A 243385-nucleotide genomic window follows, 5' to 3' on the forward strand; every position below is an offset into this window, starting at 1 on the left:
GAGAAAGACCTGGCAATCTTCTTCTGTAACGATTATAGCCTAGAAAACCCTATGGGGCAGTTCTACTCTGTCACATGGAATCACCATGAGTAGGAATTGACTTGAGGACACCTAACAATCGCAACAACATTTCCTGAACAGGACTGTTAGCTGAGGGCTGTCAGCAGACAGCACTCCCGGTAGCTGGGGAATAAGAACTTCAGCCCTGAAAGGGCCTCTAGGTTGGGCAGCATAGTGTCCGCCCCATTCTCTTTATGGTGAATTTTTCATTAGTAAGGTATAATCTACTTGCAGAAAAATCCACCTTACTGTACAGCTCAGTGAGTTTTGCCAGCACATACAGTTTGTAACCATCACCGTAATCAAGATATAGAGCAGTTCCGTTATGTATCAATTCCTCAGTACCAAAAAAAATTCCCCAGTGTCCCTCTGTGGTGACTTTTGATAAACAGAAGTTCTTACTTTAATGAAATCCAATTTATGGATCTCTTCTTTAATGGACTGTGCTTTTCCTATTTCAGATACACTCGCCTACCACAGTTAAGATATTATCCTGTACTTTTCATTTGAATATTTGTTGTTTTGACCTTTCGTATTCAGGTCTGTGATTGCTGCAAATTAATTTTTCTGTATGAATATCCAGCTGACGCAGCGCCATATGTTGAAAAGTTCATTCTTTCTCAATTCAATTTCACTGGCATCTCTGTCGAAAATCAGGTATTAATATATGTTGGTCTGTTTCTGCATTCTCTTTTATGTTCCATTGATCTATGTACATAATAAATTTATTCACTTCTGTATCCAGATAGGGAGAAGATTATCTTAATCAGATAATGGACCAAAATGCCAGGATGCAGATTTTTTGTGTTTTAAGATTCCATCTACTTCTGGATCCCCTTTGTGTTACTTCCAGTATGCACCTTGCGATGTCCCAGCCGAAAGTACAGTGGGTTTACCAGGGAGTCCCTCTACTTTGTTGGGTCTTGAAATTCAAGGTTTTCCTCTTCAGTGCTAAAAAATTGTGAGACACTTCACCACATCTTTTAGAGGCTTTCTACCCAGCTTCTCATTTCCCTACTCCAGGACAGTCCAAGAATTTGGCAAATGCTTCAAGAGGAAGGGGAAACAAATCAAACGTTAAGTCACGTCCTCCACTGGAATATTGGTCCTCCAAATCTGGCTCCGTTGTCATCCATAAACTTTCACTTTACCACTCCATTTTGCTCACTTCTGTCTCTTAGCAACAATTCTGCCCAGACCTCTTGCCTGGATTTTCAGACTCCCATTCCATTCTATTAGTGGCCAGATGCCCTTAGAAAAAATTAAGATGAAGAATTTTGGCTCACCACTCTGTTTCACTTCCTTTCAGCATCCTGTCCACTCAAACCCTAGTTGCCTAGGCAGCACTCTGATGACGTCATACAGATTGATTTTTTTTTTTTTTCTCATCTCCTTTTTATCTGTTCTTCATGGGAGCACGAGTCTTCCACAAACCACTCCATCATCATTAGGAAAGGAAGTCTGGATTCCTGGCTTTAAAGGCTCTCTGTATACTAATGGCACCCATATTTATATGTCCTTCTCCGATTTTGTGTTAAAAACTATGTAACCTGTTGTCTCCTTACCATCTATACTTTGATGCCTAAAAGGCATCTCAAGTTTCACATGTTTAAAGTAGAATTCTTTCTGGTCTCACAAATGTACATTTCCCCTGTTCCCACTTTCAGTGAATGTCACTTATATTCATTCTCTTGCTCAGGCTAAAAATCTAAATGTTTTCCTTGAGCTCTCTTTGCTTGTGATACTACTTCCTCTCATCTTCACTTGCAGTCCTCCGTCACTTTCTTCACCTCTCAGCTCAAGTGCCATCTCCACATAACATTTTTCCAAAAACAGCACTCCACCTCAAACTTGGCCCTTTGTGGTATTTTATTTGTCCTCATTACCCCTATCTGTACCTGTATTTAAGTTGTAAATAAATTTATTTACTTATCTGTTCATTGTCTGTTTCCCTCTATGGAATATAGTTTCTCTGATGAAAGGAATCTGTTTCGCTGATTCGCGTCTGAATCAACATAGTCCAGACTTATTTCTGGCACGTAAAATCGAATTATAAGCTGATAAATGAAGGAATGACTTCTACGCTGATGAGAATTACAACAAATACTCTAAATGCCAAGGTTACTAACAGTCGCCGCTAACACAGGAAAGCTTCTGCCTGACAAGGTAGGAAAAATGACTTCTCTTGAGGCTACATGAATTTTAGACATATTCGAAACATGCTCATTTGTCCCAGAAGCAATCTTCTAAAGGGAAAGATAAACATGAGTCTTACTCTACATAATGAAGATGAAGTAAGAACAAGAGATCCAGATACATGAGTTGGAAGAGGTTTAGTTGGGTTTTATAGTTTCCCACTCTTTCATGAGGAAAAACATTGTAGAATTAGAATTTTTGCTCAATAGATTGTGATATAATATCATATATATATATATATGCATTGCTACACAATCTCAACCCACATCCTACCTTTTTCTGAACAGATCATTTTTCAGGTAAATATTTGACAAGTCCCTGGAATTAAGGGTGAAGCCTCCATGGGACTTTCTCCAGTCACATCAGTAGTTAATGAACAACTTTATAAAGAGAATGGGCTTTTGCTCTTCTGGGAGAAGATATGCAAATTAGGAAAGGGCTTACTTCTAGACAATTGCTAAAAATCTGACTGTTCATGGGTAGTTGTTTCTAGGGAGAGAAGGAGAAAACTCCAGATTTGTGGTAGGTTGCAAAAATAGGCACAGTTTATCCATGCCTACTTGTAAGCATGCTCCTTTACAAGGAAGTCTTTGTAGCTCCTCCCATCAAGATGAGGTCTATTTCTCTACTCCTTGAATCAGGTCTAGCCTTGTGACTTTCTCTGCCCAACAGAAAGGATTAAAAGTGACATTGTGCCATCTCAGAGCCTATGCCTCAAGAGGACATGCCTCCTCCCTGCCCCCACCATGGAAGCCATGCCCATCCAACCCTGGGCTAGCCTGTTGGATGATAGAGACACATAGCCTCTTTACTGCCATCACATGGGCAGGTGGACTGTCACCCATCCTTCAGAAATATGAGTGCTTCCACTCAGGACAAGCAGCCTCCAAGTGACTTGCCACCTAGCTGTAGGTGCATGTGAGCCCAGCTGAGATGGAGCAGTGCCATAAAGTGATTAGGAGAACAGCCCAGCTGAGCCAAGCCCAAATTGCCAACCCATAAAAACATGAGCTAAATAAACGGTTATTTAAAGCTGGAACATTTTGGGGTGGTTTGTATGCACCATTATATAGCTGATAAAATAATGTTAGACACTGGTATGCCTCTGGAATAAATTTCATATTTAAATTTACCTTCTAAGTGTTCGCTATGATTTCAAAAACTTTTTTTTAATTCATTGTTTTCAAAATAAAAATAAAAACTTGCTGTGAGTTTGCATGTCCAATATTTAAGAAGAGAGAAAATATCCTCTGCTGACTAGAACATGAAAATAAACAAGAACTTGCAAAACAGCAGGAAAATTATGTCCTATCTAAAGCATAATCATTCCAATATGATACAATATCTGACGTTTCTCTTGCTTTCCTCTGCACATTTCCATGAGGTGAGATGTGGGGACCACATGGACCTTATTGAATCAGACAGTCATATCCCAAGAGCCATTATTTCAGTTGAGAGTTATTTCCTGTGTCCGTGAGGGTTATTCTAGTTTCTGAAAATATGAGCACCACACTTCAGTGAGGTAACATAAGAAAAGTTTATCTCCCACTGGCATAGCAGTCTGATGTGGTTCCACCATTCTATATAGCCTCAGAGTCCACTATATGCTGGTGGGGTAGAAAGAAACACTGAAGAAAACACAACCACTCCTCAACCACTCAGGTCCAGCAGTCACTGTGGTGACTTGTGTCTTAGTTATCCAGTGTTGCTATAACAGAATAACCACAAGCGGATGGTTTTAACAAACAGAAATTTGTTTTCTCACTGTTTAAGACTCTGGAAGTCCGAATTCAGAGCAGCAGCTCTAGGGGAAGGCTTGATCTCTCTCTGTCAGCTCTGAGGGAAGGTTCTTGCCTCTTCAGCCTCTGTTTCCTGGTTCCATGGAAATCTCCATGTGGCTTGGCATCTGTCTTCCCCCATCTCTGCTTTGCTTGCTTGTTTGTTTAATCTCTTTTATATCTCAAAAGAGATTGACTCAAAACACACCCTATAACTAACCCTGCCTCATTTAACGTAACAAAGACAATCCATTCCCAAATGGGATTATAACCACAGGCATAGAGGTTAGGATTTACAACGCTTACTTTTGGGATACAAAATTCAATCCGTGACAACTTGGTTTCACAACCTATGGGTGGTCACTACTCACATGGCCCCACTTAGATGCAAGGAGGATTGAAAAATATGATTCCGGCCTAGGCAGCTGTGTGATGATGACTCTAGTCTCCAAGCAGCATCTGCTGAAACTATTTCATTTTTTTTCTGGTGGAAAATTCTGCCTCTCTATTGCAAATTTGTACTCAAATTGTCCCTCAGAACTATACCTATGATTTCCCAAAGTATTTTTTCTTAATATCAGTGCTTTTTTAACTGTAATTCTACTTATAACTGATATACAACCTCTCCTATAGAAAAATAATTTAGGAAAATTCACAATTCCTCCCCACAAGTAGGCATTTCAGCCTATCTCAGTTTGGTCTGCCTCATCCTCCTAGTGAAAGTAAATCAACAACTCTGACCCCACGTGAGTGTAGGTTGCCCATGGCTAACATATACAATTGCATAATCTTGAGGAACCCTATTAAATGCCTTCCATGGACAAAATGTCTTTGCCTGAAATGAATAAAGATTTGGAGAAAATATGATTCTCTGAATTTGCTCCGTTCTTTGAGCAAATTTATAAGCAATAGGGCAAATTTCTTAGGTCCACAATTAAGAGGAACAGAGTGGTTCCATTGATCCTCCTTTTAGGAATGCAATCTCTGATTTTAGGAATGCAATCATTAGATTGTATCCAGGCGACGTAGGGGACACTGCTGATGTTCCCTCTACATTCCCTGGGTCCACCCAAGTTCACCAACAGCTGTAAGGTAAAAAAGCTTCCCAGTGTGCTGTTATATTTGCACATCCCAGGGATGAATGTTCCTTTGCTGCCTGAAGTTTTCTTTGTCACCACATGTGCTTGCTTGACCACACACAGACAGGTACCAGGTTGAGGGCGTAAAAGTTTCTGGGGGCCCCCTCTAACAATGGAGCATAGAAATTGGTGGATAGATGCCACAGCCTCACATACTCAGCTAGGAAGATTCTTAGCTTGTTCCACACAGTTTCTCTGAGATTTCACCAGTGGGAATGAGTCGTAACCTTCTCATTAATGTCATCTTGGATGGCTTTTCTATCTTCCTTGTCTTATTTTCCTACATCCTCACTTTTGTTTCTTGGGATCATTTTCTAATAAAGTCTTTGTCTCAGGATCTTCTCTGGGAAGCCGAATTTAAGACCATTGGTACAGTAAGCCGTCAACTGTAAATCAGATGAGAATAAAAACTGCTTTGCTGGATATAAGTGCCATGCTGGAACACTGGAAAGTCCTGTGGTGCATTAAGATAAGGTATAGATTGGGGTTGGGGGGGTCGGGGGGGATGTGAAACAGCATTTCAAATTCTCAATGGAATTCAGACTTTCTGGAGCCATTGAGGCTAGATGAACCCCTAAAACTATTGCCCTGAAATAATCTTTAAACCTTAAACCTCAAACCAAAACTATCTCCTGAGGTCTTCTTTGAACCAAACAATAGTTTACCTTCATTACCAAAGTGTGTCTGCCTTGAGCATTGTGGTCTTTTAAAGAATTACACATATGGGATCAAACTGACAACAGCAACTGGAAAGGTTAGATGAGAAGCTTAAGGGGCAGTGAGTTTATGTTAATAGTAGTGAAGTAATTTGGAAAGGGATAGTAAGAATCGTTACACAGCTTGAATGTGATCTATGTCATTGAATGGTACATGTAGAAATTGTTGAAATGAAATAACTCTTGCTGTTTATATTTTCATCAATAATAATAAAAATTAAAAATTTTAAAGACTAAAAGAAAAAAAAGATGAATGTAGATGGAAATGGAAGCACTAGTTTATGTAGCACTTCTAGCATTTGAAATATATGGGGCTAAGAGTTAGTTAAAAAAAAAAAGAAATTTTTTAATTTTTTTAAGAGTTATAAGAAGGATCTTGGAGTTGGGTGTTTGGCCAACCACAACCTAAGGGCATGCTATAAAAGCCAGAATCCCTCCACAGGCCCATTTAAATAGACTCTCATCTCTTGTATCAAGAAGGTAAACTGCGCTAATTGTAAGTACGGCAGAGTTAAAAAAAAAAAAAAAGATGCCGTATGCACAGATCTTACCAGTCTTCTCCGCTAAATCAGGACCCTAAATTTAAAGGAGCAAGACCTTGATACCAAAGATGGGGACATATATATGTGGATTTTCTTGAGAACAATGAACCTCCAGAATTCGCTAAAAAGAAAAAAACCTTCAGGCCTATAGAAGTAACTCCCTTCCAAAGGCCTCCTGAAGAGGTCGCCTCACGAAATGATGTGTGCCCAAGTCAAATTCCACATTTGCTCCTCCTCGTGGCCTCTAGACCAATAACTAGGTTTAGGTTTTAGCAGAGCTTTGTTGAGGAAATACAATCACTGCCACAGGTGGAAATAATCCCTTTACCAGATAAGCGGCACAATGTGTATTGCAGGAATCGGGGGAACAGATGCAGAAGTGGATTGTGAGGGTTTTCATCCGCTGTGGAATATAAGGCTGTGTACGGAAGTGTTTATTGATATGACTTAGGATTTAACATTCTGTGAAGACACAGGAAGCTGGCTGTAAACCCTGCTGGGAGGGCTCTTTGAAGATTCAGCATGATGGCGCCACAAGAAATGATGCGGAGATGCTGCAACTATCTTGGCAACTACTGAGGGAGGGGTCAGGAGTTTCAGCAAAGGGACATGTAAGAATTGAATTATTATGTGATTCCAGAGAACCCACTAACTGATAATGCTCTTCTAGAGGGCCCAGAGGATAGTGCCCTCACAAAAGCAATATGGAACACACGAGTAAGGCGGGCGTCAGCGTCATCGAGAAGCTTAGTGGTGAGCTTCTGTCCTCTAAGGTGCTGGGTGAGAGAAAAAGATGCCGCTAAGAAAGTGAGTTCCATAGTGTCAGTGTGGATAGTAGAATTCCATATAACAGGGGTCAGGTGGTAACACTTCAGTGTCAGAAGCAAACTGGGTTCAATTGCTTTAAAGGGAGACAAGGCTGGCAATTGCAACCTAGGAAGCTTGATCCACAAGGATTTGTGTCACTGGCAAATAGCCTTGTGGTTCCTAGGGATGAGATTACATGGTCAGCCAGTGATGGTATTGCTCATTTTCTAGAACAAAAAAGGTTGAAGAGCGGGAATCCAGAAGACTCCTGTCAGCCACCAAGCAGAAAATCATGATCTCTAATACAATTTTGATATCGGAACCAGATCCCAGACACAGAACTCATTGTTTGAACAAGAACATGGGTGTCCTTGAGCATGGGACAAACAAAGTCCCTACAAGTATGTAAAACAAATATCCCCCTTGTCCTTGCCCTATGGGACTTAAACCCATAAAGCCAAGTAACTGTACATTAGGGATAGGGGTATACACAGATCTATTGCTTGTTTATTTTCCTTCTACTCTTCTGCTCTTATTCTAGTGCTGCTACCCTGGCTTTTCTCTCCACTATAGACCCTTCGGTAGATTTTTTCTTATACTTTTTAGATATAATTTTTTAATTTTGTATCATTCATTACTTAGTCTTTCATCTAGTGTTATTGATTTCACCTAAAAAAACCTTTCAATAGACACATAAAATTAAATACCTTCCTTATTTTTATAGAAAAGCAAGATTTCTTAATATTCTATCTCTGCAATTAGTCTGTGTGTCTCTAACCATTTGCTCACTTCTCTCCTCTCCTCTCCTCTCTCTCTCCTCTCTTCTCTGCTTGTTTTCAAATATGCTATCTATCTATTATATGGCAAAATATAGAGTTTATGTCCCAAACACGAACTATTTTCTGATTCAAAATTTCCCCTCATGTTAAATAGTCCATTAAATGTGTGGTTTGAGACTGAGCTAATTTTTATTTCAATGAGCATACGCATTTGATATTCTGTGTCTTACCACTTCCTGAGAACATAAGGAGAACGAAATCTTCTATAGTATGGGTTAGACTTGGGAAAGGGTTCAGATACTCTGAACTTGTCTGTCCCTAAATATTTAAGAAATAACAATCCCAGCAAGTGGACTATATGAAGAGGAATGGGGCAACAGGATTGGAGGAAGGCTCATTAACAACCTGTATTATGCAGATGACACAACTTTGCTTACTGAAAGCAAAGAGGACTTCAAGCACTTACTGATGAAGATCAAAGACTACAGTCTTCACCTCAACATAAAGAAAATAAAAATCCTCACAATTAGACCAATAAACGACATCATGACAAATGGAGAAAAGATTGAAATTGTCAAGGATTTCATTTTACTTGGATCCACAATGAATGCCCATGGAAGCAGCAGTCAAGAAATCAAACGACGCACTGCATTGGGAAAATTTGCAGCAAATCTGCTGCAAAAGACCTCTTCAAAGTGTTCAATAGCAAAGATGTCACTTTAAGGACTACAGTGCATCTGACACAAGCAATGGTGTTTTCAATCGCTTCATATGCATGCAAAAGCTGAGAAATGAATAAGGAAGACCAAGGAAGAATTGATGCCTTCAAATTATGGTGTTGGCAAAGAATGTTCAATATACCATGGACTGCCAAAAGAACAAACAAATCTGTGTTGGAAGAAGTACAGCCAGAATGCTCCTTACAGGCAAAGATGACGAGACTTTGTCTCATGGACTTTAGACATGTTATCAGGAGGGACCAGTCCCTGCAGAAGGACATCATGCTTGGTAAAGTAGAGGGTCAGCGAAAAAGACAAAGACCCTCAATGAGATGGACTGACACAGTGGCTGCAACAATGGGCTCAAGTACAACGATTGTGAGGATGGCACAAGACTGGTCAGTGTTTCATTCTTTTGTACATGAGGTCGCTATGAGCTGGAACCACCTTGACAGCACCTAACAACAATTGTGTCTCTTATCCAAAGTGCTGGTGGTCAGAGACTGTCTACTTTCTTTTCTTCAGCACATAATTGAAGACATATTTAAATATAGTAAAACCTGCAAAAGGCACAATCTGTGTAAGGTGGGACCCTGTCAGAGAAGAAAAACTCAAATATTTTCCACTAAAATGGGCAACAGAAAAGTGGTAAGGCTGTACCTCGTCAAAGGTGGAAAACTTGCGAGATCCAGAAAAACCAGGCAGTTCCGTCGAGTTCCAGCTCTCACAGGTTTCACTGTACATATTTTTTCCCAAGCCAGATTTACTGTAGACCTTTATGCGATTTGGCTCATCTGCTTTCCTACCTGCACCACCTTGGACCACATCTTGATCTCGTTTGATGATAAGCACAACTGCAGCCTCTGCGGACACTGATGATGCTCCTGGGTCTGAGTGTCACTCCTCCTCTGGGGTCCCAGGCCGGCTGGGGCACAGAATTCACCCTGCCAATCATCATAGAGCTGAGAAGCAGAATAAGTGCAGCCCCTGTGCAAACTTGCTGACTCTTCTCTATTCTCTTCTGATTTTGTTTCACATGAGCCCAGAAAGCCCATCAATTCAGGATCAGGAAATGATGAAAGCCGTATTTCTGTTTAGCGATGACAGGCTTCTCATGGGACTCTGACTACCTTGAGACAGCTGGGGACAGGCAAAAATGAGAAGCAGCAGCAGAGCGCTCGGAACTGAGGTACCAAGCACCTCCCCAGCTTCTAATGCATTGGAGCCTTCTTTCCATTGCTTACTTTCTTGTATGTACACAGACTTCAGGAGCTCCAGGTGTGGAAGAGTGACTGGCAGGGGAGGGACAGCCAGGATTTGTTTTTATGGCAAGTATCTCTATTCACTCCCCAAACAAAGCTGAACTTCAATTAAGGCCCTAGAAAAATCAGAGAGCTTGTGGTATTTCTGTTGTAGCAACACTAATAACTGAAACAGCTGCTATAACAGAAATACCACAAGCGGGTGGCTTTGTTGTTGTTAGGTGCCGTCAAGGCGGTTCCAACTCATAGCGACCTGATGTTCAACAGAATGAAACACTGCCCGGTCCTGCACCACCCTCACAATCGTTGTTATGCTTGAGCCCATTGTTGCAGCCACCGTTTCAACCCATCTCGTTGAGGGTCTTCCTCTTTTTCGCTGATCCTCTACATTACCAAGCATGATATCCTTCTCCAGGGACTGGTCCCTCCTGATAACATGTCCAAAGTATATGAGAGAAGTCTCACCATCCTTGTTTCTAAGGAGCATTCTGGCTGTACTTCTTCCGAGACAGTTTTGTTAGTTCTTTTGGCAGTCCATGGTGTATTTGACATTCTTTGCCAACACCATAATTCAAAGGCATCAATTCTTCTTTGGTCTTCCTTATTCACTGACCAGCTTTTGCTTGCACATGAGCTGACTGAAAACACCATGGCTTCGGCTGGGCGCACTTTAGTCCTTAAAGTGACATTTTTGCTTTTTAACACTTTGAACGGGTCTTTCACAGCAGATTTTCCCAATGCAATGCATCGTTTGATTTCTTGACTGCTGTTTCCATGGGCATTCATTATGGATCCAAATAAAATGAAATCCTGGACAACTTAAATCTTTTCTCCATTTGTCATGATGTCGCTTATTGGTCTAGTTGTGAGGATTTTTATTTTATGTTGAGGTGCAATCCACACTGAAGGCTGTGATCTTTGATCTTCATCAGTAAGTACTTGAAGTCCTCTTCACTTTCAGGAAGCAAAGTTGTGTCATCCGCATAACGCAGGTTCTTAATGAGTCTTCCTCCAATCCTGATGCCCTGTTCTTCATATAGTCCAGCTTTTTTTTTTTATTGAGCTTTAAGTGAACGTTTACAAATCAAGTCAGTCTGTCACATATAAGCTTATATACACCTTACTCCATACTCCCACTTACTCTCCCCCTAATGAGTCAGCCTTTCCAGTCTCTCCTTTCGTGACAATTTTGCCAGTTTCTAACCCTCTCTACCCTCCTATCTCCCCTCCAGACAGGAGATGCCAACACAGTCTCAAGTGTCCACCCAATACAAGTAGCTCACTCTTCATCAGCATCTCTCTCCAACCCATTGTCCAGTCCCTTCCATGTCTGATGAGTTGTCTTTGGGAATGGTTCCTGTCCTGGGCCAACAGAAGGTTTGGGGACCATGACCACCGGGATTCCTCTAGTCTCAGTCAGACCATTAAGTCTGGTCTTTTTAAGAGAATTTGGGGTCTGCATCCCACTGTTCTCCTGATCCCTCGGGGGTTCTCTGTTGTGCTTCCTGTCAGGGCAGTCATCGGTTGTGGCCAGGCACCATCCAGTTCTTCTGGTCTCAGGATGATGTAAGTCTCTGGTTCATGTGGCCCTTTCTGTCTCTTGGGCTCACAGTTGTCGTGTGACCTTGGTGTTCTTCATTCTCCTTTGATCCAGGTGGGTTGAGACCAATTGATGCATCTTAGATGGCCGCTTGTTAGCATTTAAGACCCCAGATGCCACAGTTCGAAGTGGGATGCAGAATGTTTTCACAATGGTATTATTTTGCCAATTGACTTAGAAGTCCCCAAACCTCCGCCCTTGCTCCGCTGACCTTTGAAGCATTCAGTTTATCCCCGGAACTTCTTTGCTTTTGGTCCAGTCCATTTGAGATGACCTTCTGTGTATTGAGTATTGTCCTTCCCTTCACCTAAAGTAGTTCTTATCTACTAACTAATCAGTCAATAACCCTCTCCCACCCTCCCTCCCTCCCCTCCTCGTAACCACAAAAGTGTGTGTTCTTCTCAGTTTATACTATTTCTCAAGATCTTATAATAGTGGTCTTATACAATATTTGTCCTTTTGCCTCTGACTAATTTCACTTAGCATAAAGTCCAGCTTTTTGAATTATTGGCTGAGAATACAGATTGAGTAAGTATGGTGAAAGGATACAACCCTGACGCACACCTTTCCTGACTTTAAACCATACAGTATCCACTTGTTCTGTCCAAATGACTGCTTCTTGGTCTATGTACAGGTTCCTCATGAGCACAATTAAGTGTTCTAGAATTCTAATTCTTCATAATGTTATCCATAATTTGTTATGATCCACAGAGTTGAATTGCTTTGTGTAGTCAATGAAACACAGGTAAACATCTTTCTGGTATTCTCGGCTTTTAGCCAGGATCCATCTGACATTAGCAATGATATCCTACATTCCATGTCCTCTTCTGAATCTGGCTTGAATTTCTGGCAGTTTAGTTCCCTGTTGATATACTGCTGCAATTGCTTTTGAACGATCTTCAGCAAAATTTTACTTGCGTGTGAAATTAATGATGTGGTTCAATAACTGCCACATTCGGTTGGATCACTTTTCTTTGGAATAATATGCATAAATATGGATCTCTTCCAGCTGGTTTACCAGGTAGCTGTCTTCCAAATTTCTTGGCAGAGATGAGTGAGGACTTCCAGTGTTGCATCCATTGGTTGAAACATCTCAATTAGCATTCCTTCAACTCCTGGAGTGTTGCTTTCCACCAATGTCTTCAGTGCAGCTTGGACTTCTTCCTTGAGTACCATCGGTTCTTGATCATATGCTACCTCCTGAAATGGTTCAACACTGACCAATTCTTTTTGGTACAGTGACTCTATGTATTCCTTCCATCTGTTTGTTTGTTTTTAATAATTTTTATTGTGCTTTAAGTGAAAGTTTACAAATCAAGTCAGTCTCTCACACAGAAACCCATATACACCTTGCTACACATTCCCAATTACTCTCCCCATAATGAGACAGCCTGCTCTCTCCCTCCACTCTCTCTTTTCGTGTCCTTTTCACCAGCTTCTAACCCCTTCCACCCTCTCATCTTCCCTCCAGGCAGGAGATGCCAACATAGTTTCAAGTGTCCACCTGATCCAAGAAGCTCACTCCTCACCAGCATCCGTCTCCAACCCATTGTCCAGTCCAATCCGTGTCTGAAGAGTTGGCTTTGGGAATGGTTCCTGTCCTGGGCCAACAGAAGGTCTGGGGGCCATGACCACCGGGGTCCTTCCAGTCTCAGTCAGACCATTAAGTCTGGTCTTATGAGAATTTGGGGTCTGCATCCCACTGCTCTCCTGCTCCCTCAGGGCTTCTCTGTTGTGTTCCCTGTCAGGGCAGTCATCGGTTGTAGCCAGGCACCATCTAGTTCTTCTGGTCTCAGGATGATGTAGTCGCTGGTTCATGTGGCCCTTTCTGTCTCTTGGGCTCGTAATCGCCTTGTGTCCTTGGTGTTCTTCATTCTCCTTTGATCCAGGTGGGTTGAGACCAATTGATGCATCTTAGATGGCTGCTTGCTAGCATTTAAGACCCCAGACGCCACTCTTCAAAGTGGGATGCAGGATGTTTTCTTAATAGATTTTATTATGCCAGTTGACTTAAGATGTCCCCTGAAACCACGGTGCCCAGACCCCTGCCCCTGCTACGCTGGCCTTCAAAGCTTTCAGTTTATTCAGGAAACTTCTTTGCTTTTTGTTCAGTCCAATTGTGCTGACCTCCCCTGTATTGTGTACTGTCTTTCCCTTCACCTAAAGTAGTTCTTATCTACTATCTAATTAGTGAATACCCCTCTCCCTCCCTACCTCCCTGCCCCTTCTCATAACCACAAAAGAATGTTTTCTTCTCAGTTTAAACTATTTCTCAAGTTCTTATAAGGCTCTTATTTCTCTAGGATATATTCCAAGGAGTGGGATTGCTGGATCGTATGGTAGTTCTATTTCTAACTTTTTAAGGAAGCGCCAAATCGATTTCCAAAGTGGTTGTACCATTTGACATTCCCACCAGCAGTGTAGAAGTGTTCCAATCTCTCCACAGCCTCTCCAACATTTATTATTTTGTTTTTTGGATTAATGCCAGCCTTGTTGGAGTGAGATGAAATCTCATTGTAGTTTTGATCTGCATTTCTCTAATGGCTAATGATCGTGAACATTTCCTCATATATCTGTTAGCTACCTGAATGTCTTCTTTAGTGAAGTGTCTATTCATATCTTTTGCCCATTTTTTAATTGGGTTATTTGTCTTTTTGCAGAAGTATATAGATTTTAGAGATCAGGCACTGATCAGAAATGTCATAGCTAAAAACTTTTTTCCAGTCTGTAGGTAGTCTTTTTACTCTTTGGTGAAGTCTATGGATGAGCATACGTGTTTGATTTTTGGGAGCTCCCAGTTATCTAGTTTTTCTTCTACGTTCTTTATAATGTTTTCTATACTGTTTATGCCATGTATTAGAGCTCCTAACGTTGTCCCTATTTTTTCTTCCATGATCTTTATCGTTTTAGATTTTATATTTAGGTCTTTGATCCATTTTGAGTTAGTTTTTGTGCATGGTGTGAGGTATGGGTCTTGTTTCATTTTTTTGCAGATGGGTATCCAGTTATGCCAGCACCATTTGTTAAAAAGACTGTCTTTTCCCCATTTAACTGTTTCGGGGCCTTTGTCAAATATCAACTGCTCATATGTCGATGGATCTATGACTGGATTTTCAATTCTGTTCCATTGGTCCATGTATCTTTTGTTGTATCAGTACCAGGCTGTTTTGACTACTGTGGCGGTATAATAGGTTCTAAAATCAGGTAAAGTAAGGCCTCCCACTTTGTTCTTCTTTTTCAGTAATGCCTTTTTTATCCGGGGCCTCTTTCCCTTTCATATGAAACTGGTGATTTGTTTCTCCGTCTCATTAAAGAATGTCGTTGGGATTTGGATTGGAATTGCATTCAATGTATAGATAGCTTCTGGTAGAACAGACATTTTTATAATGTTGTCTTCCTATCCGCAAGCAAGGCATGTTCTTCCACTTATGTAAGTCTCTTTTGGTTTCTTGCGTAAGTGTACTATAGTTTTCTTTGTATAAGTCTTTCACATCTCTGGTAAGATTTATTCCTAAGTATTTTATGTTCTTGGGGGCTACTGTAAATGGCATTGATTTGGTGATTTCCTCTTCGATGTTCTTTTTGTTGGTGTAATCAGAGGAATCCAACTGATTTTTGTATGTTTATCTTGTATCCCGATACACTGCTGAACTCTTCTATTAGTTTCAGTAGTTTTCTGGAGGATTCCTTAGGGTTTTCTGTGTATAAGATCATGTCATCTGCAAATAGAGATACTTTGACTTCTTCCTCACCAATCTGGATGCCTTTATTTATCTAGCCTAATTGCTCTGGCTAGGACTTCCAGCACGATGTTGAATAAGAGCGGTGACAAAGGGCATCCTTGTCTGGTTCCTGATCTCAGTGGGAATGTTTTCAGGCTCTCTCCATTTAGGGTGATGTTGGCTGTTGGCTTTGTATAAATGCCCTTTATTATGTTAAGAAATTTTCCTCTATTCCTATTTTGCTGAGAGTTTTTATCATGAATGAGTGTTGAACTTTGTCAAATGCCTTTTCTGCATCAATTGATAAAATCATGTGATTCCTGTCTTTTGTTTTATTTATGTGGTGGATTACATTGTTTTTCTAATGTTGAACCATCCCTGCATACCTGGTATGAATCCCACCTGGTCATGGTGAATTATTTTTTTGATATGTTGTTGAATTCTATTGGCTAGAATTTTGCTGAGGATTTTTGCATATACATTCATGAGGGATATAGGTCTATAATTTTCTTGTGGTGTCTTTACCTGGTTTTAGTATCAGGGATATGATGGCTTCATAGAATGAATTTGGTAGTATTCCATCCTTTTCTATGCTCTGAAATACCTTTAGTATTAGTGGTGTTAACTCTTCTCTGAAAGTTCGGTAGAACTCTGCAGTGAAGCCCGTCCGGACCAGGGATTTTTTGGGGGGGAGTTTTTTAACTACCTTTTCAATCTCTTCCTTTGTTACGGGTCTATTTAGTTGTTCTACCTCTGTTTGTGTTAGTACCTCTGTTTGTGTTAGTTTAGCGTGTTTCTAGGAATTCATCCATTTCTTCTAGGTTTTCAAATTTGTTTGAGTATAGCTTTTCATAGTAATCTGATATGATTCTTTTAATTTCAGTTGGGTCTGTTGTAATATCGCCCACCTCATTTCTTATTTGGGTTATTTGCTTCCTCTCCTGTTTTTCTTTTGTCAGTTTGGCCAATGGTTTATCAATTTTGTTGAGTTTTTCAAAAAAACAGCTTTTGGTCTTGTTAATTCTTTCAATGCTTCTCCCTGAGGAAACTGCACCTGAACACTAGTGCCAGCCCGCTGCCACCACGGCTGCCGCTCCGGGAATGGTGCCTGAGGGCTCCCCGCAATTCAGGTCCGGTAACTCCTCTCTGCTTCTGAACGGTCTCTTCCTTCCCCTCCCCCTCAGTTTGTTTTCTAAGCTTGCCTTTGATGCTCAGGGCTCCCAGCTTGTCACAAATACATTCATTTCACTTGGTTTTTCGGGTCTTTGTTGTAAAGAGGGCTAGAAGGAAGCATCTATCCCGCTATCTTGGCTCCGCCCCCTTCCATCTGTTTTTGATGCTTCCTGCATTGTTCAGTACTTTGCCCATAAAATCCTTCACTACTGCAAATCGAAGCCTGAATTTTTTATTCAGTTTTTTCAGCTTGAGAAATGCCGAGCATCTTCTTCCCTTTTGGTTTTCTAACTCCAGGTCTTTGCACATGTACTTTGTCTTCTGGAGCCGCCTTTTGAAATCTTTTATTCAGTTCTTTTATTTCATCATTTCTTCCTTTTGCTTTAATTATTCAACTTTAAAGAGCAAGTTTCAGAGTCTCTTCTGACATTCATTTTGGTCTTTTCTTTCTTTCCTGTCTTTTTAATGACCTCATGCTTTCTACATGTATGATGTCCTTCACGTCATTTCACAACTCGTCTGGTCTTCAGTGGTCCATGTTCAATGCATCAAATCTATTCTTGAGACAGTCTCTAAATTCAGGTGAGATATATTCAAGATCATACTTTGGCTCTGGTGGACTTGTTCTAATTTTCTCAGATTCAGCTTGAACTTGCATATGAGCAATTGATGGCCCCTGCAGTCGGCCCCTGGCTGTGTTCTGACTGATAATGTTGAGTTTCCCATCATCTCTTTCCACACACGTAGTTGATTTGATTCCTGTTTATTCCTTCTAGCGAGGTATAGTTGCTGTTTAAGTAGTTGAAAAAAGGTTATTTGGAATGAAGAATTTGTTGGTCTGTCATGCGAACTCCAGCGTTATTTCTATCACCAAGGCCATATTTTCCAGCTACCAATTCTTTGCTTCCAACTTCCTCATTCCAATCGACAGTAATTATCAATGCACCTTGACTGCATGTTTGATTGATTGTATGTTTGATCAATTTCAGACTGCAGATGTTGGTAAAAATCTTCAATTTCTTCGTCTTTGGCCTCAGTGGTTGGTGAGTAAATTAGAATAATAGTTGTATTAACCGGTCTTCCTTGTAGGAGTATGGATACAGTCCTATCACTGGCAGCTTTGTATTTCTGGAGAGATCTTGAAATGTTCTTTTTGATGATGAATGCAATGCCATTCCTCTTCAATTTTTCACTCCCAGCATAGGAGACAATATGCTTTTCTGATTCAAAATAGCCAATACCAGTCCATTTCAGCTCACTAATGCCTACGGTATTGTTTATGCATTCCATTTTCATTTTTGACAATTTCATACGTCCCACATTCCTATTATTAATGGGTGTTTGCAGCTATTCTCAGTTTGAGTCGTGCCACATCAGCAAATGAAGGCCCTCGAAGCTTGACTCCATCCACTTCATTAAAGTCGACTCTACTTTGAGGAGGCAGTTCTTCCCCCATAGTCTTTTGAGTGCCTTCCAACCTGAGAGGCTCATCTTCCAGCACTATATCAATGTTTCACTGGTATTCATAAGTTTTCACTGGCTAATTTTTTTCAGAAGTAGACTGCTGGGTCCTTCTTCCTAGTCTTAGTCTAGAAGCTGAGCTGAAACCTGTCCACCACGGGTGACCTTGCCCGTGTTTGAATACTGGTGGCATAGCTTCCAGCATCACAGCAACATGCAAGCCCCCACAGTACAACAAGCTGACAGATGCTTCGGGTGGCTTTAACAAACAGAAATTTAGCTTCTGACAGTTTAGGAGGCTAGTAGTCCAAATTCAGGGTGCCATTTCCAGGGGGAAGGCTTTCTCTCTCTGTTGGTTCTGGGGGAGGTCCTTGTCATCAGTTTTCCCCTGGGTCTAGGAGTTTCTCAGCGTAGGGACCCTGGGTCCAAATGATGTGCTCCAATCCTGGCTCTTCTTACTGGATTGTAATGAGGTCCCTTTCCTCTCTGCTCAATTCTCTTTTATACCTCAAAAAAGATTGAAGATACAACCTAATCCTGTAGACTGAGTCCTGCCTTATTAACATAACTGCCTCTAAACCTGCCTCATTAACATCACAGAGGTAAGGATTTATAACACACAGGATAATCACATCAGATCACAGAATGGTAGACAACCACACAATACTGGGAATCATGGCCTAGCCAAGTTGGTACACATTTTGGGGGGGACACAGTTCAACCCATAGCAGCAGTACTAGATAACTAAGACACTGGGCATGAGAAGAGGAGGCAGAAACCTCTCTGAGGCTGGGGCCACCTTGGGATGGGGCAAGTGGCAGCCCAGGCCAGCCCTGGCTGTTCCTGACCCTTGGATTCACAAACCAGAGTCAGTGATGAAAGGCCCTGTGACATAGTGGGCCTTCCTGCGTGATATACGTAGGGGCGCTGAGGCCCAGAGGGTACCTGGGACTTCTGGCCCCAGTGTGTGCCCTCTCCATGGGCTCACTCTGCCCTCTGCCTCAGGATAGGCAGGATAAAGTGTGTGCTCTGCTGCTTTGCACCCTCTCCTCTCCTGTCTCCCTTCAGCCTGGCCTCGGCTCCCCAGAGGAGCCATGTCAGGTGCAGGAAGCAGACTGCCTGCCAGTTGCCCCGCTCACCCCTGCCAGGGTCAGGCCTGGCTCCTGGGGCATGAAGGGCCAGCTCTTGCTTTGAAGTCTCTCGAAGCCCTGAGGCTTCTCCTGTGACCGCTTTCACAGATACCGCCTCTGAAAAAGTGCCTAAAACCCACATCTTCTAGAAATCCTAGCCTCAGGAAAGAGACAGTATTGCTCCAAGGTGGTCAGTGGCAGGATCCAGCCACAGCCCAGTTCTCAGGCTGAGTCCATAGGGCTTTCCACCAGGACACCCATCTTCAAGAGTCCACAGCCTCTGCCTACTCCCAGTGCCACACAGACACACACAGAGCAACTCACATACACACATGTGCACACACACACACACACTAACCCACTCACGCACGCATGCACCAGCTTCCTGGTGAGAGGGGCCCTCTGGGCATGCATGTGGCAGTGACGCACACATTCCTGCTGGTGTGAGAAACACAAATGCACTGGCCCTCGAACCCTGTGCCCTGCCTTGGCTGAATTCTTCTGCCCTGAGATGACACTGTCGACAGGCATGCCTTCCACAGCCTGCAGCTCGGTGTCTTCCTTGGGTCCTAATCCCACCCAGCCTGGACAGAAGGCAAGGAGACCAAATCAGTCCTAAGAAACCGGGGTTCAGAAGTTCTTCAGGTGACTGCAGCACCTGCCAAGGAGCACCAGGACGTGGGGTGTGGTGGAAAACAGCTGGGAACTGGGAGGCCAGAAACCAAGTCCTGCTCTGGCAATCACCCCGTGGCCTTGGACGACACATACCTACTATGTGCCTTATAGGGCAGTAGGGCGTGGTGTTGGATGTGCTGTTAGCCCTCTGGCCCACTCAGCCCCCTTCCACCCTACTCCAGAAGCTGACCCCTGGTCTGCATCAGCCGGGTCCCCTTCCCTCAGGCTTCCATGTGGGCCTGGCCAATGGGAGGTGCTGACAGGAGGCTGGGCACAAGGAGGCAGAGGAGCCAAGGTACTTACTCCATCAGCATCCTCCCTGCCAAGCTGCAGGGGGGCAGTGGCTGCTGTCTTCCTCCTAAGGCCTTGGTTCGTGAGGGCCCCTCTTTCAGCGACAGCCCCCAGTGGTCCCAATAACTACCCAATCCCAGCCCCTTGAGGCCTAGGGCTGGTAACGACCGTGCTTCACCACCCTTTGTTGGCTTCCTTTATGCCCAGAGCTCTGTAAGGAGTCACCTCGTTAGACTCTCATCTCCTGGGGATGCCATCAGTTTCCTGCCAGAAGCTGGACTAATCCAGCACTTAATGGGCATTTCCTCATTAAATCCTGCCAGATGCCAGCTTGAGACGCAAGCCCACAACACAGGTACCCTACCGAGGGCTCCTGCCACATGCCAGGACATCTCTGTCCTTCTCCCCAGAGGCCCAGAGAGGGCCAATCCCAGGTCACACAGCCAGTCAGCACATGAAAAACTGGGGTCCAGGTCTCCTGCCTTCCAGAGCAGGGCTCCTGTCACTCTCTCCCTGGCTTGAGATCGTGGGGAAGACAGGAGACTGGGGATGGAGAAGAAATGAGGAAGGGGGCATGAATCCTGTCCTCACGGTGGCCTCACTCACTGTGGCAACAGGGTGCCCAGGGGCACTGATTCATAGCTTGGGCTTCCAGACTCTTGCAGCAAAATGCTCCAGCCACACAGCTGTCCTGGGCTGCAGGGTAACACCCTTGTCCCCTCTGCCAGCTGAGGGCTGAGAGAGGCTTCCGTAATCACTAATCTAGATAACTGCACTCCCCCTTTGCCCTTCCAACACTTCTGTAACCAATCCCTTTGTATTTAAATGCAATCCCTTTGTATTTAAAGTTCCTCTGTTCAAAACACCTAGAGTGGTTTCTGTTTTCCTGATGGTCACTCACTGTTACCTTATCTCAACTCTCTCCTTAGACGTATTTTAACTCTAAACCCAGAATTAACTTTAGTAACAAGGTAAGATTAGTCAGCCCTAGCTAGCGCTTCTGAATTTGGAATAGGCTGCCCATTGTTCTAACTTTCTAAAGAGCTCCCCACATAGAAACTTCTGCAGCTGATAAATTCCATACTATGACCAGAAGATGGCAACAGGTACCCTCCAACTTCACACTCACCTGTGGCCAGGACACCTGGATGGCCTCTGCTTCACACTCTGACCTGCAGACGGAAGTTCTCTTTATGGCAGCTGGGGCAGCCCACAGATCATTCTGTTTCCTTTCAAGTGTACATATCAACCAGATAACCCAAACAATAGAGCCCCAAATAAATCCCCAGAATCCCAATCATGTAATAAATACCCTTTCAAGCATCATGAGGATAGTTTTGCCTTGGATTTTTGTAAACATTGGGAATTGGATAAACCACCATCCTTATTTAGGACATAACAGTTTTAAAGGGATATCCAGGAAACACCGCCAGTCAGCTAAGCCAGAGGGGTCTGGGTCTGCATTTGTTCTTTAATGTACTGGCCTCAGGGGAGCCTGGGCAGTGGGAGGGGACCTGAAGCACAGCATCAGCAGCCACCAGAGCTGGCCTGGCACAGCTGAAAGCCAGTGGCCAGGAAGATCCAGAGTCCTGCCCATCCCCAAAGACTCAAGTGGTTTTCATCATGATTCTGATATTTATCAGCTCAAATTCAGTGATACATCAATCAGCACATGAGTCTTTCAATGCCAAAAATTAGTAAAAATACAAAATTCCTGCCTCTTCTAACCATTTGGACAATGACCCCAATATTTAAGTTGGTGGGAGTTCTCTTAATACAGCAGATCACTCCATAAACCCCGTAAGGAGTCCCCAGTGAAAACTGGGAGCAAAGTCCCTTCGTACAATAACGTGTTTGTGAAAAACGTAGTAATGAAGGCACACTTCTGTGATCTTGATGAGAAAACAGTAAGAAAAGATTGAGCAAAGTGAATGACAAGTGTCTTACAATGACATTTTAGGCAAGACCCATGTGAACAATCACAAAGTCCTATTAGTGCTGGAATCTCCATTCTGATCCATGGCTTTTAAGTAATGACTTGGAATTTCCTGTCTTATTGTAGAAGGCTTTTTTTCTTTCTAGCTGTTATTATAACAATGTTCTGTGAGGGGTGAGACATGAGAGAGAGCGAATGACTCACGGCTTATGCAGCACTCACTCTCCTGTGTACGTGCCCAGGCATGCAGGTACGTGGCTCTCTCCCAGAGTCCTCACCTGCCCCCATTACACACCTCCCAGGACCAATGGGCCTGAGCCTGGGACAGAGGTACGGGTCTGTCATAGACCCTGTGGTGCTAACCAAGGCTGCCTGTCCTCTGCACCTGCTCGATGTCCACCCTAAGCTGAATTCTCATTGGCCCCACTCCTGAGATAGTCAAGATAGGGGATCAACCCCACGGTTTGGCCAGAGCGGCCAATAGGGAGAATCTGAGCCATTCTGAGTGACTATGCAAACCTTCTGGCTGGGGCCACCCTCTCATCTGAGAGACTGAAGTTCACATGCTCCCAAACTGATGGCACCTGACTGCTCCCCTGTCTCTGTGACACGAATCTGGGTGGGTTCTGACATCAACCAGAATGGGGAAGGAAAGACATTAGAACCAATGCAGAGCAGCAGCTGCAACACCACCCGACATGGACAAGACCAGTGTGGCTCTTGCTGTCGCAGGCACAAGGACTTCGGGGATAAAAAAAAAAAAAAAAATTTCTGTTGTTTAAAGCCACAAGGTGAGGCAGAGGTGACCCCCTGGAATCATATCTGCCTCTGTCTCTTCAAATCCTCAACAAAGATCCCTGAGCAGGAGCTGGGGCCTCTATGTCAGAGGGAGAGGGAGGGTAGGGTCTTAGTTATAGGCAGGGGAAGGAAGTAGAGGGTCAAGGGGGTGGGATTCTGAAGACCTCAGGGCTAAGGGACCCTCAGTGTGCCTGTTTTCAGCAGGCGGGCTTTCTGCAGAGGTAGAGGATGGTCTCAGTCAAGGGGACTCCAGCCACACAGGATCCAGCTAGGACAGTCTCAAAGCCCACCTTCAGCTACAAATAATTAAACACACACACACACACACAAGGTGGCCTTCACGCAGGCAGGCAGCTGTGTTAGGAGCCCCCCACCCCAAGACGCCTTGGTTTAGAAGGCAACCCAGTAACCGGGTAGTCCCTGAAAATGAATGTTCCAGGCTAGAGGGGTTAGGGCAGCCCAGAAACAGGACCACAAAAAAGCACCCGTAAGACCCACTCTGCCTAGAGCCGCCTGTAACGATGCCATCTTTCCCAGTTCCTTGGAAGACAAGTGGAACGCAACTTGCAGAACACTCCAAACTACAGATGAAGCAGGCCCCTCTGAGATGGCAGACCTGTTCACCTTGGGCGGCTGGCCTCTCTGCCCTGCCCTGCCCTAAAGGAACATCTCGCTTCCTTCACAGAAGCTCTGACCCAGGAGGCCCTGCCCAGAGGCTAAGGAGAGTCCAGCCAGCCCTAGGGCCTGGCGCAGTACCTGGGGGCCATGAGCCCACACCAGGGTGCAGACACCACCTCCCTCTGGAGCCTGCCAGGCACAGCAGCCACCCTCATACTAGGCGGGGGCTGGGCTAAGCCCATTCATCAAAGCCTGACTCCATGCAGTGTGTTATTCTTTAATGAAGAGCTGGTCAGTGGGCCACCCCTCTCCCCAAGGCACCCTGTAGCAGATGCCCCTCACTGCTGGCTGCCTGTGAGGCAGGGTGGTCCTGAGGCAGCCAGCCCTGCTGAGGCATCAGTTTGTGGCGGCCTAGGAAAGGCGTCCATTTCTCAGGCCTAGGAATGTGGCAGCAGCAACAAGGCCAGAGGCAGCTAATCTCAGGTCAGGGATGATGGAGCAGGGTGGGTGGAGGCTCTCCTCATCCTCTCTGAACCCCGGTGGAACAAAGGCCAGTGTACAGGTGTAGTACAGTCTCCCTTTCTGGCCACTCTCTGGAAGCCCTTGGTCCCCAACTCCCCACAGACAGGCGTCCCATAGGAAGTAGCCCACAGGGCACTGGGCTTGGGGAGCAGGCTGGGTGTCACCCTATGTACCTCAGGGCCTGCAAAATGGGTCCCACAGGGCCCAGGCCAGAGGCACTGGGAGGCTGGGAGCCCACCTTCCACTAACCCTGCTTGTCAGTCACTACAGCATCTAAGAAGGTGGTGTCTCCCCTCATGGTTCCAGACCTGCCTAGGCAGGGCTAAGGCAACAGCGGGCCAGGGCTCATGAAGCCCTACAGATCTGTGACCTTGTTTTCCACAGCGGCTGCAATCTGCTGGAGCCGGTAGCCCAGCTGCATCTTCTGGGCTGTGCCATCCTCCTCCAGGGCCGTGATGATCTGAAATGCAGACACCCACCCAAGTGAGGAGAGCCCTCCTGCCTGTCTGCCGTAGCCTTGAACAGACCTCCTAAGGTGCTATAGCACAGTTGGGGTAGGGGTCCAGAGAAGCTGTGATTCACCTCACTTACTACCTGTGACCTCAGGGCCTCATTGGTGAGAGGAAATCATAATAGCCAAGTTGCCGTGGGTCTTAAGGATTAGTAAGGGAAGTCAGGAAACCCCAGGCAGCCCCTTACTGGCCCCATCATGCCTCCTCCACTCTTGCTCCTAGGCCAGGCTGTGATCCTCCACCGGGACCCCCTCTTTGGCAGCCAAGCAGCCCAGCAGGGCCGGCACCCCAAGAGGTGGCCATGCACAACACACAGCTGACTGCACACCATCACCTCAATCCCCTCCCCTCCACCACACCTACGAGCCCTGCTGAGAAGCTGGCAGGAGCAGTGGGGCAGGTATGAGCCCAGCCAATACCAGGAGCATACCTCATGGATGCACTCCCAAAGTGCCAAGGGGCCCCGCCCTCCCTACTCTGTGTCTGGGGGCGACCCCAAGGCCTCCCAGCCTGGATCACAGGGCCAGACCCCCTCTCACAGCATCCCCTCAGCCTCCCAGGGAATGACCTGAGGTGGGGCCTCCCGATCCCGGCCCACGGTCCTGCCCACCTGGTCGTAGTATTTGTTGATATACTTGTAGAGCTCGTGCAGGGCCACTCGTGCCCCCAGGTCTCCAGAGAAGTTCTAGGGAGGAGGCCAGATGAGAGGTGAGAGGCACAGCCAGCCACCGGAGGAACCCCAGAACCCCAGGGAGGGCGGAGGAGGAGTTCCGGGAAGCGGAGGAAGGGATAGACGCTGCAGTGGGAAGCAGAGCCCCTCTGCAGACCAGGGAGCCCGGCCCAGGGTACGCTCAGCTGGGGACAGGAGAGAGCCACAGGGCCCTTGTTATGAATCGAATTGTGTCCCAAAACATATGTGTTGGAATCCTAATCCCTCTACCTGTGGATATAATCCCATTTGGGAATAATGTTTTGTTATGTTAATGAGGCCATATCAATGTATGGTGTGTCTCAAACCTAATGACTTAAACCTAAAGAGCAGATTAGACACAGAGAAACAAACATAAATGGGAAAAACACAGCTGCTACATAGAGATCGCCAAGGAAGGGAGGAAAATTGGGCCTACAGAAACTGAAACAGATCTTCCCCCAGAGACAACAGGGAGCCTCCCCCTAGAGCTGGTGCCCTGAATTCAGACTTGTAGCCTCCTGAACTGTGAGAAAATGACTTTCTGTTCTTTACAGCTACCCACTTGTGGTATTTCTGTTACAGCAGCACTGGGGAGCTGAGACAGGCACCTTGGTCAGGAGAGACCCCAGGTCTGCAGTTTCCTGAGGCACTTTGGGGCTCCAGTCCCAAACCTTAAAGAAGCCATACCCCCAGCCCCTTCCCACCCACCCAGAGAACTAGGGGGCATGGAATGGGCAAAGTGAGGTGGGCAGAGCTCAGCAGCAGAACCTGCGGTATCCACTGTGGCCCTGCCTCTCTGCCTGCCTCCAGGCTCCAGCTTGGACCCTCTGCCATCCCAGTGTCTACGGAGCCCAGCAGGCCAGATAACGCTCGCAGCAGGCTGTGAGCCCAGTGTGATCCTGCTCTGATCTCACTCCATTCTTTCCTGAGGTCCCTCCCAGGCCCCACAATGGGATGCCTCTGAGCCTCAACCTCCTCATCTGGACAATGGAGCTGGTACCACCTAATCTGTGGAGCTCTCGTGGGGATCAAATGAGATCCTCACAGCACCCCATGAAGGGCTTGACACACAGCAACACTCTCAAATCGTAGGTGCTATGATCATCACGGTGGTGATTAGCGCCATCATCACTTCAGAAAGCTTGTCTATCAAGACCCAGGAGCTTACATTTTTGGGCTGCTTTTTTTTTTAGGAGTAGGTGGGGGCATGTCTAAGACTCTGAGGGGAGCAGACAGTAGGAAGACATGGGCTCCAGACCCACAGTCCTAGAGCTGAATCCCAGTCACCTTTCTGTCTTGGATCTCTCATCCACCCACCCCAAAAAGAGCTGCAGGAATTCAAGCACCTGGCCAAGCCAGGTTAGGTGGCAGCTGCCAGGTTAGGTGACTGCTTGCTCTAAGATATTTGGAGCCCCTGTTCCTTTACAGTGGCAGCTGGAATGTTCTGCACGTATCACAATGGTACGTGTCCTGCCCCGACCAGCTCACAGGGCTACTGAGGGCCCAAGAGCTTCCCTGCAAAGTAGTGATGTGAAGGGGGCAGGGCCCTCATGGCAGGAGGCTTATGCCCAACCCAAGAAGCCAGGGAGAGCCTTACCCGGGACAGCTCAGCCAGGATGGAGTTCATCTCTTGATCACTGGCCGGGATGGCTTGTCTGATGTCTGCATAGTACCTGCCAGAGACCGCAGGGGCTGCAGCAAACAAGGGCACTCCCCAGCCCACCAGTGCCCACCCTTGGGCTTCGGCTGCCACACCCACCAATCCCCACCCACCAATTCCCCTTCTATCCAGTAGTACCTTTCCACCATCTGTTTGTAACGGGGAATGTCCCGAGCATACAGAAGTTTGTTGATGGGGGAGTCCTGGGCGCCAGGAGGAAGGTGGCAAAAGAGGAAACAGGAATGAGAGCCCCTGTTAGGGCAGTTGGCTTCCTTGTGTTCCCAGCACTGAGTTTTAAAACTGAAAGTCCTTGCCCCAGGAACCCCCACCGTCCCAACGCGGCGGGACAGCTGGTCACCCTAGCCCGTTTCCTTCTGCCAAGTCCTCTCCTGCGCTCTCCCTTCCTCCAGTGTCCAGGCTCTGATGTCTTCACCTCAAGCTTCTCCCTGTTAATCTGAGGCCATTTCTCAGCTCTACGTGCCTCCACGTGGATCCTGCATGGAGCCAGCTAGGAGCGGCACATGGTGGGAAAGGTGCAGAGCCGTGAGGGGCCCTAATGCTGCTCTTCCATAAGCCTTGTCATTGAGTCCCGTTTAATCATTTTCAAAATGAGAAAACTGACCTAGACAATTATTTAAACTGCCCCAGACCACCTCACTCCCAAATGGCTGAGCTAGAATGTGAGGCAAGTCTCTCAGATGTAGAGCCCACAACTTTTAACACACCCAAGGCACAGCCTCTACCACCAATGTGGTTTGGTTCAAACCCCAGCTCAGCCCCAGCAGCTGTGGCTCTGGGCAGTAAACTTCACTTCTCTCAACCTGCTGTTTCACCCTAAAGCTGCTGGGAGGGTGAAGCAAGACCACGAGGGTGACACCCACCCACCCTCACGTGAACAGGGGCGTGCTTCGTCATCAGTTCTCTGTATGGGGGACCCTTGCCATGCGTGGTTTGGACTATTCCTGAGCTACCCAGGAGCTATTTGCTGTTTTGCTGGAAAGGGAGGCAGTGTGAAGATCAGGCAAAACACTCCACCACCACCTAGCACCCACCCCTGGAGGTGGCCATAGGTCCTGGTGTGGCCCTGGGGTTCTTAGCTCATCAGAGAATGATGATTGCACATGGAACAAAAATGGCTTCCAAAAGACAACACTATGCAGTAAAGCTTTCCATCTTGTTTCCTCACAGAGATCAAGAGACGTATCTATAAAAAGGCCCCAGGCTGGCACTGGCCCAGGGGTCTGAGTTAAGCAGAGCCCCATTGATGGACCTATGATGCCGAGAGGGCCCTGCCCACTGGGCACCTAAGCAGACACTGGTGACCCCACATCTGTCACAGGATTCTCTTGGCTTTGGCTACTGTGACAACACACTCCCACCCTCAGTGCTGCCTGATGGCTCTCTCTGCCTTCCTCCCAGCTTCCCTTCTCAACACATCCCTCCTCACACACGGGCATGCCCTGGACTCTCCTCTCCACCACTCCCACGGAGTCAAACCCACCAGGCAGCTGGGAGCTGCTTTGGGGCGGCAGAGCCACCTCTCTACTTGGAAACCACCTGGTGCCCCACTAATGCCTCAGGCTCACCTCCTCCAAGTCTGAGCTCTCCAAAGCCACAGGCTGGTATTGAATGTGACCCCTCTTCTCCCTCAGACCCTACGTCCAACCTGTCAGCACAACCTACAGATTCCGCCTGCCCTGTACTCTTATAACCAGCTTGAACCTTGTCCCTGCTCGTGCGAGGACAGCTGTAGCTACCTCTTTGGATTTTCAGGCTCTAGTCTGCCCACTGTACGATCACCAGGGTGCTGGGCCTAACTCTCACGTCTGACCAGGCCACTCCACGTTCCCAGCCCTGCAGTGGCTCCCCACTGCCCACAGGGTGAGCCTCACCAAGTCATGGTGGCCTCCACCCACAGCCTGCAGCACTCCAGGCCCTGCCACACCCGGCTGCGCTTGCTGCCCATGTAACTCTGTGAGCTTGCATATGGTGTCCCCAACGCTGCTCATCTCATGACTGAGGCATCACCACCTCCTAGGAAGCCCCCAGAGCAGCCTCTCCTGGGGGTGCCTAGAGTCATTCCAGGGGGTGGCCTTCACCATCCTCCTGGAATCTGTGTGTATATACAGCACTGCCCACGCTGCCCCTCCATGCCCACCCAGAGCATGCTTACCCGGCCCAGCTTGTGGTCAGCCAGGGTGCAGGCATCCATGAAAGTCTGCGCGATGACGAGAAGCACCGCGTCCATGTTGTCAGACGTCTGCACGTCGAACACAAACTGCGGGTTTTTGATTATATTGATCCAGAACCTCAGTGGCAAGCTGCAGGTGGGTCAAGCGCAGCCAGTGAGTGTGGTAGGGGGCAGGGGGTGACTCCCACACAGGCCTCGAGTCTACCCAGCCCCGCCCCCACCTGTTGGTCTTCCAGATGTGGACAGTGTCCTGGTCGGAGATACCGTGCTGCTGGGCCTGCTCATCTAGCAGGTCAAAGAAGTACTTCACAGCAAGCGGCACGGGACGGCTGGTGCTGAGAATCACCTGGAACAGGTCGTCCACGAACTTCTGTAGAGTACCCTGTGCGTAACGGGCCAGGGGAGAGTGGCTGTCAGCAAGGGGACCTCAGCACTAGGCCAGCCTTCTGCCACCTGGTGGCACTCCACCCGTGTGAGCCCCAACCTAACCCCAAGGTCCCCCAGCCCAGACATCACTGCCTGCCCTGGCCCTGCTCCCAGCCCCAACCAGTCTCCCCGCCCACCTTCATGGACAGCAGGCGGGTCAGGTAGATCTCAGGGATGGCCTTGGCTCGCTCTCGCTCCCCGCTCCGAAGGCTGCCCCTCCGAGGCCTGGGTGGTTCCGGTTCGTCACTTGGCTTCACCAGGTGCCAGGGCCGGATGCCCCCCTCATCCACATCCTCTAGCATCGGGGTCCCTGTGCCAGGACCCCACAGCTCATCATCCTCATCAGGCACCACCTTCCCTGGGCCCCCAGGGACCTGCCAACACTCTAGGGGTGGGGGCACCTGGGTGAGGGGATGGGCAAAGCAAGGGTAGAAGACAGTGATGGAGCAGGGGGCACTCACTCTCTCCGGGGACATAATCCTGGTTTTCTCGGAGAACATGTTTGGTGAGGCAGGGGACGAGTGCCACAGTTGCTCCATCCGGGACCTGCTGGCCACAGTTGGTGACCCCTCCACCAGCCCCACCACACCACACCCCTCCTCCAGCTCCCACCTCTCCCACCTTGTAGTGCTGCAAGGTGTTCAGGCGCCTCCACAGTCCCTGGACCTCCGAGGTGACATCCTCGTCAGAAAGAATGAGGTGCCCGGCCACCCCAGACCGCCACTCTGCGATGGCATGATGGGACTTGGTCCAGGGCTTCCAGGACACCCTTCCCACAGTAAGACTGTCTCCTCCTTCACAGGGACACTGGCCTCTCCATCAGGGGGCAGCTCTACCCAGTCTTCCCACCCCACCAGCAGGACCAGGGGCCCCTCACCAGCTGAGAGCTCATCCCTGGAGAGGTGTCCAGAGCCAGCGCCCACCCCAATGGTAGCTCAGGTCCCCAGACTAGCACTCCCCCCACCCTCACCAACATCCAGGGTGCGGGGGTCCGGCCTCTGGGCAAGAGGCACGCCTTTATAAAGCTGCTCCAACATCTTCTCCTTGGCCTGGGAGATGGTGTCACAGTCCAGGACCTTCACAGGCATGCCCTGGGCCTCTCCTGCCCCAGGCCCCACAGCCAACAGCGCATTCAAGGTCTACACAGGACATATGGGAGCCGTCAGGGCCCAGGCCACATGTGGGATGACAAAGACGCATGGCCAGGAACAGGTACAACCCATGAGGAGGCCACGACCTCCTGCCCAGCTCTGACCTCTAAGTGCCAAACAGTCCCTAATTCTTATCTCTTCACCTGCCTACCTCCCTCCAGAGCAGCGACAGTCTCTGCTCTGTGACCCAGCACCTAGCACTGTACCAGTAAATATCTGTGGGGTGAATGGCAGAAAACAATGAGTGATGACGGACCCCTCCCAACTCAGCCTCCAAAGATCCTGTCTCGGCTGGCAGGCTGAGGAAGCTGAGGGGAGTGCACAGAAAGCAAGGATTCCCCCACCCTGACAGAGGAGTAGATTTAGTGGAGACTGAATGGAATTTTCCTGAAGTAACTAAGGAGAAACAACCCCAGAGGGAAATGACAAGCATGTTGGCCACGGTGGCTCCTGAGCCCAGTCTGCCAGCATGCTGGATACACCACTTCCCTGGCCAGATGCTGAGATGGTGGTCTGGCAAACACCCAGGCCCTGGGCACAGCAAGGACTTAGACTGGTCCAGGGCAGAGCCAGCTCCTCCCCAGGTCCTGTGACCACCCTGACTCCATCCCAAGTCTGAGTGCCCTCTGATGTCCTATCCCTAAGCTCTGGCCCTCGAACCTCTATCCTGCTAAGCTAAAGGCCTCTCTCCAGGGACCACAGGTCAGGTTGGCTCTGTCCCCAGACACATATACCAGAAGCTGGGTCAGTCTGCCACCCTGGGGCCTAAGCCCTGCAGCCCTTCTCTGCGGCTGCCCTTCTACCTCCCACACACAAATCTCCACCTCCTGGGCCCTTCCTATAGCCACCAGGATCCCAGGGGATTTCCTGGAGCCAGGACCTCTGTCTCAGCCCCAGGTCTGTCCAGTTCTCGCCAGTCCCTCCTCGGCTTCAGGGACACTGCAGTCAAAGAATGCAGCCCAGCAGCCAAGAGCAACTTGCTTTCGGACCTTGTCTACTACTTATTAACTAGCACTGACTTATTAATTAGCACATGACCTACCAAAAAGCTCTACAAGCCTCAGTTTTGTTCATCTATTAATACATATTTAACAGGGATGCCCTCATGGGGCTTCTGGAAATATTAAATGAAACCAGACGTGCGAAGGCCCGAGTTTGGCCATGTTATGTCTTTCACCAATACCTCAGCCGAAGGGAGCAAGCCAGCCAGGTGTCCTGTCCCCGAGCCCACTCCCTGAGTCCCTGGACCCAGTGACAGACCTTTACCTCCTTCCCCTCCAGCCAAACCCAGAGGGTGACCTTCACCAAGGGCTGGTATCCCTAACCACACACCCACACATCCTCACCTTCATAGACCTCACCAGTGACTGATATTCCAGACCACAAGTCCATGCACGCACGCACGCATGCCCGCATGCACGTATACACGCACACATGCACGCACGCACGCACACACGCACACCCTCACCAGGGGACGGTACTCCACGTCCTCTCTGAGCAGGCGGTTGTCATTCAGGGTGTATTTGGCTTTGCCTGTCACACTGTCCACCGGTCCCTTGTCCACTTGGTGCTTAATTCCTCGGAATAGCATGTAGAGAGGCTCCCCTACTGAGTCCTGGGGGAGTGTCAGGCAGTTAGGGGCCCCCCAGGCAGGTGAAAGGCACAGGACAGAGGTGTACAGGACACACCACACACGGGGGAAGAGGAGAGGACACAGGCTGCTGACAGCTAAGGTGCCTGAGGACACACTGGGTAGGAGTGTCTGACCAGCACAGGTGCACCAGCTTTGTGGGGGCCAAAGGCTTAGCGGTTAGAGTCCTGACCCTCCCTTGGGGGGCCCACCCACCTCTGCCTCCCTCACCCTCACAAAGGTGTAGAGACAGATAGACATCCAGTTGGTGAGTAGCTTCTCCACCACAGTCTCTGTCCTGGGATGACAGGGAACGGGAGGGTCAGGGCCACCAGGCGGGGTTGTGGGGCTCTCTAGTCTGCAGGCCCCAAAGCCCCAGAAGCCCTGCCTCAGCTCCTGGCTCCCACCACCCACAGCCTGCCCAGCCCTGGCACCCACCCCACTGCTTCCCACAGCCACACAGACCTGCGCAGCATCAGCTTGGGGTTCTTGGCCACGTACTGGGCCACTAGATCACTAAGCAGGGTGCGGAGGATGTCAGTGAAGTATTCAAGCTTCCCATGCAGTGCCACTGTGAGCAGGGACGCCACGTAGGCCCGGTCCCGCGCTGAGAAGGTGCGCTGACTCTCCAGTGTGTGGATGAACTGGGCCGGGGACAGGGGATGGGATAGGGGGGCAAATTCAGAAATGGCAGGACAGAAATAGGTGGGGCTGGGAGAGTCCAGGCAGGAGTGAGTTGGGGCCAAGGGTGGGGCCAGAGGGCAAGGGCACCTTGGTGAGGAAGAGCTTGCTGTTGAGCAGGTTAGAGAGCTGCCCTAGCCCTTGTTCCACAGTGGGCCGCCTACTCTCAGGCACACCCAGGTCCCGGTGCAAGGGTGACTCCTGGTGCCCAGGGAAGAAGACCCTCTCAGCGTACACCTTATAGTCGAGGAAGGGGATGCCGCTACCCAGAAGGTCACTGGTGAGATCGGTCATCTCAGTCATGAGGTCTGTCAGAAGAGGTAGGGGTTGGGGCAAGGATCCCATGTGAAGGCAGCTGGCCCAAGCGGCGCCCTGGCAGTGGGGCCTGGCCCCATGGCCTCACCTGTGAACTCCTTCTTGCAGCGGTCCCTCACACTGCTCTCCAGGTTCTCCAGCTGAATCTGCACCTTCTTGTAGTCCCTCAGGGCCTGCTTGCTCTTCCTCCTGCTCAGCACCAAGGAGGTTGACAGAAGGCCAGAGGAGGCCAGAGCCCTTGCTGGCCCACCTAGCCCAGCCCTGCCTAACCCAGCTCCAGCTACAGTCTGACCTATCCACACCCATCCACACACAGCCCAGCCACAGCCTAATCCAGGACAATTTAGCCTGTCCCTAGTGACACAGTGGTTAAGCGCTTAGGTGCTAACTGAAAGGTAGGTGGTTTGAACCCACCATCCACTCCACAGGAAAAAGAGGTGGCAGACTGCTTCTATAAAGGTTTATACTCTTGGGAACCCTATGGGGCAGCTCTACTCTGTGCTACAGATCACTATGAGTCAGAATTGACTCAAGGCAGTGGGTTTGGTTGGTTTTATCCCAGGCAAGTCACACCCACCCATGCGAGGTCTAACCCAGCACAGTTTAGCACAGGGGTTGGCAAACTACAACCAGGCCAAATCGGGCCCCCTGCCTGTTTTGGTCAATAAAGTTTTGTTGGAACACAGCTGTCATGGCACCACAATGACAGAGTTGTATAGTTGCAACAAAACCACCTGGTCCACAAAGCCTAAAATATTTACTCTCTGGCCCTTTACAGAAAATGTTTGCTGACCCCTGGTCTGGCCTGCCCTTTCCCAATCCAACCACACCCCACTGACTGCCCCAGCCAGCCCAGCTGCTTGTAGCTGCACCAACCTGTACATGAGGACAATAATGAGGACAGCCAGGGCCAGAAGAGAGGTGCCCACTCCCAAGCCCACCTGGGCTGCCACGGGAAAGGCCATGGGGCTCTCGCCATCGTATTGTACACGGCCCAGGGAGAAGCGCAGGTTGCCCATCTGTACCTGCAGGGAGCCAGCTGTGAGCGAGGGCTCACCAAATACCCGAGGCCCAGCCTAGCCGTGGCCTGTCCACTGACCGTGAACTCGGGCAAAGCATCAGGTGCCTCCCGGAAGGCATGGTGCTGGGGCAGAGGCTGCTCTGTGGGAGGTTCGCAGTACAGGTGGTGCCGGGTCAGCGTCTTCACCATGCAAGGACCGTCCCCAATCATGGCCACTACCTCTTCCTTGGACATTGCCAGGTCGAGATTCTCCCCCTGGAACATGGGGTGTCACTGACCACTCAGACCCTCCCCCAAGAGAAGGAGCAGGTGGTCACTCAGATCTTGCCCCCCTACACACACGGGAAAGACGATCCTGGGACCCCTCTCCAGGAGCGGGGCTAATGGCCCCTCAGCACCTCTTCCCCTGGCACAAGGGCTGACAATCAGGGGATGCCCTCCAGGCCCCTCCCCGTGACCGTTCTCTGCCCTTCCCTATCCTTCCTGAGGTCTTAGCTTCTCCATAACTAAAAATCTAGACACCCTTGCTATAAGAGTATCCCCAAAATCGTACCCACCAAAGTCAGAGTCCCTACTCCTTGTCTGATGGCCCACCTACTACCTGTCAGAACATGAGAGTCATGCTGACAAACGGGTACGGGCCCAGTCACCTACTGTGCTCACACCTTGCAGCAACTCTACTGCATGTGCCGAGCCATTTACACATTATCAGTCAGACAACGTGTGTCACCAGCCCTGCAGCCCTCACTGGACCACCCCCCATGAAAGACAAGGAGCGAGTCCATCTACTGGCCCCTGCCCTACCATGCCCCCTAGCAGTGCTGTCCAGCAAGTGAGGGGTGTGGGGCCCACCATGTCCCAGTGGGAGCAGTACCTCCACAGAGAACACGCTCCCAGGCTTGTGCCGGAATGGTGTGGTGGGGTCCTCTGGGTTGAGGGGATGCAGTGTGGGGTCAGCCTCATAGGAGAAAGGCATGGAGTTCAGTGTTGCAAAGTCAAAGACCAGGTTGTCAAGGACAAATTCCACCTGGACCCAGGGGCTCTCGGGCAGGCCCGGGAGGGCAGGCGTGCGGCACGTGATGAGCTGGGACGAGTTCACACGACAGGGCTCCTCAAACTGGTGCGGAGGGAGGGAGGACAGGGGAGGGTCAGCTGAGGGGACGCGAGGCAAGGGAGCCAAGCAGAGCTAGGGAGGGCCTCCTCTGGCACCAGCCATCCATGGCTGTCCACAGGGTGTGGTGTGGGGCAAAGGGTGGGTGGCAGCTAGCCCAGTGCAGGCAGGGGATGCCCAGGGTGTCCTACATGTTGACCACCACAGGAGGCTCCAGGGGGGCACGCTGTCTCCAGGATCATGCGGCGTCTCCGACCAAGCCCCTGGCCAGGCTGCAGTGCTTTTGGAGCCACAGTCACTCGGATTCTTGGTGTCTGCACCACATCCAGATTCTGGCCACGGACCCGTATCTCACGTCCTCCGCTGAAACACAGCCCGGGAGCCACTCGTCATGGCCATGGGACACAGGCAGCTTCCACTCCTCATGGCGTATGTGACCCAGGCTCTAAAGCCCAGCCTGGTCCTGCTGGGGTAGCTCAGCCCTAATCCCAAGCCACATGGGCCCCTCTCCCTACTGGCAGCATCCGATTCCTAACCCCACGTAAAGCCCTACAAGCCTCCCTATATGCTGGAGTTGCAACAATTCCCATCACCCCCACCACATGCCATGCACCTGAGGAAGCTCTTGGCGGGGCCGGCAGAGGTGATGTTGGGGTCTGAAGTGTATTGGAACTGGCTATGTTGGAGCCTCCGCTCAGTAGCCCCGAACCACACCGCCACAGGGAGGGTGGCAGGCGCAGGGTGTGGGCTGGTCTCACAGCGCAGCTGCTCTGACTGCTGCTCCGGCAGCCTGGGGAGGAAGATGGGAGTGGAAGGGCTGGCCAGGCATCACTGGAAGGGGCGCAGGAAGGGGAAGGGGAAGATTCAGAACATGGCATCCAGGACCCACTCAAGCCTCAGCTCACTCCCCAGCCTCAGGGGGTCTGGCCGCTGTCAGAGGGAGCCCCCTTGGCCCTTTCCCCCTTTCTTGGCCCTTTCCTCTTTTCTGCCTCCCCATGCCACTGGAGCATATGGATTTTTCCAGGATGAGCAGCAGCTCTCACAGGTGACACAGCTGGTCTCCAACCACTACACGGATGTCCTCCAGGTGACCGGTCAGAAGCTTGGAGCCATGCAGGGTGAGGCAGGTGCCCCCGGCTCTGGGGCCACGGGCTGGGAAGATGGAGTACACCTCTGGATTCTGTGAGGAGGGGGACAGAGAGAGGCAGAAAGGTATCAGCCCACAAACCGCAAGGCAGGGGGAGCCTGAGGCAGAGAAGAGGGCCCTGGGGTGGAGGGGAAGAACTGCCCTATGAAGCAAACAAAATCTGATGGGCCAGGAGCAGCCACCAGAGGGGGTGGCCCCTTGGAAGTGGGGGTGGCTCGGCAGCCAGGCACCTGGTAGGCAAAGTAGTGCTCGGAGACACCATGTCCTCTTCCTGGCACCTCCACGGTTGCAGGGCCTTTCACCTCCTCCCCACTGAGCCCCGTGATGCAGACAAGGCTGTGGGGACATGGTAGGCTGGGGGCCCAGGCTATACCTAGGGCCCCCCAACTGTCCTGGCTGCCCCCTCCCTGCCCCGCAAGGCCAGGCAGTCTCCTCCCTCTTCCCCCACGAGGCTGCTGGATTTGAAGGGAATTCCTTATGGTAGGCTTTCACATCTGAAGATTCCTACTTGTGATTTCAATCAGCCAACTGCAACCCCCCAGGCCCCCAACAAGCAGGAATTTATCTCTTTGTTGTGGAGCAAATTTATAAGGTAGCCCTGTCAGGCTGGTCGTGAGGGTGAACTGCTGAGCTGAGTGGGCCTGGCCAGCCTCCCGCATCCTCCACCATCACCGTGTGCCAGCAACACCCACAATGTGGTAGAAACATTATTTTCTATGGAAAAAAAGTCCCTGAGAGATCTAGTTAGACCTGGGGACTAACGTGAAGGGAAAGTAAACTCTCTACAAAAATGATGATTCTCAGCCAGAAAACAGAAGTTTGGAGCAAATTAATTTCCAGAATGTTAGGCCTGCGGGGGCTCAACTCTGATATTGCCACAGTCCCTGCAAACGCTCCAGGAAAATTGAATGCATGATGTGTGAACTACTCAGAAGAGGCTTCAGCCAGAGTATGCTTTAATCGTTTTATAAAGTACTTCACAAATTTTACTTAAGTTTATGTTTCTGGAATCATTAACAGCCTAGACAATCACCTGAGGTTTTCAGTCAAAACACATCTGGGGGAAAAACTACATGCTCTAACAAAGTGGCTCCTTGCTAAAAAATACAGATTCTATGGCTTATTAAATCCAGATCTCTGATTGGGGTCTAAGGACTTGCTCTGGGTTGGTTATAGACAGGCGCTCCAGCTAACCCTGAGATTCAGCCTGGTTTGGGACCTGCCGTGAGCAGCAGGGTCCCCGGGACTGGACAGAGGAGCAAGACACTCAGCAAGTGTGCCACACATCCACCCTCCTGTGGGGCTCAGCTCAGGGGAGCGCTTGGGGAAGAATGGTCAGCTGGCAGGGAGACCAGCCCCTGAGCACAGCTATCTGAGGGCTCAGACCTGTTACCATGACTATATCAATGGTCACTCTGAAAGCCAGGTAAGGACACCCACACAGAGCCAGAAGGCAGAGCCACCTGTCAGCCCTGGGCAGCAACCCTGCCCCAGGTAGGTCCAGGGATGAACCAACCCCCTGCCCCAGTAGCCCAGGCCAGGAACTTGCAGGTAGGTGCTCCAAGGTCTCAGTGGCAATCTCAAGCACTGAGGCATTGTCACCAGAGCCAAGGAAAAGGGGAGGGGGAGGGCAGATGGGTAGTCCTGAGCAGGGTATGCCTGCTCTGTTGGGTTCTGCCAGCTCACCTGCTGGAGACCTCATACTCCTGGACGTCCACAGCACAGGGCACACCAGCCACCCTGACCGTGTCCTGCACATCCTGCACATGCTGGCCCAGGTTGGAGCCCCTGATGGTGACACGGGTGCCTCCATCCACAGGCCCAGTCAGTGGCTCCACCTGTTCCAGGACAAGGACTGCTCACCTCTATCCACCTGTCGACCCCTGGAGGCCTGGAGAGGCGGCTCCAGCCTCCCACCCTTGGGCCCTCTGCACTCACAGCACCCTTCCTCCCTCCAAGAGCAGCAGTGAGGGAGGGAAGTACCCGCGCTTCAACACACCGAGTGGATGAGGGGTGCAGGGCACTGGGTAGCCACAGCCTCAGCCTCGCCACAGGCCTCCTGGGCCACACATCGTGGACGCTCTCCCTCGCACCACACACAGCCATACTGGGGCATGGCGGTTTGGCAGCGGCTGCAGTCCCCGTGTCCCACAAAGCAGTCATAGAGCACGACTGGGGATGGCAGAGATGAGTGTGAGAGGCAGGCATGGAAGAGCCCTGCTGCCTCCTGCCAGCCCCAGCGGCCCCCAGGGGGCTCACCGTGCAGCCCATCAGCACTGTCTATACGCAGGTGGCCGGCCCGGCGCAGAAACAGCTCCACACGGAGCTCTGGCTGTAGAGCCTCATAACTGAGCTAGAGAGATGGTGGTGGGGAAAGACTGCCATCAGAGCCTGGGGCTGGGGGAGGTACCAGGCTGGGCTGAGGAGAGGAAGCGGTACTCAGAGAAAGGACTGAAATGACTAGTTGTGGGGACACAGGGTCAGAGGTCAGAGCAGAGGTACAGGGCCCTCCTGGGTCACAGGGTGACAGGCAGAGCTGGGGTGCAGGAAATTATATGGGCAAAGGGTGCAGTGACCCCATGGGGTCTTGGGGTCGGAGGTTAGAGCTGGAGCATGAGGCCCTTTGAGGACGCAGGGTCAGAGCTTGGGCCAGGATAAGCGTGGTGCAGCCAGCTGAGGTTGGTGGCCAGCCTATGGCCAGTGCCCCCTTGCCACACCGGCACTCGTGGTCTGCACCTGGTACTGTTGGCACGTGACATGACACCGAGTATCTGGAGGTGGCTCACACTCCACCCGGGCTGCAAGCACCACCTCACGGCCCTCCAGCTCCATCACACACTCAGTGTCTCCAGGGCTATCCTGGGGGCAGAGGACACAGCTGTTGGGGCAGCTTCAGTAAGTCCAGTAAACCCCCAGGTTCCCCAGCCACACCCCTGGGCTGATGCCCTGCCCTCTTCCTGCTTCCAGGAGACCCGCCCCCCCCGCCCCTGGGTTGATGTACAGTTTGTGAACAGCCACAGAGGCCTCAAGGACACCTGCCAGCAGGACATACTCACCTGGAAGAGGCGCAGGTTCCTGCCTAGCAGGTGGACCTGGCGCTCCACGAGGACCGGCATCAGCATGGAGCCCTGGACGCTCTCCACACAGGGGCAGGCACTCGCACCCCAGCCCACCTCTTCCTGCGGGCCCAAGAGCAATGTGGTCCATGGACCCCACCCCGCCCCTCAGTCCTCTCCAGGCTGGGCCCCAGGGTGAGGCGGCATGGGGCAGCAGACCCCACCCTGCCCTCAGTCCTGCCAACACAGAATTGCCAGGCAAGCAAGGGGCTGCATCTTCCCTTTGACCCTCCCTGGAGGCCCCTTCCTGGGCTTGGCCTCACCAGCTCCCAGAGCCCGGGGGTGTCGTACTGGTAGTCGAGGCTGGACAGGAGGATGAGGGGGGCAGGAGGGCCCTCGTGCTCAGCCGAGTCTCCATCACCTGAGAGGAGGGTGGAAGTGGAGAAGGCGGGCGTGTCACCTCCCGTCCACTCGTCCGCCTCCGGCAGCTCGCCGCCTTCTCTCGTTAGCCAGTCCAGAGCCGGCCTCGTGGAGCTCACGGCCCCTGGGAAAGTGGTGGCAGGAGCAGTGCCATGGGGCTGGTCCAGGGGTATCACAGAAGGGGGGTTCTCAGGGCCAGGGTCTGCAGGGACAGGGGGCAGTGCTGCTGCATCTGAAGGTGGTGGGTGGGGGGCCAGGAGATCCTCAGGTGTGGCCGTGGGTCCGAAGACAGTGGGGATGGACACAGCGGTACCAGGTCTGTTGTGGGGGCCTGGAGGGGAGGGCTCCTCACGGAAAGGCAACTCTGTGGGGGTGGGGGCAGGTATGGGGCCAGGGCCTGTCCCTGGCCCCCAGGGGCTAAGTAGGGAGGGCCTGGCCCCAGGTGGGGTATCTGAAGTTGTGGCCAGGGAGGGAGCCCCAGGTTCCATGGGAAGGGTGTCAGGAGCAGGGGTGACTGCGGTTTTGGGGGTTGTGGGTGGGAAGGGGGTGGGCACATCTCCTGCAGAAGGAGCTGGAGAAAGAAGCGGGCTCTGAAGGGGAGGCAGAGAGAGACAGAATGGGCCACTCAGCAGGCAGGCACAGGAGCAGGTGGCAGGTAGGCAAAGGGTGTGTTAAGAGAAAAGGAGACCAAGGAAAAGAGAAACAAAAACAGCCCGTTAATTCTCCAAAGGAGAAAGGGGGAGGGCAGGCTCCGGGGTGCCTGTGCTGAGCGGGGCCCAAGGCCTAGACCTCCCTGCCTCTCAGCTACAAACGTCCTCTCCCAAAACAGGCAGGACGTATTGGCAGCTGCTTGCCAATGAGTCCGTCACACATACAGCAGCTCAGGTGCCCAGACAGACTCTCACATGGGTAGGCAGGTACACAAACCCCAGGTCGGCAGAGAGACCTTCACACTGGGGACCCCACGCCCCCTGTGGAGCCCAGCCTGGGGTCATGCTCACCTGTTGGCTCACCACCATGGGCCCAGCATCGCACAAGGCCTTGTGTGTGCACAGGTGCTGCCAGACACACCAGTTACACCCCCAGCGGCTGCTCACGCAGGCCTGGCACCTGCAAGAGCACAGCCATGGGGCAGGGGTTGCCACAGGGTAGCCCAGGGGCTGGGGGTCAGGGTGAGGAACTCACTGTGCAGACAGGCGGAGCTCGGTGACTGCCACACAGTCATAGAAGGAGAGGGAGGCTTGGGCGATCACAACAGTGCCAAACCTGAGTTCCACACTCACAGAGACGTGGTCTACAAAGGGGCAGGGGGCCGGGCTGAGGAATGGGGAGGGGTGCTCAGACCCACAACCAACACCCCACAATCACACAGACAGCAATCAGCACTCAACATGGGGAGGGTTGGGGGGACACAGCCCACAGGGCACAGACAGGGGACTTCAGAGGGCTGGGATTAGCAGGAACTCAGAGAAGATTCTTTGTCTAGAATCACACCTCACCCAACCACACCCCTTGGAACAAGACGGGAGCACCGGTTCACCCACCGGCTCCTTTTGGCAGTGCTGGGGACTCGCTAGGATCCGGGGAGTGGCACTTCACCCCAGAGCTGGTCAGCACGGCCAGACTCTGGTGCTCCCCAAAGTGGCAGGAATACGACTCCTCAGGCTGCAAGGGAGGCAGGTCTGGCACCGACAGGAAAATCTGCCAAGAGACCCCAGGACACACCGTTGGGCATCAGGCAGAAGACCAGGGCTCACGTGGATAAGGCACCCACTGTGGGTGGGCACTGCAGCCGCCAGCCCCCAAGTCTTCACAAACACTTCTGGGGTCTGGGTTAGTAAAAGAAGGAAAAATTGAAGTTCCAAGACACATGACTTATGCAAGGACCTGTGCACCTGACACCAAAATCTAAGGTCTCTACCCGTCACCAGGGCCCTCCCCACCAGGGTCCCCGCCCTGCCCTGGTCACTCACCTCCCTCCTCTCCTCTCGGCTGATGTTGGCAGGACTCACGGTTGCCACTCGAAGACAGCTCAGCTCCGGCTGGAAGCTCCACAGCCACCTCTCTGGGCCCTGGCCCCGTGAGCACTCAGAGCGGCGGCTGCACCTGAGCGAGAATGACCACCGTGCACCCGTGACCCTCACAGGGCCACTGGGAGTTCACAGGGCAGGGACACCTATAATCCCAAAGGCTGTCATGAGGGACTTGGGGAGGGTCCTCAAGTGGGCTGTGGCACCAGGGTCCTGTGTCTGCCCGGGCAGGGTACTGATGCCCAAGGTGGAGAACGGGGGCTTGAGAGTAAAGGGCCAAGGATGCCGAATCCCAAGCCAGGCAATTATGCAGGATCATGAGGGTATGAGGCTGGCTTGGAGCTGGAGTCAAGGAAGGGGTCAGGGGTTGGCAGAGCACTGACCGGCCAAGGAGCACACACCACCCACAGTAAGGGTCCCTCTGAGTAAGACAAGATGCACAGTCCAGGTGCTGGGCACATGAGGCCACAGGAACTTTGAGAAGCTGTGATAGCAAAAAGGACCTGAAGCCAGCAATCCAAACACCAGCAGCTCACCCACATATGGGGCCCCAGCCACACCCAGAGGCCCCTCCCAGCAGCCATGCCCCGACTCTCGCCTGGCACTCACTGTGCTCTGGGTCATGACGTACAGGTGCTCAAAGGCCCCATCAAAGGTGAGGTCCCTGCTCACTGCAGACCCCAGCTGGATGGTCTGTGTGGAGTATGGCTGGCCATCACTGCCCGGGCCCAAGTAAACCTGAGATTAGACACCACAAGGTCTGGGGCCCCAGTCCATGGCCACAGGACTTGGGCCCAGGACCCTCCCAATGAAGCAATGTGCAGGTAGAATTTCCTCCTGGGCACTCACTGTCCAACCCTGGAGGACAAGTCACAGATAAATACCTCCTAGCCCTGGGAGGAGGACAGGTCATACCTCCCAGCCCTGGATTGGGGAGGGAGGCGTCACAGGTCACACCAATCAGTCTTGGGAGGGGGGGTGTCAGATAAATGCCACCCAGTCCTGGGAAGAGGATCACAGGTCCATCCAGGAGGGGCTGGACCCTCCTAGATAGGTCACATACCTCAGCCCCAGGGGTCACAGGGGTAGCTCTGCCCAGGCTGGGTCCCCAGCAGCCCAATTCCTACTCGCCCACTCCCCTAAAGACCCTAAGGGGGCCCAGTGCTTCCTGTGGACTCACCCTGTGAAGGTGCCCTTGACTGTCACCCAGGAAAGCGATAGTGTGTCCATCCTCCATGGTGACTGCCACAGCTGTTAGCTGAACCCCTGGCCACTCCAGAACTGGTGTGGCTTCCAGTGGGATGCGGCTGGCCATGGGGCTGGGCGTATGGTCTGAGCCACAGGGATAGGCATCCAGAGTGTCCTGTGGGCAGCAAAAAGCATTGGCAAGGCCTTCCCTGGGGGACCTCTTCTGCCCCATCCTGTTGGGACAGCTTCATCCCTTTTCCTCATCTCTCCTGGGAACCTCCCTGGACAAGCTCACAGCTGTTCCTGGACTCTCTGCTGGCCCTCCTTGACAGCTCCGCCCCTGGACAACAACATCCACAGCCACATCCTTAGCCCGACCTCGGTGGGCTTACCTGCAACTACCTTGGACAGTTTCCATTGGCTCCTTCCCCCTTTTCTGATCCCCGCCTTTGTCTGTAGCCACACTCTCTCCCATTCCTGGTCTAGGAGCTGCTCCATCCAGTTTATCTGCTCAGTCTTCTCCTGGACCATTTCTCCAAAGCCTCTCACAGCTTGCACCCTCAACTCCAAGTCTACCCACCCAGACCCCTTCCCCGCCCTATTGGCTCAGGCCCCCTGCCTGCATCTTCTCCCCTTTTCCATCCACCCTGAGGGTACAGCCAAAGAAGCCCCAAACTCACCTTCCTATCTTGATCAAGAACCTAAAGTAGATCCCAGTCCCCCAAAATTCAGTGTCTCTGTCCCATATCCTTGAACCCCAAACACACTCTCAGTTCACCGACACAGATGCCACGCTGTCACTGCCTGGTCCAGGTCCATTCTTGGGCTGCTCTCTGATTCCCCAAATACCATGCTTGTGTTAAGGTACCCCTCCACCACTCAGGCACAAAGGACACACTGAACATCTGGACCTGACCACCCCTGACTCCATCAGCTTACTTTCAGACACCAGGGGCAGCTGCTTGAATGTCTGGTGAGTTGCCTCAAAGATGGGAAAGGACAGGGGCAGTGCTGGAACTCACCACGGGTAGCTGTGCACAGTCAGAATTGACATCATACTCGATGTAGGCCACCTCGGCCCCGTCCTCAGCACGGCCCTCCCGGGTGTAGCAGGCATCTCGTGTGCGATTGGCAAGCCGGTCCACCTCATCCAGGGGGAAGGCACAGAGGGCTGAAGCTCCAGATGCCCCGGCAGCTGCCGATGGGGGCCGACCCACGGCGGGTGGAGCAGCTGAGGAGAAGGCTGCAAAGAGCACCTCCCCACGGGCCACTTCCCCGGACATGGCCACAGCCGCAGCCTGGACCAACCCGTAGCGACCACCCTGGCAAGCCAGGGGCAACTCCACGTAGGAGTAGTAGTGCTGGTCCCGGAGGCACACACGGGACACATAAGGACGGAAAGCTCGAGACTGAGCCTGCAGGTCCCGCCGCAGGAACAAGAAGTAGGCACTGGCCCCTCGTGCAAAGGCGCTCACAAAGTGGTGGCTGTACTCAGACAGGCGGCCCACCGCCAGCTTGGCCGTCTCCTCATAGGAGAAGGCAGCCTGGGGGTCCAGGGGACGCAGGGCCCGCGTTGTGATGGGTGGGATACCACCCCCCACACCCCTGCTGGTGTAACCCCGCCCCACAAACAGGAGAGGATCCCCAGCCAGGTCCTGCGCCACCAGCCCCACTGTGCTGACCACAGGGTCGTTGGCGGCTACATACTGGGTGTCCCCAGGCCGCTCTGGCCGCAGCAGCAGCTGCCCGAGCTGCCCAAGGCGGCGCTGCTCACAGACCCCCTGGTGTACACTCCCGCACACCACCAGGGCCCCTGGGCTCACCAGGAGCAGCTGGTTCGGGTTGTTGGTAAGCTGGGCCTGTGGGCACTCATCAGGCATCACGGGCGGCAGGCAGTCCCTGCTGTCCAGCACAGGGCCAGTGGACACTGTGGCCTCCAGTTGCAGCCCTGGGCTCAGCTGGAACAGGGAGTTGGTGGCCCCTAGGTAGATGGTGCCTGAGGTGGGGTCCTGTGCCAAGTGCTGCAGCTGTGTGCCATTGGGAGTGAAGGCCGCTGGGGGTGGGGGCTGGAGGGCGAGGACCCACCCGGCCCAGAGCGCCTGAAGAAGAGCTGGGCCGAGGACAGGCATGGTCACCTGACAGGGAGAGAGGTTGAGTGGGGCTCAGGTGGCCACCAGAGTTCACTGTCCCACCAGTGAGGGATAGGGCTATGGGCACTGGGAGCACTGACGTAGCCAAGATACCCCCTAACCTAGGGAAGTGAGTAAGGGGGACCACGCTCAGATGAGCACTGTGGTACAGACCGACACATCGCTGGGGGCAAGAAACCTAAGTCTTTCCCTAGAAATGCCAATACTGTCCCTTCTCTGCAAACACCATTCTGTCAGGGGAGCTGCAACCCACCCCACCCACACCTTGCACTGCCCATGCCATCACAGAATCAAAGGGTGAGGAGCTGGTGGGGCAGAGACTTGGGAAACAGCCCATCTCCAGGGGCCAGGGCCTGGAAAAGGCAGTAGAGCAGGGCGGTGGGAAGGAGGGGTCTAGACCCTAAGGAGAAGAGGCCCCCTCTGCAGGGATGTCAGTTTTCTGAGCAGGAAGATGAAGGCAGAAGGATGAGGCCCCAAGGACCACCCACATGGCAGGGCTGGGCAGAAGCTGGGTGGAGGACCTTTTAGGCCGGCAGGCCAGAAGGATAATAACCACAGACCTAACTGGCCAAAGAGGAAGGTTAAGGCTGACGGGGTTGGGGCCTGAATCTGGACTCCACTTTAGAGAGCCCTGCCACAATGGGAGTCACACTACTTGCTGGTATGAGGTCAGGCTCACCTGGCAGGGTCGGCTGGGTCAGGAGATAACAGCATGACCTGCGTGGGGGTCACCTGGCCAGGGAGAAAGCAGAGCATGAAGCTGGGGGCTGGGCTGCAAGCATGTGGGAGCCCTGGGCGCCCCACTCTGGAGGCAAAACAAAGATACCCCCTCCCTGTTGCCCTGCCTGCCGGTGGAGCTGGGCCCAGCCTGGCCGTCAGCCACCAAACACATTCCACAGGGGACGCCTCCTCGGAGCCCACACGGGGAGGGGGAGAGCATCGGAACCAAGCACCGGCAGGCCCTGGGAAAGGGCAGCTAGGAAGGAGCCCCATGGCTGGCAGGGCCCCATCAGGCCCCCAGCACAGCGCCCTCCCTCTATCCCCGCTCGGCCCCTTCATCTCAGCTCTTTCCCAGTCCCACCCTCTGCCCACACTCGGCTCATCATGGTTCCTGTCCAAACACCACCAGCACATACGCAGATGCACACATACTGAGCACTTACACACACCAAGATGCACACGCCACACAGCCTGCAGGTACACACCCACACACAGCACATGGGCACGTGCACATACACGGATGTGTGCAGATACAATCTGTACACACACCAGAGACACATCTACAAAAACGGAGGCATACACACCACCCAGACACACTGCCCACATACAAACATCTACATAAGGACCCCCCACACACACATACTACCACGCACTCTACACAGGCACACATCACACACACTCACCCGAGACATACACACCACCACCCACATTTAGACAACCACACATACAGATTAACGTACACCTCCCTGGTTCACACCCTGAATCCCAGGGGATCGTGGAAGCCAGACCAGCTCTTGTTATTTCCTCTGCCACAGGTTAGAGCAGAGCTAGGGTCCAGGGTGTGGGGGATGTGAAGGGAAAGGGGTGAAGAGGGAGTTATCCTGGAGGACGTCACCATGCCTGACCATGCCCACATCCCCAGGACTTCCCCAGACCCAGTGCTTTGCCCTCCTTACAGACTCTTCCTTGCAGGCCCCAGTTGAGTCTCTGGACCCAGAAACTGTGGCAGGACCACGTTCCCCAGCCCCCAGTGGTCCCTAGCCAAGAGGCTCGAGGCTGGTGAAGTGCTACCACAGGCCAGGCATCCTAGGCTTGGAGACATTCTCCCTACCTGCCTGTGCCCAGGCCACAGTCTGGCCCCTCCCACTACCCAGCTGTCAGGCTGCGGGCGCAGGCTGTCCTGAGAGCTGACAGCCCAGGTCAGCTCGTCTTAGCAGAGGCTGCAGTGGGTGACCCTGAGGCTGCCTGGGGGCAGGGCTGGGCTCGGAGCTCAAAGGAGGGTCCAGCAGCCCGGTGGGAACAGGGGAGCTGTGGCCACAGCCCAGTGGAGCAGGGGGGCCGTGGCCACAGCCCGGCTGGGCACTGCTCCCAAAATAGCTTGGGGGTTTCCATTTTTAGTGTGCATGGAACAGGGCAGCTCTATGGGAGCAGAAACAAGGCTGCCTCTGTTTGCCACCCAAGGGGGTGGGGGGGGCAGGAGAGTCACAAACCCGGCGAGAAGCCCAGGGCTGTGGCAAGGCCACGCTGCCCAGAAGCCCCCCACCTTGTTTCCAAGGGTGAGGGAAGAAAGTTTCTCCCCCTGGGAAGACAGGGCCTGCCCAAGGATGGGCAGATGCCAACTCCTGCACTCAGCTCCTGCCCACTCCCTCCTGCCGCCTCATGCCCAGGGACACGCCTGGGGTAGAGGGTCCCTATAGTTAGGCCAGCATTCACTCCTTCACTAGCTTATAAATATTTGCTCAGAGCTTGCACTGTGCCAGGGTTCTCCAGTCCTTAAGGAGCTGTGACCAAACCACTCCCCAAAAGTAAAAGCACAACTTAGCTGAGAGACCCACGGGAAGAGGACAGGGTGGGATCAGAACAGTTCCCAGCCAGGCCACATAGGAGGCTGAGGGCTGGCCCACCCTGGCCCACTCCAAGGAAAGCTATCAGGCTTCTTCCAGCACTGTCCTCCGGGGAAGCCGGGCCTAGCATCCTCGCCCCTCCCCACATACCACGGGTGGGAGTGGGCACTGGGTGGGCGGAGGAGGAAAGGAAGAAGGGCAGTGGCATTTTCTCCTCCACGCTGGGCTGCATGCCATGGTATGTCACTTAAACTCTGCCACAGGCCACAGAGCAGTACCCAGCCCCTCCAGCCTACTCCCCACCCCTTGCCACCTCACAAGCTTCCTCCCTGAGCAAGGGCCTTTGAGGCATCCCAGGGCCTGAGGGATAAAGGTCAAGCTTCTTGATGCCCCCTCCCAGCCCACGGTGCCAATGCTCCCCCACACATGCTCGGCGTTCCTGAAGTGCAGACTTTTCACTCCTCTATGCCTTTTTTTTTTTTTTTTTTATGCCTTTACACAGGGTGTTCCCACTGTCTGGAATGCCCACTCCCTCTCCATCTCGTTAAACCCTACACCCAACCAGCCTCTCCCAGCTCTGGAGGAGAGAGCTCAGTGTGGTGGATAGAATGGACAGACCCAGTCGCCATTGTGGCAGGTACTGCAGCTCTGCCTCGGGCTCTCTGAGCCTCAGAGTTCCCATTGGTAGAATTGGAGGCAGGGCTTCTCTGACCATTAAATGTGATGTGGTGTGTGCCTGCACTAGCGGTCCCCAACCAAGGCCACTTTTCTCCTGTTCCACCCTCCCACTCTGGACTTGAAGCTCCTTGAAGGCAGGGAGTGTGGGTTTTGATTCGGAGGCCCCAGCCACTAGACACTGGCACAAAGCAGGTGTTCCTTGCATGTTAAAAGAACTCCCATTTCACAGCCAAGAAAACGCAGTTGGTGGGGTAAATATAGGCCCCATGCCCCTTGCCAAGCCACTTGACCTCTAAAAGGGCAAGGCATCAACCTTATTTTTCTTAGTGACCAAGCCAGGGCAGACTGAAAAGGCTGGTTTGGGAGCCTCACATCCCTCACTTGCACAGCCAGGCTCTCTGCCCACTCCCCAGATCTCAGGCCCAGACCAGGCTCACAGCCAAAGTCAAACTCCACCTGTGCCCAGGCCTGCCCTGCCCTCTCTTCTGGGCCCACCTTTCTCTGGACCTCTTCGCAGGGTCGAAAGCCACCTAACTTAGTCTGCCAAGAGCAGGCACCTCCCAGGCCCTCCTGGGACTGTCCTCACCAACCAAAGGCGCTAACAAACTCTGCCCTTCCACACCTACAGAGGGCCATACTTCAGCCCACGTTTGCGACGTCTCCGGTGTTGGTGGGAAACTGGCTTTTCCTTTTTGTCCTCCGGCTCCACTCCCAGGATCCACCAAACTGGCGGGTTACTCATTGACGATGCAACGGTACACATCACCCGCCCTGTTTTCTGGGTTAAGGTGGGGTGGGGAGATCCACCGTTCACCACGCGCCCGCGGTGACCCAAGGAGAGTTCATCAATCACCCACCGTCTGTATCTGTGTACGGAGGGTGGGGTGAGTCCCCTCTGCGGGTGCGCGGCAGGAGGATCGTGGTCTGCCTTTGTCAGCCCGGCCGAGCGCAGTTTGGACGGGCTGCTTCTACAAGGGGAAGCCTCGACCTCCCCATTCGGCTCTTCCCCGAACCGTCTCTTTTTCCCCCCGGCCGCGAGGCAAGAACTCCACGAGTGGTCCTGGGAGGGCGGGGTAGGGGCTGTCCGGTCCCCGGCGCCGCGGCGAGGAGGGGGCGCGGAGGAGCAGCTCCACCTCCTCTGTCTCCCAATCGCGTTACAGGCGGAGTCGCCAGTTTCCCCTCGCGCGGAGAAGTGTGGTCCCAACTCTCAGGACCCAAGCCGCCCACCACTCACCCGGACCGTCCCGGCCCGGCGGAGACCGAGGCCTCGGGCCCTCCCACCTCGGGGTCGCCTGCCTCGCCCCGGCGCCCGCCGCCCCGCTCCCGGCCCTGCACTCACCGCCCCGCCGGGCCCGCGGGATGCGCGCGCTAAGGGAGGCGCGGGCTGCTCAGGGCTCGGGATCTGCGCTTGGCGGCCTCGCCCCCCCGGAGGTGGGTCCGGCGGAGCCGCAGCTGTTACCCGGAGACCGAGAGGCGGAAAACTGCGCCCGCTGCCCGCCCCTCCCGCCGCGGCGCTGCCACCGCCGGGAACAAAGAAGACAAAGCCGCGTCGGCCGGGCCGGCTCCGCTCCTTCCCCCCAACCTCTACCGCCGGGCCGCCCTCCCCGCCCCCCCCGCCGCCCGGGCCAGGCCGGAAGCAGCCGGCGCGCGGCCCCGAGCCGCCCGGGACCCCGCATTCCAGTCCCGCGGGATCCGCTTTTGCCGGGGGCGGGGGGCGCGACCCCTCCCCTCGCGGGGCCTGACTGCGTCGGGGCGGTAGCCATGGCGATGCGGCTCGCGGCGGGGGGTTAGGAGTGGAGCCTGGAGTGCGGGCGGCCCCGCCCCGCCCCCGCCGGCTTCACCTGCGCGCCGCGCTGGAACCGGAATTGAAAGCCTTCCCGGGTTGGGAGGGAGGAGGGTCGCACTCCGCACCCAAGGTACAGCGCCCGGGCCTCTTTCTGCCCTGCCCGCCCCAGGTCGGACCCCCGCCCTTCACCTGCCGGACCTGTTCGCCAGTCACCACCCCGCCCTGCCCAGCGCCCTTAGCTCCCTCTCTTGCTTTCAGTACCTGGCTCCTGTGATCGTCCTCCCAACTTCCTTTACCTCAACTCCTAGGTGCTCTCATTCTCCCAGCACCTCGACTTGCCCACTGCCCCTCCTCCCAAGACTCTCCAGCAAGCAACCCCTCCTTCCGGCTGGAAGAGCTCGAGCTTTGGGGTTGGGCCTGGGTTTGAGCCTTCCCTAAGCCGAGTAACCTGACCTTCAAGCCTATTTGCTTACCGGCAAATGGGGGTGATACCACGCCTAGCCAGGCTGTTTAAGGAGGGCACGAGCCACAGAGGTGCCCAGCGAGGGAGCATTTCCTTTCCTCCCAGGCCCGTACCTGGTCCTTTCCCAAAAAGTGGCCTGGACCCACCCCAAGTTGAGAAGCCCTGGGCAAGTCTGGACTTCCTCACTGGCACACACCTGGGCCTTCAGTGGTGATAACGCTGGGCAGAAGGGTTCTCTTCTCAAGGAAGGCCCAGTTGTGCCCTCTGCAGGGGTAAGGGGGGGCTTTACATCCTGGCCTGCCCACTGCAGGACTTGGCCCATTCTGTTAGAGCTTCTCTAGAACTTTGGCTCAAGGCCATTGGGTCAGTCTCCTGGGAGGCAAAACGGCTAGGGGAGGCCTCAACCAGGAGGAGGTTCTAGTAATCCAAACTGGCTACTGCCCAAAGAGGTACCCTCTTCCCATCTCCCACCCCTATCAAGGGGCCTCTTCACCCGCTCATGTACCAGGCTCTGGGTCTTCCAAATTCTCCCTCCCTCCCACCTGAGTCCAGGTACTCAGCACCTCACCTGCACCAGCATCATGCTCCATTCCCAGCTCCCTCACCCGTGGCCTCTGACCCCAGAAATCCCCGGTGACTGCCAACATGGCAGTCCAGGTCCTCACCCCAACCTTATGCTCCACAACTCCCCCATATCCGTCACTTCAACCAGGTCAGTCTGGCTACCAGTCCTCATCCACCTTGGCTCTCCTGCCTCTGCAGCTGGTAGGGCCCCTTCCACATACCTAGAATCCTCCCGGCCAAAATCCATTCACTCAAGTGTGCACCCTTCAGGACCCACGTCACCTCAGAGAGGGACCTAGGACTTCCAACCTCCACAGCCTCTATCAACATGATGCTTCCTGCCCCGCTAGGAGTGTGAATATGCCAAGTACAGGGATCATTTCAGCCCATCCCATCCTGGGGAACCACTACATGAAGAAAATACTTCCAAGGAAGGAATGACCAAATAACCGAGGAACCAGGACTCGAGAGGTTCAGGACACTGTGAGGCCATTTGCGCCATGATCACTGCCCAGGCCTGAGTGAGCACAGGCTCCAGGAGGGGAAGGCACCTCACAGAAAATACTTCTGGCTGAGATCCAGGTGATCCAGCCACTACCCACAGACCCCAAACACAGCTTTGGTGTGCCCTGGAAGGGGTACCATATACCAGACTCACGGATACTCCAATACATGTGTATAGGGTGCCTTCCCACTGTTGCTGTTTACTCAAGGACGCACAAGGCCACCCATGGCTGTTTAGCCTGGGAGGTCAAGGGTCGATGTTCCCCTCTGAAAGCGGGAGAGGTCAGGGATTCTCAGGGCATGCTGTCTCCAGGCCTCACTGTACCTCCCACCTTTGGGAGGCCCCTCCCCATCACTGCCTCTCCATTCACTGTTGGTGGGCTGAGCTCTGCCAGGCCTGTCAGTGCTGTCCCCAGGCTGTATGTGGGAGGACACCCCAAGCCCAGTGGCACACCAGTGCTGCCCAAAGCACTCTCTGCCCCACAGACCCAGACTGGCTATGCCTCCCTGTCATTATGTCCCCAGCAACATTTACCAGCCACTCTCCCAATCCATCTTCCCTCCTCTCCTCTGATCATTCCTCAAGCATTAAAAACCTGTTGCAGTTGAGTTGATTCCAACTCATAGTGACCCTATAGAACAGAGCAGAACTGCCCCATAGGGTTTCCAAGCCTGTAATCTTTACGGAAACAGACTGCCAAGCCTTCCTCCCGCGGAGCAGGTGGTGGGTTCCAACTACTGACCTCTTGGTTAACAGCCCAGAGCTCAACCACTATACCACCAGGGCTCCTTCCTCCAGCAGTAGAATGCCCGACAGCAAAGAACGTAACCCAGAAGAGGGGACGTAACTGTGGTCACCAGTAAGGAGGCAGCAGGCTAGGTTCCCCTCACTAGAACCCCCAGACAATTGGACACAGGAAGGTCAGGCCAGGAAATCCAAAACAAAAGCCCAAGCCCATGGGGTAAGTGCAGAAAAAATGGTCCTAAAGAGGACAAGACCAAGAGAGATGAAAGAGAGCCTAAAAGGGAGCAAATCCCGTAACTCCAGACCCAACCTGTGAGTCACAGACCTCAGTTTTCAATGGACAAAACTCAGTCTGATATAAATTGCTTTAAATAATACAAACTAAAAAATAGTTTTATTGGACATTAACACAAAGTTTGGAGAAATGTCAATGAGCATTACCTAAAAAGCAAAGTATGTCTGCTGGATACTCAGATAAGTATCTCATCTGATACACAGATGGATACTCAGGCTGAGGTTGGGCGCACCCCTAAGGCTCACTTCACTGCTGGGATTCTCTGACTACATTCACGTCGACATCTAACCCCTCAGGCCCCCTGGAGGAGGATATGGGGACTAGCTGGCCCTGAAGAGCATGTAGAGCACAGGCAGCATGGCCGCAAACGTCACACAGGTGACCAGTGTGCTGTAGACAGCATTCCTGTTTACCTGGGCTTCTAGCCTCTGCTCCATGTCCGACAGTGCCAAAAGCACACTCCCCTGCTCCAGCAAGGAGCTGGGCGGAGCCCGGTCTGCCTGCTCAACGAGGCCCGGGTGTGCTGCAGCTTTTGCAAGCTGAATCACCCCAGCCATTTGGCTGAAAGTCTTTTCCAGGCCGTCAAGCTGCTCTCGTAAACCCTCAAGACATGAATGGACCTGCCTGGAATGGCTGAGCTGCTCTTGCAAGGCAGCTGAAAGGACATCTGTGTCTTTGACTTTGGTGGGGGAAGTACCTGTCTGGGACCCAGAGCCCTGCCCCAGCCCAGCATGCACCAAGCCCCTCAGGTCCACCATGAGGTCATGAAGGTCTCTCTGCTGGAGGGAGTAGCTGGACGCCTGCTCCCGGATGACCTCCTGGAGACTCAGAGGCCCCTTCTGTGCTTCCAGGAGTAAGGCCTTCAGCTCCTGTAGCCGTATGCGGTTCACATAGGTGGAGCCAGCCACACCAATCAGGGCCCCCAGGACTGACCCAATGAGGGACCAGTTCTTGGTCCTCTCGGCTCGAGTGCGTTCCTTCTCATGACTTTCCCGCACAGCCGCAGAGAAGAGGGAGAACTTCTCTCGCTCAGAGTCTTCTGCACGCAAATAGGCCAAACGAAGCCTCTTCTCCTCCTGCAGAAGCAAAGCTGTGTCATACAGCAGCAGTGTGGCTCTGCAGCTGTAGCCGCCAGCAGATGCCCCACTGCCATGTCCCTGGGACTTCGCCTCATGCCTGGCACAGAGTACATGCTCCATAAACATGTGCAGATGGCAAGAAGGTAGCATAAACTTGGTTGGGTAGTGGGGAGCAAAGGAACGGGGGTGATCTAGGTGACCTGCACTATCCTCCCACCTGAGCCGTCCTGGGTTTGACCCGACAAGCACTGGTCTCTACAGCACGTGTCTGTAAGGGCCAGCCCCCCTATGACGCTCCCTCCTCACAATCTGGGTCCCAGACTACACTTCTCTGGACTGTTGGTCCCTGTGCTCCAGGAAGCAGCAGATGGACAGGCCCAGGAAGCCTGGGGTCCTGGCCTTCAGCAGGAGCTTTTGGTTCACCTCCTCATCAGGCCTCTGCCCACCAGACCAGTCAGGGTTCCCACCTCACCCCTCCATGACCTGCCAAGCTAGGGTCCCTGTTTTGGTGGGAAAGGCTGCCTCCAGATGTACCTACCTGCAGCATCCTGTGCTCCAGAGTCGCCAGTTCCAGATACTGGTTGTCCTCCCTGGAGACACGGTCCAAGCGGTCCCTCACTTCCTTCAGTTTGGTCTGCTGAACTTCCAAGTCCCCCTGAGCCTCTCGGACAAGCCCACGAGCCACCATGAACACTTTCTCTGCCTGCGAAGAGAACAATGGAGGCTGTCTGCCCCTTCTCCCCACACCTACACTGGCTCAGCTCTATTCTCAACAAGCCTGTGGCTAAGAGTTCATGGGGATGTCAACTGCAAAGGGTGGAAAGAGAGTCCCTCACGCTAATCCTGGCTCCCCTAGTGGTGCTCAAAGTGCAGCCTCGAGCCACACCCATCAGAATCACAGGAGTTATCCGTTCAAATAGGAACAGTGTGGCCCTGAGAAACGAGCAAATAGCTAACAATGCACACAACTTACATCCACCAGACACAGCAACTCTTGTCTGACACAGTAAGGAAGCTAAGCGCTTGCGCTGCTTCCTGTGCTACCTTATTTACCCCCAAAACAACATGATGAGAGGCATTGCTCTGGTCAGTCTCCATTTTTCGGACTTGGAGACTCAGGCTTGGCCAGGCTCCCTCAGCCTCCAAGAGGAGAGATGGCACTTTGCCTCAAAGCCTCTAGTTGAAGCTCCGGCTCCTCCCATCTCGCTACACCGTATACTGGTCGGCATGCCTACGCATGAGTGGGAACAGTGATAGCAGGGTGCATTTCCGCTACCATAAAGGACTTGACAACTACAGGCAGCTCTGTCCCCCTCGTAGCATGATGTTTCACAGCAGCCTCTACTTTCACAAGGATGTTTTAATTACACACAGGCTCTGAGGATACCAAACTCCTGGGTAACTCTCATCACCAATCCCCTAGTCAAGGAAGGAAGTGTTTGCTGGCCTAACAAAATGGATGTTAATGGTCGGGAATTTATCGGACCCCAATTGCCTTCAGGGGGGTAGGGAGTACAGTTACACCCAAGTCTTTCACCCTAGTAGTACGAAACCCAGGTTTTCTTGTGAGAAATGAGGCGGGTGCCTCTACCAGCGGTATCTGTTCAAGAAAAGGCAAGTCTGGATGTGGCTTCCCGGCAACACGTGGCTGGTGACTTATTCAGCAAGAGCCTCCAGGCAGCATTTCCCAAGTCAGAAGGTAAGACCAAACATCCCGCTCCCTTCCTCACCTCAGTCACGTTTCCCTGGGCCTCACGAACTTCACTGAGTCCGACAAACTCTTCATATCTGTCCCACCAAGTCTTGGCTGTGGAGGACACATGTCGCTGAATGGTGTGCCCTAGGGCTCTTCCCAGAGTTGTGAGGCGGTGATACAGCCCAAGGGCCACCTCCCCGGGTCTTTTCTCTCTGGGCTGGCTGGGGCCTGGGCTGCAGAGAGTCCTGGTCATAAAGAGGTCCCTTCCAAGGAGGCCTCTCCGCGCCAGTACATGGGGCACAACCACGATGTGCCGCATGGCAAACACAGAGCTGTGCTCTCTCATCGGGAGATCTGTGAGGGGACGCCAGACAGGTCAGCTTGCAGCTGAGAAAGGGCTGTGGGCATAAGTCAGGTCTCAAGGCCTAGGGACAGTTCTGAACTAATTTCCATTAAATACATCTAATCTGAGCACAGTTTAGTTGGCCCAGGGACTGCAGCCACCACAGCAGGAGGGTAGTCAGGTTTGTCCCCAAGTACTCCTGGACAAAGGAACACATTTGGGGAAGGGCATAATTAGAAAATCATGGCTTATGCTTCCCTCCATCCCACCCACCTCCCTGCATTCCCCAGGTCTCTGTTGTGACTTGGATGCATCCTGGCGCCCAGTTTTCTGATAACATCAAGAGAAAGTTCTCAACTCTGAGTCGTGCCCATGCTGACTAAACCCCCACAAAGATTCATAAGACTCCAGGGAAAGTTGTGGAACAGAGGGGGTTTCCAGTGTCTTTTCTGGAAAAAACAAACTCAAAACCAACTTCCCAGACTCCCTAAGGGCGGCCTCAGCACTGGGAAGCAGTTTTGCTCACATATGAGGGCATAGGTCACTCATGTCCCAAAGCAGAGAACTCCCAGCTCTTCTCTGAGAGGACAATTCCAGGAAAAGCACAGATCTTCACAGAAGACAACTTTTCTTAGGTTCAGATCAACCCTCCTCTTTCTGTCCTCCAACCCCAGACCTTCCAGGCTGCCAACTCCCAGTCTCACATTTCTCACCTTCCCTAAGCTTTCTCCCTCCTCCCTGACCTTAGTCACTGCCCAACAGGTTAGGTTTCTTTAATCCTTCCCTTTTCAACCCTGCCTTGGTGTTTGGGTCCCAATGCCTGCCTACTTCACATCTGAACTGCACGGGAGTCTCCCGTTACCCACAGTCAGGCCTGGCCCAAACTCAAGAACAGCAGCCACTCTGAAGACCCTGAAATGGGGGCCAGGTGACCCACCAATCCTGGCAAAACTGGGCCAGCAGTACCCTCCACTGACCAAAGCACAACCCAAGGTCCCTCAAGTACTGACTCCTGCTGTCAGGGCGACACCTGGTGGCCAACCGACCAGGTTAGAGAGAAAAAAGCAAAGGGAGCTGGGGGCAGGAAGGCAGGCCTGAGGATCTCCAGTTACAAAACAGAAAGGGCTTCCTGAGGTAAGCCTCCTCCCCTTCACAACATGCTGGGAGCTGTCTTTGGAGAAGCTCAAGCTCTCTTAAAAACAAAGCCAGTTGAATAGGGACATGCCTCCTGGCCAAAGTGGGCCCAAGCTGAGAGCTATGGAGAGGACACTCCTGTGACAGTGGTTCCAAACTGGTGCCACACCTGGACCCCTGGACCCCATTCATAAGGCTGGGGATCATCGCCCAGCAGAGCACACACCATCCATGAGCAAGGGTCAGGCAAGCCTCCCAGGCCTCAACACCAGTGCCCACTGCCCACAGGTTATGACCCTACAACCCTGCAGGAATGCTCCTCAGCAAAGCAAAGCACAGCACACACCCCTGCAGGCCCTGCACCCACAGCACCCACTCTCCTTCTCAGCAAAGCTCAGCAGAAAAGTGTCCACCATGGCAGTCACCACTTCCGCACCCCCCCTTCTTTCTTAATCTCACACCACCCTGCCTTCCCTTCCACTTCACCACAGAAGCCGCTCTCCCAGAGGCCCCTCAAAGCCTCCACCTTGCCAGATTAGCAGGTGCTTCTCAGATTTCTTCCTCAACCTCTGCAGCTTTCACCACTGTCCTTCTGAGAACACTGCCCCTCTCAGCTTCCTCTGACCTTCTCGGCCCCTTTCTCTGCTCCTCCTTCACCAGCTGGACTCTTGGACCCCAGGAAGGAAACCCATCCAGGGACAGAAGTCAGAGCAAGCAGGGCCCAGAGGGCCATGTTCAGAATCTTCTCCAACTACATCTAAATGACTGTCTCTTACCAACTGCCCTTTCCTCAAACCTCTATCATCTGTACTTCATCCTCACTTGCAGCTGATGGCTTGCTTCATTTTTACCGAGAAAATATAAAACATTAGAACATTATTCACAAATTCCCATCGCACCTTCACACCTGTCAGTATCTGTCCCATTCCCTCCACCTTCTCTCTTGGTCCTCAGGATGAAACCTCATGCTCCTTGGAAGGCCAACTCTCCATCTGTGCCTCGGGTCTGTGTCCTCTCCCCTCTTCACAGACATTGCTCAGTAACTGATCTGACACCCCTTCTCCAACAACCACCCCATTTCTCTGCTCCTCTTTACAGCCAAACTCCTTGACAGGCTGTACTGTCTCCAGTTCCCCTACTTCCATTCTCTTAAGCCCTCTCTTATCTGGCCTTCACTCCCACCATGCCACTGGAACTGCTCTTGCCAAGGTCCCCTCCACATTAATAAATCCAATAATCTGTTCCCTGTCCTCATCTCACTTGCCCATCAGCAGCCTATGCCTTCCTCCTTGAATCACTTGGTTTCCAGTCCCCACCCATCCCCAACCTCTGAACACTGTAGTGCCCCAAGGCTCAGTCCTCACACTCTTTTCTTCCACCAGTTGTCTCATCCAGTACCGTAACTTTAAAAACCATCTATGAAAATGTTCTAAAATTGATTGTAGCAATGCTTACACAACTGTGAATATACTTAAACGTGGAATTGTATACTCTAAATGTGTGAATTGCATTATATGTGAATTATATCTCGGCAAAGCTGTATATTTAAAAAAAAAAAAAAATCTACACTCTGACTTCTCCAGCCCAGACCTCTTCCCTGGACCCCAGGCTCATTTACTCAACTGCCCAATGCACATCTTTGCTTGGAAGGCTGATGGGGATCTCAAACTTGATAGATCCAACACTGAGCTCATCGTCCTGCTTTCCCCACAGCCTTCTCCATTTCAGTTGATAGCAACTCCAAGTGCAAATGCTCAGGCAAAAAACCTTGAACCATCCCTGACTCATTTCTTTCCCACCTCATGTCCGATCTATCAGCAAACGCCACTGCCTTGCTACATCCTGGATCCCTCCTCCTCTTATCCCTGCCATTGCTACCACCTAGTCCCAACCACCATCTCTCCACTGGATTACCACAAGAGTCTTCTAACAGGTCCCTGATTCTACTCTCACCTCTACAGTCTATTCTCACCAGAGCAGCCAACGGTTCTCTCAAAATACAGGTCAGAGCATCTGTCTCACTGCTCAAACCCTGCAATGGTTCCCCATTTCTCTCAAGGTAAAAGCCAAAGTCCTTTCCATGGCTACAGGCATCCACTCCTTGGTTCCCGTTGCTCTCTGACCTCATCTCTCACTAGTCCCCCCTTTCCCTACTCTGCTGCAACTACAGGAACCTTCTTGATGTTGCAGGAACACACTAGGCTACCCCCACCTCAAGGCCTTCAAACCAGCTGCTCACTATGTGCACTGCTTGCTCCCTCTTCAAGTCCTGCTCAGATGTCACCCCCCGCAGAGGCCTTTCTGGACCACAGGATCAGAAATCGCCATCCCACCCCTACCCTAGCACTCTTGACCCCCTCTCCATGCTTTATTTTTCTCTGCATGTATCACGTACCCTGCGATATGTATTTCACTTATGTACTTTGTTTGTGGTCTTATCCACTGGATTGTCAGCTCTGCCAGAACACTCACTTTGTTTTGTTCACTGCTGCATCCCCAATACCTATTCTACTAGCTGCATACAGTACTCAATAAAAATACCCTGGATGAATAACAAACAATTCGCAGTTACATCCCTGATATATTATGAAACTCAAACTCCTCCCGGGCGCCTCCAAAGCTTTCGGATCAGCTTATCCAGCCCCGCCCAATTCTGACACCCCCCGCGCCCTCCTTTCACCCAAGCTGTGCTTTCCTCGGTTCTAAGAACGCGCCAAGCTCGTTCCTGCCTCAAGGTCTTTGCACATGCCCTTCCCTCTACCTGTAGTGCTCTTCTCGTGCACGGAAACAGTCCAGGCGCCTTCCGACTAAATCCCCTTCTCGCGGTTCCACACCCTCCCGGGCTGGACGACCCTACCCCTCGGCTCACTCCAGGCGCGCGTATTGCGCCTGAGCGGCAAGCCCACAGCGCGTCTGCCACCCACTTGACCTCTGACCCCTTAGCGTCCGCCGCTGGAGGACCACTTCCGGCATCGGAGCGCAACTTCCTGACTAACAGCCAATCAGCGGAGCTGCGAGGCAGTATAGGCACAGGGGAGGTGGGGTCGGGAGCTCTGCTTCCGGTGGCAGAGCTGGGGTAAGGGGCGGCAGGCGCCATGTCCGGCCGCGAAGGTGAGTTCGTGGGGATGGTGGGGCCGGAACGGTCACAGTGGGGACGGGCTGGGTGTGAGTACGCAGCGCGGGCGGCAGGGCCGGGCAGCGCGTGCTTGTGTCGTCCACAGGTGGAAAGAAGAAGCCCCTGAAACAACCCAAGAAGCAGAGCAAGGAAATGGACGAGGTGAGGGCGGGCGCGGAGGCGCGGGCGGGCGCGGAGGGACTGGGAGGCCGGCCTGGAGAGAACCTGCTCTGCGTCTCCCTAGGAAGATAAGGCTTTCAAACAGAAGCAAAAAGAAGAGCAGAAGAAACTCGAGGAGCTAAAAGCGAAGGCCGCGGGGAAGGGCCCCCTGGGTAAGTGAGGTTCGAGTGGAGCTCGATCCGGACTAACGCTTCAAGCACGTACCGAGACGCGGGACTGGGCAGGTCAGCTTCCGGCTCTCTTGGTGAGCTGTGAGGTCGCGTTTTCTCCTACCCGCCCAGGGGGACCCGGGTCAGGTTGGGATTCCCAGCAGTGGAAAAGGGCAGAAGCCAGAACCGGGCCTGGAAACGGAGTCTGTTTCCCAGGGAGTTCACGCTTCCCTTTTGTGGGGAAGTTGCAGAAATAGAAATCCATTTATTGTAGACACGAGTTCATACAGATCTGCATTTCCACGTATTGTCTATGTTTACTTCTCTCAAATCATATTTTGTTAGCTATTTATAATATTTATTTTACTTATTGGTAAAAATATGTGCCTTAAGTCTTTTCACTTCTGCATATGCTTAGACTCAAAGTTAAGGGTCGGGCTCCTTGACTTGCTATTCAGGGGCCTGCAAAAATCAAGCTTCACGTGCCTTTTTCTTTATTTAAGGTAAGAGAAATTGATTGACTGATAACATTTCAAAAGATTTTTCAGGCCTAGTACCTTCTGTGTTTTTAAACACTGTTTACGCACTTAACTAGTGATTAGATTCTTTTCAGTTATCTGTGTCCTGTTTGAGCAATGTGGGCCACACTGGGCATGATGGAGGCCTGGATGATGGGAGTGTCAACTAAGGGTTTAAGACTTCTTTACACCAGTGAGTTTGATCCATTAGGGTTCACCCATATAGCACTCAGATTCTAGCTGTGGAGATTCCCTTTGGGAATTACGGTAAAACCTGGGAAAGCCAGAATTTGTGTGAGGTGGAAAACTGTCAGAGAAGGAAAACTCAAAATATTTCCCACTAGTAGAGAGCGACAGAGAAGTATAAAACTGCACCCTGTCAAAGGCAGAAAACTTGCAAGACCCGGCTCTCACAGGTTTTGTTGTATGTTAGGTATCTCACATCTTCCCTTTATACGTGATTCTGTATGTACGGAGAAGATAGTCCTTAGTGGAACCCTATCTACTTCCCATTGAGCGGCATCTCATTTTGTTTTAAGATTTATTTTGTCAGAGGTTTTCTGGAACTTCATTCTTGAATTAGGTATACCTAATTCTACAACTGTTTCTTAAATGATCTGTTGTGTGTCAAGCATCTTGGTATTTGTAAATCGAATTTTAAAATAAAGATAGTGAGTAAGCCGGATCCCAGGATCATAATATGGAAGGTGGTGTAGTACAGTGTGGAAGTTATGAATGTGGACTTGGAAGTCAGACAACCCAGGTTGGAATCCTGGTTCCATCATATATGATCTTATGACCTTGAATAACACCTGATTCTCAAGACTTCATTTTTGTAAAATGGGTTGATAGGACTTAGAGATTAAATGAGCTATTCGGCGAAGTACACAACACCATGTAGATCTAGACCAGTGCATACCCATTGCGTGTGCCTGTTTCATCCTTATCCCACCTTTGCTAACAGAATAGATAATATTAGTAAAGCCACTGTGCATGCCTGTGTCAAAGAGAACACCCACTATAAGAGTCAAGCCTTATTAGGAATCCGCATCAGGCCCGTGAGGCTTCTGTCCTAAGAACTATGTTCTTCTCTAGCTGTGACTTTTTTTTTTCCCTTTCTTTTGCAGCCACAGGTGGAATTAAGAAATCTGGCAGAAAATAAGCTGTACCTTGTGACTGAGGCGATGGTGACCCTTGATTCCATTCCTGTTTAAACATCTGGATTCCCTGTTATAACATCTGTTGCCACCCGTAGTTAGAATGAAGTGTTGTCTTGAAGCCCGTTGTACATTTAAGAATAAACTTTTGTAAAAAAAAAAGACGAAATCATACAATGGTTCATCTCTTTAGTTCTTCTCATTTAGCCATTCCTACCTTAGCTGTGTGGTCAGAATAAACTCAGGCCGGAATCCTGCCATAGTCTGCTCTTTGATCTTTGTTATGCCCTGAATTCTGTACTATCTGGAATTAAATGAACTCATTTGAAATAGCTGTTGTTCCTGTGTGGTTGTGCCAGATGGACTACTTTATGCAAGGTTAGTGGAAGAATATGTACTTTGGAAAGAAAACCCCACTTTTCCTGTTGTGCATGCACTGTTTTTGCTCTTAAGGAACTTCTCTATTGTGGGAGCAGGAGCTGGACAAATACATATGATATGCGCTATGAAGAAAAAAAAGGCAGGGGATAGATAGAGATTCCTGAATGTTTTCAAGAACCAAACTTGCTCAGAAGCCTATAGGTCAGCACTTCCACTAGGGCTTCAGAAAAGGCCTGGCTGGGTTCCCACATCTTAAACCCCACATCCAATCCGTTAGCAAAATAAAATCTGACTCTTTCATACTCCCTCCAATACCTACCACCCATTCTAACCCTATAATCCCTCACCTGGATTATTGCAAACATACAAATTTGTTTTCCTGCCTTTACCCTGGCCCTCCTGCTGTCTCATCTTCACTTGCACCAGTGATCTGCTAAACTATAAACCAGATGTTGTTACTTCTTGGCTCAAGACTTTTCAGTGGTAAAAGCCAAAGTCCTCACAATGACCAATCAGACCCTAAGGGATTTGGACCCCACACCCTTCCCTCTGGTTACTGCGCATCCCCATGATTACCTCCAGCCACAGTGGCCCATGTTCCAGGCAAGCTACTGCCTCACTGAGTTTTCAGTGATTTCCTCCTTATGCCTGTTGTACTTTTCACCTAGATACTGGAGGCTCCCTCACTTCCTTCAGTTAGAGAACTGAAACAACAGTAACGAGCTCCTTCTGGACCACTCTTTACAATATGATGGTCCAGTATCTCTTACCCTGTTTTATTTATTCTCTGGACTGGTTTTCTATTGAACTACTTGATTCAGAGATAATAAGTCCCTTCCAGGCCTTTGATTACAACTATGGGAAAAATGCTAAAGGTTCTCTGAAAACGTGTTTTCAAAAGGACTCCAGAATCATGAGATTTTGCCTGGAAAAGAGACCTGTTTTATGACTGTAATGTACTTGATAATAAGAAAAAAAACTTAACCCGCTGCTGTTGAGTTGATTCCGACTCAGCGACCCTGTAGGACACAGAAGAACTGCCCCCATCCGGTTTCCAAGGAGTGCCTGTTTGATTCAAACTGCCAACCTTTTGGTTAGCAGCGGTAGCTCTTAACCGCTACGCTACCAGAGTTTCCAATGTACTTGATAGTAACAAAAAAAAAAAGTTTGATCCTTTTCAAGAAAGTTACACAACCAGCAGCACCTTCTTTGGGTTTAGGCATTCCCTGTGGGGCCTTGCTGCCTGTACCCAACTCCTGTGCTGCTGAGAACAACCTTTCAGGGTTCAGTACCAGCACACTGCCCCTGAGACAAGGTACTGCTCTTTTATTTGGTGGAATATAGTACAATCCTGTCCCTTTCTAGGACTAGAGCTCTGTAGCAATTCTCAGCCTTCAGCATTTAACCAACTATCGGCACAAAACCACCAGTTGCCTCGAAATATTCTAAGCTCCTTAGGTATTCAGGGCCCTCTAAACCCTGACAGCAATCTATCTGCCTTTCGTTTACTGCTCTCCCAAACACTGGTAGGACACTCACAGGCTAATCTTGGCACTGAGCACAGAAGGGTAGAGTTTTGCCCCTGTTATTCTCCAATACCAAACCGCTATCCTGTTAATTGCCCTACCACGTCTGCTGCCAATAAAACCCTGTCAGTGCTCAAGCCCAGCGCTAATCCTTGTTCCTCTATGAAGCCTTACCTACTCTTTGCCATATATGACTCTTGCTCAGCACTTCTATGGTCTTTGCGTGGCTTCCATTTAGTGTTGAAGTTTTGTATCTGAGCGGCCTTATGTGCCTTTCTCCTACCCCTTTATCTAGCTAACTCCTACTCAACCTGCAGGGCAGCCCGGGTGCCCCTTCCAAGGAGCTTTCCTTGACCTAAGCCTCATCCGTTTCTGTAAGACCATTGGTTGGGGCAAAAAATGCTCCAACCCTCTCAGGGATGTATGACCAAATGTTAACCTGAGCAGTTCCCACTCCCCTCCAACAGGCAAACCCTTCTAAGCATCACCTCTTCTTAGCCCTTTTCCTAAGGCCTACTTCAAATACACACACTTGAAAAATTTACTATATTCAAAGATGAATCTGTTCACAAGAGCCCTGTTCTTGCTCCTCGTCTAATCGCACGCTCCTGGCCTCCTCGGTGAGTCTGGCGGGAGGACAGCGAGGTACAGGCCGTATCCCCGAATGCTGGCAGCCTCGATTACCTCACGGGGTGCCAGGGAGGGGGCTTAGAGCCGCCTGCGCGGCGAGCATGGTGCGCCTCTGACCCACAACCCGGGTAACTGGGGTCGTGCCGCGCCTGGTCCTCGCGGTAGACCGACTGCATCCCAGCTGCTAGAATCCGAGCGTCGGGCAAGGCGGGGTGCGACCGAGATGGGCGGGGACTCGGCGAAGAAAGGCGAGTCACGGTGGAAGGTAGGGGACCCCGTTGAGCGCAGCGGCGCGCTAGGATGGTGTCATTCCTGCGTGCCCTCTAGCTGGCAGCTAATTGGCCCATGGGCTCGGGGGCGTGGCACCAGCGGCTGAGGCGAGCGGCTGCACGCGGGCGGTTGGTTTAGTCCCCCGCCTCCCAGCCTGGAGGCCGTCGGCAGTCCCCTGGCCCTCGGAGCCTTGGGGCCCGCGGGAGGCATGGCTGGGATCTCTGCGCCGGGCAGCAGAAGGAGGAGCGGGCCCCCGGCGCTTCGCCCTGGCCCGCCGCCTGGCGCCGGGCATCCCCCGAGCAAGCGGGCCCGGGGCTACCCCATCGCCGCTCCGGACCCCGAAGACCCATTCGGCGCGCATGGGGACTTCACCGCCGACGACCTGGAGGAGCTCGACATCCTCGCGTCACAGGCCCTGAGCCAATACCCGGCCACGAATCGGGACGCGTCCAGTGAGTGCGCCTCCGGGCCTTTTCCCCAGAGAGTGGTGACGACCCCTGACGGCCGCGGCTTCGGAACTGCACGGCGACCGGTGCTTGAGTCTCTAGCTCCCCACTACCCTTCACCTTTTTAAAAATAGGGACACCCCGATTTAAGGAGAGGTTGTGTTCCAAAAGGCCCTTTGATTTGAGGAGAGCTGTATCAGCAATGTCAAACAGCTGATTTGAAATATAGAAAGCTAGTTCAGAGTTTACTGCAATCTAAAGTTTGGGCCACTCAGTTCTTGGTTTTCAGCAGAGATCCTTGGAACACTAATACCGCCACCACCAAAACCATCACTACCCGTTTCCGCGGGCAGGCTTGGAAAGCTTTGGAGCTTACAAAACCCACTGTCCCCCAGGGGGCAGTGCTGGAGGGGAGGGGTGAAAGGGACTTATTTCATAGAACCAATAAATGATTGACCTTGTGCAAGGATTGTGCTAGGTGCCCAAATGTTAGGAACTGCAGTGGACTTAGCAATGAACAAAAGACAAAGACCCATCCCTCACGGAGCTTACATTGTAATTGGGGAATGAGAGAAGTCTTGTAGGGCTGCCAGAAGGAGAGGGATTTTGAGGGCACCTAGGTTGCATCTCTACTTGAGTGTCTCACAGGCATCCTAAACTCAACCATTTCCCACAGACCCATTTCCTCTCTAGCACAGTACCTGGCCAAGCAAACATTGAGAAAACATTCAGTGACAGAATGTTCCATGTGACAGTGACTAGCATGACTCTTCATCCAGTGATACAAGGTGACTCTTCATCTTTCCTCAACCCTATATCTCATTCCATTCCATATCCTGTCAACTTTACCTTCTAAATCCATCTCTGAAATCCATCTTCTTTACATCATCTCTGCCATCTTCCCAATCTATGCTACCCTCATCCCTACCCTGGGCAATAGTCTGCTGAATTGTCTCCCCATTTACTGTCTTGACTTCCTACAAGTCAGACATCACAGGACAGCTAGAGTGTTCTTTTCAAACCTCAAATCTGGCTTTGTCTCACACAGTTACTTGTGAACATCCCTGCTGAAAGCCCTTTAATGATGTCCCGCTGCTTCTATAATAAAGACCAAAATCCTTAACATGGCCTGCAAGGCCTGACATGGTCCAGCTCTTCCACGCACTCTCTAGGTTCTAGCCACACTGAGCATCCTTTATTCCTTGGATTTTCTCCGCTTCCTTACAGCACAGGCACTTTGCACACTGCTGTTTCTTACACAGTGAGTATTCTTTCCATCCGTTCCCCATCCCCACTCATGTGGTGTAATGGGTTGAATTGTGTCTCCTGAAAAGTTATGTTGAAGTCTTCAGCCCTGTACCTGTAAATATGAGCCTGTTTGGAAATAGAGGTTTTTGCTTGTTATGTAATGATATCATACCAGAGTAGGGTGAGTCCTAAACCTAATGTCTCTGAGTGGTATCTTATAGAAAGAGTAGGACATACAGTCACACACAGGGAGAAGAGACCTGCGAGGAATCAGCTGCAAGCCAAAGAACACCTGGCGCCACCAACAAGGAAGGACCCTCCCCTAGAGTTGGTGCCCTGATTTGGACTTCTAGCCTCCACAGCTGAGTTTTTTAAAGCCACCTACTTGTATTTTTTGTTATGGCAGCATTAGGAAACTAAGACATTGGGTTAAGTCCTGCTTGTTCTTCAGCTCTCCGCTTAATCATCACTTCCTTAGAGAAGCCTTCCAGTCATTCCAGTTGGGTCAAATCCTCCTATTATGGGCTTCCTTGTATTCTCTGCAGCCCTCATCACAGTCGTAATTTTACATTTATTTGTGTGATTATTTGTTGAATGTCCTGTGAGTTCCGTGAGTGTAAGGACTGTATCCATTTTTGCTCCCCTTTGTACTTTTAGAGCCTAACTTTGTGCCTTGCATATTGTAGGTGCTCAGTAAATATTGAATAATAGATCACTGATTTCTGGCCAGTGAGGCACCCACATTACCCTTTAGCCCTTTTATGAGACTCTTGGGGTTGGGTGGAGGGTAGAGAGTGGGGGCCAAAAACCAAACCTATGGCTGCCAAGTTGATTCCGACTCATAGCAAGCCTATAGGACAGAGGAGAACTGCCCCATAGGGTTTCCAGGGAGTGGCTAGCAGATTCAAACTGCCGACCTTTTGGTTAGCAGCCAAGCTTTTAACCACTGCACCAGGGCAGAAAATGTTATTTCATGTGTATCATTTATGAGTTTGAATCATGTTCTTTGGTTGGAAAATACTGTATTGCTTACTAGATCTTTCTCTAATTTCCTTTGAAGAGTGACTCTTTTCAGCATTGTCTGGCAAAAGTGGCGAAATGTTGGGTCCTGACATGTATATGGGAACTATTTTTTACAGGTGTTCATAAGGTCCCCAGAATAGATGGGATGGCAAAAAATAAAAATCCTACAGGAAAAAGCAGAGAAAGTATGCCAGTTAAAGATAATTTTGAATTAGAGGTACTTCAGGCACAATACAGAGAACTTAAAGAAAAGGTAAGTAAGTTGACTTATCCTTGTAGCTAATTCATTTATTCATTATGAAGTATCATACAATAAAATGTACGAAAGTTTTTAAACAAGGGCCCAGATTCATCAACTGAGGAGTGAAATGAGCGAAGGCTGGGAAAAGAAAGCCAGAACGTTTAGGCTAAAATAAACTAAATCATTAGATTCCTAACATCCAAGGCAAGAAAGGAAACACTGTATACCAGTTCCAAAAAGAGATACAAACTTTTTCTGTTACAGCACCGAGACAGATTTATAGTTTATATCTTTATATGATGTGCACAACATCATTAATGGTGCTATATTCATTAGCAGCTTTGCAAGAAAGTAGTCATCTCTCATATGATCATTGTTCTATAGATCTTTAGGGAAACCAGAAATATAATGTGGTATTTAAGTTCTGTGAAATACGCGGCCCAGATTGTTTATCACAGCCTAAAGAATCTGTGTGTATGAGTGACAAGTGTGTCCCTAGGCTGTCCTGCTGAATATCAGCTGTCCCATGAACAGGCCTAGCAGACCATGGTGAAGTCTGGTTGGCATAGATATGTTTTGAGCAGTCATTGGTCCACAGGACATGTTTTTCTGTGCTTTCTCCCCCTCCCCAGCTACATATTAAAAAACCAGAAAACAGTTACTATGGAGTCAGTTCTAACTCATGGCAACACCGTGTGTATCAGAGTAGACCTTTGCTCCATGGGTTTTCAGTGGCTGATTTTTCAGTAGATTGCCCGACCATTCTTCTAAGGCTCCTCTAGGTGGACTCGAACCTCCAACCTTTCGGTTCACATCTGAGTGCATTAACCATTTGCACCATCTAGGGACTCCTTACATGTTAAAACAACACTTTAAAACAGGTATATATGTAATTTTCCCTTACAAACGTTTCACAAGATTTATTTGGGATTTACAGCTGAAGGCAATGGAAGAAGACGTCCTCATTAAAAATGGAGAAATTAAAATTTTGCGGGACTCATTACATCAAACAGAGTCCATTCTGGAGGAACAGAGAAGATCACATTTCCTTCTTGAGCAAGAGAGAGTGCAAGCACTGAGTGACAAAGAAAAGGAATTCTCCAAAAAGGTGACCCAGAATGTTGTGCCTATTATGGACACTAGCTTTGCCTGTTCACTGAGCTCCTTTAGAAGCAATGACCAAAGTTGCCTGTGAATCTGCCCGGGAGATTTCAACAGTTGTTTAAGTTCTTGTGCCATCAGCTACTTGCCATGCACTTTTCTTCCAGGTAGTACGTGTGATTTGGAAAAGGACTTAGATGAAACTCAGCTTTGCAGTGGCAGTTGGTCTTGGCACGAATAAATCACTAGCTTAGAGTTTTGAGGTGCAGGCTTAACTTAGGGCTCCTTCGGTAGATCAGGAACTCGGTTGACCTAGCTTAGGCCAAAAGGGAATGTATTGCCTTCCATAACCAAGTCTGGGAAAAGTGCAGTGGGCCTTGAATGACTCAGACATTGCCAGGACTCATCTTTATTCTTTACACTATAGACAGACTTCATCCTTATGGTAGGGGATGTGGTCTCCAGAAGCTCCTGGGCTCACATTTCATAGCTCTAGAGCAAAGTTAAGACCTGGGCTCCCTCATCTCAGGTTTTAAAATTCTGGGGAAGGCTCTGATTGGTCTAACTTGTGTCAGTTACCTATCCCTTGACCAGTGTCTGTAACCAAAGAGTTGGCAACTCCCACCCACATCACACCGTCAGAGGTAGGAAAATGAGTGTTTCCCAGGGGAAAGAAGATGCTGTTCTGGGAAGGAAAACAGCAGGTGTCCAGTAGTATAAATACGGCATGGGGCCAGTGTCTGACCGCCCCCACTCCAGCCCCACAATGGGGAAGGAGAACCAAGATCAACAGTCCAAGGCTGATTCTTACGAGACAGAGATCAGACATGCCTTCTCTCTCCACCATTTTTACCAACTCTGACACCAGCCGTTCCTCCCACAGCACTCTCTGCTGGGCTCGATAATTCACTGCAGTGGCCTCACAGAACTCACAGTCAGTTCTCACAATTATGGGGTTTATTAGGGAAGTAAGAGTTACAGTTAAGGCTCAGGAACACTCAGGATACAGTTCTTCCATCAGGGTAGCCTCTTCCTAACCATTCTCACCGGCACACCTCTCCCTGGCCCTAGGCCTTTCCCCAAAGGCATTCAGCTTTCTCTTTCCATGGGCCACAAAGCCCACCTCACCGTCTCCTGCTGCTAGGTCTCCGCTGCTGGTTCTTTCCTGCCACTGCTTCTCACCATCTTCAGGGTTACAACTTGCTTTCTCCCTGGGTCTCCCGCTTCCAGGAACTTCTCAGCGCAGGGATCCTGGGTCTAAAGGATGTGCTTTCTGCTCCTGGCTGTTCTTCCTTGGTGGTGATAGGATCCTTCCCTCTCCTTTGGAATTGGCTCTCTTTGAAAGCAAAACTGACCAACCCCCTTGGTGGGCCACAGTTATCCCATATACCGATCACCTGGGTGGGAGTTACAAGACCATGGCTAGAACAGCCACATAAAAATAATCAATCACACCACAAGTATGTACCACAACTTTTCCTTCAGCATTGCCCAATGTTTCACTCTCAAGGACACGGAGTCTTACTCTACTGTTACTTCATTCAGCAAACTTAGTAAACTTTAAATCAGCATCTACCTAAAAAAAAAAAAAACCTAAGGCTGGCATTAATAGCAGCAATTGACTTTCCATATAAGTGATGAAGAGCCAGGGAATTTGTAGTCAGACAAACCGGAGTTTGGATCCAGGCCTCATCACATCCAAACTCCATGACTCATTTTCTTTACCTGTTCTAGGAAATAACCAGAAGGTTTGTTGGGAAAATAAAAGCTCCTGTACTTACTGTGTCTGGTGCTGTGCCTGGCCCAGAGTGCTTGGTGAATGACAGCAGTTACTGTTGGCCATAGTAGGCCCTTGGGGCCAAAGCATCAGGTCTCCTCATGCCCCACAGGGTTTTGGTAAAACTATTCCAAATGCTCTGCCCAGACTTGCAAGAACACCTGGAATTGTACACCACGTTATTCTTATTTAAGTCCCCCAACCATGATGAAGCTAAAGATTGTCTTTAATGTTACAGATAAGCTAAGATTCGGAGAGGCTAAGTAAGTGGTAGGGCTGGTATTTGAACCCTCACAAACTATCCTCCCAAGAGTTTGGGTCAAAGAAAGTATCTTTCTAGAGCACCATGCTGTCTTTCAGGAGGAAGGCTGAAATTTGACATTTTAGGACATTATGTCACAGCAGACTTTCATACTTAATTTCTGTTGTTTTTCCTTTATTAACTTGAGATTTTGAAGTCCAGAGATATTTTTGTATATGTAATAGGACCACGACATGCATAGTTTGTATGTTTCTTTTGCCTTCCAGCTCCAATCATTGCAGTCTGAACTCCAGTTTAAAGATGCAGAGATGAATGAATTAAGGACAAAGCTTCAAAGCAGTGAACGAGCAAATAAACTGGCTGCACCCAGCATTTCCCACCTCAGGTAATGATGGTGCTGGAGGAGAGCTCAGTTTTGTGTTGTTTAATAAACAGCCTAAATAGCAATGTCAGGGTAGTGCTGAATGAAGGCCAGGACTTCTGCCACCTGGGCAGAGATCCTCTTTCCTGAAGGACTCAAAGGCAATTTGGATGAAGTTTAAATGGTTTGGGGCATTATATCACAAAGGCCCAGCACTCTAGAAGTGATTCCTTTCTATGGGACTTGATAAACACAGCTCCTTGGGATTAGATTTGTTTGAGCTAAACTAGAAAAAGTTAGAAATTTTTGGCCCAAGCACGAGTGTATCTCATGTCAGCTACTTGGGATATTTTTTCTCATATGCTACCGTGGGACTGTTGTCCAAGAGCCCCTGCTTTTGTTGCCGGGTGTGATCAGCTTGTTAGTGGTCTGTGTCCTGCCCTTTGTGCTCAGCTGCTAGAGAAGTCTAGCACACTGTCATTGTCAGCTTTGAAATGTGAACAGTGTGGTCAAGGCATCTTTCTCTAGTCTTGAACATTTTGCTGCCACTGGGTAGGCCTTTGCTTGTAACAGGCAGGACGTGCAATTGAATTCTTGCCTGTACGTAGTCTGTAAGACACGAGAGCTAAAGGGGTGCATCCTCACCACTTCACATATCACGAACAGAAGGGCCTCAGCATTTCCACCCAGCTTGACTGGCGCTGAGGAATTTGCTTAGTTTTCAAGCTGCAAGACACAACCCAGCTTCTGATAGACCTTCTTTCTATTGGTAGTCTTTGGATTCAGTCTTTGACTATGAAAAAGAGGTTGTTCCACATTGACAAGATGTTTTGTGAAATTGGAAATAGTAAATTAGAAATTATGGCTGCTATTTTGGGGGTGATTAGAAGAATAGGGAAATAAATGAAAGACTTTTCCAACCACTTGGATCAAAATGCCTTGAACTTTGCACTGCTTTCTTGACAAAGAATGACATACATAAAATATAAAACCTTTCATCAAAATAGCTAGACATGAGAAGGTTTAAAGCTTGTTGTTACAAGTTTTATAACTAGGTATTTTAAGTGGTTTTAGCAGAATCATTACTTTGCTTTCATAGTTAACTTTTTCCAGTCCTAGGAAAAGTCCTTCCATGGTTATAAAGCCAGAAGCATGTTCACCACATTTTGGAAAAACATCTTTCCCTACAAAGGAGTCTTTTAGCGCTAACATGTCCCTTCCCCATCCCTGCCAGACAGAGCAAGGATACAAGTCTCTGGTGGGCAGAGAGGGTAAGTCAATATATTAGTCATCTATTGCTATGTAACAGATTACCCAAATTTGTAGCTTAAAACAACAATAATCGTTTACTATCTCTATGGGTCAGCAGTTCTAATGGCAGAGTGGGGACAGCTTGTCCCTGCTATGGTGGGACTCAGCTGAAGGCTTCAGTGTGGCTGGCGGATCTGTTTCCAAGGTGACTCACTCACATGAATTCTCTCCACACATGGGTGGCTCCACAGGGCTACTCGAATGTCCTCATGACATGGCTGATGGGTTCCTATAGAGTGAGCAGACCCGGAGAGAACCATTGGAAGTTAGGTTTTTATGGCCTAGCCCGGGAAGTCACATAGCATCACTTCTGTCACATTCTATTCATGAGAAGCGAGTTACTCTGGGCCATATTCAAGGGGAAGGAAACTAGACTTTACCTTTTGAAGGGAGGCGTAGCAAAGAATTTTGCAGGCGTATTTTAAAACTACCAAAGTCCACATCCATTGACCAGGCTAGAAACACAGCTAGTATTCAGGGAAGCAGTGGTTAAGAGCTTGGCTGCTAACCAAAAGGTCAGCAGTTCAAATCCACCACCCGCTCCTTGGAAACGCTGTGGGGCAGTTCTCCTCTGTCGTGTAGGGTCGCTATGAGTCGGATTTGACTCGATGGTAATGGGTTTGGTTTTTTTTTTAGGCTCTTTTCAGCCTTGAGTTTGTATAGCTCAGTCCAGACTAAGGGAATGCAGCTGCTTTCTTGAGACCGGCAGTTAAACACTAGATTTTCACACTGAGACTGTGCTCTGCCAGTTTATCTTGTGATTCAGGTACATTGCTCCTCCTTTTTAAATCATTGGCCATTGCACCACTTCTGAGAAACTGCATCCCATTCACGTTTTTGGCATCTAGTAATTAACAATATACTGGCCACTTTTTATGCCCCTGGACTTCATAAGTAAGGCGTTATTCTGGTTCTAATGCGTTTAGCGTCAAGGTGGGTCCCTTTTGAAATACGTGAAGCTCAGCAGTCCTGAGTTGAAGCCTCCTTGTTGTGTAGGTTGAGCATTCTCTTAGGTGATGCTTCCTGGATGTGTTAGTTTTGTAAATTTTTATAAACTTTTGCCTTGTTTTCCTTTATTTCTGTGAGATAAGGCTTGGAAGCATGATTATGGATTTCCTGTGTGATAGGGAGTGCTGATGGGTTTGTTTTGGTTTTTCTGTGTTGTATTTGGAAAACCAGAGGTTCGCCATGTAACCTAATGGACAGGCACGCTCAATAAATTATTCATCTAGCTCTCATTGGTATGTTATTATACCACAGATCAGTGGCACCACAGTGCCACTCACCTCATTGGTAGCTTGTATCACCGAATTATATTTCTCAAAATCCATACTACCAAACAAAAATTTAAACACATTCAGTTAGTAAGCATCCATTCCAATACTGAAAACACATGCCATCCAAAAAAATTAAGGAGAAAAAAATGTAGTAGCAAAAGGGTTTTGAAGAAGCAGTGTCAGGTAGTGTCACAACCAGGCAGTGGAGCCCAGCAGCCTGGATGTGAGCCCCAGCCACACCACTTACTGGCTAGTGTGACTCTGGGAAGTCCCTTAACCTCTGTACCTGTTTCTCATTACCAAGGCTAATGATAACCCCTCCTCTGTGATGAACAAATGAACTAATACGTATAAAATTCGCAGAACAGTGTCTGGCACATGTAATTGCCAGTAGTTACTGTTTTTTATCTTGTTGCCTCGTTTTGTAGTGGGGCAAACAATTTCTTTTCCTGGGGAAGTTCTTGTTTTACATAAGGAAGAGAAAACATGTGAGGGTTCTTGAGTCATTCTAGCTTTTGTTTTGATCCAAGGTTGAAGAAGTAAAACGATTTACTTGTGTTTTAAATGCATTACGTGTAAGAGTTCTGAAATGCCTGTGCTTTTATGCTCAAGTTTTGATTCACATTTTATCTAATTTCAGAAAATAAGGCCCATAATCTGGGAGGTGAATCCATAAAACAAGAAGAAGCCCCCAAAATTCTTGTTGACAGTTGGATGCAGAGATCAGACACTCAAGGTACTAGAATGCCTGCTCTGTCTGCTTGGCTCTGATTGTCCTTTGCAAAGGCTGGCTCCACAGTAGAATCCCTGGGAACTGTCCGGGGCTCTGAAAACCACAGCACCAGGCACTCCTTCAGAGTCAAGAGGAGTGGTAATTTGTGACTTACGCAGAAGACTTTGTAAAATGGAAAAGGGCCAAGAGCAAGTGTGTCCCAGAGCCTTCAGGCATCTCAGTGGGCCCTTAGCTTAGAAGGTACTTAGCATCCAAGGAGCCCTAAATTTTCCTTCTAGAAAAAGCCTCACCTGTCGGAACTTTCTAGAATCACCTTGTTTTCTGCAGGTTCCATTTTGATAAACCTGCTTCTGAAGCAGCCTTTGATCCCAGGGACATCCCTAGGTCTGTGCCACCTCCTGAGCAGTTGTTCCGAGGCTCCTACTGGCACCCTTTTACAGCCGCCAGGATTTGGCAGGTAAGCATAAGGCTCCTAAAAAGCTCGACTGATAAGGAGTTACCTGGAAGCAAGCTCCTCTCTGGCCCTGACCAGCTGGGAGGTCTGTGGGCTGGGCTGGCTGGGAGACTAGAGTTTGGCAGGGAGGTTGTTTGGGGCCCTTGACCTTCTCTCCATCCCACAGTTGTCTCTTTTCTTTTGTGTTTGTTGCCAGTGCCTTGTCTGGGATTTCAGGCCTCAGGACCACAGGTTTTCGTGAAGGGTCATTTTCCTTGTCAGCCCTGAGAGAAGCACAGAGCCTGGCATCCACTGGACTGAATCTGGTTGCCAGGAGTGAAGGTTCATGTGACCAAGACCCAGCAGAGGGGGGCAGAAGGACCTTCCCACTCTGCCAGCTTCCTGGAGCTGTGCATCTCCTCCCTCTTGTACAGTTCTTCATTGGCTTACATGGCCAGGCTCTGCAGGATTTGGCAGCAGCCAAGAGAAGTGGAGCACCTGGGGACTCACCAACACATTCCTCCTGCGTGAGCTCAGGGGTAGAGGCCAGCCCCGAGGACTCACTTTGCAACCTAGAAGGTTTCTCTGTGGCTTCACTTAGCATTCTTCAGCACCTGGTATGCCACAGTGGAGCAGTCGTCTGCCTGTTACTGTCAGGAGTAGGGGCAGATACTGCTTCTGGGGAAGGAAACAAGAGCCAGCTTCACAGACATGGTCATGGAGATGTGACCTCAGCCCCTAAGGGGATTGCCGATGACCAGGCCCAACATCCTCTACTGAATATGCTTCTTCACCTGTTGGCTTTTTCTTCTGCAGCAACAGGTCACCTTCGAGCCAGCATCCTGAGCCAGAGCCTTAAGGTTTTGGTGAAGTTAGCAGAAAATGCTTCCTTTGATTTGTTGCCCAGGTATAAAGCAGCATAGGAGTCATGGTACTTTGTGGGTCTTGCCTGACCTCTGAAGATCTGTCTTGTGGTCACATCCTTCACTTGCTTACACTACTCAGTTCAGGGAGTACTAAAGTGATGGGAAGTGGGGCCAGGTATTGGGAGAACCAAGGAAGTGGTTTATTTGGTTTAATTCTGCCTCTGTACAGCAGGTAAGCAGAAGGCACACGTGATAAAAGGAGGCTGTTAGCTACCATAGAAGAATGCCCTGCACCCCAGGACAGCAAAGGCTGAACCAAGAGGCCTTTGAACCTGGGACATGGATCAGGTGAAGGCCACGTAGCCACAGCCACATTTAAGTTGATGATTCCCTAAGGAGGCACCAAGGGTGTGGGGAGGGTCTGCAGCTCCCAGACCTGCGGGGAGTCGGAACCTGATTGTTGTGCTCACTGCTGGCATGAGCCACAGGTTGCTTGCTCCTCTTGAGGTTTGTCGGAAGTGGTAATATAGTGAAGCTAGCTAATGAGCACTGTAGTCACATATTCCTAGCTTAGGATTCCAGGGCCTCAGGACTGGCAGGAACTGTAAACACCATTCAGCCCACCTCCATCCAGTAATCCAGTCCCCCCTCAGCACTCCACCCAAGGGCCAGTTGGAATGACTCTACCAGCTTGGGTGTATTTTAAATTGTCTTGTCTCTGAGTTCAGCATTCCCATTTCCTGAAACTCTGGATCCTGGTTTCCATCCAAATAGCTTCTGTTTGGTCTCGTCATCCTGCAGGTGGTGCTCAGGACTGGCCACAGTACTGCAGTGCAGTGTGGGCAGCATGGTGGGGGACAGAGCTGTCGTCCAGGTGCCTGCAGGAGCCCAGCTCATAGTAGCTGATTGCTTGTTTCATGCTCGTTAAACAAATACACCAACATTCCATTCCTAGTGAGCTTGTCCACGGGACATTCAAAAACAGCCATCAAGTGGGTGCACTGTAAGCCAGATACTGTGACAGATGCTTTCCACTCACAGCTCATGTGACCCCCTTATAGCCCTGCATCCTCAGACCTAGCGCAGAGCCTGGCTCACTGTAAGCACTCAGGCATTATTTGTTGAGTGAATAAACCCTGTTTTAAGGTAGGGAAACTTGTCTGCAGCTCCATGGGGAGCATGCTGGTGGAGAAGGGTGGCTTTCAGGCCATCTGTCAGTCTCCTGAAACATTGCCCTTCATCGCTGTCTCATACCACCTCGACTCAGTGATTCTCTTCAGAATTCCTTTATGCTTTCCATGCTTAAGCTGAACCCCCCTACACGCAGCTTCCTGTCTACCTTGGGCTTAAAGCTTGGGTCAGGAGGCTGTCGAGGCTCGAAAGCAGCGTGATGCAGTACAGGTAACCAGGAAGGCTGCGGCACCTTCTGTTCCTCGATAGCCTTAAAAGGGAGGTCGTCGCCCATCCAGTCTTTAAAGCGATCATCCCTCTTATCCTTGTCTTGTTCCTACTGCATCTGTTACAGCCCTAGGGGTCCAGGGTTGTCCCCCAGGGACTGGGACAGCAGGGGGTTCTGAGCAAATAGGACTCACCCCCTTCGAATATAAAATTTCATTTAAAAAGAAGGTTCTGATGCTATCAAAAAGTAGGTTGGAAACCACTGTGTTGTATATAAAGGGGTTTTTTTCCTTGAAGATAGTTTCAGGGGCTATAGTGCACTAGTTTGGAGCCCTGGTGGTACAGTGGTTAAGAGCTCAGCTGCTAACCAAAAGGTCAGCAGTTCAAATCCATCAGCTGCTCCTTGGAAACCCTATGGGGTAGTTCTATTCTGTCCTATAGGGTCTCTATGAGTCAGAATCGACTCGACAGCTTGCCTGATGAAATCAGGTAACAACCAGGTTAAATTTCAATCTCCCACAAAGTCCCACACTCCCTGGCCATTGAAGACCGTTTCTCACACCATGTTATGACATCATGCCTGTTTGGGGGCAGAGGCAGGAAAGCCTGGGAGCTGAGTGTGGGCCAGGCTCCAGGTCCAGGGAGTCCTCCCATTCTCTGAAGAATGCTGGGCCAGGTGAGGGCCTGACAGCCTTCCACCTCAGCAGACCTGCGGGGAAGGTTAGTCCCCACATTTTCACATGACGAGTTTTGTAACAAGTGGGTGGTGGTCAGGCCAGCGTTTGAATCCAGGTCTGAACATTGTCTCTTCATTCTGCCCTACTCAGGTTTTAAAGGAGCCCTGGTAGCACAGTGGTTAAGTACTTGGCTACTAACTGAAAGGTTGGTAGTTTGAACCCGCCAGCCACTGGCAGGAGGAAGACATGTCAGTCTGCTGTAAAGATTTACAGCCTTGGAAACCCTATGGGACAGTTCTACTCTGTCCTCTAGGGTCACTATGAGTCAGAATTGACTCGACAGCAATGGGAACAGGTACTCTGATTTTTGACCACTAGTGAAAAGCAAGGGTGATGAACTGTGGAATTGGGGTTGGGGAGTGTCATGTCTCTCTGGACCTGTTTTTTAGATTCCAGTGTGTGTTCCGGGTGCTGCCACAGTGCCTCAGCCCAGAAACGCCCATCCCCAGCGTGCTGTTGACTGTAGAGCTCCTCTCCCTGCTGGTGGACCACGAGAAGCTTGCCCCTCAGCTCTGTGCCCATTCGGGTAAAGCCAGGCGGGGCGGACAGCTGGACTTCGGCGGACTGGAGGGAGGGTTGGGACAGAGTCAGGGGCCTCCTGAGGCGCCTGCAGCTTGTCCCCCAGCTCTGGGTGAGAAGGGCACCCTGAGTGAGAAGTGGGGCATCCTTTGCAGAGGGCTGCCTCCTCCTGCTGCTGTACATGTACATCACGTCAAGGCCTGACAAAGTGGCCTCGGAGAGACAGTGGCTCCAGCTGGAACAAGAGGTAAAAGTTCCAGACCCCACTGTGGACTGCTCACCACCTCTGCCTCAGGGCCCACAAGCCTCCTTTCTCTGTCCTTCCCGGCCCAGGGAGAAAGGGACCTTTAACTCATTTTGGTAATCAGCTTATCAAGCATCTAAGGAGGTGAAGTCAGTTTGGGGTTGCCACACCACACAGATAGGATAAAGGTGCATCCCAGTTGTCCTGGGACTTGGCAGACCTGCCTGGTGACTGATCCTATCCTGGCTTTGAGTCCTGGTAGCCAAAACGACCTGGGGGCAGGTGGGTTGTTGGTGAGACACAGGCGTGGGTCCTGAGTCTGGCCTGGGAAGGCCCCACGACACCACACCTAGACCCCATTTGTGCAGATAAGCAGTTGCCAAAGCAACTGGAGCTCTTAGGAGAAGCCAGGCAAGGCCCTGTCTGTCTTGGTCTCACTCCGCTGGGGATGGAACTGCCTCATTCTTCTTCTAGGTGGTGTGGCTCCTGGCAAAGCTTGGTGTGCAGAGCCCCTCCCCAGTCACTGGCTCCAACTGCCAGTGCAACATGGAGGTGAGTGGCCAGGGGCAGGTAGCAGCCAACAATGTGGCAGCTCTGCAAGTGGGCAAGGTGGCCCTGTGCAAGGACTCCGTACTCCTAAACCTGGTGCCCACCACTCAGAAACCTCCTCACCTGGGATGCTGGGAAATGTGCTGCCCAGCTGAGCAGGTTTTTAGGCACAGGAAGCTAGGAGACTTGACCCCCTCCCCCATCAGGTGGTGAGAGCGCTCACGGTGATGCTGCACAGACAGTGGCTGACAGTACGGAGGGCAGAGGGGCCCCCAAGGACTGACCAGCAGAAGCGGACAGTGCGGTGTCTGCGGGACACAGTGCTGTTGCTGCACAGCCTGTCCCAGAAGGACAAACTCTTCACTGTGCACTGCGTGGAAGTCCTGCATCAGTATGACCAGGTGATGCCAGGGGTCAGCACACTGATCCGAGGGCTCCCTGATGTGACAGACTGTGAAGGTGAGCAGGCAAGAGGATCTACTCACACGTGGGGTTTTCCCTGAAGCTTATGGACAAGGTCGACTTCCTGGCCTCACTTAGCAGTCCCCTCCCCCATCTGTCACAGCCTTTCCTGCCCTGGGGACATGCTCATTGTCTTCCTGCTTTGGTTCTTCTCTGATCACACTGGGCTGCCTTTTGCTTGCATCTGTTGAGTTGGCCTGGCAAAGCCACGGTTTTTCCAGAAGTATCCCTGTCTGAATTGCCTTTGTATCACTTTGCTTGCAGTAGCTGAGGGAGCAAGGCCTGGGCTTGGAAGGGACTGGTTAGTTCCTGCCCGCGCTGGGGGAAGAGAGGCGGGACCTCCCCCAGCCCCCAGCACCTTCCCATCTTCACCATAGAACCCTTTTCTTTCTGGCTCAGAGGCAGCCCTGGATGACCTCTGTGCTGCCGAGACCGATGTGGATGACCCCGAGATGGACTGTGCCTGAGGCCCGTGAGCATTGCCAGCACCACCATTTTCCTCCCTTCATTAACTGATTAAAAGCAGTGAGGGGCTGTTGGGCCGAGAACACCAGCTTCGGTGTTGTGTTTCCTGAGTCTTCTTGGCTGAGTGGGCGGGATGGCACAGGGACCCAGAGAAGAAAGGCTGAGATCCTTCCTTCTGTCCCTGGCTAGAGCTGAGATCCCATCCCCATGGTAACTAATCTGCCATAAAGAGCACTGCCCTGCTTATAGAATTGCCCTGAGTCATTGTTTTGGGCTAGGGCCATGGGAAGAAACCTTCGTGTGGCAGAGGAGGGCCCCTCACCCTAGACGTAAACTAGGGAGGCCTGGGAAAGTGGGCCAAGGTGTGGGTGCAAAAGGGCCAGGCCAGGGGCTCCCAGCAGTGCCAGAGCTAGTCTTGGAGCTAGCCTCCCAGGACTGCCTGGGCACGGTGTCCTCAGGTGGCGCTCTCACTGGGGTGAGCACCCTGGTGCACTGTGCACAGGCCCACAGCTGTGCATCTGAGAAGTCCTTGGGGCGCCACTGCAGGGAGGGAAGGAATGACTGGGAAGCGAAGGGCGCTGGTGGGTGGCCTAAACCCAGCCGGCTTAAGAACTGGGCGGGCCTTGCTCACGTGGGCACGTAGGCGGGTCTTAGTCCTGCGGCGGGGCGGGGGCAGGGCCTAGGCTGCGTTTCACTTCCCGCCACTGCTGGCCAGCCCCAGAACCAGACGGAGGGTGTGCGGCCCTGATTGCGGCTTGTTTCCGGTGAGTGCAGACCCCCAGGGAGATCCGCGGGAGGAGGAGAAGGCTATGTAAGATGTCCATGGGTGCTACCCCCGAGGTGGGCATTAGGGGAGGCGCCAAACTCATGTGAAGGAGACCCCCACACACAAACCCACAGTTGAGTGCTTTTGGCACTGAGGAAGCCACCCCACCCTCTCTGAGCCAGCTTCCTGCCCCCACCCCACCCCCACCATCGATCTTTCTACTGGGGCACTCACCCACCCCACCCCTACCCCATGTTCCTCCCCAGGCTCAGCAGCAGGTACTAGTCCCTTCCATGGGCTCACAGGCCCCATCCTGGGGTCCTATGCAGACTCTCATCTTCTTGGACCTGGAGGCCACTGGCCTGCCCTTCTCCCAGCCCAAGGTCACGGAACTATGCATGCTGGCCATCCACAGATGTGCCCTGGAGAACACCCCCAGCCCCCAGGGGCCGCCTCCCACCGTACCTCCGCTGCCGCGCGTGGTAGACAAGCTCTCCCTATGCGTGGCTCCTGGGAAGGCCTGTAGCCCTGCGGCCAGCGACATCACGGGCCTGAGCACAGCTGCACTGGCAGCACATGGGCGTCAGCGCTTCAATGTCAACCTGGTCAACCTGCTCCGAGCCTTCCTACAGCGCCAGCCACAGCCCTGGTGCCTCGTGGCACACAACGGGTACCGCTATGACTTCCCCCTGCTCCAGGCAGAGCTGGCTGCACTGGGCCTTGCCAGTGCTCTGGACGGCGCCTTCTGTGTGGACAGCATCACTGCCCTGAAGGCCCTGGAGCATGCCAGCAGCCCCTCCGAGCGCGGCCTAAGGAAGAGCTACAGCCTGGGCAGCATCTACACACGCCTCTTCGGGCAGGCCCCACCAGACTCACACACAGCTGAGGGGGACGTCCTGGCCCTGGTCAGCATCTGTCAGTGGAGGCCGCAGGCCCTGCTGCAGTGGGTAGATGCTCATGCCAGGCCTTTCAGCACTGTCATGCCCATGTATAGGGTTGATGCCTCCACTGGGACCGACCCAAGGCCATCAGCTGCCACGGCCACTGTGACCCTGGTCACAACCAGGGACACTAGTCCCAACCTTGGTGGGGACAGGAGCCCCAAGAGTCTTCTTCACTTGGAGGGCCCTGGAATCCTACCCAAGGAGGGGCTGCTGGCCCCACTGGGCCTGCTGGCCTTCCTGACCTTGGCAGTAGCCACACTGTATGGGCTGTCCCTGGCCACAACTGGACAGTAGGGCTGAGGAAGAAAATCTAATAAAGACCCCCAGCGCCAGTGAGTGGTCATTTGCTTCCTGACACACTGTCCTCTGGGGTGGGGAACACAGAAGGGGACAAGTTTCTGTTTCTCCCCAGCAGGAAGTCTGAGCCCAATAAAAGTAGGAAGAAACTTGGTCAAAATCACGGAAAATCCAAGTGGTGGGAAGAAATGGTACACAGCCTAATGCCCAATCCCTGCAGCCAAGGCTATGAAGAAAGAGGGAAGCAGTTCCAAATGTTGGCATTTATTATAAACAAGGGTGCAGACCCCACAACATTTCTCAGAAACATAGCAGCAGATACAAAGCTAAGACATTTCTGGTGAAACAACAGAAGATAAGAACACCAAGTTACTCATGTCTGGGCCTGAGCTGCCACCCGCAGCCCCGCCCCACCTTTGGTCCAGAGAGCCTCTCGGTCCAGGTGTCCCGCTGCCAGGATGAATTGTGGACTGAGGTACAAGGAGTTCAATGTTCCGGGGGGCTGGTGTCAGGGGAGTAGGGACAGAAAGGTCAGACCACACCTCTCTGTCGGCCAATTTCCCCCCAGGACCCAAGAGTTTCAGCCTCACGCAACTGTCACGCACGTTACCAACCAGAACATGGGACAAAATACTTGGCCAAAAATAAAAACAGAGCAGGGAGGAGACCTGAGTCTGTTTTTGGACAGAGGCCATCCTGCCCACTATGGCAAGGGCCAGGGCCAACAAGGGCAAGAGAGCTTCTCCACAGGCAGCTAGAACTGTGGGTGGACATGGGCCTCCAGGTGGTCCCAGGGAGGGTGCAAGGACAGTCCAGGCAGACAGCTCTCAGGTGCTGAAACTGGCCCTGAGAACGATGTGAGGTGGTGGGCCTGTGCCTGAGGTGTTTTGATACCACCAACCCCCACTGGGCATGGCACAGGCTCCAGGAAGCTGTGGGACCTCTGCCCAAAGGATCAAAACCCAACTAAGCCAAATCCCAATTTCACCTACTTGCCTGCAGCATGTGTCTGACTCGGAGAAGGGTAGGTACCCCACACCCTGGGAAGCCGTAGCCTCAAGCAGTGGCTGGCCACTCTGCCGAAACCAGGACACAGAATACTGGACACACTGTGCTGAAATTCTTGCCGACAGAATGCTGTGCTATCCTAGTGTGACGAGCCCCACCCAACCCCCCCCTCAGGGTGTCTAGAAAGAACCCCTCCCCATTCTTTGAAGTTTAGATTTCAGAAAGCATAATTTCAGTTTCAAGTAAGGAAGAGGACAAAGATTTTGGTCCCAGCCCACTCTGGCAAGGGTTGTTCCCTACCTCGTCGGCATCAGAGGAAGCCACATGTACAGAGAGTGTATATATACACACACACACACACACACACACACACCATGGGGTAGGAAAGAACTGTGCCAGCATAACCATTCATATACACACAGCATGATCACATTGGCAGCCAGAGAGGCAAGGGCATGCTCAGGGGGCTGCCTTTGGGGAATCCATGTAGGCTGGGTTGTAAGGAGGCTGGCTGGCAGTGTAGGGCATGGCTGCACCTCCTGAAAAGAGAGAGAGGACACAGTTTGCTGTGGGCAGAAAGGGGTTGAGCGCCTGTTCAGTGATGTACTCTGGGATTGATGCCCTGGGAGGGAGCAGAAGCAGGAGCCCCAGGTCCGGGGGCCAGGCAGGGTCACAGAGGTGGCAGTGGTACTCACCAGCAAATGTCTCGTGATAGGCAGGTGGCCCCATGGGCTGGGCTGGGTAGGGTGGCGGGTACTGTGTTGGGTAGGGTGCTGCCGCCATCCCTGGCTGAGGGGGCATGGGGTGGTAGCCCTGGTAAGTCGGTCCAGGGTAGCTGGGCGGCACGCTTGGAGGCTGTGGGTAAGGGGTATGCACCACGGTGGTGGATGTGGTGGTGGTCACGACCGCTGGAATGAGAATCCCAGTCAGGACCCTCCATCTCCCCAGGCCTTGGGGGCCAGGCCTGCTGCCCCTCCCTCCGGTGTAGCCAAAGCAGGGCCCTGGTCAGCCCCTCCTGCCCACCCAGGGGTCTGCACCGCACACAGGGGCTCACTGTTGGGCGAGTGAGGTGGGCATGCTTACGACGGGGTTGGCAGCACATCTTGTACAAACAGCAGCATGAGCAGGTGAAGCAGATGATGATGGTGACAATGAACAGCACAAAGATGGTCAGGCCAATGGCCACAGTCGCCCCGAACCTGCCAAAGGGCCAGTCATGACCAGGGGCACCTCACCCCTCCCCAGGACCAGCAGTCCACACCTTACCCATTCCCAGGGGCCCCCCCACTTGCTGCCAGAGACTGGACAGTAGATACAACAATAGCCAAGGTGCAGCCTGAACCTGTTTTTAGCCCGTTTCCTCATGTGTAAAATGGGGTTCTTGTGGGTAACTGTAAAGCACTTCACCCAGGTCCATCCTCCCTTGTCACCACCCTCAGATGCATGGGAGGGAGTTCTTCAAGCGTCCCCCCCCAAGACATGCAGCTTGTCCACTGCCATCTGCCCATCAGTAGGTGATCATAGAGCACGTGCTACAAGCCACACACTGCGATTTGAGCCAAAAACTCAACAGTGGATGAGAAAGACCAACCCCCCACCTCTGGGAGCCCGCAATCGAGTGGACAAGGCAGCCGTTAACTCTGAGTGACTCAGGAAGCACAGGGGACAGAGGGGGAGAAGTTCCAGGAGAGAGGAGGCAGTGCGGCCAGAGCCAGGGGCCAGGCAGACAGGAAATACAGCCTCTGCACTCCCCGAGGGTGACACTGACAGCTGCCATCATCTCAAGTCTGCTGTGTGCCAAGCGCCCTGCCAGGTGTCCACACACCCCCTTGGGCACCCCACAGTCTAATGGACATGGCTACTCTACAGGTGAGGAAACTGAGCGCTAAGGGGGTGATATGGAGGGGCTGGAGGTGGTGGTGCTTTCTAGAAGAAGAACCTGTCCTCCCAGCCTGACCCAGGCCCCCCCGCAGCAAAGACCCCCAGAGAGTGGAAGCCTTGCCCTTTGAGAAAGCTGGTCCCAGACTGGAAGTTCAGCAACACTGACTTTCAAAGGCAGGCAGAGCACCTCACGCTCCTCCCAAGCTCCCAGAGTGAAGCTTTTATTATTCTAATAAAAAGCAAGTGCTGGGTAACTATACCAAGCAGATTCAAAAATTGAAGATGCTTTGTCAGCTGTAGGACATTCGCCTCTCTGAGGCTTTTGGGGAGGGTGTGGGCCTTACCCTGCCACCCAGGGCCAGGGGCTTCCACTCACCACCCCACAGAGGCAGCACAACCTCAGCAGGCCCCACCTGCAGCCTAGAGACAGGACAGATGCTCCACACTCCAGACACAATCAAAAGTACCCTACCACATTCGCAAAATGGGAGCCATAGGCTGCTGTGAGGCCCAGGACAAGCCCAAGGCCTTCCTGCCCAACCGGAGGCAACCCCTCACCTGCTCCTCCTCCCCACAAGCTCCTCCCAGGCCCTTTGCTGCGGAAACATAAAACACAGAATGAAAGACACCAATCCCTCCGTCTGTCTCTGTCATGCACATCTCTCTCATGCATGTCTCTCTCTCTGTCACTCACACACACACACACACACACACACACACACACAGAGCATGGCGACCAAGCTCACCCCATGTTAGCCTCTGCCTTCATCCAGGGGCTTCCTGCCCTGGACTTCCCCTCTTCCCATCATGGGCCACTCAGCCTCAATCGCCTCCCCTTTCAGGAAAAGGAAAGTAAGCCTCCTGGCTCCTCCTCCTGATCTCTGACATCATAGCAGAAAGGCAAGACACATGTGGCCCCAGCACCACCCTCTTAAAGGCATGTGTGTGTATCTTTCTGTCCTTTCTGTATACATGTTATAGTTACAACAAAAGGAGAAAAGAGATCTGGGGTGTCCCTCACCAGATAGTAAAGTTTATAATAAAGTAAAATTTAGTCTGCAATTAAAAATAAGTGAAATAAAATTCCTCACCAGCACCACCCACTCTATCTCCTCTGCCTTCAGCCATGTCCTTTCTTTCCTTCTTTTCAACTTTCAAAAGTAAATACTCTGTCCTGCCTCAGGGCCTTTGTACAAGCACTTCTTTGTGCCTGGGGCCCTTCTCTCCCTCCTCACCTACCCCTCCACCTAATTAACTCCTGCTCACCCTCAGACTTCAGCTCAAAGGATCCCTTCCTCTGGGACACCTTTCTGATCACAAAGATGAGGAGCCTGACTTCCTTTCAGAATCCAATTCCTTTCTCCCTCAGTTTATAAATCCACCCCTTTGTGTGTGCATTTAACTAAAGGGCATTTCACCTCTGGCTATGGATTTCCTGGGGTCACAGCCTGTGCCTACTTTGGGCCATCACTCTATCTCCGGCACCTGGCATTCAGTAGGTGCTCAATAAATATCTGACAGATGAATGAATAAATTCACTCAGGGATTCCCATGGGCAGCACCCAGTAGCATAAGCAGGCATGATTCTCTAAGAATGCACAACAGTTGAGGGGTGGTCTCAGAATGTGACAAGGGCACATAACCACCCCAGGCCACAGTACAAATGGAACCATGGCTTCCAGAGACCAGGACTGAGGAAGAAATGGGACCTCCCAAGGCTGGGGGTACCTCCCATGTCAAGGAGTTAGAGGGCAAGCTCAGAAGGCAGGGTCAGTCCGAGGGCAGGAGCAAAAGCCCAGGGATGCAATAGCCCCAGAGGGGAGCTTGTGGCGGGACTGTCTGGCCTGGGGAGAACAGGACACCTCCAGGAGGCCAAAGACTCGGCTGTTTCTGAAACTGGGACACCAGCACACTCACGACACCGGGAAGGCATGAGGCAGGCCGCAATACAGCCAGTCTGAGGGCCGCAGAGAGGTCGCTGAGGGGGCTAGGAGCCAGCTCCGGCTCACCTCCCTGCCTTTCCTCTGCATTGTCACGTGGGGTCAGGACAGAGGGTCAGTAGTGGCCTGCCTGGGGGTCTGTGGTTGGAGGTTCTACCACTGGTGCTTAAAAACATACCAGTCCTGCCTGGCAGCCCTGTGAATAGCAAACAGCTGGAGGGGACAATGACATGGGGATCCAAAAGAACCATGATGGGGGACCAAGAAAGCTCTGGAATCGGGAACAAGCCAAGAATGGACATGAGGCCAATGACCGTGTAAGAAGGCAGGACAGGATTCACCTGCCGAAGCCTGGAGGGGTGTAGGCAGGAGACGAGGGCCAGCCCGAGAAAATGTGGCCACACTGTGTAGTCCAGAGGCAGAGAGCTGAGGGCCAGGATCTAGAACGAGGAAAGGGGAGGGGAAGGCAGAGCTGGCACAAGCCCCTTCCTCTGTCAGGGATTCCCCCAAGCTTCCTGATGTCACATGGGCAACATGGACTGGACCTTTGCCAAAGAGCCAACCCTCTGTGGACAAACAACAGTGCCCTTGGCCGACCGAGGGCACAGAGCACAGATGTCCTTGGGGTCCTGAGGGTGGTCATTGAAGACCTGGTCCCTCTACCCTCCCAGCACCTGCTTCTTATCCCCTAAGCCTTTATACACCAAGAACAAAGCAGAAAAGGAGAAGAGCGTGGAAGTAGAAGGATGGGAAGAATGGGACAGTGGGGGGACAGCACTGATCTAGTCATATGCACTTCCCAGTGAGTGGGCAAAGTGCCCCGGGGGAGGCATGAGGGCCACACGCTCCAACTGCAGAGAACACGGATGCACAGCCCTAGGGGCACAGTAGGCAGTGGGGTTGACCTGGTTGGCTCTCCATCAGGAAGAGGTGCTCCAGAGCTGGCCCAGCCCTGCCCATGCCACAGGCCACCCAGGGAAGACATTCCTCCTCCTCTGGCCCCAGAGACCTGGCTCTGCACTACCCCCTCTCCACTGTCCCAGCTCAATGCTTTATCATTGCAAAAAAAATCCCTTCTTCACACTGATTCTTCCTCCACCTCCCACCTGCTTGCTCATCCATCCACAGTCAGACCTCCACACAGAGCTGTCTGTGCTCACTGTGCACACTTCTGATATGATTCTTTTAATTTCAGTTGGGTCTGTTGTGATGTGGCCCATCTCGTTTCTTATTTGGGTTATTTGTTTCCTTTCCTGTATTTCTTTAGTCAGTCTGGCCAATGGTTTATCAATTTTATTAATTTTTTCAAAGAACCAGCTTTTGGCTTTGTTAATTCTTCCAATCGTTTTTCTGTTCTCTAATTCATTTAGTTCAGCTCTAATTTTTATTATTTGTTTTCTTCTGGTGCCTGATGGATTCTTTTGTTGCTCACTTTCTACTTGTTCAAGTTGTAGGGACAGTTCTCTGACTTTAGCTCTTTCTTCTTTTTGTATGTGTGCATTTATCAATACAAATTGACCTCTGAGCACTGCTTTTGCTGTGTCCCAGAGGTTTTGATAGGAAGTATTTTCATTCTCGTTGCATTCTATGAATTTCTTTATTCCCTCCCTAATGTCTTCTATAACCCAATCTTTTTTCAGCAGGGTATTGTTCAGTTTCCAAGTATTTGATTTCTTTTCCCTAATTTTTCTGTTATTGATTTCCACTTTTATGGCCTTGTGGTCTGAGAAGATGCTTTGTAATATTTCAATGTTTTGGATTCTGCAAAGGTTTGTTTTATGACCTAATATGTGGTCTATTCTAGAGAATGTTCCATGTCACTGCACACTCTTCTACTCAGCAACTCTGAGCAGCTCTGTCCAAGGGCACCCTGACATCCCTGGTGTGAAGCCAGCATCTCTCCTTGAAGCTCCACAGCCTGGGCTCTTTCCCAGTTTACTCCCACCTCTCTGAACCAAACCCTCCTCTCATCTCCTGCCATTGTTCCTTAAACGCTGCTGACCCTCAGTCAGTCCCCCACACTCTCATCTCACCACCGTGTAGGGCTGGACCTCGGGAGCAGAAACTGGGGCACCCCCGCCCTTGTACCCCCTCAGCCCCCTTCCTAACAGGCAGTGCTCAATGCCCAGTGTCCATCCGCCCCTCTCCCCTCCAGGCCCAGCCTCCCTCACCTCAAGCCTTCTGACCAGGAAGCCACATGGCCTTCCTGCTGCCCACCCTCTCCCACCTGCTACACCTGCTCTCCCCATCCCCCTTGCAGCAGCCAGAGTGAGCGCCTTCCTAAAATACCTCAGCACTGCCCAGAGCCCACCCACCCCATGGTGCCCACCGTCTGCTCCTGGGTCCTGACCCTGGTTGGGGTCAGAATCTCCCGTGGGGCTATCTGAAAACCACATCTCTGGGCCTTAGCATAGGATGGGTGTTCCCTGCATGTGGGGAAGGAGCACACTGCAGCCCCAGACCAGCCCAGGAGCAGGAACAGCCAGCAGAGCAGAGGGAAGAGGCCCATACACAGGATGCTGAGGAGGGGACACAGGGTACCAGAAAGGACACAGCGTGCTGAGGCGGGCACACGGTGTGCTGAGAGGGGCACAGGCTACACTTTTATCCCTCCACTCCAGGAGCCCTGCCCTGATTCCACTGCTGCCAGTGAAGCCCCGCACCTGCCACGGCACACAGGGTGGCATGGGGCAGGACAAGAACTCAAACCCACCACATGGGCCAGGAGCCCCAAGTTCCCTCCCCCAAGGGGCAGTTAGGCCTGGGTGGGCCTTCCATCAAGAAGGCTTCTAAATCCAACAGGACAGGGGGCAGACAGCACATGGAGCAGACACCAGCCCTGACACGCCAGTGTGCGGGGCTGTATGCCCATCCCATCCACATGAAATGTGGCTCACGCCTCCCACGGTGGCAACAAGACAGCAGGAACCTGGGCAAGGGGACTGGAGCTTAGGGGTCTGGGTTGTTCCCTGGGCCCCTGATCAGAGGGCCCTGACACAGTAATCACAACCCACAAATCTTGACACAGAGACTGTGGCATCATCAGGTGTCCCAGCACCTTTGCCCACCACTGTCATCATATCAGCATGACCCACCCTCATCGGCCAGTGCCAGCACCCTCCACCACCATCACCCCATCACCACACACCCACCACTGTCACCATCACTATATATCTGCCACTGCTGCCCTCACCACACCCTCACTGCCACTGCCCCCTCACCATGTGCCCACCACCACCTATCACTTCATCTCTGCCACCATCACCCCACCATTGTTGCCCTATCACCATCACCACTGCCCCATCACGTCATCCCTGCCACCACTGCCCCATCACCATCACCCCACCATCACCATCACTCTTCACCATCATCACCCCCATCACCTTCATCTCCTACCCTATCACCTTCACCTGTCAGTCACCTGCTGCCTATACCATCACCTATATCAATATGGGCCCCCACCACGGACCCTTCAATTTTCAATGCTAACCACAGTCACCCCCATCATTGCCACCCAAGCACACGGATGAAGACACAATTTACCAACATAAGTATCAAGGATCCTGGTGGTCAAACATGGTGAGAGCTTCTCCAGGATCCTACTCCAAGGACTCTTCACCACTCCACAGCCCTCCCTCCACCCCCCAGTCCCCTTGTCACCTCTGCCAGGAAGATGTACCCAGCCTACAGGCCTTATTTACCCTGACTTGGGGTCACTGTCAAAGTCAGAGGCAATCTTCATCAACAGCTCTTTCGTTTTCTTGATGTTGCTGTCCAGGCTGCAAAGAGGTAAACTCATGATGAGTACATTCAAGCCACACCCAGTACACCAGGAAATGGCAAACACTGCCTTAGGGCACATAGACAGCAGTGGTGACAGCTTCTCCAGGACCCTACTCCAATGACTCTTTACCACCCCACAGCCCTCCCTCCACCCCCCAATCCCCTTGTCACCTCTGCCAGGAAGATGTACCCAGCCTACAGGCCTTATTTACCCTGACATGTGGTCACCGTCGAAGTCAGAGGCAATCTTCATCGACGAGGCCAGATCTTTAATTCTCTTGATGCTGCCGTCCAGGCTGCAAAGAGGGAAACTCCTGATGAGTACATTCAAGCCACATCCAGTACACCAGGAAATGGCAAACACTGCCTTAGGGCACACGGACAGCAGACCTCCTACTGGGCCACACAGCTGCCTCAAGGACTTCCTGAGAATGGAGATCACAGACCAGGATCTCAGATCACAATGCCACAAAGTTAAAGGACCAGAACTGGATGGTGCCTAGCTACCATTACTGAACATTTTGATCAAAGATTCTATAGAAGAATCCTGATCAAAAGGGGGGAAATAAAGAACATAATTTCAAATACTAATGGACTCCAGACTTTCTGGAGCCATGGGGCCTGGACAAACCCCCGAAACTACTGCCCTGAGATAATCTTTAAACCTTGAAACAAAAATATCCCCTGAAGTCTTCTTAAAACCAAACAATAGTTTAGCTTAACTAGTAAAGAATGTGTGCCTTGGGCTTTGTGCTCTTTTAAGATCTCTCTGTATGGGATCAAATGGACACCAACAACTAGAAAGATTAGATAGGAACCTTAGGAAGCAGTGAGTTTATGTTAATGAAGGAGGAACTACTTGAAAAAGGAGAGTGGGAATGGTTACACAACTTGAAGAATGTAACCAATGTCACTGAATTGTACATGTAGAAACGGTTGCATTGGTATATGTTCTGCTATACATATTCTTAACAAAAATATTCTTTTTAAAAAGACCAAAAAAAGGAAGCACTAGAAAAAAAAAAATCTCATATCTTATAAAGCTAATTGACATATTACAAAAAACAAACTAACAAAAACCTGGGCATTAAATAAGAAATCATAAAGAAAATTTAGAAAAATATAGAACTTAATGATAATGAAAATACTACAGGTCAAAATTTATAAAACACAGCTGAGGTAGTTCTTAGAGGGAATTTTATATTGACTCGATGGCACTGGGTTTTTTTTTGGGTAGTACATTATGGTAAATAAATTACAGTACATTTATTTAGATAAATATATCAGGAAATAAGGAAGACAAACTAAATGCTATAGTAATAAACTCAAAAAGATTGAATAAGTCATACAGCAAATGCAAAAAAAAAGGAAGGAATTAAGAAAGGTAAGTGTTTGCTGGGGCTGAGGGCTGGGGACCATGGTCTTAGAAGACATCTAGGTCAACTGGCATAACAAAGTTCATTAAAAAATGTTCTATATCCTAGTTGGATGAGTAGCATCTGGGGTCTTAAAAGCTTGAAAGTGGCCATCTAAGATCATCTATTGATCCCACCCCGTCTATAACAAAGGAGAATGAAGAAAACCAAAGGCACAGGAAAATATCAGCCCAAAGGACTAAAGGACCACATGAACCACAGCATCCAGTACCCTGACCCCAGAAGAGCTAGTTGGTGCCCGGCTGTGACCACTGACAGCTCTGACAGGGATCACAACAGGGGGTCCTGGACAGAGCAGGAGATAAATGTAGAGCAAAATTCAAGTTCACAAAAAAAGACCAGACTTATTGATCTGATAGAGATTGAAGGAACCCCTGAGACACCCTGCTAACTTAGAACTGAAGCCCCTCCAGAAGCCTACTTTCCAGCCAAAGATTAGACTGACCTATAAAACAAACAATAACCCATATGAGGAACCTGCTTTTTAGTTCCATCAAGTATACGAGACAAAATGGGCAACTCCAGCACAAAGGCAAGGCAACACAAGAAGGCAGGAAGGGACAGGAAAACTAGACAAATGGACACGTGGAAAGGGGGAGAGTGCTGATACATTGTGGTGACTGCAACCAATGTCACGAAATAATCTGTGTATAAATTTTTGAATGAGAAACTAATTTGGGCTGCAAACTTTCACCTAAAGCACAATAAAATTTAAATAAAGGTAAATGAAAGATTAAAACATAACAACAGCAACAGAAAACAACAGAGATTAATAAAACCAAAGCTAGTAACCCGTTGGGAAGACGAATTAAAAAAAAGAAACGATACAAAAAGATGAAAAAGGGGAAATAACTATAGGAACAGTAGATTTAAAAAATAGTAATAACCTTGTTTGAATTCTGATTTGAACCAACCAACCATGAAAAGGCAGTTTTGAAATAAGTGCAAGAAACTAAAGATAGACTAGTTTTGAAAGCTATTAATGAATTACTGATAATTGTGCCAAATGCATTACTGATATAGTAGTTACATAAAAAAAGAAAGAAGCCTCATTGTTAATGATTAAAAACTAACATATTTCAGGGGAAATTTTTATAATGTCTGAGATTTCTTTAAACAATCAGAAAAGAGAAGCAGTGAGAAGGCTATGGAACAACAGAGTCAGAGTGTTGCGAACTGTGGAAGCGGGGGATAGGCACCTGGAGTTACTAGATTATTCTCTGTGCTTTTGTATTTTCCAAAATAAAATGTAAAACACAATACAATTTAAAAATATTAGGAACAAGTAAGGCCTAATAAATTTGAAAGACATCCAGTAAAGCTGAGGAGAAAATATGGGGGGAAAAAAAAATCAATGAAAAGACTTTTGAGAACCATGACATAGTGAAGAACAAGCATCTAGAGTGCAGTGCAGGTAGGTCTGGGAACAAAGATCCTGGGTATGAGCCCGGCATTCAAGACTCTTTTTATCCTGAGGGTATTAAGTCAATTTCCAAGGGACACCTGAGAGTCATTAGTGCAGTCATTGGGCTGAGGCCTGGAACAGCATTCGCAGCCTCAAGAAGCCAGGGTGATAGGGATTAGATCCAGAGCCAACCAGGTGGGAAGGCCCTGATAACTCCCACTCACTTTGACTCCAATCTGAAAAACTGCACTCCGAGAGGAGGTGAGAACCTGAGTAGACAGATGAGCTTCTAATCAACCCAGTCTCTGCAATTAGGCCAAAGTGATCTTAGAGTGTTAATATCTCTGGCAGACCCAATATAATTTTCCCCTGTAGGGAAGTGCTGAGCTCCAAATTATTTCTACAGTTCTGCAAAATGCACTGTCAGGGGCACAATCAAAAATCATCAGGACACCACAATGAGATACTACTTCACACCCACTAGGATGGCCATAATTTTAAAACATGGAAAATAAAATAAAAGGTATCCAGATAGGAAAAGAAGAATTATCTTTATTCGAGGATGACATAATCCTACATATAGAAAATCACAGTCTAGAGCTAACAGAGGAATTCAGCAAAGTTGCAAGGTACAAGAACAACAAACAAAAATCAGATGGATTTCTAAACACCGGCAATGAGAAATCTGCAAGGGAAATTAGGGAAACAATTCTACTTACTATAGCATCTAAGAGAATAAAATACCTAGGAATAAATCTAACCAGGACATGATGGATTTACACAACACTGTTGAAAGAGATTAAAGACTTACACAAATGGAAAGATGTTCCGTGTTCATGAATTGGAAGACTTAATATTGTTAAGATATTGTCATGGCTTGAATTGTGGCCCCCAAAACTATCTGTCAACTTGGCTAGGTCACGGTTCTCTTGTATGATTGTCTACCATTTTATCTTCTGATGTGATTTCCCTATATGTTGTAAATCCTATCACTATGATGTAATAAAATGGATTAGCGACAATTATACTGATTAGGTAGTGTCTTAAGCCAATCTCTTTTGAGAGATAAAAGACAGAAACAAGCAGAGAGACATGGGGACCTCATACCACCAAGAAAGCAGTGCCTGGAGCAGAGCGCATCCTTCGGCCCTGAGGTTCCTATGCTGAGATGCCCTCAGACCAAGTGAAGACTGACGCATTACAAGGACCTTCCTCCAGAGCCGATAGAGACAGAAAGCCTTCCCCTGAGCTGACGCCCTGAATTTGGACTTGTAGCCTACTGGACTGTGAAAGAATAAACTTATTTTGTTAAAGCCATCCACTTGTGGTATTTCTGCTATAGCAGCACTAGATGATTAAGACAGATATCAATACTACCCAAAGCAATCTATGGATTCAACACAATCCCAATCAAAATTCCAACAGCCTTCCTTACAGAAACAGAAAAACCAATTCTCAACTTTACATGGAAAGACAAGAGGCCCTGAATAGCTAAAACAATGCTGAAAGAGAACAAAGTAGGAGGACTCTCACTTCCTGATTTGAAAATATACTATACGGCTACAGTAATCAAAACAGCCTGGTACTGGCATAACAATAGATACATAGACCAGTGGAGTAAAATTCAGAGTGCAGAAATAAAACTACACATTTATGGTCAACTGATTCTTGACAAAGGTGCTAACTCCATTTGATGGGGAGAGAAGAGTGTCTTCAAAAAATGGTCTTGGGAAAATTAGATTTCCACATGCAGAAAAATGAAACAGGACCCATGCCTCACATCACACACAAAAGCAAATTTAAAATGGATTAAGGACCTAAATATGCAATTTAAAAACACAAAATTCTGAGAAGAATAGGCAGGGGCAACACTGTCAGGCCTAGATTTCAACAGTGGATTATCTAATATAATAACAAAAGCACAAATAGCAAAAGACAAAATAATAAATTGAACCTTATAAAAATTAAAAACTGTTCAACAAAAGACTTTACGAAAACAGTGAAAAGACACGCTAGTGACTGGGAGAATATCTTCGGAAACCATATATCCAACAAGAATCTAATAACCAATATATATACATAAAACTTCAAAAACTTAACAAAAAGACAAATAACCCAATCATAAAATGGGCAAAGGACTTGAATAGATATTTCACCAAAGAGGACATGCAAATGGTCACCAAAAATATGAAAAGATGCTCAAAGTCATTATCTATCAGAGAAATGCAAATCAAACCCACGATGAGACACCATTTAACTCCCACTAGGACAGCTAAAAGAAAAAGCAAATAACAAATGTTGGTAAGTGTTGTGGATTGAATTATATCCCCCAAAAATGTGTGTCAGCTTGGCTAGGCTATGATTCCTAGTATTGTATGGCTGTCCTCCATTTTGTGATCTGATATAGTTATCCTACTATTATAAATCCTACCCTCTATGATGTTAACGAGGCAGGATTAGAGGCAGTTATGTTAATGAGGCAGGACACAATCTACAGGATTAGGTTGTCTCCTGAGTCAATCTCTTTTGAGATGTAAAAAGAGAGAAGCAAACAGAGAGCAGAGGCACCTCATTGACATCAAGCAAGAAGAGCCAGAATCAGAGTGCTTCCTCTGGAACCGGGGTCCCTGTGCTGAGAAGCTGCTAGATCCAGGGGAAGACTGATGACAAGGACCTTCCCCCAGAGCCAACAGAGGGAGAAAGCATTCCCCTGGAGCTGGTGCCCAGAATTCAGACCTCTAGCTTCCTAGACTGTGAGAGAATAAATATCTGTTTGTTAAAGCCATTCATCCACTTGTGTTATTTCTGTTATTGCAGCACTGGATAACTAAGACAGCGAGGATGTGGAGAAATTGAAACCCTTATCCATTGCTGGTGGGAATGCAAAATGGTACAGACATCGTGAAAAAGTGTGGTGGTTCCTCAAAAAACTAAGAATAGAACTAACATACCACATATGACCCAGCAATTCCACTCCTAGGCATGTACCCAAAAGACTTGAAAACAGAGACTCAAAAAGAGACTTGTACACCAATGTTCACTACAGCGCTATTCACAATAGCCAAAAGGTGGAAACAACTTAAATGCGCATCAACGGATGAATGGATAAACAAAATGTGGTACATACATACAGTGGAGTACTACTACTCAGCCAGGAGGAGAAATGAAGTCTTGATACATGCTACAGTACGGATGGAGCTTGAAGACATTATGCTGAGTGAAATAAGCCTATCACAGAAGGACAAATACTGTATGACCTCACTTATATAAAAATGACAAGAAAAGGCAAATGCACAGACCAAAGTTTATTAGTGGTTACCAGGGGTGGGAAGGAGAGGGGAAAAGGGGGTTAACGGTGAAGGAAAAATTACATTGAAAAAGGGCAGGGCTGCATAGCTGATTATTGTAATTGCTGTCAATAAATTTTGCACCTGTAAAAAACTGAATTGGCAAAAGTTGTGTGATAGATATATTTACAACAACAACAACAACAACAAAAGAGTAGCTGCTAGGGGGCTTATGTACAAGCAAACACCTCACGGAATTTGGTTCCTTGGTTTGGAGGTTTAGGGTCACGGTTTCATGGGACATCCCAGTTAATTGGTCTGATGGTGTGTTTAGTGCTTCTGTTCTACCTCCTACTTCATCGTGTAGGGCCTGGACTCTTAAAGCTTGCAAGCGGCCATCCAAGACACGGCAATTGGTCTCTATTCACCTGGAGCAACAGAGGAAGAAGGAGAGTCAGGAATAGGAGGAGGATATGGAATGTGTGGCTAACTGATTGCCTCCATGAACAACTGCCCCTTTGCCATGTGAACAGAACTGGATGGTGCCCGGCTACCATTACTGAACATTTTGGTCAAAGATTCTACAGAAGAATCCTGATCAAAAGGGGAGAAATGCTGAACAGAATTTCAAATTCTCATGGACTCTAGACTTTCTGGAGCCATGGAGGCTGGGTGAGCCCCTGAAATTACTGCCCTGAAATAATCTTTAAATCTTAAACCAAAAATATCCCCTGAAGTCTTCTTAAAACTAAACCAAAAAAAAAAAAAATAGTTCAGCTTAATTAGTAAAAAGAAAGGTCAGCCTTGAGCATCATGCTCTTTTAAGAACTATCTATATGGGATCAAATTGATAATAACAACTTGAAAGTCAGATAGGAAACTTAGGGGACAGTGACCTTATGTTATTGAGAGAAGAACAACTCAGAAAAAGAGGGTGAGAAGGGTTGCACAACTCAGGGAATGTAATCAGTGTCACTGAATTGTACATGTAGAAACTGTTGAATTGGTGTATCTTTTACTCTGTATATTCTAAACAACAACAAAACAAAATTCAAGAAAATAACAAGTGTTGGCAAGGATACAGAGAAATTAGAATCCCCACATATTGCTGGTGGGAATGTACAACGGTACAAGCCACTGTGGAAAACAGTTTGGCAGTTCCTCAAAATGTGAAGTATAGAATTACCATATGACCCAGCAATTCCACTCCTAGGTATATAACCAAAAGAACTGAAAACAGGTGTTCAAACAAAAATTTGTACACAAATGTTCGTAGCAATTCTATTCACAATAGGGCCAAAAACGAAACAACCCAAACGTTCATTAATGAATGAATGGATAAACAAAACGTGGTGTATATACACACACACACACACACACGGAATATTACACAGCCATAAAAAGGAATGAAGATCTGATACATGCTACAACATGAATGAATGTTAAAGACATTATGCTACGTGAAATAAGCCAGACACAAAAGGACAATATTGTATGTTTCCACTTACTTGAGTGTCTTATATAAGTTTCTTAGTGCCGCTATAACAGAAATACCACAAGTGGGAGGCTTCAACAAGCAGAAATTTATTTTCTCACAGGTTAGGAGCCTAGAAGTCCAAATTCAGGGCACTGGTACTAAGGGAAGGCTCTGTCTGTCCATCCACTTTAGGGGAAAATGCTTGTCTCAGCTTTTCTAGCGTTTTTCTCATCATTCCTTGGAGATCTCCACATGACATTTATCTTTCGCCCATTCCTGCTTACTTGCTTCTGTGCCTACTCTGTTCCTTTTATATCTCAAAAGCGAGTAGCTTAAGACACACACTAGGCTGATATGGCCTCATTAACATAACAAAGATTTACTGCACATATTTTGGGGGGACACAATTCAAACCATAACAATGAGGTATGCAGAACAGGCAAATTCATAGCGACAGAAAGCAGATTAGTGGACTAGAGTAGGGGGTTACAGGGAGTTATTGTTCAACGGACGTAGAGTTTCTGTTTGGGATAATAAAAAAAGATCTGAAATTGATATTAATGATGGTTATACCACATTGTGAAAGCACTTAATGCCACTGAATTGTACACTTAGTTAAAATAGTAAACTTTATATTATGTATATTTTACTACAACAACAAAGGAATGAAGTGCTGACATATGCTATAACATGGATGAACCTTGAAAACATTATGCTAAGTAAAAGAAGCCAGACACAAAAAGCCACATATTGTATAATTCCACTTATATAAAATATCCAGAGCAGGGAAACCCATAGAGACAGAAAGCAGATTAGTGGTTGCCAGGGACTGCGAGAGGGGTGAAGGGTAAATGGGGAGTGACAGCTTAATGGGTACAAGATTTCTGTTTGGGGTGATAAAAAAGTTCTGAAACCAGATGGTGGTGATAATTGACAACACTGTCAATGTACTTAACGCCATTGAATTTAGTATACTTTAAAATGGTTAAAATAATGTTTTCTGTTCTGTGTCTCTCTGTGCGCGCACACACACACACACAAAATTATCAGGAATACTGCAGACTAAACAATGTGAATAGAAAACAACAGAAACACCTTACAACAGAAACATCTACAGGTGCTTCAAATATTGGAGGTATCGGGCATGACAATAATAATATACATACTTTTCAAGGATATTACAGAAAACATTAAACAATTCAGAGAAGTTGAAATACGGAGAAGAAACAGACAAAGATTTTAGATCTGAAAAATAAAATAACAAATTAGGAATTAAATAGGTTGATTTAACAGAAGATTAGACACAGTTGAAGAGATAACTAATGAACTGGAGGACGGATCCAAACAAATATATCTAGAATGAATCCTAGAGACAAAAAAGGAGGTAAATACAGAAGAGAGTAGGCAACATAAGGTATACAGTTTACAAAAGGTCCTAAAAGGAGAGGAACAAGAGAATGGCCCAGAAGCAATACTTAAAGAGATAATGGCTGTAAAGTTTCCAAAACTGATGAAAAGCAACAAATCAATGATTCAATAATTAGGATTCATGAACCCTACGGAGCATACATACAAAGAAAACCATGCCTGGGCACATCATAGTAAAACACCTGAAAAGCAAATACAAAAAGAAAATCTTAAAAGTAGTCAATGAAAAGACATGTTACTTTGTCATCGAGTCTACTCCAACTCATAGTGACCCTACAGGACAGAGCAGAACTGCCCCGAACGGCTGCCAAAACTGCAATCTTCTCAAAAGCAAACTGCCACTTCTTTTTCCCGCGGAGCAGCTGGTGGGTTCGAACTGCCAACCTTTCAGTTAGTAAACAAGCGCTTAAGCCCAGCGCCACCAGGGTTCCCCAGTTACTTTCAAAGGAACAATAATGAGACTGGCAGTTTATTTCTCAACAGAAACAATGGGTGCCAGATAATGGAATGAAACCTTTAAAGTGCTGAAAGAAGTTAATAATTGCCAACCTAGAAATGTATAACCAGAGAAAATATTCTTTAAAAAGGAAAGTCGACAACTATTACATAAAATACAGATGAATGTTATAAAGGTTGAATGAAAGAAGCTAGATAAAAAAACAGGCATATATACAAAAAGTGAAGGCGTGGTCAGTTATAGTTAAAGAGTGTCGATTGGGAGGGGACATAGAGGGCTTCTGGGGCTATTTCATGACTTGAATGGACAGTGGTTACTTAGGTGTGTTTACTTTGTGATAATTCATTGAATTATATACCTAAAATTTGTGTACTTTTATGTATATATGATATATATCAACTTAAGAAAGCTTTTTAAAAAGCCAAAAAAGGCAAAACTAAAATATAGTGTTTAGGGATGTATGCTTTAGTATTACAACTCTAAAGAAAAGCAAGATTATATAAAAGAATAATAGTTACCTTTTTTGAGGGGTAGGAGAAGGGGCAGTGATTGGACGTGGGCTCAATGGAGCTTCTGAGGTGCTAGTAATATTCTGTGTCTTGCGTGGTGTTTATGCAAGTATTTGCTTTGTGAAAAATTACTCAGTTGTACATTTTTTTTAATTTTTATTGTTATTTAAGTGAAATGTACATGTATTTTTGTGCACTTTTGTATGTGAGTTACATTTCACAACATAGTAAAAATAACAACCTTAGAGGATGGGTTTAAGAGATTAGACACAGCTGAAGAAAGAATTAAGTGAACTGAGAGGTGAGAAGACATTATTCAGAATGCAGCACCCACTAAAAACCCACTGCCGTCGAGTCGATTCTGACTCATAGCAACCCTATAGGACAGAGTAGAACTGCCCCATAGAGTTTCCAAGGAGCGCCTGGCGGATTCAAACTGCCGACCTCTTGGTTAACAGCCGTAGCACTTAACCACCATGCCACCAGGGTTTGCAAATGCAGCACAGAGTTGAAAATATGTGAGAAGCTAAGAGACATTAACACTTGAGTTAGAAGATGCAGCATGCGTCCAATCAGAGTTCCAGAAGGAAAGGAGAAGAATGGGGAAGAGGCAATATCTAAAAAGGTAATGCCTGGAAACTTTCCGGAACTAATAAGAAGGCTCAACAAATCCATATCAGCATAAATAAAAAGAAACTTAGGAGAGTCAAGAGACTTACAGAAAGATGGCGGCATGAGGAGGTCCATGATCCCAACTCCCCCACACGATCAACAAGGAAAGTAGCTAGAAATCTGTAAACTCAACTCTGTAAGAACTCTGACAAGAATGCAGAGGGCTGCAACTAACTGTGCTGAAATAAGAAAAAAATGACTTTTAAACCATTTGTTATTATGTGCCAATGAGTCGATTCCACTCATAGCAACCCAACAGGACAGAGTACAACTGTCCCATAGGATTCCTAGGCTGTAATCTTTATGGATTACGCCTCAACATAAATAAAACAAAAATCCTCACAACTGCACCAATAAATAACTTCTGATAAAGGGAGAAAAGATTGAAGTTTTCAAGGGTTTCATTTTACTTGGATCCACAATCAATACCCATGGAAGCAGCAGTCAAGAAATCAAATGATTTCTTGCAGATTTTCACTGGGCAAATCTGCTACAAAAGACCTCTTTAAAATGTTAAAAAGCAGAGGTCTCACCCTGAAGACTAAGGTGCGCCTGACCAAAGCCATGGTGTTTTCAATCGCCTCATATGCATGCAAAAGCTGGACAATGAATAAGGACGACCAAAGAAGAATTGATGCCTTTGAATTAAGGTGTTGGCGAAGAGTACTGAATATATCGTGGACTGCCAAAAGAATGAACGAATCTGTTTTGAAAGAAGTACAACCAGAATGCTCCTTAGAAGCAAGGATGGCGTGACTACATCTCACATGCTTTGGACATGTTATCAAGAGGGATCAGACCCTGGAGAAGGACATCATGCTTTGTAAGTAGAGGGTCAGCGAAAAAGAGGAACGCCCTCAACAAGATGGATTGACACAGTGGCTGCAACAATGGGCTTAAGCACAACAATGATGCTAAGTATGCTGCAGGACCGGGCAGTGATTTGTTCTGTTGTACACAGGGTCACTATGAGTCGGTACTGACTCTGTGGCACCAAACAACAACAATCGTTATGGGAGTAAGTCGCCATGTCTTTTCTCCCATGGAGCAGCTGGTGGGTTTGAAACACCAACCTTTCAGTTAGCATTCGAGTGCTTAACTATTTGCTACTACGGCTCCTTTTTATTTTTATTAATTTTTTTATGGGGGGCGTCTTTTGGAAAAAATTGGAAAACCTGCTAGACACATTCTAAAAGAGCTATAGCACTAGGGCTCCTTTTTAAATGGTAGGAAAACTTTTTTTCTCTCTACTGTCTCCACCCACTCCTCCTGGCTTGGCAGTGGCCACAGCAGCAAACCGCAGTTCATGCTCTCAGATAGGGGGCCCAATTTCTGGCCCTGGAGTGAGCAGGGCACACTTTGTTGGTAGACTATTCAGTGTATCTGTTTTGATCTGTCTGGGGCTGTCTGAAGGACTGAAGCCTCAATTTGGACTGACTCAGCACTCAAACAGGGTGAGGGAGGGAGTTGCAAGCAACAGCTAAAGGCTGTGAGTGCCCTCAATTGCCTGGGACTAAATGGTGAAACTGAAGCAGACAATAAACTCCTAAGAACTGAAGGAGAACCCAGGGTGATAGTTTCTTGCAGAAATTAGTGCTTTCGAAAACACCACGTATACAGGAAACTGAAATACTAACATGCATGCTCACGAAAAACTCATCATAATAGTCTAACATCTCAGTTTCAACAAAACATCATAAGACATACAAAGAAACAGCAAATGATAGCCCATTCAAAAGAACAAGACAAAGTGAGAGAACTCATCTCTACCAAAGCCCAGATAAAGGACAAAGAAGATGAATTTAAGACAACAGTATTAAACATTCTCAAAGAACTAAAGAAAATCAGGAAAATGATACATGAAGCAAAATAAAAAATATAGAAATAGACACTATTAAAAAAAACAGTTACTGGAGATGAAAAATACAATGACTGAAATGAAAAGTTAAATGGAGGTGTGCAACAGCAGATCTGAACTGGCAGAAGAATCAGCAAACTAGTGGATAAGACATTTGAAATTATTGCATATGAAGAGCAAAAAGAAAAAAACTGATGAAAAGCGAGCAAAGTCTAATGGAATTACGAGACACCATCAAGCAAGCAAACATATACATCATGGGAATCCCAAAAGGAGATGAGAAAGAGACAGAATATTTGATGACATAATGGCATTAAAATACCCAAATTTTATGAAGGACATGAATCTACACAGGCAAAAAGCTCAACAAACTCCAAGTAGCATAAATCCAAAGAGATTCACACCAAGACAGTGTATAATCAAACTCTCGAAAACAAAAGATAAAGAGAAAATCCTGAAAGCAGCAAGTAAGAAGCAAATTGTCACATACAAGGGATCCTCAATAAGATTAAGTGCCAATTTCCACACAGAAACCTTGGAGGCCAGAACGCAATGGGATGAAATATATAAAGTGCTGAAAAAAAAAAAAATATATCAATCAACAATTCTACATTTGAAAAAATTGTCTTTCAAGAATGCGGACAAAATTAAGACATTCCTAGATAAACAAAAGCTGAGGGAGTTTATGATGACTAGATCTGCCCTTGTCCTATAGGGTTGCTATGAGTCGGAATCAACTCGACAGCACTGGATTTTTGGGTTTTTAGATCTGCCCTACAAGAAATGCTAAAGGGAGTTCTTCAGAGAGAACTGAAAGGACACTAGACAATAACTCACAGACACAGATAGAAAAAAAAAGATCTCCAGTAAAGATCTCATTGGCAAATTATAAGAGGCAGTTTGTTTGCTTATTTTTTTATTGTGCTTTAGGTGAAAGTTTACAGCTCAAGTGAATTTCTCATACAAAAATTTATACACATATTGTTATGTTACACTAGTTGCAATCCCTATAATGTGACACCACACTCCCCCTTTCCACCCCAGTTTCCCGTGTCCATCCATCCAGCTCCTGTCCCTTCCTGCCTTCTCATCCTGCCTCTGGACAGAAGCCACCCATTTGGCCTCATATATCTGCCTGAACTAAGAACCATACTCTTCACGAGTATTATTTTATGTTGGCTTTGGGAATAATCAGGAATGGTTTTAGTTCTGGGTTAACAGAGCATCCAGGGACCATAGCTTCAAGGGGTCCTCCAGTCTCAGTCAGACCATTACGGCTGGTCTTTTCACATGAATTTGAGTTCTGCACCACACTCTTCTCCTGCTTTGTCAGGGACTCTCTGTCATGTTCCCTGTCACAGCAGTCACTGGTGGTAGTCAGGCACCATCTAGTTCTTCTGGTCTCAGGATGATGGAGTCTCTGGTTTATGTGGCCCTTTTGTCTCTTGGGCTAATATTTTCCTTGAGTCTTTGGTGGTCTTCATTCTCCTTTGCTCCAAGTGGGTTGGGACCAATTGATGCATTGTAGATGGCTGCTCTCAAGCTTTTAAGACCCTGGACACCACTCACCAAAGTGGAATGTGGTACATTTTAATAATGTTTGTTATGCCAATTGACCTAGACGTCTCCAGAAACCATGGTTCCCAGACCCCAGCTCCTGATACTCTGGTCCCTGTGTTTGGTTGTGTTCAGGAAACTTCTTAGCTTTCTGTTTAGGCCAGTTGTGCTGACTTTCCTGAATTGTATATTGTCCTTCCCTTCACATAAGATGATTCTTGTCTACTAACTAGTTAGTGAATTCCTTTCTCCCTCCCTCCCTCCCTTGTAACCATCAAAGAATGTTTTCTTCTGTGTTTAAACCTTTTCTTGAGTTCTTATAATAGTGGTCTCATACAATATTTGTCCTTTTGTGACATAATGCCTTCCAGGTTCATCCATGTTGAGATGTTTCGTGGATTCATCATTGTTCTTTCCTGTTGTACAGTATTCCATTGTATACACGTACCATAATTTGTTTATCCATTTATCGATTGATGGGCACCTAGATTGCTTCCATCTTTCTACTATTGTGAACAGTGCTGCAATAAACATGGTGTGCGTATACGTATTCGTGTGATGGCTCTTACTTCTCTAGGATATATTCCAAGGAGTGGGACTGCTGGATCATGTGGTACTTCTATTTCTAGCTTTTTAAGGAAGCGCCAGATCAATTTCCAAAGTGGTTGTACCATTTTACATTCCCTCCAGCAGTGTATAAGTGTTCTAGTCTCTCCATAACATCTCCAACATTTATTATTTTGTGTTTTTTGGATTAGTGCTAGTCTTGGGGTGAGATGGTATCTCACTGTAGTTTTCATAAGAGCCAGTTTTATGGTATTTTGGGTTTTTAACTCTAGTAGTTATATCCTACATTATTCAAAAAGATAAATATATAAAATATAATAATAAATTCATGTTATTGAGCACATGAGGTATAAAGACGTAAATTTTAATAGCAACAACATAAAGGAAAGGAGGAGCAGAATAGTTTTGTTTGTTACTGAAGTTAAGTTGGCAATCAATTTAAAGTAGGGTGTTAAGATGTTAAATGTAATCTTCTGGAAATCAAAATAGAAAATATCTTAAAAACACACACAAAAGGAAAGGAGGCAGGAATCAAAATAGTATGCTACAAAAAATTAAACACAAGTGATAGCAGTATTGGAGGAAATGAGAAACAAAAAAGGTATGACATATAAAAAAAAGCAAATAGCAGAAGTCCTTCCATATTGGCAAATTAAACGTAAACAGATTAAACTCTCCAATCAAAAGGCACAGGGTGGCAGAATGCCTTAAAAAAATAATAATAATCCATCTATATACTGTCTATATGAGACCCAAAGACATAAATTACTTGAAAGTAAAATGACAGGAAAATATTCCATGTAAATAGTAACCTAAAGAGAGCTGAGTAACGATTTTGATATCAGACAAACCAGAAACTAAACCCTATGCTGTGGAGTCAATTCTGACTCACAGTGAACCTGCAGGACAGAACAGAACTGCCCCATAGGGTTTCCAAGGAGCGCCTGGTGGATTCAAACTGCCGACCTTTTGGTTTCCGTATCAGACAAGGCAGACTTTAAATCAAAATCTGTTACAAGAGACAAAGAAGGGCCCTATATAATAATAAAAGGATCAATTCATCAAGGAGATACGACAATAACTATACAGACACCTAACGTCAGAGCCCCAAAATATATCAAGCAAACACAGAACTGAAGTGAGAGTTAGCAAATTCTACAGTAATAGTTGGAGACTTTAATACACCACTTTCAATAATGGACAGAGTATCTAGAAAGAAGATCAGCTAACAAACAGCCCAATCAAAAAATGGGCAAAGGACTTGAATAGACATTTTATCAAAGAAGACATATAAATGGCCAATAAACACATATGCTCAACATCATTAATTATTAGGGAAATGCAAATCAAAACCACAATGAGATACCATTTCACATCCACTAGGGCTGATGGCTAGTATTAGAAAAACGAAAAATAAGAAGTGTTGGTGAGAATATGAGAATGTGGAGAAACTGGAACACTCATCCATTGCTGGTGGGAACATAAAATGGTACGGTCACTGTAGAAAAAAGTGTGGTAGTTCCTCAAAAGGTAAACATTGAATTACCAAATGACCTAACAGTTCCACTCTGTCTTAGTCATCTAGGGCTGCTATAACAGAAACACCACAAGTAGATGGCTTTAACAAAGAGAAATTTATTCTCTCACAGTCTAATAGGTTACAAGTCCAAATTCAGGGTCTCAGCTCCAGAGGACGGTTTCTCTGTCAGCTCCGGAAGAAGATTCCTTGTCATCAATCTTCCCCTGGTCGACGAGCTTCTCAGGCGCAGGGACCCCAGGTCCAAAGGACACGCTCTGCTCCTGGTGCTGCTTTCTTGGTGGAATGAGGTCCCCAACAATCTGCTTGCGCCCCTTTCCTTTTTATCTCTTGACAGATAAAAGGTGGTGCAGGCCACACCCCAGGGAAACTCCCTTTGCACTGGATCAGAAATGTGACCTGGGTAAACCAAAACCAAACCCATTGCTGCTGAGTCGATTCGGACTCATTGCGACCCTATAGGACAAAGTCGAACTGCCCCATAGAGTTTCCAAGGACCGCCTGGTGGATCTGAACTGCTGGTCTTTTGGTTTGCAGCCATAGCACTGAAGCACTATGCCACCAGGGTTTCCATGACCTGGGTAAAGGTGTTACGATCCCACCCTAATCCTCTTTAACACAAAATTACGATCACAAAATGGAGGACAACCACACGATACTGGAAATCATGGCCCAGCCAAACTGATACACACATTTTTGGGGGACCAATTCAATCCATGACACACTCCTAGATATACATCTGAAAGAACTGAAAGCAGGGACTGAAACAGATAGTTGTACACCAATGTTCACTGCAGTATTATTCAAAATAGCCAAAAGGTGAAAACAACCCAAGTGTCCATCAACAGATTGATGGAGAAACAAAATATGCTATATGCATAGAATACTATTCAGTCTCAAAGAAAAATGAACTTCTGAAACATGCTATAATATGAATGAACCTTGAAAATATGCTGAGTAAAATAAGTGAGTCACAAAAGGACAAGTATTGTGTGATCTCACTTATATGAAATAACTAGAATAGGCAAATGTAGAGACCAAAGTTTATTAGTGCTTACCAAGGACGGCTGGAAAGGGGAAAAGGGGGTTACTGCTTAAGATGTACTGAGTTTCTGACAAGAGTGATGAAAACAAATTAAAAATGAATAGTGGTGATGGCTGCACAACATGGTGAATTTAATTAATGTCACTGGGGGAGCCAAGATGGCGGACTAGGCAGACGCTAACTCGGATCCCTCTTACAACAAAGACACGGAAAAACAAGTGAATCGATCACATACATAACAATCTACGAACCCTGAACAACAAACACAGATTTAGAGACAGAGAACGAACTAATACGGGGAAGCAGCGATTGTTTTCAGAGCCTGGAGCCAGCGTACCAGTCAGGTACGGCACAAGCACAGAGAGCTGCTCCACCCCCCTCAACTAACCCCAGGAGGGGGACCAGCCGGTTCCGTGGGCGGCGTGGGACGCAGCCGGTAGAAGAAGTCCCCGGGAGGCAGTGACTGGTCTTGGAACGGGGAGAGCAGCGTCCCGGCCAGGGAACCATCCCGCCAGGAATTGGACTGGACGCAGGTACGGCATAAACACGGAGAGCTCCTCCACCCCCCTGAACTAACCCCGGGAGGGGGCCCAGTTGGGTCACGTGGGCGGCGTGGGACGCAGCCGGTAGGAGAAGTCCCCAGGAGGCAGCGACTGGTATTGGAGTGGGGAGAACAGCGTCCCAGCCGGGACACTCGGTCACGGCACAAGCACAGGGAGCTGCTCCACCCATCTGAACTAACCCCGGGAGGCGGCCCAACTGGTTATCGGGGGCGGCACGGCAACGCGGCTGGAGGGACAAGAAGTCCCCGGGAGGCAGCGACTGATTTTGGAGTCGAGAGTGCACCGTCCCAGTAGGGGAGCCTTGACGCTGGGCGTGGGGCTGGAAGCGGAGGATCTGACCTTGACTCCAGCGGGCCAGACCCCCCGGGGGCAATCTCCACACAGCCAGCACACATAGGTGACGCGCCCGCGGGAATCTCAGATATAATAGTCATTCCAAGCAAGACAAGCAACTCTGGCTATATTCTGAGGTGCTACTACCCTATCTCTCTGTTCCCTCCCCCACCCTCCCCAGGCGGCTTCATTAACATCCGAATAGCCTGAGCCAGAGGGAGAACACTGATAGGGATCTGACTGCATTTTTTTTTTAGCGGATTTTCTGGAAAAACTAGTTTCCCAGTGATGGCTTGGAGACAACAATCCATATCAAACCACTTAAAGAAGCAGACCATGACAGCTTCTCCAACCCCCCAAACAAAAGAATCAAAATCTTTCCCAAATGAAGATAGAATCCCGGAATTATCAGATACAGAATATAAAAAACTAATTTACAGAATGCTTCAAGACATCACAAATGAAATAAGGCAAACTGCAGAAAAAGCCAAGGAACACACTGATAAAAGAGTTGAAGAACTCAAAAAGATTATTCAAGAACATAGTGGAAAAATTAATAAGTTGCAAGAATCCATAGAGAGACAGCATGTAGAAATCCAAAAGATTAACAATAAAATTACAGAATTAGACAACGCAATAGGAAGTCAGAGGAGCAGACTCGAGCAATTAGAATGCAGACTGGGACATCGGGAGGACCAGAGAATCAACACCAACATAGCTGAAAAAAAAATCGGATAAAAGAATTTAAAAAAATGAAGAAACCCTAAAAATCATGTGGGACTCTATCAAGAAGGATAACCTGCAGGTGATTGGAGTCCCAGAACTGGGAGGGGGGACAGAAAACACAGAGAAAATAGTTGAAGAACTCCTGACAGAAAACTTCCCTGACATCATGAAAGACGAAAGGGTATCTATCCAAGATGCTCATCGAACCCCATTTAAGATTGATCCAAAAAGAAAAACACCAAGACATATTATCATCAAACTCACCAAAACCAAAGATAAACAGAAAATTTTAAAAGCAGCCAGGGAGAAAAGAATGGTTTCCTTCAAGGGAGAATCAATAAGAATAAGTTCAGACTACTCAGCAGAAACCATGTAGGCAAGAAGGGAATGGGACGACATATACAGAACACTGAAGGAGAAAAACTGCCAGCCAAGGATCATATATCCAGCAAAACTCTCTCTGAAATATGAAGGCGAAATTAAGATATTTACAGATAAACACAAGTTTAGAGAATTTGCAAAAACCAAACCAAAGCTACAAGAAATACTAAAGGATATTGTTTGGTCAGAGAACCAATAATATCAGATATCAGCACAACACAAGGTCACAAAACAGAACGTCCTGATATCAACTCAAATAGGGAAAGCACAAAAACAAACAAATTAAGATTAATTAAAAAAAAAAATACACATAACAGGGAATCATGGAAGTCAATAGGTAAAAGATCACAATAATCAAAAAGAGGGTCTAAATACAGGAGGCATTGAACTGCCATACGGAGAGTGATACAAGGCGATATAGAACAATACAAGTTAGGTTTTTACTTAGAAAAATAGGGGGAAATAATAAGGTAACCACAAAGAGGTATAACAACTCTATAACTCAAGATAAAAGCCAAGAAAAACGTAACGACTCAACTAACATAAAGTCAAACACTATGAAAATGAGGATCTCACAATTTACTAAGAAAAACGCCTCAGCACAAAAAAGTAGGTGGAAAAATGAAATTGTCAACAACACACATGAAAAGGCATCAAAATTACAGCACTAAAAACTTATTTATCTATAATTACGCTGAATGTAAATGGACTAAATGCACCAATAAAGAGACAGAGAGTCACGGACTGGATAAAGAAACACTATCCATCTATATGCTGCCTACAAGAGACACACCTTAGACTTAGAGACACAAACAAACTAAAACTCAAAGGATGGAAAAAAATACATCAAGCAAACAACAAGCAAAAAAGAAGAGGAGTAGCAATATTAATTTCTGACAAAATAGACTTTAGACTTAAATCCACCACAAAGGATAAAGAAGGACACTATATAATGATAAAAGGGACAATTGATCAGGAAGACATAACCATATTAAATATTTATGCACCCAATGACAGGGCTGCAAGATACATAAATCAAATTTTAACAGAATTGAAAAGTGAGATAGACACCTCCACAATTATAGTGGGAGACTTCAACAGACCACTTTCGGAGAAGGACAGGACATCCAGTAAGAAGCTCAATAGAGACACAGAAGATCTAATTACAACGATCAACCAACTTGACCTCATTGACTTATACAGAACTCTCCACCCAACTGCTGCAAAATATACTTTTTTTTCTAGCGCACATGGAACATTCTCTAGAATAGACCACATATTAGGTCATAAAACAAACCTTCGCAGAGTCCAAAACATCGAAATATTACAAAGCATCTTCTCAGACCACAAGGCAATAAAACTAGAGATCAATAACAGAAAAACTAGGGAAAAGAAATCAAATACTTGGAAAATGAACAATACCCTCCTGAAAAAAGACTGGGTTATAGAAGACATCAAGGAGGGAATAAGGAAATTCTTAGAAAGCAACGAGAATGAAAATACTTCCTATCAAAACCTCTGGGACACAGCAAAAGCAGTGCTCAGAGGCCAATTTATATCGATAAATGCACACATACAAAAAGAAGAAAGAGCCAAAATCAGAGAACTGTCCCTACAACTTGAACAAATAGAAACTGAGCAACAAAAGAATCCATCAGGCACCAGAAGAAAACAAATAATAAAAATTAGAGCTGAACTAAATGAATTAGAGAACAGAAAAACAATTGAAAGAATTAACAAAGCCAAAAGCTGGTTCTTTGAAAAAATTAACAAAACTGATAAACCATTGGCTAGACTGACTAAAGAAATACACGAAAGGAAACAAATAACTCGAATAAGAAACGAGAAGGACCACATCACAACAGAACCAAATGAAATTAAAAGAATCATTTCAGATTATTATGAAAAATTGTACTCTAACAAATTTGAAAACCGAGAAGAAATGGATGAATTCCTGGAAAAACACTACCTACCTAAACTAACACATTCAGAAGTAGAACAACTAAATAGACCCATAACAAAAAAGGAGATTGAAACGGTAATCAAAAAACTCCCAACAAAAAAAAGCCCTGGCCCGGACGGCTTCACTGCAGAGTTCTACAAAACTTTCAGAGAAGAGTTAACACCACTACTTCTGAAGGTATTCCAAAGCATAGAAAATGACGGAATACTACCCAACTCATTCTATGAAGCCATCATCTCCCTGATACCAAAACCAGGTAAAGACATTACAAAAAAAGAAAATTATAGACCTATATCCCTCATGAACATTGATGCAAAAATCCTCGACAAAATTCTAGCCAATAGAATCCAACAACATATAAAAAAAATAATTCACCACGATCAAGTGGGATTTATACCAGGTATGCAAGGCTGGTTTAATATCAGAAAAACCATTAAAGTAATCCATCACATAAATAAAACAAAAGACAAAAACCACATGATCTTATCAATTGATGCAGAAAAGGCATTTGACAAAGTCCAACACCCATTTATGATAAAAACTCTTACCAAAATAGGAATTGAAGGAAAATTCCTCAACATAATAAAGGGTATTTATGCAAAGCCAACAGCCAATATCACTCTAAATGGAGAGAACCTGAAAGCATTTCCCTTGAGAACGGGAACCAGACAAGGATGCCCTTTATCACCACTCTTATTCAACATCGTGCTGGAAGTCCTAGCCAGGGCAATTAGGCTAGACAAAGAAATAAAAGGTATCCGGATTGGCAAGGAAGAAGTAAAGTTATCACTATTTGCAGATGACATGATTATATACACAGAAAACCCTAAGGAATTCTCCAGAAAACTACTGAAACTAATAGAAGAGTTTGGAAGAGTCTCAGGTTATAAAATAAACATACAAAAATCACTTAGATTCCTCTACATCAACAAAAAGAACACCGAAGAGGAAATCACCAAATCAATACCATTCACAGTAGCCCCCAAGAAGATAAGATACTTAGGAATAAATCTTACCAAGGATGTAAAAGACCTATACAAAGAAAACTACAAAGCTCTACTACAAGAAATTCAAAAGGACATACTTAAGTAGAAAAACATACCTTGCTCATGGATAGGAAGACTTAACATAGTAAAAATGTCTATTCTACCAAAAGCCATCTATACATTTAACACACTTCTGATCCAAATTCCAATGTCATATTTTAACGGGATAGAGAAACAAATCACCAATTTCATATGGAAGGGAAAGAAGCCCCGGATAAGCAAAGCACTACTGAAAAAGAAGAAGAAAGTGGGAGGCCTCACTTTACCTGATTTCAGAACCTATCATACAGCCACAGTAGTCAAAACAGCCTGGTACTGGTACAACAACAGGCACATAGACCAATGGAACAGAATTGAGAACCCAGACATAGATCCATCCACGTATGAGCAGCTGATATTTGACAAAGGACCAGTGTCAATTAATTGGGGAAAAGAAAACCTTTTTAACAAATGGTGCTGGCATAACTGGATATTCATTTGCAAAAAAATGAAACAGGACCCATACCTTACACCATGCACAAAAACTAACTCCAAGTGGATCAAAGACCTAAACATAAAGACTAAAACGATAAAGATCATGGAAGAAAAAATTGGGACAACCCTAGGAGCCCTAATACAAGGCATAAACAGAATACAAAACATTACCAAAAATGATGAAGAGAAACCCGATAACTGGGAGCTCCTAAAAATCAAACACCTATGCTCATCTAAAGACTTCACCAAAAGAGTAAAAAGACCACCTACAGACTGGGAAAGAATTTTCAGCTATGACGTCTCCGACCAGCGCCTGATCTCTAAAATCTACATGATTCTGTCAAAACTCAACCACAAAAAGACAAACAACCCAATCAAAAAGTGGGCAAAGGATATGAACACACATTTCGCTAAAGAAGATATTCAGGCAGCCAACAGACACATGAGAAAATGCTCACGATCATTAGCCATTAGAGAAATGCAAATTAAAACTACGATGAGATTCCATCTCACACCAGCAAGGCTGGCATTAATCCAAAAAACACAAAATAATAAATGTTGGAGAGGCTGCGTAGAGATTGGAACTCTTATACACTGCTGCTGGGAATGTAAAATGGTACAACCACTTTGGAAATCTATCTGGCGTTATCTTAAACAGTTAGAAATAGAACTACCATACAACCCAGAAATCCCACTCCTGGGAATATACCCTAGAGATACAAGAGCCTTCATACAAACAGATATATGCACACCCATGTTTATTGCAGCTCTGTTTACAATAGCAAAAAGTTGGAAGCAACCAAGGTGTCCATCAACGGATGAATGGGTAAATAAATTGTGGTATATTCACACAATGGAATACTACGCATCGATAAAGAACAGTGACGAATCTGTGAAACATTTCATAACATGGAGGAACCTGGAAGGCATTATGCTGAGCGAAATGAGTCAGAGGCAAAAGGACAAATATTGTATAAGACCACTATTATAAGATCTTGAGTAATAGTAAACCTGAGAAGAACACATACTTTTGTGGTTACGAGGGGGGGAGGGAGGGAGGGTGGGAGAGGGTTTTTTATTGATTAATCAGTAGATAAGAAATGCTTTAGGTGAAGGGAAAGACAACACTCAATACATGGAAGGTCAGCTCAATTGGACTGGACCAAAAGCAAAGAAGTTGCCGGGATAAAATGAATGCTTCAAAGGTCAGCGGAGCAAGGGCGGGGGTCTGGGGAACATGGTTTGCGGGGACTTCTAAGTCAATTGGCAAAATAATTCTATTATGAAATCATTCTGCATCCCACTTTGAAATGTGGCGTCTGGGGTCTTAAATGCTAACAAGCGGCCATCTAAGATGCATCAATTGGTCTCAACCCACCTGGAGCAAAGAAAAATGAAGAACACCAAGGCCACACGACAACTGAGAGCCCAAGAGACAGAAAGGGCCACATGAACCAGAGACCTACATCATCCTGAGACCAGAAGAACTAGTTGGTGCCCGGCCACAATCGATGACTGCCCTGACAGGGAGCACAGCAGAGGACCCCTGAGGGAGCAGGAGATCAGTGGGATACAGGCCCCAAATTCTCATAAAAAGACCAAACTTAATGGTCTGACTGAGACTAGAGGAATCCCGGCAGCCATGGTCCCCAGACCTTCTGTTGGCACAGGACAGGAACCATCCCCAAAGACAACTCATCAGACATGAAAGGGACTGGTCAGCGGGTGGGAGAGAGATGCTGATGAAGAGTGAGCTAATTATATCAGGTGGACACTTGAGACTGTGTTGGCAACTCTTGTCTGGAGGGGGGATGGGAGGATAGAGAGAGAGAGAAGCTGGCAAAATTGTCACGAAAGGAGAGACTGAAAGGGCTGACTCAAGAGGGGGAGAGCAAGTGGGAGTAGGGAGTGAGATGTATGTAAACTTATATGTGACAGACTGATTGGATTTGTAAACGTTCACTTGAAGCTTAATAAAAGTTAATAAAAAAAAAAAAAGAAAGAAAAAAAATTTAAAAAGAAAGAAAGCATCCATACCTAGATACAGCATAATGCAACCGTAGAACACCAAAGACAAGAAAATATCTTAAAAAGCAGTCGGGGGAAAAAAGATTCCTTTTAAATGATGAAGAAACTGACAACTGACTTCTGAACAGAAATAATGGAATGGAACCTTCAATGCGCTAAGAGAAAATAATCATTTACCTAAGGTCTATGCTCAAATAAAACATTTCTTGAAGAATGAAATCAATGTAATTCACCACATTGTTGTTGTTAGCTGCCGTCGAGTCGGTTCCAACTCATAGCGGCCCTCTGCACAACAGAACGAAACACTGCGCGGTCCTGCGCCATCCTTACAATCATTGTTATGCTTGAGCCCACTGTTGCAGCCACTGTGTCAATCCATCTCATTGAGGGTCTTCCTCTTTTCCGCTGACCCTGTACTTTGCCAAGCATGATGCCCTTCTCCAGAGACTGACCCTCCTAACAACATGTCCAAAGTATGTAAGACACATTCTCACCATCCTTGCTCCTAGGGAGCATTCTCGTTGTACTTCTTCCAAGACACATTTATTCGTTCTTCTGGCAGTCCATGGTATATTTAATATTCTTCACCAACACCACAATTCAAAGGCATCAATTCTTCTTCAGTCTTCCTTATTCATTGTCCAGCTTTCACGTACATATGATGCGAATGAAAGTACCTTAGTCTTCAAGGTGACATCTTTGCTCTTCAACACTTTAAAGAGGTCCTTTGCAGCAGATTAACCCAATGCGATGTGTCTTTTGATTTCTTGACTGCTGCTTCCGTGGCTGTTGATAGTGGATCCAAGTAAAATGAAATCCTTGACAACTTCAATCTTTTCTCTGTTTATCATGACGTTGCTCTTTGGTCCAGTTGTGAGGATTTTTGTTTTCTTCGTGTTGAGATGCAATCCATACCGAAGGCTGTGGTCTTTGATCTTCATTAGTAAATGCTTCAAGTCCTCTTCACTTTCAGCAACCAAGGTTGTGTCATCTGCGTAACACAGGTTGTTAATGAGTCTTCCTCCAATCCTGATGCCCCATTCTTCTTCATATAGTCCAGCTTCTCGTATTATTTGCTCAGCATACAGATTGAATAGGTACAGAGAAAGAATATAACCCTGACGTAAACCTTTCCTGACTTTAAACCAGTCGGTATCCCCTTGTTCTGTCCAAACAACTGCCTCTTGATCTATGTAAAGGTTCCTCATGAGCACAATTAAGTGTTCTGGAATTCCCATTCTTCACAATGTTATCCATAATTTGTTATGATCCACACAGTCCGATGCCTTTGCATAGTCAATAAAACACAGGTAAACATCCCTCTGGTATTCTCTGCTTTCAGCCAGGATCCATCTGACATCAGCAATGATATCCCTGGTTCCACGTCCTCTTCTGAAACCAGCCTGAGTTTCTGGAAGTTCCCTGTCGATATACTGCTGCAGCCGTTTTTGAATGATCTTCAGCAAAATTTTGCTTGCGTGTGATATTAATGATATTGTTCTATGATTTCCACATTTGGTTGGATCACCTTTCTTGGGAATAGGCATAAATATGGACCTCTTCCAGTCAGTTGGCCAGGAAGCTGTCTTCCATATTTCTTGGCATAGATGAGTGAGCACCTCCAGAGCTGCCTCCGTTTGTTCAAACATCTCAATTAATATTCCATCAATTCCTGTAGCCTTGTTTTTCGCCCATGCCTTCAGAGCAGCTTGGACTTCTTCCTTCAGTACCATCGGTTCCTGATCATATGCTACCTCTTGAAATGGCTGAGCATTGACTAATTATTTTTGGTTTAATGACTCTGTGTATTCCTTCCATCTTCTTTTGAAGCTTCCTGCATCCTTTAATATTTTCCTCCATAGAATCCTTCACTATTGCAACTCAAGGCTTGAAATTTTTTTTCAGTTCCTTCAGCTTGAGAAACACCGAGAGTGTTCTTCCCTTTCGGTTTTCCATTTCCAGCTCTTTGCACGTCATTATAATACTTTCCTTTGTGCTGTCGAGCCACCCTTTGAAATCTTCTGTTCAGTTCTTTTACTTCATCAATTCTTCCTTTTGCTTTAGCTGCTCGACATTCGAGAGCAGGTTTCAGAGTCTCCTCCAACATCCATCTTGATCTTTTCTTTCTTTCCTATCTTTTCAGTGACCTCTTGCTTTCTTCATGTATGATGTCCTTGATGTCATTCCACAACTCGTCTGGTCTTTGGTCACCACTGTTCAATGCATCAAATCTATTCTTCAGATGGTCTCTAAATTCAGGTGGGATATACTCAAGGTCATATTTTGGCTCTTGTGGACTTTCTCTGATTTTCTTCAGTTTCAGCTTGAACTTGCATATGAGCAATTGATGGTCTGTTCCACAGTCAGCCCCTGGCTTCATTCTGACTGATGATATTGAGCTTTTTCATTGTCTCTTTCCACAGATGTAGTCAATTTGATTTCTGTGTGTTCCACCTGGCAAGGTCCATGTGTAGAGTTGCCGTTTATGTTGGTGAAAGAAGGTATTTGCAATGAAAAAGTCGTTGGTCTTGCAAAATTCTATCATTCGATCTCCGGCATTGCTTCTATCACTAAGGCCATAGTTTCCAACTACTGATCCTTCTTCTTTGTTTCCAACTTTCGCATTAAAATCACCAGTAATTATCAATGCATCTTGATTGCATGGTCGATCAATTTCAGACTGCAGCAGCTGATAAAAATCTATTTCTTCATCTTTGGCCCTAGTGGTTGGTGCGTAAATTTGAATAATAGTCATATTAACTGGTCTTCCTTGTAGGTGTATGGATATTATCCTATCACTGACAGCATTGTACTTCAGGATAGATCTTGAAATGTTCTTTTTGATGATGAAAGCAACACCATTCCTCTTCAACTTGTTGGTTATTGGTCCAATTGTGAGGATTTCTGTTTTATGTTGAGGTGTAATCCATACTGAAGGCTGGAGTCTTTGATCTTCATCAGTAAGTGCTTCAAGTCTTCTTCGCTTTCACCAAGCAAGGCTGTGTCATCTGCATATCACAGGCTGTTAATGAGTCCTCCTCCAATCCTGATACCACATTCTTCTTCTTCGTATAGTCCAGCTCCTCGGATTATATGCAGAACATACAGATTGAATAAGTACGGTGAAAGGATACAACCCTGATGCACACCTTTCCTGATTTTAAACCACACAGTATCCCGTTATTCTGTTTGAACAACTGACTCTTAATCAGTGCACAAGTTCTGCATGAGCACAGTGAAGTGTTCTGGAATTCCCATTTTTCTCGATGTTATTCATAATTTGTTATGATCCACAGTCGAATGCCTTTGCACAGTCAATGAAACACTGGTATTCTCTGCTTTCAGCCAAGATCCATCTGGCATCAGCAATGATATTCCTGGTTCCACATCCTCTTCTGAATCTGGCTTGAATTTCTGACAATTCACTCTCGATATACTGCTTAAAATATTTTTTAACTATCTTCAGCAAAATTTTGCTTGCATATGATATTAGTGATACTGTGTGATATTTCTGCATTTTTTTGGATCACCTTTCTTTGAAATGGGCACAAATATGGATCTACTCCAGTCAGTTGACCAGGTAGTTGTCTTCCATGTTTCTTGGCCTAGATGAGCGAGTGCTTCCAGAGTTGCATCTGTTTGTGGAAACATCTCGACTGATAGTCTGTCAATTCCTGGGGCCTTGTTTTTCACCAATGCCTTCAGTACAGCTTGGATTTCTTCCTTCAATACCATCGGTTCTTGATCATATGCTACCTATTGAAATGGCTGAATGTCGACCGATTATTTTTGGTACAGTGATTCTGTGTATACTTTCCATCTTCTTTTGATGCTTCCTTTGTCAGTCAGTATTTTGCCCGTAGAATCCTTCAGTATTGCAACTTGAGGCTTGAATTTTTTCTTCAGTTCTTTTGACTTGAGAAATGCCGAGTATGTTCTTCCCTTTTGGTTTTCTATCTCTAGCTCTTTGCACGTATTATTATAATACTTTACTTTGTCTTCTTGAACGGCCCTTTGAAATCTTCTGTTCAGCTCTTTTACTTCATAATTTTCTTCCTTTTGCTTTAGCTACTCTACATTCAAGAGCAAGTTTCAGAGTCTGTTCTGACATCCATTTTGGTCTTTTCTTTCTTTCCCATCTTTTTAATGACCTCTTGCCTTCTTCATGTATGATGTTCTTGATGTCATCCCACAACTCATCTGAGCTTCAGTCTTTGGTGTTCAATGCATCAACTCTATTCTTGAGATGGTCTCTAAATTCAGGTGGGATATACTCAAGGTCAATTGGCTCTCGTGGACTTGTTTTAATCTTCTTCAGCTGCATATAAGCAACTGATGGTCTGGTCCACAGTCAGCCCCCAGCCTTGTTCTGAGTGATGATTATGAACTTCTCCATCGTCTCTTTCTACAGACGTAGTCTATTTGATTCCTGTGTATTCCATCCAGCAAGGTCCCTGTGTATAGTCGCCATTTATGTTGTTGAAGAAAGGTATTTGCAATGAATACATTGTTGGTCTTGCAAAATTCTAACACGCAATTTCCAGCGTCATTTCTATCACCAAGACCACATTTTCAAACTACTCATCCTTCTTTGTTTCTAACTTTCACATTCCAATCACCAGTATATATCAACGCATCTTGATTGCATGTTTGATCAATTTCATACTGCAGAAGTTGGTAAGTCTTCCACTTCTGCATCTTTGGTATTAGCGGTTGTGTGTAAATTTAAATAACAGTAATATTAACTGCTCTTCCTTGTAGGCATATGGATATTATGCTATCACTGACAGTGTTGTACTTCAGGATAGATCTTGAAATGTTCTTTTAGATGATGAATGCAGTACTGTTCATCTTCAATTTGTCATTCCCGGCAAAGTAGACCATATGATTCTCTGATTCAAAATGGCCAATACCAGTCCATTTCAGCTCACTCGTGCCAAAAATATCTATGTTTAAGTGTTCCATTTCATTTTTGACAACTTCCAAGTTTCCTAGATTCATACTTTGCACATTCCATGTTTCAATAATTAGTGGATGTTTGCAGCTTTTTCTTCTCATTTTGAGTCATTCCACATCAGCAAATGAAGGTCTCGAAAGCTTCACTCATCCATATCATTAAGATCGGACTCTACTCTGAGGAGGCAGCTCCTCCCCAGTTGTGTTTTGAGTGCCTTCCAACCTGAGGGGCTCATCTTTCGGCACTACACTAGACAGTGTTCCCCTACTATTCAGAAGGTTTTCACCGGCTGATTTTTGTAGAAGTAGATTGCCAGGTCCTTCTTCCTAGTCTTAGTCTGGAAGCTCAGCTTAAACCTGTCCAACATGGATGGCCCTGCTGGTATTTGAAATACCAGTGGCATAGCTTCCAGCATCACAGCAACATGCAATCCATCACAGAATGACAAAGTGATGGACAAGTGGTGGCAAAGACATATATCAATAGTTTTTCTTTAAACAGGAGCATTTATTCCATTTCTATTTAATTATCGATATAACCCTTGCAAATATATATCAATAATTATATTAAATAGAAATTTAATAAATGCTCCTTTTTTAAAAAAAAATACCAGTATGGATTAAGAAAACAAAAATTAAATAATAAAAAAAAAAACAGCTAAACTGTTTAAAGAAAAAAAAACCAATGCCGTCAAGTAAATTCTGACTCATAGTGACCCTATAAGATAGAGAAGCACTGCCCCATAGAGTTTCCAAGGAACGCTTGGTGGATTTGAACTGCCAACCTTTTGGTTAGCAGCCGTAGCTCTTAAGCACTACGCCACCAGGGTTTCCATTAAAATGTTTAGAAAGGATACCAAAAGGCTGAAAGGAAAGGGATGGAATATGATCCATCAGGAATCCTCCAGCATGGCTGGCAGTGTGTGGGATGTGCAACCCTTCCCAAGAGACTGTGGGAAGTCCTTAGTTAGTAACTACATGCACCTCTGCTGTTAAGTGCCACAGAATTGATTTCAACTCATATTGACCCCATGTGACAGAGTTAGAAATGCCCCATAGGGTTTTCTAGGCTGTAAATCTTTACAGAGGAGCTCTAGTGGCACAGTGGCAGCTCGAACCCACTAGCCACTCCGTGGGAGAAAGGTGTGATGTGGCAGTCTGCTTCTGTAAAGATTTCAGCCTTGGAAACTCTATGAGGCAATTCTACTCTGTCCTACAGGCTCACTGTGAGTTAGAATCGACTTGACAGCAATGGATTTAGTTTTGGGTTTTGGAATCTTTACAGGAGCGGATTGCCAGGTCCTTTTCTCACAGAGCCACTAGGTGGGTTCAAACCACCAACCTTTCAGTTAGCAGACAAGCACTTAGCCATTTGTACCACCAGGGCTCCTTCATGTATCTCTAACCAACCAACCAACCCAGTGCTGTGGAGTTGATTCCGACTCATAGCGACCCTATAGGACAGAGTAGAACTGCCCCACAGAGTTTCCAAGGAGCGCCTAGCAGATTCGAACTGCCGACCCTTTGGTTAGCAGCCGTAGCACTTAACCACTACGCCACCAGGGTTTCCTCGTGTATCTCTATGACTGGCAATTCCACTCATAGGGATTGCCATGGATTGAACTGTGTCCTCCCAAAAATATATGTCTACTTGGTTAAGCCATGATTCCCAGTTTTATGGTTGTCCTCCATTTTGTGATTGTAATTTTTCGTTAAGAGGATTAGGGTAGGACGTAACACCCTTACTCAGGTCGCCTCCCTGAACCAATGTAAAGGGAGCTTCCCTGGGGTGTGGCCTGCACCACTCTCTCTCTCAAGAGATAAAAGGAAAGGAAAGCAAGCAGAGAGTTCCGGACCTCAAACCACCAAGAAAGAGGCACTAGGAGCAGAGCGTGTCCTTTGGACACGGGGTTCCTGTGCCTGAGAAGCTCCTCGATCATGGGAAGATTGAGGACAAGGGCCTTCCTCCAGAGCCGAAAGAGAGAAACCCTTCCCCTGGAGCTGACACCTTGAATTTGGACTTGTAGCCTACTTTACTGTGAGGAAATAAACTTCTCTTTGTTAAAGCCATCCACTTGTGGTATTTCTATTATAGCAGCACTAGATGACTAAGACATGGATACTTTCAACAACTTTTCACAGGGCTCCACAAAAGGAGGTAGGAAAAAGTATACAAGGATGCCAACTACAGTTATCTATGTGGCAACAGTTTGGACTCACACATGGAGAATGACACAGCTGTGGTGGGCATGGGCCAGTTGTGTAAGATGGAGGGGTCTTACAGACATTGCACTGAATACAAAAAGTCAGGAGGTTTGTTGTACCCTAAAATGTGTCCACTAAACAAGATAGACTTTGCAAGAACACAGTCAATCCAAAGGATACACTTTAAACACAGTAGACTGGTTGCTTACAGGGCAGGAGGGGAATGGGAGTGGGTACAGGAGCTTCAAGTAAATACATAAGATGGAGGGGAGGTGGTCATGTCTACACTAATGATGATCACTTACCATGAGCTGGGGAATATGACCATCTCGACCATCTCGACCCTCTCCAGCTGAGGCCAAACACAGAGCGTGGTAAAGGGAGACACACACATGGAACAGTCCACTCCCCCAAGGCACAGTGCAAATCCATGGGCCATGCCAACAGAACGCAAGCATGACTCACACTGGGGCACATGCCCATGCACGCCCTCCAGGGCCCACAAGCTGGCACCTGTGCAAGTCACCCACCCACCCCCCAGGTACACACACATACTATAGAGTACACTCACACCAAGACACCCACCCTGAGGACATGCTGATACAAGTATATGTCCAGGGGCAAGCCCCCCGGATTGGGGAAGACAGGAGCCAGGGACTAACTGAGCAGGGTCTGGGGAGTCCAGTGCAGAACAGAGGTTCCCCAGCCCCTCCTGGTCCAATGCTCCAAGTGATGATCGAGAGGACTGAGATTACAGAGGGGCAAAGTTATTTCTCTTCTACGTGTTCTCCAGCTGGGGACAGACTCAGGCTGCCCACCCTGTGATCCATTAGTGTACCCACCTGTCCTTAGGCGTGGGACACTGTTCCTTGTTCCACACGAATTTCTTCAGCACATCAGCACAGCAGTACTGGTTGTAACAGGTACCACAGCAGAACACAGGACAGGACTTGAGAAAGAGGCTGTGTACACACAGCTCACCATGGACTGGAGCAGAGAAACACACCTGTTGACCTGTGACCTCAGCCATGCCCCAGCCAGCACAGCAGCAGGCACCAGCATACTGGGCATCTCTAAGCCATCCTACCCATTGATGCCTCTCCACCCTGTTCAGCCTTGTCCTCTCCCCTGGGCCACAGCAAAGGCCCCCTAAATGGGCTCCCTCTCTCCCCGACCAGTCTGCTTGCCATCTGATGGGACAGTGAACTTCCTGAACGTGAGTCTGATCTTCCCTGGTAGAGTCCATGAAGCAGTGTCTAGACTACAAAGGGCCTTGAAGGTCACATCAATTTTCCAGCTCACCCACATTCTGCCCATATTCTTGCCTGTTTCCCTTCCCCCACATTCTACTCATCCTTCAAAGCCTTACTCAAAGGCTACCTCCTATAGAAGCTACCTGAGCCCAGCAGTCACATGGCTGAAGAGTATCACCCCCAGCTACCTGCTGGGGGCCAGGCACGGGACTATCTAGCTCTTAACCCTCATTCCCTTGGCCCATCATCCAGCCACAGCATCCTCAGCCCCTGATGGACATTACAACTTCTGGGACTTGACCCTCACAGGTCACCCCGTAACCTATACAGGCTGTCTCCTAACCAATTCACTGTCAGCCACAGTCACACCCACCGACACATACACAGACATTCCCTAGAACATATAAGTGTCCAGAAAGAGCTTAACCCCAGGCCAGGCCAGCAGCAGGTGCCCGGAAAATGTCTGTGTCCTCAGTGGCCAGGGCTCTGAAGCAGCTGCACCATCTAAAGGCAGTGGCACAACCCCCAGAGCCATCACAAGGCTCATAGCCACAATGTTAGGATCTAGGGACACCCTTATAGGCCAGGGTGAGAACAGAGCCCCGTATATAAGACCATGCTGGGGAGACCCAGCAAACAAGTATGAAAAATGACTCAGGGCTTTGGGTGGCCACAAGGTTTGCAAACCTCACAGGAAGACACTATGTCCCCATGCATCATTAGGTTACATTAGCAGAGATCTAGTGCCCACAAGTGGGGAGGGGATAGTCACTGGGCCTCTGCCTAAGCAGACCCCACATGGAACACCCAGGCCAGCAGGGTATAGATGACTATGGCAGGCTGGGAATGGGTCTGATGATAACCCCTGAGATGGGGGGTACATCATCCTAGAAACAGTCCTGGCACAGTACATAGACGCTGGAGACCCAGCCTGGCCAGGCCGTGGGCAGCATGTGGTGTCTGAAGACCCAGTCTGGTCAGTGTATCACACACCCTGGGGCCATCCGTAGACAGAGGCCCAAAGTGGCAGGTCCTGACAGATCCCTGCTTTGGGCAAAGCTGCGGGGCAGATGATGGAACCACCAACAGGCTCAGACCAGCCAGCTGACCACCTGCCAGCAGGTAAAATCATAATGGCCCACACTATCCATATGGCTCAGAGAAACCCATTTTCAGCAGGGTCCTTACAGGAGTAGCCACAGGCCAGCTGGAGGCTCTGGGCTGGGGCTGAAGACACACACCAGTGAGTTTGTTTGGGCCAAGTGACCATGGTACAAAAGCTCTTCTTCTGATCCCCAGATGCTCTCAACAAGCCTCTCCAGACCTCACCAGCACAGGGACTCTCCTACAGGTTCACTCAAGGGGTCTGCTGATTCTGATCTCAGGACTCCCGATTCTCACTCTCCCACCCCCAGGAACCCACTCACCCCGGAGGGTTCTGGAGGGTTCTTTGTCTTCCCAAGGCTGAGGCTGGAGACTGTTCCAATTCCCAACCCTGAAGGGCCCCCAGCCAGCACTCCCCCATCTGTGAATCATCGGGCTACAGTCAACAACCATAGCTGTGTCTCCTCCAACCAGAGGCTCCATCCTCACTGCCTAGCATTTCCATGAGCACAAGGGCCATGAAAGTAGAAAATCCTACCAGTAAAAAAAATAGAGCCCCAAAATTCTGGGGGTACACCCCCTGGGAACATCAGAGAGAACGCAAACCCCTCCCCACCATCCCAGGTCAGAACAAAGGTGGCATCTCCTGGAGTCTGGGTAGTGTCAGTTCAGGCATAAAAGGGTGCTGGGGTGGAGGAGAGGTCAGTCCTGGAGGTTCGCTGACTGCCTCGGGGTTATTTGAGGTCGGTGGGGGACACTGTGGGTCTGGTGCTGCCTGGACTGGTTCCAGGGACAGGGTGGACGAGCCTGTCCCCAACCCCCAAACGTGGCCAGGACGCCCCTCCCCCCACAGGCTCACCACCGGGAGGCGGCGGGAGCAGCAGCAGTAACAGCACGACTCGCAGCGCGGGGACCGGCGCAGCCATCGCGGGGCGGGCGGGCGGACGGACGGACGGACGGACAGACTGACCGATAGACAAGGGTCGCGGTGGTTCAGCGGCCTCAGCAGCCCGCACGACCTGGCCGCTTCCTCGCCCCGCCCGGCGGGTTCCCGGAACTCCCGCCCGGGAGGCCGGGGGGGGGGGGGGGAGAGGACACCCCTCGCCGCCTCCGGGTAGGTTCCACGCCCGGGGCCTGTGAGAACGTTCGGGCCCGTTTCCGGGACTGGGGCAGGCGCCGGCGACGCACCGGAGTTGCCGTCTGCTCACCGGGTACTTTCTGAGTCCCCAACGTTGGGGGCTCTGAGGGGGACCCAGCGGGAATCTGCATCTTAACACTGGAGCCTCTGCTGTGTGCAGCAGGATGCCGACCACAGCCTCTCCCCGCGCCTCATTTACCTCACCTGCCCAGTAGATCCTCGCTCACCCGAGCGTTACCCGAGGACCAGGTGAAGTGGCGCGGAAACAGTGCCCAGAGCAGACCTTGGCATACATTAGTGCAGACAGAAGCTTTTAAACTTGGAGACACTCACCTTAGGACAGGAATGGCAGGATCTACATGCATTCCCAGGAAACAAAAGGTCGAGATGTAGGTAGTCAAACCAGCTGGCGCTACCCCCCAGGTGGTGACCCACTCCCTCCTAGCCAAAAGGACAATCTTTACATTTTAAAGAACTTCAAGCTGAAGCTGATCTCATCTACAATCAACCATTAATCCCCTACCCTTCCTTTGTTCTCAATGTATAAATACACCTTTCTCCCCTTGGAGCCCTGGTGGCTCAGTGGTTAAGCATTTTGCTGCTAACCAAAAGGTCCACCAGCTGCTCCTTGGAAACCCTATGGGGCAGTTCGACTGTGTCCTATAGGGTCACTATGAATCTCAATCTACTCGAAGGCAATGGGTTTGGGTTTTTGGTTTCTCCCCTTGAAGGACCAAGCACTTTGTATTTTTACCTAGTGCAGCCCAGCTATAGCTGTTCTATTCCTCAGTAAAACTCCTTTTCTTTTACTCCTCACAGAGCACAAGATTTTCTTCATTGACAGTAGATGCCAGTAGTAGTACTGCTGAAAACCCCAATCAGCACCCCTTCTGCCCCTTTCTTTGTCTTGCTAACCACAAGCTTGTTTTGAGCAACATTTTTCAGGAAGTCACAGCAGGTAGTGGCTCCATCCACTGAACTAGCCCAAGCTACACCTTGAAGCATGTGCAAATTGGAGAGATCAGGTCCTTCAACCCCCCCTGGACTTGATTGTCACCGGAAAGAATGATATTTCTCAGCCCATGATTTCACCCAATTCCATTTCAGAAGCAAGGGGTTCCACTGCACATGTATCCAACAAAAGATGATTTAATATCCAGACCTCCAAGTATGGACATGGGAGGGCTAAGGGTGGAGAGTTCCAGGTACCAAACCCAACCCCCGACGCCACTGGAAACAAAAAGGTCCCCAGCCCCCTTAGACGGTGAGCACGTGGCCTTATGGTCACTAGAACCTGCGTTGCTCCTTGTCTGCCCAGACAATAAATTTCCACTTTCTGTTTCCCTTGCAACTGGTGGTGTGGCATCCGTCTTATTTAGATCAGCTAATAGGACAGGACAAGAACCTTCGTTCGGCTACAATGCCAGTTCCCTTCTGGAAGCCCAGTACAGAGGCTGCCCAGGACTGGCTCTGAGGACATTTCATCCCCCGAGTCCCCTGAGGCAACACCTCCACCCCGTGGGGATGGGCCTGCCTGGCTCAGGTGGTCTGGTCTGAGGGTAGAAACTGGCCCAGGGCACACACTGGGCCACCTCCTGACACAGGGAAGCAGAGCTAGTCTTCATCCTTGTCTGTGTGGGGAGCATGTGCTCTCACAAGACACACTGAGATGGGACAATGGCGAACAGGCCAGCGGAACCTTCTTGCTGTGGGGCTGGTGTCTGGGCACAGCCAGGGAAAGAGAATTGGAGCAATCTTCCCTTCCTGCCCAGGGTTCCTGGCCTGCTGCCCACCCTGTGCTTGGCACACGAAACATCATATTAACAAGGCAGCTGACCTGGCATTTACACCCCGTGTACCACCACATCGTTCTCACCTGAGGGCAGGGGCATCTCTGTGGACAAAGAAGCAGGCCTGAGAGAACAACCTGGGATGTGCCCAGGGCCGGTTTCTGGACTCTGGGGTGTGAGAACAGGAAGAAGAAGGGCAGACTTTCCCATAAGCTCCCATCACCACCTGGTAAAGCAAGAAGAAAGATTTTATTCCCCATATGTCCCAAGAGGCAAAAGTGGGAAACAGACAAGCATGCTGCCAGAGCTATGTCTGTCTGAGTCTGAGGAATGTAACAGAATCATCCATATATGTAGACATTACAAGTGGGGCTCAATGGCAGTAGGTATTTTTTTAAATCATCTAAGCTTCACCTTTTCACAGATTGGCTAAAAACTGCTGAATCATGGTTATATATTTTGAACTGTCTTTCTTAATAATCACTGGTACAAGTTTCAATAATGACAGTCAGGAGGGTCTTCACTGGTCCAACAAATATTACTATTTACTAAATGCTAATATTTTTTTAATAGAAAAATAGGGTTGCTATGAATCAGAATTGACTCAACAGCACACAAAAATAACGACAATAAAAGAAGATAAAAGTGGAAAATATGTCAGTCTTTTGTACTGTTTGTGGATTGAATTGGGTCCCCCAAAAATGTGTATCAACTTGGCTAGGCCATGATTCCCAGTATTGTGTGGTTTCCACCATTTTGTGATCTGATGTGATTATCCTATGTGCTGTAAATCCTAACTTCTATGATGTTAATGGGGAAGGATTAGAGGCAGTTATGTTAATGAGGCAGGACTCAATCTACAAGAGTAGGGTGTATCTGGAGTCAATCTCCTTTGAGATATAAAAAGAGAGAAGCAAGCAGAGAGGAGGAGGATCTTCTACCACCCGGAATGAAAAACCACAAGGGGACCAAGTCTGTTGGACCCAAGGTCCCTGCGCTGGAGAAGCTCCTAAACCAGGGGAAGACTTATGATGAGGACCGCCCCCAAGAGCTGACAGAGAGAGAAAGCCTTCCCCTGAGCTGGCACCCTTGAATTTGGACTTCTAGCCTCCTAGACTGGGAGAGAATAAATTTCTCTTTGTTAAAGTCATCCACTTGCGGTATTCTGTTATAGCAACACTAGATAACTAAGACAGTGCTCTATCTAAGTATTTGTTTATGTGAAAGATTTCCTAGAAGATGTTTTCCAAGATCATCCTAGCTATTGTTTTTATACTTCAGGACATATCAACTGGGTCCTTGTGGCTCCAGCTGGGTCACATTCTTTATACTCCATGACAGGGAATAATCGTTCCAATTTTAACTCCTAAGCCAGGGATGAGGGTGACCGTCCCCAGGTAGGGTCCCTTCTATGCAGTCCCTAAAATTGGGTGACGTGAAGGTCTGGTAGAAGGATCACAATGAGGGACCTGAGCCACATACTCCCTGAACAGCCTAGCCTCACCCAGCCAAGCTACCTCAGTTCCACTCTCAGCAGCTTAACACCACAACCCAGGTCCCCTGCCCCATGAAAAATGGCCACCACATACTCCCCTGGCTTCTCCTTGTTCCAAGCCCCAGGTGCCCACCCTAGTGATTCCTTATTGCATTTGGTACCCTTGCTCACAAACTTGATTCTGCTTCATTATCAAGTCCCTCCACCCATCCCCTCATCGAGATCCTAAGAGTTAGCCTTTCTCACTTCCCATCACCTGCCGTTAGCCTCTCTGCTCTGACGCCCTCATTCTCCTCCTCCCTGACCTTTTCAGTATGGGGTTCTCCCACGCCCCCTCACCTGCCCATACCTGTCATAGAGCAAAATCATGAAGCCTGGTTAAAATTGAAAGTAAAGAGTTTTATTGAGGGGACAGAGACAGCTGCAGCACAAAAGAACACTGCAATGGGGAAATGTGGAGTCCCAGCAAATGGAACACATGTATTCAAGACGGAACGTCTTAGTTATCTAGTGCTGCTGTAACAGAAATACCACAAGTGGATGGTTTTAACAAAGAGAAATTTATTCTCTCACAGTCTAGGAGGCTAGAAGTCTGAATTTAGGGTGCCAGCTCCAGGGGAAGGCTTTCTGTCTCTGTCGACCCTGAGGGAAGGTCCTTGTCATCAATTTTCCCCTGGTCTAGGAGCACCTCAGCACAGGAACCCAGGTCCAAAGGATGCACGCATACTCCTGGCTCTCCTTGCTTGGTGGTAATGAGGTCCCCCAGACTTTCTGCTTGCTTCTCTCTTTTTATCTCAAAAGAGATTGACTCAAGATGCAACCTAATCTTGCAGATCAAGTCCTGACTCGTTAACATAACCTCTGCCTCTAATCCTGCCTCATTAACATCGTAGAGGTAGGATTTACAACACCTAGAAAAATCACGTCAGATGATAAAATGGTGGACAATCACACAACACTGGGAACCATGGCCTAGCCAAATTGCTACACATTTTGCGGGGGACACAATTCAACCCATAACAGGCAGTAAATGGGGGCACATGGTTATAGGGCTAGAGGAGGAAGTACAAAACATAATATTCTGATTGGTTTACAGTGACTAAGGTCAGTCGAAGATGAGACAAAGCATAATCTTTGGCATTATTGGTTACGTGAATACTTTGATTGGCTAACAGACATAGTTGAAAGACGTGGGGTCAAGGGGGATCTTCATATTGGTTACAAACCAATGACATGACAGAAATTTTCTGGAGTGGTCTGTTAAAAGTTACCTTACCCCAAAGGAGATTGGGAACAAAGAGTTTCCATCAGGGAACAAATGAGTTTCCATGAGGTATCCACATTCTTTAAACTGGCCATAAAGATACTTATTTCCTTAACAACAATAGGGGTTGGATCCTAGGAGAGTAGAGTCTAGGAGAAAGGTTATGTGACCCTAATAATATTCCCCAGCATGTTTTTTCCTTTTTCAAAAGGCAGGACTGAGAACTTGACATAACTAATGCCATGATGAACCTGTAAGTTTTTCTCCTTCTTCTGTCTGCCTCCTCCTTCGCATACCTTTGTTAATGATCTTGTTTTGACCCAGTGCTAATGACAGTTGTTCTTTGTTTTATCTGATGCAAAGAACTTAGTTTTGTTCTATGACTTACAACCCCCCACCCCCAGGAAAATCAGAGCTCCGGTGTCTGATATGTATGTCTTTAGCCTGATAAAGAGATGTCCGGCATGTATCTTTCTTGTCGGATAAAGTCTTTTGTCACTATTTTGTAATGAAAGGCTCTTCCTCTGGCCATCTGCACACTAGAATGACACTTCTAACCCCTGTAAAAATTCTATATAAGCTCTAATATAAAACTGTTCTTTGGGACTCCAGAGAGACAGCCTGTGTTGCTTCCAGGTCCCCGGTGATATATATATATATCTCCTGAATAAATTTTCTCACTCTTTTTGACTTTGAGTACCTTTCATTGGCCCAACTGCTCCAGGGCACAGACCCTAATTGGGTAACAGGTTACACTGAACTCTTACAGTTAGCTCAGCCTTTTTATAAATAGGTCCCATGCTCTGTTTTGATTTTATCCCTTATCATACCTCACAGACAAGATCCCGTGAAAAACTTCAGGAGGGGCTCAAGAACCCATCCAGGGCTGTGTATGGGCAGGAGGGGTTGGAGGCCAAGAACACAGTACCCACTGCCGTCGAGTCAATTCCGACTCACAGCGACCCGATAGGACAGAGAAGAACTGCCGCATAGAGTTTCTAAGGAGCGCATGGAGATTTGAACTGCCGACCTTTTGGTTAGCAGCGATAACACTTAACCACTACACCACCAGGGTTTCCAAGTGGATTGGAAATCACAGTCCATGCATGTTCCCTATGGGCCAGGTCTTCCTCAAATGACCACTCCAAGGCAGAAACCACCTCTGCGTCAAATGTGGGAGGTCTCATCAAGATTGAGGGGACACAAACCCAGGCAAAGACACATGATATAAGGACCCAGACTAGCTGGACCAGGCAATGCCAGGCCACAGGGAAAAGATGGAGAGGACAGGGGCAGCTAGAGACTGATACACCGGTCCCACCCCCTCAGTCATTTTTCACTGGGCCTCTCTCCACCTGCCTTTTCCCTTCAGCAGGTATGACCCCCACTGCTTGGAGGAAATCAGCTCTACCTTAAATTCTACCCTTCCCCCCAGGCTTTCTGAAACAGCTCACACCTCATATCAGAGCACAGCCCCACGCACCCCTTGCTTGAGGCCAATGGTACTCCAGGGCCCTCCCTTGTATCCCCATCCTCTCCCTCTACATTTCAGTGTTTTACTGCCTGCAGGAATCCTACACCATCTGTTTGTTGACTTCTTTATCTCCCACCCATGCCTCAGCCCCTGCCCCCTAAAATTTGAGGCACTTGAGAAGAAGACTTGAGGTTCGAGTGTGATTCCTCTGTAGCTAGTTCTGTTTCCACCCTAGCAACAGCCATCTTCTGCGCAGGAATAATCATGAAACTAAGAAATGTCCAGCGATGATGATGCAACTACACCGTGACTCCCCTGAGAGAGAAATGTCTGGTAATGGTCATGTAACTACCCTGTGATGCCCCCACTGTCACATACCCTTATGATTGCCACATTGTAACCAATCTAAGAAAGACACATATATCCTTTTAAGCCAATCGCCTTATGAGCTTCTGCCACAGGAAGTCCTGCCTTACTAGTTCCCACCACAGGAAGTCCTGCCTTAAAATGATCTACACTACCAATTGAGTAATGTCTTTCAATGATCTAAGTCTGTAATTACCAATCAAGTAATGTCTTTCAATGATCTCAGTTTGTAAATACCAATCAAGTACTGTACTTCATGTCCTTTGTTTCCCCCTTATAAAATGTCACTGCTGAGTCACCATATTGGATTACTGGGTTCCACTGCATAGAATTCAATCTATCTCTAGCTTGATCTCTTTATACTTACAATAAATTCCTCAATTTTACATTAATCAGAGTACGGACACAGTACAGTATAATATTTCAATGGCATAGTTTGCAGGATTTTGAAGAAATATTCATCTTTAGCATTCCTGAGAAGTTGTGGAGCCAGTTTGCCCTGGTATCAGCAAGGGCCCTTTGTGCCCAGAACCATCTCCTTGAATTCTTGGGGCCCACTGGAGGTAAGCCTCTCAGACTGAAGCCTCCACTTATTGCAAAGATGGCTCTTTAAGAGGTTTATTGGCTATCTTTTCTCTGCACCTTCATTTTCTGCTCATCTCCTGAGCATTATTATTGAACTTTCTTTCTTTATTTTTGGTGCATCATAAGGTTTTCACACGCATTTAGGTCTTTAATACTTGGAAGTTTCTCAGTAAGACTGGAAATGCCACATCCAAAACTGGGGCCAGCCACCCTAATGGGACCCTTGCAGCTCCTTCTGGCCCAGGTTCAGTCTTGTATTTAGGCTGATGGCATGCACTCACTGAAGGAAATTTAAAAGACCAATGTTCATTGTAGGGATTATTTAATTAAACTAATCTGCACAGTAGTTTTTTTTTTTTTTTTTTAATCTGCACAGTAGATTAGTGGCTAAGGGCTCCCATATAAAACAAAACTAATAAGATACATTTTTTTTTATTAGTACTTGGAAGGTTCTAAAATAAATCAAAATATTAAATTTGCCTTCTTACAGGAGACCATTTCAAAACAAGCTAAACGAATTAAAAGTTACAGAGTCAAAGCTCTGTAACCTCACCAGATACCTACCTGGCAACAGTCCCTATAGTCTCCCTTTCCCAAAACGGCAGAGGCCCCAGCACCTATAATCCACCCTTAGCCTCACTCAGCTTCCTTACCCTCCCTCCACCCTTCCAGCAGCCACTCCTCTTTACCCACATTTACTGTCCTATCATCCAAAAATACTTTATCCCAACTCTCATAATTCCCTAAAGAACTATTAGAAGAAGAAAAATGTATTTCTGAGACGTCCTTTAAAATACCCGGAAGAGGCTGAGGAACTTCCTCATGTTACATTCATCCCATAGTCTAAAGTGGAACTACACGCCATTGTAAAGAAGTTTCCCAATCCATGCAAAAATCCCTGCAAGTTAAGCCAGGAATTTAAAATTTTAACTGACACTTATAAACCGGGCCTGGCTGACTTACATAATTTAATAAAATATATTAATCAGACCAAATGAATATATGCTTCCTTTGTCCTACCTCCCAACTGGCCTGCTCATTAAACTAAGAGAGAATGCCCCAGAGAGAATGCGCCTCAGTATCTCCTATGTGCTCTGTGTGGAAACTGCTGCCAGGAGTGGTGGTGTTCTACAGGCAGAAGGGAAGGAGACAGTAGGAAGGCTGTGCACTGGCTGCTTCTCTTCGCCCCCCTGCCTTATCCCTAGTGGGGCTGGATAGGCAAGTTAAGCATGATGGGTCCAGCCCCGGTGGTGGCAACGGCTGGAGGCAACAGCACTTACTCCTCCTAACGCCAGCTCCTGTGGCCCTGATAAAACTATTCACAGGCTGGCTGTGCCTGAGCCTGGTGTCTTTGTGGCTGGTGCGGAGGTTATGGACATTCCATTCACCCCCTCCCTGCATGTAAACATAACAAGTGGCTCAGGCAGGTTGGCAGAGGCTGCAGGCAGAAAGAGGAGAAAAAAAAAAAAGGCCACCAGGTATGGGACCCAATCCAGGGCAGGGATCATGGCAGGAACCTGGCAGCCCAGTCTTCTTGCACTTGGCCCAACTATTGTGCTGAGTGGTGCAGTGTGCGGGCAGCCAGGCCCTCACCCCACCATGCTGGTCTTTTGGAAAGTTCTCCCCACAATCCCCAGGTGCTTGGCTCTAGCCATGCAGCACATCTTGTTGCCTAGCACGGGCAGTGAACAGCTTCCCCTCTCCCCCTCTCCAGGCCCCAGATCATGGGTGCCTAGGAGCTGTGCATTGATCCCAGACCCCCAGCAGTAATTGCAGAAGCTCACCCCCTCCCAGAGTTTGCTCCTGGCAGCAGAATGCGAGGAACTTTAGACTGATGCATGGTGAAAGGTATCCATCTGACACTGAGGCCTGGGATTTAAGGACTAGACCAAATCTATTATCCCAGACAGCCTTCATAACCTCTGACCAACAAAATAAAAAGCTGGTTCCTCTTTCTGTTTAGTTGAATCTCTGAACATACAAAAGGTCTACATTGTTGCAATAAATTAATAATTTACTGGGCTGTTCTAACTCTCTACAGTTATGTCTTACCAATAGTGTCCTGTTGAAAAATTACAGTTAGCCCAACTTCTGTTAAGTACTTGAGACACATTATCTCAGCAAAGAGAGACAGTGTAAACCCCAAAATAAACAAGAGACTATCTTAGCTTATTCTGTCCCAACTACAAAAAAAAAAAAAAAAAAAATTAAACAGAATTGTTAGAATTCTGTGGTTACTATGGAACTCGGATGTCAAATATTTCTTTAGTGACTCAACCTCTTTACCATTATCTTAAGAATTCGAAGCCTAACCCCTTTCAACTATCCAAGGATGGCCAAAAAAGCCATCACTCAAATAAAAGGAGTATTAACACTTCTAGAGTAAAAAAAATACATAAATTTTTTTTTTTTTTTTTTTTTACTCTAGGGTTTCCTGATTATAATTCAATCTTTTCACTTTTTGTCCACAGGACTTTTAAGAATACTCCACAAATTCTCATTCAAAAATACAGAGCGCAATAGAAACTCATTGGTTATTATAGTTATTATAGTATCCAGCTGAACCTCCTTGCCCTAGAGCAGTCACTACAACTGCTAGACTAATTAAGACCACAGAAGGTATAGTTTTGAGTAATTTTTTTTAACATTTACATTCCTCAGTGTTAGCCATTCTAAATTCAACGTTAACTCAACATCTTCTTACAAAGTTCTCCTTTTGGCAGCTTCTGATATTCAGTTACATACTGTAACCTCTCTGAAACCAGCTACGTGGTTACGTTTACCTAGTGATCCTTAAATCCTACTAAACGGCTTTTGTCTCCTAGGCAACATTTACAAAAAAAAAAAAAAAAAGACCCATTATCAAATCCTGCATTAATCCTATTTGTTGATGGGTCATATTTAAAGGTTAAACCCTCCAGCTGTCATTACCAGGGAGGATATGCCATGACCACTTCCACTGAGGTCCTCGAAAGTGGCATCCTTTCTGATGTCACTTCAGCTCAGCCAGCTGAACTGATCACACTCGCAACAGCTTGCAACTGGCTTCTAGACAAGCAGTAATTATTTACATAGATTTGCAGTATGGTTTTTTTTTAACTACTCGTGATTTTGGCATGTTATGGAAATAAAGAGGGTTCCTAACTTCTTCTAGGACCTAAGTTAAAAATAGCCCTTTAGTAGCAGAACTCCTGGAAGCTCTTTTGCTACCTTGTGAGATCACTGTAATTAAAATTCAGGCCTATCAACCCAAAGGGGTTTCATGAATAGGGAATCATTAAAATAAACAACTTAGCTGATAGAGCAGCTAAACAGGCTGCTTCCCAATCTCTAATTTGAAAGACCGAAACATGGGATCTCGGGTCGAGTTGGTATCTCAGGACACCAGAGTCTCACATGTATGGCTCACCTAAAAGTGATGCTTGCCTGCCCTCAGTAGCCATCACTCTCGCCTTCTCCCATCCTCTCTGACTCATTCTTTTAGGTCTCAGCTAAACATCACCTCTTCCAGGCAGTCTCCCAAGATGCCAAGTCTAGGTTAGAGCTCCCCTCTGTGTTCTCAGAGCCCCTGGGCTCCCCCAAACCAACATCAACCCTGGGTCATGTAGGTGTCTTCTGTTACTTTGGGACTTGGTCAGGTTGGGACCCATTTGTTTCCTGTATCCAGCCTGGGGCTGTGTTCACTGTAGCTGCTTGAGAACAGGAACAGTGAATAAAGAGTCCCCTTCAGCCCACCAGCCACTAGCCCCAGATCATGCACCCAGAGGATGGGCTGCCCTCAGTGCCCCAGCTCTCTGTGCGCCACCCTCCCCCATCCCCAGTATTGAGCATGATGGATTTTAGCTGTTTATGAATCTGCCTCCCTAAGAACTGTGGCAACTTTAGTCACGTGCCTCTTGTATCCACTCAGGGCCTGGCACACAGTAGTGTCCTGTCCCAGGTTGTCTTCCACTCTCCCCTCCTGGTCCATCCTCCACCCAGCTCTGTCCTAGGGGATCCCTTGCCATCCTCTGTTTCTTGTTGGGCACAGCCAATAGAAGGCAGTGGCAGGAGGTCAGAGAGTGGGAGGAGAGTGAACATGGAAGCTTGTTACCCACTCCTTCCCTGTGGGCAGTAATCCCCCATCAGCTACAGCTTTCACTGGGTACACCCAGAGCCTTAAGGCTGAGGAATTAGAACCTTATCTTGAAGGTTACAGGGAGCCACTAATCTGGATTTAGGAAGATCCCTCTGGTGGACAGATTATAGAAACTGAAACTGGAAGTAGAGGGCCATTAGGGGAACTGGAGGTGGTGGTCCCACCAGGTTCCAATAACCATTCCTTGCCTTGCCCCTACTGGCCTAGAAGTGGAACGGCTCTCTGGTGACACCACCCTGGGTGCAGCACCAAGTTATTACCAGGGGTGGGTGGGAGGAGAAAAGGGGGAGTTATTGCTTAAGGGGTACTAAGTTTCTGTTAAGGGTGATGAAAAAAAAATTGGAAACTGTTGATGGTTGCACAATACAGTGAACATAATGTCACTTAATTGTACACGTGAAAATGGTTGAAATGGCAAATGTTTTGTTACATACACTTGTCATGGGTTGTGTACCCCAAAAAGGTGTCAACTGGGTCAGGCCATGATTCCCAGTATTCTTTGGTTGTCCTCTATTTTGCCATTGTAATTTTATGTTAAAGATGATTAGGGTGGGATTTTAACACCCTTACCAGGTCACATCCCTGATCCATCCAATGTAAAGGGAGTTTCCCTGGGGCTTGGCCTGCACCACCTTTTATCTCTCAAGAGATAAAAAGGAAAGGGATATATGAAAGAACTCAGAGGAATCAGATGACCACCAACTCCAGCCTCTTCTGCACCACTCCCTGAAGACCTCATAAGGTAAGAGAAAATCAACATTTCTCACACCCCACTCCCCAACTTAATATCTCCAGTGCCTTGAATTAGAGATAGATTCCAGCATGTTGGAGGACCCTATTACAAAGTCAAGCCAAGAGGGAATGGCTTTTATGTATCAAAAGAATCATAAGACTATGTTAGTTTATGCTGGCCAAAATATGAAGAATATGTTTGGGAATAGATTCTCCGAGGTATTAGACCAAGGAGATAAGAATGTAAATTCGGATTGGATGGAATTTAGGACTGCACTTAGCTGAAACTTTGATTGTGCTGGGTCAAGCCTTTGGGGGTTGTTCTAATTTTCATTGGTTGGCTGAATGAAAGCTGAGTCTCACTAAATGAAGTTGATATGCCAAAAGCTCTGTGGTGTAATGCAGAGGAAAGAATCCAAAGGCTTAGGAAGAATCATTCATTTGTTCAAGATAAATGTTGGATTGAATTTTTCATAGACAAATCACTTACCTTTTCCCAAAATGAGTCCCTGGAGAAGGCCCAGAAGATATTCCCTTCACCAAAGGCCTTCGAAGTTCAGCGTCCCTGAAAAGCACTGTTCTCTGTGGGTCAGGGATTCTAGTGGAAGGCACTACAGTCAAAACAGCTCCTTGATACAAGAACCCTGGGGCAACAGGGGCCAAGTAGCAGTGCTGAGTTGTCAGAAGAGAGGCAGGTGTGGTGACCTTCACATGCCAGTGGGACTTACAGGTAATAGGAATGGTCAGACCTGAAGGGATCTTTGGCAGTAGGTCCCTGATCACCAGGCCCCTAGGACCAAAATAGAGAGAGAGGACAGTACAGTTCTATTTGATGTACATATCAAAAGAACTTAGGTCTAACCAGCAGAGGCCTGACCAAAACAGAAAGGACCATGTACCAATCTTTCAGACAAGATCAGTTCACAAACCCAGGGGCCCTTGAAGGAAGTGGGGTGGGTGCCCTTTAAGAACAGCCCTGTGAAAATGGCATAGGTTCATGCTAGCACTTTCCTCATGATGCTCCCCAGAGACCTTCAGCCATTAATCATGGTGTGACAGACACTATTTCTGGTCTACCACAAAGCCATTTTTCCCTTTTAATAATTTTGTTCAAATAATAATGTGCCCAGCTCCAGGAGATAACTAATGATTGGTCTAAACCAAACATGACAACACTCCCTTGTGCTACTGTATGGTTTAACAGTGGTATCCAAATACATTATAAGTCAAGTGTTGTTGAAACCTATGTCTTTGCAACACATTCCAGTCTATCGAAATATCCTCAATCCTATCTAATGGCTATTGTTTCCTTGCAACCCACAATACCACAGAATTCCTTAACATGACAATAATATAACTGCCCTTTCTAGGTTGTTAGGACAATGGACTTGAAAAAAAACTCTGGTAGTGGATTCTCCCACAAATGTGCCTCTTGCTCAGAGGTAAGGGCCCACACCCTAGGCAGCCCAGAAAAAGCTTGGGACCTGCTTGGGAGCCAGGCCCAGGGCTCATTTCAGGGCAAGACAATGCCCTCACCCGAGACAGATAAGCACAGGGGTGGGAGCTAAACCAAAGACCCCGACACACCTAGGACAAAGATCAAAACGTGGAGAGTCTACAGAGCTGGCCAGAAAGAACACCTCACAAATGAAGAGCTGGTTACAAGATATAACCTTAAATTATTGTGTTTTAAAGAAGTGTTTATTGCAAAGAATGCTGGACATAGTGTGATGTATGGCTGAGGTTCGACGCCATCCATTCCAGGAAACGTAGGAAAACGTCTGCAACATGAGCAGATCAACCATCACAGCTACAACATGGCACCCAATGACCCAGCATGGGGCGGCCCATGCAGAGCCCACTCCAGGGCAGAGGCCAGAGAGAGGCACTGTACTAGTAGTCCATGCTGTGACCCCTGACCCCCCAGATACCATCTGTGTGCAGAGGGGAGGCCTCGGTGGTCTCACCTCAGCCAGCTAGAGGTCCTGGGAGAAGTGGTAACATGCGGATCCCCATGCCCTGCCGCTGACTAAAGGGACTTGGCTATGGCTCACAAGTGAGTGCGTTCCGGTGACCAAAAGTCACCAAAATCCAAGGGGCACAGAAGCAGAGGCCACGGTCCCCACGTCCCAAAGGCAGGGGCATGGTCCTCTGGCCCCAGGTCTAAGCAAGGGGCCCTCGGGGACACGGAGTGCTGCCCCCTCCCTGCTGAGAGGGGCTTGGGTCTCTGAGAGGAGTCCCAGAGGATGACCCCGCCCATCCACAGCTGCTGCTGCACACGAGGCGGCGGGACCACTAGCTTGGATGGTGATGCCGACTCCTCTCAGAAGCAGTGGTACCTGCAGGCTACGAAGCCCTGGAGGGCTGGGAAGGGTGGGCTGCTCTGCCTGAAATAGCCCAAGAAAGGTTCTGGGGACAAAGTAGACTTCAAGATCCTGGGGCCTGGCTTCCTCAAGGTCTACCTGCAGACAGCTGGGTACCCGACTGCAAATCCAGCCACTTTCTGACCTAGCTCCATAACTTGCTGGCCAGCAAGTCACCCCCTTGGATGGTCTGTTTGCCCAGCTGTATAACAGAGCTGGGCCCCACTGCCCAGCCTGCCTCTCTGGGCCCAGAGGAACACAGGGGCATAACAGACACCAGGCCTCACAGGCCCATTTTCACCAGGCTCACAGGACCAGGAATCAAAAGCTGTGGCATGCTTGGGACTGCCTCCAGGCTCTGTCCCTTTCCCTCCCCAGTCTGGTCCGCAAACACCAGGACAGGCTATACGGGTCCATGCCTAGCTCTTCTGAGGAACGCAGGGCAAACGCCTGTGCCTGCCCCCACTGTATGTACCTGTGTGGATACAGCAGCAGGTATGGGCCGCTGCCTCCCAGCTCTCAGCATGCATGGCGGGGAAGGGAGGCTGGACAGCATTCTCTACCTGAGCACGGGGAAGGGAACTCAGACAACTGCCCATCTTTAAGTGGTTTCACCACAAGAGCAGCTGGGAGGAGCAGCCTCGGCTGCTGGTGTCCCCAGTATTTCAGTGGAAGCCCAACTGGGAAGGGGTGACCACGATGCCCCCTCCTTGAGTGTTTCTGTGCGTCTGAAGTGCTGAAAGCACGCTGCTTTCATGAAGGCCCACATATGTAAGGCCTGGCCAGCGGCTGTCCTGGGAAGCATCTGCCTGGACTGAGACCCTTCAGTTCCTGGTGGGGAAGGATGAGGTGGCAGAAGCTCTGAATCCTGTGAAGCCCTTGCCTCTGGCTCAGGAAGTGGCTCAGGAGGACAGCAGAGGCCCTATAAGGGGTTGTCAGGGCCAACCCAGGCAGGTCAGCCACAGTGGGTACAGCACAACAGTGAAGCACTTTCCATTTCACATTTCAGGGGTTCACACTTTACAAAGCCAGCCCGACCCAGTGAGAGAGAACACCTAAAAGCCGCAACAGGACCAGGCGCTGGGAAAACTCTCACTAGACTGCGCAGATCCGGTCTGGCTGAGCGATTTTTAGCAGCAGGTCAGGAACCACATACAGCCCAGTCACTGACTGTCAACAAGGAGGCAGGTGGGCTGGGGCAGGAGCTCTGGGCACCGCCAGCACACACTGCTTCAAGAGCACTCCTGCATGATGACTGTCACACAGACCAGGGGGCCTGGAATGACCTCGTCGGCAGAGATCAATGCCTGCCCAGGGTCGCAGTGGATGAGACTCGGTCACTGGTGAGCAGGGACTGTGACGAGGGCTTCCTCTGGTGGCCTTGAGATATCTACATTCTGGAAAACACAGAATATCACCTGTGGCAAGAATAGGCGGGCTGACCACTGCCTGCGTTTGTCATCACTGCAACTGGCTGGGCTCACATTCTCACCCAAGACCCCGATCTCCCCCAGGAATGCTCGCTGGGTCAAGGGACTCTCAACACGTAAGGGAGGGGCAAATGAACACAGGCGAGTGGGGGATGCACCCGCTTGCACCCTGTCCTCAGCTAAACATGGCACCGCTGGGCCAGGGATAGACACGTGTTATGCCCTCCACTGCAGACAGGTCAGGTGTTAACCAGAGCGGGGCCACCCCCACCTTCTGCCTCAGGGTTTTGGCCACCTGGGAGGGAACACCTGGCTTGGAGCTTACATCCTCGTCAGTGGGGGCAGGAAAGCGGGGACCAGCTCCTGAGGGTGCTGCTCTCCTGGCTCTAGGTGTTGGTGGACGAGTGTCAGATGTAGCCCCGGCAGCCTGCAGACATCTAGTCTGCAACCTGGCTGTCCCCTCAGGGCCAGGACACAGCTCCCACCCCTGAGGCCCTCAGCTGCAGTCAGCCCCACCAAGCTGCGGAGCCCAGAACCGTCCACAGCCTGCGGAGCTCAGGGCACCTCAGGCCTGAGGAAGTGGGGCCTTGAGACTCCCCTCAGCCCTATGAGCTTGTGACCCCAGTCCTGGCGGCCCATCCTCCCAGCCAGGGGCCCTCACAGCCAGCACCTGCAGGAGCAGGTTACTGATGACCTGGGCGGCAGCCCCATGTAGTGCGACACGCCAGATCTGCAGGTAGGGAGGCCTGGCTCCTGCAGCCCATACCCAGGTTCATAGGGCTGACACCAGAATTGCAGGGGTGGGTGCCATTTTCACTGGGGAGACCAGCTTCCTGAGAACCCTCTTTCCCACCACAGCTTGCCCCCAAGAATGAACCAGGAGACCCTGGGATTCTGCCCACCCGAAAAAAAACTATCTGGGAACACGGTGGTCAGCAGAAGTGTGCCTCTCAGAGGGACCACACAGAAGTGGGCAGAGTGGCTGTCAGCTGCTGCCCTGAGGAGCAGCCTTTCACCATCACCCTGTCAGTGCTGCGGCCTACGCTGCCTGGGCTTTCCTCAGCACAAGAGATGCCTGTTAGGACACGCCTTCCCTTGTGACCTGGGGTGCCAGACCGGGGCTGGATCAGACTTGGCCAAGACGTGGACAAGACCAGACTCTCAAGGCAAATGGGGAAGTCCAGCAGAGTGACTGGCCCTAGCTAGGGGCAGCAGCCTTGGAAGAAAGGGGACATATGCACATGTCTCTGCCTGCAGGGGTTAAGGCCAAGGGGCTTCAGGGGAGCAGGGGCACCTGGCAAGCCAGGCAGGACGTCCTGGTCCAGCCCAAGGCCTGTACCCTTGGCACGAACCCAGGGCCTAAGCAGGACCCACCACGGATGGCAACAGTCAGGACTGAGGCCCCAGGAGTCTCCTCTGTGCAGTGGACTCTGGAAACTGGGACTGGGGTCCCAGAAGGGCAGTCCTGCCCTCAGCCTCAGTGGGAAGGGGAGCCAGCATGGGGGCAGGGCCCCACATGGGCAGTGAAAGTGGTCTGGCCAACACTGGGAGGAGCTTCTGCCTTAAACAAGGCACCTGGGGAACACAGGGTGATGAATGGCTCTCGGCACATGCTTGGCCCTGGTCCCAAAAAAGCATGTTACTGGTGTAATTTTTAAGGGTGCATGACTTGGAAAAAGTGCTCATGAGGTCTGAGGGAGGAGGGTGGGAGAATGGCCACCTGTGCCCTTGCAAGCCCCCAGCCTCTTCCCCAGCTGGGACCACAGTCCTCGACTCAGATCTCATAGGGGGCCACTGGGGAGCCCCTCATGTACCAGGAACTACCACACCCAGGCTCAGGTACATCCCAGCCTGGCAGCCCACCTCCAAGGATCTCTCCACCCCCAGGGCAGCAGGCTTTGGGGAAGTGCCCACCTCAGGGTTATCCCCAGAGCCATGGTCCTACTAACAATAGAATAGCCTTGGGAGAGAACAACCCTGACAGACAACTCCAGCTTAATCTGGCAGGCGTCCCAGCTAGGCCTGGCCCTGGGTGACGCTATGTCTGGGTATCCCTGGGAATATGTCCACTACCCCAGCAGTGACTCCATAGCTACCTGAGGCCTGTCCCGGTGCGTGTTCACGGCCTCCACATTCAGGAATATGGACTCCACTTTACAACCTGCCAAAGGGAAGATGCAAATCCATTCTACCTCCAGAAAAGCACCTGGAGCCAGAGGGTAGAGACATCTCCCAGGAGGTGGCTTGGGCATCGTGGAATGGAGCAGACCTCTTACCTTCACCCAAGTCCTCCCATGGGGTGCCCGGCGAGGAAGGCAGCCCGTCAGGCCTGTGCTTACCCACATGTGACGGCCCAGTGCAGCCTTGGCGTGGAGCCAATACTCAGACATGGCCACACTGAAGCTCCAAGCTGCTACCCAACCCGGGACTGAGAGCAGTCTGAGGAGTAACTGGCCTAAGCTCCACACGGGGCCACTTACTCAATCAATAGAGCCCCCAAACCATCCATACCCCAACCCTGCCATACGAGGCCAAATCAACTGCTGAAACATCGTACCAGGTGCTCAATGCCACGGGAGGCAAGAGGATTATCATGCGTTGGAATGACGCCAGCCACCAGTGAGCTTTACTCTCTTCCAGAACCACAGCAGGACCACCTGAGCCGGGCCTGGCAGACTGTGTTCAAGACGGTGATGCCAAGGTCAGGGATGAGCGAGTGTGCAGAGTGAGTGAGGGCACAGGAGGCTCAAACCACTCTGCAGCCAGGATATTTTAAGGTCTGGGCTCTGGGAGCTATGGGGCTATGCAGAGGAAAAGCTCTTCACATGGGTGGGAGAGGGTGGAAGGTCACTAGGGAGGCTTTCTGTGGCCACATATGGGTCCCATGGGCATCTTTTAAAAAGTAGATCCTTAAAGGCAGTGGGGTAGTGGAGGAAGAGTTGGCTCTAACTTGAATTTTTAAGGGATTTACTGAAAACCAGGGAACCAAGGTCAATGTACAGGATGCTTCCTTACCATAAGCCATGGGGGTCAACTTCAGGACTGTGTGCAGCGGACACTTGAGGTAGGGCAGCTGTTCTGTGGACACAGACAGGGAAAGCTGGCATGCCAGGGAAGCTCTGCTGACAGTCCCCGCCCCCACCCACATACACATACCCTCCTCCCTGGGGGCAGGGCACTCACCTGCCGCCTTGTCAAGGAAGTAGGCCAGGAGGCAGCGCATCACAGCCTGGTGGCAGATGACCAGCACATTTTCCTGCCTCTCCAGCTCCATGATGACAGGCTCCAGTCGCTGGACCAGGTCTTCATAGGACTGCAAGGGCAAGCAGGGGAGGGTCCCTCAGGCCTAGAAGTGCCCCCTAAACCTGGTCCTTAATGCTTAGAGCCCCCTTTCCCCCCTCCCCCAGCACAGGGCTGATCTCTCAGGCTTGGCGTGGGAGCTGGGATGGCCACAGTGTCTCCCCAGGGGGTAGAGATGGAGACATTTGGATAATGAGTCACCTTCCCACTCTTGGAACTCCTCATAGGAGGCTGTGGCTGAGTCTCCTCAGGCCTAGCTCTTAAGGGAGTGGGGGCAGGCGGCTCAATGCACAGCCCAGGAGACTGGTGTCCAGCTTGGCAGGGAGCAGGGGGGCAGTGGGTGGCCTGGGGAAGGGGCCACCTCCCCCATCCTAGGGCCAGGCCCTTGCAGGACTCTGAGGGTAAGGCTAGGTTGCCTCAGGCCTCAATCCAGAGGGGCCGCCTCTGTGCCTCACCCATGTGGCCCTAGTCTGAACCCACCCACCCTCAGCACCTGGAATTCACATGCAGGCAACTGATGATTGGTGGAAAAGATACTGCTACCCTCCAACCCACAGCAGACAGAGTGGGCAGGAAAAGTGGTGAAGGCAGGGAGAGCAAGCGCCCCTGGAACTCTGAGAGTGCAGCCTGCCTGAAGCATCTGATGTCGTTTGCTGCCCTGTACCTCCCGCGGCTGATGTAGCTGGTGAGGGAGAGACCTTGGTCTTATGTCTGTCCTTTGGCCAAACCACAGCATGGGGTTTTCACCAGGAGATGGAGCCTAAGCCCTAGGTCAAGTTTCATCCCTCTTTGCACCCACAGTTCCTTGCACACAAGCATTCCTTCAAAAAAAGGCCCAGCGCAGCTCCTGTCTAGAGGGGAGATGAGAGGGCAGAGGAGGTCAGAAGCTGGCTGAATGGACACGAAAATAGAGAGTGGAGGGAAGGAGTGTGCTGTCTCATTAGGGGGAAAGCAACCAGGAGTATATACCAAGGTATACATAAATTTTTGTATGAGAGACTGACTTGATTGGTAAACTTTCTCTTAAAGCACAATAAAAAAAAAAGGCCCAGCAGTTGGAACTGGATTTGCCCCATGCTTTGATTATGGAGCAATACCTACAGGTGGATTTGTGCTGACCCCTGGTATTTCTGGAAAAATCTTAAATCAATTCTTCTTGTAACTGTAATTTCCCTGCCAATTTTTTTTTCCTTGTATCCTCAAGTTTGAATAGCCAGCTGCTTTGTTTCTGTTTACTTTTATCTGGGTTAGTTCTAAATCTGAACTCTGTTTACCTCATAGCATGATGTGGGGAAATAATTCATGTTACCCAAGGCTCATTGCCAGGGAAGAGTTCAAAAAAGGTGCCTGTGAGACTAGTGTCTGTGTGGCAGTACGTCTGCGTGTGTATGTGCGTACACGAGTCTATGGAGGGCATTTTTATTCGGCTACTGCCCCAGGCTACCTCCCGGAAGTAGGGGTAGATGCAGGAGCCTGGCCTGACGAGGGAGTCTGAGGGAAAGTGAAAAGTATGGGTGGCTTGTGGTGGCCATGACTAATCTGCGGAAGGTCTCCTTGGGCCTGGACTCAGGGCTGGGGGTAATGCCTGAAGCAAAAGGAGGACAGGATCACCCTGCGACAAGAGGAAGCATCAGGAGAAAGTCAAAGCTCAGGACAGAGATGTGGGTGAGGTAAGAGCCAAGGCTCAGACTGGGCACAGTGTCCCCGACTCCCCGACCACTTGAGCCCTCCATGAAGGGCTGACAACTTCTTAGGAAAGGAGCTGGCCTGCGGGTGCCAGGAAGCTGTGAGCCATCTATGGGTGTCCTAGGAAAGGTAAGCCACGCAGAGCCAGGACCCTCAGCTCAGACCCTGGCCCTTCACAAATGCCACCCTTGGGAAGGAGGAAGGCATTGATGGGGAGCAGGGATCCGATGGGTCTCAGGGTTGGGAGTCGTATGCAGCACTGTACACCTACCACCCAAGGAGAGGCCTGTGGCCTGGGTCATTCAGCTGGGTGTGGCGGAGCTGAAACACACCCAGGCTGGCCTGCCTCTGAGGCCAGACTCCTTCTGCTGCCCACGTAGCCTTGGCAGAGCCCCATGGGGCCCTCAGCCTCAGGCAGCACTTCCAGGCAGGCAGCAGGCAGCTGGTCCTAAATCTCAGAACCCTACTTACCTCCCCCTTGGGGTACCGGTACCGGTACTTGTCCTGGTCCCGCAGGGCAAACTCCAGTGGATAATGGTCCTGAATCTCCTCGTAGGTCATTTCCTCACAGACGCCCTGGGGAGACACCAATTCATCATACCTTCCAGGCCAGAGAGACCAACTCTGTGGGTGGGTAGGTGGGGTTCCAGGTTTAGGAAACACTTCCTGGACAAAGGGGACCCTCCCAGCCTAGAGCTTAGGATCTGTCTGGAGACAGCAGCCCTTCTGGGAACACTGGGCATGGAGCAGCTACCTCATTTGTAAAAAGCTACCACATCAGTTTTGCCCACCCATTCATCCAACCATCTAACCATTCATCCGTCCATTTGGTTTATGCCACAAAGATAAACACAGAAATGTTAACTATGTGCCTTTTCTGTGCTGTGGAAATATCACTTCTAAGCATGGACTGTTGTACAAACTATAAAGCAAGAAGACACCACTGTGTCATTTGGAATATACACACACATAGAACACAGATTCTCTTCTACAAATGCCATTACAAAAGAGCAGAGAAGAATGCTGGTTGAAAACACTATGTGTCACTTAAGGGCCTGGAGAGGCTTAGAGTGAGCTGGGCCATCATTTCATTAGCCATGACCACCCCTGACCGAGCCCACCTTATGAGTGGCATGATTGACCACCTCCCAAGAGCCTGTGGAGAATGACAACCCCAATCCCCCAATTCAATCCTCTGCCAAGGAGCCCTGAAAGATGCCTGAACTGACCAGTGTCCATCTTTTCTGGTTCAAACCAAGAGCCAGCAGAGAGGACACGGCCAGGAGAGGAAGAAGCAATAAAATGCCCTTAATAAAAAACTGCTGGTCCAGAGCAGCGGTGGGGGTCTCGGGAACATGGTTTGAGGGGACTTCTAAGTCAACTGGCAAAATAATTCTATTATGAAAACATTCTGCAACCCACTTTGAAATGTGGCGTCTGGGGTCTTAAATGCTAACAAGCGGCCATCTAAGATGCATCAATTGGTCTCAACCCACCTGGAGCAAAGGAAAATGAAGAACACCAAGGTCACATGACAACTAGGAGCCCAAGAGACAGAAAGGGCCACATGAACCAGAGACCTACATCATCCTGAGACCAGAAGAACTAGTTGGTGCCCGGCCACAATCGATGACTGCCCTGACAGGGAGCACAACAGAGAACTCCTGAGGGAACAGGAGATCAGTGGGATACAGACCCCAAATTCTCATAAAAAGACCATACTAAATGGTCTGACTGAGACTGGAGGAATCCCGGCGGCTATGCTCCCCAGACCTTCTGTCAGCACAGGACAGGAACCATCCCCGAAGACAACTCATCAGACATGAAAGGGACTGGTCAGCGGGTGGGAGAGAGATGCTGATGAAGAGTGAGCTAATTATATCAGGTGGACACTTGAGAGTGTGTTGGCAGCTCTTGTCTAGAGGGGGGATGGGAGGATAGAGAGAGAGGGAAGCTGGCAAAATTGTCACGAAAGGAGAGACTGAAAGGGCTGACTCAATAGGGGAAGAGCAGGTGGGAGTACGGAGTAAGATGTCTGTAAACTTATATGTGACAGACTGATTGGATTTGTAAACATTCACTTGAAGCTTAATAAAAGTTAATAAAAAAAAAAACTGCTGGTCTCTGCCTTTGTTCTAGGTTTTCTTCTACAAAGCATTGATATTATGGTTAAGTTAATAAAAAAAGAATCTTTAACTTACTTTCAGAGACACATACTGAAATGAAATATTATGTCTGAGATTTCCTTTAAAATAACCCAGTGGGGAGGAAGAAGGGGAGGGGGTGTAGAGTTATGGATTGAACTGTATTCCCCAAAAATACGTGTTGTAAATCCTAACCTCTATGCCTGTGGTTATAACCCAATATGGGAATGGTTTATCTTTGTTATGTTAATAAGGCAGGATTAGTGTTTGGTTTATCTTGAGTCAATCCTTTGAGCTATAAAAGAGATTAAACAAGCAAGCAAGCAAAGCAGACATGGCAGAAGATGAATGCCAAGCTACAGGGAGATCTCCAAGGAACTAAGCTGAGGCACCAAGAGAGAGAAAGCCTTTCCCTAGAGCCAGTGCACTGAATTTGAACTTCTAGCCTCCAGACTACAAGAAAATAAATTTCTGTTTGTTAAAGCCACCCACTTGTGGTATTTCTGTTACAGCAGCACTAGATAACCAAGAATTTGGTACCAGAAGAGTGGGGTGCTGCTCTAACAGATGCCTAAAGTGTGGAAACGGTTTTGGAAGTGGGTAATGGGTAGAGGCTGGAAGAGTTTTAAGGTGCCTAATAGCAAATTTTTAATAGCAAAAGCCTAGATTGCCCTGAAGAGACTGTTGGTAGAATTATGGATGTCAAAGGCAATTCCAGCAAGGGCTCAGAAGGAAGTGAGGTCAGCCTCAGAGGAAGTCTATCATCTTAGAGAATACATATGACCCCAGCAAAAGAATGCTGCTAGAAATGTAGATGTTAAATGTGCCTCTGGTAAGGTTTTAAAACGAAATGACAAACACGTGATTGGACAATGGAGGAAGGGCAATAATTTTTATGCACTGGCAAAGAACTTGACTGAATTATGTTCAAATGTTTGGTGGAAGGTATAATTTGTAAGTGATGAACTTGGATTTATCTGGATGATGAGATTTCTAAGCAAGATCTTTAAGGGGCCACTTGGTTTCTCCATGCCCCTTACAGTAAAATGTGAGAGAAAACAGATGGGCTTAAAAATGAACTGTGCAAAATGAAAGCAGAACTTAAAAGATTTAGAAAGTTCTCTTATGCAAACTAACGACACATGTTCTAGAATGTTCAGCAAGGACATGGCTACACAACTTTTTGTTAAAGAGATTAAGGCTGTGACTGATGGAGCTAACCAACTACCACAGCAGAAAACCCATCAGTTTCAACTGAAGAGGACAAAGAACAGAAGAAGAGAACAATGCCTGACTCTTAGAATTCTCCAGGAAGGAAACAGGCCAAAGGAGCTACATCTGTTGTCCTCCAAGAGAAGGAAAGGACCATCCCTGGAGCTTCTTGGAGATGAGCAAAACTGTTGGAAGGAGCATGGGGAGCAGACCTGCCTCGGACTCAAAGGGTGGGGTCGTGACCTCTGGGTCTCAAAGGGTGAGGCCATGGCCTCTGGGGTGTCAAAGGGTAGAGACACAGCCTGTTAGGTTTCAAAGAGTCAGATCTTCACCAAATCGTTTCTGGAATGTGGGGCTGCCATTCAGCTGGGTCAAGAGGATGGGGCCACCACCCAAAACTGAGGGAGTGGGGTTGCCGTGCCCAAGGGACAGAAGACTGGGACCTGCCGGGGCTGAAGGAGTGGGGTCATCAGTCAGATGGACTAGGAGAATGCGGCTTTCCAAAGCTGAAAGAGCAGAGTTGCCATCCCAGTGGGCTTGGAAGGCGGAGCTGAAGCCCAGGGCAGAGGGGCCTCTACCCACAAACCACAGAGAATGGCCAATACTCAGAGTCTAGAAGACAGGGCTATTGTCCAAATGGTCCCAAAGAACAGAGCATTATTTTCAAGACTTGAGAGCTAATGTAGTTTGTTCTGATGAATTCTGGACTTGCTTGGTGCTCGTTATTCCTTCTTTAACTCCAATTTCTCCCATCTGTAATGGAAATGTCTACCTTGTGCCTGTTCTACCACTGTATTCTGGAAACAGATAACTTGTAGTCTAGATTTCACAGGTTCACAGATGAAGAGGAATTTTGCCCCAGGATGGAGTATGTCTAAAGTCTCACCCATATTTGATTTAAAATATTCAGAAGATGAGATATTGGACTTGGAGTTGATTTAAGACTTTTGGTATGATGTGATAGGGTGAATGTGTTTTGCATGTGGGAAGGACATGAATTTTGGGGGGCCAAGGGGTGGAATGTATGGATTAAATTATGTCTCCAAAAAACATGTGTTGCAAATCCTAACCTCTATGCCTGTGGTTATAATCCCATTAGGGAATAGGTTGTCTCTGTTATGTTAATAAGGCAGGATTAGTGTAGCGTATACCTTGAATCAATCTGTTTTGAGATATAAAAGAGATTAAACAAGCAGGCAAGCAAAGCAGACATGGGGAAGGATTGATGCCAAACTACGTGGAGATCTCCAAGGAACTAGGAAATAAGCTGAGGAGACAAGGACCTTCTCCTAGAGCCAACAGAGAGAGAAAGCCTTCCCCTAGAGCCAGTGCACTGAATTTGAACTTCTAGCCTCCAGACTACAAGAAAAAAAATTTCTGTTTCTTAAAGCCACCCACTTGTGGTATTTCTGTTATAGATGCCCTAGATAACTAAGACACTGAATCAATACTGACCATTTGTTGATCATTACTAAAGCTGATACTGGGTAGATTGGGATTCACTATAATATTCTCTTTAGTTTTCTACATAATTAATAATTTTCTATAATAAAGTTAAAAAGACAAAACAGGAACTAGATCAGCTTAGTACTATCATCATTCCAAAGGACAGTATCCCAAGAGGTAGGCCCAGTAAAAACGATAAAACAAGTACACCCAACTTGTCCATCCCTTGTTACTGCCAATGCAATATGAAACAGAAACACAAGGTATGTACATTGAGAAGGTAAAAATCAGAATATCCTTATTTCTGAGGATATGACAGCTCATCAAGGAAACCCAAGAGGGAAAGGGAAATTAGGGAACAATTCCATCTAAGAGAATAAAATACCTAGGAATAAATTTAATGAGAGAGATAAGGAATTTATTCAACGAAAATTATAAAACACTGCTGGAAGAGATTAAAGAAGACTTAAATAAGTGGAAAGTTGTCCCATATTCATAGATTAGAAAACTTAATATCATTAAAAACATCAATACTACCCAAAGCAATATACAGATTCAATGCAATCCCAATCAAAATTCCACAAGCCTTCTTTACAGATATGGAAAAACCAATCCTCAACTTTATATGGAAAGGCAAGAGGCCCAAAATAGCTAAAGAAATTTTGAAAGGGAAGAACAAAGTAGGAGGACTCGCACCTCCTGATTTTAAAACCTACTGCACAGCAGAAATTAAAATAGCCTGGTACCGGTATAACAATAGACACATAGACCAATGGAATAGAATTGTGAATCCAGAATAAACCCACGTATCTAAGGCCAACTTATTCTTGATGAGGGTGTTAAGTCTATTCAATGGGGAAGGAAAAGTCTCTTCAATAAATGGTGTTGGGAAAATTGAATTTACACAAGCAAAACAATGAAACAGGATCCATGCCTCACACTATACACAAAAACAAATTCGAAATGGATTAGTGGCCTAAATGTGCAAACTAAAATCGTAAAATTCTTAGAAGAAAATTCAGGGACAGTGCCCTCGGGCCTAGCTTTCAACAATGAATTGTTGTTATTGTTAGGTGCCGTCAAGTCGGTTCTGACTCATAGTGAATCCTATGCACAACAGAAAGAAAAATTGCCCGGTCCTGTGCCATCCTTACAATCGTCGTTATACTTGAGCCCATTGTTGCAGCCACCGTGCCAATCAACCTTGTTCAGGGTCTTCTTCTTTTCCACTGACCCTGTACTTTACCAAGCATGATGTCCTTCTCCAGGGACTGATCCTTCCTGACAATCTATTGTTTCAAAGCTTTCATTTATTAGATAATATAACAAATGCACAAACAACAAAATATAAAACAAATAAATGGGAACTCATAAAAATCAAAAACTTTTGTTCACCAAAAGACTTTACCGAAAAAGTTAAAAGACAAGCTACAAACTCGAAGAGTATCTTTCGAAGCCATATATTTGATAAGAATCTAACAACCAACATACACATAAAACTTTGACAACTTTACAACAAAAAGACAAATAACCCAATCATAAAATAAGCAAAGAACTTGAATAGACATTTCACCAAAGAGAACATTCAAACGGCCAGGAAACACATGGAAAGACGCTCAGTGTCATTAGCCATCAGAGGGACGCAAATCAAATCTACAATGAGATACTATTTCACCCCCACTTGGATGGCTAAGATTAAGAAAAAGAAAATAACAAACGTTGGCAAGGATGTGGAGAAACTGGAACTCTTACCTATCACTGGTGGGAATGCAAAACAGTAGAGCCAGCATAAAAAACAAAGTGGAGGTTCCTCAAAAAACTAGAAATAGAACTAACATATGACCCAGCAATTCCACTCCTAGGTATATATCCAAAAAACTTGAAAGCAGAGACTCAAACAGAGACTTGTACACCAATGTTCACTGCAGCACTATTCACAATAGCCAGAAGGTAGAAATAACCTAAACGCCTACAAATCGATGAGTGGATAAACAAAATGTGGTACGATAAACAAAATGTGGTACATACACACAATGGAATACTACTCAGCCAGTAGGAGAAATGAAGTCTCGATACATGCTACAATATGGATGGAGCTTGAGACATAATGCAAGTGAGGTAAGTTAATCACAAGATGACAAATATTACATAACCTCACTTATATAAAAAGACAAGAAAAAGCAAATGTATAGAGACCAAAGTTTATTAGTGGTTACCAGGGGCAGGAAGGAGAAGGAAGCGGGGGTTATTGCTTATGGAATACTAAGTTTTGGTTTACAGTGATGAAAAAAATCACACTGATTAAGGGTAGGGTTGCACAGCCAGTTATTGTAAGTGCTTTCAATAAGTTGTGTATCTGTAAAAAGCTGAATTGGCAAAGGTTGTGTGATAGACTTACAACAACAACAAAAAAAGAGCAGCTGCTGGGGCTGCTTATGTACAACCAAACACCTCCTGGGACTTGGCTCCCTGATTTGGAGGTTTAGGGTCATGGTTTCACGGGAAACTCCAGTTAATTGGCCTCATAACGTGTTTAGCGCTTCTGTTCTACCTCCTAGTTTGCTGCATAGTGTCTGGGGTCTTAAAAGTTTGCAAGCAGCCATCCAAGGCACGATGATTGGTCTCTATTCACCTGGAGCAATTTCACCTGGAGCAATCGTGGAAGAAGGGGAGTCAGGAATAGGAGAAGGAAATGAAATGTGTGGCTAATTTCCTCCATGAGCATCTGCCTCCTTTGCCATGAGACCAGAAACACTGGATGGTGCCCCGCTACCACTACTGAACATTTTGATCAAAGATTCTATAGAAGAATTCTGATCAAAAGGGGGAAAATGCAGAACATAATTTCAAATTCTCATGGACTCCAGACTTTCTGGAGCCATGGAGGGTGGATGAGCCCCTGAAACTACAGCCTTAAACCAAAAATACCGCCTGAAGTCTTCTTAAAAACCAAACAGCAGTTTAACTTAAACTAGTGAAGAATATCTGCCTTGAGCATCGTGCTCTTTTAAGAACTATCTATATGGGATCAAACTGACAATAGCAACTTGAAAGATTACATAGGAACCTAAGGGGGCAGTGAGTTTAGGTTAAATGGGGAGGGAAAGCTCAAAAAAGGAGGGTGAGAATGGTTGTACAACTTGAAGAATGTAACCAATGTCACTGAATTGTACATGTAGAAGCTGTTGAATCAGTGTATGTTTTGCTGTGTATATACTCAACAACAACTAAAAGTAAAATAAATTATATAAAAAAAGAAAATTCAAGAGAATCAACTGGAAAAATGACGAAACAAATATTTGGCGATGGCTTTTCTGTGGACCAACAGTAACCAAGCAGGGAGTCGGGGAGAGACAAGACCTTATGCAGAGAAACTACAAGGAGTCTTCCTCCATGTGGCCAAGTAGCCAAATCTGCTGCTGGGCCCTCTGGAGCTGCCTCCTTTGTTAATCGTCCCCTCCCTTGGCCTGGTTGCCTCCACTGATGCTGCCCCCCGACACTCCTTCCATTTCACAATGCCATGGACAACTCTTCCACTCCCAACAGGATATGTGTGGTATACCCCAGCCAGCATTAAACTCCTCCCAACTCCTCATCTCCCCTGTCCCACCACGCTTCCATCATATCTACACAGACAAGATGACCTCAAGTTGAATGAACAATCTCTTTTCCATGGCTGCATCCAATCTGCTGGGGGCTAGAGGACAAGTAACGCCTGGGGCACAGACAAAGTTGCCCCAGTGGACTTCTGGTCTCCAGCCAGGCATCGCAACCCCCTCAGCTACCTTCCATTTGAAACTTCTTCCTCTCACCCTCAAGCAAAAACCTCCATGAGATTCTGAGGAAAAAGACACCAGACATGATTCTCCATGTCTACCTGCAACCATCTCCCCTCCTGATGCCCTGAAATCTGGGCCTCTGCCACCTCTCAGAGCCTCACCCAATGGTATGGCTGGCTCCTATACCCTAGCTCTCTCCCTTTCTACCAGCCTCTCACCATCAGTACATGGCCAAGTGTAACCACAGGGTCAAGTCTCCCTAGACTCTGAGCCCCCTTGCTCCCACTCACTCCTCTGCCCACTCCTATTGGACATCAGTCCCACCAGGCTCAGGTCAAGAGCCCCAGTGACCTTGTCATGACACTCCAATGGTCAGTTTGGAGCTTGGTCTCACTCCTCACCCTGTGCAATCTGCCTTGATTTTCATGACTCCCACTCACCTGTTTCACTTCCACCTCATTGGATACCCAACTACATATGGCCTTCTCTGTAGGCCTTTAAATGCTGGGGCTCCCCAGGGCTCTGTCCTGAGCCCCACCTCTCCTCCCTCAGCCACCTCATTCATTCCCATTGTCTCAAGTACCGTGTCTGTGGAGGGATGCCCAAGCCCCAACTTCAGAGATCAGATTGTCTCCTGGGTATCTGCTCTTGAACATCTCCTGGGAACTTCTTCCCTTCATCCAGCATATATTTATTGAGCACCTACCATGTGGTGAATAAAGCAGACATAGTTCCGGCCCTGATGTGAGTGCTCCACCCTCCTCACCCCAGGATCCCATCCCAGTCATCCTGGATGCTTCCCTCCTTTTCATCCCCACAGCCAGTCACCACCAGTATCTCAGTCCCCAGTTCCTGGCACAGTTCCTAGCACTGGGTAGGCTCACGTAAATGCTGAATGAATAAACGTTCCTCAAATCAACCCACTCCTCTCCCTCCCACCGCCACCACCCATGTTTGAGATGTCATCAACTTCACCAGACCACTGCAAACACCCTCTAACTAATCTCCTTTCTCCAACTCATCTCCCCATCTCAACCCAGCACAACCATTTTCAAGCCCAGTTGGGGTGCTCTTTCTAAGATTCAAATCTGATCCCATTAGAGACTTCCACTTTAGGCAACGGTGGGCTATCTTGTTTCAGACCAACCCTCCAATAAGAGCAACCAGAAAAGCTAGGCAGAATATTTTTTTGAATCTGTTTGATGTCATCAGAGAGCTACCAAGACAGAGAGTACTTAAGAAGCCAAGATCTTGGAGGAAAAGGAAGCCCAAAGAGTGAACTTGATATATGGTATCACCTTTCCCTTTGAGGTTTTGCAGATTCAAAGGTGGCAGGTAAAAGGCTGAGAAGTCAAGCAGATAGTGGGACTGAGTGGGCAGAAGCCTGGCAGAGCTGTCAGCAGTTTTGACAGAAGTACAGGGCCCACAGGTTTTCACTCAAAACTTTAAAGGCTACTCCCTAGGAGAATGATCAACTGAAAATTGAGTAGCCTCCACAAAGATCAAAACCCACCTTTGAATCAGACTGATCCCTTACTATTTTAAGGTGATTCACCCTCTAGCTGGTTGCCAGAAGAAAAGTGAATCCCCTCTGGAGGAAGATAATGTTAACCAGAGCCTCAAACTAGACCTACAATTATTGATACAAAATGTCCAGCAATAAACAAAAAATTACCATGTATGCATCTTATCCAGAACATATAAAAAAAACTCCTAAAAATCAATAAGGCAGACAATCCAATTAAAAAAAAAAAAAAAGAGCAAAAGGACTCGCAAAAGATGTCCAAATGGCCAATAAACACAGCAAAAAACTGCCATAATTAAAACAGTGTGATACTGGGATATAAACAGATACATAAATTATATGTATGAGCTTTACAGAAGTAGAGAAAATAAATCAACAGGGAAAGGATGGATAGAAGGATATAACAAAATGAGTTAACTGGGAAAAGATCAGATTTAAAGCTTATGTCAGAACATCAAAATCAATCTGATGATCTAGAGACTTAAATGAGAAAGAAAGGAGAGGAGGGATGGCAGTTACCGCATCTATCTCATTGAGGACCTTCCACTGCTCATAGGGTACGCCCAGAGCCTCAGCCGTCTGGATAGTCCTCTTCATCTGGCTTGTCCAGACCTTCAGGTCCTTGATGTTCTGGTCACTGATGAACTGGGCCAGACTCTTGGCAAACTGAAACATACCACAAGCAAATTCAGATCCATGGGTCCTGAGCTGTCCTCCAAGGACCCCACAGCCATGGGATCCACAGGGTCATACCAGTCTCAGAGAATACAAGTTTGCTGAAAAACACGAACTAACTTCTTAATGACACAAACACCCACAGGTGCTGTACTGTGCATCTTCCCAGGCTCTCCTCTGTGGCTCATCACGTCCTCTACCCACATTGTGCCATGTGCCCTAGGCTGCTTGACCTCCCCACTGAGGCCTCAATATCTCCCCTGGCTGTGGCACAACCACCAGTTGTCCTGTGGGGACTTGGGTCTCTCCTAGGGTGGCAAGCCTCTCCGAGGGGCTCAGTCAGCAGCGACAGCTCACATGGAGGCCAGAGGTCCAGGCATTTGCCTGGTGTTTGGTGACTGCCTCCCTGTGTGATGGAAACATTCTAAACTGAATGAAGGTCATCTACCTGACCACCGAGCATTGTGGGGTTGCACATTAGCTATGAAAGCTGGAGCCCAGTGTATGTATACCCACGCACACAGCTACCCAGAGATACCAATGTCCCCTCCCCACCCCACACACTGACCTCTCTGCCCCGGGGGGATAGTCCCGTGTCCCCGCCGATCCTGCCCTTGAGGTTGAGCTCACTCTCCCCATGCCGGCAGAGATAGATGGAGCGGGGGGTCACATGGATGTTCATGAGGTAGTACACGATGCGGCTCTGGATGTGGTCAGCCACACGGTTCACCACATAACTCTGCCCCACGTCCATGATCTTGATGTAGGACAGATCCCTTTGCAGAGAGAAGGTAGAGCGAGGCCTGGGAGTGTGGCCAGGATCCCACAGAGGGCACATCTGTCCAGCTCCAGGAACCAGAGTGCTCTGTGCACACACACTTCCATGCCTGCAGAACCTGCATCTCAGACCATCAGGCTTGAGATCACAGCACACAGGCCCATTAGCTGGTGTGTGTGTGTGTGTGCGTGTGAGTGAGTGGGGTGGGGGGTGTGAGGCAGGAGCAACACGACACGTGTGACACACACAAACCCTATGAGAGGTGCTCAAGCATCACCATGCATCACAATCATGCTTCCAGAAGGTAACATCCACAGTGGTGGGTCAGTCAGACCACATCATCACTTCCCCACTGCTCATGCAGCCCCCAGGCCCCTTCTCACCTACTTCTGAGCTCTCAACGCACTGTCTGTAAGTTGAACCGAGAGACAGTTTTCTCCAGGATTGACAAATGCTCCACTTCCCCAGCCTTCCTGGTCAGTTGTCCACGGACCTGACCTTCATTTCCCCCAGTGGCCCTCTCCCGAGAACCCAGTCCAGGTCATCTATGTGTGCAGAGCAACTACCACGCCCCACATCGGATGACAGATGGACAGGACAAGACGCACAGGAGGATGGCACTGGGGGCAGCAGCCGATAAACCTAGCTCAGCTGCCGCCTCCCACTTTGGACATGTGCCACACTGCAGCTTGGAGAACACTCTTATCTGCTTATGTTTGGGAGGGGAGCCAGAGGAAAAGGTAGGGCTTCCCAGGCATCAGGCTCTGGCTCAGCCTTGGAGCCCTCCTGTCGTCTGCATTCTCACTATCTGGACTGCTGGACTTTGGTTTACCACTGCTGTTCTCACCCACCAATAAACCAGGAGAGATGTTTACTGACACAGCCAACAGGAGCCACTTCAGATAACCCCTCCCAACACATAGGGTCACCAGGCATCAAAAGCGGCTCAAAGGCAACGAGTTTGGGCTTTGGTTAATGAGGTCACGTCACAGAACTAGGGGAAGAAATCGTGTGCTGTGGAGACTAGGGAAAACACCAAAGCCACAGGGAGGCCCAGGCTGCAAGCACCATCTGGCCCCAGACCAGCCTAGGCTGGCTTGGAGTCCAGCTGGAGGGGAAGTTTATGGCCAGTTCAGGGACTATTCTGTAAACACCCCCAAAAACCATCCGTCCAACAATCACTTGTTTTCCTTGGTTCAGATGCATTACATATTTTTATGTAATTACAAATGACCCAAGCATGAATTTATATCCCAGCCTTTTCACTTACTGTTGTATAACATACACTCACCTGTGTCTCTCCGTGACGATTTGTCACGACTGTGTAATATTGTACCAAGGGGCCACACTTTTATTTACTTAACCACTGGCCTATTTATCTTGTAAAATACAAGTTAGTAAACTATGGCCCACAAGTCAAATTCAGCCCACAGTCTGTTTTTATAAATAGGTTTTTTGGAACACAGCCATGCTCATTTATTTACATATCGTCTGTTCCTCACTAAATTGGCTGAGTTAAGTAGTTGCAACTGAGACCCTATGGTTGCCTTAAATATTTACTACCTGACCCTTCACAGGCAAGTCTACCAGTGCCTGCTGTAAGACCCTCAACTGATGCTCCTTCTGGGCCTAAAGAAACCCCTCACACTCACTCCTGCTTGATCCTCCACCCAGAGGGAACAGACGGAACCAGCAAGCATGGACCACTGCCAGCTGTTCAGAGGCAAGATCTGAGCACCGCTTTCCAAATAGCAGGCTGCACATTTAAAGAAAAGCACAGAATTTTGCAAATGCCTTGTGGGAAGACCCTCTGTGTAGAAATTGGCCTTGATTTTATGATGGAATAGCAGAAAATCCTGAGTCACAGAGTTCCAGGTGGGGTAGTAGAGGTTCTGCAAGTCATTGCTGGCTCACAATTTCTGTCCCAAGGAAAGCAACAAAAAACGCCAGACCATCTCTACCTTTTGGAGTGACCCTCCCAGCTGCCACCACAAGCTGCATCAAGGCAGGTGCTAAAACCTCACTGTGGACTTTTCAGAGCTTCAGGGCTTCTGATCTGACCAGGCCTAGGGGTGCCACAGAGAGCAGGGCAAGCCTGGGAAGCCAAAGGAGGCAGACGAGCCCCTCACAGCTGCAGGACATCGTGCTGTCCTCACTCACCTGTCCAGGTCCTCATCCAGCGACTCATACGAGTTCTCATAGCACTCGATGCGCCGCATAAAATCCTCCGTGGCCTCGTCACTGTCACGGTCGACATAGTCAGGGCTGCCCAGCTTCACTTGCTGCCAGAGCCAGACACACAGCAAGGACATATCAGGGCTGGAGGCCAGAAAGGACCAGGAGCCACAGAGAATGCCAGGCAGGAGGGGACGGTGTGGAGGCCAGGCCAGCACAGGGGGCCTAAGCCTAAACCAGGTGGGGTCTGCTGATCAGTCATGGACTGAAGGCTGGGTTAGTCTGGAGGCTAGGCTAGGACCTTGGAGGCCAAGGGAAGCAAACTCCAGAGGCGCTGGTCTCATTCCAAGAGTCCAGTGGCTCCCTGGTCCAAGTTCTCATACTAGTTCAGGAGGGTATTACTGAGCCCCTTGAGGTTGGAGCTCCACACCTTTGTGGTACAGGAGGAGGTGAGGCTAGAAAGGCAAGGGGCCTGGAAGTCTCTCCCCTACCTCAACTATCTCTCTGAACCGAGATGTGTGTTCCCTGGGTAAATGGGGGGGGGGGGCAGGGAGGGGTAGAGGGTGCAGCACACTTGAGTCTTTCTCTCAAAATATAAACACTACCCCTACCACAGAGCTGAAGCTGCTTTCCCATCACCCAGGAATTACATGGGGAGGGCGGCAGGGTAAGGGCAAAGAGGACAGAGGGCAACCATCTGCCACACCCCCTCAACATAAGGGGTCCTCGGAACAGCTAGACTCACCTGGCCCAGCATTTGAAGTTACACTGCTTCCCCACCCCCAAGGCTCAAGAAGGCCAAAGGAAGGCCAGCCAAGACCCCAGCCCCAACCTGCAGAGGGATCTCACTGTCACATGCCAACTTCAGTTTGATTACTGCCCCTGACAAGACCAGATACTCTACTCACCACGATGTTGGCAGCTATGACCTCAGGATCCACACAGATGGACTCAACAAAAAACGTCTTTCCACCCAGAAGCACCAAGATGGGCAGGAGGGAAGGAAGCACAGACACATTTAGGGCTCTGCACCTAAGTCCACAGAACTCCCCACCCCACTGAGCGCCATGCTGATCAGCAGCCCAGGTCCCTGGAGGCCCTTCTTCTGGGGGCACCAGGTTGAGGAGCATAGAGCTAAAAAGCAGGTGCCACCCTATCCAGGACTCTCCCCTCAATATGCTCCCCCCTCCGCAAAAGGCCCACAGCTGGAGAGAAAAGAGCAGCCCTTCTTGTTCCAAACCACACACAGCAACCAGGTGCCCTGCTCACATCAGGGGCCCATGGAAGGAGCCCCGGGGGCCCGACAGGATGTCCATAACCCAAACAAAGTAGAGAAATGGGGAGGCCTCACCTTGTAACCATTCTGTTCCCCAAAATTAAAGATGGTCTCTCTCCGTTCTCGGGTGGTATTTGTTGCATCAAAAACCTAGGACCAAACTGGGGTTAAGTCGGCCTCTGGTCCTTGGGAAGGTAGGAGGCCACTGAAGGGCTGAGCACAGGCATCTCTGAGGACTGGCTGTCTGGCCAGGACCAGCTGCCACCTGGGCCACCCACCTGGACAGCCACCTTCACACCTGCAAGGCCTGGGCTTGAGAACGAGGATGCCCCAAGGAAGCTGGAGGGAGTGGGTGCCTGTATTCCTAGGGGAGCACACCCTTGGCACAGAGGAATGCACTCAGCACTGCTCTGCATGCAGCAGGCACTCAGCTCGGGTCTGACTGCCAGGAGTTCCAGCTAAGCTAGCTAAACATGGTGAACTGAACCTACATTTAGTTCCACTCCATTCTGAGACCCCTGTAAAATGGGAACAGAAACAGCATAAACCCATAAAGATGAAGAGAACAGGAGAGGAGAGGGCAGCAGACGTGAGACGGCACTGGAATTTGCCAAGACAGATGTGCGCTGAATGACTCGGAGGGATGGAGAAAGCCAAAATGCAAATGCTCACAGAGGCAGCAGAGGCCAACCAGAGCACATCCGCTCGCACAGAAACAGGAAACTTGGGAATGGAGGCACAGGCACCACTGAAAAAAGAGACGGGGTGCAGAGGAAACGGGAGGACTGGCTGGATGGCCGACAGAGAGCAGCGGGAGCCCCAGGCCTTCCTCACCCCAGCCAGCTAGGCACTGATCAACCTGGGGCTCCTCGTGAAGGACCTGGGGCTTGCCCAAGCACCCTACATACAATACAGTACAGTGAGCCCACACACCAGCATGACCCAGCAGCTTTTTTTTTTTTTTTTCCTTAAATTTTATTTGTTTTTGTTGTTGGGAATACACACAACAAAAATTGGTGCATACCAATTCAACAGTTTCTACATGTATAATTTAGTGACACTGATTACATTTTTAAGTCGTACAACCATTCTCATCTTCCTTTTCTGAGTTGTTCCTCTCTCATTAACATAAACTCATTGTCCCTAGGGTTCCTAGCTAATCTTTCAAGTTGCTGTTGTCAGTTGGATCCCATACAGAACGTAGCAGCTCGTAAAACATCACTTTTAAGAAAGGGCATCCAGCCAAGGTTCACCTGAGACTCCAAAAAAACTTCTAATGTGAAAAACAGGCACAGAAGCAATCAAACAGAAAAAAGGAACTTGGGGAAAAAATGGAGACAGGACATAGAACAGAAAAAAAATGTCAAAAAACTTACAGTTAATATCCCGAGAGATACAAGAGGATACAGTATCCATGAAACAAGAGTTCTAAAACTCAGAGAACAAGAAACAAACTTTTGGGAATTAAAAATGAGATCACAGAAATTTTTCAATTCAACTGAGCACTTGCAAGATAATACTGACGAAGTCTCCCTGAAAGTAGAACAAAAAAAAGATAAGAGAGACAGAAAATAAGCAGGGAAAAAAAAGATAAAATTAGGGATTAATTAGCATTCACCACGAGGAATTCTAGAAAAAGAAGCTCAGAAAGTGGGAGTGGAATGGGGAATGACTTGTCAGAAAAAATGAGGGGGGTATAGATCAAAGAATAATACATGACAATTTCCCTGTTCTGGAGGACAAGAGTTCCTCAGTGTAAAGAGCCCACCCAGGACTCAGCATACATCCTTTAGGGTCACTCTGAAGACCTTAAAAGCCTCCCCAGAGGCAGGGACAGGAGAAAGCCCCTCTACCCCAAGGAAGCTTTCAGGAAGGCCAGGAAATCAGAATAGCACTGGACTTATTCACAACTATGCCAGTGCCAGAATACAACAGCGATGTCATGGTGATTTTGAGGAAGATGTACTTCCAGCCAAGAATTCTATACCCAACCATCAAACGGGAGGATTAAAAAAAAAAAGACACGCAATTTATCTCCCACACACCTTTCTCAGAAAGTTACTGGAGGATGTGCTCCACCAAAACAAGTCAGTTCATCAAGGAAGAGGAAGATGTGGGATCAGGAGCAGGGCATTCCACTGGGAGGGAAGAGAAGGGAATGTCCAGGTGATAGCTATGCCACAGATTTAGAGGGCGACTAATCCAGACTGGAGCTGGGGGCCTGAGAGCTCCAGGAGCCACAACTCCAAGAGAAAAAAGGAAGGGAATGAACAACTTCTGTGTTTGATTGCATAAGGCTGGGGTAGTGCCCCTGCCTGCAGCACCGCTGCCCCAGCCTTTTCCCACCCTTTCAGCTGACTGGAGGTGCTGGCACACAGGTAGAATTCCCTTACTCAGGAGTCAGCTGGTTCCTGGAACGGCCAGTAAATGCTGGACAGAGTTCTCCACACACCAGGAGAAATCACCTTTGCCAAAGACTTTGGTAACACAATACCCCTGGCTTCTGTGGTGGCCAACAATGTGAGTATTCAGTGGGACAAGACTACACAGTGTCAAATGCAACCACAAGCCCAAAGAGAAATTCCTGGCCCAGACCCAGCCTCTGGCTTCTTCCTACATAGCTGTCATGGGCTTTCACCCAAGGGCTGGCATCTGGGGTATCCGGGGGCACACACACACACTCTGCCTTGCCGTCCAGATGCCTGATGAGCAAAGGGACAGACATGTGTGGGCTCCATGGGTCAGTCCCAGATGTCACCAGGGTGTCACACTCACCGCCACATGTCCCCCCTCCTCACTAAGGAACCGGCGGACGTCACAGAGGGCTGCCAGGGCACACTGCCTTCAGGAGAGAAAACACAGGGTCAGCCCAGCACCCGACCCTCGCTGTAGGAGGTCAGTGGGTCAGGGACACGTTCTACCCCAGACAGGAAAGGGGACAGCTCCTGGGTCCCCTTCTCTCCTTTCTCTTGACTGGCATTTGGAAACTTGAAAGGTAAACAGTTCCTTACACTGATATAAAATTCTCCCTGAATAAAAGAGTGGCTCAGTGTGTCTAGATGTGTGCACAATGTGGTTTATGCCGATTTCCTTCTGAGTGTCTGGAATTTTGGTACATGCTAGGCAGAGAGTACCTACATGATCAGTCCCCAGTAAAAATCTTGGGCACTGAGTCTCTAATGAGCTTCCTTAGTAGACGACACTTCACATGTGTTGTCAACATTCAGTGCTGGAGGAATTGAGCCCTGTGTGACTCTGACTCTATGAGGAGACCACTCTTGGACACTTGAGCCTGGTTTTCTCTGGACTTCTTCACCCCATGCACCATTCCCTTTGCTGATTTTGCTTTGTTTCCTTTTGTTATAATAAATCTAAGCAGTGAATCCCACTTGACGCTAAGTCCTGTGGCTCTTCCCACCAAATCACTGAACCTGAAGGTGTTCTTGGGGACCCTCAACATACAACATGTATGAGTGTGCTCGAGTGTATACTAGTGCATACAGGGTGAGCACATGTGTACCCATGTGTGTATGTATGATGTATGTAAGTGTGTCCACTGGCCCTTGTGTGGGGGGTGTGACTGCAAGTGACTGCACGTGTATGAGTGTGTAGGCACAAACGTGTGCACATGGACTCTGTGAGCATGTGTGCACAGTCATGTATGCAAATGGGATGTGTATGTATGCCCACACATGCACACGGGGTATACAAATGTGTGAACATGCCCTCACATGTGGTATGGGATTGTGTGCACAAGTATCTGTATGCCTGATGGTATACTGGACACATGCCCTTGCATGTGCATGCATGACTATGCGTGCCCTTTTCCAGACCTTTCACTGTGTCTATTATCAGGGACTGACCTCAATGTTGGGTGAGCAATAGGGCATCTGGGAGATGCAGTTAGCCCTCTCTTCCTGGTTTCCCATTTTTTAAATTTTGATCCTTTTATTTTGCCAATTATTTATGGGAAATTTTGGGCTGGTTTATGAGAAATGACCCTGTAGCCCAGTGGCCAGACTCTGGCTTTGGATGCAGGCAGAAGGGTTTCTAGGAGCAGAGGGTGTGCCAGTAGACAGCCAGGCCTCCAGCTTCTGCTGCTGAGTCCTCCACTCAAGTTGGACAACCCTGGGCCAGCTTCCCAACCTCTCTGGGAGCCTGAGTTTCCCTATCTGAATGAATCTCAATATTTCTACCTTCCAGGGGTAGCCTGAGCAGAATGGCTGGCAGGCCCTGGGAATACCAACTCCCTTGCTCTTCCAATAAACAATTTGGATTCAGACAGGCCTGGGTTCAAAATCAAACCCTGAGTGATGCAGACAATGCCATCACTTTGTGACCTCAGTCTCAGCATCAGGGAGAACAGACACCATCACCCACCATGGAGGCTGTAGGCAAGCCCAAACGAGCTAGTTTAGCAGTGCCCACAACTTGGGGTTGCTTTAGAATTTGCATTTGATCTGTCTTTCGACCTACTAAAAAGACAGAAGAGTTTTTAGTGGCAGATACGCCTGGATTCAAGTCTGGGCTCTACAAAGTAGTTCACTGTTATCTTGAGAGCCTCTTGGCCTCTCAGAACCTGTTTCCTCATCTATAAAATAAGGTGAAGAGAGGGTAACAACAGGTGTCAAGCACCCAGCACACTGTAGGAGTTCAACTATCAGTCCCCTCCCTTTTGTCTGGCTCAGTTTAACCTACAGATAGTTTGGTCTCGAGTTTAACCTACAACTTGGCCACAGAGGTCTGAATGTCAATCTCCCTTTCTTGGTGCAGCTGCCTGTCCAGGCTCATTGTCTAATTGACCCAAGAGAGTAAGTACCCTGAGGGGCCAAGCCCCACAGTGGAGAGCTCCTGCCCCCTGGTGGCCAGAGAGGGAACAAGCAGCCTATGTTCAGACCTGGCAGCAGACTGGTGGCAGCCTGGTGGCCTCTGGCCTGTTGCACCCTGGGTTGGCAAGGAGTTAGTTGATCCCAACCTGACACTTGCCAAGAAGAGTATAGCTCCCAGCTCCTTAGATACAAGCCAGGGCTCAGTTCTTCTGCTGAAAGCCTAAGTCAGAGTTTATCATATGCAAATTTCCTTCTCATGAAAGTGAGCATAAATGTGAACTGCTCACCCAGCAGCATAGAGGCCACTTCAAAGCCAAGCCAAGGCCTACCCTGCACACACCAAGAACACGCTAGGCACATGGCAAGCACACTCCAAACACACAAACCCAACCCAAACCCCAAACCCACTACCATCGAGTTAACTCCGACTCATAGTGACCCTATACGACAGGGTAGAACAGCCCAGTAAGGTTATCAAGGCTGCAATCTTTTTGGAAACAGGCTGTCACACCTTTCTTCCATACAGCGGCTGGTGGGTTCAAACCCTCAACCTCTCGGTTAGCAGCTGAGCACTTAACCAAATACACTAGAGTGGGCTTAACCTGGCTTAACGCCCAGATCCTGGCCTGGTCCTTCTGGCTTTGTGAGAAGGTGCCAGAGGGTGACCCAGCCCCATCCCCGAGGCCTGTATCCCCTGAACCCACTTGGGGTCCCCTCTCCACCACCAGCCAGTCCCCGAGAAATGAGTGAGTGGTCTCCACACAGCCAGCCCCAGACCTGCCCTGGCTAAGCTGGGCTTTTGCCCAAGCCTCTCTTATCTCCCTGAAGCTCTCCCCTCTCCTCCCAAAGATGTTGCTCCCTACAGCTCAGTGGCAGGTCAGGGCCAGCCACCAGGAGGCTTACATACATGTTCCCCTCATCCCCAGCCTTATGACATCCCCAACCCACAGCCCAAGAGGTCAAGAGACCAATTCTGTCACACAGCTGTCAGGGCAAGACAGCCAGGACTCCTAGTAACTCATCATTCACTAGCAACTTAGCTCCAGGTGCCTCAGTACACAGCAGCAATTTGTTAGCGTTCCTGACAGCCATCCCCGCTCCACCCACACACACACCCACACACACACCCACACACACACCCACCCACACACACACACACACACACTTACTTCCTGATTCTCAGGCCTTCTTCATTGTCTGGGAGGAAAAACTCAAAAGATTTGTATGTCTTGACCATATCTCGGCGATACTGGCCAACGTTGAATTCTGGGGGGAAACAAAGGTTCTGCTTTTCACAGCCACAGCAGCTCCTGTCAACTCCTGGCCTCCACCCGCCTCCCCAACCCCAGGCCCTGCACACACTGCACCCTTCTCTCCTCTCCTCCCCCTCTCCCAGAAAGCCCCAACAGGCCCTTGGACAGCTGGGCTGAGCCTTACCTCGTGTGGGCACACCAATCCAGTTCAGGTAGCGAGTCAGCTTCTTGGAGATGTAGGTCTTGCCCCGGGCAGGCAGGCCCACCATGACAATAAGCGTGGGGCAGTTGGTCATGCACACTGAAAGGCAAAGGAGTACATGGCTTCAGACAAGGGTTAGGGCCCTCCCAGTGAGCACCCCACTCTGTCATGTATTGAATTGTGTCCCCCCAAAAATATGTGTCAACTTGGTTAGGCTATGATTCCCAGTATTGTGTGGTTGTCTTCCACTTAGAGGTTGTAATTTTATGTTAAGGAGGATTAGGGTGAGATTATAACACCCTTACTAAGGTCACATTCCTGATCCAATGTAAAGGGAATTTCCCTGGAGTGTGACCTGCACCACCTTTTATCTTACAAGAGATAAAAAGAAAGGGAAGCAAGCAGGGTGACCTCATACCACCAAGAAAGCAGAGTGTGTCCTTTGGACCCGGGGTTCCTGCGTTTAAGAAGCTCCTCGACCAGGGGAAGATTGATGACAAGTGGCCTTCCTCCAGAGCCAACAGAGAAAGCCTACCCCTGAGCTGATGCCCTGAATTTGGACTTTTAGCCTGCTTTAGTGTGAGAGAACAGCCTTCTCTTTGTTAAAACTATTCACTTGTGGTATTTCTGTTAGAGCAGCACTAGATGACCAAGATACCCTCTCTGTCTGTGGTCCTTAGCCTCAGGGCACAGGGCTGGGCATCAGATGTGCCTTCCTGGCCTCTTCACCTGAGACAGCTCCTGGCGGGTCCCCAGGCCCTGGGTTCAAGCCACTACTAGCATGCCCTCCTTCCCCAGGCCTCTCTGGACTCTGGCAGACACAGTGGGATCTCCCCAGCCCATCTCATCCTGATGTGCACCACCAGATACAAAGCTGGACCTGCCACACTCCTGGCTAAACACTGCTGGAGAGTTCTCCAACTCATGTGGGACAAAAGCCCTGTCATCTAGGAACCCAGACCCTAATGTCACACACACAATCCCCAATCACTCAATGTTCCTAGTACACACAGTCCACTGTCTACTGCTTCCCTCTCTGTGGTGAACTTCTCTTCATCCGACAAAGCCCAGCTCAGAAGCTGGTTCTTTCCTGAGTCCCTTCTCCAAGGTACCTCCATGCCTACCTGGTACACCCTCACTCTCAATCCCAGTCAGCTGGCCCACGTCCCTGCTCCCCCCAGATTGATCCTGTGGAGCAGAGGCAGCCCCACAGGGTCTGAGCCATTCGACTCGGGTCCTGGGGCCTGGCACAGAGTTGGTGTTCAGGAATTATGGGCAGGAGGGGAAAGGGGGGCACCTAGAAGCCCACTAGAGCAAGGGCCACAAAGCCCTCTGGTAGACCACCCACCACTTTCACATGTACTACAGGTCAGTGTGCCAATTAGAGAAGCTGGCGAGGCTGGAGGGGTGGATGGGTCTGACCACAGCCCCTCCATTCCCCGCCCGTCAGGACAGACACTCAGGTAACAGAATTGCCAGCCTCAAGTGAGCCAGCTTTCACTGTGACCTCACCTCCAAAGACTCAGAGAACCTGAGGGCTGGGTCAGGTAAAACCACAGCAGACAGATGGACAGAGGCGGGGACCTGTCATTGCTCCCCTCCACCACCCACCTAGTTTTGTGTATGCCTTCACCTGGTAGTCTGCCGGGCCCCACCCCTCCATCTGGCTCCCTTGCTGCAGGGCAGAGAGGCCCTAGGGGCAGCCCTGCCTGGGGGTCAGGGGTCAGACAGGCCTGGGTTCCAATATTGACTCTAACACTTACTGGCAACTCTGGGCCTCAGTGTCCTCACCTGTAAAATGGGATGACAATCCCTCAGTAAGGTCTAGCACCATCTCTGTGTAAAAGCACAAGCACCTCAGGGAGGCTGTGCCCTGCCCTGGTGGCACATCTGCCTGAGGAGGCAGCTGACTGCAGGTGGGCATGGAGGCACCTGTCCATCCCCAGGCAGGCCTTGCAGAAGAGCAAAGGGCCCTGCTTGCCAGCCGGGGATCCATCATTCCCAAAGCATGACCTTTTGGACAGATGGGGCCCAACTGTGAGCCCCAGGGGAAGGGGGAGGGATCCCAACAGAATACAGAACACAGGCTGGTACTGAGCAAGAGAGAGGAATCCTGCAGAAAACCTCAGGATTGGCTGAAGAGAGAAAAACAAGTTAGGCAAGGCCCGATGTTCCAAGGGTGGCTGGGGTCTGCGTGGCTTGCACAATTACCAGCCAGCTGGCCAGGGCTTGCAGCGACAGAGAGGCAGGGCATCGGCCCCTAATGTGGGGGCTCACCCACCCTGCTCCCCAACACAAGACCACCCCTACCCACTGCTCCCTCATGGGCACACCCATGCCCTCGGGCTGGGGTTCTGTACCCCCTCTTCACATCTGTCTTCCCAGAGATGCCCCTGGCCTTTCCCCACAGTGTTTGGTGACAGCATGCCCCTTCCCTCACCTCACCTAAACACACAGCCCAAGGTGCGAAGGGCAGCAAATCAGCTGGGTGCAAAACAAGGACAATAAATGGCCCCTTACCTCCACTCCTCAGAGATAAGCTCCCAAGGAAATGACCCAGAAGAAAAACCAAAGTTCAAGTATGTTCACAACAGCTTACCACAGCAAAACACTGGAAAAATCCCAGCAGAGGAGAAACTGCAAACTGAAGCACACAAGGGGGGAATGCACAGCGCGTGGACCAAGTGGGCTGGGAAAGGGAGGGCCGCTAAGTACAGCCCCGAGCCTGCCAGGACCTGGCATTGAGCAAACAGCCACTTTCGACACAAACCACGCGCAGAAGGAAATTTGAAGACATGTCAGCCCAGCTGCCCTTGCTGGTTCCTTTTCCTGAAAATCTGCTCAAGGCCAGAGGAGCCCTAGAAGCCAAGAGGCCTGAGACATGCCTGATGCTGGTCAGAGCCTACTTTCTGGGAGCACCACGAAGAAGCCAGCCAGAGTCCCTGGAGTGGGCTCCAGAACCGACTACTGAACTGCACCTGCTCTCACCTCTTTGGGCTGGGGAAGGAAGAGCTCTTTAAAATGAGTCAACTTGGCATCATGGTCCCCGTCAGAGGGGTTAGAAAGTCATCTCCTGTACTCCTATGCACATAACAATTGTGTCCTCACCCCGGAAGACTCTCGCCACCTTTTGGCTGAGAAAAGCCACCAGACAAACATTGTCCCTTCTTCTACGCTCTCTGGGTCTCCTCTTCATCCCTTACCCTGCCTTCCCCCAGGGCTCCTCCAGGTGTGAGCTGAGGAGCCAGTGATGAAGGTGGCAGCTTCCTGGCCCTCAAATATGGCACTGGATTTCATCAAGTGGGGGAAAAATTGCTAATGAAGAGTGGGGGTGGAGGAGGCCCAGAACACTGCTGTCAACCAGCCCCTAGTGCCCTGAGGTGCGAGGGTCTAGGGACCCCCCAGCTGACTCCCCATCCCCACTGGTCAGCACAGACCAGTCCTGGGCTCTGCTTTCTTCTCCCCACAGGGCCCTGTGATCAAGCCAACTTCCACCCGTACCACCCCCACCCTCAGGGTTGGGGCTGGAGGCACCGTGCGGAAGGCTCCAGGTTCCTTCACTGCTTACTTACTCCTTGCTGTGAACTCTGGGGACCCTAGCCTGGAGCCCAAACCCCACCTAAACTGCAGGTCTCATCCTTGGCCTCTAGGGTGCCTCCTCCTCCAGGAGGCCCTCCTCAGGTCTCTTGCACAGTCCAGGTGATTTCTCTCATCACACCCTGCACTGTAGTCTCCTGGTCACTATCAGTCCACCTGTCTCCCCAACTAGACTGTGATCTCTGTGAGGGCACAAGCCAGGAGGGAAGTCACGAACCCAGCCAGAACCAAGCCATCTGAGCAAGTCTGCACAAGGTAGACAATGTTCTGAAAACGTGCAGCCAAGAACATCCCCTCAGCACTGCTAGAGAGAAACCACTCAGGAAGGTGACAGCTGGGGGAAATCGGAGAAGATAACCTTTGAAGGGGTGTTCTAAGGCCGGAAAAGGCATTTTAAACCCCAATCTTAGGTGCCTCACATTTGAAAGCTGAGATAGCCAAGGACCCCCAAAAGCAGGGAGGCCCTAGCAGCTCCAGGAGCCACCATCATGACACTGCCCACAGCCCCAGCTTTGGCTCTGCTCTGCGCTGGCTGCCTCACCATCTTTCCAGTCAGGACCTCAGAATGGCGCTTACGTCACTGACAAATAAAATGGGGGAAATGAGTTACTCCTAAGCCAGTGTAATTTGGGAGATAATTTTTCAGAACATGGGGTTTAACTGGGGGAAATATCATAAAGAGGGTCGAGGGTATTAAGACATCTGGCAATGCAGGGATGGTCAAACACTCTCTGGAGTGGAGGATACCAGGTCCAGAGGTAAGATGAAATGTGGCCAAAATGGCAGAGCAGGTTGGGTGGGGCTGGAGTAGGAGTCCAGCTCCCTGACTCCCAGGTCCACCGTGCTGCTCCAGGCCCCCTGGTTCCATAAACCCCCATGCACTTCTCATCAAGGAGCCCCAGAACATGTGGCCACTTGTCCCACGCAGGCATGGATAGTATGAGAGGCTTTCAGGAGCTATTGGCCACAGCCAGACATGGCATCAAGTTACCTATGCTGGGATAGCCCACAGCCCCACCGACTCCGACACCCTGAGACTTTCAGACCTAGAGCCAGGTTTTAATCCCATATCTGGAGCTTGGAGAAACACAGGCCCTGCTGTGAGACCTGCACAGGTCCCCTCCCCATTGGGCCTCAGCTCCCTTCTTCCCAGAATGGGGGGTTGGCTAGGAGCTGATGCTTCAATCCCTGACTGCAGTACCAAAAAGCAGAGATGGTGGTGGTAATGATGAAATTCTTGCTACCACTTATCAAGCACCTGCTCAACTGAGGGTCACACAGCATCACAGAGCAGGGATGATGACGGCTTCCATCCCACAGATGAGGGACCGGATGCCTGGAGGGCCAGCTCCCGGCCCAAGGTCACACAGTGTTCCTGCTTCCAAAGTCTAGGTTCTCGTTTTTTCCTTTTTATGTAGTAACAGCAGCATCCCCCTAGTTAGGACCACACCGCCCTAACAGACTGGATGGCAGCAAAAGAGAGAGGCGCCTTGGTCCCCCCACCTCCAGAAAAGTGTCAAAGGAGTCCTGTGGCCAGAGCTCCTCAGAACTCAGGGCATGGACAGTGGTCATAGCCCCAGGGCTAAGAGAACGGTCACAGCCTTGGCCCCCAACCAGGACCTAGCTCCTGATCAGAGATACACCCTCCTCCCACAGGATTCACATCATGGTCAAAGCCATGGCCCCAGGGGAGGACTCTTCTCTCCCTTATCATGTCCAAGCAGAGGCCAGGAGCGCAGGGAGACTGTGGCATATTACACAATCGCCAAACTGCCATTTCCATATTGTGCTGTACGTTAACAAGATGTTCTCTGAGGTTCTTGGCAACTTGCAATTTCATTACAATGTTGCAGATACTCCTAAAACAAATATTTTTTTTCATGGTAATAAAACTCTGCAGACTCATTTAAGAATAGAAAATCAAGGAAAGGATAAATACCTAAGAGTCCAGGAGGGGTGAGTCTGTCTATTAACAATGCCACTAGCCTCCTCCAAGCTTCACCCCCCAGTTTCACAATACACACATGACCCCACATGGATACTTAAATACCAATGGACACAAAGACAGGCTCCCCACAGCACAGTATTCTTGCTGTCCCTATTCTGAGCATATTTGCACATCCCTTAAATCGCTCCCAAAACTCAGTTTTAGGCCCAGGGGTGGGTCCAAAAGGCCAAGGGGCACCCTTCCTCCCGCTGGAGGATGAGCTCACACTCAGACCTTTGAAAAGTCTGTGCTCAGAGAGGCCAAGAGACTGACCCAGGGCCACACAGCTCAGGCCCGGCCAAGTCTCTCTACCCCAAAGACAGGGATCAAGGTAGGTCCGAGGCATCGTTTGGCCGGCAGCGGTGGGGACAGGGTAGGGTGTGGGCGGACTGGCGCCCTCCCCGAGGTGATGGCGGCCAGACTAGCCCCCGCCAAGCCGAGACGCCACCACACACCTGTCCCAGCCCCCCTGCTTTGCCATGCCTGTCCCTGGTCCTCCACCATTACGGCCGCCTCACCTGCCCCCGGCCCTCTCTGCACCAGAGACCACCGCCCAGGCGGTCCTACCCACCAACCCCGCGCACCTCCCTCCCCCATCCCCGCGGACCCCGCCTCACCACCGCGCTGGCAGGCGTGCAGGGCGGGCCGCCCATTGCTGTACGGCATCCAGATCTTCTTCAAGGGGTTCTGGGTCAGCTCCCGCGGGGACGCCATCCCGGCACCGGGCTGAGTCGGACTGCTTGGTTTCTGACCCAGCTGCCGGGCCACCGAGGCCCCGCCCCTCGATCCCCGCCCCTCCTCAAGCCGCGACGACGCAGCTGCAACTCCCCGCAGGCCCCGCCCCAGGTCGGGTAGGCTCCACCCTAACCGGAGAGGGCGGGCCATAGACCACGCATGCCCAGTTCGCCTCCGTGCCACTTAGGGACCCAGCAAGTTCCGCCCCTCAGGTTAGGATCGAGAACGCGCAAGTCCAGCTCCTCACGCTCTCAAGGCCGGGGTCTGGAGGCCTCGCCCTGGATGAACAATCCATCTCTTCCAACCCGACCGCGCTGACGTGCATACGCCTCACCCACGGGCCCCGCCCTAGAGTCGCCTTCCCCCCAGGGTTCGCCGCACGGGGCTACGGATGGCCTCAGAGACCCCCAGGAAGGAGGGCTTTGCGCGCAGTGGGCGGGGCCCGAGTGACCCGCTGGGCCGGATTGGTCAGGGCGCATCCTGGAGTCCGCGTTGCCGCGCCTTGCCCGCCTTGCCCCGGGACCCCCTCTCCTGCTCCGCGCCCCGCGACCCTCCCCGGCCCAGAGAAGCGGCCTGCTCAGCCACGCTGGAAAAGCTCCTTTATCTCATGAACAAGGATACAGGACGAATCTCAAAATTGATCGCCGTTCCCTCTTTGCCTTGGCTTCTGGGGAGCACCTGCTAAGCGCCAGGCCGCCGGAAGCAAGTGCGGGAGACCTTGTAATCACACTAGTCCCAGCGGAACGTCTCCTTCCAGGATTTCATTTTTACCAATTAAATTTTTAATCATGAGCTTTCACTTTTTTTTTAATGAGCTTCAGTCTTTTTATCAGGAAAATGGGATGCACAAGTCATTAATCTTACAAGATCTGCTGTAAATTAAACGCGTCAGTCTCTGAGAAGTCCTTTCTTAAAGCATGTTAGTGTTACCATGTGGAATCGACCCCAACTCATGGCGACACCGTGTCAAAGTAGAACTGTGCTCCATAGGGTTTTCAATGATTTTTTTCAGAAGTGGATTGCCAGGCCTTTCTTCAGAGGTGCCCCTGGATGGACTTGAACCGCCAACCTTTTAGCAGCTGAGCCCATTAACTGTTTGCACCACCCAGGGACTCCATGTTAGTGTTATTAAAAAAAAAAAAAAGAAAAACCCATTGCTATCAAGTCAATTCCAACTCATCGTGACCCTACAGGACAGAGTAGAGCTGCCCCATGGAGTTTCCAAGGAGCCCTTGGTGGATTCGAACTGCTGACCCTTTGGTTAGCAGCCGTAGCACTTAACCACACCACCACCGCCACCAGGGGTTCCAGTGTTATTATATATTGTATAATTTATATCCCTCTTGTCTGTGAAAATGCAGTAGGAGCAGGGGGCAAGGGAGAGATCCAGAAGTTCAGGAATCCCTGGCTCACTTGCTTGGTCCCCATCCAACCCCCACAGGCTCCTACCTCCTCTCTGTGTCCCTCCCTGTTTCTGCCCTGGCCCCCACCAACACTGCTCTAACCTGAGTCACACTGCCCTCTAGCGATGTTTTCATCACTTCCCTGGCAGGGTCCCTTCATCCTCCAGTTCTCTGCAAAGTTCCTGGCATGTCCAGCCAGGAGCCAAGGGCAGTAGAACAGGGCTGACCCCATGTGCTGGAGGAGCAGTGCCTCCTCCCTTTGCCCTCCCGTCCCACCCTGCCTTGGGTTAGCCTTCTAGGCCGCCATTCAGGCCTTGAGAGCCTGGCACAGACCTTAAGATGACTCTGACAAAGATGTTTCACTTACTTCACAAGAAATAAAAGCTCATCAGGTCCATGTGCTGGAAGCCCACCTGGACTGAACCCTGCCTAAAACCAATTCTAGCTGGGGAATGCCCTGCACTAGCAGGGCCAACCACTTCCTCCTTCCTTGTCCTCTTTCTGCAGGGTCCACCCCCTGCCTCATGCCCAGGAGCTCTGAGCACACCCATGGGTGGCCCCTGATGAGCAGGGTGCCTCTTGTGACTACCCGTCTGCTCCCTACTTCCCCAAAGTTGCTCATTCTGTTCCTGACACAGTCATGCCCTCCTGCCTCCTGGCCACTGTGCCAAGGCTATCCTGGGGCCAACCTGCCCTCAGAGACCTCATTGCCACATGCCTACACCCTGTCCAACGCCCCGCACAGCAGCCATAGCAAAGGCTCCCTCCTCTAACATCCACAGACCCCAGCACCTGACCAGGCTGCCCATCTCTCCTTTCCCGGCCCTCCTGGAATGTTAGTCAAGGGCTGAGGGTAGGGGACATCCAGGTTGGGGCAGGGAATTGCAGTCATCTCTGGGCGGCCAACCCACACCCAGTGAGTCTGAGTCTGGCTTCCAAAGAAAAGCAGCTGCTCTGCAACTCCCACTCTTCCCCAAAAAGTCTGACCCTGGGCTGACCCTGACACACCCTCCCAAGTCCATATATCCAGTTAAGAGGCAAGGAGTTAAGGACCAGAGGAGCCTAGGGCCCCTCTCCAAGGCCTGAGTCTGCATCTTCTCTGAAGATGTTCTCCATGGCCCCTCCCATGTGGGGCAGGAAACTGAGGATCAGGAAGGAGAGAAAAGCCCAGAGTCACCGAGTCAGCCCACAGTGTGGAATGGACTCAGCTTAACTTCCAGTCCTTCAGAATCTCCCCTCCCACACCTTGCACTGTCACCGCATTTCCCATCTCCACACCTGGGCTCCTGCCTGTTCTCGCCATCGAAGTGTTTTGTATGCATCAGTAGATACCCGAGAGAATAACTGGCTCTCCTGGCTTTTCCCTCCTCGGGAGTATCCCAAAGTGAGCCAGCTATCCTGCCCCAGGGGTGGGTGAGTATGCCCAGATGTCAGTGTGCACTTATGTGTGAACATGTCCTGCTCAGCCTCTCCCCACCAGGAACCTGACCAGCCTGGCCCTGAGAGTCTCCCACGGTGCCCTCTGCACTGACCACTGGGCCACTTCCTAGTGTCCCAGGCTACAAGCTGTAAGGTGGCCAGAGTGCTCAATCCCTGGTTCTCGATGCTCAGATTCCCCTTGGTCCCTGTCTCTAACAGGCAGGCCTGGCAAACCACCAAGCCACCCTTTGCAGCATACAGACCCAGACCTCAGTGCATGCCACACAGACCCCCACGCCAGTGCACACAAACAGAGCATGCAGGTGCGCAGACATACTTGCACAGCCACATGTGTACACAGAGAGATGCATGCACAAAAAGCACACACACAAACAAGCACTGCACCCAGGCACATGCACAGAGGCAGGCTGACTGCAGCAGGCCTGGGGCTCTCTGCTGCCTCCCTCCCCTTTGAGTCCCCCTTCTCCTCTCTTCTCTGAAGTCACTGGGATGTTCCCAAGAGTTCTAGCCTCCTCTGGCCATTTCCAGCCAGAGATCATACCCAGCACCTGCCTGGACCCAGGGGTCACAAAGGGGCAAGGAGCCATGTGACCAAGCAGCCTTTTGAACCCTGGGCTGCACCTCCTGATTCAGGCCTGGCACAGAACACACAGTAGGTGCTAAGAACAGCTTGGGATTAGCCAGGGCACACAGATGTTCAGAGTGGCTCAGGACCGGTGTGATCAAAATTACAGAGTAAGTGCTCAGGGAGACTCCTGACCAGGACAGAGCACACAGTAGGTGCTTAGAACAGCTCAAGACTGGCACAGGGCACACAGCAGACACCTAGAAATGCTGGTTTAAGGGCCAGAGCCACGCCGTATCAAGAACTTCCAAAATGAGCCTCTGAACTGGTGTGACCTCTGGGAGGGTCCTGCCTGACACGACCCCTTGGAAGCCAGCAAAGGGCAGAGTGGGAGGGCCTGAGACAGCTTCAGCTGGCTGTCCCTTCCCCTGGGCTGAAGGAAGATGCTATTTATAGCTCCCCTGGGCCCAGCCCCCTCTCCCCTGAAAGGCAAGTGTTCCGCCTCCTCCCTGCCACTGACAGACTGACGTCCCCTCAGAGCACCCCTATAACCGGAGAGATCCCCCAATGTCCTAGCGCCCCCTCCACCGCCACCCACACTTCGCCCAGGTCTCTCCCCAATCCTGCCACCCTCTCCACGCCTCCCCGCGCCTACCCCGCCCGCGGCTCCCTGGCTCCGGCTCTGTCATAGAGCTGCCTCCTTCTGTACCTCTGTCCATCCTGCCAGCGAACTGACCCGAGCCGCCGCCCCCTGACTTCAGAGTCTGGGCAACCCCGCCCGCCGGGCTGCTGGGAAGACAGTCGCAGGCTGCCTGCGGCCCCGCCCTTCCCAGCCCCGCCCTAGGCCCGCCCCCCAGGGCTGCTCCAGCATCGTCTACACGTGTGGAGGGCTATGCCTTGGGCCACCACCGCAGGCAGCCCGGCTCCCTCCAGTACGGCCTCTCTAGCCGGCCAGAGCTGTCCACACTTCCCAGTGTCTGCCCTCATCTCCGGCTGGGGTTGTGTTGTGTACACTGCCCAGAGCTTCTGCCCCATCCCCAAGTAAGCCTGTCCACACTGTGCAGAAAGTCAGTCCCATCCACTGTCTCCAGTCAGGGTGGTCCGCACTGCCCAGCAGTGGAGCTGGGAGGTGTGAGATAAGGCAAACTCTACTGCTCTCAAACCAAGGGACCACCATCAGTGGAACAGGGATGAGGGGAAGGCAGAGGGGCAGTGCAGCCAGCCCTCATGTGTCACTGGATACACATGGCTATGAGATCTTCACCCATCCCATCTTTTAATCACTTTACATTTATTGAGCACCTGCTGCATGCCAGAACTTTCATATACACTCTATTACCCAACGTTCATCAGAAGATTGGTGGCATCACTCTGCCTTCCGGATAAGGAAATTGAGGCTTAGAAAGGTGAGCACCTTTGCTCAGGACAATTCAGTGATGAATTGGGCCCCTTCTTCCCTGGAGCCATGTATCCAACTCCAAGGCTGGGTGTGCAGGGCTACAGGACGCCTGTGGCTGGCTGTGTGCTGTGGGGGCTTCCTGCAGAGTTGAGGGGCAAGCCCTTCCCTCAGTCACACACACTCATAGGTGTAAAATACACGAAGACTCATAACAGAGGCAGCATACAAAGGCTCAGCCACTCATACACCACTCCACTCAAGGCAAGAACACCACAGCCACAAACTTCCCACGTATGGCCAACCTGGGAGATGGCCTGGAGATGGTACTGATGGCCCCATTCGTCTGGGTAGGTGCTGCTTCATGGGACACAAAACCTGTGACCTTCATCAGCATTTCCCTGTGGTAACCTGTGTGGTGGGGCCCAGACCTACGGGGCTGAGATGGACTGGGTCTGGCTCAGGAGCAGACGGGGCTGGGTGTGACTGTATGAAGTGGCCCTCACATGCAATGTGTCTCTCTGTGTTGGGGCTCCTGAAAGTGGCATAACGGTGGCCACAAGTGGCAGTGTCCAGATGCTGTGACTGTGGGGTGCCCAGACATGGCAAGATTCCACATAGCAGTGACTTGCCATGGTGATGTGCAGGCTGTCGAGACACTGTAACTCTGTGGGGCACCCAGACACCACATAGCAGTGATTCCATATGGCAGTGTACAGGTGCACTGTGCCCAGATATGGTGCCAGCGAGCCCCACTGCTGCTCTCTGACTCTTCTCATCCACATGTGGCCCCATAATTTGGTCCCTGGGACCCCTCCCTCAGGCTCAGCGGCGACCAACATGGGCCAGGATGCGAGCATTGGCAGCAGCCTGCTCCCTGGCAGCCCTGATCCGGGCCTGCTCCAGCAAGATCTGCAGGAGGCCAAGGGGGACATCCAGCGAGAGGGTGATGTGAGGGCCAGAGCAGGGGCCAGGGCTGGACTGGTCCCAGGCAGCTGAGGGGCCTGTGGTGGTGGCTGGGGGCCTCTCCAAGGCCACAGGGCAGGGAGTGGCTTGGGAACAATTGTGAGAGGAGAGCTGGAAGCCTGGGATAGGGGTCGCTGGGATGACCAGGACCCTGGCCAGCATCCGAACCAGCAGCACCAGCAGACTCCACCTGGTCATTGCGTGGTCAGGCTGTGAGGAGAAAACAGGCTCAGGCCAGGGCTACTCCGGTCAGCTATGAGCCATAGACAGAGACAGGTAATGGGACAGAGAGATGGAGAGGGTGAGGGTGATGGAGAGAATGAGACGGAGAGGCCAAGAGAGAGATTAGAGAGGCCAGACTGGGGACAAAAAGAGAGAGAGACAGAGAGATGAAGAGGCAAAAGAGAGCCAGAGACAGTGCGAGACAGAGAAAATCAAAACAGAGAAAGGGGCCAGAGAGACAAAAAGAGTGAGAGAAGAATGAGAGAGAGATAAAGAGATGGAGAGATAGAAGCACAGAGACAGAGAGCAACAAAGATAAAAATAGAGATCCAGAGAGAGAGAAGGGAATGAGATGAAAGAGAGACAGAGAAAAGTGAGGGAGACTGGAAGAGAAAGACAAAGAGACAGGAGCCATTCCAGAGACACGCAGAATGATGGAAATAAAAAGGTTCAAAGAAACAGGGAGAAGCACAGAGAGACAAAAGAAGAGACCGAGGTTCCGAGCAAGAGAGCTTGCAGCAGATCCAGTTCAGAGAAGGGCAGGACCAGGAGCCTCTGAGGCACAGAAGCAGTCAGAGATCCCAGACCATCCACCCCAGGCTCAGAGACCTCCACTAACCCAATCCCCGGGTCCACTCAACCCCAAGACCCTGCCCATCCCAATCAGATACCAGTCCTACCTTGACCAGCCTCCTCTGGGGTAAGTTGGGGGCCTCTGGATCTGCCTGGGACTGGGGCCCGGCAATGCTGTCCTGTGGTCTGAACCTCTGCCCCACTTCAGGGCCCATTTATCTCCTTCTGCCTCCTGGGCTGGGGACTGGGCCATGTTTCCTGGCATGAGGCAGCCCCCCACCTGTGACTCATCCCCTCTGGGGGGGCAGCCAGGACACATGCTCAGCCCCCACCCTATCTGTTACTTTCTGGGGACCAGCTGAGGACTAAGGGTCACAGTGATCAAGGTTGGGCAGGGGGGCTCTGCACCCACACAGGACAGTACTGACCCCCTGGGGAAGCCCTGTCCAAACATCTCCCCAAAGAATCACGACAGGGGTCTTTGAAAACAGCAGCTTTAATGCCCCCCAGAATCAGCACCATGTCATCACAGGCTTGGGTCAAAGGGCGGGTCGAATGCCAGTCACATCCGCTCACTGCCCATAGCCACCCCCATAGTGAGTCAGCTGCCAGGGAGGCAGGAGCCACAATGGGGGTTTGTCCACAGGGGGCAAGGCCAGACCCACGGGACCAAGTCACTGAAATAACGGACACGCACGTGCACGCTCATGTGCACACAGGCCTCTAGCACCAAGGGGAGGGACCGTGGGGCCTTGCTGGGACCCAGACTCCTCCGGGGGATGCTGAACTTCAGCTCATCGTCTGGGCCTCAGCTCTGGGCAGCACCTGGGTGGGGTGGAGCAGAGCGGTCTTCAGTCATCTTCTCACCCAACATATAGGTCCGAGAAACACATAGGCAAAGGCATCAGTGGAGGAGGGAGCTGAGGCCACAGCAGGGAGTGGGGCTCTAGTCTCAGAGGGGCTCCACATTCAGGTCCTTAAAGGAGAGAGTGTGGAGGGGGACCAACTGGGGACTCCACAGCTGGGCTTCTGTGTTCACTTCTCTGTATCTGGTGGTCTGTCCCAGGTCCCCCAGTCAGAGGGGGTCCGGGATCTTACCTAGGATTCTGGTCTGGGGGCTCCTCATAGGGGAGCTGATCTGGACAGGCTCAGTGCTCAGTCCCCAACTGAAGCAGGGGTAGGCCCATACCTGTTCCCTGGCTCTGGACCACCCGGGGCAGGCAGCGGAGCTCACAAGCTTCACGGGTCCCGAAACGGTTGGCATTGCCTCCACAGCCGCCGTAGACGAAGGGGCGACAGGCTCCCGGGCCACCTGCCACAGCCCGGTGATACCAGCGCAGAGTGTAGGCAGTACAGGAGCCCTCATCCAGTGGTAGCGAGCAGGAATCTGGGGCCAGTGGGGGTCAGAGGTCAGCAGGGGTGGTAGGAAGTAGAATGGGATCAGAGAGAGACTGGGGGTCAGTGAGAGATCAGCAGAGATGAGATGGAAGCAAAGATGGCTGCCTGCCCCTACTCCTAAACCTCCATAGGCTCAGCGCCCCCATCCTCACCATCACCTTCCCAGAGAGCCTCAAGGTCCTCGTATTCATCCACAGAATACTCAGAGTACTCTGAGTACTCGTCATCCTCGGGGGGCAGCCGACCTGGGCACAGGGTGGGGTGTGCTGTGAGTGGGGCTGCTGCTGGGCCAGGTTCACGCTGCCCGACCTTGGTCCTCAGGGCAGGGCGGGCAGTATGCACCTCCCCAAGTGTGTGCACAAGAGTGCTCATGCATGCACCCTGCATATGGGTCTTTGTACGGGGCATGTGCACTGCCTGCACACGAGTACCCACGTGTGTGTCAGTCTGTACCCCACCCACACATGTACCATGGGCCCAGCATCCTCACCTTCTTCCTCTGCATGAGAGACCCGGAGCACGGGCACACGGTGAGGCCGGGGGCCGGCGGTGTCTGCAGCATAACTAGGGAGGGGCCCTGGAGCAAAGAGCAAGGGGCACGGGGCCCTGGGGTCAGCATGGCAACCCTGCAACCATGCCCCTGCTGAGAGCACCCAGGTGATGGGCAGGGCCTAAGGTGAGGAAAACCCAAGAGCAGGGACTCCAGAAAACTACTCACGTGATCCAGATGTGATGAGCTGACCCTGGCAAGCTAGAGGAGGCAGAAAGGGCAGAGAGAGACAATGACAGAGACCAAGAGACAGAGAAAGATGGAGAAAAGCAGAGATGTATATAGAGAGAGACGGACAGAAGGAAGTAGAGAGGAACAGAGAGACAGCCAGAGACAAAGAGAGATAGAAGGGAAGAGGAAAAGAGAGAGGGTGGGAAGCAGAGAGACAGGGAGAAAGAGAAGAAGAAAGACAGAGTAAGAAGAAACAGACAAACAACAGAGAAGTTGGAAAGAGGCCAACAAATGGCAAGAGACACAGAAAAAGAGAGTCAGAAACAAGATACGGGGGTTGGGGGGAGACAAGTGTCAGAATCAGAGAGAGCAAAAGCAGTGGCAGGTAGAGAGAGGTGGGAAGAGAAGAGCTTCACTCTCTGATGACCCTCAGGGCCATCACCGCCCCATCTGGCTCCGTGTCAGGCCCAGAGGGACCAGCTCTGCTCCCACCCCATCCCTCCCCCCGCCACACCATACCCACACTGGGCATCTAGGAACAAGGAGGCCCAGCAGCCCATGTGTCTACCTCTCTGTCTGTTGGGTATGGCCATCTATCATGGCATGTGTCTTCCTGCGCATCCGTGTGTGGTTCTGCCTGTGTGTTTATGTCCCCGCTCCAACAACATGGGTGCCACCCGTGAGTCTGTCAGGCCCATCTCCCCTTGGGAGTCCATCTATTACTGCAGGCACCAGTAAGTGTCCTATGTGTCCATCCACATCTGCCTATGTGTCTTCGTTTGAGGAAAAGTCTGTCAGCATGTCTGTCCTTAAATGTGTCCACCTGCCTGTCTGTCTATTAGTGTGTGTCTGGCTGGGGGTGTTCTGTCAGCATATCTGCCCTTTAGCAAATGCATCCTTCTGAGTAACCATCCATGTCCACTCATCTCCTTGGCTGCTTGCTGCTTGTAAGTCCTGGGGACCGTGCCTGCCCCTGTCTAGGCATGCTGCGGTGAGGTGGGAATGGGTCCCAGGAGACTCTGGGCTTAGCCCCACTCACCACAATGCTGACTCATCTCCTGACGCACAAAGCCCCGAATGTCATCCTCCTGGGAGACAAAACCACATGCAACATGAAGAACCCAAGGCTCACAGGAAGGACGTGGGGCACATCATGCAGGGATCATGGAGGGAGAGCAGCAAGTCAGGGGTCCACAGCCCAGGGGTCTTTCCATGGGGACAAGAGCCATCATGGGCAGGAAGTCACCATGTGGGTAGAACCTCAGAGCCACCAGGCCCACACTCACAGTCAGTGCAGCTTCTCCTTTTTCACCACGGGGACCAGCGGGCCCCGGCCGCCCCTGTGTGACAGGGACTAGACTGTGACCTCTGATCTCAGGGACACCAAAGTTCACTCCAATCCCTGACCCCACACCTGAGAATCCCCACTCACCTGCTCTCCCCTCTCACCAGGGGCCCCAGGGGCTCCAGGGGCCCCCACCACGCTCTCTCCAGGGGGTCCTCGCTCACCCTGTCAGACACAAGAACCAAGTGAGCAGGGGCAGAGGCTGTAGGGGTCAGAAGTCAGGAATGTTGGGGATCATGGGTTCAGGGAGATTGGGAGATGAGTTGCAGGGTCAGGGGTCAGCAAGGTTATACGGGTCAGGGTGGTTCAGGGGTCAGGGGTCAGGGGTCAGAGTTGGGGCCTCTAACCTTCTGGCCCTGAAGTCCTTCAGGACCTTTGGGACCAACACTGCCAGGTGGCCCAGGTGGACCACTGGAGCCATCACTGCCTTTAGGGCCTGGGAAGCCCCCAGTTCCTGGGGGCCCCTAGGGAGAGAAAGGCCAAGGTAAATGATCAGAGCACCCAAAGATGGATCCATTCCCAGGAAGCATGCTTCCCTCAATTCACCATGACCTTGGCTGCAACTCACCCGCTCCCCTTTCTCTCCCTGGTCACCCTTGGGTCCTGGCTGCCCATCAAAGCCTCGGTCGCCCTAGGGACAGAAGAAGTGTGAGAGACCTTTCACCCAGCCCTCCCTCAGTTCAACCCCCAAGATGTTTGATGCCCACAACTTTCTCAACCCAACTGCCTATGACCCCACCAGCACAGCACCATCAATTTGCCATGATCCCCAACACCCTATTGTAACACCCCCTGCCCTGAATCTACCTGTTCCCCTTAAACTGACACTCCAACCTCCCCTACACTGGTCACATGCTCCTACTGCCCCACATTCTATCCTTTAATCCTAAATCTCTGTGACCCCTGCCTCTAGGACCCCAACACACCCTGAAACCTCAAGACCAGCCCCACTCCATTCCCCAAGTGCCCCAACCCACCACAGGCTTCATTGGCCCCAAAAAACCCATGACCCTTCCATGACCTCCTCTGCCTCACCCTGACCTCCCATGATATCCACTGTCCAGAGACCCTGTACCTTGGGACCGATCAGGCCCTCCTTTCCGGGAGTCCCCGACTGGCCGGGCATACCTGGCTCCCCCTGGAGAAGAGGCAACATGAGCTGGGCCCTGGTCCATACACTCCTCCCACACCCTGGGTGTGCCCCACACTCACCATCTCTCCTTTGCGTCCTGCTAGCCCAGGGCGGCCTGGGGAACCAGTTTCTCCCTGCAGGTGCCAGGTGGAAGGGTCAGACTTAGGCCCCAGGCCCTGTGGCCCCTCACCTCCCCCATCACCTCTGTACCTTGTCTCCCTTCTCTCCATCCTGGCCACAGGCGCCCTTCACTCCCCGTTCCCCCTGAGGGGGAAAAACAGGTGAAAAGCCAACTTCCAGATATCTCACCCTACGACCCCTTGATCCTGAACCCAAATCTCCAAGGTGGCCCCAGATACTCCGACCTCTGACCTAACACCCCACATTGAACCCCGGATACCCCACCATCTGAACCCAGATCTCTGGCCTCTGACTCCAGATACCTCACCCTCCAATGTCAGGACCTCCAACAGGAAAAAAAACAAAATCCATTTCTCTTCTCACCTTGAGGCCCCGGGGACCGATGAAGCCAGCATCTCCTTTGTCTCCTTGGACACCAGGGGCTCCATCCTTTCCTGGAGGTCCCTGAGGGGAGAGGAGTCAATGTGGGGCCGGGGAAGGTCAATGAGGGACCAAACAGAATCACCCTGGATTTAATGGGAGAGGAACACCATGGGGGCAGGAGTCACATCAGAGGCCAGGGCCACTGGGAGAGCAGGGTTTTCCACAGGGACAAGAGTCATCATGGGCAGGAGGTCACCACATGGGTAGAACCTCAGACGGCTACTGCAGAGGTGGGGTCCCTGGGCAACATGAGGACACCATGAGAGCAGTAGGCTACTGTAAGGTTAGAGGCTACCACATGGGCAGCAGCCACCATGGGAATGGGGCCTGTAGGGACAGAGGGTTCCCTGTGGGAGCAGGGGCATCTTACCAGGTCACCAGGAATCCCTGCAACACCAGGCTCGCCCTGTGGGAAATACAGTCAGAGGGGGCTGGAGGCGGCCGTTTAATGTGAGCATTCCCATTTGTTGGCATATCTGCTGCACATTCAGTCACTGGGTGACTCTTTGGCCAGCGACCAGGCCACATACAGATCACACGTGAACACACATGTGGACAAGAGGGAGGGAGGCTGGAAACCCTCAACACTCAGAGGACACCCATGGGACAGGTGTGTGTGGCACGTGGCTCTGGGCTTGTGCCTGGGGGATGGCTTGCCTTGGGTCCCGTGAGTCCACGCGCTCCCAGAGATCCTGCTGAGCCCTTGTCACCAGGCTCCCCCTTGATGCCCTGTGGAGTGAGGAAGAGAGGGACATAGTCAGGACTAGAGCAGGCTGGAGGTTGGGAGTAGAGCTGGAACCACCAGCTGGGGCAGGATCAGTGTCATTCCCAAGACTGTCCGGCTCCGCACCCCTTCCTGTTGTGCCAGTGCAGGGTGGGGCTGGGGGCTGCGGCCCATGGAATGGTGCATTCATCTTCCCCAGGACCCCTAGGTCCTGCCCCCTCCCCATACCACTGGCCCCCTAATCCCACCTGTAATATCCCTGACACTCAAGGAACCACGCTCCTGTTCCCTCAGGGCCCTTCACAGAGCCCCATGGCCCACAGAGCTCCTCTCCTGAGCTTTCATCCAGGCCCTCCAGCCCTCTTTAGAGCCCCCATCCTCATAGCACCCCACAGAGCTGCTGCAGCCCACAGAGGCTCCTCCCCTGTGACTCCAATAAAGCCCCTCTCCTGCCCTCAAAGACCCCCTGGAGAGCTCCCACAACCCACAGAACCCCCGCTCCTCGTCCAATATAGAGCACCCCGCCTCTTCCCTCTTCCTCATACCTTTTCTCCAGGGATCCCGCTGTCTCCCCGAGGTCCTTTGTCACCATCTATGCCCTGAGGCCCTCGTTCACCCTGGGTTAGGGGTCAGAAGGCAGGGTCAGGGGCTGGGGCTCCCTCCCTCTTTGGGCCTTTGTGTTCTCAGATCCCTGGGTCCAGCCCCACAGGAGCCCCTCACAAACCCTGGGGAGACCCATTTTCCACATGGACCAGGCCCACTCACCGTGTCCCCTTTGGCACCCCGTGGTCCCGGAGGCCCCACAATCATGGCTGAGTCACCCTGGGGGAAAAGGGGCAGTCAGAGGAATCAGGGACACCCTTAGTTTCCCACCCATGCCCTCCCCCATGCCCACACTCACCTTGTCACCCTTTAGCCCTGCGGTTCCAGTGTCACCCTATTGGGTGGAAGAATGTGAGTCCTACCCAAACCGGGAAGCCCCAGCCCTGAAATACAAGATCCATCCCCACACCCATTCATCCCCTGGGACCTTCTCCCCACACTCTTACCTTCTCCCCACGCTCCCCGCGGCTGCCTGGGGGCCCCTGTGTGAGGGGAGAAGACTGTGAGCTGAGGGAATATGGGGGCCTAGTAGACAGGCAACTCAGGAGGTAGGGGAGGCCTAGGGAGGTCTGGGGGAATGAGGGAGAGAAAGAGGACTAGAGAGGTGACAAGGAGGATGGGGGTGGGGGGACTAGGGAAGGACTAAAGACAGTGTCCTAGGAGGTAAGGTCACGGGGGACTAGCAGGGTGTGGGAGCAGGCTGCTGAGTGTGCCCTGAGCGCACAGAGGGCAGGAGCAGGGGACTGGAGTCATACCACAGGGTGTTCTCCCCAAGGGGACCCACCATAAGTCCTCGGGGTCCCTCCTGGCCGGGCCGGCCATCTTCACCCTGGATGGTGACATCAGGTTCCTTGACTCAGAGGTTGGGAATCAGAGGCAAGAACAGTGACAAAGGAAGCCCGATGTGCTCCCCAGCAGTGGACTGTGCCAGAGCGGGACATACGTACCCGGACACCTGGCTCCCCACGCTCGCCTCGGGCTCCGGGCAGGCCTGCTCCAGGGTCTCCCTGCAGACCATCAGCAGGACGCCAGGGTGAGAGAGGGGGATGGAGGGGAGCCGGAGTTCAGTGCAAGGTCGTTATGGTCAGGGAGGTCATGGAAAGTCAGTGAGGGTCATGGGGGACAAAGGGTTATGTGGCTCAAGGAAGGCTGCACAGGCCAGGAGTAAGGGGCCAGCAGAAGTCAGAGGGAGGCAGCAGAGCCATAAGGAAGAGCCAGCAGCATTGCCCCACCTACCTTGTCTCCTTTGAGTCCAGGGGCCCCGGATGCTCCCTGCGGGTCAGAGTAAGTGAGGGGAGGGTCCTGCTGTCCCTCAGGACCTGCTCGCACATACCCAGCAGTACAGTGTGGCAGAGTCCCTGGCAGAAGCGCTCACACGGAAGACTCCAACACGTGGGGAATTGGACATGTGGGGCCTTGGGGTGCTTCTACTCACCACTGACCCCGGGGGTCCAGGTGGCCCCAAAGGGCCTGGGGCTCCTTCTCTCCCAGGAAGGCCTGCCAGTCCCTACAGGAAAAATGGGGCAAGAGGCAGAAAGTGACTTGGGAACCCTCCTTCTCCTGCATCCCCCAAGACTGAGAGTCCCCAAGACAGGGCCTGGGTCCTTTCCTCCTCCTTACCCGCCCCTGGATTCAGAGGTCCTGAAGCCAGTCCCAAGTCCCCCCATACTGCTCCCGGCCCCTCTCACCCGCTCTCCGCTGGGGCCTGGCTGACCCATCTCTCCTCGAGGGCCTGTCTGACCAGGGAACCCAACGACACCAGGAGCGCCAGGGGGCCCAGGGAGGCCCAAGTCTCCCTGAAACAGAGATAGCAAAGGGATGAGTGTCCCTATAGGCTGCCCCCCAAAACTGATCCCAGAACCCCCTGTTCCTCCACCTCCAGGGGCCTCTCTGTCCGCTGCCGCCACCACTGGTGATGGGCATCAACTTACCTTTATACCTGGAAGACCAGCTGGCCCAGGGGGGCCCTGGATTCCAACTCCTGGGTCCCCCTGTGAGTGAAACGAGGGTCAGATCAGACTCAGGGAGTCTCAAGGCCATGACACCCCAGCAGGGACTCTTTAGAGTACATGTACCTTCTGACCCTTCAGTCCTGGAGCCCCTTTCTGACCCTAAAAAGAAAGCAAACAGCAGTTCAGAGGGTCAGAACATGACCACAGACCCGGGACATGGCCCAAATATTCCCAGGGGAGCTTGGATGTGATCACAGACACATGGGAGCACAGACACGTGACCAAAGATTGGCTCACAGAGTCTCGAATGTGACCACAGGGCCGTGGGAGTTCAGGCAAGACTACAGACACATGGCACCCACACAGGAGCACAGATATATGGGACCACAGATGTAAGCATGGATACATGGGCACTCAGACAGGAGCACATGAATGCAGACAGACTCAGACATGTCTGCTCACGGGGAGCTTAGACATGACCGTGAACTCAGATACATGGGAACACAGATAGGGGTAGGGGAGGATTATAAACACATGGCCCAGGATCAGCCCCAAAGAACTCAGATGTGTCGTGAGACCCAGGAGATCAGACAGGAGCACACACGTGTGCTCAGACCTGGTGAGGAACACAGACCAAGGACAGACACACGGAAGCAAAGATAGGGTTCCCAACTGCTGGCAGTGTGGGAGACAAGGATGCATGACCCCTATATGCCCTAAGGAGTGGGGTCCTGAACACTGGAAGATGCGGCCAGATTTAGGCGTTCAGACATGTATGTGCACAGCCCCCAGAATGGCCCCTCATATCCACAATGGTGTTCCTCCCTCCACCTGGGCTCAGACTGGCCCAGACCCCAGACTCACGTCTTCCCCAGGGTCTCCAGGTTCCCCTGCACGGCCGGCATCACCCTACACAGAAGGGATGGTGAGGGGGTCTGCGCCCAGTCTCACCCCTCTCTGCCCAGCGCACAGGCCCGGAGCCAGGCCCACCTCACCTTCTCCCCCCGTGGCCCTGGCAGTCCTCGATCACCTTTGGCTCCCTGTAAAGATGGGGGTCCGGAGACAACGAAAGCATCAGGGCTACAGGCAGATGAGACTCAAGGAGGGCAGCATGAGGCCAGCGGTCAGATGTGGGGCAGATTACGGAGGTTAAGGGTCATGAGGGGTGGGTAAGCTATGGGTCAAAAGTCATCTGCTGTCAGAGGTTCCACACTCACCGGCTCACCCACCAGGTCTCCAGCAAGGCCTCCAGGGGCTCCCTGATAAGGGAGAAGGTTCAGGGGGCTCCTTGGCCCCCACCACTTGGCCCCTCCACCCAAGACCCCACGTACTCACCTTCTCTCCCTTTGCTCCAGGGGGCCCGACCACTGCCTGGGGGGAAATGCCTAGTGAAGTACCAGTCACCTCCCTTCTCCCACCCCCCTGCAGTCTCCAGAGGGCAAGAAGAAACTAAAGAAGTGGGGCAGAGGAGTCAGTGCCAAAGATCACCTGTCCAGGGGCCCCCATGGGTCCAGACTCTCCTTTGGGTCCGACAAGGCCGGGCAGACCTGGTGGCCCCTGTGGCAAAGCAGTGTGAAGAACGCGTGCTTCTCCAGCACCCTGTCCCTGCTGCCACGCCCCTCCTCCTCCAGGCACACAGCTCGGTACAGGGCCCCGTGACAGGCCTGCAGCACACTCCCCCCAGAACACACCGGCACACCAGGGGCTCCTCTGTCTCCATCTTTTCCACTGGCACCATCTCGACCTGGGGCTCCCGGCTTCCCTGTCTCCCCCTGAGAAGAAGGAGCTCCGTCAGAAGCCTGTCCACTGACCCCTGACCAAGGGAGCCCAGCCACTAGCCCCCAGGACTCACCACTTGTCCAGGCAAACCCGGTGCTCCCTGTGGTCCCTGAGGAGGAACAAGTCAGATGTGACAGGGGAAATGGGGTAAGGGACAAAGGAGGACTTGGGATAGAACATGGGACCCAGGGGGCAGGGAGGGATATGGTGTCCCTGCAGGAGCCACAGGGGACACACTTACCACAAGGCCTGAAGGGCCAGGGGGACCAGGCAGTCCCACAGCCCCAATAGGTCCAGGCAGGCCCTGGGGGGAAAAAAAGTTCAGGGCAGCCCCAACCCCACACATCCCCCTGTGATCCTAACCCATGAGTGGGGCCACTCACCCGTCCTGGTGGTCCTGTCTCTCCAGGCTCCCCCTGCAAAGGTCCAGAGATTCCATGATTCCACAGATGGACAAGAGACTCCTCCACCAAGTCCACTCCCAGGCCATATGCACAGGTCAGGGGGGCACCTTGGTGCTCAGCCTCACTCCGGGGCAGTGACACCCCAGGAGGTTGGCAGATATCCGAGATGCAGACATAGCTCAATGGAGCCTCCTCCCATCCACATACCTGTACACGTCTGAACTCACCTTCAGGCCAGAAGGTCCCTGGGGGCCAGCAGGGCCAGCGAGACCCTAGAGAAAAGTATCAAGGACAGGGGACAGGGGTCAGAGTTCTGGGTCTGGGCTCAGGGATTGACATAAACCAGGCCTGGCCCATGGGGTCTAATGCCTGTGCCATCCTCCCTGACCCCCACCGGGCAGTCCTCTCTCTGTCACTCACCGGGGCACCCGGCGGTCCAGGGTCTCCACGGCCACCCTGTTGGGGAGAGAAAGTCTGAAGAAGACTGAAGAGTCTGAGAAGAATCAGCCCCACCCCACCAGGGAAACTGAGGCAGCACTGTGCATTGTAGAGGCTGGGCACAGGATGGGGGCAAGAAGGGTGAGGGTTCTGGGGCACTCACTGTGGGGCCAGGGGCTCCTCTCTCACCCTGCAGGCCCTAGATAGAGAAGAGGGCTGCTGAACCACAATCTGGGCCTTATTGGAACCTGTCTCCACCCTCAGGGGGCCTTTGCCACCCCACCCAGACACAGCTCTTCACTAGGCTGGTCACTGCCGAGATCACCAGGCACCCGTAGGCATGGTAACATCTGCACATACACAGACACAGCCCACCTCACGGATGGCAGCCGGCACCCAGCAGAGAGTGGGAGAGGCTTAGGTTCCTCAAGGCTGCTATTCCCCAGAGCCTGGGCCAGGCCACCTCTCCCACCACTCACCGGCTTCCCTTCAGGCCCAGCCACGCCCCGCTCTCCTGGTAGACCCTGGAGAGAATAGGTTTCAGGCCACAGTGCCCCTGCCCCCCAGCCCCAGCTTCTCCTCCACCCTCCACCCCCCTAGACAGTCCCAGGCAGCCCAGACCCTGCCCTGCACACAGGACAGCACACGTAAGAGCCGTGTCCCTGCACACCTGTGACCTGTGGGCAAGGACTCACCTGGCTGCCAGCAAGACCCCTCTCTCCAGACTCTCCCCGGTCTCCCTTGATGCCTGGTAAGCCCTGCAAGTGGAGCGTCATGCCTGAGCCCCCAGTTCCCTCCATGCACCATGTACATACCCACCCGCAGAGGAGGGGAAACACATGGTGGGTGGGAGGTCTCACCCTGTCTCCTTTGGGGCCTCGGTCACCATCATTGCCTGGCTCCCCCTGTGGGTATGAGGTATCAAGTCAGGCCCTGGTGCCATGACAGGGGGACTCCCAGGTTGATCCCACACACTGACCTTGGCGCCCTTGAGTCCAGGGGGTCCTTGTTTTTCATACAGTCCAGGACCTGGCTCGTCCACAGTCACCTACAAGCACAAAGTCAAAGTCACAGAGACATCAAGGGGTCATCGCAGATCACAGGGTTGCAGAGAGTTCTGAGGCCAGAGACACATGGAAGCTTCTGGGGCCCAGGCCAAGGTTGGCCTCCTGGTGACTGAAGACACAGACCCAGGGCAGGGCTAGGGTGATCACCTTGGGGCCAGGGGGGCCGGGGGGTCCAGGAAGGCCGGGAGGGCCATCTCTGCCCTGCAAAGAAGAAGGAAATGTGGTGGTTGCCTCAGCAGAGCCTCCAGACAGCCCCTGCCCAAGCAGCCCCATCCCAGCTTACCTGTTCTCCACGCTCTCCTTTCTCTCCCCGTTCTCCCTGAAACGCAAATATAGCAGGGTGCAGGCTACATCCATGAGGGGTCCAGCCATTCCTGACCCCGCTTCCCCGGCCCTCCCTGGGCCAGTCCCAGCTCACCCTCTCTCCTGGCCTTCCTGCTTCCCCCACACTCCCAGCCCGACCTGGGAGTCCAGGAATACCAGGTTTTCCAGGCTCCCCGGCAAGGCCGGGAGGCCCAGGGAGGCCCCTCTCCCCAAGGGCCAGGCCTGGTGGGCCCTGAGGTCCAGGGTCTCCACGATCTCCCTTCAGCCCACGTTCTCCAGGAAAGCCGATGGGGCCCTGGAGGAGCAGAAGAGTGAACGCTGGTGGCCATACAACCATACCCTCCATGGGGCACACCCCACTGAATGGCCACTAGTTACCTCCTTGCCCAAGGGTCCCCGCTCTCCTGGCTCCCCCTTGGGGCCACGACGCCGCTCAGGCACAGGCAGGAAGCTGCCGGAGCTCTCATCCCAGGTGTCCACAATCTCCCGCAGAGCAGACATCTGAGAGATGGCAACGAGTCAGAGAAGCAAGGTTCGAAACTGCAAGCACCCACCCCCTGGGTCCTGTGGGTACTACTTGGCCCAAGAGGTCCCCACTTGCCCCTATCCCCAGTCCCTAAACAACCTACCTTGATGCCAACTGCCTCCAGTGACCGCTCCACATTCTGGGGACACAGGCTGGATGAGGAGCTGCCCACGGAGAAGTCCCTGCCCCCTGTCCCACACTACCCCCAGAAACAGACTGCATGCCCACCTCCCCAAGCCTCACGCTCATACTGCCCTTTACTTCTTGGTTGAGGCCTCGCTCAGGACCGCTGTAAGCTGGGGGCCCCTTGCTGGCATGTCCCTATTGCCCAGATTCCCCTGGGTGTAGGCTACAGGACCCCCAGTGGGGTAGGGAGCCGAGCACACAGGACAGGACCAGGGGCCTCATGGCAAGGGGAAGGGGATGGAGAGGAGGCCCATATGGGTATGCAGATAAGCGTCAAGAGCCGGGTCCCAAGGTTCGCTCACCGCTATGCTCCCAGGTTCTCCTCTCAGGCCACGATCTCCAGGCGGGCCCTGGAGAGACCAAGAGACAAGCTGCTGGGACCAGCGTGTGGGGCATGTGCATGCATATATGGGAGCTGTGGCCACCTGGACAAGTGAAAAAGGTGGGGCTTCACCTGTTCTCCTTTGGATCCAGTCTCTCCACGGTCACCCTGAGAACAGAGAATAATCAGCCAGGTGGGGGAAATGCTCCCCAGCTCTGGTCAGCCCCTCACCACACCCCTACCCAACATATGCACACTCACCTTAGGGCCCACATTTCCTGGGACACCAGGAAAACCCTGAGACATGACAGAAGACAGAGGGGGTCGCACAGGATCATAACATTTCAGTGGCCCCCGTTGCTCCCAAGTCCCAGAACTATCCTGGACACTCACCTGGCCAGAGGGGCCAATCTGCCCCGGGAGGCCTGGGGGGCCCTGGAGTCCAGGGCTACCAGGAGCTCCACGCTCACCCTTGGGGCCATCATAACCCTGTGGAGGGTGCAGCCAGCATCAGGACCCTGAGACCCCAGGAAGGGTGGAGCCATATCTCTCAGCATTAGGGTCAGGAGTCGGAGGGCACAGGAGGGTCCAGTACTTACGTCTCTCCCAGGTGCACCTGAATCTCCCTTCTCTCCCTAAGGAAAACAAGAGAGCTTCAGACACGGCTGCAGTCTGAGGTAGGTCAGAGCAGACCCCAGGTGGAAGGACTTTACCTTCCTCCCGTCTTCTCCAGGGTCCCCGGCTTCTCCCTGTGGGCAGAGGACACAGCACATCAGCCCAAATGTTCCCCAGTGGCTGGCTGCAAGACTCTGTCTTGGCAGATTTCAGATGACTGTCTGTCTGTGCCTGTTGCTTCATGCCTCTGCGTGTCTTAGAGTGTGACCTGCGACTATCTGAGTGAGCTGGTTCACATCTAAGGGTGTGTCTGTGTGGGTCTGCTCATCTCAGCATGTCACTGCACATGGCCTCTGGACTCTGGGTTTCTGGATAGAACCCCACATTTATACATTTCTGGGTTGGTAAGCGTCTGCATGTGCTGGGTGTGTGCGTATTGTGTGTCTTAGCATGTGTACACATGGGTCTGTTATCCTGGTGGGCGACTGTGTCTCAGCCCATCTGCACATTTTGGCACAGACTTATATGTGTATACATGGGACAGACATGTGTCTGCATGTCTCTGTTACCTGGAGAGTTGTCTGTGTGTCTGGGGATCTGTCTGCAAGTCTTGTGTGGACCTCCATATGCATTGCATGTGTATGTGGGTATAAATGCATGGGTCAGCATGTCCCAGCGTGGGTCACATGTCAGGGCCATGGATGTGGTCTTGCCATGTCTTGGCATGGATCTGTATGTGGCTCTGAGTTTGTGTCTTAGCACACATCTGTAAGCCTAGGTGGAGATGTCTGAGTGTCAACGTGTCTCCAGGTGTCCCTGAATGGATCTTCATGCTAGTGTCTGCCCGCCTCAGCCTGCATCTATGGCTTTTAGCCCATACCTGCATCTGCGGCTTATCTCAGCGTGTGTAGGTTCACCCAGGCACGAGCCGGCATGTTCACCTTTTCCATTATGTGACTGTCTGCAAGGCTGCATGTCTGTGCACTGCAAAGTGTGTTTTGGGACATGTCTGTGTGTCTGGGCTGGGCACGCAGCGTGGGCCCACAGGTCTGCAGGTGTGCCTCATGTGTATCTGCACACCTGGGCTGTGCACATGTGCTGGTGTTTCTCAGCAAGTTTCACTGTGGCTGCCCCGGACACTCACGTTTTTCCCATTCAGGCCAGGTTTGCCATCCTCTCCTGGCTTGCCCTGTGGGAACAAATCACAGGTCAGAGGTCAGAGCTGGAGCGAGGGTAATCATGGGGCAAGAAGGTAAGATGAAAGCCTGGACTCACCACTGCTCCAGGAGGTCCTGGGGGGCCAGGGGGACCCTGTTCTCCTCGGAGGCCCGGAAGCCCCTGGAAAAAGTCTTTGCTAGGATTTAGAGGGCCACTGAAATATCCCCTGGGGCACATCCCATGGCCTGGGAGGAACGCACTAAGATCCTCCCTCAGTGCAGAGACCCTCAGGATTCGGAAGGTCCCACTGAGATCTCCTGAGGCAGAGACTCCCGAGGGAAGAAACCCCAGAACTTGAGGTCTTGCTAAGACCCCCAAGACAGAGAAAGTCAGAAAGGGGGACCATACTGTCAGGGACTGAGACTCCACCCAAGGTCAGGGCTAAACCAACTTCCCCTACTCTTGCTGATGTTGTGACAACAATGACCTGGCAGAGCTCACATCTGAACCTCTGAGCCACCCTCCAACCCCAGGAGCTCCCTTCACTTACATCTCTCCCTGGGTCCCCGGCTTTGCCTGTAGTGCCCTGAGGAGAAACTCAAAGTCAGAGAGTTCACCGTGGTCGTGGGGTCAGGGACACTGACCACTGACAGGGCCATTTAAAAAAAAAAAACAGTTGCCCTTGAGGCAGCCCTTATTCACAGTGACTCTATGTGTGTCACAGTAGAACTGTGCTCCAATAGGGTTTTCAACGGCTGATTTTTTGGAAGTAGATTACCAGACCTTTCTTTCAATGAACCTCTGGGGGGACTTGAACCACCAACCTTTTGGTTAGCAGCCAAGTGCATTAACCCATTTGCACCACCCAGGGACTCTGACAGGGCCATTAGTTCCTGTGAACCCAAGGCCACATGACAGCAACATCCCCCATCCAGGCAGCATTCTAGGAAGAGACATAACTCAAGTGGCCCCAGAGCTCATCGAGGCCAAGAAAATCCAGATACGGCTGGGTTCTCATGTGAAGGGGTAAGGGGAGGGGCACAAACAGGCAGTGACCACCATGACTCACTTGCAGCCCAGGGGGGCCAGCAGCTCCTGGTTTCCCATCCAGTCCGTTCCGGCCATCCAGCCCAGGAGGGCCCCGGTCCCCCTGGGGAGGAAAGAGTGGTGAGGGGCCTCGAAGGCTGTGACAGATGAAGAGCCCAGACTCACTCCCCAAAAAGCCTTCACACCCTCTTACCTTTTCTCCTGCTGGGCCTCGGACACCTGTATCTCCCTGGAGGGAACAAGGTCAAATGAGAGGTGGGGCAAGATGCGGACTGTAGGCTGATGAGGCAAAGCACATCACTTACCTGTGGGCCCGGAAGCCCCCGAAGTCCTTCGATGCCCTGAGGACAGGGGTAGGAGGGAGTTAAAGCAGCTTCCCCAGGCCCACACCTCCCCCAGGGCCAGCCACACTCACCCTCTCCCCGGGGGGCCCAGGGGGCCCAGGGTCACCCTTGGGTCCTCGAGGACCCTCCTGTCCACGGTCCCCAGGCTCTCCCTGTAGCAGAGAAAAGCCTAATGAGAGACTAGCACTGGGCCATAGGGCATGTCGAGGCAGAACCTGTCATGAGACACTGGAGTCCTTTTCTATCAAAGCTTCATTCCACCCACGGACCCTGATACCTTCTCCCTGGCTCCAAGCCCCGTGTCTACCTGTAGGAGGGAATGACCAGTGAGAAGAATGGTTCAACAGGAGAGGTAGGGTGGGTGGGGAGGTGGGGTCAAGGAGGGGGCTGCAGGGATCAATGGAGGTATCAGAGGGGGCAGTAGGGGAAGTAGGAGTCAGTAGAGGGAACAAGGGGACACAGTGTGGAGCCAATAGGGACAAGTGAGGGAGATGACAGTGGCTGACAGAGGACCAGACCCAGCTCGACCCTTACCAGCCGTCCAGGGGGTCCTGGGGGACCCTGGGAAAGGAAATGATTATGGTCAACAGGTGCCCCGAGATCCCAAGGCATGGCTCACGTTTGCCCCCAGGCTCCACTCTGGCTCCAGATTCCCTGCAGCACCCCAATACCAAGCCCTTGAAGGCAGGCCAGTCCTGGGGTGGCCCTCAGTGTTCCCCACCTTGACCTCCAGTTCCCTTGTGAGGTGTGGGCCAGGGCACTGGCAGCAGCACCAGGGAAATCTCCATCCCTCCCAAGCTCAGAGCCCTGGCACTACTCACTGGTTCCCCACGGTCACCCTTGGGTCCAGAGGGTCCAGGACTGCCCTGCAAAAAGTCAGAAGGTCAGGGTCATTCAGGGTTGGCAGCAGTTTGGGGAAGCACTGGAAGCACCATAAGGACTCACAGGGTCTTTGCTGGGTTGTGATGAAGGGGTCATAGGAAGTGAGGATTGTGAAGATTTAGCATCACAGATTTAGCAGGACTAGGGGATGGGAAATGGATGGTCGAGTGGTTGAGGTTGAAGTCGGGGGTCAGAGATTGGGACTTACATTTCGTCCATCCTCTCCAGGATCTCCCTGGTCTCCCTTCTCTCCCACAGGCCCCCGAGCTCCAGGTGTCCCCTGGGAAGAGCGGCTAGTCTGAGACAGACCTCCCTTGCATTTTGCAGCCTCTCCCCTAAGCCCCATATTGCTCCAGATTCCTCATCACTCTCAAAATCCATGCTGGAGTTTCCCATCATCTCATGCCTCCATGCAGGGTCTCCTGTTGCCTCCAGCCCCTCCGTATTGTCCCATTGCCCCTTGTCTCCCTCAGTTTCCCATTGTCTTTGTGCCCACTTTCTATAGGTTCTCCCATCACCCTCCTTTCTTCCCCCCTGACAAGCCTCACCCGAAGGCCACGCTCGCCAGCTTTTCCAGGCAAACCTGGGTCACCCTGGTGATGAGAATGCAGGGAATTAGGATCAGACTAACTCAGGCAGTGAGGCAAAGAAGGGACTGAACATAGGCTGGACAGGAGGCAGGGGATGGACTAGATGACCTGGTGGAGGCCCAGCCCATCGGGATCACAGTGAAGGGTAAAGGACCAGAAACCACAGTGGGGAGGAATCTCACCGGAAGGCCCTCATCACCTTTCTCTCCAACTTCACCCTGTGAGACATGAGAGTCAGCCCTGGCCCCAAGAGCCCCAGTGATGCCAGCTACTCCCCTATTCCCCATAACTCCCCCAACCTCAGTCCACTTACATCTCGTCCTCGGGGGCCAACAGGTCCTGGGGGTCCAGGCCGCCCAGGGTCTCCTTTCTCTCCAGGAGGCCCTGAGTCACCCTGTAGAGGAGGCAGGAGTGAAGTGACACAGGACAAACACGGCAGCCAGCCCTTGAGACCCCAGAAACAAAATCACAGGTACTCACTGGGGGTCCTGCTCTCCCAGTGAGGCCAGTGGGACCCTGGAGGGGGTAGGGAAGAGAACAGAGAACAGGACTTAATCAGGGCTCCCAGGCTCCCATGTCATCCCGCCCTTCCTTGCTCCCAGCCCCACCTTTACTTACCCTCTCTCCAGGATCTCCCTTGGGGCCAGGGTCTCCAGGAAGAACCAATCCGGGTGGTCCCTGTAGATGAAAGGATCAGATATCAGGAGAGTTACAGCCTTCCCTCCCTACTCCCTCAACACTTTCCCTTCACTTACCCGCTCCCCTTTGACTCCAGGAGCTCCTCTGGGCCCAGTGAGCCCCACTTCTCCCTGGAGGTAATAAAGACCATCAGCGCCAGCCTCAGGCTCCAGAGACTCCCATAGCCCAGCAATCATACTGCAACCCTTGTGACCTCCAGGGCAGGCCTGAAGACCTCAACCCTGTAACACCCTCCCCTCACTTACACCAGGCTTACCTTCTCTCCTTTGGCTCCAGCACCAATAGGTCCCTGAAAACAAGCAAGAAAGACACAGCTCAGTCTTCTCTGGGGACCACAGGACCACAGCCTGGTTTGGGATAAGGGTTATATAGAACTGGGAGTCACAGAGCTTCACCCCTGCCCAGAGGTCACAGGATCACAGCTGGGAGCAGGCAGGCGTAATGGGAAATGGGGATGACACAGAGTTCATGCCCTGTATGGAGTCATGGGGTCATCGGATCAGAGCCAGGAGTTGGGAGGTAGGCTATAGCATAAGGAGAATCGAAGAGCTCTGAGCCTGCCCAGGGTCTCAGGGTTTTGGGGTCACAGTCTGACACTAGTTGACAGGTACATCACTGCTCAAGCAGCTGTGCTATGCTCAGAGCTCCATCCTGTCTTTACCTACCACCACTGCAGGGTCCCCAGGGGGACCAGGCTCCCCCTGTGGAGAGAGCAAAGAGAAAGGAATGAGTCAGAGACCCACTGTTATGGATTGAATTGTGTCCACTGAATATATGTGTTGTAAATCCTAACCTCTACGCCTATGGAAACCTTGGTAGCATAGTGCTTAAGAGCTACGGCTGCTAACCAAAAGCTCGGCAGTTCGAATCCACCAAGTACTCCTCGGAAACTCTATGGGGCAGTTCTACCCTGTCTTATAGGGCCACTATGAGTCAGAATCAGAATTGACTCGAGGGCAAAGGGTTTTGGTTATGCTTATGGTTATAATCCCATTTGGAATGGGTTGTCTTTGTTATGGCAATTAAGCAGGATTAGTATAGGGTGCATCTTGAGTCAATCTCTTTTGAGATATAAAAGAGATTAAACGCAAGCTGAAGATTCTCATTTCAGCAAGGAGAGACGAGAGAAGAGAGATGCAAGCACATGAAGACTGCCCAGCAGCAGAAGCTCAGAAGAGACAAGGACCTTCCTCCAGAGCCAACAGAGAAAGAAAGAGTTCCCCTAGACCCGGCACCCTGATTTCGGACATCTAGCCTCCTAAACTGTGAGAAAATAAATTCTGTTCGTTAAAGCCATCCACTTGTGGTATTTCTGTTATGGGAGCACTAGATAACTAGGACAGAATTTGGTACCGGAAGAGTGGGGTGCTGGTCTAACAGATACCTAAAATGTAGAAGCAGTTTTGGAAGTGGGTAATGGGTAGAGGCTGGAAAAGTTTTAAGGTGCCTAATAGTAAAAGCCTAGATTGCCTTGAAGAGACAGTTGGTGAAATTATGGTCATCAAAGGCAATTCTGGCGAGGGCTCAGAAGGAAGTGAGGAGCGCCTCAGAGAAAGTTTCTATCGTCACAGAGAATATATATGGTGCCAGCAACAGAAGGTTGCTAAAAATGTGGAAGTTAAATGTGCTTCTGGTGAGGCTTTAAAAGAAAATGATGAAGATATGATTGGACAATGGAGGAAGGGCACTGTTTTTTACACATTGGCAAAGAATTTGTCTAAACTATGTTCAAATGTTTGGTCAAAGGTAGAACTTGCAAGTGATGAACTGGAATACCTAGACGATGAGATTTCTAAGCAAGACCTTTAAGGGGCCACTTGGTTTCTCCCTGCCCCTCACAGTAAAATGTGAGAGGAAAGAGATGGACTTAAAAATGAACTACACAAAATGCAAGCAGAACTTAAAGATTTGGAAAATTCTGTTGTACAAACTAAGGATACATGTTCTAGAATGTTCATCAAGAACAGGCTACACAATCTTTTGTTAAAGAGATAAAGCCTGTGACTGATGGATCTAACCAATTACCACAGCAGAAAACCCAGAAGCTTAGACTGAAGGGGACAGAGAAAGAACAAAAAGAGAGAATGCTGCCTGCCTCTAGGAATTCTACAGGCAAGAAACAGATCAAAGGAGCTACATCTATTGTCCTTCAAGAAAAGAACCATCCCTGGAGCAGCTCAGAGATCAGCAGAACTGTTGGACCGGAGCACAGGAAGCAGAGCTGCCTTGGTCCCAAAGGGTGGGACTGTGGACTCTGAGATCTCAAAGGGTGGGGCCACGGACTCTGGGGTGTCAAAGGGTAGAGACATAGTCTCTTAGGTTTCAAAGAGTCAGATCTTCACCAACTCAGTTCTGGTGTGTGGGGCTGCCATTCAATTTGGCCTTTCAAAAGATGAGATATCGGACTTGAAGTTGATTTAAGAATTTTGGGATGATGTGATATGGTGAATGTGTTTTGCATGTGGGAAGAACATGAATTTTTCAGAGGCCAAAGGGTGGAATGTTAAGGATTGAATTGTGTTTCCCAAAAATATGTGTTGTAAATCCTAACCTCTATGCCTGTGGTTATAATCCCATTTGGGAATGGGTTGTCTTTGTTATGTTAATGAGGCAAGATTAGTGTAGGGTATATCTTGAGTCAGTGTCTTTTGAGATATAAAAGAGATTAAATGCAAGCTAGAGACAGGCGATAGAGATGCCAAGCATATGAAGATTGCCCAGAAGCAGAAGCTCAGAAGAAACAAGGACCTTCCTCCAGATCTGAAAGAGAGAAAGCCTTCCCCTAGATCCAGTGCCCTGAATTCAGACTTCTAGGCTCTAGCCTCCTAAACTGTGAGAAAACAAATTTCTGTGTGTTAAAGCCATCTACTTGTGCTACTTCTATTATAATAGCACCAGATAACTAAGACATCCACCTAGGAACCCAGTGTCCCACTTGCCACGTCCCTGGCACCAGAGGCACTGGCACCCAGATGATAACTCACCTTTTCTCCTCGGCGGCCAGTGGGTCCTGGTGGCCCCTGCACATGGAGAAAGTATGAGCCCACAAGGGTTGAAGTAGGGAAGGAATGCATGAGAGCCCCACTCCTGGTTCCCCACATTTGTAGACTCACCTCAGGACCCTCAAGTCCAGGACGCCCTGCAACACCCGGCAGGCCCTGGAAAAGAGGAACCGAAATGCTGATCTAAGTGAGTGGGGGTAGGGATTATGGAAAAACAAGGGCAGGAGGTTGGGGGTGGGGCTGGAGAGGGGTCACAGAAGGTCAGGATTTAGGTCAGCAGGGGTCAAACTCGGTAGGAGGACAGAGACTGGGTCAGTGGAAGTCAAGATCAGTTCAGCAGGTTTGGGTCAGCAGGGGTTAGAAGGTTAGAAGTTGGGTCCCGGAGACTGAGGGTCAGAAGCTTTCAGGAGTCATGTAAAGAAGGGTGGAGAAGCACAGGGACAGCAAGGATCAAGGACAAGAAGTCAGAACCCAAAGGGGACACAGAGCCCAGGTCAGCTGACATTGGGGTCAGTAGACTCACCTGGGGCCCCGCTGGGCCAGGGGGTCCACGTTCGCCCTAATGGAACAAAAGAGGTCAGAGCTGAGTCCAGCCCTGACCCTCCAAGGCCTTGAGAGCTCCCTGGGCTGCACTCACCTTTTCTCCAGGCTCACCCACGTTCCCTGGTAGCCCTCGGTCACCCTGAGGAGAGGTGGGTCACACTGTCAAACCCTGGACAAAGAGTCTCAAACTCTGATCATGCCCCACTCTGAAACCGCAAGCTTTGATCTGGAAAGAACTCTTATCTCCAAACCCTGACCCTCCATCCTCCCCAAGCCCCATTGCCCCCAACTGGCACTCACTTTAGGGCCAGCATCTCCAGGAAGTCCCTGTAGACCCTGCAAGGGATGAATTTGGGTTTGGGCATAAGGATGGGGTGAGGGTTTGACGGTTGAGGGTAGGGGCTAGAGCTGTGCCCACCACACTCAGAATTCCTGGACCCTACACTCACCCGCTGACCCGGGGTCCCAGGTGGTCCTGTAAGACCTGGGGCACCATCCTCACTGTCACCCTAAAGGAGAAACATTTGAGTGGGAAGGCCCAGGGGAGACCCTGCCTCCCAGCTCCCAGAGCCCCCCAGTCTAGTACTAGAACACCAAGAGGTCAGGCTTCCTACCTTCTCTCCTTTCTCTCCAGGGGGGCCAGCTGGGCCTTGAGGTCCAGGACTTCCAGGAAGGCCCTAGGAAGAAGTGAGCGAAAATGTGAGCCCTGAACTATGAGGCCCAGGACCCAATCGCCACCCTGGCAAAGCCCCGAGCCCCTCTACCCGCATCCCTGAGCATAGCCCCTGGTTCCACAATAGAGGCCTAAGGCCCTCTCACCGGCAGCCCTGGCTCCCCTGTAGTAGTGCCACCATAACCTGGTCCAGGGGGGCCCTGGAAGAGAATACCAGGTCAAGAGATTGACAAGGGAATCAGACCCCAAGCCATCCCCAGCCTACCTTGTCCCACTTACCCGTTCCCCACGATCTCCTTTGTCACCCTGGAAGACAGACCATGACCCAATGATTCTGGACCACACTTCCCCAAGATAACAGGAGGGGTGAGAGGTCACAGGGTCAAATTGGGTTACAAGATCCTAAGGGAACTGAGGAGTCATTAGGGGGATGGGTCAAAGGGTTACATGGGCTCAGAGCAACCAGCAGGGTTCGTATGGGGTTCAAATGGAGTCATCAAGTCACTGGATTACATGGAGGATATGAGACCATCTGGGGGTCATGCTGTCACCTTCAAGGATGCCCCAGGAGGTCCTGGGGGACCACGGGGTCCTGGGTCCCCCAGTGGGCCACGAGGTCCAGGGGGGCCCTGATGGAGAAGAGAAGGTATAAGATACAACCCCAGGGAGCCTCACTCTTGCCTCATCTTGATGGTCCCCCCAACCACACAGCACCCGCCCCTATACACCCTGGAACTTACTGAAGGTCCAGGGTTTCCTTTTGGTCCAGGAAGCCCTGGAACCTCTCCTCCAATGATTTTTCCAGGCTCTCCCTGTGGACAGAGAGCAGTGGGCAGGATTCAGGGCATGGTAACTTTGAGGCTGGGTACTTATCACGACTTAGGTGCCACACAAAGTCTGGCCTGGGGCACCCCTCCTCCTCCCTAGAACACCCTGGTTCCCCCTTTCCCTTTCACCTACTGGCTCTCCTTTTGGGCCTCGAAGCCCTCGCTCTCCCTGGAGACAAAACAGAGCAGAGAGTGGTGCTTGGGCTTAGGTGAGTCTCAGGGCAACCCCCATGGGCCAACACTGGTCCACCCCCGAGGTTCCCCACCTTACAGAAAGATCCCTGGGAATATACCAGGAGAGCAAGGGAGGGGAAGGAGCCTTACCGTTTCTCCACGAGGGCCAGGCCAACCTGGAGAGCCCTGCAAATGGATGTCAGAGTCAGAACCACCTCTCCCCCACACCCTCCTCAGGCAGAGTGTCCCTCGGATGAAGTCATGAGTCCACCATGTGACCCACAAGTGCAAGGCTTGCTCACCTTTGGCCCAGGGTTCCCAGGAGTTCCAGGGCGGCCAGGGCTGCCTGGAGGTCCATCTGCTCCAGGAAAGCCCTAAGGAGGCAAAGAGGTCAGGGCAAATAGTGATGCTCCTCCAGTGCCCCTGGTTTGGTGAAGAAGCCCAGGCTGTTCTTCATCTGGACCCCTTACCCCACAGGCCCCTGAGTCTTGTCAGAGGTGAAAGAGTAGGGTAGAGAAATAGCCCCTCAGAACTGTATAGAGCCCAATCCCATAAGGACAGTGATGAGGCAGAAGGCCTGCCCTTCCTCTGGGACTTAGAACTGCCACCCAGGCTCTCCAGGGGACCACAAAAGCCCATGGGCCTCCCTACTTCAGAGCCTCCCCCAAAGGCTCTGATGTGGTTTATAATCTCCACTTAGGCTTCTAGGAATACCCTGTAATTCTAACTCTGCTTTTCCCTTCTCAGTTCTGAAAACTTTGAGGAGGGCACTAGGGGAACCTCCATGGTCTCCACACTCACCCTCTCGCCCTTTGCAGTGGTGCTTCCAGGAGGGCCCTGGGGGCCTGGAGCCCCAGTCCTGCCCTGAGAGAAGACAGCAGGTGAGGGGGTGGTAAGCCAGTCAGGGCACAGAGGAAGAGTGTGGGGAGGCACTTACCGGGAGGCCGGGGGGCCCAGGGGGCCCAGCTTGTCCTGTCAGGCCCTAGGAAGAGTGATCTGTGAGCCCTGTGCTGCCAATCTCCCCCCACCACACTGACCCCCAACCCATTCTCTAACCCCCCGCCAGGACCACTCACTGTCTCTCCAGGTTCTCCCTTCTGGCCCTAAGGAAAGACATGTTGATGAGGATCAGAGTTGGCTGGCCCACTGTGGCTCTCACCCACTCTCTCAGCCCTGGACACTTACCTTTGGACAATGAACCGTGCAAGGCCCTGGCTGTGGCTGTGGATATAGGGTCTCGCTGAGGCCAGGTAGTTCTACCAAGAGGTCCCAGATCCCCTTCTTTTCCCCCCACCTAGCCCCCGACTGGCCTCTTCCAAACCTGGGTGCCTGAGGCTGCCTGACACAAGGCTGTTGCCAAATCACTGACTGCCCGGTCCAGGCTTGGACCGTCATTCACGGCAAAGAAAGTCTGGACAGGGTCCATGCCTGGTACCAAGCGACGCAGCTGCTCTCGGTCAGCTCCCGCCAGGCCCAATATCATCACGTTGAGCCCTAAGGAAGGGGTCCAGAAGCCAGCATGATAACACTGCTGGGGCCGCCTCTACCCCCAGACTCCATTCCCACCAGCCCCACTCCTCACCAGCAGCCTGGGCTTCACGGATGGAGCCAAAGATGTCGCCTCTCAAGGGCTCATCCACTAACAGAACCATCATCCCTGGGACATGCTGGCGGCGCCCAGGAGCATCTGGTGCCAACAGATGCCTGTGAGTTGTCACCACGGCAGCACCTGAGAGGAAGGACAGGTCAGAACCCTGGGCACTGAGCTCCCAGTGGGGGAGCCTCAAGAGCCCATGCCCACTGCAGTCCTCACCCAGGTTGTTCCCACTTGGGTCCATGTAAGGGATGTCACGGATCTTCTGCAGGATGATGCCAAGATCATGGGAGCTGTTCAGCGGGAACAGTGGGGAGGGCCGGTGACTGTAGGACAGGAGGCCAACCTGGGGAGTGGGGGGATACAGATACTGGGGGCGATGACAGAGAAGGGATGGGGGCACAGAGCCTGGGGGAATGGCAGGGCAGGGACAGAGGACACAGAGCCTGGGGGATGATAGAGCAGGGGTGGAGGACACAGAGCCTGGCAGATGATAGAGGAGGGGTGGGGGAACATGGAGGGTGGGACAGGACACACAGAGCCTGGGAGCATGTGAGTAAACCTAAACTATTAGGGGTCAGCAAAGACAGTAAGATAGGGAGTCAACCAGCAGGTGAAATCAGGAGTCTGGGGGGAGCTGGGAGAAAACCTGAACCACTGGTGGGATGGAAGGGTGGTAGCTGGTGTGGAGTCTGGGCAGGGAGAGGTAGGTGTCTAGACTGTCTCTGGGGCCAAACCTGGACTGCCTGTGGCCCAAGGGGCCCAAGTGCAGACACCAGACGCTCAAGGACCCTCCTCACAGCCTCTGAACGATGAGCATTGTCTCGAGTGGCGTGCAGCAGGAATACCACGTCCATCAGGCCGTGGGGACACCCTGCAGGAAGGGGGCTGAGTCACTAAAGTGGTCAGCACATCCAGCCACCCTCTGAGGCCCCTCCTACTATGTCCACCATACCTGAGCTCTGTGTGACAGAAGCCTCAGGGCCCTGCATACCTCCCTGGACAGGTGTCAGGGAGAAGATGTAGGAGACACCAGGCTCTAGCCCTGTCACCCGCTGGGAGTTTGAGATCCCCGGCAGTGTCTGTGGGGTCCCAGGCAGCTCTGCAGAGGAAAGAGCTCAGCTAAACAGTAGGCCCTCCATGGGGTCCCAAATGCCAGCCCACCCCCATCTTGGCCCCCCCCCCTCACCCTGACCAGAGCCTCTGAGTGGCCGCCAGGACAAAATGTAGCTGGATGCCCCAGACACTGGGGTCCAGGCCAGAGTCACTGAATCTATCGAGGTGTCCACCACACGCAGGTCAGTGCTTGGGACGCGAGGTGACTCTGAAGGAGAAATCAAAGATCAGGGATCAGAAGCTATAGCCTGGGTGTTATTTGGAGAGATGAGATACCTGGGGTGGATTGCCTTAGTGAAGGAAGTGTCATGGAAGGGTATGCTGGGGTCACCCTGGCACCAGGGTTGGTAGGGAGGCACAGCAGGAGTCACTCAGGGTCATGGGGCCCAGAAAATCAGGGTGGGTCATCAGTAGGGGAGGTCACACCTAGGCAGAGGAGGCCACCCCAAGGCGAGGGAGGTCACCCCAAGGCAGGAAAGGTTAGCCCAAGGTGGAGGAGGACACACAGAGGCTGGCGAGGTCACCCCAAGGCAGGGGAAGTCACACCAAGATGGGGGTGGACCCTGTCTGCTCACCTGTGTTTGCAGTCACCTCTGTGGGGGGCCCTTCTCCAGCCGGCCCCAGGACACTCAGCCACACGTGGTACAGGGTCCCTGGTTCCAAACCATCCAGGTGGTAGCTGCTGAGCTCGGGGCCCAGTTCCTGGAACTGCTCCTGGCCACCTGGGGCAGGTGTCAGAGGAGGGGTAGGGGGGTGAGGCCAAGGGTGGTACAGATGCTATTGACCGCACTAATGACTCTACCTCTACCTACCTGACTGATCCTACTGACCCCATCCACCCTTCTGACCTCTTCTGCCCGTTCTCCCTGACCCTGCCCACTTCACTTCACTGACCTTGCCCACCCTTACTGGCTGATCCCATCCACCTCGCTGATCCTGTCTGCCATCACTGACCCCTCAGACCTCCACTGACAGACCCTGCCCACCCTCATTGACCTCAGCCACTTCACCAGTCCCGCTCACCCACTGACCGACCCCCCACATTCCTGACCCCAGTGGTCCCTGACCCCCTGCCAGGGGAGCCCCTCACCCTCCGGTCGCCAGCGCAGACGGAAGCCGCGCGCCTCGGGCACTGGCTCCCAGCGCAGCCTCAGCGAGTGCTCTCCACGTTGCACTACGCGAAGGGTCCTCAGGGACAGCGGAGCCTCAGGTGCTTAAGAGAAAACACGGGAATCAGAGAGGCTCGGCCCCCACAGACCCCTGAGCCAATCCCAGACAGATTCTGGCACGCGCCCCGCCCTCAACTGGCCCCTCTGCCTATCCCAGGCTTCATCCCTCCCCCTCAGACCACGCCCCACAGGTTTACTACCAATCCCGGCTTCCTTTTCTAATACCAAACACAAGCCCGGTTCCCAAACTGTCCAGGCCACCAATCCAAGGCTCGCCCTGGCCCAAACTCCGCCTACGTGTGGTGACGACAATGGAGACTGGCGCGCCCTCCCGATCCCCGACAAGCGCAGTCACGCGAACCGAGTAGCTGACGCCGCCTTCGAGGCCCCGGATCTCTGCGGAGTCCGTGTTTCCTGGGAGTATCTGGTCTCTTGTAGGGCCACCTGGCCAGGACAGCATAAGGCAAGAGTCAGGGTGAGGGTGGCTGACCGAAAGAAGCAATCCTAGCCAGAAAGGACAAGGGCGACACCTGGGGGCCATACCCTCACTCCGGCCCCAGGAGAGTCTGTAGTTTGTGGCTCCAGCGACGCCCACCCAGGTAACTCGCAGAACATCGCTGGAAGCGTTGAGAATCTGCAGCTTTGACACTCTACCCACGGGCTCAGGGGCTGGAGGTAGAGGCAGGGTAAGGGGTCAGGGGCCAGTAGGTGGCGGGAAGAAAACAGGGTGACAGTATGGCGGGTCAACCCAGGAGCTGTCTGCAGGTCTGCAGGAGGTTAGTGTAGACAGGTCAGTGTAGACAACCCTAGAGAGGGAGAGGGTCAGCGCCTTGGAGTGGGCAGTGTGGGGTGATCAGGAGGTCATTGAGAGTGGACATTGGTCAGTGTGGGGGTGGGTCAGTGTGGGCAGGGTAGTCACAGGAGTGGGCAGCAGGAGCAGCGAGGAATACAGAGTAGGGCAGGGTAGCCAATGAGGCATGGCTAGCAGCTGGCCAGGATCCACTCACCGGTCCTAACAACCACAGAGGCGGGGGGCCCATCCACACCAGCCATGTGGGCCCTCACGTGCACTGTGTACTCTGTATCCGGTTTCAGCCCATCCAGCTCAGCCACCGTGGCCTCCCCAGAGACCAGCTGGGATTTCTCTGGGCCTGGGGGCAGGGACGAGGGCAGCTCCAGGATCAGCCAGACTCTGCTTCCAGTGTCCCACCTGGACCCCGAGACACCCAGTCCCCATTCCAGCCAGATCTGCTTCCCATGACACCCCCAAGCCCATGGTCCCCACCGTGGCCTGAGTGCCAGGAGACTCTGTATCCTGTGGCTCCAGGAACCCTGGTCCAGGTGATGGTGACAGATGAGCTGCCAGACTGAGTCACGTCAACTGTCCTCACTGGGCCCAGTGGGTCTGGGGAGAGAGGCAGTGGGGAGTCTGACAGTAGGGGTCTAATGGAGAAGCAGAGGAGGTCTAATGGGGGAGGCGGTGGGGGTCTAATGGGGAGGCAGTAATCTGATGGAAGAGGAGGTGGAGGGTCTAATGGCAGAGGAAGTGGGAGGGTGTGAAGGGGAAGGTAGTGGGGGCCATCTGATAAGGGTTACAGGAGTCTAACAGGAAGCAGGGTTGTGATAGTGAAGGGCTCAGATGGGGGAAGGAGTGGGGTTTCTGACAGAGGAGGTAGTGGGAACCTGAGAGACAACAGGGTCTGAGAGAGAAGGTAAGTGGGGATCTGATGGCAGTATGTGGCAGTGAGGGGGTCTAACAAAGGAGAAAGTGTACATCTAAGAGGAGAGGGAGGGGTCCAGCAGAAAAGGTACTTGGGGTCTGAGATATAGAGATCTGAGGGCAAAGATAGTGAGGATCTGAGGAGAGAGGAAGGGACTGAAGGAGAGAGAGGGGACTTAAGAGGAGGCAAGAGGGGTTGAAGGGGGAAGCAGGGGCTCTAAGGGAGGAGGCAGTAGGAATCTGAAGGGGGAGACGGAAGTCCTGCAGAGAGGCAGGGGTCTGACCCGGGGGGCATGGGGTCTGAAGGGGCACTGGACACAGAGAGCCAAGGCATTTGGTCAGACCCTGACCAGTTCGAGCCACGATGACCACAGGGGGACCTTCCTCTCTGCCACGCAGTGCCAACACAGCCACCTGATAGGAGGTCCCAGGCTGCAGCCCCGTGATGTCTGTGACAGTAGAGCCTGGAGACAAGGTCTGGCTGGACTCTGGACCTAGAGTCAGGAGAAAGAATTGGCCTGGGCTCCTGCCTGCCTCCTCAGTCCCTGCACCATGACTATTCCCCTCAGCAACCCTCCCACACACTCCACACTGACCACTGCCTGTCCTCCAGCTGATTCGAAATCCACTGGCTCCAGGAACAGGTCCCCAGGCCACCCTTACTCGCGTCGCATCTGATGCCACGACCCGCAGCCCTGGGATGGCAAGCGTGGTTTCCAGCTCTGGGGTTCAGAGACAGAGGTCAGGGGTCAGAACCAGGACCAGAGGAGCCAGGCTGCTGTCCCACAACCTTCCTGCAGTGCTCACCACGGCGGACAGTGAGGATGCTGGCAGCACCCTCGCGGGTGCCCACTCGAGCAGACACCCGCACAGTGTAGCTAAGTCCTGCCCGGACATCATCCAAGTCGAAGGTGGTCTGACTCCCAGGAAGCACCAGGGTCCTCTCAACCCCTGAGGGAGAAGGTGGGGTGGGCGGGCAGGGGTCAGAGATGGATAGGGATATGGGATAACGGCCTCAGTGAGAGAGAGGGATGTGGGATGATGGTGGCCAGTGATGGACAGGGATGCGGGATGAAAGGGTTGTCGGTGGCGGGGATATGGGGATGATGGGGGTCAGCAAGAAATGAGACACAGGATGAAACAGTGAGTGAGAGATGGGGAAAAAGGATGAAAGCGGTCAGGGATGGGTGGGAACAGGATGACAAAGGTCAGTGGTGGGCGGGAACCGGGATGATAGGGGTTACTGCTGAACAGTGTAGGGACGACAGGGCTTAATGATGGATGGGGACACAGGATGGCAGGGGTCAATGGATAGAGACGTGAGAAGTAGGATGACAGGGGTCAGTGGACAGCAACATGAGTTGACAGGTTGGGGTGCAGATGACAGGGATCCACCATTGATAGGAAGGCCATGTGACAGTTCTGGGCTCAGTGCCATCTTGGGAGGTGGATGGACAAGAAGATCGGGAGGAGGACATAGGAACCCAGTAGTGGAAGGGGCTGGGGCAGGGGTACAAGCAGGCTCTGAGGGCTGGAACTTTAATGGAAAGGGGCAGTGCTGGCTGTGTCCACCTCACCCTGGGTGCTGCGCACAGTGATACGGTACTCAGTGGCACTGGGGACTGGGCTCCAGGACACTCGCACTCGCTGCCCAGGCAGCTCGACTGCTTGTAGGTCCGTCACAAGGCCCACGGGCAGCTCTGGCCCTATTGGAGGGCACAGTGTGAGAGGCAGCCTGGAGCCCCTGTACCTTCCCGACTCGCTTGGCCAGGGCCACAAAGCCCTTACCAGTGGGGACCACAGCTGCAGGTGTGGCCACCTCACGGCCCTCCAGCAGAGTGTAGAGTGTGAGGCGATACTCAGTGCCTGGCTGCAGCCCTTCCAACTGGTAGCGGGTTACATCAGCGGGAAGCTCCACTTTCTTTGTTGGCTCTAAGCCTGGAAGATGATGGGGTCAGGCCAGCTGAGGCCCAGCCCCACGCCCTACCTGCCCACCTCCCCTGCACTGACCGCTCTCGCGCCGCCATTCCAGTCGGTAGCCTCGGGCCTCAGGCACCAGGTTCCAGGACAGCAGAATGGATGTGGGGCCCAGAATGACTGGGTGCAGGGTCTGCTCAATGGAGGTGTCTGCCCAGGGCACATGGGGCATCAGTCACCTTGCCCTGCCTACCCCACCCCAACCATGAAAGCACCCAGCCTTCTCACCAGTACGGGCAGTCAGGGTGGTGGCAGGCCCCACACTACGGCCATGCAGTGTGCTCACCGTCACCTCATAGTCTGTGCCAGGCTCCAGGCCACGCAGCAACACTGACCGCTGCCCAGAGCCCAGCTCCTGCTGCTCTGCAGCCCCACCTGGTGAGGGTGCACAGCACGATTAGTGGGCCTTGAAGACTCAGGACTCTACAATCCTGCCTGAGGCGCGGGGACTCCACCCAGCCTACACATCTCACTCACCACTAAGGACCCGCCATGCCACACGGTAGCCAGTGGCACCTGGCACACTACGCCAGGCCACCAGGAGGCTGTGGGTTGTGGTGTTCTGGACAGTCAGCTCTGGCCTCTCTAGGGAAGCTGGGGGAAGATACCACCAGAGATTAGGGGGTCAGGAGTAGGAAGGGTTATTGGGATGGGTGGTTAGGTGAGTGGGGTCAGAGGTTGGCGCCATTGCTTACTGGTCCGAGCTGTCCCGCTCACAGCCTCCCCGATGCTGTTGGCATAGAGAGCAATCACAGTCACCTGGTACTCGGTCAGTGGCCGGAGGCCCTGCAGCCGCATGCTGGTCTCACCAGCTGGAACACTCACCTGCCCAGGGTCAGAGGTCACCTCATTTTGTCCAGCCAAGTCCCCAGCCCCCACTTCCCACTCCTTCCATCCTCACCTCCCGCCGCTCGCTTGGCAATGGCTGCCCCAGTCCTGTCAGAGGAGTGTACTGGACCTTGTAACCAGTCACAGGGCCACTGGCTGCCGTCCACTGTACTCGTAGGGATTGACTCTCCTCCTCAGACAGCACCAAGTCCCGTGGGCCAGAGGTCACATCATCAGCTGGAAGTGGAGGAAATCATGGGGCACCAAGGCAGGAGAGTCAAAGGTCAGCACTCATGAGACAGGGTTAGGGTCATAGGTCAGAAGCACATGGTGTGGGGTCAGCACCTCTAGGTCAGGATCAGGGGACAGCACTCCCAGCTTGGAGTCAAGATCCAGGGGCACTTGGGATAGAATCAGCACTCCCAGGTCAGGGTCAGGGTCAGAGTCCAGATCAGGGCACACAATGTGGGCAGGAACTCACAGGGCAGGGTCACAGGCACACCACCCACGGTCGTGCACACTTGGCGGGAAACGAGGGGCAGTAGCGTCCTTAAGATGCTGAAGTCATTGACGAAGAAGAAGAAATCACTGGTTGGCTGTGAAGCAACTCGTTTCAGCTCCTCAGGGTCAGCATTCTTGATCCCTGAAGTGATGCCCAATCAGAGGTCAGCTGCCACATGCCCTCTGACTGGTTCTTGCCCGAGGTGACCTCTCACCCCAGCTTGGTACTCACCCACAGCAAACAGCTTCACCCCCTGCCCCTTTAGCCTCTGGGCAGCTGTGTCCACAAAGTCCTGGGACTTCCCATCTGTGATCAGGATGCAGACCTGGGGCAGATGCAGAGGTCAAATCAGGGCTGCCTGGGACACTTGATTTGAGTCACCTTGGGAGGCGTGGTGAGATCAGGGATTACCTTGGGGATGCCAGGTCGGGCTAGCTGGGGCAGGAAGATGCGGTCAGCCACATGGAGAATCGCAGCTCCAGTGCGTGTGTTGCCCCCCTTGTAGGTGAGCTCACGGATGGCACGGATTGTATCTCCCCCTGAGCCAAGTGCATCCAGGCTAAATTCTGTCCTGTGGGGTTGGGGGGTGGCAACAATTTAGGGGTCACGGCTTCTTCTGGCCCGAGCCTCTAGGAGGCCTCTAAGGCAAGGATCGTGGGTATCAGGCTCCCTTGAGGGTTCCCTTGGTTCTGTGGTTCCTTTCCCCACCTCCGGGAGCCCCTAAGTCATGGGTCCCCCTTTGGGCCCCGCCTATGGCAGGGCCCAGGCCAGCCTGGAGCTCTTGGAGCTCACAGCCTGAGGGGAGGGGAGGCTGGAGGTCTGTTTAACTTAAAAATTACAGGGGAAGGGCCCAGTTTGAGGGGCGGTTTGGTGGACAGCAGCCAGACAAGAAGGCTCTCTGGTTAAATGGAGGGGCTGAATAGGTCAGAGGGGTAGAACACGGAGTGTCCAGCAGACATGGGGCATCTGGGGGCTCCACCTCCAGATCAGAAAACACTGCCATGTCTTTTGGCAGGTCATTAGCCTGGGGGATGTCTCAGAGGGCAAGGACTCTACCTAGAGGACCTCTGCCTTTGTGGGCACAAGGGGGCCTGCTTGGGGGGGTCTCTGGGTTCTCCAAAGTTTATTTCTGGAGCAGCCTAGCTTGTGGGTTTCTGGGCTTCCAGACCCTGGGTGGGGAGGGATTGTGGCGGCGTCTCTAGGTCCCCAGCCCCAGTCGACCCCCACTCACTGTGGGTCGTCGCTGTACTGCACCGCGGCAAAGCGCACGCCCTGAGCACCGACTGCCCCAGAGAAAGGCAGCACCAGCCCTTCTAGGAAGCCGCGGACTTCTCGGAAGTTGTTGCGGCCGATAGAAGAGGAGCCGTCCAGCAGGAACACTATGTCAGCCGCGTAAAGACGCGTGCAAGTCACTGGGACGGAGAGGAGGCGTCACGACTTGTCCTTGGAGCCCACTACTCCCCATCCCGCACCGGGGTCTTTGGGCACTGGGGGGCGGCCTCACCTATTTTTGTAAACCCAGCCCTGGCGGCTGGGAGGGAGCCGCGGTGGGCCCGGAGCGGACTCAGCCCGGAGGGTTGGGGCATGCAAGGGCGGGGAAGGGGGAGCGGGGACCGGCGCAGGTGTGAATCTGGGATAGAGGTCGGCCACTGGGAACCCGTACAGGTTTAAGAGGGACCTGCGCAGGGTGGCGGAGGGTAGGGGACCCAGAGAGCTTTTGGGTAGCCAGAATTGGGGACTGACGGGGATAGCGGTTTGGGGGACCCAGCGCAGGTCCGCGGAGGCTTTGGGAAGTTCGGGACGAGTTAGGAAGAATCCACGCGGGCCGTGGAAGTGGGGTGGGGGGGAACCAGGATGGAGGCCCGGTGGAGCTGCGGGTGTCGGGGTGCAACCCCCCTGGACTGGGTCCTTCCCGCGCCGCGCGCACCTCTCTCCCTGTGCTGGGCCCGCACTCGGGGCGCCCCCGCCAGGACCCCAATGCAGAGCGCCGCCACCAGGAGTCGCAGCCTCATCCTGGGTGAGCGAAGTGGTTAACTAGGCCCTCGCCCCCCGCGGCCTCAATGGGTCCGAACCCAGCGGCTACTCTACCCCCCTCCAACCAGCTGCCGGGCCCGGCCTTGCCTGCGCGTCCCCGGGCTCCGGCTGCCACCGCCGCTGCCGCCGCTGCAGTCCAGCCGTCACAGCAGAGAAAAGTCCCTGATCCCAGGGGGTGGAGCAGCGGGCGGGGACCCAGGCGGCCCGCCCCCACCCACCGCCCCGCAGGTCGCCAGCCCCCGCCACCCCTCCCCGGCCAGATGATCTGACTCTACTTGGATGTAAAGACCCCCTTCTGTGGGCTCTGGAATGCCCCCACAGGTTTCCCCGCCAGAACTGATGCTTGAGGGAGACTCCCCAACCCCTGGAGGGTCAGAGGACTTGGCTACTTTTTTGGTCAATCACAGACTGGTGAAATGGCTTCTGGAGGCTGGGATGCAAACAAATTCCTGGCGGCAGAAGAGGCAACAGCAGAGGTGGATAGGGGAGGCAACAGCTGGAGATGACTCACCCCCATCCTGTGGGGGGGCCCAGACGAGCCCTCAGGCCATGGGTCCCGCCGGCCACTTCTATGATTCAGCCACCCCTCTGTCTGTCAGACCTCCTGTGCCCCACCCGATCCCCCTTACCGGTTGTAGCAACCCCAGCAATTGCAGAGCTCTGGGGGCACAGTGGTTAAGTGTTTGTCTGCTAACTGAAAGGCTGGCAGTTCAAATTCATCTGCAGCTCCTTGGAAACCATAGGGCAGTTCTACTCTGTCCTATAGGGTTGTTATGAGTCGGAATTGACTCAATGGCAATTGGGTTTTTTTTGTTTTGTTTTGTTTTTTGGTTTGGGAGCATCCCAGGGAAACCCAGACCCAACTGGGCTGGGCCCAGATAATGCCCTACCCCCCACTTGTAAGGGGAAGCCAGGAAAAGAACCTGTGTTATGCTTGTGCATACGTGTTTATCCCAGTGCCCCACACCCCCTACTGTGTCCCAGGCAGATGCCATCCAGCTGTGCTTGCAGGAAGGGGGGCTGCCCAGATGCAGAGGGAGGGACCACCTACCGAGACAACTCATCCCTCAGGAATCTACATCCTCCCTGCTCACAACTACACTGGTGGGGTGTCCGGGCCCCAGGCTGGGTTACCCCCCAGGGCCACACGTCCTCATTCTGGCTTGTCAGACTCCCGTCCTTCAGTCGACTCTTCTTGAAGACCTCCTTCCACCCATCACCCCCACCAGGCCCAGCCATCACCCTGGACCCTTCCCTCCTTTCCTCTCCTCATACACCCTCATGGTCATCAGAACCATCCGCTGCCCCACCGCCTCTTCCCTTACCCAGTCTGACTTCCCGTCTCCCTTCCCTGACTGGCTTCTGTGACTGCAGTCTCCCCAGTGCCCCCTTCCCCAGTTCAGGGAACTCTCCTCAGGATGTGCATTTTCTTTAGAGAGGGCAACACCAAGGCAGAAAGGTATTCCAAAAAAGAGCAGGTCCCCATCCAGCCCTGCCCAGTTCTTTGCCCTCTAGTCCTGAGTGGTTCAGGGCAGGCCAGAAAGCACAACTCCTCACACTACCACCTGCCCCTTCCCACATGGGGATCCACAGGCTGAGTGGGGAGAGATGGGGACAGTGCTCCTGTTGAACTCAGGCCTGAGGACTCTCCAGTATGGCCAGAGCTGGGGGCAGTGGAGACCACCCATGCTGCCTAAGATCAGAGCTGCAGGGACAGCCTCTTACGACTCCCACAGGAGAGGGTGTTACAGAGGCTGCCCCTGCCCCCTGTACAGTAAGCGTGGGTGGGAGCAGGGTGGGCAGGAGCAGGGCAGAGCTGTTGTGTGGGTCCAGCCTTTGGGGGAGAGACTGGAGGCCCAGCTGAGGGGGCGTTAAGGCAAAACTCTGAGGTACCCGCAAAAGAAAGAAGGGCTGCTGTGAGGAAGTCACTGGGAGAGGTGGCTGTTGGGAGGTTGAAACAGGGCTGGGATATGTACTAGCCTAGAGCCCCTATGAGGCTTATGAGCGGGGCATGGCCTTCCAAGGCCACTGGCTCCAGCCTCCCAGCAGGCATACCACCTGTGGCACAGCCCCAGAGGTCAGCATCTCCCTCAGCTCCTTCCATCAGGGCAGTGGGTTCCCAGGGCACAGTCCTTCCTGCATGCTCCACACTCCCCTAGACATTCTCTCACACCCACCCCCGACCTGGCTTCAGGGCAAGATGGCACCATATTTGTCTCTAGCTGGGTTTTCTGGGACTCCATCTCCACACATTCTGCTGCCTCTCAGGCACCCCCAGACTCATCACCAGAACCATGGCCAAAGCTGGGCAGTTCATCCTCTTACAACCTACCCCTCCTCCAGGGTTCCCCAGCCCTGCTGCGGGTGCTGTCCTGCTTGTGTCCCCCTGTGGCTCTTCTATGCTGGTGACCTATGCTCTGCTAGTGCGGCTCCCCAGCACTGCCACAGAAATCCATGCCCATCTTGGCTCTGACAACATCCCTTATGTTCATAGTAACCTGATGCCCCACCCCCAACATGCCTCCAGGGTAAAACCAAACTACCAGGCTTCACTTTCAAGGTCCATTGAGGCTAGATCACTCCCAGCGGGCAGAGCTCTCATGTGCCCAGTGTGTCTGTAGCCTTTGAGGGTCAGACCTGGGCACTGAAACTTGGGGCATCAGACTTGGCACCTACTGTTCCCTCTGCCCGGTGTGCGGCATCTACTTGTCCTTCCATGTATCTACAAGCACCCAGGGGTGGCTGTCAGGGTTCTGCCCTGTCTAGCGGCTTCTCTCCAGCTGGTCAGACAGTAGAAAGATGAGCTAGCGAGTCCACCAGCCAATTTCTGGGCTCTAGAGGCACTTGACAAAGGTTTCCTGATTGACATCTGTAGCAGCAAATGGGAGTCCTTGGGTGGTGCAAATGATTAACACACTCGGCAGCTAAGTGAAAGGCTGGAGGCTTGAGTCCACCCAGAAAGGCCTGGCAATATACTTCAAAAAAATCAGTCATTGAAAACCCTACGGAGCACAGTTCTACCCTGACACACGGGGTCACCATGAGTCGACATCAACTCCACAGCAGCCGGTGGTGGTGGTGGTGGTAGCAGCAAACAGGAGGTGAAGAAAGGCACTGGAGCAGGTGGGAGCAGGCAAGGGCTGTTTTGGCGGGCTCCAGGCTAGGATGCTGGGGGAACTTCTGAGTGGATCCTCTTCTTGGGCCCTTGCCAGTCAGCAACTTCCTCATAGGAGAATCGGGCCCCCACTTTCATCTCCCCCTGGGCTTCCCAGAGAATCTGTGGAAGCACCTGGGGGCGTAAGAAAAGGGCCTACCTGCCCACCTGCCTTGGGGACCAGGGACCAAAGGGGTGGCAGGGGGACTAGACAGCTGAGTGTTCTATTAGGTCCAGGCCTCCACAGGGAGATGGGGAGGGGATCATCGGGCCGGGAGCTCAGGACTCGCCTGGGACAGACCTAGCCGAGGGAGGGGGCTCAGGCCCCACTGAGCTCAGGACTATTCTTGGAGCCTGAGTCAGCGGCAAATAGAGGCAAAAGATTCCTGCCCTGCCTGTCCAGGCAGCAGTTAGAAACCAAATGGGAACACTGCCCCAGGCTATCCTCCTCTCAGAATCTAGAGTAAACACAATGAAGAGGTTTCCTCAAAGACAGCCCCTCAAAGGCCCACCCCAGGGAACTGGCAGAGACCTCCAGATGACAACTCTACAGGGTCCACAGTGAGGAGTTTTCTACATAACCCCTGAGTTTCCAGGCTGGGACCCCTCCCAGGGCAAAGGCCGGGTCTGCAGTTCACAGACTCCCATGGACAGGCCAGCTGAGCAAAGTCCCCCATGTGGCTGAGTGGGAACATCTGGGCTTAGCTCCCCACAGGCATCAAAGGCTTCTGGCCTCCATGCTGCAACCCCCACACGTGCCCCTGGCTGAGGACACATAAGCCTGTGGAAAGGCAAAAAGGATTCAGGGGATGAAGAATTGGGAGGAAGTCCCTGCTCCCCGTCCGGACTCAATGCCAATGCCAAGAAAGAGACAACGCAGCTCTCGACACTGGACTTTATTGGTGCTAATGCGCAGCACACCCTCTTCTTGGAAGGGTTTGGGAGCGAGGGTGGTATGTGTGTGCTTGGTGGGGACCATGAGCCCCAGCTCCGCCCTCCCGCCTGCACAGGCTTCCTGCCTAGAAGCGCAGCCAGAACATGCCACTACGGATCCGGTTATAGTCTGGAAGCTGCTCGATGGGGCCTGTGGGGAGAAGGTGGGGCGTCAGGGTGGGGTCCCTGGCCTGCACAAGGACACCTGGCCCTGTGCCGCACCCAGCTCAGAGATGCCCAGAGCTGCAGACAGGCTTTGAATGGAAAGAGGGAAAAGAACATTCCTCCAGGGGTGCCGAGCCTGTTCCTTCATGTTCAGGCGCTCAGAGCCGCACCCCCCACACAGAGGTGCCCGTTACCTGGCGGGCTTGGAGTATTGATGGAAGCACCTTGGCAGGGAGTCAGGGAGCTGCTGGGACAGGTTTATGGAGCAAGAACTCCCTGGCAGCCAGGCTATTGGGGAGAGCCTCTTGGAGGCTTCAACTTGCTGTTCCCAGTGAAGGCTGGGGGTGGGGTAGCAGAGGTAGAAGGAGAGGCCAAGAGAATGGCCCAAAGAGGACAACGAGCAGGCCCTCTAGGCCACTCACCGAATCCAGCCACTGCTGGACACTGGTCATAGAAGTACTTGGAGCAGACGTCACGTACTACACCGGCATCCACCTCCTGCAGGACGAAGCAGAGGCCACGCTGACCCACAGGCACCTGGGGACCACCTTGGCCGGCCAACATTACCCAGCTGGCCATGCTCTACCACCCAGACCAGGGAGCTCCCCACCAACCCAAAAAGGAAAGGTGCAGGGTTCTCCCTACTGTAGGCTTCCATGGCCCCACCCATCCCCAGTCATCAGCACCTCTGCCCCGCCCTCCAACTATACCCCTCTGTGGAGATGGCTGCCTAGGACACCAGGGATGCATACCGGAGTGGTCTCTACTTTGTCAGGCCCCAACTCCCCACCTCCCAGGGCCTGCCAGGCCAAGCCTCCAGAACCTCTCCCAGGGGGCCTGTGTTACCGAAATCCGGGTCTCCCACTCAGACAGGGGAATGCGGCGGCCATAGGTCAGGAGGCTGCGTCCAATGTCCTCACACACAGGGGTGGTGCCTGCAGGGTGGGAGGTGGTTTAAGGCCTGGCCAGTCCAGGCCTGGACCACAGGTGCACTCAGAACCCCCAGCCCCAGCCTGAGCCCTGGATCCTGCTCTGACCCCAGATCACCACAACCCTCTCTTCTACAACCACCTGTTACCGAAACAATGGGCTGTCGACCTGGCCCACCCCTACCTGCCTCTGAAGTCAAGGCCTTATGGGGTGGGCTCAGTGTTTTCCTTTCCAGCCATGGTTAGAATGTGGCCATCCTGGGGCTGTCAAGGCTAGCACACCCCGCCCACCTGCCCCACAGGACTACAGAGCTCACCGTCCAGATGAGACACCAGCGCATTTCTGAGGATGTTCTTGCCCCGTGCCACCTCGCTCTCTGTGGCACTGGTACATAGGCGCATCCTAAAGCCGGGGCCGGGGGTGCATTCTGAGAGATTGTGCGTGTCTCTCAGCCTCCCACGACCCTGCTCACAGCCCCCCATCCCACCCAGCCCTCGGCGGCCGCTCACCACTGGCCTTGCAGGAAGAACATCATATCATCAATGGCCATGCGGTCACAGACAAAGTGCGCGCCTAGCAGCCCTGTTTCCGCGTAGCAGATGTGGAAGGTCTGGAAGCTCTGGCACAGCTTGTTGGCCACCGCAACTGAAGCCAGTTGGCTGGACAGGTGCTGCCAGGGGCAAAGGTAGTCAGTGGCCACCCTCCTGTCTGCGGCCCACGCCCTCGGCCCCACAGCACCAGAGCCCAGCACTCTCTCCTCTCTGAAGGCAAGGTCCCATGCTCGCCCCAACACTCACCTTGCCGCCTCCGTAAGTGCAGTCATAATGACCGACGATGGCGTTGGCCACTTCAAGGGCCACATTGTCTGGGCTGGCCCAACCAGGCCCCTCTACAGCAATGGCCACATGGGCCAGGGGCAGGGCATCATCACGGTGGCGGATCTGAAACGGTATATGGTGAGGCTGGTAGACAGTCACACTGCCCAGTTGACCACACTAGAGCATATGCATGCACGTCGGAACGTGTCTGCTTTCGAGGCAGTGCCCTCAGAGCCAGTTCCCAACTCCTGAGGCATCTCCGGAAGTCACACAGATGACCATGCATACCACAGTCCTCCCAGAGGCCCCCAGCTGAGAACACTACCCCTGCCCATCAGACACCACACCTCACTGCCAGTGAAGCGGCACGGCTCAATAGTGGGCACCGCGTCCTCCACATATGTCCCAGACACACTGCTGAAGTGCTTCTGGGCGAGGTCAAGCAGCTGACGGTGTTCCACCCCTGCCGAGACAGAAAGCAGTGTTACTGGCCAGCCAGGGTCCCAGGAACAGGCAGAGGACTCTCGTGTCCTGTCTTAGTGAGAGACACCAAAAGGCAGACAGGACATCAGGACAGAACAAGGGAAGAGAATCCTCCACCAACACACCCTGCTTTGTGGGCAAGGCAGGCATCTCTGAGCCAAACAGCTCTCCTTGCCTTAGCCATGGGAGAGAAGCAGTGCGGCGAGCTTCACCCACAGGTTCCCGTTTGACACAGTGCTGATTCTCACCCTAGAAGAGCATCTCATCTCCATCAAGGGCAAGACTGGTGCTCGCTGGGCACAAGGCCACCTTCCCAGTCCTGTCCCTCTAGCCTTTCCCCAAGTAGATCCTGGCTGCTGCCCACAGGAGTGCAGGTGGGATAGTGAGTGCAAGGGCACAAAGAGGTGCTACTGCAGGCCTGTGATTAGCTCTGGGGTCCCCTGGGAGCTGAGGACAAGTCACATTACAAACCCATGCCCTCAGGACCCCTTGCAGGACCTCACCTCCTCAACTCCACAAGAGGTGGCCTGCGCTGCCCCAGCACCCTGACTGGGGAGCACTGGGGCAGCAGGGAGCTGGCCCCAGGGCAACAGTCTGCCAGCTGTCTTGGCCTTCTAGTCTCACCACCCCTGAGCTCAGGCCCTGCTCTGACTCAACAAAGTCTGATACATCAGTAGCTCAAACTGTTCTTAGTCCCCAGGTTCCCCAGCTCCAAGGCCCCCAGTCATGCTCTTCCTATCAGTCTTTTTCCCCCACCCAGCTGCAAAGGTCATAAACCAATGGAAGCATCCTTGACCCTGCTCCCCCACCCACCATGTCCAGGCCCCTGCCAAGTTTCCATCTATAAACCTTCTTGAGTGTATCCACTTCTCCCCTTGCTCCTGCTGTTCCCCACTGGTTATCTGTCCCAGCCCTCCCTTGTTCTGCCTGCCTCAACTCTGGTCCCCACATGGCAGCAGAGCAAGCCTTAAAGTAAACATCAGACTACAACATTGCCCCTCCCCTCCACTTAGGTCCCTCATGTCCCAGCTAACTAACTTACACCACCCTTTAGGCCTCTGTTCAAACACGCTTCAGCCCAGCCTCTAAGTAAGTCTCCCTTTCAGGGCACCTTCCAGCTTGTTATCAAGTGTGCATCATCACATGTCCAATGTCTGGCTTGCCCACTGGCGAGGCCATGAGGAACAAGGCTGGGGGCTTGCCTCCCTCAGCCCACATACTGGGTATAATCTCTCCTGGGACCAGGTTGGGCTAGAAAAGGCCTGAGGTCCAAGGACGGGCCAGGAGCCCAACTGAAGCCAGTGCTGAAGAGGCTCGTCCCAGTGCGGGTAATACAGTAGAACCTTATCATGTCTCAGAGAGCATGGGAGAGGTGCTCCCCTCACGGGCAGGGTGGGAACAAGGTCCCCAGGAGTGGAAGGGGATTAAAACCAGGAGCCCTGGGCCCTGATAACCACGACCTGTGCCCACCCACCCATCACCACAGGGCTTTACCTCCAGCTGCTGCCAGCACCATTCGAGGCGCCTTGTAATGCCTGCTGAGGTACTCTGTCAGGTCTGCACGTGACAGCTTCCTGCAAGACATATGCCAGTGGGTTGACACCTCTCCCAAACCAGAGCAGGTTGGGTTGCACAAAATGGACTGAGGAGCAGATAAGGAGAGGCATGGCTTCTCTGGAGAGCAGGCTGTATGTACCCTGGCACACTCCTCAATCCCCTCCCCCCATCTCTGCTACCCACTCCTCCAGGGCCCAAAGGACAGGCTCACAGTCTTCTGAGGAGGGTGTGAGCTGATGCTGTGGAGACCCTCACAATCCACCCCCTGCCAGGGGACAAGAAGCCGTATAAGTGGGATACCCAGAAGCCCACTTTCTTAGGTTGTCAGAACATATGTGGAAACATATCCTAAAACAAACCCACAACTTTAGTGAAAACCACACAGCCATTGAAAAACTCACAAAGACCACACAACAACACAGAAAAAGTCTCCAATCATGACAATTAGGAAAATAAACACATAGTACAAGCAGCCAGCGAACTATACACGAACTCATGCAGACATACATGGCCTGGAAGGGATCTGGCCCAGGCCTAGATGAGGGGACACATTTGCCACAGGCCCAGCTGACCCTCACCTGACGTTCTCACTGGGCCCCTCCACAGCCTGGCCCAGGGGCGTGCCCTGGAACGCTGTGGCATGCAAGTAGTCAAAGACCACATCCCGCTGGGACGCATCATTCTCCTGCAGCTCCCGCAGGATCACATCACGCTCCTTCTCGATCTGGGAGTCTTCCAGGCTGCAGTTCTGCACAATGTCAGCCAGGAGCTCCACAGCTGAACACAAGAGGGACTTGTCTGGAATGCGAAGGTGCTAGAGACTGGTGACAGCACAAAATCCCAGCCCAGCACCTCCTGCTACTGCCAGGCCATACCATACAGGTAACTTGACTCCATGGCCAGGCCAGGTGTTCTGGGAAGCCTGGCCTCTGCTCTGCTGGAGGCTTTCCCCTCCCTCCCTCCACTCCATCTCCAGGCTGTTACCTTTTGGCAGATCCTTGGACAGCGCCTTAATGTAGTAAGCTGTGTGCTCCCGAGTACTGTAAGCATTAAGATGGGCCCCCATGCTCTCAACCTCCTTTTCCAGAGCACTGCCAGGCCGATTTTTTGTTCCCTGCAACCAGACATCAACAGGACCAATCAGGAGCCATGTAGGAGCCCACCCTGTCCTCACAGGATAAGGTCCCAAAAGGACCACTGATCCACAAGTACCTCTCTCAGCCACAAGGGCTCTGGGGGTATGAGGCCCAGAGTCTGTGCTCACCAAGTGCTAAGGAGGCCTTGAGCTGACTGAGGCTGCAGCACCATGGGCCAAGAGGATGGACACAGCCAGGGGCCAGGACAAAAGACCATGGTGAGAGCAAGTGTTGCCAGAAGTCCAGTGTTCCCATGACAGTCTGGCTATGCCAGGTGTCCCTCCCCTTACTGACAGCCATGGTCAGGTAAGCTCACACCTGTGTTCAGGTGATTCCACCCCCTGGCCCATCGTTCACATGGCTCTGTGTATATGTGTTAGTGGCCACCTCCGTGGGACTCAGTCACAGTGTCATGTCAGGGTGTGTTGCAGGGTGGCTTTGTCTCATTACACACATACACGCATGTTAAGACTGATACTCACACCCATGATCCTGCAGCTGGTTGGGTTGAATACTCCTGCCTCATACCCTCACCCATGTGAGTATAGGAGGGACCTTCCCTCCATACCTCCTTCCTTCATCCTTTTCATTCGTTTAAAATACTCGGTCTCTACTCTGTGCCAGCAGGGGCTGTCTGAGGAACTACAGTGGTGGCAGTCACCACCTTCAAGAAAGCTCAGTGCTCACTTCTATGGCCAAGAGACGGCCAGGGAGCAGGACATTTCACAAGCACGCACGCCGACAGGCCTTGCCTCGCTTGTAAAATGTGAGGCTCCTGTGGCTCCCTGGATCTCTGTTGGCTCTGGGACCTGGTGGTGCGGCTCATCAGAAGGGTACTCAGCCATGAGAGGCTAAGCCTGTGGGACTGCTTCCAGAAAGGCCAGTAGAGTTCCCCCTCCCCAGCTGAGACCCATAACTGAGGAGGCTGACTTTCTGGCCTGCATCCTCAGGAGGAAAAACAGGCAATCCCAAGCCTAAGGGGGACACAGGAATTCCAGAGTCTCACCTTGAAAGCCAGGTGCTCCACAAAGTAGCCTGCCCCATTGTTCTTCTCAGTCTCGTAACGGCTGCCAGCATCAATCCACACTCCCACCTAGACAAGAAGGCACCAACAAAGGTAACAAACAAACTATCCTAGTCCCCCCTTGATCTTGGGGAATATCTGCCTCAGTTGGCATAACACAGTTTATAAAGAATATGTTCTACATTCTACTTTAATGAGTAGTGTCTGGGGTCTTAAAAGCCTGTGAGCGGACATCTAGGATACTCCACTGGTCTCACCCCTTCGGGGGTAAGGAATAATGAAGAAAACTAAAGACATGAGGGAAAGATTAGTCCAAAAGACAAATGGACCACATCTACCAAGGTCTCTACCAGACTGAGTCCAGTACAAAGAAATGGTGCCCGGCTACAACCACTGACTGCTCTGAAGGGGATCACAACAGAGGGTCTCAGACAGACCTGGAGAAAAATGTAGAACAAAATTCTAACTCAAAAAGAAAGACCAGACTTGCTGACCTGATAGAGACTGGAGAAACCCTGAGAGTATGGCCCCCAGCATCCTTTCAGCTTAGTAATGAGGTCACTCCTGAGGCTCACCCTTCAGCCAAAGATTGAACAGGCCTATGGAACAAAACAAGACTAAAGGGGCACACCAGCCCTGGGTCAGGGACTGCAAGGCAGGAGAGAACAGGAAAGCTGGTAATAGGTAACCCAGGGCTGAGAAGGAAAAGCGTTGACATGTCATTAGATTGTTAACCTATGTCATAGAATAATGTATGTACTACCTGTTTGATGAGAAACTAGTTTGTTCTGTAAGGCTTCATCTAAAGTACTACATATATATCTCTCTAAAAAAAAAAATCCCAGTCCCCACTTATGCCTCACCCTGGGTGACTCAGCACAAGCCCCTGGTAGGGGCTCATGGGTGCCAGCTCATGGGTCTTGGAGCACGGGTGGGGAGGGCTGCTCAGGCAGGACCTCTGAGCTCAGAGAGGCAGCAGTGCCCTGGGCATAGGGCACGGGCTGAGTGACGAGTCACACAGCGTCACCTCTCCTTCCTGCCCTGACCGGTTACTGAGGACACCCAAGGAAGTTTCTAACTTTGCATACTATCCTGGTTCCACCACCGTACAAAATTCTTAGATTCAGTCTCACTCTCAGTTGATTCTTTGGGCTTTTCTCGGCATGCAACGCATCATTTGCAAACAACATCAATTTCTTTTTCTCCTTTCCAAAAATTATACCCTGCCTTTATTTTGGCTTTCGTCCTTTATCATTAAGAAAAACCAAAAAACCAAACCCGTTGCCGCCGAGTTGATTCCAACTCATAAGAAACCAAAAAAACAAAACAAAACAAAACAAAAAAACCATTACTGTCAATTCTGACTCACATAGCAACCCTACAGGACAGAGTAGAACTGCCCCCTAAGGCTTTCAAGGAGCCCACTGGTGAATTTGAACTGCCAACCTTTTGCTTAGCTGTCATAGCCCTTAACCACTACACCACCCAGGTTTCTACTCATAAGAAAAACAGGGTACCAAAAAGAAAAGAGGCTACTAATTTAGATGCTGCACATTTTGTCTTGTCCTATTCGCATTTCTTTTTAATAATTTTTATTGTGCTTTAAGTGAAAGTTTACAAATCAAGTCAGTCTCTCAAACAAAAACCCATATACACCTTGCTACACACTCCCAATTACTCTCCCCCTAATGAGACAGCCCTCTCTCTCCCTCCACTCTCTCTTTTTGTGTCCATTTCACCAGCTTCTAACTCCCTCCACCCTCTCATCTCCCTTCCAGGCAGGAGATGCAAACACAGTCTCAAGTGTCCACCTGATCCAAGAAGCTCACTCCTCACCAGCATCCCTCTCCAACCCATTGTCCAGTCCAATCCATGTCTGAAGAGTTGACTTCGGGAATGGTTCCTGTCCTGGGCCAACAGAAGGTCTGGGGGCCATGATCTCCGGGGTCCTTCCAGTCTCAGTCACACCATTAAGTCTGGTCTTATCGTTTTTTTTTTTTAAGTTTTTAAACAGACCTGGACACCAAATATTGCCAAATGTCTACTTGGCACACAATGAGAATCCTGGGATCCACATGATCACAATGATCTAGTCTATTCATTTACTGTTTGTTCATAGCTGATTTCTTCCACACATCTATCAGTTTGTCATACTGTGGGAGCCTGTGTGTTGCTGTGATGCTGGAAGCTATGCCACCAGTATTCAGATACCAGCAGGGTCACCCATGGAGGACAGGTTTCAGCCGAACTTCCAGACTAAGACAGACTAGGAAGAAGGACCTGGCAGTCTACTTCTGGAAAGAATTAGCCAGTGAAAACGTTATGAATAGCAGCGGAACACTGTCTTATATAGTGCTAGAATATGAGCCCCTCAAGTTGGAAGGCACCCAATATACAATTGGGGAAGAGCTGCCTCCTCAAAGTAGAATCGACCTTAATGACGTAGACGGGGTCAAGCTTTCAGGACCTTCATTTGCTGATTTGGCACAACTCAAAATGAGAAGAAACCGCTGCAAACATCCATTAATAACAGTAATGTGGAATGTATGGAGTACACATCTAGAAAAACTGGAAATCATCAAAAATGAAATGGAACACATAAACATCAATATCCTAGGCATTAGTGAGCTGAAATGGACTGGTACGGCCATTTTAAATCAATCACATGGTCTATTTTGCCGGGAATGACAACTTGAAGAGGAATGGCGTTGCATTCATTGTCAAAAAGAACATTTCAAGATCTATCCTGAAGTGTGCTGTCAGGGATAGGATAATATCCATACACCCATGAGGAAAAACAGTTAATACAACTATTATTCAAATTTACACACCAACCACTATGGCCCAAAGATGAAGAAATTGAAGATTTTTACTAACTTCTGTAGTCTGAAATTGATCAGGATGAGTGCATAATTACTGGTGATTGGAATGCAAAAGTTGGAAACAAAGATGGATCAACAATTGGAAAATATGGTCTTGGTGAAAGAAATGACTCCAGAGATCATGTGATAGAATTTTTTAAGACCAAAGACTTCTTCACTGCAAATACTTTTTTGCAACAACATAAACGGTAACTATACTTTTTTATACATGTGGACCTCACCAGATGGAATACACAGGAATCAATCTGACTGCATCTGTGGAAAGAGACAAAGGAAAAGCTCAATATCATCAGTCCAAACAAGGCCAGGATCTGACTGTGGAAAAGACCATAGATTGCTCATATCCAAGTTCAAGTTGAAGCGGAAAGAAAATTAGAACAAGTCCACCGAGAGCCAAAGTCTGACCTTGAGTATATACCACCTTGAATATATCCCACCTGAATTTAGAGACCATCTGAAGAATAGACTTGACGCATTGAACACTAATGACCAAAGACCAGACATGTTGTACAATAACATCAAGAACATCATACATGAAAAAAGCAAGAGGTCATTAAAAAGACAGTAAAGAAAGAAAAGACCAAAATGGATGTCAAAAGAGACTCCGAAACTTTGCTCTTGAACATCGAGTAGTTAAAGCAAATGGAAGAAATGATGAAGTAAAACAGCTCAACAGAAGATTTCAAAGGGTGGCTCGAAAAGACAAAGTAAAGTATCATAATGACATGTGCAAAGAGCTGGAGGTAGAAAACCAAAAGGCAAGAACACGCTCAGCATTTCTCAAGCTGCAAGAACTGAAGAAAAAATTCAAGTCTCAAGTTGCAATATTGAAGGATTCTATGGGGAAAATACTAAACGACTCAGGAAGCATCAAAAGCAGATAGAAGGAATACACAGTGTCACTACACCAAAAAAGAATTGGTCAACGTTCAACCATTTCAGGAGGTAGCATATGATCAGGAACTGATGGTACTGAAGGAAGAGGTCCAGGCTGCACTGAAGGCACTGGCAAAAAACAAGGCTCCAGGAACTGACAGAATACCAATTGAGATGTTTTACCAAACAGATGCAACACTGGAAGTGCTCACTCGTCTACGCCAAGAAATCTGAAAGACAGCTAGCTACCTGGCCAACCCACTGGGAAAGATTCATATTTTATGCCTATTCCAAAGAAAGGTGATCCAATCAAATGTGAATATTATCAAACAATATCATTAATATCACGTGCAAGTAAAATTTCGCTGAAGATCATTCAAAAGCAGCTGCAACATAGATAGGGAACTGCTAGAAATTAAGCCAAGTTCAGAAGAGGACGCAGAACGAAGGATATCAGTGTTGATATCAGATGGATCTGGCTGAAAGCAGGGAATACCAGAAAGATGTTTACCTGTGTTTCATTGGCTATGCAAAGGCATTCGACTGTATGGATAACAAATTATGGATAACATTGCAAAGAATGGGAATTCTAGAAAACTGTGCTCATGAGGAACCTGTACATAGATCAAGAGGCAGTCATTCAAACAGAACATGGGGATACTACATGGTTTAAAGTCACAAAAGGTATATCACGGTTGTATTCTTTCACCATACTTATTAAATCTGTACGCTGAGCAAAGAATCCAAGAAGCTGGACTATATGAAGAAGAACAGAGCACCAGGATTGGAGGAAGACTCATTAACAACCTCAGTTATGCAGATGACATAACCTTGCTTGGTTAAAGTGAAGAGGACTTGAGCACTTACTGATGAAGATCAAAGACTACAGCCTTCAGTATGGATTACACCTCAACACAAAGTTAACGAAAATCCTCACAACTGGACCAATAAACAGCATTACAATAAATAGAGAAAAGACTGAAGTTGTCAATGATTTCATTTTACTTGGATCCACAATCAATGCCCATGGAAGCAGCAGTCAAGAAATCAAAAGACACATTGCACTGGGTAAATCTACTGCAAAAGACCTCTCGAAAGGGTTAAAAAGCAAAGATGTCACCTTGAAGACTAAGGTGTGCCTGACTCAAGCCATGATGTTTTCAATCACCTTACATGCATGTAAAAGCTGGCCAATGAATAAGGAAGACCTAAGAAGAACCGACACTTCTGAATTATGGTGTTGGTGAAAAATATTGAATATACCATGGACGGCCAGAAGAACAAACAAATCTGTCCTGGAGGAAATACAGCCAGAATGCTCCTTAGAAGGATGGCAAGACTACATCTCACACACTTAGAACATTCTATCAGGAGGGATCAGTCCCTGGAGAAGGACATCATGCTTGGTAAAGTAGAGTGTCATTGAAAAAGAGGAAGACCTCCAGTGAGATGGATTGACACAGTGGGTGAAACAATTGGCTCAAGCATAACAATGACTGTGAGGATGGTGCAGGACTGGGCAGTGTTTCATTCTGTTGTACACAGGGTCCCTATAAGTCGGAACCCACTTGACGGCACCTAACAACAACGTAGTTAATTTAAGTTTTTCACATCTACTTTGCTAAGACATGTTGGTATACAAATCTTATGCCATATTCTTAGATGAACATTTACTTCACATCTAACATCTGGGAAAGAAAGATACATTTTATAATCTGTGGTATCCTTTCACTATAATTAGCAGCCTTGTGTCTGGCACTGGAGCACAATGGTGCTCAGTATAATATGGAGCATCTTAGGTTCCATGAAACATAGCATTCTCTACTGAGTTTTCTTAACAGGCTTTGGGATGGTTTATGAGGGTGTCATGTAACAAGTTGCCTAACATCTTTTCCTGTATTTCAGTAACTTACACTGCAGCACATTATTTGTTTCTAGAAGAAAACTGAAAGAATTTACCAACGAAACCACCTGGCTCTGAAGCTTCTTGAGGCCAGGATTAATTCTTGGGAAACTTCTCACCTATTCATGTATCCATTCAAGATTTCCATCCTTGAGTCAAGTTTAAAGATTTGTACTTTTTGGAAAATCATCCATTTCAACTAGAATCTCCAAATGCATTTCTTCATCAAGTGTGCTCCCAGTGTAGCCTGGAGCTTAGGACCTTAGGCTGTGAAGCTGAGAGACCTGGACCCCTGAAAATCATGTAACTTCTTTGAACCGTATTTTTCCTCGTTGTAAAACGGAAACACGACCATTACACAAAAAAAAGCTGGAAAAGAACTTGGTCTCCGGCTTGGCAGGCATCGTATGTTAAACGAACGTTGGTTCTCAGAATTGCCCCAAGAAATCAAGGGATGGCTGGGATCAGGATTCGGGTGTAAAGGGCAATCCAGCAGTGAGAAAGCCAGAGTCTGAATCAAAACCACAGACACGAGCACTCGAGTCAGAGAGAAGCCCGAGGACTCCTCCCAGACAGTGCCCCCGACTCACCGTGCAGGTGGGCTGGGGGGACTGCTCCGAGGCCACGCGCAGCCCGTTGTCCAGAAGGCTGACCTGCGTCTCAGGTATGTTCTGGAGAGCCTGGGCAAACGTGGCCGTGCCCCGCAGAGCAGAAGCCCTCAGCAGGGCCGGCTAAGAGAGGAGGGTGATCATGAGTGAGGGCCGAGTCGAGGGGAGGCTCCCCACAGGGACCCTCCAGACAGGCATCTCTCGCAACGGGGCCCTCATCCCGGTCACCAGGCCCGCGGCGAAACCCCGGTCCACGCCCTCGGCCGTGACCTTCCCGCGGCCCTGACCCTGCAACCTCTCCACCTCGATCCGCCGCCGCTAACCGCCCGCTCCCCGTCCGTCTTTTGAAACCTCGAGCCCCTCTTCCCTGTGCCCTGCATTCTTGCGCTCCGGCCACAGCCTCACCGAGCCACGGGCATGCAGCAGCACCCACGCCCCAGCGCCAGCAGTCCGGCAGACCATGGACGCCGCCATCTTCTTGCTCACGTCAGCGCCGAGCTGCGGCGCACATGCGCGGAGCAGGAACAGCAGCGCCCGAGGCGCAGGCGCAGTTCTGCCGATTCGGCACTCGGCTGTCCTCTGGCGGAGGCTGTGGGTATCCTCTCGCCACTGGTCGCCTGGTCAATCTCTGCGTCCGCCGGCCCCTTCACGAGTCAGTCCGCCCCTCTGCACATCGACCGCCGCGGGCCCGCCCGCGGTCCATCTCGGTTCATCTGTGGGAGGCAGAGTGAGAGATGTTTCTCACGAACCGCGGCCCCCCGGATTGTTTACGTGGGTGGAGCGGACGGCGTAGGCCGGAGTCTCAGCCACAGACTGGCCGCGGGTTCGAGTCCAGGGTCTGAAGCACCGGCGGGAATCCTGGAGCTGTTAGGCAGCCGCTCAAAGTCACGGTTTTCTCTTTAAAAGAAAGAAGTAGATTCAGACGGTTAACATGGAAGTTTATTAGGATATTGCTAAGAAAAAGGGAGCAACTCGGAGAGTAATTTGTGAAGTAGGATTCCTTGTTTGCAAAAAAAAAAAAAACGCGCTGTGCCAATTCTGACACAATACATAGGAAAAAAAATCCGGAGGAGCACAATCCGAACTTTCAGCCGAGTGACTTACGGGAAATGGATAGAGGGGAAGGGAAGGAAGCTACCATTTTTACATTTCTGTATTCTTTAATACACAGTTTTTAATTCTTTTGCAAAATGCTATTTTTGAAGTGGCAGAGAATAACTTTGAATTCTACTTCCTTTTACAGGTACTGTATATGTTATTTATTTTCATCTATTTTTGGGATCTCCCTAAAAAGATGGACAAAAGATGGATGTGTGGATTAATATTTTGTGAACTAAAATTATTACGATTTTTGACATGAAAATTAAAGTGGGTTAGAGAGAACCGTTTAACGGTCCATCTTTCCTGATTTTTTTTTTCTCTTTTAACTTTATTTTTCAGAATAGTTTTAGATTAACAGAAAATTGAGCAGATAGTACAGAGAGTTCCATATAACCCTCCCCCCGCCACACACAGAGAGCTTTCCCTATTATTAACCATCTGACATTAGCACAGGTGGGGGGGGGCACAGACTTAAAGGTGGGCAATTCAAATCCACTCAGTGGTGCCAGGGAAGAAAGGCCTGGCAACCTGCTTCTGTACAGATTAAGCCCCCCCCCAAAACCCAAACCCGTTGCTATTGAATCGATTCCAATTCCAATTCATGACAATTCTATAGGACAGGGTAGAACTGCCTCATAGGGTTTACAAGGCTGTAATCTTTATGGAAGCTGACTGCCTCATCTTTCTCCCTGTGAAGATCATAGCCAAGAAAACTTTATGGAGCATTTCTACTCTGTAACACATGGGGTCGCCATGAACTGGAATCCACTCATTGGTAGTGAGTTTTTATTAGTATGGCACATTTGTTAAAATTAATGAACCGGTATTGATCCATTATTATTGACTAAAGTCCATAGTTTATTCAGATTTCCTTAGTGTTTATTTAATGTCTTTTTTCTGTTCCAGGATCCCATCCAGGATAACATATTACATTTCATTGTCATGTCTCCTTAGACACCTCTTGGCTGTGGCATGTGTGTTTTTAACACAATTATTCATCACTTGAGGAGCCCTGGTGACGCAGTCGTTAAGGTGCTGGGCTGCTAACCAAAAGGTTGGTGGTCTGAACCTACCACTCACTCCCTGGGAGAAAGATGTGGTAGTCTGCTTCCATAAAAATTTACAGCCTTGGAAACTCTATGCAGCAGTTCTATTCTGTCCTACAGGATCTCGTTTGAGTCAGAGTCGACTCTATGGCAGGAGTTTGGTGGGGTTTTTTAATTCATCACTTTAAAGTAACAGACATTTAGACGTGTTCATTTACTTTGTAACTGGATCAAGTGCATGCCTCGAACAAGACAGAATGGAAAACGTTCAAGCATCAAACAAAATGGGTGTCTTGAAGATTGGCATGTGGAATATCATAGTAATGATAAGAACTTTGCAGATATATGAAAATAGAGCTGCTCTATCTAGTTCCCAATGGGAAGGAAATGTCTGAAATGGTGAACACCAGACTTGTGAAAGGCACGTGAAACCACCAAGTCCAGATGGGCAAGCAGTCCCTCCAAGGAGTGGAATACTGTGACCCTGATTCCATGAAAATGGATTGTTAACAAATGGGTCTTAATTCAGACTGGCTTTGGGCAGATTGACTTTTAGGTGAAACTTCTTCAGGGAGAATTATTTTTGTCTGGTACTTCCCCCCTCCCTTGGAAGCTTTTTTTTTATTATTGTGGTGAAAGTATACACAAGAAAACATATGCCATCTCAACAATTCTACGTATACAATTCAGCGACATTGATTACATTCTTCAAGTTGTGCAACCATTCCCTGTCTACTACTTCTTTATTAGAAAGTCCTTTTCCAAATGTTTAAAACAACTTTTTTCATTAGTTCAGTTTAATTTTTTTCACACTAACTCTTCATTCATTCATTTTTTTTAATAACTTTTATTAAGCTTCAAGTGAACGTTTACAAATCCAATCAGTCTGTCACATATAAGTTTACATACATCTCACTCCCTCCCTCCTCCCACTTGCTATCCCCCTCTTGAGTCAGCCCTTTCAGTCTCTCCTTTCTTGACAATGTTGCCGGCTTCCCTCTCTCTCTATCCTCCCATCCCCCCTCCAGACAAGAGTTGCCAACACAATCTCAAGTGTCCACCTGATATAATTAGCTCACTCTTCATCAGCGTCTCTCTCCCACCCGCTGACCAGTCCCTTTCATTTCTGATGAGTTGTCTTCCAGGATGGTTCCTCTCCTGTGTCAACTGAAGGTCTGGGGAGCATAGCGGCCGGGATTCCTCTAGTCTCAGTCAGACCATTAAGTTTGGTCTTTTTATGAGAATTTGGGGTCTGTATCCCACTGATCTCCTGCTCCCTCAGGGGTCCTCTGCTGTGCTCCCTGTCAGGGCAGTCATCGATTGTGGCCGGGCACCAACTAGTTCTTCTGGTCTCAGGATGATGTAGGTCTCCGGTTCATGTGGCCCTTTCTGTCTCTTGGGCTCTTAGTTGTCGTGTGGCCTTGGTGTTCTTCATTTTCCTTTGCTCCAGGTGGGTTGAGACCAATTGCTGCATCTTAGATGGCCGCTTGTTAGCATTTAAGACCCCAGACGCCACATTTCAAAGTGGGATGCAGAATGATTTCATAATAGAATTATTTTGCCAATTGACTTAGAAGTCCCCGCAAACCATGTTCCCCAGACCCCCGCACTTGCTCCGCTGACCTTTGAAGCATTCATTTTATCCCGGCAACTTCTTTGATTTTGGTCCAGTCCAATTGAGCTGACCTTCCATGTATTGAGTGTTGTCTTCCCTTCACCTAAAGCAGTTCTTATCTACTGACTAATCAATAAAAAACCCTCTCCCACCCTCCCTCCCTCCCCCCCTCGTAACCACAAAAGTATGTGTTCTTCTCAGTTTTTACTATTTCTCAAGATCTTATAATAGTGGTCTTATACAATATTTGTCCTTTTGCCTCTGACTAATTTCGCTCAGCATAATGCCTTCCAGGTTCCTCCATGTTATGAAATGTTTCAGAGATTCGTCACTGTTCTTTATCGATGAGTAGTATTCCATTGTGTGAATATACCACAATTTATTTACCCATTCATCCGTTGATGGACACCTTGGTTGCTTCCAGCTTTTTGCTATTGTAAACAGAGCTGCAATAAACATGGGTGTGCATATATCTGTTTGTATGAAGGCTCTTGTATCTCTAGGGTATATTCCTAGGAGTGGGATTTCTGGGTTGTATGGTAGTTCTATTTCTAACTGTTTAAGATAACGCCAGATGGATTTCCAAAGTGGTTGTACCATTTTACATTCCCACCAGCAGTATATGAGAGTTCCAATCTCTCCGCAGCCTCTCCAACATTTATTATTTTGTGTTTTTTGGATTAATGCCAGCCTTGCTGGTGTGAGATGGAATCTCATCGTAGTTTTAATTTGCATTTCTCTAATGGCTAATGATTGAGAGCATTTTCTCATGTATCTGTTGGCTGCCTGAATATCTTCTTTAGTGAAATGTGTGTTCATATCCTTTGCCCACTTCTTGATTGGGTTGTTTGTCTTTTTGTGGTTGAGTTTTGACAGAATCATGTAGATTTTAGAGATCAGGCGCTGGTCGGAGATGTCATAGCTGAAAATTCTTTCCCAGTCTGTAGGTGGTCTTTTTACTCTTTTGGAGAAGTCTTTAGATGAGCATAGGTGTTTGATTTTTAGGAGCTCCCAGTTATCGGGTTTCTCTTCATCATTTTTGGTAATGTTTTGTATTCTGTTTATACCTTGTATTAGGGCTCCTAGGGTTGTCCCAATTTTTTCTTCCATGATCTTTATTGTTTTAGTCTTTATGTTTAGGTCTTTGATCCACTTGGAGTTAGTTTTTGTGCATGGTGTGAGGTATGGGTCCTGTTTCATTTTTTTGCAAATGGATATCCAGTTATGCCAGCACCATTTGTTAAAAAGGCTATCTTTTCCCCAGTTAATTGACACTGGTCCTTTGTCAAATATCAGCAGCTCATACGTGGATGGATCTATGTCTGGGTTCTCAATTCTGTTCCATTGGTCTATGTGTCTGTTGTTGTACCAATACCAGGCTGTTTTGACTACTGTGGCTGTATAATAGGTTCTGAAGTCAGGTAAGGTGAGGCCTCCCACTTTCTTCTTCTTTTTCAGTAGTGCTTTGCTTATCTGGGGCTTCTTTCCCTTCCATATGAAATCGGTGATTTGTTTCTCTATCCCCTTAAAATATGACATTGGAATTTGGATCGGAAGTGCGTTAAATGTATAGATGGCTTTTGGTAGAATAGACATTTTTACTATGTTAAGTCTTCCTATCCATGAGCAAGGTATGTTTTTCCACTTAAGTATGTCCTTTTGAATTTCTTGTAGTAGAGCTTTGTAGTTTTCTTTGTATAGGTCTTTTACATCCTTGGTAAGATTTATTCCTAAGTATCTTATCTTCTTGGGGGCTACTGTGAATGGTATTGATTTGGTGATTTCCTCTTCGGTGTTCTTTTTGTTGATGTAGAGGAATCCAAGTGATTTTTGTATGTTTATTTTATAACCTGAGACTCTTCCAAACTCTTCTATTAGTTTCAGTAGTTTTCTGGAGGATTCCTTAGGGTTTTCTGTGTATATAATCATGTCATCTGCAAATAGTGATAACTTTACTTCTTCCTTGCCAATCCGGATACCTTTTATTTCTTAGTCTAGCCTAATTGCCCTGGCTAGGACTTCCAACACGATGTTGAATAAGAGCGGTGATAAAGGGCATCCTTGTCTGGTTCCCGTTCTCAAGGGAAATGCTTTCAGGTTCTCTCCATTTAGAGTGATATTGGCTGTTGGCTTTGCATAGATGCCCTTTATTATGTTGAGGAATTTTCCTTCAATTCCTATTTTGGTAAGAGTTTTTATCATAAATGGGTGTTGGACTTTGTCAAATGCCTTTTCTGCATCAATTGATAAGATCATGTGGTTTTTGTCTTTTGTTTTATTTATGTGATGGATTACATTAATGGTTTTTCTGATATTAAACCAGCCTTGCATACCTGGTATAAATCCCACTTGATCAGGGTGAATTATTTTTTTGATGTGTTGTTGGATTCTATTGGCTAGAATTTTGTTGAGGATTTTTGCATCAATGTTCATGAGGGATATAGGTCTATAATTTTCTTTTTTTGTAATGTCTTTACCTGGTTTTGGTATCAGGGAGATGGTGGCTTCATAGAATGAGTTGGGTAGTATTCCGTCATTTTCTATGCTTTGGAATACTTTTAGTAGTAGTGGTGTTAACTCTTCTCTGAAAGTTTGGTAGAACTGCAGTGAAGCCGTCCAGGCCAGGGCTTTTTTTTGTTGGGAGTTTTTTGATTACCGTTTCAATCTCTTTTTTTGTTATGGGTCTATTTAGTTGTTCTACTTCTGAATGTGTTAGTTTAGGTAGGTAGTGTTTTTCCAGGAATTCATCCATTTCTTCTAGGTTTTCAAATTTGTTAGAGTACAATTTTTCATAATAATCTGAAATGATTCTTTTAATTTCATTTGATTCTGTTGTGATGTGGTCCTTCTCGTTTCTTATTTGGGTTATTTGTTTCCTTTCGTGTATTTCTTTAGTCAGTCTAGCCAATGGTTTATCAATTTTGTTAATTTTTTCAAAGAACCAGCTTTTGGCTTTGTTAATTCTTTCAATTGTTTTTCTGTTCTCTAATTCATTTAGTTCAGCTCTAATTTTTATTATTTGTTTTCTTCTGGTGCCTGATGGATTCTTTTGTTGCTCACTTTCTATTTGTTCAAGTTGTAGGGACAGTTCTCTGATTTTGGCTCTTTCTTCCTTTTGTATGTGTGCATTTATTGATATAAATTGGCCTCTGAGCACTGCTTTTGCTGTGTCCCAGAGGTTTTGATAGGAAGTATTTTCTTTCTCTTTGCTTTCTATGAATTTCCTTATTCCCTCCTTGATGTCTTCTATAACCCAGTCTTTTTTCAGGAGGGTATTGTTCAGTTTCCAAGTATTTGATTTCTTTTCCCTAGTCTGTTATTGATCTCTAGTTTTATTGCCTTGTGGTCTGAGAAGATACTTTGTAATATTTCGATGTTTTGGACTCTGCAAAGGTTTGTTTTATGACCTAATATGTGGTCTATTCTAGAGAATGTTCCATGTGCGCTAAAAAAAAAAAGTATATTTTGCAGCAGTTGGGTGGAGAGTTCTGTATAAGTCAATGAGGTCAAGTTGGTTGATTGTCGTAATTAGTTCTTCCGTGTCTCTGTTGAGCTTCTTACTGGATGTCCTGTCCTTCTCCGAAAGTGGTGTGTTGAAGTCTCCTACTATAATTGTGGAGGTATCTATCTCGCTTTTCAATTCTGTTAAAATTTGATTTATGTATCTTGCAGCCCTGTCATTGGGTGCATAAATATTTAATATGGTTATGTCTTCCTGGTCAATTGTCCCTTTTATCATTATATAGTGTCCTTCTTTTTTTTTTTTTTTTTTAGTGTCCTTCTTTATCCTTTGTGGTGGATTTAAGTCTAAAGTCTATTTTGTCAGAAATTAATATTGCTACTCCTCTTCTTTTTTGCTTGTTGTTTGCTTGATATACTTTTTTCCATCCTTTGAGTTTTAGTTTATTTGTGTCTCTAAGTCTAAGGTGTGTCTCTTGTAGGCAGCATATAGATGGATCGTGTTTCTTTATCCAGTCTGTGACTCTCTGTCTCTTTATTGGTGCATTTAGTCCATTTACATTCACGGTAATTATAGATAAATAAGTTTTTAGTGCTGTCATTTTGATGCCTTTTTATGTGTGTTGTTGACAATTTCATTTTTCCACATACTTTTTTGTGTTGAGGCGTTTTTCTTAGTAAATTGTGAGATCCTCATTTTCATAGTGCTTGACTTTATGTTAGTTGAGTCGTTACGTTTTTCTTGGTTTTTATCTTGAGTTATAGAGTTGTTATACCTTTTTGTGGTTGCCTTATTATTTACCCCTATTTTTCTAAGTAAAAACCTAACTTGTGTTGTTCTATATCGCCTTGTATCACTCTCCATATGGCAGTTCAATGCCTCCTGTATTTACTCCCTCTTTTTGATTATTGTGATCTTTTACCTATTGACTTCCATGATTCCCTGTTATGTGTATTTTTTTTTTTTAATTAATCTTAATTTGTTTGTTTTTGTGATTTCCCTATTTGAGTTGATATCAGGACGTTCTGTTTTGTGACCTTGTGTTGTGCTGATATCTGATATTATTGGTTCTCTGACCAAACAATATCCTTTAGTATTTCTTGTAGCTTTGGTTTGGTTTTTGCAAATTCTCTAAACTTGTGTTTGTCTGTAAATATCTTAATTTCGCCTTCATATTTCAGAGAGAGTTTTGCTGGATATATGATCCTTGGCTGGCAGTTTTTCTCCTTCAGTGTTCTGTATATGTCGTCCCATTCCCTTCTTGCCTGCATGGTTTCTGCTGAGTAGTCAGAACATATTCTTATTGATTCTCCCTTGAAGGAAACCTTTCTTTTCTCCCTGGCTGCTTTTAAAATTTTCTGTTTATCTTTGGTTTTGGTGAGTTTGATGATAATATGTCTTGGTGTTTTTCTTTTTGTATCAATCTTAAATGGGGTTCGATGAGCATCTTGGATAGACATCCTTTCGTCTTTCATGATGTCAGGGAAGTTTTCTGTCAGGAGTTCTTCAACTATTTTCTCTGTGTTTTCTGTCCCCCCTCCCTGTTCTGGGACTCCAATCACCCGTAGGTTATCCTTCTTGATAGAGTCCCACATAATTCTTAGGGTTTCTTCATTTTTTTTAATTCTTTTATCTGATTTTTTTTCAGCTATGTTGGTGTTGATTCCCTGGTCCTCCAGATGGCCCAGTCTGCATTCTAATTGCTCGAGTCTGCTCCTCTGACTTCCTAGTGCATTGTCTGATTCTGTTATTTTATTGTTAATCTTTTGGATTTCTACATGTTGTCTCTCTATGGATTCTTGCAACTTATTAATTTTTCCACTATGTTCTTGAATAATCTTTTTGAGTTCTTCAACAGTTTTATCAGTGTGTTCCTTGGCTTTTTCTGCAGTTATCTTAATTTCATTTGTGATATCATTAAGCATTCTGTAAATTAGTTTTTTATATTCTGTATCTGATAATTCCAAGATTGTATCTTCATTTGGGAAAGATTTTGATTCTTTTGTTTGGGGGGTTGGAGAAGCTGTCATGGTCTGCTTCTTTAAGTGGTTTGATATGGATTGTTGTCTCCGAGCCATCACTGGGAAACTAGTTTTTCCAGAAAATCCGCTAAAAAAAAAAATGCAGTCAGATCCCTATCAGAGTTCTCCCTCTGGCTCAGGCTATTCGGATGTTAATGAAGCCGCCTGGGGAGGGTGGGGGAGGGAACAGAGAGATAGGAGAGTAGCACCTCAGAACATAGCCAGAGTTGCTTGTCTTGCTTGGAATGACTATTATATCTGAGATTCCCGCGGGCGCGTCACCTATGTGTGCTGGCTGTGTGGAGATTGCCCCCGGGGGGTCTGGCCCGCTGGAGTCACGGTCAGATCCTCCGCTTCCAGCCCTACGCCCAGTGTCAAGGCTCCCCTACTGAGACGGTGCACTCTCGACTCCAAAATCAGTCGCTGCCTCCCGGGGACTTCTCGTCCCTCCAGCCACGTTGCCCTGCCGCCTCCGAGAACCAGTTGGGCCTCCTCCCGGGGTTAGTTCAGATGGGTGGAGCAGCTCCCCGTGCTTGTGCCGTGACCGAGTGTCCCGGCTGGGACGCTGTTCTCCCCGCTCCAATACCAGTCGCTGCCTCCCGGGGACTTCTCCTACCGGCTGCGTCCCACGCCGCCCGCGCGACCCGGCTGGTCCCCTTCCCGGGGTTAGTTCAGGGGGGTGGAGCAGTTCTCCGTGTTTATGCCCTACCTGCGTCCAGTCCAAATCCCTGCGGGACGGTTCCCCGGCTCGGACGCTGCTCTTTCCGCTCCAAGACCATTCACTGCCTCCCGGGGACTTCTCCCACCGGCTGCATCCCACGCCGCCTGTGGAACCGGCTGGTCCCCCTCCCGGGGTTAGTTCAGGGGGGTGGAGCAGCTCTCTGTGCTTGTGCCGTACCTGACTGGTACGCTGGCTCCAGGCTCTGGAAACAATCGCTGCTTCCCCGTATTAGTTCGTTCTCCGTCTCTAAATCTGTGTTTGTTGTTCAGGGTTCGTAGATTGTTATGTATGTGATCGATTCACTTGTTTTTCCGTGTCTTTGTTGTAAGAGGGATCCGAGGTAGCGTCTGCCTAGTCCGCCATCTTGGCTCCGCCCCCCCTCATTCATTTTTTTAAAATAATATTTTGTGTTTTCAGTGAAAGTTTACACAACAAATTAGGTTCCCATTTGACAATTTCTGTACAAATCGTTCAGTGACATTAGTTATGTTTTCATAATGTGTCAACATTCTCTTTAATTACATTCCATTTGTTCCATTTCCAGTACTCTAGTTTCCCTACCCTCTTATCCTCTCATCTTTGCTTTAATAGCTGACCTTTTGATCTTGTATGGT

General features: G+C 50.3%; 9 protein-coding genes, 1 long non-coding RNA gene and 1 other non-coding gene across 37 annotated transcripts; 3 read left to right on the plus strand and 8 right to left on the minus strand.

The window, feature by feature from the left end:
- Nucleotides 1-15786: 15786 nt before the first annotated feature.
- Nucleotides 15787-50829, minus strand: PLXNB1 (plexin B1). Of its 9 annotated transcripts, XM_049862580.1 has the most exons (39): nt 50594-50745; nt 45984-46036; nt 44978-45289; nt 44177-44698; nt 43147-43329; nt 42576-42704; nt 42350-42450; nt 41910-42042; nt 41481-41637; nt 41122-41230; nt 40938-41046; nt 39840-40526; nt 39517-39639; nt 39197-39319; nt 38720-38813; nt 38460-38632; nt 38147-38298; nt 36691-36796; nt 36357-36493; nt 35927-36103; nt 35505-35676; nt 35077-35319; nt 34281-34457; nt 34058-34206; nt 33270-33370; nt 32957-33174; nt 32651-32829; nt 32417-32483; nt 32024-32170; nt 30375-30543; nt 30026-30129; nt 29866-29950; nt 29542-29714; nt 29200-29360; nt 28961-29108; nt 26926-26990; nt 26725-26800; nt 25047-25121; nt 15789-24384 (listed from the first exon to the last, which is right to left on the minus strand). In XM_049862580.1, the coding sequence occupies exons 3-39, from the start codon at nt 45281-45283 to the stop codon at nt 24280-24282; spliced, it is 6135 nt and encodes a 2044-aa protein (XP_049718537.1). In that variant the 5' UTR covers nt 45284-45289; nt 45984-46036; nt 50594-50745; the 3' UTR covers nt 15789-24279. The 9 variants fall into 9 exon arrangements, with proteins under 9 accessions (XP_049718538.1, XP_049718537.1, XP_049718536.1 ...); XM_049862579.1 differs by lacking the exon at nt 50594-50745 and adding an exon at nt 50806-50829 and having other exon boundaries at nt 44177-45289; XM_049862577.1 differs by having other exon boundaries at nt 44177-45289; nt 50629-50746.
- A 2181-nt stretch (nt 50830-53010) lies between these two features.
- Nucleotides 53011-60081, minus strand: CCDC51 (coiled-coil domain containing 51). 5 transcript variants are annotated; one of them, XM_049863088.1, is made up of 4 exons: nt 59917-60081; nt 55713-55789; nt 54521-54685; nt 53011-53979 (listed from the first exon to the last, which is right to left on the minus strand). In XM_049863088.1, exons 3-4 carry the CDS (start codon nt 54668-54670, stop codon nt 53224-53226), a joined length of 906 nt encoding a protein of 301 aa, XP_049719045.1. In that variant the 5' UTR covers nt 54671-54685; nt 55713-55789; nt 59917-60081; the 3' UTR covers nt 53011-53223. The 5 variants fall into 5 exon arrangements, with proteins under 5 accessions (XP_049719045.1, XP_049719043.1, XP_049719044.1 ...); XM_049863086.1 differs by having other exon boundaries at nt 55713-56032; XM_049863087.1 differs by having other exon boundaries at nt 55713-56220.
- Nucleotides 60082-60182: 101 nt separating this feature from the next.
- On the plus strand, nt 60183-62443 carry LOC126064295 (uncharacterized). Its single transcript, XR_007514471.1, has 4 exons — nt 60183-60266; nt 60377-60432; nt 60515-60602; nt 62245-62443. It is a non-coding gene; the product is annotated as an uncharacterized LOC126064295 (long non-coding RNA).
- A 2740-nt stretch (nt 62444-65183) lies between these two features.
- Nucleotides 65184-80766, plus strand: ATRIP (ATR interacting protein). Of its 2 annotated transcripts, XM_049862404.1 has the most exons (14): nt 65448-65533; nt 66204-66315; nt 67915-68051; nt 68977-69147; nt 71446-71564; nt 72654-72811; nt 74769-74864; nt 75189-75318; nt 75512-76201; nt 78685-78821; nt 78970-79061; nt 79533-79610; nt 79814-80066; nt 80469-80766. In XM_049862404.1, the coding sequence occupies exons 2-14, from the start codon at nt 66267-66269 to the stop codon at nt 80534-80536; spliced, it is 2178 nt and encodes a 725-aa protein (XP_049718361.1). In that variant the 5' UTR covers nt 65448-65533; nt 66204-66266; the 3' UTR covers nt 80537-80766. The 2 variants fall into 2 exon arrangements, with proteins under 2 accessions (XP_049718360.1, XP_049718361.1); XM_049862403.1 differs by lacking the exon at nt 66204-66315 and having other exon boundaries at nt 65184-65533.
- Nucleotides 80767-81206: 440 nt separating this feature from the next.
- On the plus strand, nt 81207-82866 carry TREX1 (three prime repair exonuclease 1). Its single transcript, XM_049862405.1, has 2 exons — nt 81207-81298; nt 81567-82866. The coding sequence occupies exon 2, from the start codon at nt 81594-81596 to the stop codon at nt 82536-82538; it is 945 nt and encodes a 314-aa protein (XP_049718362.1). The 5' UTR covers nt 81207-81298; nt 81567-81593; the 3' UTR covers nt 82539-82866.
- On the minus strand, nt 82786-126470 carry SHISA5 (shisa family member 5). 4 transcript variants are annotated; one of them, XM_049862406.1, is made up of 7 exons: nt 126280-126470; nt 123906-124050; nt 91366-91449; nt 91072-91149; nt 84633-84748; nt 84245-84457; nt 82786-84088 (listed from the first exon to the last, which is right to left on the minus strand). In XM_049862406.1, exons 1-7 carry the CDS (start codon nt 126344-126346, stop codon nt 84009-84011), a joined length of 783 nt encoding a protein of 260 aa, XP_049718363.1. In that variant the 5' UTR covers nt 126347-126470; the 3' UTR covers nt 82786-84008. The 4 variants fall into 4 exon arrangements, with proteins under 4 accessions (XP_049718363.1, XP_049718365.1, XP_049718366.1 ...); XM_049862408.1 differs by having other exon boundaries at nt 126391-126463; XM_049862409.1 differs by lacking the exon at nt 123906-124050 and having other exon boundaries at nt 126391-126409.
- On the minus strand, nt 102970-103033 carry LOC126064461 (U7 small nuclear RNA). Its single transcript, XR_007514533.1, has one exon. It is a non-coding gene; the product is annotated as a U7 small nuclear RNA (small nuclear RNA).
- Nucleotides 126471-128252: 1782 nt separating the features above from the next.
- On the minus strand, nt 128253-178993 carry PFKFB4 (6-phosphofructo-2-kinase/fructose-2,6-biphosphatase 4). 10 transcript variants are annotated; one of them, XR_007514433.1, is made up of 15 exons: nt 174677-174829; nt 168458-168574; nt 168190-168286; nt 164967-165033; nt 162267-162341; nt 161824-161880; nt 160901-161022; nt 158531-158738; nt 157807-157953; nt 147653-147757; nt 145379-145508; nt 145211-145273; nt 144753-144871; nt 144292-144356; nt 142140-142162 (listed from the first exon to the last, which is right to left on the minus strand). XR_007514433.1 is itself a non-coding variant. In XM_049862597.1 (14 exons), the coding sequence occupies exons 1-14, from the start codon at nt 178919-178921 to the stop codon at nt 128431-128433; spliced, it is 1407 nt and encodes a 468-aa protein (XP_049718554.1). In that variant the 5' UTR covers nt 178922-178993; the 3' UTR covers nt 128253-128430. The 10 variants fall into 10 exon arrangements, 5 of the variants coding, with proteins under 5 accessions (XP_049718554.1, XP_049718552.1, XP_049718551.1 ...); XR_007514431.1 differs by having other exon boundaries at nt 145211-145295; XM_049862597.1 differs by lacking the exons at nt 142140-142162; nt 144753-144871; nt 174677-174829 and adding exons at nt 128253-128574; nt 178912-178993.
- A 1430-nt stretch (nt 178994-180423) lies between these two features.
- On the minus strand, nt 180424-180762 carry UCN2 (urocortin 2). Its single transcript, XM_049862315.1, has one exon. The coding sequence runs from the start codon at nt 180760-180762 to the stop codon at nt 180424-180426; it is 339 nt and encodes a 112-aa protein (XP_049718272.1).
- A 1082-nt stretch (nt 180763-181844) lies between these two features.
- COL7A1 (collagen type VII alpha 1 chain) lies at nt 181845-216475 on the minus strand. Of its 2 annotated transcripts, none has more exons than XM_049862812.1 (119): nt 216426-216475; nt 216232-216317; nt 215536-215716; nt 214716-214875; nt 214536-214629; nt 214284-214445; nt 213876-214039; nt 213670-213799; nt 213452-213568; nt 213203-213349; nt 213008-213124; nt 212786-212935; nt 212575-212703; nt 211805-211948; nt 211594-211719; nt 211348-211491; nt 210563-210682; nt 210285-210428; nt 209821-209946; nt 209575-209721; nt 209199-209321; nt 208684-208830; nt 208182-208316; nt 207948-208094; nt 207730-207866; nt 207212-207338; nt 206981-207127; nt 206720-206892; nt 206584-206619; nt 206475-206501; nt 206336-206380; nt 206200-206262; nt 205701-205772; nt 205549-205584; nt 205358-205393; nt 205138-205209; nt 204949-205026; nt 204677-204703; nt 204544-204597; nt 204339-204401; nt 204174-204233; nt 204025-204060; nt 203819-203863; nt 203705-203740; nt 203293-203337; nt 203164-203199; nt 200845-200880; nt 200436-200468; nt 200236-200289; nt 200099-200158; nt 199961-199996; nt 199794-199874; nt 199663-199698; nt 199439-199483; nt 199099-199170; nt 198830-198874; nt 198543-198569; nt 198286-198315; nt 198080-198160; nt 197970-198005; nt 197858-197893; nt 197687-197767; nt 197168-197203; nt 196735-196797; nt 196604-196648; nt 195558-195593; nt 195444-195479; nt 195238-195333; nt 195106-195141; nt 194977-195012; nt 194825-194872; nt 194440-194475; nt 194189-194311; nt 193905-194105; nt 193770-193805; nt 193634-193687; nt 193399-193467; nt 193280-193324; nt 193115-193177; nt 192899-192943; nt 192583-192618; nt 192402-192437; nt 192209-192253; nt 191961-191993; nt 191819-191881; nt 191651-191686; nt 191490-191570; nt 191287-191355; nt 191134-191169; nt 191016-191057; nt 190794-190838; nt 190663-190707; nt 189922-189957; nt 189778-189837; nt 189535-189642; nt 189282-189353; nt 189083-189118; nt 188794-188853; nt 188631-188675; nt 188293-188328; nt 188145-188180; nt 188009-188065; nt 187789-187860; nt 187177-187248; nt 186890-186925; nt 186460-186540; nt 186166-186219; nt 186036-186089; nt 185899-185961; nt 185392-185454; nt 185171-185287; nt 184911-184988; nt 184765-184818; nt 184518-184566; nt 183476-183508; nt 183248-183334; nt 182916-183002; nt 182549-182746; nt 181845-182184 (listed from the first exon to the last, which is right to left on the minus strand). In XM_049862812.1, exons 2-119 carry the CDS (start codon nt 216314-216316, stop codon nt 182168-182170), a joined length of 8811 nt encoding a protein of 2936 aa, XP_049718769.1. In that variant the 5' UTR covers nt 216317; nt 216426-216475; the 3' UTR covers nt 181845-182167. The 2 variants fall into 2 exon arrangements, with proteins under 2 accessions (XP_049718769.1, XP_049718768.1); XM_049862811.1 differs by having other exon boundaries at nt 182910-183002.
- Nucleotides 216476-220373: 3898 nt separating this feature from the next.
- On the minus strand, nt 220374-233319 carry LOC126064202 (cytochrome b-c1 complex subunit 1, mitochondrial). Its single transcript, XM_049862979.1, has 13 exons — nt 233213-233319; nt 232790-232930; nt 226521-226607; nt 225363-225492; nt 224957-225155; nt 224316-224395; nt 222686-222801; nt 222318-222461; nt 222030-222190; nt 221837-221922; nt 221437-221525; nt 221013-221088; nt 220374-220576 (listed from the first exon to the last, which is right to left on the minus strand). Exons 1-13 carry the CDS (start codon nt 233279-233281, stop codon nt 220512-220514), a joined length of 1443 nt encoding a protein of 480 aa, XP_049718936.1. The 5' UTR covers nt 233282-233319; the 3' UTR covers nt 220374-220511.
- Between the last annotated feature and the right edge of the window lie 10066 nt (nt 233320-243385).

The sequence above is a fragment of the Elephas maximus genome, chromosome 20 (assembly GCF_024166365.1).
Source record: "Elephas maximus indicus isolate mEleMax1 chromosome 20, mEleMax1 primary haplotype, whole genome shotgun sequence".
NCBI classification, from domain to species: Eukaryota; Metazoa; Chordata; class Mammalia; order Proboscidea; family Elephantidae; genus Elephas; species Elephas maximus.

Excerpts from the sequence above, each read along its gene's own strand:
- TREX1 (XM_049862405.1), top strand. The coding sequence starts at position 81,594 with ATGGGCTCACAGGCCCCATCCTGGGGTCCTATGCAGACTCTCATCTTC.
- LOC126064202 (XM_049862979.1), bottom strand. The coding sequence starts at position 233,281 with ATGGCGGCGTCCATGGTCTGCCGGACTGCTGGCGCTGGGGCGTGGGTG. Across the intron at positions 222,802-224,315 it reads GGTGCTGGCAGCAGCTGGAG|GGGTGGAACACCGTCAGCTG; the intron begins GTAAAGCCCTGT and ends CTGTCTCGGCAG. Across the intron at positions 221,923-222,029 it reads TTCTTCCTGCAAGGCCAGTG|GATGCGCCTATGTACCAGTG; the intron begins GTGAGCGGCCGC and ends CCCCGGCTTTAG.
- PFKFB4 (XM_049862594.1), bottom strand. The coding sequence starts at position 174,773 with ATGGCGTCCCCGCGGGAGCTGACCCAGAACCCCTTGAAGAAGATCTGG. Across the intron at positions 162,342-164,966 it reads AGGAGGGGGGACATGTGGCG|GTTTTTGATGCAACAAATAC; the intron begins GTGAGTGTGACA and ends GTTTGGTCCTAG. Across the intron at positions 161,881-162,266 it reads GGGAACAGAATGGTTACAAG|ACGTTTTTTGTTGAGTCCAT; the intron begins GTGAGGCCTCCC and ends CTGGGTGGAAAG.
- CCDC51 (XM_049863086.1), bottom strand. The coding sequence starts at position 56,024 with ATGAGAGAGCACAGCTCTGTGTTTGCCATGCGGCACATCGTGGTTGTG. Across the intron at positions 54,686-55,712 it reads CCCAGGGAAACGTGACTGAG|GCAGAGAAAGTGTTCATGGT; the intron begins GTGAGGAAGGGA and ends TTCTCTTCGCAG. Across the intron at positions 53,980-54,520 it reads TGGAGCACAGGATGCTGCAG|GAGGAGAAGAGGCTTCGTTT; the intron begins GTAGGTACATCT and ends TTGCTTCTGCAG.
- PLXNB1 (XM_049862579.1), bottom strand. The coding sequence starts at position 45,283 with ATGCCTGTCCTCGGCCCAGCTCTTCTTCAGGCGCTCTGGGCCGGGTGG. Across the intron at positions 42,043-42,349 it reads TGGTGTGTGCTCCTTGGCCG|GTGCAGCCGCCGCTCTGAGT; the intron begins GTCAGTGCTCTG and ends ATTCTCGCTCAG. Across the intron at positions 41,047-41,121 it reads GAGCTCCGCCTGTCTGCACA|GTGCCAGGCCTGCGTGAGCA; the intron begins GTGAGTTCCTCA and ends GTGCTCTTGCAG.
- SHISA5 (XM_049862406.1), bottom strand. The coding sequence starts at position 126,346 with ATGGCTGCGCCGGTCCCCGCGCTGCGAGTCGTGCTGTTACTGCTGCTG. Across the intron at positions 124,051-126,279 it reads GCTCCCGCCGCCTCCCGGTG|TCCATGGTGAGCTGTGTGTA; the intron begins GTGAGCCTGTGG and ends TCTCTGCTCCAG. Across the intron at positions 91,150-91,365 it reads GACGGTGACCACATGTCAGG|CCTGGACAGCAACATCAAGA; the intron begins GTAAATAAGGCC and ends ACCTCTTTGCAG.
- ATRIP (XM_049862403.1), top strand. The coding sequence starts at position 65,290 with ATGGCTGGGATCTCTGCGCCGGGCAGCAGAAGGAGGAGCGGGCCCCCG. Across the intron at positions 65,534-67,914 it reads CACGAATCGGGACGCGTCCA|GTGTTCATAAGGTCCCCAGA; the intron begins GTGAGTGCGCCT and ends TATTTTTTACAG. Across the intron at positions 71,565-72,653 it reads CCCAGCATTTCCCACCTCAG|TCCTAGGAAAAGTCCTTCCA; the intron begins GTAATGATGGTG and ends AACTTTTTCCAG.
- UCN2 (XM_049862315.1), bottom strand. The coding sequence starts at position 180,762 with ATGACCAGGTGGAGTCTGCTGGTGCTGCTGGTTCGGATGCTGGCCAGG.
- COL7A1 (XM_049862811.1), bottom strand. The coding sequence starts at position 216,316 with ATGAGGCTGCGACTCCTGGTGGCGGCGCTCTGCATTGGGGTCCTGGCG. Across the intron at positions 214,040-214,283 it reads TGTGCCTGTGACCCTGCCCT|CTGATGATGTGACCTCTGGC; the intron begins GTGAGTTCCTGC and ends CTCCACTTCCAG. Across the intron at positions 211,720-211,804 it reads CATCCTCACTGTCCGCCGTG|AGCTGGAAACCACGCTTGCC; the intron begins GTGAGCACTGCA and ends TCTGAACCCCAG.